Source organism: Ochotona curzoniae, unplaced genomic scaffold (genome assembly GCF_017591425.1).
Source record: "Ochotona curzoniae isolate NIBS_2020 unplaced genomic scaffold, NIBS_Ocur_1.0 contig_3498, whole genome shotgun sequence".
NCBI classification, from domain to species: Eukaryota; Metazoa; Chordata; class Mammalia; order Lagomorpha; family Ochotonidae; genus Ochotona; species Ochotona curzoniae.
The window spans coordinates 47185071-47414128 of NW_024465885.1; the positions used below are offsets into that span (position 1 = coordinate 47185071).

Genomic DNA, 229058 nt, shown 5'->3' on the forward strand with positions numbered 1-229058 from the left:
CCAGGCACTGGTTCTACTCCTGGTGGTCCCACTTTCCATCCAGCTCCCTGCGTGTGGCCTGGGAAAGCAGTTGAGGACAGCTCAAAGCCTTGGGACCCTGTACCCATGTGGGAGACCTGGAAGTGGCTCCGGGGTCCTGGCTTCAAATCTGCTCAGCTCCAGCAGTTGCAGCCACTTGGAAGAGTGAGGTAACAGATGGAAGATCTTTATCATTCTTGCTCTAAATCGGACTTTCCAATAAATAAAGTTTTTTTTAATCTCCCTATTCAAATATATCTAAAGTATTATCAGTACATATTGATCATCAGAGCATTTACCTGTACAAAATGGGTAGCTTAAAAGCATACGAGAGGCCAGCACAATGACTCAACTGGCTAATCCTCCACCTCCAAGTGCTAGCATCCCAAACGGGCACCAGTTCATGTTCCAGCTACTCCATTTCTCATCCAGTTCCCTGCTTGTGGCCTGAGAAAGCAGTGGAGAAGTCCTCGGGACCCGCATGGGAGACCTGGCAGAGGCTCCTGGTGGCGACTGGCTCAACTCCAGCTATCATGGCCATCTGGAGAGTGAACTAGCTGATGGAAGATCTTTCTGTCTCTCTTCTGTAAATCTTTCCAATGGAAATAAATCTTTTTTTAAAAAGGATATGAGTATTCCTTTAAAACTCAAATTATGTTTCTCTGCTGAACTTCTTAATCTTGATTTGCCATAACATAGCCAAGCATTGCAAGATGTTCCTGCACATTTAAGGTAATTGGAGTGGGATAAGCCGTGCAAGCAGCGGGTCCGAGCAGTCATCCCACTGCAGACTGATGCAGTGGAGCTTCAACAGCTGTCCACTCTACTGACCTTCTGGAGACATGAATTACATGAGGCAGAGGAGATGAGCAGAAGTGGACGTCAGACATCCCTGTCATTAATGTGAGGCAGATATCCATGGGGCCCCTGGGTGGGCCAGCAGCTCAATCAGAACGGTGGAGAGCATCTCCGGCCTGATTTTCTGTGAAGGAGGTGGGAAATCCAGGTCCCCTGGGCCTTGGAACCCACGCCCAGCAGGCAGGAGCGGGAGGATCACTGTCAACGCTGCTAGACGCCCATGGCCAGCGCCTTTTCTTTCCTCCTCTTCACACCAACATGAAAAGGCATGAATACATGACCATGTCCACACACAATACTTGTGATGTGTTACTGCACAAGCGTGTGTGCATGCCACCACGTGTGTGGCATCAGGCTGCATGTAGTGGAGCTGTGCCCAGGGCCACGACTCATGGAATTCTCCCAGTCAAGTGGACCACAGATACACAACTTCAGAAGTCTGAAGAAGCGAAATAGGTGTGCAGACTAACAATGCCTGCAAAACCCGATGCCAAGCTCGTGAACAGTCAGTGGATTGTCCAGCTGTGGGGCTTGGGAACCACGTACGGGGAGCTCAGTGGGCGGTAAGAAAGCTTTTGTTCACTTGGGAAGCCACAGCTCCTCCACGTGGCTGCACTGGAAGCTTGTTGTGAGAAGAGCAGGAAGAAAGTGGATCACCTCACTTATTTTGAAACACAGCTTTGCCCCAGGAAGCTCCCTGAATTAACCTGGAGTTGTCTTGTGCTTCTGGCAAAGGAAACCAGGGCAGAGCCAGGCTGCTGCCCACACATGGCAGACCAGGAGGAAGTGTGACTCCCAGTGGTGGACCAGCCCAGCACTGGCCACTCAGACATTTGGAGAGTAAGCCAGCAGATAGGAAATCTGTCTCAAATAAAATCTTAAAATAATAATAATCATTTTGGATGTCCCTGTGGGAAAAAGGCATGCCTTGACTTCTCGCAGCTATATCAGTTCCATGTGGATTGCAGCTCCAAGTATGAAATGGAAATGAATGCAGACTTATGAGAAAATAATAAATTACACAGATTGATTAAAGTCACTAACCATAAGTATAGTTAGGGAGCCAGCATTGTAGTGTAACAGGTTATGCCAGAGGGCCACCACCCCATATGAGCAACAGTTTGAACAGTGGGTATTCCACTCCTGAACCAGATTCCTGCTAATGCGCTTGAGAAAGCAGCAGAAAATGACCAAAGTATTTATGCCCCTGTACCCATGTGGAAGATCCAGAGGAAGCTCCTGGTTCAGCTCCAAGCTTCAGCTTGGCCTAGTCCTGGACATTGCAGTCATCTGGGGACTGAACCAGTAAATGCAAGATCTTGCTTTGTCTCTCTCTCTGCCTTTCAAATAAAATCTTTTAAAAAGATTTGTTTGCGGGCCTGATGCACGGTAGCTTAATGGCTAAAGTCATTGCCTTAAATGTGTTGGGCTCCCAAAAGAGTGCCAATCTAATCCCAGCGGCCTCGTTTCCCGTCCAGCTCCATGCTTGTGGCCTGGGAAAGCAGTCAAGGACGGCCCAAGGCCTTGGGACCCTGCACCCATGTGGGAGACCTAGAAGAGGCTACTGGCTTAGGCTTCAGACCAGCTGAGCTCCAGCCGTTGTAGTCACTTGGGGAGCAAACCAGCAAAGATCTTCCTCTCTATAATATATCTGACTTTCCCATTAAAAAAAATTTTTTTAAAGACTTATTTATTTTGATTGGAAAGGCAGATTTACAGAGAGAGAAGGACAAAGATCTTCCACCTTAACTTCACTCCCCCAAGCGGCTATAATAGTTGGAGCTGAGCTGATCAGAAGCCAGGAGCATCCGGGTCCCCCATGAGGGTGTAGGATGCAGAGGCTCTGGGCCGACCTCCTCTGCTTTCCCAGGTTAGGCTATCACTTCAGACACCTGCGTCTCATCACAGTGCGTGGTTTAAATCCAGCTCCCCACTTCAACCTTGATTGCTAATCCATCCTGGGAGGCCTGTGTGCTTGGACTGCTGTCAGTCTTGAAGGTCTGGATAGAGTTCTGGATGCTTGGCCTAGCCCTAACTGCTGTGGCATGTGGGAACAAACCAGCAGAGAAAATCCTGCCCCCTCATCACTTTTAAAAAAAAGAATAAACAACAGGAAGAGGTGGAGAGAGAGTTGCTAATTCTCTCCCCAAATGGCCACAACAGTGAGTACTGGACCAGGCTGAAACCAGAAGCTCCGAACACCAGATGTCCCAGTGGGTGTAGAGGACCAAGCACTTGGCCCATCCAACTCTGCGTTTCAAGGTGCATCGGCAAGGGGTTGATTGGAAGTGCACCAGCTGGGACACCCAACTGGTTTCCACATAGGATGCTGGCACTGCAAGCTGTGGCGTAACTTGTTGTGCCACATCACCAGCCCCAAACCTGACTAGCAAGTGAAAATAAATCTGAATTGCCTCCTGATTACTAGCTTTTTAAATGCTTATTAGGGATTTCAAGGGTTTTTTTTTTTTTAAGATTTATTTTTATTGGAATGTCAGATATACAGAGAAGGGGAGAGATAGAGACAGAGAGGAAGATCTTCTATCCACTGATTCACTTCCTTTGTGGCTGCAATGGCCAGAGCTGCTGAAATCTGGAGCTAGGAGCCTCTTCTGGGTCTCCCAAGAGGGTGCAGGGTTCCAAGGCTTTGCACTGTCCTCAGCTGCTGTTCCAGGCTACAAGCAGGGAGCTGGATGGGAACCAAGGCTGCCAGGATTAGAACCAGCACCCATATGGATTCCCAGCATGTGCAAAGCGAGGATTTTAGTCACTTGGCTGCCACACTGGGCCCCAGATACCTTTCTTTTATTTTGTTTAATAGCTATTTTTTTTATTGGAAAGGAAGATTTATGGAAAGAAAGAGGGACAGAGGAAGAGATCTCCCATGTGCTGGTCTGCAACAGGCAGAATTGAGCCAGTCCAACACCAGGGGCCAGGAGACTCCTCTGGGACTCCCATGCAGGTGCAGGGTCCCAAGACTTTGGCCCATTTTCTACTGCTTTCCCAGGCCACAAGCTAGGAGATGGATGGGAAGTAGAGCAGCTGGGACATGAACTGGTGCGCATATGGGATCCCAGCACTTGCAAGGTTTAGCCATTGAGCCATCATGCCAGACCCTACTGTTGTTCTTAATCTGTGCTCTTGTGGTGGTCTGTGTGGCATTTCTACAGTGGAAACAGTCTTCCCAATTGTGTGCCCACCAGTGCCCCCTCGATTTGAAGCCAACGATTCACCTCACAGACAATGGCAAAGCCACATCCTGGCAATGCCTGGAGTTGTGTCTGTGTGAACAGCTCAACTCAGGATGCCGCTGGTACATGCCCTTCTGGGATGTTCTGCCAAGGGAGCTCCCTCCCACGGCTCACTTTGGCCAGGGTCTCACTCCCTCTCCGTCCTGGCCTGGCACTCACCTCACCACAGTGACGCTGCTCTTGTGGCAGCTTCCTTCTAGCTACTCAGCAGCCACTCACAGCAACCACTTTTTCCCCTCCACACCCTCTTACAGGGTGTGTGGGATACCCCTCCTAGTAGATGAGGGCTGCCCTGGGCAGACGGCAGGTGCACCCAAAGCAGGTGTTTGAGGAGAGTCCACGGCAATGACTCCCACCTCCGCACAGGAAGGACAGGCCCTCGAGCTTGCCGAGAGAGCCCAGGAAACACCTGGCATAGGTTGTGATGCAAATTCACCCTTGGTCATGTGCTTCTCCATGTTTGCACAAAGGGGACTGCAGGGAATAAAAAACATTCTATCTTTTCCCTCTGGATCTCAAAAGTTACATAGAAAGGCATTCTGCCTCCTTTCCCGGAGTGCTCTGCATCAGCCTCTATTTATTGGATGTGACAGGAAGATCTGAATTTAGAACTTTGCTACCAGCTCCAGGCTGTGTGGCCTCAAGTGCCACTCATCCCAGTCAAGGCAGCCGGCAGCCTATGATGGAGGAGGACAGCTGACAGGTTCCCTCAGTGCCGCCTGCTCTCGTGGAGGCCCCAGTGCAGGCCATACCACTTCGCATCGCCCAACTGCCAGATCTGTGGCAGGTGAGATGTGACACTCACTATCCCTTCCACTGGTTTCCTGGGCCTTTGAGCCACTGCCAAGTCCTGTCTCTGTCTCCCCCTCTCTGTTTCTCCCTTCAGTGGGAGTGGCGAGACCTGGCGTCTTGAACCTTGCCTTTCCAACTTCATTCTTCCAGGGCCCTTGGTACATCCCAGCCAATCTCTCCTGCATCCTGGCCTTCTGGAAGGGCTGCTGAACCCACAAACATCTTGCTCATTCATTCATCAGATCTGTCCATACAGGTGCTATTCCAGGGCCTGGAGTTACAGCAGGGAACACAAGAAATGGAGGCCCCAGAGCTGCTGCAGGTAGGAGACCCTGATGTTCAAAGAGAATCAAGATGATGTTAGAGGGTATGAACATGTTTAAACAGATGGAGAAACATCAGTTACTGTGAAGTAGAGAGGGCACATTCCAGGAAATAGGAGAAGACAAAAAACAGAGGGGCACCTGGAGACTGTCAGACATAGGAAAGCAGCAGACACAATGGTGTGGCGTTGCAGTGACTGATAGCCCAAAGGCATTCAACGAGCGGCGGTCGGAACTGCACCAGCAACCAGAACTCCACCAGCAACAAGGTGGGAAAGGGTGTTCAGCGGGAGCTCAGGAGGTGAACCCAGGTAAAAAACTGCTTTTCCTGGCTGGTCTATTTGATTTGACCAGGGGCAGAGACAGGTGCCATTTTGTATGGTGTGGCAAAGGCTTTAAGATTGCTGAGACAACAGTGAGCTACACATGTGCTGAACTCAGCAAGAACTCACTGAGCTCAATGCATTGCATTGATCCCACAGGGAAAATAATACCGACTATTGCATCCTACAGGTCAAAATAGGTCCCGTATGGCCCTCAGACCTAACAGCCAACAGGTTCCAGCAAGATTAGCACCAATAACTGCCTAATTGCATAGGACTCCTGATGTCTCCTTAATCCTGGGACCTGCTCTACCAGAAGTGGGAGAAAGGAACAGACAACAGTGCAGTCTCAGCACAGTGTCACAAGAGGTGGAGACTGGTGAGCCAGGAGCTGGGGCTACCGAGACCATGGTGGAAGTCTAACAAGACAAAACTGACTGGACTGGACTGACAAGTGACTACAAAGAGCCATGTACCAACTACAGTAAGTAAAATAGAACTGTAGACCTGAGGGTGACACAGCTTAGAAACCTGCCCCAAGGAGAAGAATCTGCTAACCAGAAGTACAATGACCAAGAGCAAAAGAAGAGACAAAGGACAATGAATGTTACTGAAGACTCCCCTACAGAGGAGCAAAAGCCTTTCCCAACTTCAGAGTTCACTGAGGAAGACATCGAGAAAATGGGGGATACAGAATTCAAAACACTTTTTATAAAGCTTCTTATCAACAATGTGAAGCACATAATACAGGAATTCAAGGAATTTAAGGAATATGTTACACAGGAGATGAATCAAATGAAAGCTGATATATCAGAAATGAATACAGTGGAGCAAATTAAAAGTACAGTGGAGAGTCTCCAAAATAGAATGAAGGAGGCAGAAGAAAGAATCTCAAATTTAGAAGATATTTTCTGTCATCAGGGGAAGCAAACAAAAAGCTGGAAATAGAGCTGGGTCAAGTTAAAAAAATATATATTCAAGAATTGAAAGACACTATTAAAAGACCAAATATAAGAGTTATAGGAGCTCCAGAAGGTACAGGAAAAAAACTGGGATTAAAGATATATTCAATGAAATAATAAAGGAAAAATTTGCTAATCTAAACAAAGAATTGGGAAACAACATCCAGGAGGGGCACAGAACTCCAACAGGCTTGACCAAAGTGATCTTCACCACGACCCATGATAATCAAGCTCTTTTCAGTTGAACATAAGGAAAAGCCCCTTAAATGTGCATGTGAAAAAATGAATTGACATATAAAGGAATGTCAATTAAATTCACAGGAGACCTCTCACAGGAAACTCTACAGGCAAGAAGAGAATGGAGCAACATATTCCAGATTCTAAAAGCAAAAAATTGTCGGCCCAGAATAACATACCCATCAAAGCTTTCCTTTGTCTTTGAGAATGAAATAAAATTCTTTCACAGTCAAGAAAACTTAAAATATGCCTCTTCCAAACCTGCCCTACAAATGTTATCTAAAGATCTTCTCTCTCTCTTTTATTTTTATTGGAAAGGCAGATATACAGAGAGGAGCAAGAGAGACAGACAGGAAGATCTTACATCTGATGATTCACTCCCCAAGCAGCCTCAACGGCTGGAGCTGAGCCAATCCGGAGCCAGGAGCTTCCTCCGGGTCTCCCTTGCGGGTGCAGGGTCCCAAAGCTTTGGGCCGTCCTCCACTGCTTTCCCAGGCCACAAGCAGGGAGCTGGATGGGAAGTGGGGCTGCCAGGATTAGAACCGGTGCCCATATGGGACGGTGTGTTCAAGGCGAGGACGTTAATTGCTACACTATCATGCCAAGCCCTAACGACGTTCTCTTGCCAGAGAAGAGGAATAGCACCCAGCAAAACCAAAAGCAAATGTGAAAAACATCCCAGTAAAATGACAACTGAAGACTAAATGAACTAACAACCCATTGCTAAAATCACAGGACAAAATTACCACCCATACATATAAACCCTGAATGTAAACAGCTTAAACCCATCAATGAAACATCATAGATTAGTAGACTGGATATAAAAAACAAAATCCATCTATTTGTTGCCTACAGGAGACATTTCTCACCAATAAAAGTAAGTGGAAACTCTTATCTCATGGATTTTTATTTTTTGTTAGTTTCATCTTTTCAAAACCTTCTGCTTAAATTTTTCAGTGACTCATAGATCATACAGTAGTATCACCTTCTTCGAGAAGGTTCTTGATTTTCATTTCAGTGACACATTAGTCATTCGGTAGCATGTTATTTAACTTCATGGCATTGTAAACTTCTTTTTTCTTCCTGTTGCATCTATGGTCTTTAGTATTGTCTGTTCTGGATGTTTGACATAAAAGGATTTGCACTAATGTGGTGTTTTGTGGCTGACTTCTTTGTTAGGATAACGCTGTCTGTAGCCTGTACCAATACTTCCTTTTCATTACTGAGATTCCATTATTTGAAATGTCCATATTTTATTTAGCATTCTAATTCATGGGCATTCTGTGTTGTGAATTTTTTTAGCTTTATGAGTAAAATATGAGACATATTTACATATTCATGGATATTTGTGTGTTCGTGCAGACGTGCCTCTATTTCTCTGGTGTCCATGTCCAGCCGTGGGGCTGCCGCTCGCGGCACTCCACACTCGGCCCTGGAGAAGCCAGACTGTTCTCCCAAGTGGCTGTGCCTGCCGACCTTCCCGCAAGGAGAGCCTGGGGTTTCCCGTTTCTCTGCACTTGCCACTGTCCATCTTGTAAAAACAGTATACTCGCTGGGTCAGAGGTTGGCATGTCTGTGTGCTGCAGTTTGCATAGCCTGGTAGTTAATGAGAAAGGTAATGATCTCTTCGAGAGATGTTAAAATCTGGAGTCGGGGAGATAACACTGTCACTCTAGCATTTCTAGAACTTTCTTCCTATATACAGATGGAAGTTTCTCTCTGCTATCACTTACTTTTCTTCTGCCTCAGGGACTTTAACTCTCCATTATTTTAGCTTTTTTGTGAAAGATTTATTATAGGATGTTGATTTTATTTATTTGAAAGGCAGAGTTAGACAGGCAAAGGCAGAGATTCTTCTGCTCACTTGGTTCATACCTCAAATGACAGCCGGGGCCGGGCCAGCCCCACACCAGAAACCAGAAACTTCTTCTGGGCCTCCCAAGTAACTGGGTGCAAGAACACAGCTCTCAGGCCATTTCCTGTTGCTTCCCCAGGTCCATTTACAGGGAGCTAGGTCAGCAGTGGTGCAGCCATGAGCCAGTGCCCATTGGGCATGTGAGCACTGCAGGTGGCAGCTTAATGACTACGCTGGCTACACAGACACTTCTAGTGGGTGTACAGGTTCAAGTTCACGTTTCTTTGCTCTCTGGACTCTAAATATATGAATGTTTGTTCCCCTGTCTTTGGGTTCACATTGATTCCAACACATTCTCCATCATTCCTTATTTCTCTGAGTGTAATGTGCTCCTTTCCTCTGAGTGGTTTTTAAGACTTTTTTTTCCCCAGTGGCTTGGAATCCTTCAATTAAGAGGCACCTTGGAGGCACTTTCGTGTTTATAGTTTGCTGAGTTTCTTAGACAGTGCAGTTCTCAGCCCGAGGGGGCCTCTTCTCGCCCTGCCTCCTCTCCGGGGTTCCCCTGCAGGTGTTGGCTCACTTGGGGCGCTCACGGAGCTCAGGGATTCTCGGCTCTCCTCCTTCTGTTGTTTCTGCTCCATGTTGGATGGTTTCGCTTGCTCTGTTTTTAAGGTCGCCGACTGTTTTTCCCTCTGGTGCCTGATACCTGTTGCTGATCCTACTTAACTGTAATTTTCAACTCTTTTCCATAAGCTGTCTCTACTTAACATGCTTAAATTTCCTCTACTTCTGATGCATATACAGTATGATCATACTATTTTAGCTTTATTATTATTTTTAAAAAAGTGTTAGATACACACACAGATGCACAGAAATCTCTTGCTGGTACATTCCACGATGGGTTGGTTACAGCAAACAGGTCTGGGTCAGCCAGGATCCAGGAGCTCCATCTAGGTTCCAGACATGAGACGCAGAAACCCAGGCACTTGGCTCATCTCCCACTGCCTTCCCAGGCATACTAACAGTGAACCGGGTCAGAAGTGAAGTAGCCAGGATTGGAACCAGCACTCCAGTACCAGTGTGGAAAGTGGCAACTAAACTCACTGTGCCACAACAGCCTTTGTAACAACTTTCAGTGTTTCTGCCCATTAATGTCCTCACCTATGCCTTTTTTGGTCTGTTCCTATTGTTGGTTTTCTTATCATTGTGATCCATACTTTCCTGTGGCTTTGCATGCCTTGTAATTTTTTGTTGAATTCCAGTGTGGCCTTTATCCTGTGTGCCAGACAGTTTTCTGTTTTTACTTTGTGCTTAAGTTTCTTGAAGACTCTGAACCTCCATCATTTGTTTTCAACTTCTCTTAATGGAGACCCAGGAAGGTGTTAGCCTGGGCTGTTTTTCTCTGCTGAGGGCGTAACTAAGTACTGGGTGCCACTCTGTAACTGACAGCCAACTGGAGCTACTCCAGCTCCTCGCCCCTACTGAGCCTTTCGCTGCTCTCCGTGCCTTTGCGCACACATGTGCTGAGCTGGAACTGTCCCCTCTCTCTCTGCTGGGCTCCCTGAGCAGCTGGCCGAGGGTCCCATGGAAATACGCCTGGGGGGTCAGGAAGCTGCCTGGGATAAGCTGGCTGCTTTAGAGGTCACCTCAGCCCCCTCCAACCTTTCAAACAGTGAGTAAGGGCTCTGGAACCAGAGGAAGGCAGAATGGTCCTGGCAACCTGCTGGGGCAGTGGTTCCTGGTAGGGGAGCCTGTGGCAGGCATCTGGGGTGGTGGTTCCTGCTAGGGCAGCCCATGGCAACGTGTTGGGGTGATGGTTCCTGGTGAGGGAGCCTGTGGCAGGCATCCAGGGTGATGGTTCCTGCTAGGGCAGCCCATGGCAACGTGTTGGGGTGATGGTTCCTGGTGGGGGAGCCTGTGGCAGGCAACCTGCTAGGGCAGCCCATGGCAACCTGCTGGGGCGATGGTTCCTGGTGGGGGAGCCCATGGCAGGCTGCCTGGGCAGTGGTTCCTGGTGGGAAGGTCTCAGAACCCTATCTGCTCAAGAGGCACCCCTGGGCCTTCACCCTGGACCCACCGCTCGTGCTGAGAATTCCCCAGGGGAATTCACAAGGTTCTCCTGGCTGAATGGCACCAAGTCCCGACTGTTCCCCTCATTACTGCTGGCCTTCCCCCTGAACTGGGGCACAGCCAGCTCTGGGTGGGCTGTATAGCAGGAACTCCAGCTTCTGGAGGGCGGCAGTCGGCTAGGCATCCACAGGTGTGCTGGGACCTGACTGTGGAGACCCAGAGGGCCCCATCACCTGGGTTGCCCAGGGTAGAGTCAGGACAAAGGCGCTAACCAGGCTGGCAGGAAGCTCAGCCTCCCACCCAGAGGATCTGATAATGACAAGGCAGTACATCTCTCAGCGGCTTTCTCAAAATCCTCACAAGGCTTCTTTATTCATTCAAAATTGTAATTGTATTAACAATGAATCCTTCCTGGAAATTCTCCCAGGAAGTTGGGTTTCTTTTCCACTGTGCAAACACAGCAGGGAGGACAGATGGCTATGAATGGCACATGAACACTAAAGGAGACTCACTAGCTGCAAGTTTCATCTTTGGGATTCATCTTTCATCAGTTTCCTGGGAGAAGTTCCGGTTCTGAGGCAGGCTTGTTTGTCCTGGGTATCGCGGGGTCTCAGCCCGCCTTGCCCACCCTGATAGGGGTTCTGGGTCTCTCAGGGACATCAGTGGCAGGGCAAAGCTATCCCCAGCACTGCCCCATGCATGGGGAATGGGGAGCCACCCAGTGAGAGCAGGCGCCGACACGCAGCCCCCCAGTCTGCCCCACAGCCCTGCAGCAGCCCGAGGGCTCACACTTGGAGATTTACAAATCTCCTGGGTCCTGGGGGAGCAGGGAGTGTGTATTTCTCCATCTCACTTCTCCCCCAGTTCCTCCAGTTTTGAAGATACAGTGAAACACATTAAGAGACAGGATGTCAGAATGAAGTGTGTAAGGAAAGCTCCCAGCCATGCCTCCTTCCTCAGGGCCGCCTGAGCGTCAGATGTGCTAAGCAGCGGTGGTACCTGTAACCATCATGTCAGCTAGGGGCAGGGCTCCCTGTGGCTCAGCAAAGCCCAGGCTGCAGGGATGGGGTCGCCCACCACGGCCCGGGTAGGAGCTGCAGGAGCCATAATCCGAGGGGTCGGTGCAGTGCGCATCGAGGGATCCCCTCACCTCCACAGATGGCCTGCCTGGAGATGCCGTGGGAGCCGGCTGCAGCGGAGGCTCACGTGTGCGAGGAGGGTGGCTGTGTGTGCACGAGGCAAGGAGCGGCCACGTCCTGGCCTACGTCCTGCACAGCTTCAGCGGGAAGTTCTCCGTGATGAGGTGGTCAGCATGCAGCAGCACAACGATGTTTACCTCAAACTCTGATGGGAAGATGGAGATGGTCAGGCACAAACCAGACGCCACCTCCACCCGGCCCTGGGAGCTTCCACGGCAAGGCAGCAGCGTGCCATGCAACAGGACATCCCTGAGCGATCAGCAAACCAGAGGTCAGCCCCATCGGGTCAGCCTGCCTGTGTGCTTTCCCTGAGTGAACCGTGGCCTCTTGCGCTGTAAGGCATCCTCTGCCCACACACATTCCCTTCTTCTCTGCTGAGAATACTCTAGAATCCTTCCCATTCATTTGTATTCTCCTGCTGCTCCATTTGCTACATTTGGCAACAGTCTGAGACTCCGGCCCACCCCTGCTCCCCCGCACCTGTGTCTTGGTGTCATAGGTAGAGCCAGTGGCATCAACCAGGACCCCGCTGCCTCACTTCTGATCCATGACCTGGGAAAGCAGCAGAGGGCCCAAGTGCTTGGCCCCTGCAACCACATGGGAGACCTGGATAAAGTTCCTGGCTCCTGGAATTCTACCTCACCCAACCTTGGCCATGTAGCTATCTGGGGAGTGAACCAGTGGACTGGAGGCCTCTTTTTGTCTTTCCTTCTCTATTTCTTCTTTATTTTTTTTTTAAGTTTTATTTATTTTTATTTGAAAGGCAGAGTTACAGAGAAAAGGACAGAGATCTTCCATCTGCTGGTTTACTTCCCAAATGGCTGTACTGCCTGGAGCTGAGCTGATCAGGAGCTTCCCCTGGGCCTCCCATGTGGGGGCAGGAGCCCAAGGACATAGGCCATCCTCCACTACTTTCCCAGGCATTAGTAAGGAGCTGGATCGACAGTGGAGTAGACACTACAAGAGGAAGTTTAGCTTGCTATGCCACGGTACCAGTAAACTGCCTTGGACAGCTTCTTGCCAGCGGCTAGGGTGATGACTAACAGACGCACAGATGGACAGTAGCTGCCCACCTGCCACCACCCAGGCACAGCCTGGCCCAGCAAGGCCTCAGGAGCCCCTGCTGTGCACCGTGCAGCTCCCTTCCTGCGCTGTGCCCAGGCCAGACCTCCCAGGCACCAGCAAGCCATGCAGGGAAACCACAAATTCCCCATGTCATGAACACAGCCAACATGGCTGCAGGAGGTGGCCCCAGATGGCCTGCAGGTCATCACCATGTCATTACCACGGGGGCACACGCACTTCCATCACGCACCTGACAGTGACACCATGACTACTTCCTAAGATGAGCCCAGAAATGGGTAGTGCTGAGTACCACCCCATCCATTTCTGAGAATCCAACTGGGCTCCACCCGGGCACCCCATCTCGGAGAGCCTAAGGGGCAAGCCCACCTTCCTCTTGGAGGGCTTTCAAACCATCCATAGTATTTGCTCTGTGCACGCTCAGCTGCTTAGTCCTGTGGGCCTTGGCTCTCAGCTGTACCTCCGCCCGCCAGCCCACACCCGCAGGAAGGCACACCCGCGGGGGGAAGGTGGTGCTGTGCACTTACCCACTTTGAAGTTGGTGGTCTCGAGCGTGGGGCAGGTGAAGAGCCTGGGGAAGACCATGTGGATGGGCACCGAGAGGCCCCTGCACACGTCGCCGTCGGCGATCTGGATGTTCTGGATCTCCGTGGCGTCGCGGGCATAGCCTTCCGCACAGCCTGCGATGGGACGGGGGTCAGGCACACGCAGAGGCCACCGAGCTCACACGCAGGCCCCTGTGCCCTGCATGGAATCCCCACCAAACGCCCGCTGCAGAGGCAGGCGCTCTGCAGGATTTCCCAGCATTCCCTGTTATTCCTTCTGCAGGATTTCCCATGGATCAGAATGTACTCCCTAGATCCTAGGCCTTGCCAACAGAACCCCTGAATTCCTGTGCTGCTGGGTTGTGGAGGGGAATCTGTGGGAGGTGTGGGTCACCCCTGTGAGTGGACAGACCTGTCTGTGGCTTGATGGGCTGCAGGGAATGGCTTGTGGGAAGCGAGCATTTGCTGGTACACACGCAGCCTGGGATGCGTGCTCATCAGCTGTCCCAGCCCGCCCGTCACGCTCTCACACAGCACCCACGGCAGCTGATTTGATCGAGCAGAGAGGTTTAGTTGGCTCACTGGCTGGAGGATCAAGGGCACAGTGCCCGCCTCAGCTCAGCCTGGAGAGGGCACTCCTGGTTGTATGCCACAGGGTCCCACTCTGCTTCCGACACCAACCCCCAACTGGTGTTAAGGACTTCCCACCAGGCTTTTCCCCTCCTGGTCACTAGCTACATCAAGGACCAGATCTGTGACACTCAACACGTGGTGGGGAAGAGAAACCACGCACACACACCAGCATTGCTGACCATGGAGGGCTTGCGGGACAGAGGTGTGGCAGGCCTTACCGCAGGTCTCCACGCGCACCAGCTGCAGCTCAATGCTGCGGATGGCGGCGTCCGAGTGTTCCACCACCAGCTCCCCCGTCAGGGGCTGCGTGATGACGCAGTTGGTCGAGTTGAGGTGTCCTCGGATGAGGAATTTGGGGAGCAAGGCTCGCTAGAATGAAAGAGGAACCAAAGGTATCAGCATTAGAAGGAACCCATGGCCACGGTGCTGGAGAACGGGGAGGCAGCCTGGGCACGGCCCGCTGCAGAGGGGCAGCAGCCACACACCTTTGCACTTGACAAGACTGACTCTGTCCCTGGTATGGCCAGTGGATGGCCCAAATCCTTGGACCTTTGCCCATGTGCCCATGTACAGAGCCTGAGGAGTTCTGAGCTCCTGGCTTCTCATCGGCTCAGCCCCAGCCACTGCGGCCATTCGTGGAGTGAACCAGCAGATGAAGGTGGATCTGCCCCCTGCCCCGCCTCTCTCCTGTCAAGAATCGAGCTGGCTCAGCGGCGCCACGCTCACCTTACCTCTTTCACGTTTTGCAAGGTTTCTGGGGTGATGGTGAAGTCCACAGGGCTCGGCGTCAGCTTCCCCTTCTGAGGCTGTGGGCAACACTGGCATGTCAGGGTGTGGTCAGGCGGCCTGTCTCCCACCAGCCAGCCGGGAGGGCTCGGTGGCCAGCACGGGGTCCTGGCTTCCGCTGGCCGGGAGGGCTCGGTTACCAGCACGGGGTCCTGGCTTCCGCTGGCCGGGAGGGCTCGGTTACCAGCACAGGGTCCTGGCTTCCGCTGGCCGGGAGGGCTCGGTTACCAGCACAGGGTCCTGGCTTCCACTGGCCGGGAGGGCTCGGTTACCAGCACAGGGTCCTGGCTTCCGCTGGCCGGGAGGGCTCAGTGGCCAGCACGGGGCGCCCTGCTCTGTTGGGGCTCCCCTTTCCCCCAGCACTGTTTCCCCACCTGTAAGTGTGGGGCAGATGCTGGGCCCCATCTGTTCACTGTCTAGGTGAGAGCGCAGAGCAGAACAGCATCCCTGGGAGGGCCGGGCGTGGGCCCGAGGGCTGCTCCTGCCTGCCTCGGGAGACGCTGAGGCCCAGAACGGTCAGAGTGGCGCTTGAGTCGACCCCAGGGCGCAGGGCTGACTGCTGGCCTCCCCGGAGACTCAGCCTGCCGTGGGAATGTGCATCAAGGCAGCAACTGGCTGCTCACATCGCCACAGAGCCGGGCTCGCTCTTTCTCTTCCTCTGTAACTCTTTGAAATAAAAGAAAAACTAGCTTACAAGAAATGTGTGTTTTGAAAAAGTTCTAAAAATTTTTTGCATCCTATTACCTTTTAATTCCATTTTCCATGAGCTTTCAGAAGAGCCCTCAATTTTTTGAGTCTAAGAGGCTTGTGAATATCTTCTTTAGTGACTATATTCTTTCTTGCAGCATTTGCAGCAATATTTAACTCATAAACTCCAGGACCAGTCACTGCGCAACCACTGGTGAGCTGGGGGCGGGACAAGGCGGGGCGGGGCCTGGTGGGGCTTGGCCACAAAGCATCCCTGAAGTGGCCGCAGCCAGGGAGGCCTGACAGTGTAACCAGAAAGGGCCGCTGGGAGTCAGGGGTTGTGACAAGTTACCAAAACACAACACTCAGCAAACCCAGGGATCCCTGACCAGGCCCACTGCTCATACTGCAGACGCAAGTTCTGTCTTTTCACTTCACTGGCATTTAAAGTTTCTGCACACAGAAATTTCACAAAGATAAATAAAAACAAGGCAATGGGGCTGGCACCGTGGCGCAGCAGGGCTAAGCCACCACATTTCATGTCACCATCTCCTGTCAGGGTGCCTGTGTGAGCCCCAGCTGCTCCACATCTGACCCAGCTCCATGCTCATGTGCCTGGGAAAGCAGCCAAAGACAGCCCAAGTCCGTGGGCCCCTGTCGCCACCTGGGGAGACCCGGAGAGGAGCTGGCTCCTGGCTGTGGCTTGTCCAGCCCCTAGCATTGCAGGCGTTTCGGGAATGAATCAGAGCTCGGAGCTGTGTGCTCTCTGTCAGTCTAAGGGCCTCAGGCCCTGCTCTCGTACCTTCTTCCTGGGTGTATGTGCCAGGAAGACAAGGCCTTCACTCGTCTGCGGGAGGGAGGGGGGGCCTCGTGCCAAGTCCATGTGCCATGGCAACCTCGAGGGGAAGGGTGACATCTTCCAGGGTACAGAGCACCTTGCTTGGAGCCTGCTATAAAAGCAGCCAATTCCTCAGCGGAGGCAGCAAGCCACCTGCAGGTGGGCACCTAGGTGGCCCGTGGCATCCTGCCAGGGACTCCGGGCCACAGGAAGACACGCACAAAGAGGCTGGCGCTTCTGGCTGTCTCTGACCCAAGCATCTCGGGGCTTTGGGCACATCCAGGCACCGAGTTGGCAAGCTGAGTGATGGGCCTGCTCCTAGCAGTCAGAGTTCAGAGCCCAGGGCCAGTCCCAAGGGGAGCTTACCGCAGAGTGGATGATGAATTCACAGGCCTTGGTCAGGTCCTTGGCCAGCAGCGAGCGCTTCATGTCACAGCGCAGCGTGTACTGCAGGGAGAAGATGTGAGAGAGGTTGGCTCAGGGGAAGACCAAGGTGAGGGAGCCGCGAGCCTATGACACAGGGCTGCTGGGAGAGGGGCTGTGGCCTCGGGGACAGCACGGGGCAGGGCAGGGTGGCCCGAGAGTGAGTGCCATGCCCTGAGGACCGGGCCTGCGGTCAGGCCAGCACCCATCCCCTCCCCTGAACGCAGACAACACAACATCCCTACCACTGCAGTGTGCATCAAGCGAGAGGCTGTGTGGGCAGCACCTACTGCCTGCCACGGCAGCTGCCCATGGAGGAGGCCTGGAGCGGCACCTGGCACCCTGCTCGCTCACTGGGCACTGTCCCACACAGCTCTCAGCCACCCTCTGGCCCAGGAGGCTTCTAATTCCCCAGAGAGGAGACCCAGGGGCTGCAGCCTCTGCCTGCAGCGACGGTATCCCATATGGCTGCCAGTTCAATTCCTGGCTACTCCACTTCCAGTCCAGCTCCCTGCTGACGCGGCTTGGAAAGCAGCCGAGGATGGCTCAAGGCTGCTGCTACCCCCCCAACCTCACCATGCATAGGCAGACCTGGAAACAAAGTCCTTCTGTGGCATAGGAGTAATGCCACTCTTATTAAAAAAAAATGGTTTATTTGAAAGGTAGAATTAGAGACAGAGACATCTTTAATGTGCTGGTCCGCTCCCCAGATGACCACAGGAGCAAAGGCCAGGAGCCTGGGAACCATCTGGGACTCCAGGCAGTAGCAAAGACCCAAGCACTTGCACCGCCTTCCACTGCCTTCACTACATGAGCAGTGAGCTGGCTCAGAAGTGGGGCAGCTGGGACTCAAACCAGGGCCCACACAGGATGCCAGCAGTGTAGGTGGCAACGTACCCACTACACTGCAAGGCTGGCTGGAATTGTTTCTAAATCCGGGAAAGAAGTTGCTCTACTGGGGTGGCCAAGCCAGCGGCCAGTAAGCCCGTGGCCACTCGCTCACAGCCAGCTCTGCTGTCGCCAGCAAAGAGCCAGCCTGCCTGAGGCTGAAGGCTGCAGCGGGAACCCTGGCATCCCTAGCGTGTGATCCAGTCTCCACTGTTGGGCCAAACCATTTGAACTGGATTTGTGAAACCTGCAAATGAAAGGGGCGCGAGGCATTAAGCATAACAGCAGTGGCTGGAAGCTGAGTCGGGGAGGGGAGCAGGGGCAGCAAAGACGCCAGCGGTGACATGACTGCCCATTCCAGGAACGCCCAAGCTCTCCTGCGCCCACCAGGTCACTGGACCCTAACACCTGGGGGAGAACAGCTGGGCTCGTGGAAGCAGCACCTGTGGGTCACAGGCACACATTCTAGCACATTCCCTGCCGCAGGCACTGGGCCCCACTCCTCACGCCATCATCTCACGGACGCCCCAGGAGCTCGGGGGACTGCTGAGGTCACAGGGTTGGGGTTCGGGTGGACACGTGCCTGCTGCCGAAATCCACACTCCGAATCCTTATACAAGCTGAAGCAGCTCGGTGTTTTCTGCCTTTGAGATTCTGCCTTGCTTGCTTGGCTGCGGGCTGTGTGAGCTCCAGGCCTGACAGTCTCCGTGACACCTGGCAGGGCCCGTGGCAGAGCACTCCTCAGGGAGGAGACCTGGGGTGCTTGTCAGATAAGTTGCTCACTGCCCTATAGCTCACCACTTTGTACTTTTTGAAAGTTGCTTGTTTCAAACCCACCAATAGAAGCCTGCCAACTTGCTCTTTTTAAAAGTTAACAGCTAAACTGACCAATCATGACTGAATAACTATATGGAATTGGCCTGAAATGTATAAACAGCCTGTTGAGCCTCAGCCCTTTGGCCTTCTGCCCTTCGGCCCTTTCTGCTGCCCGTCCTGCTGCCCGTCCTGCTGGCGCCCAGCCTGGGTAAACCCCCTTGATGTGTTTGCATTGACTTCGGACTCCTGGTGATTGCGAAATCTGAGCACAACCAAGGCAGGGATTTGGCCGTGATCACATCTGGGACCCTTCCGTCTACCTTCTCGTTTTTACACAGGGGGCTCAGATGCTGCGTGTGACCCCAGAAGCTGCTCCGCTTGGGATCTGGCCCCCTGCTAATGTGTCTGGGAGACCCAGGAGAACGGCCCAACTGCCTGAGCCCCAGGCACCCATGTGGGAGACGTGGATGGAGGCCCAGGCTCCTGGCGCCAGCCAGGCCCACCTCCAGCAGGTGCGGCCGTTGGGGAGGCGAACTAGCCAACAGAAGTGCTCTCCCGCCCCATGACCTCTCTCCCAGGCTCCACCGTTGCTGTGTCAACTAGATCTCAAAAAGCAAAAGAAGGCACATGATGGAAACCAAGCTAAAAAGGAGGGCGCGTGGCTGGGTGGAGCAGGTGAGTTCCCCAGGGAACGTGTTCCAGCTCAGCTCCTGGGGACTGTCCCGTTTATTCACTGCTGCTCGGAGACACGGGGACATGACCTTGCACATGTAGCCTTCTGTCCCTCATGGCAACATCCAGAAAAGGATGAGACTGGCATCTGTGAGCATGCCCGGCCGATGCGCACAGGCCCGACGGCCAGGGAGGCCAGCAGAGCCCGTCCCTCCAGCCCACACCTCAGTCTGCACACTGCATGGTGACCACTGAGGACCAACCGTCGAGCGCGCAGAGCAGCCGGATGCCGGCCGAGCGACCGCACAGAGCCTCCTCAGCCATTCCAGATCTTCAGGCCAGGTACCACAGGGTCAAATGCTCACTTTTCTTTTTCTTTTTTCTTATAGAAAGCCAGATACGATCCAGGTCCTCGTAGTGCTGACCAAGAATCTGTGCATCTCCACGAGACCATCCCTCTGAACCTCAACCTTTAACCTGGCCATGACTGCTATTCCTAGCACCTGCCCAAAGCTTCTGGAATACACAAGGGAGCCCAGCCAGGAAGGACCAGACACATGGCTTCTCCACACAGAGAGGTTTACTACAAGCAATGACGTCACACGACATGGGCTTCTTGCCAGCAGATCTCTTCAGCAATTCATTAAGTTCACAACTTGTGCTGCAACCCTCACACATCCTCTGCTGGCCACGTGCCAGGCCCAGGAGGCTCCTGACCTTGAGCCCTCCCGCACAGCCCCGGCCAGCCAGGGCGCTGGGGGCTGCGGGCACAGAGTCACCTTTCTTCCTGTGGGACAACAGGCAAGCCCTGGCCCTGGCCCCGGGGTCGTGGCCGCTCCTGGGACAATGGTGGCCGCAGTGAAAGATGCCCTTCACTAGCAGAGGTGGCCGGAAGTCATAACTCCACTTGCCCTTGTTTCCGAGGCTCGGTCCCAGGAGCAGGGGGAGAGGGGAGCCTGTGTCGCAGGGGCAGCCTCTGGGGCTATGCAACAAAGACAGATCTGTAAGTGGAAAATGGGCGAGGGAGGGCTGGGCCCCAGCAGAGAGGAGCTAGGGCAGAGCTACTGCCAAGCAACGCCTGTCGCCCGCCCCCTGGAAAAGCAACAAAGAGAATTGAATAGAAGGCAGTAAGAGCGCCATTCCTGCAAGAGGCAAGTCCCACGTGACACATCCTGAGCAGCCTGCGGGACACACGGCAAAGCCAGCAGCCACGTTCCGGTCCCGGCACGGATGGCACAGAGCTGTAAGGCAGCGTGCCGGCAGGTGCCCGCGCTCACCTGGATGTTGACGAACACGCCGTGGTAGGTCTCGTACAGGACCTTGTTGCCCTTCACGTGCAGCGGAAACTCGAAGGGGATCTCGGTCTTGCCGCTGGGGAACTTGCCGGGCTTCACCATGTCTATGGTGCTGTTGAGGATCTGGATGGGCTGCAAGCAAACACGGCTGCTCAGGCAGGGGTGCGTGCAGGGAGCCCCGGCAGCACGCTCAAACACAGCAGCCCAGGGCAGGGGTGCGTGCGGGGAGCCCCGGCAGCATGCTCAAACACGGCCACCCAGGGCAGGGGTGCGTGCGGGGGTAAGTGGTATTATCCGCACATCCACAGTGAGAAGGCGGAGGACGGCCCAGATCTAGCTGTATGATGCGCGTGTGTTCCTCGGCTCACACGGGGAGCTCTGAGGAGCGACTTTCAGTCGCCTGCGTTCGGGAGGTCAGCGTGTGCAGGAGCAGCCTCCCACTCAGGGGAGACAGCAGTACTCAAAGTTTCAGTTTGGCACTTTGGACCACGTCCACGGCCTACGGACGACGCGGGCACCTGCTGCCACGCTGAGCCTCCCCACGGACAAGCTTCCCACGGACAGCATCACACCCTGGCTGCCGCCCGGGCCCTCCCTCCCACCCACGGAACTGTCCTGACACCCCCTCCATGCAAGGTGCCAGATGCCAGCCTCTGTGCCCGCCTGGAGCGCAGTGCTGCCCCAAGGCCCATGCTGGCTTCCTTCCGGCCGGGTCTGCGGGCGTGTGCACTGCGTCTACTGCGCTTTCCAGACAGTTCCGACGTGTGAGCCCAGACTACATACAGGGAGGGCAAAACTACTTCAAACAATCCCGGCGAGGAAAAAAAAAAGAATCTTTAAATTCATGCAGTTTCCATACTACACATTTTCCATGACATCTGTTGGAGAACCCGCCAATAATTGCTTCAAGTAAGTTTTGGCTTAGTATTACTGAAAACAACCACTTAGAAGTGAGACTACAGAGCCCAGTGCTGTAGCCTAGTAGCTAAAGTCCTCGCCTTAAACACGCTGGGAACCCATATGGGCGCCGGTTCATGTCCCGGCTGCTCCGCTTCCCATCCAGCTCCCTGCTTGTGGCCTAGGAAGTCAGTCAAGGATGGCCCAAAGCTTTGGGACCCTGTACCACATAGCGACCCGAAGGAAGCTCCTGGTTCCTGGCTTTGGATCGGCTCAGCTCTGGCCACTGTGGCATCTTGGCAGTGAGCCAGTGGACAGAAGGCCTTTGTCTCTGTCTCTCCTCTCTGTAACTCTGCCTTTTCAATAAAAATAAATCCTAAAAAAAAAAATCTGGACACCTAACACCCAATCCCACTGGTGAACGCCTTCCTCCCCATGAACTGTCCACCCCCTGCGCTAACACAGCCCCCGGCGAGCAACACTCTAAACCTGAAAACTGATGCTACAAGCCCCAACTCCACCCCCCGCAGGCGCTGCTGTCAGCCACAGCCGAGGCCAGCAGTGCCCACAGCCGAGGCCAGCAGTGCCCACAGCCGAGCAGTAGCAGAGTGTGTGCAGTTTCCTAGCAGGAACAGGTGCCCGGCCCCCGCGATGCCAGCAGCGGGCAGCCGGGAAGTCGGGCAGCCGAGTGGCCTCACCTTCACGGAGTTATAGAAAGCTTCAAAGACGCCCACGCTCTTGGCACTCAGCTGTAGGTTCACGGTTCCCTCCATGGTCAAAGTCACGCCCTGGTGCTGGACGGCGTCCTTGCTGGATATGACCACCACCCCGGAGAGCATCTCCTGTGGGAGGAGAGACAGCGCGCTCACATCTTCTCCTGCACACCTCCAGGGCAGGTTCCAGAGGTGCCAAAAGTCACCTCTGGGCCCTGCGGGGGTGGCGGGCACCTGCTATTAGGACCAGGCAGGGCTGGACACAGCAACAGGGTGAGAGGTGTTGGCCCCACTCTACCCTTCAACCCTGGAGCCAAGGACAGACTGCAGAGGGTGAGGGGACAGAGGCCGAGGGCAGGTGCACAGGCCAGGCACAGGGCCCTGCGAGAGCCGGCATGCCCTCCCAGACCACAGGTGTGGGAGACCCGGAAGAAGTTCCTGGCTGCTGGCTTCAGATCGGCTCAGCTCTGACCATTGTGGCCACTTGGGGAGTGAAGCAGAGGACGGAAGATCTTTCTCTCTCTCTACTCTCTGTGAATCCAACTTTCCAATAAGAACAACTACATCTCACAAACAAGAACAACTCCTCTGGTTCCCAGGAGCGTGAAAAGGTCAGGGGACATGTAAACTGAAAGTATGTGCCTCAAAAAGGGAATGCGCAATTTTGATTTAAAATCTGTAAACATTTAGAAGATGTATTGATTTATTGGACGGGGGAAGAGAGAAGCAGAGAGGGTTATTGATTTCCCATCTCCTTGTTTGCCCAGATGCTCACAGCAGCCAGGCCTGGGCAGGCGGAAGGCAGGGCTGGGACTCGCATCCGAGTCTCCCACCTGGGCAGCAGGGGTCATCTTCCACCCCCAGGCACACTGGCAGGACGCCGGGCATCCAGAACTCCAATCAGCACTCCGATGTGGGATGCCTGTGCTGCAAGTGGCAGCTTAACCCCTATTTCACAATGCCAGCCCCAGAAAGCACAATTTGAAAAATGCAAACTTGTAAGCATATTTCTAGAACTTGACTTGATGGTCAGTACGCCCGGGGCATACAGTGAGAGAACAATGGGAGGCCTGTTAGCAACAAACAGCCCAGCGGCCGGAAGGCATCGGCTCCTGTGTACTCAGCTCTGGGCTGGCAGAATTCCGCGACCAACCAGGGCCTCTTCCCGCCTGCCTGCCTGGGGCAGTCTCGGCAAAGCAGCAGCGCAGTACCCTGAAGTGAGCAGAGCACGGACTTTACGGCTCCAGAGACCCTTCTGTCATTACTGCACGTAAGTAAGAGCAGGTTGGAAGACAAAATACCACACTGCTCCCACGCTGGCTGAGGAGCAGGCATGCCCACAACACAGACTCAACTCCAACCACAAGCGGGACCCAGCTCAGCCCTGGGGCTTGCAAAACCAAGCTGCTTCACGCAGGACACTGGTCATTCTTGATGAGCGCGGGCAAAGGGGGCTGGGCACCGACCAGGGGCACGGAGAGGGGCATGGAGAGGAGCTTCATGTCATGTCACCATCATGAGTGGCAATGGCCTGCACCGGGCCAGGACTGCCAGTAGAATGGAGGACTAAGAGAAGGGCCCGGTGCAGTCACCGCACGGGCAGGGCCCTCGACCTGGGAAAGGCGAGCAACCAGCGAGAGGAGCAGACACCGGCCGGCACCCCGAGAACACGCGAGGTGACAGCCTCCTTCTGAGCCCTCAAGGGACCTAAGTGGGTGTTCTAAGGGACAGCCCAGTGGCTCAACAGACGAACAGGCTCTTGTTCGCAGCACTGACATCCCACGTGGATGCTGGTTCGTGTCCTGGCTGCTCCACTTCCCATCCAGCTCCCTGCTTACGGCTTGGGAAACTAGGAGAGGACGGTTCAAGTGCTTGGGTCCTGAAGCCACATGGAGACCCGGAGCAAGCTCCTGGATCCTGGCTTCAGATCAGCTCAGCTCCGGCAGTTTCACACCTGGGGAGTGTGCTAGCAGTAGATCTTACTGTCTTTCCTCTCTGCCTTCCTACTAGAAAAAAATAATCTTTAATTTTTTTGTTTAACTTGGAAAGGCAGATCAGATTTATAGAGGGAAGGTCAGACAGAGAAAGAGCTTCCATCCACTGATGCACTCCCCAAATGACCACAATGGCCAGAGCCGAACCGACCTAAAGCCAGGAGCCAGGAGCCTCTTCAGGGCCTCCCATGAGCCTCTTCAGGGCCTCCCATGTGGGTGCAGCGTCCCAAGGCTTTGGGCCGTCCTCAACTGCTTTCCCGGGAGGCGCAGGCGCGGCAGGAGCTGGCCAGCAGAGGCGTGCCCACCTTTCCCTCCCCTCCCCACAGCTCCGACAGGACGCCTGGAGACGGGCCCAGGCTGGGAGCACCGTGAGGACACTGCAGTGAGGACTTACGCACAGAGCCCCGCAGATCTGCTCCCTGTCCTGCGGATCAGAGCAGGAGCTACAAAGTCAGGTGGGGGAGGCGTTGGAGGAGAGAACGGCCAAGTGCGAGGATGACTCCGGAGAAAGATGCTGTTGGTGCGGCACTGGCACCCCGGGGAACACACAGCACCCTGCCCCCTCGCTGCGTGCCCTCACTTCTCCACCTTCCACCCCACCTCACACACCGAGGCTCCTGCACAGCCCCTCCCTGCACAGGGCTCCTGCACCGGGCCCCTCCCCAGCATGCCACCCCGCCTCTCACCCCCAGCACTTCCCACCTTCTAAACGCTCACAGAAGCTCCCGTCTGTTCACCGAGTCTGTCCACCAGCCAACGCTGACTCAACAAACGGCACAGTCGTTACCGGGAAGCAAAGGTGCCATCAGGCGCTCGCTGTTTTTACAACTGACGGAGCTACTGGCTTAAGGAAGAACAGCAAACACAGGTGTGAAAGCTGAGGTGAGGAAGGAAGAGACAGAAAAAAAGGCTCAGAAATAAACTGGAAGAAGGAAGCTACTATAGAACAGAGGATGAAATATACATAGGACAGAAGTGAGCATATGCAAATATACCACACAAGCACTTGAAGCTAAGAAGAATCCCACAGACAGACAAGGAACACGACAGGTTCCTAACAAAGTTCTCAAATCAGAAAACTGAAGCGGGGCTGTCGCTGCGACACGGCCGGTAAAGCCATCACCTGGCCACCAGCATCCCATAGGTGCCACTCTGCGTCCCATCCTGGCCCGAGGCCCTGGCCCCCTGCCGCACTTGTGGGAGGCCCAGTGAAGCTGCTGGCTCCCGCCTGCTCAGCAGGCCACTGAGGCCACCTGGGGCGCGAACTCACGGATGCAGGAGCCCTCTCGCATCCTTGCTCCCTTTAACTCTTTCAAATAAACATCTTTCTTTACTAATAAGGCCTTATTTTCAAAACTAATTTTTAAAACATCCGAAATCAATTATTTAACAGGAAAGGTTTACAATTCCCACATGAGGAACACTTAAGACATGCCCAAAGGTCACAAAAGAAAGAAAATATTGAGACACCCACCACACAGTGCTGTTAAACAGGAAATTCAGGGCACTCTCAGCAGACTCATCTTCCCAGGAGTAAATGAGGGCAGTAAAGAAAATAGCATCAGGGGGTCTGGCACAATAGCCTAGTGGATAAAGTCCTCACTTTGCATGCACTGGGATCCCATGTGGATGCTGGCTCACATCCCAGCAGCCCCACTTCTCATCCAGCTTCCTGCTTGTGGCCTGGGGGCACAACAGAGGACAGCCCAAAGCCTCAGGACCCTGCACCCGTATGGGAAACCGGGAAGAGACTCCTGGCTCCTGGCTTCGGATCAGCATAGCTCCAGTGAACCAGTGGACAGAAGATCTTTCTCTGTCTCTCCTCTCTGTAAATCTGACTTTCCAATAAAAATAAACAGATGTTTAAAGAAAGAAAACAACATTTCTTTCTTTTTGGGGAGGGGGCTAGTGTCAGGTACAAGTTCCCACACAGCAGGCGCTGGCTTTTACCGCAACACCAACCTCAGCAGACGGGATTTCCAGCACAAAGCACCAGTAAACTGGCCAGAGGAGAGGAAAAAAGAGATGGAGTCTATACTGCAAATCTGTGTATAGGAAAAGTCCTCAATGCACTGAAGATCTAAATATAAAAGCGTAAAAAACAAATTCACCAAAACAAAGCTGTGAGGGCGCAGGCGTTTGTCCCGCACCAAGGTGCTCAGCTTGGATCCTTGGCTGAGCTTCCCGTTGGCGCGGCGTGGGTCGCCCGAGCCGTGGGCTTCCTGCCACGAACAGGCAGGACCTGCACGGAGTCCCCGCGCGGGCTCTGGCCACCCGCACAAGCTGTGGATGGCGGCTGCCTTTCTCTCTCTACTGCTCAATTTTTAAAAAAGCTTCGGAGAAAACTACAGAATGTGATTTTTATCATATCAAAGTGCAGCAAATCTAAGAATGTCTCCCAACTCTGAAGTGACTAAAAAAAGTTTCTGCTTAACCAAAAAAAAAAAAAGTTGCAGGCAATATTGGCATGTAAATGATATCCTTGGTGAACTATGACAAAGAGCTAATTTCCCTCAGAACTTTAAAAAACTGGAAAGGTGACATGATCATCAGAGTTTACAGAGAAGAAGTATAAATTACACTTCCCCTATGAAAGTACATTTGGTCTCAACAAAATATAAATACCAATTAAAACCCAGATTTTAACATGGGACTATCTCGCACAGGGACTGTTCAGTAGGCCCCTCCCAAAATGTTGGGCATTGTCAGCAGTGCGGGGCACCCCAGCACACACCACTGCAACACCCCAGCAGTGCGGGACACCCCAGCACACACCACTGCAACACCCCAGCAGTGCAGGACACCCCAGCACACACCACTGCAACACCCCAGCAGTGCGGGACACCCCAGCACACACCACTGCAACACCCCAGCAGTGCAAGACACCCCAGCAGCGCGGGACACCCCAGCACATACCACTGCAACACCCTAGCAGTGCGGGGCACCCCAGCAGTGCGGGACACCCCAGCAGTGCGGGACACCCTAGCACACACCACTGCAACACCCCAGCAGTGCAGGACACCCCAGCACACACCACTGCAACACCCACAACACTCGGAAACCGCCCCGTTCTCTGCCGGGGCAGTCACTTGCACGAACACACACAGGGCCGTGTTGGCTCCCCTCCTCCGCATGTGTTGCTGCGGGAGGCAGCTCTGGCCTGTCCCAGCCGCACCGAGCATGCTGTTCAGGGCCGTACCAGGCACCCTGCGTGAGGGGGAAGTGAAACGCCGCCGTCTGTGCACACTGTGGGTTCTCACTCACTCATCCGCCCACGGACACTTGGGTCAGCTGATAATGAACCCACAGGTGCCTTTGACACACCGAGGTGCACGCAGCAACGGGACGGCTGGGCCCACGGTGAGCACGTGGTCAGTTTGTGAAGGACTGCATGCTGTTGTCCATGAGGCTGAAGTCTGAGATGTCCATGGTCAAGGGCAGGAGGGCCCTTCTGCAGGGAAAGACCTCAAGGCTGCGGGCGGAAGTCAGCTGCACTGCACTATTTCCTACGTAGGACTGAATGCACCTGCTGGAGAGGGCGGGCCGCTTCATGACCACCACAGTTCTGGCTAGCACTGTGACTGCCCTGATGGGCCCTCGAGGTCCTTGTTGCTCCCCAGAGGCCCAGGGACACATCAGCACGCCGCCGCCCCCGCCCCGTGCACATCTCAGCTAGAGACCAACAGTGAGCCACCTTCGATGCCAGCCCCAGGAGCCCGCCAGCACATCCAGTGGAAAAACACAGCCCGAGTCGATGAAGGCAGCTGGAGCCCCGCCCCATCCCCACCCAGGAGAGCGACAACGCTAGCTTCCATCGGCCAGGTGTCTGCAGATGCCTCTGTCCCCGCTGCTCTGTGTGACACTGGCTGCCAGCTTGGCTGAAGACCAGAATAAACCATCACCAGGGATCTCTCCACAAGCAATGGCAGTGGAACAGAGGTTCCAGCAAGGGGGATTCTGAACAGGCCGTGCCTCCTCACATCCATCCTGAGACACTCGACCTGGGGGCCACGCGAGCTTATCACAGCCATGATTCTAACACTTTTCCTCATGATGCCCTGAAGGTCCTACAAAGCGCCATCCACATGGTAACTCAGCAATGCAGAGCCGTGAGCTACGGACATACAGGTCGAAGCTGGGCGAGTCTCCATCTCATTCGACCAGCAAAAGGCTACAGGTGCACACTGGAATTCGTGCCGTTTATGCGACATGGAGGCAGAGGCGGCTATTTTCCCGCTGGATGACAGCGTGGGAGGGAAGGCTGACCGCCGAGGGGCACAGAGGCAGCTTTCTGGGGGACAGACTCATCCTGCATCCCGACCATGTCGGTGGTTACAAACACCACTACCCCAGATACGGTGAGCGATTGTGTACAAATCACACCTCCCCTTTGTCCCCGTCATCGCCAACTACGGAAACCAACACAACCCTGGGGTCTACTTTCTGGATGGCAGGACCATCACCTCCAAACAATTACTCTAGTAAAACCTGTAAAAGCCAGTTTGCTTGTGAGGGAACTGTAATGCATGGGGACCGCCTTGTGGCTGAAGATGTCACATGGCAGTGGCGTGTGGAGGTGACGCATCTGGGAGGTTTGTGGGATTGGGGGTGGGGGGCACTCCTGACTTTTTGACACCTGCTCTGTTATGTGGCATCAGGAAGCGGCAAGGGCGCCACCAGAGGCTCCTGGAGTTCCCAGATCCCAAACCCACCAGCCGCATCAACTTCCATTTGTGCAAATGACCCCACCCCGGGTGTTCTGTGACAGCAACTGGAAACGAACCAAGCAGACGGTCAAGCCCACTGCCAGCAGGACAGAAACGCTGTCACCCCTCACTCACTGGTGAGGGACCCCCACCCCGTGCGGCAGACACCGTTCCAGGCACCTGGCATGGTGCTGAACAGAACAGAGGCCTTCGGGCGCTGGCATGCCAGTGGCTCTCTGGGCTGCAGCCTGGCATGGGATGGCACCACTTGTCTGGAGAGCCGTGACAAGCCAAATGAGCGGGCACATGGCAGGGCTAGCAGGTGGGAGCTGGGGTTGCTGGTCCTGAAACAGGACAAGAACCCTGAAAGGGGCAGAGGCCTGCCACCCCCATTCACATGAAGTCAACAGCGGTGAGGCAGTCAGGCACGGCATGCGCCTCCAGGGGTGGGAGGCGACACGGGAGCACCATGACATGCCCACCTGATTCCAGATTTCAATGACATTAGCACTCCCCGAGGGTCTGGGAAGTTACTGGTTTGGAACGAATGGCATAAATGCACACAGAGTCCAGACTATAAAAGCAAGCTTTGAGCAGGTCCCCAATTACAAAAGAGTCTGGGAACTGGCATAATTACATCCTCAAGTAATTACCATGGAGTACAGGGACTGGGCCAAAGAAAGGCTTTGTGTAGCCAGCCCAGTTACATAATGAGCAACTGCAACTGGCAGCAAAGAGCAACCGCAGCCACAGGAAAATCATGCAGGAATGAGAATGCAAAGCGTTTCCTCTAGCTCCGCACCAGGGGACAGCAGCAAACTTCCGAGGCAGGCAGCCCAGGTGAGGAGCAGCCTGGCGGGCCGCTGTTCCCAAGCTGTGGCTCCAGCAGCTGGCCAGGGAGGCAGCGCGCCTGCGCGGGCGCCTCACCTGCCTCATGCTAATCCCACGTGGGCTCGGGGGTCAGATCGCTGGAGCACGCGGAGGACACTGCCAGAACCCAGAGGGAGAGCGGGCCGCATTGAAATCCCACGTGGGCTCGGGGTCAGATCGCTGGAGCACGCGGAGGACACTGCCAGAACCCAGAGGGAGAGCGGGCCGCATTGAAATCCCACGTGGGCTCAGGGTCAGATCGCTGGAGCACGCGGAGGACACTGCCAGAACCCAGAGGGAGAGCGGGCCGCATTGAAATCCCACGTGGGCTCGGGGTCAGATCGCTGGAGCACGCGGGGGACACGGCCAGAACCCAGAGGGAGAGCGGGCCGCGTTGAGGTGTCCACTGAGTGCTCATGCGGAAGCAGAGAGAGAGCAGGATTGCAGCATTTGCATTAGACACACTTGTCTTGAACTTTCTTAGTGAATAAAAAAGAAAAAAAGAGACACACTCTCAAATGCTGGCTTACATTTTTTGAACTATCCAAAGTAGAGTGGCGTTTGGCCCAGCAGTTCAGGCGCCACCTGTGACACCGACACACACTGCCGGGGACACAGTGGGGGATGGCCCAAGCATTTGGGTTCCTGCCACCCACACGGGAGACCAGGATGGAGTTCTGGTCTCTTGGGACACACACATACACACACACACACACACACACACACACACACACACGGGCTGGCGCTGCCATGGGGTAGCACATTAAGCCTCCATCTGTCACCAGCAACCTACACATGCGCCAGTCCAAGCGCCAGCTGCTCTACTAATGGCCGGGAAAGCACTTAAGATGCCCATCACTGAGCCTTGCACTGGGTCCTGCACCCCTGTGGGAGACCTGGAAGAAGTTCCTGGCTGAAGCTCCAGCCTTAGTGGCCATTTGGAGAGTGAACCAGCAAATGGAAGATCTCTCTGCTGTAACCTTGCCTTTCACATTAGAATAAAGCTTTCAGAAAAGAGAAAGAAAAATGTTTTTAAAGGGATCTGCAAGGCGCGGCCACACACACTAGCTGCTCCTGCAGGGACTTCTCTCTGTAGATGTTGTGGGCTGTAGGGCAGTTGCTCCAGCAGCTCCATCTGATAGGACAGCGGCTGACACCACGTGCCTGCTGGGCGACAGTGAAATCAACGCCCACGTGGACTCTGTCAAGGGGACGGGTGAGTGAGGACTGATGGACTCAGCCACGGCAGAAGGCCAGGGCTGCTGGGGGCTGCCAGGGATTCGCCCAGGACATCAAGTCACAGCTCGTGTGCCCTCCCAGGGTCACTCAGAGGCCCAGCCACTCGGCCATCAGTAACCCCGGGTCAGTACGGCTGGCTGCAGCCTAGGCTCCTCCGCAAAGTCAATGGGTCCTTCCCAGGGCGAGCTGAAACCCAATGTCAGGAGGTCATGGGGAAGGTGGCAGGGAGCAGCCCATCTAAGTCCACTGGTCCAAGAACCCATGCTGAGTGCTTCAGCAAGGAGAGGGCCCAGCAGGTTCCTGGTCTGCATTTGGCCAGCACTGGAGTCCTTCCAGGATAACAACAGGAAGCTTTAAGCCTTGCCTCCTGCCTGTGAGCTTTGGCCAGAAACCAAATACAAGTTGGTGTGCACAAACATCAGCTTTGCTGGCTCTGGCTGGCCACTGCAGCCAGTGCTGGGCCTGTGCCGGAACCCCCACAGCCACACCGGGATGTGTGGGAGTCAGGGAAGGATGAGGACGCACACAGATGACCCTGCAAACAGAACTTGCGCTGTGGCTCCTTACTGGTCTACCGCAGCCCATTCCACCTGAGCGCGCAGCCCCACAGCCTCGGGGGGGGGAGGGGAAGCGGCCACACACCGGAAAAGGCTACCAAGTCAGTCTTTCCTAAGAGTGTGGGGATACAGACCTATCTGGAACCCTCCCATGTCATCGAAGTGAAAAGCCTCCCAGCCCTCAGGAACCTGCCTTGCTAGGACAGCCAGCAGAGAGAAGCAGAAAGCAGTGAAAAGGGCTGTGACGCAGACTGACAGGTGTCAGAGGGGCCAGCCCATCCCAGGGGGAGGGACGCAGATGTAGGGGTAAGAAGGCACACATTTTAGAGGCCAGGGCCAGGATGGGGATGAATGAGACAGTGGCAAGGAGGTTCTGGAGGCCAGTTGAGTGCTGGGATATGAGGGGAGTCAGTGACGCTGGGCCGGAAGTCAAAGGGGAATAGGAGGGAGCCAGGCACTGCATCTCGGGAGAGCCACCTGGGCAGGAGCAGCCCAGTGGGACACCCAGTGCTGGGCAACCATTACAGCAGGCAGCTGAGGCCTCCAGGTGCAGGCCCCAGGGACAGCAAAGCTGGCAACCAGGGCAGAACCCAGGGCCATGCACGGGCAGAGGGAAGGCAGAGGACATCCTGGCCGTCCTGGCCGAGCGAGGTCTCTGCCTGGCTCCGAGTCAGAGCTGCACACCGCGTGAGGGCATGCAGCCGTGGACCAGCAGGCGCCGCTCAGCCCCACAGCGACAGGCATGGCCCCTACTGCTTCACAAAGCTCAGACGGCTCAGATCTGTCTGGAAATAACTTGCGGGCATCCTGCAACGGCTAGGTTATGACTCTGGAGGCAGCTTTTCCGGGGCACCGAGTGAGAGCAGAGAAACCCACTTCAGGGCTGTACCTTAAAAAGTTTCCACTTCACCAAACAATGTGCAGAATCCCCCAGGTGGAAGACCCCAGGTCTTGCAACAGCATTTCAATTCATCCAGTTACTAAGAAGCCAGCAGATCCAAGTAGAACAATTCAACTTTTTCAAAATTAGTATTTTAGCTTTACAATTGTTCTTCAGAATAAGGAACAGCTATGGGTAGGGTTTCTTTGGGGTTTTTTGTTTTGTTTTGTTTGTTTTTAAAGAGCTACATGCAAGTCAATAAGACAGACGCACACACCGTACTCTGCCCACAGTGCGCAGATCCTGTCACTGCCACCTTGCCGGGCTGTGCATTTCTTATTTATAATTGTCACAATCATATCACTTAACAGTGCCATTTTCATGACTACCTGGACAGTCAGAATTTAAGAACGTAAAACGTCTGGATGAATGAAAACAAATAAATTACATGTACGCTATAGGGAGAGTTACTGCAGAATTCTCCCGGTAAGCTCTCCCAGTGTGTAATACATAAGGCAGTTGAGTAAAACTTTCTGGTCAAAGGTCAGTTGTGTCAAAGAAGTAACATCAAAATCAGGCTAAGCTTTCAGGACCAAAAAACGACTTTTCCCTGTCCCTGGCCCTGCTTCCTGCACACAGACGGCAGGTAAGGAACTGGCGATCCATCCGAGGCACGGCCACGCTGTCCGCAGCAGCTAGGCCAGTGGACAGGACAGTGTGGCGGGACAAGGCAGGCCCCTTCCACGGTGTCCCTGCTGTGCGTCACAGTCCAGCAAGGGCAAACCACGGTCCTCTCCTGCACCTGTGTGGAGGAGCCCCCCGGAGGAGGCTCTCACACACACAGAGACGGGGTGGGGAGGGAGAGACTCGGGGACACACAGGCCTAGGTCGTGCATTTGCCCCGTCAGAGCCCGGGGCCAGTGTGGACGCTTCCCAGCAGCCGCGGGGCTAGAAGACTGGGCAGCTGGAAGGCTCCACGCTAGGAGAGCGCTGCTAGTGAGGCATGAGCAGTGCAGCTGCAGATCCAGCGGCAGGCGCCTGCGTCCCACTCCTGACTGACCACACCACGCACAGCGCTCAGAAACCAGGGAAGGAAGGAAGGAGGCAGGACGGCGGGGTTCCAGGCCCTCGGGAACACCTACATCCACAGGGAGAAAGGAACTTGGGGCTGCTTTCCACAATTCTCTGAGCCCGGATGACTTATTCTTCAACAAATATCAACGACAGAGAGGGTTTCCCCGGGAAGCTCTGGGGTTGTGCCAAGTTCACAGTGACTCTTCCACGTGTCTAGCATCAACAGCTAGACTGTGGCTCAAATCTTATGCAGCAAACCCTGCAAGGTGCCAACGCGCTCACAGGCTCCCCCTGTCGGGCCACTGTGTAAACAGCAAGCAGGCTCCCAAACTTGTTCACACGCTCCAAGGCTTCATTCAACTCATCCTTCAACAGTCTCCGGGCAGCAAACTGGCACGTGCTAACAGGCGTGGGAATCCAAACACAAAGAAAACACAAGATGATGCAGGGCTGGCTTATAGACTTACACAGAGCTGATCAGGCAAGGTCAAGGCCCATGGAGCATGCGTCTGTCAGCCAGGACTGGCCACGGCTGGGTCCCAGGAGACATTTTCCCTTCCTCTCCTCTCACCCCGTGATCTCTAGACCTCACATCTCTCAACTGTCACACTCTCAGCCTTTGTTGCTCCTTTTCTAATACTGCTCAGAAAGAATCTTCTAGAACTTAAGTATTAAAGTAAGAAATTATAGGGACCAGCACAGTGGCATGGCAAGCTAGCCCTCTGGCTGCAGTGCCAACATCCCATATGGGCTCCGGTTCATGTGCTAGCTGCTCCACTTCAAATGCAGCTCCCTATTGGCCAACAGTGTCCTGCCACCAACAAACCTGCAAGACAGCAGGTGCCAGGCCAAGGACCAGGGGCCCTGCCACTCACGCAGGAGACCACGACGGAGTTCCAGGCTCCTGGCTTCAGCCTTGCCCAGCCCCAGCTGTGGCTACCATCTGAGCGAAGCAGAAGATGGAAAGATCTTGTCCCTCCCTCTCTGTCACACTGCTTTTCAAATAAGTAAATCTGGAAGAAGGGGGAGTTACTAAATCATTCTCCCTAACCAAGCAGCCCAAATCCAGACCCAGTTCATGCCCTGGCCTGTGATTTGGGACTGGCAGAGCTGTGCCCAGTGTCTGGGCTGCCTCCTAGGTGCCAGGCGGCAGGCTTGGCTGTGAGGCTGCGGAAGGTGTGTGGCCAGGACAGGGCGCATTTCAAGCGCCATGGCCACCAGGGCCTCTTGCACACGTCTCGGTCCAGGCTGGCCAAGGGGATGCTAGTGGCACACACCTTTGCCCTGTTCCCCGTGTGTCAACAGTAGTTGGAGGCTTGCCAGAGCACACAGCGCCTGTGGTTTGCCATCCAAGGGGACGTGTTTGCTCAGGGGACCACAGCAAGCAGTTGAATGGGCCAGCACAGGTTCTGGGGGAACATGGAGCAGGCTTTGTGAATGGGATCGCCCTCTGACCCCAAAGCGTGACCAGCCAAGACGGCTCCGCTGCTCCCGCCTCAGGCCCACTGGAAGGCCCGCAGCAGTCACTGCTCAGCCCTGACCTTCCTGGGCCCAGCCACACAAGGCATGATTCTATCGTGGCCTGGTCACATCTTAGTAGCTTTGGAAGCATTTGAAAATGGACACCAGGGAAGCAGCTTTTTTTTTTTTTTTAAGAAAGGAATGCTCATTAACAAAAAGAAATAATAATTTAAAAAAACACCATTGAAGCCTTTCACAAAATATGAACACTCTGCAAGTTGCAGCAGAAATGGAACATCCGCAGGAGTCTTCCCTGTTGTCCTGGGCCTGGGAGGACCCACTGGTGGTATGTGTGCCACTCCACACACACACACACACACACACACACACACACACACACACACACACACACACGTGCACACGTGCACACGTGCACGCCCACCCCGCTGGCTCTGCTCCCATGCACACATTTCTCTTAGCTTCCTTCTCCTCGCGCTCACTCTGCCATCATGACTGGTCTTGGCCAGTGTCTGGCTCCAGAGGGCTGGGGGGTGGGGGGCAGGACCCAAAAGGGAGGATGCCAGGCACAGTCCTCGGGTGGAGAGCCATGGGGCAGAGTGCGCTGTGGCATTGGGTGGGAAGGGGAAAGCCCGGGCCCTTCTGGGATCATGTGACCTAGGCTCAGCTGGCTTTGAAGAGTTATAGAGAAAGGGAGAGACAGAGAGAAAGATCTTTTATCCTGGTCCCCACGCTGAGTGACTGCAAAGGCCAGAACTGCCAGGCCGAAGCCAGGAGCCAGGGGTTTCTTTCAGATCTCCCACATGGCTGCAGGGGCCCACGCACTTGGGCCAGCTTCTGCTGCTTTCTCAGATCAAAAACAGAGCGACTGAGTCAGCACCGCAAGCAGCAGCTCCACCAGCTATGTCACAACGCGGGCCCCGTTCCTGGCATCGTTTCTAAATGTACTTCTCATCACCTGAACTGACGGTTGGGAACTGTTACAGAAAACATCTCAGCTCTGAAACTGCTGCTGCAGCTCGGAACAAAAGGTGCTAAAGTAAGTCTGTGTTAAGGATTTATTTGAAAGGCAAGGTGAGAGGAAGAGGGAGGGACAGACACAGTGAGAAAGATGGGAAGCACAGGAGAGCGGAGCCCTCCCATGCACTAGTTCAGTCCCCAGATGCCCACAGCAGCCAGTGCTGGGGCCAGGCGTCAGTGACCTTTTCCATGAAACAGAACCTACTGTCCTCTGTCAAAATGTGCAGACTCCACTCCGAGGGAACCACGAGCAGCAATGGACCTTATCACAACCTGCAATGTTCGCAATAGCATTCTTCCTAACAGCCCAAAGCTGGAATCCAGCCAACTGTCCATGAGCAGGGGAAGAGAGGAGGAGGGCCTGCAGCCGCAGTGGAATATCACTAAGCCGCAAGGAAGGGACCACCGAGTGACCCAGGCTGTGCAGCGTGCACGCACCTGCAAAACCTCCTGCCTGCTGGAGGAAATCACCCCCAAGGGCCACATGCCGAAGGCTTCCATGTACATGGAGGGAAGATCCACAGACACGGGGTGTCCGGGAGATTGCTGGGGATGATCAGGGAAGCTGTCTGCAGGAAGGAGTGCTGGGGGACCACAGCGCCTGCGTGGGGGACACGTTCTGGAACACCACACACTCATAGGTGCACAACCCTCAGCATATCGGAAATCACCGAGGTCTGCGAGCTGAAGGATGGATGATGGCAACTGAACTATGTAAAAAGCCACTGCTTTTGAAAAAGGAACACAAAGCAGACCCAGAGACCTTTCCATCGGATTTAGCTTTCGTAGTTTCACTTTCATTTTTGTGGCTACATCATTTGAGATTTGACTGTGGTCAAATCAATGACTGTGCTCCTTAGCATCTCAATATTTCTCACAGGAGGCACCATTTTCCCAAATCACCAAAATATCATGCTCTGGAAACTCAACACCAACACAAACTACTATTTCGCACACAGCCTCATACAGATTTATTTTTATAGGAAAAAAAAAAGGCACTGGGTTTGCTTCTGCTGTCCCTTTATTCTTTCAGCCACACTTCTAAGGAAAAAAAGAGGTGCTGGCACCAGGGTTTACAGGCCAAGCCTCTACTTGCAGTGCATCCCATATGGGCACCAATTCATGTCCCGGCTGATCCACTTCCCATCCAGCTCCCCGCTTGTGGCCTGGGAAAGCAGTTGGGGACGGCCCAACACCCTGGGACCCTGCACCCACGTGGGAGACCTGGAAGAAGTTCCTGGCTCTGAGATTTGGGTCAGCTGAGCTCCGGCTGTTGCGGTAACTTGAGGACTGAACCAGTGGACAAAAGATCTTTCTATTTCTGCCTTAGAATTGACAATGATTGGGATAGGGGAGCTAGCACTGAGGGTATAGCACATAAACCCACCACCCACAATGCTGGCATCCCATATGGACACTGGGTCACGCCTCATCTCAAACACAACCGCTGCCAATGGCCAGTGAAGGCAGATGGTCCCTGTGTCAGGGAGGAAGCTCCTGGCTTCGGCCTGGCTCAGCCCTGCCCAGAGCAGGCATTTGGAGAAATGAAGCAGCACACGAAAAATCTCTCTCCCCATCTCTCTGGTTACTCCGACTTTCAAAAAATTAAATCTTTAAAAAAATGTCATCTGAGAGGCTGGCACTATGGCTCACTAGGCTAATCCTCCACCTTTAAGAGCCAGCATCCCATATGAAAGCTGGTTTGTGTCCTAGCTACTCCATATCCCATCTAGCTCCTGGCTTTTGGCCTGTGACCTCTGTCTCTTCCTCATTCTGCAAATGTGTCTTTCAAATAAAAATGTTTAAAAATCAGTCAAATGAGACAGAGAGCTCACCCACTGGTTCACTCCTGAAAAGAGTGAGACAGTCTACGGCCAGGCCACCCTGATGCGCCCGATCTCGTCTGAAAAGAGAGACATCTGGGGCTGGGACATGGCTGAACCAGGGGGCACAGTACTCAATCCACTGCCCCATGAGGGGGCAGAACCCCAAGTGCCTGGGCCAATACCGCTGCCTCCAGGGTCTGCATCCACCAGCAGCCTCAGCCAGCACCCTGTGCCCACCTGCGCTGGGCCTCTTCCAATCTAGAAACATTTTACTGTCACATTTTTTTTCAGATTTATTTATTTTTATTGGAAAGGTAGACCAGATTTACAAAGAAGCAAAGCCAGAGAGCTCTTTCATCAGCTGGTTAATTACCCAAGTGGCCGCAAAAGCCAGAGCTGAGCTGACCTGAAGCCAGAAGCCAGGAGCCTCCTTTGGGTCTCCCATGCGGGTGCAGGTCCCAAGGCTTTGAGCCGTCCTCGACTGCCTTCCCAGGCCGCAGGCAGGGAGCCGGCTGGGAAGTGGAACCGGCACCCATATGGCATTCCCTAACTTGAAAAGTGAGTTCAGCCACGGAGCCATTGCGCCGGGCCCTCCTGCCAGTCTCTAAGGATGTGTCAGCTACGTGACAGACGCCCCTCCTCTCCTACAGGGGGACTGTCAGCCAGCCTCCTTAGTGGAGGCCCCCCGATTCCTCCACGAAAATGCAGCTATTCCCTTCCGTAAGGTACCACCGGGGATGTGTCCCGGGGAGGCGGGACGCGTCACACTGCCCAGACCGCTGCCACTCACAGCACCCTCATCTGCTAGGAGGGTGTGAACCGCCTGGGCCAGCCGCACACACCCTGCAGGGCAAGGCCGTGCGCTTCATCCCGCCGGGTGCGGGGCGCCGGGGACCACGCGAGCTGCAGGCCCGCCCACCGCCCCACTCACCCCGGCGTGATACACTTTATTGGCTCTTTTAATCTTGATATCCAAGGAGGTCCCCATCTCGGAGTCGCGACAGCGGCGTCACGTGACTTGCGTCACGTGAGCCGTTCAACCCTCGCTTTCCTGCTTCTTGCAGGCCCGTGATTGGCACCGCTCGCCCCTCCCCCACGCAGGCCCAAGAGGGCGGGACCGCGCTTTAGCACCGCCCCATCCGCCATGACAGTCACGTGCCAGAAACCTCCCGCCGGTTTCCTTCACGCTGAGGGGGAGGGAGGAATGCGCGCCTCTCCCGGCAGGCCCCGCGGCAGGGGCGCCGCCTGCGCAGTCGAGCCGCGGCTCCCGCCATGCTGCGCGGCGCCATGGCGGTTGTGCCTGCGGCTGTCGGCTCCACGGTGGCCGGCCCTCCTCTCACGGCCGCCCCGCTGTCTGCCCGGAGCCCCGAGGCGGCAGCGCCTCGCTTCTCCGCCTGCCTTCCTGCGGGAACGCTCGCGGGCGGGTGCGGCTCCCCTCGCGCGTGTGCGCGCCGTGCCGAGCGCTGATTGGTGGGCGGGCGGCCGGCCCCGCCCCCGGCCCGCGCCCGGGGCTGTGGGAGCTCCGGGTGACCTCGTCGCGCGCCGCTGCGTCACCGGCCGGTCGCGTCGCCCGGGCGGGCTCCTGTGTCCCGAGCGGCGGCCACGCCCAGGCCCGCGCGTCATCCGGTCTGCGCCATGACCCCCTGAAATAAAAGAATAAAAGAAATAAAAACCTATGTGTGAAGAGACGACTTTTGCATTAACCGGGTTGGTCGCGTCTCGTTCTCGTTTTAAACGACATGAAGACATGCTTTTTCTTTTTTGTTAACCCCGCGACCCCTGTATTTGTTGTTGCGTTACACCAGAAACTGTGTGGAAGGAACTGATGGCTTAGGGTCTGGAGGCCGCCCCCTGGGCATCCTGAGGCCTCGGGCCAGGGAGCAGTGGACGCTCCGTGGAGCCCTCTCCGCTGGGGCTTGCTGCTCTCAGTTGAGCCATCGTCATCCCTTGTTTCTGTTACATATCGTCTGCAAAAGTCTGTGTCGAAGTGTCCATCTCTGGTTTACTCCGCAACTAACAGCAGTGGCCAGGGCTGCGCCAAGCCACGAGATTCTTCCAGCCCTCCCACGTGGGTGCAGGGGTCCAAGGACTTAGGCCGTCCTCCATTGCTTTACCAGACCATTAGCAAGGAGCTGGATCACAAGTGGAGCAGCCAGGGACTGAACCAGTTCCCACATGGGATGCCAGAGCTGCAGGCTGAGGCAGGAACACCATCAAACAGATGGACATGCAGAGCTGGGGAGGGGCCGCAAGGCGCTGCTCCAGGGCTAAGCCAGCCGAGAGATAGGCTGCTCCTGGGTGTCAGAGGTGTCACTCAGCATCAGGGTCAGGTCGCCTGCCAGTATCGTTAGGCTTTAGGGAGAGAAGCTCCAAAGCAAGAAGACAGGAATCCTTGCATTCTCTCCCTCAACTGGCCCGACCCCCAGGGACTATGCTTTAGCAGCATTGCTTTCCTGTTCCTGCTTTATTGTTGCTAAAGTGAAATTCGTTCTCCACTAGCAAAAGGAAGCTGGCAGGTGCAGGTGACCCCTTGTACCCCATCTCGCCACCGTCGCCACCACCTGATGTCTTTGCTGAGATACCAGCAGGACAACACCATGCTCGCCTTCTGGTAGGTTCCGGCAACATCCTGGAGAGCTCAACGGGCTCCCTTGCTACACCCCTTCTCTTCTTCCTACCCGTGAGAGCTGTCCTGTTTTCAGTACTTCTCCTGCCTTCACGAATAGCCTGAGAGGCAGTGGGGCTGAAGATCTGTAGCTTTGCCTTAGTCCTATGAAAAGAGCAACTTTTTGTTACAAGACTGGGAACTGCGCCTGAGGTTTGCTCTTGGAGTCTAAAAGCTGTTTCTGGAACCGAGGACAAGTCCCACAAAACCTCCTTAAGTGGCTTTTGAATGGAAGGGCAAGTCCCTGGCGCTGCTGGCAGTGCTGGGCTCGGAGCTCTCAGCTCTGTCCCTCTTCAAAACCTGCCCTGAGGTGAAGAAGACTACCCTGTTGAAGGTTATCGCTGCTATCTCCCCAGGGACATCCCAAGTTCATAGCTCGTGCGTATGGGGAACGCTGCCCTCCTCCATTGCCCCAGTTTAGGAGAGCTCTGAAGGCCCATCCCACTGCCTGCCTTCCTATACCACTCAGCTACTGCTGTGTAACAGAGCACTCCAACATTTAGCAGTGTTAAAAATTAAATATTCAGGATCTCCAAGAAGTTATCGGTAAGGAATTCAACCAGTGGGGCCACTGAGGAGTGAAGCAAGAGCTGGAGAATCTCACTGTCTCTCTGCCTCTCTGAGAAGGGGTATATTTAATAAATAAGTCAAAATTGCTAAGTGTCTGAGGTCATTTATGAACGCTGCTGCCTGTAAAGCATGTTCCTGCACACAGGTGGGACCAGTGCAAAGGATGACATGCCCAGATGCACATGGGAGCATAATAGATCACTGAGCCCTCAGGATGTCTAGTGCCACAGAGGGCAGAACAGTTGGACAACTCTCCTGACCAAGCTTTGACAACAAGTAGTTGAGCGAATGGAGACCCTCAAGTGGACTATGTCAGCCAATGGACCTTGGAAGGATTTGCTCAACCTTGAAGCAATGAAATCAACAGCATTTCAGAACTATTGAAAGCACCTAGGCAGAACCCTTGGAGCATGCTCCACGTCGGGGACACTGGGATGATATGAGTGGCTCTCCCCCATTCCCGAGTACTGATGTGATTAGACTGCTGGGAGCGGCCCTCCCCCTTTCCCTCCCCCTGCCCCCCAGATACAGGAAGGAAAAAACTTGGCAGCAATTGTCTCATCTACTTTTTCTCATTCCTTGACTTTTTCTACCCTAATCAGTGGTCCACATGGATATATACATCCTTCTCAAGTATGTAAACTTCATCAAAATAAACTAAATGTATTATTTTATTAAAAATCATTGGAACAGAACAAATTGCTTAGAACAGATCCCAACATATTAATGTATACAATTTTATTTTTTGTGGCATATGTAAGTTTTCCAAGATTTTCTTTTTAAAAGAAGATTTATTTATTTTTATTACAAAGTCAGATATACAGAGAGGAGGAGAGACAGAGAGGAAGATCTTCCGTCCAATGACTCACTCCCCAAGTGACCACAACGGCCGGTGCTGCGCAGATCTGAAGCCAGGATCTAGGAACCTCTTCCGGGTCTCCCACGTGGGTGCAGGATCTCAAGGCTTTGGGCCGTCCTGGACTACTTTCCCAGGCCACAAGCAGGGAGATGGATGGGAAGTGGAGCTGCTGGGATCAGAACCAGCACCCATATGGGATCCCGGGGCGTTCAAGGCAAGGACTTTAGCCGCTAGGCCATGCCGCTGGGCCCAGAAGATTTATGTATTTATGTATTTATGTGAAAAAGCATCAGAGTGAGGAGAGAAGGAGAGAGCTTCCATTTGCTGATTCACACTCCTAATGCTCCCATTGTCTGTGGCTGTGCCAGGTGTAGGCCCAGAGCCAGGAGTTCCAGCCTGCTCTCCCTCACAGGTGACACAGGCCCAAGCGGTTGGGCCGTCTTCTGCTGCCTTCCCAGGCACAGTAGTAGGGAGCTGGATCAGCAGTGGAACAGCCAGGACTGGAATAGGCACACCAGTATCAGATGCAAACCTTGAAGTCGTGACTTCACCTGCTGTGTCACAATGCCACCCCGATATTTTATATACAAAAGCTGTATGCAAGTGCTTTGTATATGGATATGAACAGTCCCCACAAAGCCATAAAGAAGAGTAAATTAAATGTTAGTGCATCGCTTGGTATAAAGAAGAAAAATGCATGTAGGTTTGTGTTTTCCTATCATAAATCAAAAATAACAAAGAAGGGAGACCTTCCTGGATCAAAGAATTTAAAAAACAATAAAAGGAACCAAGGCATAGACTTAGTGGGAATTGTGAAAACCCTGAAGGAGAAAACTAGACATTCTTGTAAAAGATGCAGCAGTGGATCTGATGGAAAGGCAAACCATGCCACACACTTGGAAAGGATGAAAGCATTCTTAAAAACATGAATTCTCCCCTATTGCTTTTCTAACTTTGAAATAAAACAGTGTAATGTTTAGCCTTCTGGTAGGGATGCCCACCTGCTGTATCGGAGTCCCAGCTCCTCCCAATTCCACTTCCCTGCTCATGGATATCCAGGATTCAGCAGGTCATGGCTCCAGTTCTTGGGTACCTGCTGCCACATGGGAAACCTGACTTGAGCTTCTGGCTCCTGACTTTGGCCTAATCTAGCTAAGGCTGTTCTAGACACAGAGTGAACCAGCAGATCTGATCTCTCTCTCTCAAATAATTTCAAAAAATAAGCCAAACTAGGGAAAATCACATGTGGGCACCAGTTCATGTCCTGGTCGCTCCACTTCCCATCCAGCTCCCTGCTTGTGGTCTGCTAAAGCAGTCAAGGACGGCCCAAAGCCATGGGACCCTGCACCTGTGTGGGAGACCTAGAGGAGTCTCCTGGCGCTTGGTTTTGGCTCAGCTCTGGCCATGTGGCTACTTGGGGAGTGAATCATTGGACGGAAGATCTTCCTCTCTGTATCTCCTCTCTATAGATTTGGCTTACCAATAAAAATAAGTAATAATAAAAAAAAGAATGGCTTCCCTGCTAACTGTACTAGGTCCCAACAGGTAAACAACACCTTCTTGGAATTTCTACCCTCTCAGTAGGATTACAGCCACAGAACAGACACAAAATAAGGCCAGCCAAGAACCTCCAGCTGGGCCCCAGTCACAGAATTGTGACGGTGGTAAAACGTCTACTGTTGGAAGGCACCAAGGTTTGCCAAGGTTTGTAATGCAGTAGATGGTCACGTCAGCACAGGATGGAGGAGAGAGAGAAACAGAAGTTAAGGTTCCTCAAATGGAACATGTCATCAAATCTGGGTGTCGGAGCCACATCAGTTTCCTAGATAATTGATTTTTCTTTTTAATTTTAAATATTGAGCCTTACATGGGATGGTTTGGTGGCACATCTGGCTAACCACTGCTTAGTATGTTTACATTCATACCAGGTCAAGTTATTATTCGGTTTCCAGTCCAACTTTCTACTAATGTGGACTCTGGGAGATAGCAGATGGTGGTCCAGATGCTTGGGTTCCAGCCACCATGTAGGAGACCTGGATGAAACTCCTGGCTCCTGGCTTCTGATCAGCTCAGCTCCAGCTGTTGTGGCCACCTGGAGAGTGAACCAGCAGATGGATGATCTCTATATATGTCTTTCCTTCTCTCTGTAAATCTGATTTTCCAATAAAATAAATAAGTAAATCTTTTTTAAAATGTTGAAAAAGAAATAATCAACTTAGTACATATAAATTTTTACTATACATAAATGGGAAAAGTTGTGATTAAAAAGGAACAAAGGAGCCCAGTGTGATAACGTAGTGGTTAAAGTCCTCGCCTTGCAAGTGCTGGGATCCCATATGGGCGCCGGTTCTAATCCCAATGACCCTGCTTCCCATCCAGCTCCCTGCTTGTGGCCTGGGAAAGCAGTTGAGGATGGCCCAAAGCCTTGGGACCCTGCACCCACATAGGAGACCTGGAAGAAGCTTCTGACTCCTGGCTTTGGATTGACTCAGCTCCAGCCATTGCAGCTGCTTGGGGAGTGAACCATCGGACGGAAGATCTTCCTCTCTGTCTCTCCTCCTCTCTGTATATCTGATTTTTCAATAAAAATAAATAAATCTTTTTTTTTAAGTGGGACAAAATTTATGCAAAACTATGACAAGTAAAGATCATGGCATAACCGGAAATGCACATGTGTTTCTAGAGCTGCACTAGTTTTCACACACCTAGTAACTAAGAGCCACACCCCTTGTTGGTTTATTGTTTGCAGTCAACTGGGTGCTCCACCTGAGTGCACGCAGCTTGGAACCACGCTGTCTGCCAGGCTTTTGCCTGGACATTCTGAGAGAAACATTGACTTCCAAGCTCGTTCCAGTCATTGGCTTCCTGTGCCTAGAGGTTGTGGGACAGAGGCTGTGTCCCAGCCAGCCACCAGAAGTCATTCTCACTGTTTCAAGAGCTCTCGGGTCCTTGCAGGCGGCCCCTTCATCATCAAAGCCAGCATGGGTGTGATGGATAGGGTCTGAAGCTGTCAACCCCTGGCATCCTCATCTTCCTTTCATGGCTGCCATAAAACTTCCTGGGAGTGGTGTGTCGCCATGGTCATGGCTTTGACCCATGCTTAGAGAGAACTGAATTATACAAGGGTGAGGACCGCTGGGGGTCAACCTTAGAATTTTGGCTGAAGACCTGTGAGACTCGGGACATAAACAATAGAAAACCAAGTCATGGGCCCGGCGGCATGGCCTAGCGGCTAAAGTCCTCGCCTTGAATGTGCCAGAATCCCATATGGGCGCCAGTTCTAATCCCAGCAGCTCCACTTCCCATCCATCTCCCTGCTTGTGGCCTGGGAAAGCAGTCAAGGACGGCCCAAAGCCTTGGGATCCTGCACCCGTGTGGGAGACCTGGAAGAAGTTCCTGGCTCCTGGCTTCAGATCTGCGCAGCACCGGCCGTTGTGGTCACTTGGAGAGTGAATCATTGGACGGAAGATCTTCCTCTCTCCTCCTCTCTGCATATCTGACTATGTAATAAAAATAAATAAATCTTCTTTAAAAAAAAAAAAAGAAAACCAAGTCATAAGTAGAGGTGGAGACACACAATTAACTTTACCAAAACACACACACACACACACACACACACACACACACACACACACAAAGACATTCCGGTAGGAATCTTCCATTTCACAGAATCAATTAATGAAAATACCTCTTATTAGCAGGTTTGTGATCAAACAGGCATTTTCATGTATTGATGATAGTGGTAAGAATAGTACAATACAGGCAAAAACAGCCTGGCAGTGTATGCTGAAGCCTTTAAAGTGTTTAGAATTGCTATGGCGCAGTAATTCGATAACTGAGGATCTACAGTGATTCTAAACATGAGAGTCTGGGGGAACGCAAACAACATGGTATTCACAGAACAGTGTCAATAATGAAACAAAGGAAGCAATCAAAGTAACTAAATGGGTATGGTTCCAAAGAACTATCACATAGATGTTGAAATTGTGGTTATGTCAAAGGAAAGTAAAACTGAATAAAAGTAATAAATATAAAATAATACAAATAATATTTATGTTTATGGGGCACAAGATCCAAGAGGCCCATTGTCTCATTCGTTACAATCACATTTGATAACCTCAGTAGCCACTTTTGGTTAGAAATCGACAAGCCAAGATAAAAATTTAGATGGTCACACGAAAGATCTAGAGTAGCCAACATAATTTTGAAAAAAGACCTGAAGTGGAAATTTGCAACACTTGATTTCAAGAGCTTGTACATAACAACAAGGACTAAGCCTCAGGAGATAGATGGATGGATTGATGGAACAGATACAAAGCGTACATCTCGCCCATATGTACAGAGTCAATAAAAATCATGGAAGATGCTGAACAAGGGTGTCAATAGGTTCCTAAAGACAAGTTTTTACAATGGTGGAACCAGAATTGTACAGGCTAAAGGTGAGGCATGCCACTCACCCTATACCACATACGGAAGTTAACTTGAAATTGTTCCTAGATCTAGAACACATGAGACACAATCCTTTTGTCCTTGGGGTAAGCAAAACAAACAAACAAAACAAAACAAGAAAAAACCTTCAATAAGACACATAAGGAATTAATTATGAACAATTGGTAAATTAAACATTCAAGGTTTAAAATATACAGAATGTAACAGTAAGATGAGCCACAAAACTGAAGGACATGCTAGCAGGACACACACCTGACCAAGGATGAGGGTTCGGAATGTAGGAGAAAACTCTTCCAAATCCCTACCTATCTGATTAATATACAGTCCACAGACACTTTATAAAACACTTTGTAAAAGAAACATGAATAGCCTGTGAGTGCGTGGAAAGATGGCCAACATCAATAGCCATTTGGAAATGCAGACACAAATCACTTACAGGGCTAGCCTGTGAAATTCAGAGGGGACAAGGCTGCGGAGCAAGTGGGACCCTTACAGACTGCTGGTGGGAATGCCAAATGCAGCCAGCATTTGGGAACCCAGCTCCGCACTTCCTTATGAAGTGAAGTACGCACCAGCCATATGGTTCAGCATGAGCCATTCTGGATGTTTACTCAAGACAACGAAAACATATGTCCTTGCACATATTCCTTGTACTAGTTTATCATAACATGGTCCATGATACACAAAAACTGGGAAAACCTGAATGTTCAGCACAAAATCTAGGATAACTACACAAAAGAATACTATGTCCCAATACCAAGAAACAACTCCTGCTCACCCTGAGTTACGGAAGCCAGCCGTGGAAGACTGCCCAAGTACCGGTCCTCGTCTGTAGCCTGGGGGACTGCCGTCAGATGGAAATGATCTGTAGAATGTTGGGGGCGTTGATTTACATGTAATTCCTTTGCTAAAACCCAGGACTATACAGAGAATTTTTTGTTACAAAAAAAATTTAGCTTGACTTATCAAAGAATAAGTTGACTTCAAATGCTGCATAATACAGTTATGAAGATCTTCTTTCACCTCAGAAAATAATTGTGTTGAAATAAAAGCTGAGATGATACAGAATCACTCCAGTGGTTATGAACGTAAACAACAAAACCACATGGGAAGGAAGCCCCTGAGCACACAAACACAAGGATATGCCGGAGCCTTCATGGAGCAATTAACTGACGAGTTAAGTTGGGATGAGCACTTTTTAAAAAAGATTTATTTATTTTTATCAAAAAGACAGATTTACAGAGACAGAGAAACAGAGAGAAGGATCTTCCATCTGCTGGTTCGATCCCCAAGTGGCCACATTGGCTGGAACTGAGCTGATCCAAAGCCAGGAGCCAGGAGCTCCTTCTGGGTCTCTCACTAAGGTATAGGCTCCCAAGGCTTTGGGCTGTCCTCAATTGCTTTCCCAGGTCACAAGCACAAAGCTAGAAAGGAAGTGAAGCCTATATGGGATCCTGGCGTGTGCAAGGTGAGGATTTAACCATTGAGCCATGGTTCCGGGTCCAAGATGAGCATTTAACACAGAACTTAAACCATGCTTCCCACATACCATGTTGGAGTGCCCAACTGGAGTCCCACGTCTGCCTCCAGTCCAGCTTCCTGCTAAAGCTTACCTTAGAAGGCAGCAGGGGAGGGCTCAAAGAATTGGTCCCCTGTCACTCACTCTGGAGACCCAGCCTGATTTTCTAGCTTCTGGCTTCAGGCAAGCTCTGCCCTGGCTGTTACAAATATATGGGGAGTGAACCAGCAGGTGGACCACACTGTCTTTCTCTGCTTTTCCAGTAAATAAAATAGATAAATATTAAAATTTTACATATTTGTGGTACAAAAATGGAAATATATGCATTTTTTTCATAATAGTCTAATTCTGAGATTTTTAAAAAATCTTCCATTTGTTCATACATTCCCTCAAAACAAATCCAAACATTATGTGTTGTAGGATATAGCTTAAAACGCTTTAAAAAAAAAAAAACAAGTAGGACATATCCTTACAAGGAAACATTCCAAAGCTTCCTTGCTCAGTGGGGTTCACCGTGATGGGCATTGATGGGAGTCAGATCTGGGAGACAAAGGCGCACCAGCCATGGTGACTGCCTCTGCCTTGCCGATGGACTCTCAGGACCTCACCACTCCCTGCATCACTCGCAAGGACTTGTTAGTCTGTGTTGGTCCTTCAAGGACCACAGGCGATATCCCAGGTCCTTTGGGAAGTTCCGTTGTTGGCCCTGGATCACCCAGTCTGTCCTTGACTCTCAGAGTTGCCCCTAAGAATTGTCCACCAGTGGCCTCAGTTGCCTGAAGTTCCAGAGGCTTATTTTTCCATTGTCACAGAGCTCTTCTTGGTATATCTGAGCAATTTCCATATGGAGCCTAAACTGAGGATGACTTAATTAAGTTTTTGTGGGGTTGGGGTGGGGTGTGGAATGTAAAGTTGTAGAAGGAGAATGGGACAGAGAGAGAGAGGAGAGAGAGAGATTGATTGATTGCTCTTCCAACTGGTTCCATTTGGTTCATTTTCCAAATGGCCAGAGCTGGAGTGGTCCAAACCTGGAAACCAGGAGTTTCCTCCAGGTCTCCGACGTGGATGCAGGGACCCAAGGGCTTAAACCATTCTCTGCTGCGTTCCTAGGTGCATTGGCATGTAGCACCCCTATGAGATGCGAGTGCTGCAGATGGAAAAGTCGTATGCGACACCATGGCACTAGCCCCGGGACAGATGTTTTATTAGATCACATCTGCTAAATATAAATCTAAGCTGAGTGTAGGTGAGGATCCAGAGTAAGAACTGCTAGAAGGCACACATAACTCCACATTGTAAATTCCAGACTTAGGAGCAGGCAGACACCTGCAGCTTGTCTCATAGTACCTGGATTCAGTAGCTGCCTTTGCTCTTGAATTTCAGCTTCCTGCTAATGCAGACCCCAGAGGCAGTGATGATGGCTCAGGTCAGGGAGTTGGGTTCTTGCTACCCATGTGGGAGACCCGGATTGCATTGTTAGCTCTTGGCTTCCGGCCCCAGCCCCTGCAGACATTTGGAGAGTGAACTAACAGGTGGGAACTGTGACGGAGGTGGAAACTGTAACAGACAATTGTATTATATAATTTATAGATATGCTCGAAATAGCATTCTTTCATTTGGGCAGTTATCCCGCAACCACTCTCTGGGTGTCTAGCATGCATTGTGCGAAGTCCTGAAGACAGTGGCAAGAACAGAGGGAGCCTTGCAAAGGAGAGCGGTGGTGGAGCAAGCGACCGCACAAGGTTGGCTAGCACTGTGTGGGCGCCTCTGTGCGGGCATGCTGTGGTCCCTCACTACCTCTGCCGGTTCACAGCAGTCCACCTGCTTTGGAGAGGAGTCTCCAGCCAGGCATTTTCTAGGTATTGACTTCAGTTCTGCCCACTGGGCAGCCTTCTACCTAAATCTCAGCTGGTCCCAGTGCGGATCAGGGACACGGTCAAGTCCAACGGTAGCCAATTTGTCTTTTTCTCCACCAGTACCGGTTTCTCTAATGAGGTAGGGGGTAACACCTTAATTGAATAAACAAATGGAATGGCATCTTAATGTGCATGAAGCGTTCCAGGATTTCTTTCTTGGAAAAAAAAAAGGTTTACTTACTTTTATTGGAAAGGCAGATTTTACAGAGGGAATGAGAGTCAGGGAAATTTTTTTTTTTTTCCTGCTGGTTCAATCCCCAAGCTTCTGCAACAGGCAAAGCTAAACTGATCTGAAGCCAGGAGCTTCTTCTGGGTCTCTCATGTGGATACAGGGTGCTAAGGACTTGGACTCATCCTCCATTGCTTTCCCAGGCCACAAGCGGGGAGCTGGAATGGAAGTAGAGCAGTCAGGACATGAACCAGTGCCCATAAGGGATCCTGGTGCTTGCAAGATAAGTACTTTAGCCACTAGGCTACTGTGCTGGACCCCATAGCACACTTCCAAACTTTGGAATGTTTGTGTGACCATCCTTGTCCTCGTGCACCATAGTACATTGCTCATGTTGGAGCACGTAACTTTTCTTTCAGGTCATGTGATTTCCAGAACACAAGCAGCTCCTTAAGACTGTCGGGGCCAGGGGTTGGGGTAGGGGCTCTGATAGCAGCTGGAAGCCAGGACTGAGACCTCGAGGAAGTGCCTGAACAGCACCTGGGTGTCAGGACTGAGAGCTGGAAGAAGCACCTGAGTGGCACTTTGAGGTTGTAACCCTGCCAAGGGCATGGACATTTGCTATGTGTGCCAAGGTTGAGGTCTATATCACTGCCAAATGGTGGGGAGGGCAAGCTACGTCTTTTACTTTGCCCTTCCAACATTCTCCCTATCCTGTGTAGTGGAAGAGCTCTTGCAGTGCATGGCAACACAACAGGATGAAGTTGCAAGTGTACTGGGTAGGAGTTACCCCCATCTTTCAGACTGGAAAGTCAGTCCCAGAGCAACGTAGAGCCAGCCCCTTGTGCCCCGCATCCTTGTGCGTTCACTCTGGATCTGTTCTAAGAAGATGGCCCGGGTGTGCTGTGACTGGGATGGCTCCCCAGGGTCCATGTGTCGGGAGCGCAGTTGCCAGAGTGGGTAGCCTTTCGCAAGTTGGGGCACAGTGCTAGTAGCTGCGGGAACTGTTCACAGAAAGGATTAAAGTGGCTCTCATTTTTTAAAATAGAAATTTATTATATTTTAGTTAAAAGGCAGAGTATGAGAGAGAGAGAGATTTCCTCAAATGACTGCAATCACTGGAGTTGGGCCAGACCAGAGCCAGCAGCCTGAAACTCTACCTAGCCTCTCACTTAAGCAACAAGGACCCGAGTCCTTGGACCGTTCGCTGCTGCTTTTTCAGGGGCATTAACAGCGAGCTGGATGTGAAGTGGAGCAGCTGAGACTCGAACAGTCACCCCAGTGCGGAAAGCCGGCGTTGCAGGTGACAGCTTCATCCGCAGTGCTGGTCCCTCGGGTGGCTCTTCGAGCGTTGCTGTAAAAGAGTAACTGTGGCCACCTCCCACGTTCTTTGGCTTCATTTCAGGTAAAGACATCTCTCCATTGCACAGGTGTTTTCATCGTGTCACCTGCACGGAGGTGACGCAGTCAGATGGGCCCTCGCCAGAGCCAGCTCCGTGTTCTTCAGTCTTGCCTCCTCTAGGCTCAGAGATTTTGTTTAAGTGACAGAAAGCTGACTACGTGACAGGACACTAAGAAGCTGGGGCCAAAACAGTCTCTCCAAGGTCAGCGTCGCTTCTAGGTCCAAGGATGAGTTCCGGGGATTCCCGGGCTCACTTTCGGCTTTGATAATTCTGTAGGAAGCTGGGCAGGAGTGCAGGGAAGCTTGGATGCTCACGGCTTCTTCATGGCGACCCTTGCCTCCCAAGACCTCTGGCCATGACTTCAAGCTTTTCTCACCTCCAGGCATTTCATTTTTATTTGCCGCGGAGGCATGAGGACAGCCACGGGTTGGAGATTACACTGACACTCCCTTCCCATGGTACGTAAGTTTTTGCTCAATGTGTTTGATACACTTCTAAAAAAAATGAATAGCAGATATCTTAGAAATCAAAGTGGAGGTTTGTAGACCTTTCAAAGAACGGATGATTCGATTTCAATAAAATTAGGGTTCTCTGTCTTTGTACTGTGCGAAGGATGTACGCTGGATCTTCATTCTTTGTTATTTTGATTTTGTCATTCTTTCCCTTTCATGAAAACTTTATTGAAGCTTTTGAAAATATCCCAAAGAAGTTAATTATGAATCTATAGAGTATGAACAAGCACTCCTTTGTAAATCATAAAGTAGAAATGTATTCGTCTTTCATTTGAGAACACCAAGACATTGGGACACAGACCACACGTGACCTCTGTCACCACCTTCGCTGTCCATAGACCACGTGACCTCTGTCACCACCTTCGCTGTCCATAGACCACGTGACCTCTGTCACCACCTTCGCTGTCCACAGACTCAGAATGGGGCTGGAAGAGGATGCAAGGAGTAATCTGAGGACCCCAAAGTTCCACTTCTCATTCACCCACATGAATGTTTGAATTTTCTTATGTTCGTGGTGAAGAGGGTGTGTGTGCACAGTAAACACAAACCTTCATGTTCTTACCACATAAACAAAACCAATATTTAAAACTTTCATATGGGCCCAGCACGGTAGCCTAGTGGCTAAAGTCTTCATCTTGGATGCGTCAGGATCCCATATGGGCACCGGACCTAACCCTGGCTGCTCCACTTCCCATCCTGCTCCCTGCTTGTGGCCTGGGAAAGCAGTCAAGGACAACCCAAAGCCTTGGGACCCTGCATTCATGTGGTAGACCCAGAAAAGGCTGCGGGCTCTTAGCTTCGGATCGGCTCAGCACCGGCCGTGGTGGCCACCTGGGGAGTAAATCATCAGATGGAAGATCTTCCTCTCTGTTTCTTCTAATTTCTGTATGTCTAACTTTCCAATAAAAATAAATCTTTAAAAAAAACCTGTCATATGTGACATGACTTTGTTCTTACTTTCCTCCGCTACAAGAATAAGGAAAGAGGAATTATGCAGATCTAACACCTAAAGGACGGGCAAGGCATCAAGCCTTAGCAGTTATACTAATTCTTTCCTTATTTTATTTATTTTGAAAACTAGAGAGAAATCTTGCACCCACCTGTTCATTTCCCCAATGCCTGCAACAGCCAAGGCCGGGCCATATCAGAGCTTAGAGGATTCTTCAGAAAGCAGCTGGCTCCAGCGAGCCCACTGTGCCCTGGGAGAGCGCCAGGTGGGTCATCAACAGCACGCGAGTCCTTTGAGGAGTAATGCTGAAGTTCGGGCTTCTCTGGCCAGTTCCTTGAAAACAAGAATTTTCACGTTTGTGTCTCCCACGGTAACCAGCACATGCTTGGTGCCAGAACACACATCTCACTGCCCTACTCCCTGGCATGACGGCGCTCTCCAAAGAAGGACCTCGTGGACACAAGTCTGACTTTCCTGTGCTGTCGGAAGTATTAATTAACCATGTTGTTTAAAAAAAGACCTGCTGAATGATATCCTCCAAGGCTGCTGGCTGCTCTTTCCTCTTCGGGAGATTCAGCTGTGCAGGCGGAAGTGGAAGTTGAGGAGAGGAGCTGCCAGGCTGGGCAAACGCCCTGGAATGTTGGCTATGTCAGGAAGTGTTTGGAGAATGCCCTGGAAGCTGAGAAAACATTCCCAAAGCCGCATACACTCAAGGATATTTGAACCAGAGAGCGTGCACTTGGAAACAGATGTGAGGGGCACCTTCACAGATCAAGTTGTCCCCAGGCTGGGCAGCCCAGCCCGGTGCTCTGAACCCGAGAGCTGGGCAGCTGTTTCAGACAGTTGTGCTTTGTATGGGTCTTCCTAAGCAAAAAATGCAAGTAACATTGTGATTAAAGTCACACACATAAGCATTATCAATGTTAATGGATAAATGGCACTGTCATGTTGCATTAAACAAACAACAGCAACAACAAGAGCCTAATTACGACGCACGTTGTGATGCACTGGGTTAGGTTTGAGACCCAGGCGGCTTCTCTGGCTTCAGCCTGGCTCAGAGTTGGCTACTGAAGCCAGTTGGGGAATGAACTCCCGGGATAAACTATCTCTTTTTTTATGTCTGCCCATATTTCTCTGTCACAATAGCTTTCGAATAAATGAAATTAATTTCTTTTTAAAATGTCCATAAAGAATAGTGTCTCTGTAATTCTGCCTTTCAAATAAATAAATAAACAGATTATAAAAAAAGAGGGAGAGAGACGAAAGAAATGATCTCTCTACTAATAGAGAAGTTATAACCATGTAATCTATTTTTAAAATATTTACTTATTTACTTAAAGAATGACAAGGGTGGGGGGGGGTAACAGAGAGGTCTTGCAACCACTGGCTCGCTTCACAGATGGCTCCAATGACAAGGGCTGGCCAGGAGCCCGAAGTGTTATCCAGGCCTCCTGGGTGGGTGGGCGCAGGGACCCAAGTCCTTCAGCCATCCTCCACTGCTCCAGCAGGAAGCTGGATTGCACATGGAGCATCTGGGACATAAAGGCAACCTGGCAAACATTTTTGCTTCATTTGAGTTAAAAGAGCAAATCAAGAGATTAAGGGGCAAGGCGGGGGCGGGGGGTCCACCCAATGGAATACTCCCCTGCAATGAAAAGCGACCAGTACTGATGTGTGCCACAGTGTGGGTGAGCCTCAGACCCGTGTCGCCAGGGAGAGATACCAGGTACGGAAGACCACAAACGGGCAGGTGCAATGACACGGAGGCTCCCGGAGAGGCGAGACTGTGGAGGCCGAGAGTGGGTCACTGGTTCCTGGAGCCCTGACCCAGGGGGACCTGGAGGGCGAGTGTCAGTGCTGGGAAACAAGACTGAAGCGCTGGCTCAGACTGGTGAGACAGGTGACATCGGTGATCCGCCACTTAGGCTCCAAGCAATCTGTTTTTGGAAATTAATTTTTTTAAGACTATCCACAGATAGACTTTGGACAGACAGGCGGCCTCACCTGTGACATTCACGGAAGCTTTCATACTTCCGCAGCACGGGAGCCTCTTCCTCTCGCCGGGAACTGTGGATTCAGATGCTGCTGTGCCATCCACCTGGGTTTGGTGACATCTGAGATATCCAAATCTATAATTTCTAAACATAATCACAACACCCATACCAGATCACAAGAACTCAAGTTCAGTCCTCAGAGGCCAGGCAAATAGTATTTCCTAAACTTTGGAGGGGTGGGGGATGGTGGTCTGTCAGGGAGCAAGCTTCGTGAGTTTTTCTTGAACTCAGCAGCTGTTGAGGGCAGCGCCTGGCACGAGCAGTGGTATTCAGGGTGTAGACACACACGCCTTCGCTGACAGCTGTGGTATTGCTGAGTGCACGCAACACCATCACCACCAAACTGGGCAATTTATAGTAGGAAAATGCACGCTGACCAGAGGCGAAAGAATGAATGGAATATTCTGGGTCAAATCCAGTTAGCGTGTCTGTGCACAGCAGATGGTCCTCCCGAAGTGAGCATGCTCCTCCTTCTAACTGTTCATTGGCTAGCGGAGACCCAGGCCCCAAGGCTGCTCAGAGTGGCTGGCAGCGAGGAGGCACCGCGTGAATCTTTGAGGACCCCTGGAGGTGATGGAAAGCAATCTAATAAAGATAAGAACCTTGTCAGAGTCTACTGTGTAGGCTCTTGGTTTAATTTCTTTCTTTTTTCAGATTCTTTTAAAAGGTTTTTTTAAATGTTTATTTTTATTGGAAAGGCATATTTATAGAGATAAGGAGAGACAGAAAGATCCTCCACCCACTAGCTCACTACCCCCAAGTGACTGCAACGACTGGAGCTAAGCTGATCCAAAACCAGGAGCTTTCGCTGGCTCTCCCATGCAGGTGTATGATCCCAAAGGTTTGGGCTGTCCTCCACTGCTTTCCCAGACCACAAGCAGGGAGTTGAATGAGAAGGGGAGGAGCCAGGACAGGCACCTTTGTGGGATCCCTGTTCTGGAAGGTGAGGATTGTGCCATCACGCTGGGCTCCTTGGTTTGGTTTCAAATCACCCCCTTCCAGACCTCTGCCTTTGTCTCACAGCCGCCTGTGATACTGTGCCGTGGCCCGTACCTGACCTGTATCTCTGTAGGTGGAGGAGTCCCAGACGTGACAGACTAAGAGATACAGAGGAGAACACTGCAGAAACTTTATGGAAATAGATGGAATTAAAAGATAAGTTGAGGGGTTGACATGGGGCCCAGGTGCTTAGGGCACCACCACCTACACTGCTGGCATCCCACAGTGGAGCCCAGGATGAAGTCCCAGCTGTTCCACTTCCCACCCAGCTCCCGCCTAACACATCTGGGAAGGCAGTGGACGATGGCTCAGGTGCTTGGGCCCAGCTAGCCACGTGGGAGACCGGCATGGAACTCCGGGCTTCTGGTTTGGCCTGGCCCCACCCCCAGTCATCGTGGCTGTTTAGAGAGTAAAGCAGCAGAAAGCAGGTCTGTCTCTCCCACTCAGCTGCTCTTTCAGAAAAAAATAAAACAGATCTTTTCATTAAAAAAACAAATAAAAGATAAACTTACCTCAGTACTAAAGTAGGCAAGAGCTTACTTTTATTATAACAATTTCAAAGAGGAAATTTTTGAAGACACATCACGTGGATGGGTTTCAGAATTGCATACCAACAGAAGCTTACTTTTAAATTCAATTCTCTACAACATTCCATTCCTCTACAACATTAACTAGGGCTAGGTTTTCTCTTACCCCCAGACCCCACTACAAGGCAAGACCCTCCTAGACACTGGCCAGGAGGGAAGTCTTCTCTTCCCCTAGCAAGAAATTGGTGGCAGATTCTTGCTTCTCAAAGCCTGATGAGGACTCCGCACAACAGCTCAGCGGCTAAATACTAGTCTTGCACGAGCCAGGATGCCGTATGGACGCTGGTTTGTATCCCGGATGTTCCACTTCCCATCCAGCTCCCTGCTTGTGGCCTGGGAAAGCAGTGGAAGACGGCCTAAAGCCTTGGGACCCTGCACCTGCGTGGGAGACCCAGAAGAAGCTTCTGACTCCTGGCTTTGGATTGGCTCACCTCCGGCCATTGTGTCCACTTGGGGAGTGAACCAGCAGCTGAAAGATCTTTCTCTCTGTAAATAAAAATACAAAAATCTTTTCTAAAAATCATTGAAACCTGGTGAGAGCGAGGAAAGCACAGACCAAGTGTGACATCCCAAGTTGGAACAGAGTCTGATGAGAACACCTGCTCGGCGGTCACAAGGGGGAGCAGAAAGGCTTGCTGCCCGCAGTCCGTCTTTCCCATGTATCGATGTGTCTGTGTTGGAGAGGCAGAGAGAATCCATACCCATTTGTTCCTTCCCCCAGGAACCTGCAGAGGCCAGGGATGGTCAGCCTGAAGCCTGGAGCTAGGAATGCAGCGAAGCCTGCTATGTGGGGACCAGGAACTGGATTCTGGAGCCACCACTGTGGCTCCCAGGGTCTGCACAAGTAGGGCACCAGAGGCAGGTTAACAGAGTCATGTGTCAAAATCAAGTGCTGCGCTGTGGGATGCAAATGTCTTGACTGGCATTTTCTGGGCCACACAGTCAGGGGGCGTCATGGGCAGCCAGGTCACTGCTGATGCGGCCAGGAGTGGGCGCTGCCTCAAGCACAGCCCCTCTCCCTCCAAACTTGCTATTACAACAAGGATGTTTTGGGCCTGGTGTGGTAGCCCAGTGGCTAAAGTCCTGACCTTGCATTTGCTAGAATCCCATATGGACACCAGTTCGTGTCCCTGGTGGCCCCACTTCCCATCCAGCTCCCTGCTTGTGACCTGCGAAAGCAGTCGAGAACGGCCCAAAGCCTCGGGACCCTGCACCCGTGTGGGAGACCTGGAAAAAGCTCCTGGCTCCAGCCATTGTGGTCACTTGGGGAGTGAGCCAGTAGATGGAGGATCTTTCTACTCCTCTCTGGATATCTGACTTTCCAATAACAATAAATAAGTCCTTTAAAAAAAAAAAAACTGTTTAAAAACAGCAGCAGCAAAAACAACACCAGTGATGTTTCTAGCTTTGTGTGCAGAAACTGCAGAGGCTCTGGGACTGTTGTTGTCATGAGGAATGAGCGACTTTCACACATGCTACACGAGACCGTGGGCCAGGACGAAGCTCCCACACCCGGCTCCAGCACAGCAGGCCAAACGTCAACATGGAGTCACTCGTGCTAATGTGCCAGGTCACCAGAGTGGAACTGAGTTGTTCACTGACCTTCTGAGAGTCCAGATCGGAGAGATAACAGCTGAATTTCCCCCAAGAGGCCTCTGTCTGAGCAAGCAGGGTAACAAAGCGCTACCCAGCTCAATCCTTACACAAAGAGAACAGTGACCTCGAGTAACCCAACGCTGTTGCTCTGCCTCCCCGGCAGGTGGCTTTGAAAGGAGCCTCTCCCTTCCTCGCCTGACTCCTTCGGCCCAGCATGACTCTCCCCCTACCTGTGGAATCCAGGGTTGCCCGAGGCACAAATGGAAACACTGAGTGCCAACTGGGCCTGGCAGAGAGAGAGGAGAGAGCAGCCACTTCTCACGGCAGGGCCCTCCAGAGTTCAGTTCCAAGAGGCGTCCGGGTGTGGTGGAATAAAGGGTCTTTTATGGTTGCTACCAGCTCCGACTCACTCACTGGCAAGATCACATGGCCCTGCGCGGCCCTGTCCCCGCATGAACCTCCCCACTCCTCTGCCGACTGGATGGCAAGCCGCATCGTCTTCCTTATGGTGCAGGATGAAAATCTGCTTCAAAAACAGATTGGACTATCCTTGAGAGGATAGGAAATCAGTATTCAAGTATAAAATCTTGACTATACCTTGTTTCACAAGCCTTTGTCTTGGTGAGTTAAATATTGAAACATGTGAGCCTAACATGAGATGAGTTCAAGATTTATTTTGGGTCCAGCACAGTAGCCTAGAGGCTGAAGTCCTCGCCTTGAACATGCTGGAATCCCATATGGGCGCTGGTTCTAATCCCGGCAGTTCTACTTCCCATCCAGCTCCCTGCTTGTGGCCTGGGAAAGCAGTCGAGGACGGCTCAAAGCCTTGGAACCCTGCACCCTGCATGGGAGACCCGGAAGAAGCTCTTGGCTTTGGAATGACTCAACTCCAACCATTGTAGTCACTTGGGTAATAAGCCAGCAGATGGAAGAAGATCTTTCTCCGTCTCTCCTTCTCTCTGTAGATCTGACTTTCCAATAAAAATAAATAATAAAAATCTTTAAAAAGAAAGATTTATTTTACAACCAATGCCAGAAGGCAGAAAGCAGTGAAAGCACAAATGAGCCAAGGCTGACCTTGACTTGACCGCTGCTGAACTCTGGTGAGAGTTTGTTGTGCACACAAATCTGTTACTTTTATATGTGCTTGCCCTTGTCCACGATGGGGAGTTCTGAGGGCAGTGTTGGGGTGTAGCAGGGAAAGCTGCCACCTATGCTCTTGGCATTCCCTATGGGCACTGGCTCATGTCCCCACTGCTCCACTTCTGATCCAGCCACCTATTAATGGCCTGGAAAAACAGCAGAGGTTGGCCCAAATGTTTAGGCTCCTGCAGCCCACACAGGACACCAGGCTGAAGCGCCCGACTCCTAGCTGTGACCTGCTCCCGGTCCTGGCCATCGCAGTCACCTGGAGCATGAGCCAGCAAGTTGAAGATCTTTTTTGCTCCCTTTATCTCTCTTTCTCTCTCTCTCTCTGTAACTCTGATTCCCAAATAAATAAGGCTTTAAAAAAATTTTTTTAAATGTTGATTTGGGGGAATACCTGTGAAATAACGAGAAGTCGCCAGCATCCAAACATAGAGAAACGCTTCAATTAGGGCTCCAAAGGTCTGGCTCCAACTGTGCTTCCCCCGACGGCCTGCCCTGCACTGAGCACAGGCTGAGGGCAAGGCCTGGGCTTTGGCCGAGCAGGGATGACACCTGTGCTGGAGGGCCTGGGTTTGATGATCAGCCTTGGCTCCTGACTCCAACTTCCTGCTGCTGCAGACCTGGCAGGCAGCAGAGCTCAAGCAGGTGGGCCTGCTGCCCAGGTGGAAGCTCTGGTGAGCAGCTCCAGCTGTGGCAGGCATTGGAGGAGTGAACCAGGAGTGAAGGAGGACTCTCCCCAGTTCTCACCCTCTTTTTCTCTCAAATAAACAAGAAGTGTTAAACAAACAAACCAAAGAAAAAAACCACAGCGAGAAGGCCTGTGCCCCATTTTGACTCAGATGAAATTAGCAACTGGGTCTTTGTGTTGGATTCAACTCCAATAATATGATGCAAAATGAAATCTTCTGAGATTCAGCTTTTTTTCTTTAAGATTTATTTATTTATTTATTTATTTATTTTACAAAGTCAGATATACAGAGAGGAGGAGAGAGAGAGGAAGATCTTCTGTCTGATGATTTACTCCCCAAGTGACCACAATGGCCGGTGCTATGCTGATCCGAAGCCAGGATCCAGGAACTTCCTCCGGGTCTCCCATGCAGGTGCAGGGTCTCAAGGGTTTGGGCCGTCCTCGACTGCTTTCCCAGGCCACAAGCAGGGAGCTAGATGGGAAATAGAGCTGCTGGGATTAGAACCAGTGCCCGTATGGGATCCTGGCACGTTCAAGGCAAGGACTTTAGCCTCTAGGCCACCACGCCGGGCCCTAAGCTTTCTTTTATATTAAACACACGCGTGCTTGAACACACACACACATACACACACTCATCTACTCTGAAGCTCTTCTTCATTCAGGAAGTACTTGGTAGAGTAGAGAGTGGGACAGCAACCTCAAAGCAGAACCTTTTCCTAATAGGCTCAAAGTGCATGAATCAGCGCATGAGGCACCTTGGGAGCGCTCCAGTGGCTTCATCCATAGCATTTAGGATGGAGGAGGTGATGGAGGCCTGTTGAATAGTCAAGAGCATCTGAATGTGTTCTTTCTCTATTCTTTTCTCTTTTATTATTATCATTATCCTTTTATGACACAGTTCCATAAGCCCTGGGATTTCCCCTACCCCCTCCCCAGATCCCCACTCCAACTGAGTTGCCCCGTATCATTACAACAGCATAGTTCCTCATAAAGAGCCACAAGTCCATTGCTGCGGGCATGGACAATGGCAGAGTCAAGACACATCCGAAGGTTTCACTGGGAGTCCGTCCACCCCCCGGAAGTAGAGATGCATGCATGGTCATTGTAAATCTCCCCAAGTGAAAAGCCACAACAAAATTAACAACAGGAAGAAAAGCAGAAAGTTACAATGCCATGAAATCAAACAACATGCTACTGGATAGGATAGAGTCCATTACACAGTTACTACACATCCCCTTAAATGAAAAGCCACAAAACAAAATCAACAACAGGAAGAAAAAAAAATTTACGAAGCCAAGAAGTTAAACAACATGTTCCTGAATGACTAATGTGTCGCTGAAGAAATGAAAAAGCATTTTTAAATATATTCGTGATGCTTTAAGAGTAGTCTTTCCTGGGCTGGGGAAGGGAAAAAGCTGTATCAATTGTTGACTTGCCTACCCATCTTATTTTTTGTTTTATTTTTTTTTAAAGATTCATGTATCTGAAAGGTTAAGTTAATATATATTAAGGGAGAGAGATCTTCTTTCTGCTGGTAAACTCCCCAAATAGCTGCAACAGCCAGGACTGGGTCAGGTTGAAGCCAGAAGCCAGCTTTTCTGGGTCTCCCATGTGGGTGCAGGGGCGCAAGTCCTTGAATCATCTCCCACTCTCTTCCCGAGCTCATCAGCAGGGAGCTGGGGCAGAAGTTGGAGCTTGAATCAGCAACCATGTGAGATGCTGCCTCTATACATGGTGGCTGAACCCATTGCACCACAACACCAGCCCTTGATTAAACATTTTCAAAGTCAGACCCTGTGTGAGGACCTTGTCTCACAGTGGGGGGTCCGGGGTTCCTTTCACTCTGGGAACACTTTGGGGAGTCCACCTTTGAAAGCAGGGTGCCCTGCCCACCCCTCTGACGTGCAAATGTCTGCCCTTCTCATTGAAGCCGGACCCTTGCATTCTCAGCTGTTTCCCGCTTCTTGCCATTCCTACCACAGCACTCCATGTCCAGGCTCTCGCACACGACTATGCCTAGGATGTTCTTTCCAAACCTTTGTTGAAAGAAATGCGCCTGGTACTCTGATGGTACTGGCAGTAGGATTTTCAAGAGTTGGCCAGCTCGGAAGGCTCCACCCCCATGGATGAAGGACTCATGTGGCCCCCTCTAGGGTGCCATGGATGAAGGACTCACGTGGCCCCCTCTAGGGTGCCATGGATGATGGATTCGTGTGGCCCCCTCTAGGGTGCCATGGATGATGGACTCATGTGGCTCCCTTTAGGGTGGGTGAGTGCTCTTGGGACTGGTACTGTTAGAAAAAGGAGGTCTCTCACACACATTCTGTCATTTCTCCCCCAACTCTGCACCCTCTCCCCCATGCAATGCCTCCTCCATGCTGAGACGTAGCTGAGACCCCGCCAGATGCCTGTACTTTGATGCTGAACTTCCATGACAGATAAATTTCCTGGTTGTCTTTATAAATGATGTTGCTTTAAACAAACCAGCCTTGGTGTTGTAATGGTACAGAGCAGATGACATCATACACCTTGATGGAACTTGCCGTGATCCTTTTCCAACTGCCGCATCTACCAACAACTCCTGCTCTTACAACACAGGTGCATCCAGACCAAGGCATCCCGCGTCCTCCATCAGGGCTCCGCTCCTCTGGGATCTACTGGGTCATGGGAACTAGAATTCATGCTTAAGTAAACAGCTTCAGTTGACTTTGACTCAGCGGGCTAAGCTGCCACCCTGTGACACCATCCATTGGAGGCCTGGATGCTCCACTTTCAATCCAGCGCCCTGCTTTAGCCTGGCCCGCTCTTGGCTATTGAGGCCATTTGGGGACAGAAACAGTGGATAGAAGATGTGTGTGTGTGTGTGTGTGTGTGTGTGTGTGTGTGTGTGTGTGTGTGTGAGGTCTGCCTTTCAAATCAATTTTTTTTTTAAATATACTCTTCATTAAAATGTATTGGAATCATAAACCCATTTGTCTATTCAGGGACCTAGTGAGCCTTCTCTGAGTCTCCAAATGTCAGAGTAAATGTTTAAAATGAGTGTGTTCATTGTTTTTAAAGATTTATTTTATTTTTATTGGAAAGTCAGATATAGAGAGGAGGAGAGACAGAGAGGAAGATCTTCTGTTTGCTCGCTCTCACGCAGCTGCAATGGCCACAGCTGAGCCCACCTGAAGCTCGGAACCTCTTCCAAGTCTCCCACATGGCTGAGGGTCCCAAGGCTTAGGGCCATCCTTCACTCCTTTCCCAGGCCACAGGCAGGGAGCTGAATGGGAAGTGGGGCTGCTGGGATTAGAACCGGCGCCCATATGGGATCTCAGTGCATGCAAGGCGAGGACTTTGGCTGCTGGCTTGAGGGTTTGTTTTATATCTTGTTTTGTTTTCTGTTTTAAGATTTATTTACTTTTATTTGAAAGCTAGAGTTACAGAGAGAGTGTACTCCCCAAATGTTGCCAACAGTCAGAGCTGAGCTGATTGGACGCTGGGAACCAAGAGTCTCCTCTGGGCCTCCCATGTGGATGTAAGCCTTGGTCCAGCTTCCGTTGCTTGCCTAGGAGAGCTGGATCTGAAGTGGAGCGCCCTGAAATCAAACTGGCATCCTAATGGGTGCCACAGGCAGAAACCCAGCCTATGTCACAGTGTAAGCCCGGTCCTCGTGTCTTCGAAGTGCTTGAGGTTCTTTTTTGTGAAGAACCTCCTATCCATTCCCCGTTGGAAGGTCATGGTGGGCAGGCCCATGGGGTCAGGCCTCTGGTGAGGCATGAGCGTTGTGGAGGGACAGTCGCATGGCGGCCCAGGAAGAAGAGATGCAAGGAGGCCATGCTTCCTTCCAGTCTGTGTATCCACCTCCATAAACAACATGACTGGATCTCAGAGCTTGACTCTAGCAATCTGACCCAACCCACTCACTTCCCCAGGCCACATCTTCAGGTTCTGCAATTGGATCAAGCCTCTAGCCTATTAGCATCAATCTATTAAAATTAAGTTTGGGGACCCGGCATGGTAGCTTAATGTATGTGCCAGGATTCCATGTGGGCGCTGGTTCTAATTCCAGCAGCCCTGCTTCCCATCCAGCTCCCTGCTTGTGGCCTGGGAAGGCAGTGGAGGACAGAGCCTGGCGGCGTGGCCTAGCAGCTAAAGTCCTCTCCTTGAACGCCAGGATCCCATATGAGCATCGGTTCTAATCCCAGCAGCGCCACTTCCCATCCATCTTCCTGCTTGTGGCCTGGGAAAGCAGTTGAGGACGGCCCAAAGCTTTGGGACCCTGCACCCGTGTGGGAGACCTGGAAGAAGTTCCTGGCTCCTGGCTTGGGATCGGCATAGCATCGGCCGTTGCGCTCACTTGGGGAGTGAATCATCGGATGGAAGATCTTCCTCTCTGTTTCTTCTTCTCTGTATATCTGCCTTTCCAATAAAAATAAAAGTAAATCCTTAAAAAAAAATCAAACCAACTTGTGACTCAAATTTTTTTTTATTTACTTGAAAGGCAGAGTTACAGAGAGGAGTGCACGCACACACATACACACACACAGATCTTCGTGCACTGCTTCATTCCCTAAATGGCCACAACAGCCAGGGCTGAGCAGGCTGAAGCCAGGAGCCAGGAGCCTCATCTGATCTCCCACTTGAGTGGCTGGCACTTGGGCCAGCTTCTGCTGCCTCTCCAGGTGCATGAAAAGGGAGCCAGATCAGAAGTGGAGCAGCCATATGGAATACCAGCCTCACTGGCAGAGAGTTAACACACTACACCACAAAGCTAACCTCTAGATTCCTCTTTTTTGAAAAACAAAAAATCCTTTCTCAAATGTCTCAAAATGTTAGTGTAAATGTTACTCTTTATTTTTCTTACTATTTTTTATGTTCTGAATTTCATTGTCTTTCTCAGACTTCTTGTTTTTTGTTGAATGAGGGGTTTTTGTTTGTTTGTTTGTTTTTAACAAGAGATGAGAAAACTAAGTCCTTCCTAGCCATCTCGCAGGATTGTTGAAGATTAAATGATAGCACGCTTTTAGTAGCAGGATGCCCAATACTTCGAAAACATCCACAAATGTTTTCTCTTGTAATTACCAGAAACACAGAACATTTGGGCAGGATAAAGGAACATGTTTATAGAAATATACAAGATAGGAAGATGAGTGGCAAAGACGTTATGCCAGGCACAGAATTTGCTCGAACAGGTGACATAGCTGCTATTTTCAGTTTGGTAAATGTGGAAACAGTCTAGGCCTGTTTGCCAACCAGTTTAACCTGGGTTATGTCGTCATCTGTCATCCAGAAAGCCATGGGGGCGTTCACCAGCCACGAGACCATCTGTTTCCTCAGAGGTCACTGGAGTTTATCAGCTGTCCTGTACCCTGAGCATGAGTCAGAAGGGCTCTGCGGAGATGTCTTTGTAAGTGACCAGGACTGACGATTCCGTTCAAAGCTGAAGCAGCACAAAATAGCGCCAGCAGCCCCTGTCACAAGCGGCACAGAATGTGGGAGGGACGGGGAGGCGAGGGGCCCCCTCACACGCGCCAGCACTTCCTCAGTTGAGTGTTTGCGATACGTGAGCCAGGGAGAGAGAACAAGCTGTTATGCCTGACCCCGGACCTGAGGGCTGCAGTTCTGCAGTGTGATTCACGCAGCTATATTTAATATTTGCAGAGTCACCCAATCACCCCTGACAGAGGCCAGGGACGCCTTCACCCCGAGGTGACTTCCGCCGCGGCCAGGCCTACTTGCCTTCAAGACCCTTGGAGCATGGTGTTGCTTGTGCTCCATGCAGTAGTCTCTGCACAAAGACCAGAGCTACAGAACAATCCAGAACCCTCCTGGCCAGCCTTCCTGAGATAGGGAGTTGACTACCCTTGACCTTGTTAGAGTTCTGTAACAAGTTCAGAATTTTTAGAACCGGGGTCCCTCTGGAAGTGTCCTAAGCTCAGCGCTTGGAAACCTGGGACAGGAAAAAATCAGATTTTACAAAAGATTGTGAGCCTGTGATCATTAGGAGAGGATATTGTAGTTAAACCTTTTTCTGAGGTGGACATTGATGGCATAATATTTAAATAACAAAAGACATGGCTTCCTCAATTTGTGCTTTAAAAGCTTTCACAGGAAAGAGATAGAGCAATGTGGCTAATAAAGGAAATGCTGATAAAGTATTAAAAAAAACAGAACACTTTTTTTTTTTTGGCTTTATACTCTTGCCTGGAAGCACAGAAAGAAACCAACAGAAAACTAAACAGATGGGTACACTCAAAAGGAATGGCAACTCGTCTGAGCATGAAGTGGTTCCTCTCCTTCCCCAAGTGCGAATAAAGAACTGAAATGTTTGTCTCACCCCCTCCCTCCAACCTTGGCCCTCCCCACCCTAACTGGAAGCCCACATGGGCATGCATCTGTCTCAACTATGTAAACAATATTTAAAATTAAACTTCAGTTATTTTTGTTTTGCCCCATTCACTCCCCCAAATACAAACTAAGAAGGGAAATAAAATTGCTGGGAATCATCATAGAAGAATTAAAACATTGTAAGTTTGACCTCAGGGCCTGGGTGATGGGAGCTTCCAGCAGCCTGGCAGTTACTGGGACTACCCAAGCCAGGTCAGACTGAATGATTACAGCCCTGACCACAGCCACTGGTGCCACACAGTGAGTCAGTCCTGGGCTGTGGGCGGTGAGCATGCCAATTGATGCCAGGCTCCATCCACCGGCGACATGGAGGCAAGCTCTGGGGTCTTGGGGGTGAGGAATTGCTGCCTAGGTAAGGACATAAATGAGGCTACTGTGCATGTTGGTGACAAATCAATCCTGAGGGACTCCCAATGACAGGGTCACTTTATTTGAAGGTAAGTGAGGGTACTGAGACCTGGTGGTTTGGAGGAGAGAGACCAGACGATCTGTATTGGTCAGATTGATACACCAGCCTACATGTGACTCCTGTGTAGGCCTTCTTACCACTGAACAATACTGACGACCACATGACAGTCCATGTGAAAGCTAGGACTGGGAGCCTTTCTAGCAGGGCTAGATCCTAGTATCCGACAGAATGACAGGTCACTTTAGGCAGGATCATGACACAAACCAGCATGCGAAAGAACCAAGTCAGGGGGTAGATTTTGTAAGTGATATATGGGCCCAACCCTGCGGCAATACAAGTCCTGTGGTTAGCTCAAGAGTTGGGGTGGTGATGAGCTGAGCTAGGTGTGATTACGTAATCTGCCATCACTGGTGGGTATAGGGACAGATAACAGTCTGGGCAGGTCAAGGCCGCAGCACCTGAATGTGCATCCTAAAACAGAGTGTGGGGTGGGCCGAGCTGCAACATTTACCATATCACACAAGACCAAAATGGAAGTGCAGACTATGCTGGGCACTGGTCTAACTCCTGGTGGGAATTACTGTGGGTCGCCCTGACTAGGCTGTAGCTCCCACTGGTTTGTGTGAGGGACAAGAGTGTGCTGGGCAGAATCAGGCTTAACTGCAACACCCACTGATTTGCATGGAAGATAGGGCTGGAAACAGAACTGACCCAGCAGTTGCAAGCACCAGCATATGCATAAGCTGATTGGGGTGATGGATTGTGCCAGATCCTGTACTGGCAAGCACACACAAGAATCAGGTCTGGATCACTTCAGACAAAGTTTCTTTGGGGAATCTCCCCAACTGAACTGCTGATCTCAGAACCCCAATCATGAAGAGAAGTGCAGGTTCCACAGTCCGACCACTGACCATGGAGTGTATATGTCAAAGCTGAGCTTCTTCAGAACAGACAGAGCAGTGGACAGCATATCCAAGTGCACATGGAGGATATGGCTGTCCATCGGAACCTACAGAAGACACCTGGCTCCACAACAGAGGACGGAGGACAGAACAAATCGATCATCTACCCCAGCCACGTGTTGGCTGGGCAAACGGGGACTCTAAGGTAGACTCAGATTGGCAGCAATTCAGAACTATGAAAAACCACTTGAGCAGTGCCCTCGGAGCACACCGCATGTCGGGGACCCTGGGATGCTTGGGAGGCTGGGTGGGGCTTCTCCCTTTACTTCCCTCCTTACCCAAATACAGAAAAAAAAAATGTGGAAACAATGGTCTTATCCACTTTTCTGTAGCCCTTGACCCTTTGTGCCCTAATCAACTATGTAAAGATTATCAAAATTTAAACAAAAATTAAAGAAAATAAAACTTTGTAAGTAGACATTCAGGTTTTGATGCAAATCTAAAACAGGAAATAAATCAAGTTAAACCTACAGACTAATCAGGAAATAATATTTTTCAGAGTTCTAAATAGCTTTAAAAGTCAAAGCAAAGCAACATAATGAAGACATTATTACCCAGATGTCATATATGACAACAAGTAGAGAATAGAAGTACCAGGACTTTTTTTTCCCAACAGCAAATGAGATGTTAAAATACACTGAGACTGCAAGAGGTGATTCAAATGGATGGTAACATTTACATTATTTGGGAAAACACAGCATTGGGCACATTCTCTTGTTCTTTCATCTCGCTTTCCATTCCTACCCCTCTTTAAAAATTTTTTTATTTATTATTTTTATTGGAAAGGCAGATCTACAGAGAGGTCTTCCATCTGCTGGTTCATTCCCCCTAATGACTGGAATGGCTGGAGCAGAGCTGATCTGAAGCCAGGAGTGAGGAGCCAGGAGCGGGGGCCCAGGATCTTGGGCCATCCTCCGGTGCTTTCCCAGGCTTTCCCAAGGCCATTAACAGGGAGCTGGATTGGACATCAACAGGTACAGTTACAGACGGCGTGCTGGCAGGATTAGGCATTTGAGTCATCTTGCTGCCCCTGCCCCCGACATTGCCTTCTTTTTGTCTTAGAAAGAGCCTGAGACATTGGCTGAGGAAAAGGAATACACATGAAGCCTGGCTTGTGTTTCCTGTCTCTTACACAGCGTAAGATCCCACTTCCATGGCTGTCACTTGAAACTGATGTTTCAGATTAGGTGTGCTCACCCCCGTCTTCAGCCTGGCTGGCTCTGGGTCAGCCTCCCACCATCTGCAGCTCCGCATACACCTGGACTCACGTTACACTGAAGCACGTGCCAGCCACTGTATCGTTCATTTAGAATTCCTCAAAAAACGAGAACTTAAACAAACAACAAGACAAAAACCACCACTGAACATGAACCTTAATACTATCACAGCAGCTTAAAAACCACAATTGTTCTTTCATGTCACCAAAATCCAGTTGGTGTTCCATTTGCCTGATGGTGTTCCCCATTTGATTGAAAGGTGGAGAGAGAGAGAGAGAGAGAGAGAGAGAGACAGAAAGATCTTCCATCTATTGCTTCATTCCCCAAATGCCTGAAATGGGCACAGTTGGGTCAGGCGGAAGCCAGGAGCAAGGAACTCCATCTGGGCCTCCCACGTGGGACGAGCCCAAGCACTTGAGTAGTTTTCGCTGCTTTCCCAGGCACATTAGTAGGAAACTGGATCAGACACTGGACCCCCTCAGAATCCAAAAGAAGCCCATTCATTGTGATCAGTGGATGGGTCTGTTAGGGGTTTTAAATGATCCCTGGTACAGTCACCCATCTCACTCTCTCCTCACTGCCCAGTTTCCCATGTCAGCAGGTGGGACCTTTCTGCCTGCAAAGGGCTCCAAGTCACTGACTTTCTTTCCCTTCTCTTCTTTCCAGACTTTATGGCTTGGCAGCTTCAGCAGAGAGATAGGATCCAGGCATGAACGAAGAAAGTATGACGGCCTCTTTAGCGCTCCTACTCAGAACCACGTATTGATCACCAGGACCAACACGCTGAAAATCACTCCAGTGGAAATGTCTGTGGAGATGGAAAGCAGCGTGCTCGGGAACGGTATCCTTAGAGGACACTTTAGACGGGCAGATCTTTGCAAAACTGAATTGTGAGCAATTTATGTTATTACCTCCAGGGTAGTCATAAATTAAGGCAGATAATTGTTCGCAGGCTTTGAAAACTCTGGGACAAGAAACTGTGGCTGAGAGCCAAGAAAAGAGAGCGAGAGCGAGAGCGAGGCGGATGTTTTCCTGAGCTCCATTTAAGAGAGGAAAAGCAATTAGGGAGTGGCCCCTGTGAGTGAAGCAAAAGCTCTGTGAAGACTGACTGGACAAGCCGCGGGAGAAGGCAGAGATACCCTCTCTGGAGAGTTGTAGGCATTGGCTTATCGAGCAGTCAGGAGTGTTAGAGCCACCTAAAGTTAGCACCCCCAACCCTACTGTTCATAGATAAGAAAGTGGGGGCCCAGACAAGCAATGAAGGATGCTAAAAGTCAGTGACACTTAAGCACTCAAGGCTCTTGTGTATCCAGAAATGTATAAGGAGTCTTCAACACGTACACAGGAAATGTGCATCACAAAAGCCGATGCATTGACCTGCGTTGGGGCATAGCAGGTGAAGTTGGCTGCCCTGAGCCTGGCATCCCCTGTGAGTGCCAGTGGAGTCCCAGCTACTCCACTTCGCATCCAGCTCCCTGCTAATGCACCAAGAAAAGCAGCCCCAGATAGCTCACGTGCTTGGGTCCCTGGACCCACAGGGGAGACCCAGAAGTTCCTGGCTCCTGCCTATGGCCTGGCCCATCCCCAGCTGATGCAGCTCTCTTCATCTTTCTTTCTCTCTTGCACACTCTTTTTCTCTCCCTCAAATTGAAGAATTGAGCCCATGCACGTTGCTATAGAATGCAGATTCCTTTTTCAAGTTGCATTTGTTACTCATCTGAAAGGCCCAAGGAGAGAAAATCAACTGCTAGCTCATTCCTCAAACAGCTGCCTTGGCCAGGGCCGGGCCAGCACCAAGTCGTCCAGGTCCTCCAGGTGGGTGTCAGAGTGACAAACACTTGGGCCATCTCCTGCTGCTTTCCCAGGCACATTAGCAGGGAGCTGGATGGGAACCCACATTCACATGGAATGCCAGCATTGCTCATTCCACTGCACCACACTACCAGCCTAGAAGCAAACTCATTTTTTAGTTTCAGTTCCCCACAACCTTTTTGAAGTCTTCTTATGGTCTGCCTGACACCTAAGGCAGGACTCTACCTTTGTCTCAATCAGATGCTGAGAGAACAGTCACAACGTGTTTGTCATAACTTGGAGGAATGAACAGCGGCAGGAAGGCTGTCTGCCACTCCTGGGAGACGCGAATCTGCAGTTTTGGAGACATTGACTAGGTTTTGCCGTGTACTGACGTGCAGTGAAAGCCCTTTGAGGTCCCTAAGACTCCAGTCTCCCTGTAGTCACAGACCTAGTTGCTGCAGACAACATTGCGCGCGCGCGCGCGCGCGTGTGTGTGTGTGTGTGTGTGTGTGTGTGTGTGTGAGAGAGAGAGAGAGAGAGAGAGAACACCACCACCACCAGACCTTGAACTCTGACTTTCTTTTTGGCTCTTTCAGTATCAGAGCTTGAAAAGTCCCTTTGTTATCTAGGCGTTCTAGTCCTTGTGTAGATAAGCACTCTGGAGCCAGGAGAGCTGCAAGGCATGTTCAAGGTCACTCCAAGTATGGACAGCAGGTCCCGAGCAGACCCACTGCACCCTGCCTTCAGATCTCATTTAGCCTGCAGGAGAATGACACCTGGCCAGCTTGCGGTGGATTGGAGCAGGAGTCACTTCCACTTGTGGTAGAGATCAATGACACTCTAAGAGTTTCCAATAACAGGATTTATGGGGGAAAAGAGGGGAAAAATCCCCATGGGGAACTAATGTGAAAAGAAAAGCTGTGAAAACTGTTGCCTCATAGAAAAAAAAAGGTGCATCACCTGACCCAATTAACACAGGAGGCAACTAACCCCAGCAACAGGAGAGCTGAGAGAGAAGGTGTTTTCTCTGGAATAAATGTAAACATGTCAGCTTCCTCTTTCCACGGAAGTTATTTATGAAAGGAACATATACACATCAGGACAATTCCAATGGGGACTTGAATGAAATCTCTGGGGAAACACCGAGCCTGGGTGCCACCATGCAATACAGCCACGCTCTTGCAAACAGCTGGTGTTGCAAAAAACCAAATCAACACCATGGCCAGCAAGGGACTCCGCCTACTTGGAACATGCCAAGAGACAGTATAGCCAAAAGCAAGGTGCAAAACAGGATTGGATCACGGCTGGATGGGAAGATACAGACCAGACACTGGGCGCGGCTGGAAAGCCGGACTGCAGCTTGGACATCGAACGATCTATCCCCGCAGCTGCCCCCTACCTCCAGCTCTCCCTTGTGGCAACGGGACCATTCAGGGTGTGGGCACTGCCATGGGTCTCAAGAGACTGCAGCTGAAGTTTTATGAATGAAGAGTCGTGATGCTTTCACTCCAAACAGTTCAGGAAAAACCAACAAAAGAGGGAGAATTTGGGTGAAGGGTAGATGGCTGCATGGTATAACATTTTCAAAATAATTGCCAGCGGAAAATGTCTAGAGCAGGCAAGCTGCGTGCAGAGGGGCTCCCCTTCCTGTTCCCTAGGAGACGGACTTCCAGTGTAGCTTGTTGCTGTCTGGCATTTACCTCCACAGTGAAAAATCAGTGCAGACACTGCTCTTTCTTGTGTGCAGTAGGCAACGATTTCAGCTCTTTTTGTGCCCCGATTCCTTTTGCTCCATCCTCCCAGAAATATTATCTCAAGCTTTCTGTTGAAGGTTGGTATTGCATCATAGCAAGTTGAGCCACTCACCGCCTGTGACACCAAGTGAGCACAGGTTTAAGTCCTGGGTGCTCCACTTGCAAACCAGGGCAGTGCCAGTGCAGCTGGGAAGGCAATGAAAGTCCTTGGCTGAAGTCCTGGGCCCCTTCCATACACGCGGATACGGATGGAGGTCCAGGTTTTTGAGTTCTGACTGGCCCAGTCCCAGGTCAGTTAGACCATTGGAGTGGAAACCCTCTCTTTGCAAGTCTGCTTTTCAAAAAAACAAAATAAACATTTTAATAATTTTTTTTAATGAATGAAATCCTGCCATTTGCAACAAAATGGTCCTGGCAGCAGACCATTCATGCTTAGTGAAATAAGCCAGTCCCCAAAGGAAAGTATCCTATGCTCTCACTGATATTAAGAACAACCTTCATGAAAAGTAAAAAATAATTAGACCTATAGGTGAACAAATATATACATAAATTCTCATAGATGATTTGTATAACGGATACCAGCATATTGGGAAATCAAGGTGTGTTATAGCCCACATCTCAACTCCCAAATAAAAGGACTCCCAATGAAACAGCTAACCACACCTCGACAATCTGATACTAGATTTTCTACCTTCGCCTGTATCTACAATGCCATAGTACACGTAAACAGCAGAATGTTAAACTTGTAACTTGTTAAAGGAAGTTTAATACTATAATGATATGGGGGAAGATGGCAGGAGGGGAAGAAGGGGAGAGGCGAGGAATCCTACTTTCTACAAAACTGTAACTTGGAAAATAATAATAAAAAAATGATTTATTTTTTTTTTATCTAAATGGCAGATTTTACAGAGAGAAAAGGAAAGGCAGAGAGAGGAAGAGAGAGCTCCCACCTGCTGGCTCACTCCCCAAATGGCTGCAACATCCAGAGCTGAGCTGATGTGAAACAAGGAGCCAGGAGCTTCTTCTGGGTCTCCCACATGGATGCAAGGTCCCAAGGACTTGGGTACTCCTTTGTTGCTCTCCCAGGCCATAAGCAGAGAGCAAAATCAGAAGTAGAGCAGCAGGGACGCGAACTGGCCCCCTATGGGACGTTGACACCATAAGGCAGAAGATCAACGTGCAGCGCCACTGTGCTGGGCCCACAGAATAAATATGTTTCTAGAACTATTCCAAAATCAGGAGCCAGGAGTTTCTTCTGGGTCTCTCACGTGGGTACAGGGGCCCAAGGCCTTGGGTCATGTTATGCTGCTCTCCCAGACATAGATAGCTGAATCAGAAGTGGAGCAGCTGGAACCTGAACCGGCATTCTCATGGGATGCGGGTGCCAAAGGTGAAGGCTTAACCTTACATGCTGTGGTACTAGCCCTGTCATTCTCTTTCTCTCTCTTTCTCTTTCTCTCTCTTTCTTGCTCTTTCAAAAGATTTAAGAGGAAGAGGCAAAGAGAAGACAAACTTTCCACTCACTGGTACACTCCCCATGTGACTCTAACAGCAGAGGCCGAGCCAGATTGAAACAAGGGAAGTCAGAAGTTCTACATTGGTCTTCCATGTGAATGGCAGGGACTGGATCAGTAGCCCATTCTCGTCTGCTTCCCAGGAGCATTAGCAGGAACCTGAATCGTAAGCAGAACCGCCAAGACTCAAACAAGAGCCTTGACCCGGGGATGTGGGCATCTCAAACCGTGGCCTAACTCATTGAGTTCCAAGTCCTGTCCCTCTGTCTTTACCTGTCTCTCCAATAAATTAAAATAAAAACAAAGACAGGAGTGGCTCTCTCTGTAAAGCCCCATTCAGTTGAAAGAAAGAGTTACAGAGCGAGAAAGAGAGGAAGAAACAAAGTGATTTTCTATCTGCTAATTCACTCCCAAATGACCGCAGAGCTGAGCTGATTGAAAGCTGGGAGCCAAGAGCTTCTTCCCGGTCTCCCACGCCGGTATGAGGGCCCAAGAGCTTGAGATATTCTCTGCTGCTTCCCCAGACCACTGGGAGGGAGTGGATCAGACGCGCAGCAGGCAGGACTACAACCAGCACCCATACAGGATGCTGGTGCTGCAGTTAGAGGGTTAGCATGCTGCGCCATTGTGCCAGCCCCTGTTTCTTTCTTATATCCAGGTTGAGTATCCCTTATCTGAAATGCCCCCACAGGAAGCATTTAGGACTGTGAAACGTTTGTATACATTTTACTGGCTGAGTGTCCTGAAAATATGAACTCCTCCAAACATCTAAAACTGTTTTGGCTTTTCAGTTACGTCACACAGACCAGAAACTTTTCAGCATCATGTCATGCAGCCCAAAAGAAAATGAAAGGGAGAAATTATTGAATAAATAGCTCAGTTAGTATCCCAGAATTGGAGAACATTTTGCACTTCCAAATGAGCCTAGTGAATGAGAAGAGGTCACTATGGGAGACCAGCGCGGTGTAATCTCAGGACATCAGATAGAAAAAAAAAAATCCCAAGAATTTCTCAGAGAAGAAGGCTCAGGAATTGGAATGGAATTCAGCTTCTCCACCAAGCACCAATACCTGTAAGATAAGGAAGCCAGGAAAGCACGAACTGCCAAAACTCAGGGATAAAGCAGGGGAGACTGCAAGGGGATTCCGGAGGGAGGTGAAGGACCGGGCCCAGTCACAGCTGTGTGGCAGGCCGGTGAACCTACGGCCCAGGTCCAAGCAGGTGGGTAAAGGGCTGCATGGCCGGGGAACACGGCAGATGGTGAAGCCAGTGCCGTTTATGCCCCAAGGAGACGGCACTGAGGAGTCCCAGTCCTGACATTTACTCCGAGGACAGACAACATGTCTTGGGATTTTCCCTGTGGCTGGGATTTGAGTGCAGAGACCTAGTTGGAGAGTCTTCCCAGAAACCTTGTCTGAAGTGACCTCTGACTCATGTGCCCAGCCAGTGCAGAGCAGGTTCGGTCTGCACCAGCCAACGCACGTACACGCCCAAATGCTGGCTGATGGGTGTTGCAGTCCGGGACTGGTCTGCTCCCAGTCCCAGCTTGCATGCTCACCAGTGGAAGCAGTGGTCCAGCAGGTTTCTCCACCAAACCTGATTCCGGCCCTGGATCTTATGAGAACCAGCGGGTCCTGTGGTCCAGTCTGAAAGGCCCATCCCCAGTAGTGACACTCAATGGCAGGTGCTGCAGTCTGGCTCAACCTGGCCCACCCCCAGAAATATGTTTTTAAATTATTAATTTTGTTTGGAAGGCTCTTGATAGCTCTCATCCAATAGTTTAGTTTCCTACTGCCTGGTATGGCCAGAGCTGGGCCAGGCTGAAGTCAGGAGCCAGGAACCTCACCTAGGCCTTCCACTTGAGTGTCAGCGATCTGAGCAGTGGGGCCATCACTCGCTGCTTCCCTAAGTGTGCATGAGCAGGAAGTTGGAATGGAATGGGGGAGTGGGACTTGAACCAGACACTCCAGGGTAAGATTCCAAGTGATGTCTAAGCCCCAATGCCAGTGGCAGCCCCCGTCCTCCATAAACAAGTCAGCTGCTCTTCCGTGTTTTTAGTGAGGGAAATCACGTATGCATATGTGATGTGTTATGGTCCATCTTCAATTAGCATTTTTGCTCTCAACGAGTGCACAACTCTAACAACAGTGTCACTCGTTCAGCCCTGCCTGGGCTCCCTGTGCATCACATCCATCCTATGAAACACAACTGCTAACTTTGTCATTACCGATGAAAGCAGTGAACACAGCCCCACGTTACCCCTCGGGGTGCTCCGTGATGATTCTGGCACTACCTGTCAATTTCAAAAGCTTCCATTGGTATTTCATTGAGGTATGAAGGTAATTTCTCTGTTTTTTTGTCCGTGTAGAACAAGATGGAATTCTGGCCCTACCAAGGCAACCTCAGTAGGCTAATGAAAAAAAAAAAGATGTATGTATTTTTAAAAAAGGATTTATTTATCTTTTTATTGGAAAGCCAGATTTCTAGAGAGAAAGATCTTTTGTCCGCTGATTCACTCCCCAAGTGGCCTCAACGGTTGGAGCTGAACCGATCCAAAGCCAGGAGCTGGGAGCTTCTTGCAGGTCTCACATGTGGGCACGGGATCCCAAGGCTTTGGGTTGTCCTCTGCTGCTTTCCCAGGCCACAGTAAGGAGCAGGAAGGGAAGTGGAGCAGCAGTGACATGAAGCAGCACCCATACGGGATTCTGGCCCTTGCAAAGTGAGGGTTTAAGACACTGGGCCATGCCAGCCTGTTTTTAAGTGTTTGAAATGGTTTGCAATGGCTGGGCTGGGCCAGCCTTACTAAAGGAGCCAGAAATTTCACTCTGGTCTCCACAAGTGAACAGGCCAAGCACTTGAGCCATCTTCCACTGCTTATCTGGGCGTATTACCAAGGAGCAGGATCAGAAGCGGGGCAGCCTGGACTCCGTCTAATGTCACACGGAATGTAGCAGCTGATTTAATCTGCTCCTCCACTGTACTGACCTCCAGGCTAACTTTTTTTTTTTTTAAAAGATGTGTTTTATTTTTACTGGAAAGTCAGATGTACAGAGATAAGAGACAGAAACAAGGATTTTCCCATCTGTTCATTCACTCCCTGAAGCAGCTGTAACGACTGGAGCTGAGCCAATCCAAAGCCAGGAGCCAGAGGCCTCTTCTGTGTCCCCTTCACAGGCACAGGGCATTGAGGCTTTGGGCTGTCCTCGAATTCTTTGCCAGGTCACAAGCAGGGAGCTGGAAGAGAAATGGGGCTGCTGGGACTAGAACTGGCATCCATATAGGATCCCGGCATGTGCAAGGCAAGGACTTTAGCCATTAGGCTACTGCACTGGGCCCCCAGGCTAATTTTTAAGTTGCTAATTTTGTATGACCTGAGAATGATGTTACAAATACCCATTTGACCGTGGGCAGACAGGTTCCCCCACCTCTGAACAATTTTATTTTGCCTTAATTTCTTCCTTTCTTTCTTTTTAAAAAAGCTTTATTTATTTACTTAAAGGCAGATCACACACACACATCTTCCATTCACTTGTTCATTCCCAAAAAGCTACAACGGCCAGGTGTGGTCAGGCTGAAGCCGAGACCCAGGATTCCATCCAGTTTCCCCAAAAGGTGCTGGGGCGCAAGTAGTTGGGACATCTTCCCTTGCTTTCTCGAATACACTGGCAGGAGTCTGGATTCAGAGCACCCGAACTCCAACCAGCACTCCGCGCTGGTACTTGGGGCTGAGCTGGAAGAGCCATAAACTGGCCGTCATCTTTTTCCTTACAGCATGCCAATAATGCTTTTCCATGGGATGGGTACTTAGCACAGTTTCTCAGAAGTTCTTTGGGCGATTCACGCCCCATACCACAGTGCCTGGTTCTGCCCCTGTTCCCGGTTTCATGTACATGTGTCCCCTTGCAGGCAGGGTTGCTGGATCAGGTACTTGGGTCACTGCCATCCACATGGGAGACACGGACTGAGTTCTGAGCTCCTGGCTTCGGCCGGCCCAGCCTGGGATACTGTGGGCGATGGAGGACTGAGCCACAGGATTGGGAGAGCTCTTTCTGCCTTGGCCTTTCTGCCTTTCAAACAATTAAAAACGAACAAATTAAAATTCTAGGAAAAAATGCCTTGCTTGGGCCTGGGGAGGTAGTCTAGTGGCTACAGCCCTCATCTTGCACACGCCGGGATCCCATGTGGGCGCCGGTTCATATCCTGGCAGCGCCGCTTCCCATCCAGTTCCCTGCTGTGGCCCAAAGCCTTGGGACCCTGCACCCACAGACCCGGAAGAAGTTTCTGGCTCCTGGCTTCGGATTGGCCCAGCTCCCGCCATCGCGGTCACTTGGGGAGTGAATCATTGGACAGAAGATCTTCTCTGTCTCTCCTCCTCTCTGTAAACCGGACTTTCCATTAATTAAATCAATAAATCTTTTAAAAATGCTCTGCCTTATTTTCATGGATTTCATAATTTTATTGAAAATTCATTTGTAGGGCCCCAGCATGATTGCCTAGTGGCTAAACTCCTCACCTTGCATGCTCCTGGTTGCCATATGATCACTGGTTCATATCCTAGCTGCTCCCCTTCCTTCCAGCTCCCTGCTTGTAACCTGGAAAAGCAGCAGAGGATGGCTCTGCACCCACATGGGAGACCTGGAAGAGGCTCCTAGCTCCTGGCTTCGGATCAGCTCAGCTCTGACAGTCCCAGCCACTTGGGGAACAAACCAGTGGACAGTTCGTTTTCTCTGTCTCTCCTTCTCTCTGTATATCTGCCTTTCCAATAAAAATATAAAAAATAAATCTTTGAAAAAAAAGATCACTGCAAGATTAACTGCAGCTTCTTTTTATTTATTTGTTTGTTTTTATTGGAAAGTCAGATTTATAGAGAGAAGAGACAGAGAAAGATCTGTCGCTGGTTCACTCCCCCGGTGGCCGCATCAGCCAGAGCTGAGCCGAAGCCAGGAGCCTCTCCCTGGTCTCCCACACAGGCGCAGGGTCCCAAGCCCTTGGGCTGTCTTCAACTGCTTTCCCAGGCCACAAGGACACAAACCGGCGCCCATATGGGATTCTGCCACATGCAGGACAGGACTTTAGCTACTAGGCTAACGTGCTGGGCCCTAACTGTAGCTTCTTACAAATGCATTTTTTACTCAAATGCCTTAACTGCCTTTAAGATTTCCTCTTTGTCTTTAGTGTTTTCCGAGTTTGGATGAGGGGTTAGTGAATTTCTTTGTCTTTCTTCTCCTTGAGATTTGTTAAGCTTCTTGACTCTATAGTTTAATGCCTTTCCTTCTCAGATGGTATCTCTTCAGTCCCAGACGCTTTCTCCTTTACATCGGAGGCTCCAGGGTTCCTCTAATTTGTAGCACCTTTGTTTTTTAAAAAGACAGAATGACAGAGAGCGTGGGGGAGAAAAAGACAGACCTTCTCTCCTCTGCTTGACTTCTTCCCCCAGGCACTAAACAGCCACAGCGACCAGGAGTGGTCAAGGCTGGAGCCAGAGGCAGGAACTCCAGCTGGATTTCCCATATGGGTAGCAGGGACCCAAAGCCTGCATGCCAGAGCCTGCAGGTAGAGGATTAGCCTGTTGAGCCTCAGCACTGATCCCGGACTCGGCCTCTGACAGCTTGTTCAGCGCTGGTCACCTGGATGGGACCAGGTCACTTGCTCGGAAGGCAGGGTCCAAGTTTCAGGGCACACCACGAATGCTGAATCTGATAAACAACTTCCTGCCAAAAAGACAGAGAAAGCTGAACGTTGGCCTTCAATTACCAACCAATCAATGGCTTTACCACTGTCTGTAAGAATATAAACCTCTCGTTGTGGGAAAACAAGAGTTGGGAAAAAATATTCCCCTCTAACAAATGAACTGGGATCTATTCTCTTTTTCTTTTTTAAAGATGCATTTTTATGCATGAAAGGCAGAGAGGCTGAGATGGACAGACAGGCAGAGTAAGAGAGCTCCCTTCATCTGATTTCATTCCAGCAAAAGCCTGCGACAGCTGGGGCTGGGTCACGCTGAAGCAACCAGCTGGGATGTCCATCCGGGTCACTCCGACGGGTCTCAGAGGCCAAGTGCTCAGCTCATCTGCCACCACTTTCCCAGGAGCACTGGCAGGAAGCTGAATTGGAAGCAGAGCCGTTGGAACTCGAACCATTGTTCTCATATGAGATGGTTTTGAAAACACGGTTTAGGGGATAGTGCCGAATTAAGCTAAACGTCTGCCACTTCCAATCCAGTTCCCTGCTGATGGCCTGGTAAGGCAGCAGGTGACGGTCCAAGACATTGGACCTCGGCATCCACCCTGGAGACACAGAAGATGCTCCTGGGTGTGGACTGGGCATTTCTGGCCGCTGCAGCCATTTGCGGCGTGAACTGGCAGATGGAAGATCATCTCTTAGAATGTATTCTTTTTTTCTTTTTAAGATTTTTTTTTATTGGAAAGTCGGATATACAGAGAGGAGAGAAAGACAGGAAGATCTTCTGTCTGATAATTCACTACCCAAGTGGCTACAACAGCTGGAGCTGAGCCAATCCAAAGCCAGGTGCTGGGAGCTTCTTCCGGGTCCCATACGGGTGCAGGGTTCCAAGGCTTAGGGCCATCCTCAACTGCTTTCCCAGGCCACAAGCAGGGAGCTGGATGGTAAATGGAGCTGCTGGGATTAGAACCAGCGCCCATCTGGGATCCTGGTGCGTTCAAGGCGAGAACTTTAGCCGCTAGGCCACACCGCCGGGCCCTGTAATTTCTTATAGTGCCTAATTATCAAGTAAACCTATTCTATACAAGAAAAAACATAGAATGTATCCTGCTTAAAAGGACATGTTTTGATAAGTGTGCCATTAGGCCAGTTCCCTGTTGTGCAAAGATTGTACAACGTAAAGACCACAGAGCCACAATGTGGTTCAGCAGTGTCAGCTCAGTGTCACATGACAATGACATCGTGTATGTTGAGAGCCTGATTCTATCCATGACTCAAAAGGCCCAGGAATCCACTGAGGATCTTAACACATATTCCACCAAGGGTAAGGAGTGGAGCTTGTGTTACACCGAACAATTGGGCTGTGGTTAAGGAATTAAAGGGGCGAGCATGTTTATAAATTCTGAGAAAGCATTTGTAAGCAACAGCTTTAGTCTTAAAAATACTCAATAAAAGTAGCAGAGGGCTAAATCACAACATGATAAAATAAAAGCTAAAGTGCTATTTCACAGCATGGTACAATAAAATCTCCACCTAAATGTAGCACTATGCGCGGTGGGGAATAGCTGTGACATAATCAGTATTTCAGTTTCCTGAGCATACCGATTTATGCAATTTTTATATGCAGATGATATGATATTTTTGCACAGAAAACCTGAGAAGCAAAAAAAAAAAAATTAACGAGAGTGAGAGATTTTTGTGAGGTCTCTGAAATCAGTTGTCTTCCTACGTGCATGAAGCTAACATGCTAGAAGGGATGTCTCCTCCAAGTTCAACAGACAATGATAAAATGAACTATTTGTACAAATGAAATGCTTAGCGCGTTAGAGAGTGTATCATTCGTAAAGGATAGATGAGCTTAACAAAATAAAATACAAATAATTCTCCACTAATTATTTATATACACAGTTTGTACATTTTTTAAAAATGGATTTCTTTTATTTTTCTTTGAAAGGCAAACTTACAAAAAGAAGAAGAGACGGAAAGAAAAAATCTTCCATCTGCTGGTTTACTCTCCAAATGGCCATAACAGCCAGAGCTGAGCTGATTCAAAGCCAGGAACTAGGAGCTTCTTCTGGGTCTCCCATGCAGGTGCAGGATCCCAAGGACTTGAGCCATCCTCTGCTGCTTTCCCAGGCCACAAGCAGGGAGCTGGATGGGAAGTAGAACAGCTAGGACTCAAACCAGCACCCATATGAGAGGCTGGTGCAACCGGGAAGACTAGCCTTTCGAACCACTGCACTGGCCCCTCTACAAATTAATCGTAAATCTTAGGTGGAAACATTTACCATTGCTAAAATGAAGAAAATTCTTAAATAGGAGAGTAATAAGGAGATACTAGTAACCACATGTGAACTTGTGTTTGAAAGCTACAATGGCTAAAAGTCTTACTTTAAAGCATGAATATATACACACGCCCGAACAGACTGGATTTCAGGCTGGCTGTGAGGGAGTCCTTCTTGCCAAATCAGGACCTTTCCAATCAGTGGGACAAAAATGCATCGCTCCAAGTAGCATGGCTTCAACAGGATAGCCATACAGACAGAAAGGAAACAGAATTCAAGCCGAAAATTGTCTAGACAGGCATAAAATGCAATGCCACACATACACAATAATAAGGTAAGCTCACCTAAGTGAAAACAAATGAAGGCAAATCTGTAGGGCATGCTATGGATGCTTGAGGAAATAAAAGAATAGACAGATAGTGGTTTTTATTTTCATGGATTATTCTAGAAGGTTGTATAAGAATCCAGCAGGAGGTTGAGCTTGTGAGGAGGAGGTGTGCCTAGTGACTTCCCAGCTTGAGGTCTCCTTGCCCTCAATGCATGTGTTTCAACCAACACAGTCGTGGCTCCGCCTTCCTTGTTCTGTAGCCCAGGACCTCACACTGGTAGCTGGATGCAGGCAAAGAGCGTGTGATGGCTCTGGTGCTTCTGTGTGCACCACACATTCCCTTGGCCGAGCAAGTCATCTGCCAAGTCCAAGATCAAACAAGAAAGAAAATCCTCCTGTACCCTCTGGCATCTTAGGGATAGATCCCCTAGCAGACGCAGTGAGTCCACGGCATGGCATCAGGCTACGAAATCATGGTCCCGCAGTCCCACTCATGGTGACATGTCAGGTGCCACTCTGTGGGTGAGTGTCCGAGACTGCTTCCTTAGCGCCAGCATCTCCTCCATCCACAAGAGTGGCTCATTTGCAACTACATGTGGGCACTCCAAAGTGCAGAAAGCAGCTCATTCACTCAACATTCTCAGCTCTGCTGTTATGCCAGGCTTGTCCCCATGCAAACAGCAGCACAGGCTGACAGCTACCATCACAGAGCCTCCATGGTTCCTGCCACCAAGGCTTACTAAGCAACACATGGAAGAATGAATGACCCGAGCCAAGGGTGCCTCTGTGCCACAGCCAGGAAAACACCCCCTGTGAAGTCGGCATCTCATGCGGCTGCCGGTTCAAGACCTGGCTGCTCCACTTCCAATTCAGACCCCTGAGAAAGCAACAGAAAATGCTCCAAGTCCTCGGGCCCCTGCAGTGCACTGGGGGAAACCCAGCTGGGGCTCCTGGTTTCAGCCTAGCCCAGCCCTGATGGTTGCACCCACTGGGAGAGTGAGCCAGTAGATGGAAGACCTTTCTCTCCCTCTCTCAATAACTCTGACTTTCCAACTTAATAACTGTCAAGGTGTTGCCCAAACAGTCTAGAAGGCGTCCCTGGCTAAGCAGGAGAGAGACTCTCAAGGCGTGTAACTGCAACCTGCCCCGCAGACCCAGAGTGAGCCTGCCAAGCTATGGAACAAAGAACTCCAGGTCCCCTGGGCTGCGGGAAGTCAGCCGGAGGCCAGCTGCTGCCAGGGACGGCTGAGGGCTTGCATTGTTCAGCTTTGTGCTTGCAGGAAATCAAGGCTGCTGGACAATGGAAGCCGCATTTCCTCCTCCAAATCCCACGCCCATGTTGTGCCTCCACTTCCCTGATATGGGTACTTCCAGGGTGTAAAAAGCAGAGACAATCTTGGGAAACATCCAGATTCTCGGTTCCGTGCTTTGTTTGCATTCAGTCCTCACAGAGAGGGAGAGAGTACAGTACAGAAGCAATTCTACTGTAGAAATTGGCAGACTTGGTTTGCAGAGGACGGAGTAGTAGCTGCTTTATGTCTGGGGGCCAGTGTGTGGCACAGCACAGTCCATCTGGAGCCCACAGAGCTCCAGTTCAAGGAGTGATTGTTCCACCTCTGGTCCAGCTTCCTGTCCATGTATGTGCCAGGGAAAGTAGTGGACGATGGCTCGAGCAATCACGTTTCTGACACTTACCTGGGAGGCCTCAATGAAGCTCTTGGCTTTGGTCTGGCCCATTCAAAGCCATTGCAGCAGTTTGGGGAATGAAACAGCAGATGGAAAATATATCTCTCCACCTCCATCCCCTTGTAACTCTGCCTTTCAAATAAATAAGTAAATAAGCAAATAAATAAATTTTTAGATAGATAGATAATTATACTTCAGGGTTGTATATTCTGCCACTAGAGCATAAAAATAGTCACCAAAGTATGTAAGGAAAAGTGACTAGTTTCCTAAAAAATCTTTGTTTACAAAACAAAGGAGCTCGCCAACACAGTAGCCTAGTGGCTAAAGTCCTCGCCTTGAATGCACCAGGATCCCATATGCAAGCAGTTTTAATGCCCGTAGCTCCACTTCCCATCCAACTCCCGGCCTGCGGCCAGGGAAAGCAGTCAAGGACGGCCCAAAGCCTTGGGACCCTGCACCCGCGTGGGAGACCCGGAGGTGGCTCCTGGCTCATGGCTTCAGATCAGCTCAGCTCCAGCTTATGCAGCCACTTGGAAAGTGAACCAACAGACAGAAGATCTTTCTCTGTCTCTCTCTATATAAGTCTGGCTTTCCAATAAAAAATAAATGAGCAAAAAGGAGCAGGTTCATGGATCTTAATGTGCCAAGTGAATGCGAGCATGTGTGAAGGACTGGCAGTAGAGTGACATTTGGGTGACAGAGTTTTAGGTGTTCTATAGTGTTCTATAGGTGTTCTATAGTGTTCTATAGTATTCTATAACTGAGAAAAGCAGTGAAGAGGAAGCGTTTCGGCAAAGCAAGAAAAGCCTGCTGCTTGTGGTGCTGGCGTCTCGTATGGACCATCTGCTCCACGTTCAGCCCACCTCTTTGCTAATGGCATGGGAAAACAGCCTAAGATGGCCCGAGTGTCTGGGTGTCTGCTACCCACATCGGAGACTCAGAGGCAACTCCCGGCTCCTGGATTTGGCCGTGTCGAACCCTGGATGTTATGACCATCTGGGGAGTGAATCATCATCATAGAAGATGTCTTTTTGTAACTCTGCTTTTCAAGTAAGTAATTAAGCCTTTTAAAAAAATGAAGACAATGAAGAGGTCTGTTTACTTAAATGACAAGAATGAGTCAATTTTAGTGCTATATCTGGTAGGAATACATTCTAGGGCCCAGCGTGGTAGCCTAGTGGCTAAAGTTCTCACCTTGCACACGCCAGGATCCCATATGGGTGCTGCATGTGGCCTGGGAAAGCAGTCGAGGATGCCCCAATGCTTTGGGACCCTGTACCTGTGTGGGAGACCCAGAAGAAGTTCCTGGTTCCTGGCTTTGGATCGGCATAGCACCGGCCATTGTGGTCACTTAGGGAGTGACTTATCGGATGGAAGATCTTCCTCTCTGTCTCTCCTCCTCTCTGTATCTGACTTTCCAATAAATAAATAAATCTTAAAAAAAAAAAAAAAAGAAAATGTAAAATTTGACAGAAAGTGAAAGAGAAATAAAAAGCCACCAACAGACAGAGAAAAATCTGTAATGAGACCAAAGATTTTAATTGCACAACTAACAAAGCTGATAATGGATATCTATAAAACTCTACATCCCACAATGGCAGACTAAACAGTATTTTACTTTGCTTTGATTCAAAAAGATAGATTTGAGAGGCACAGTGTCAGAAACAGAGAGAGAGAGAAAGATGGATAGATGGATGGATAGAGAGAGAGACATCCCATTGTTGGTTCAATCCCTAAGTGCCCAGATGACTGGGACTAGCCCACGGGGAGCCAGGAACTCAATTCAGGTCTCACCGCTGGCTGGCGGGAACTCAGCCCCTGGAGCCGCAGCCTGCTGGCTCCTAGTGCCTGAAGCAGCAGGGAGTTGGAGTCAGGAGATACAGCCAGGAAGCCAGCCCACACACTCATCCGGGACATGGCCTCTCAACCGTCAGAGTCCCACGATGTTCAGTCTGCAGCTGCATTCGTACGGGATGAGATGAGGCCATCCAGAGAATCGAAGCAAATTGTAAAGGATTTTGTACAACCGACAAATGTTTTCCAACCACAGTGAAACTACTGGAATTAGTAGGAGAAACTAATCATATTTATATGCTGAGCAACACATTCCTAAATCACACATGCTAAGGCAAAAAAAAAAAAAAAAAAATTAGAAATCTGTCGGATGGGAGAGGCATTCAGCCCAGATGTGAAGATGCCACTGGGTCACCTATTTTGAGTTTTGACTCTGCCCTGCTGCCTGTGTAGGAACCATGGGTGCTGTTCTAGGGTCCCACTGTGGCCTCGCCTGGCTCCAGCCGCAATAAGCATTTGGACAGGGGGGTAGAAGCTCAAGTTATCTGTTGTCTCTCTCCTTCCAATGAAAAAACAAGAGAGAAAAGAAATTGCAGAAAGATATTTTGAATTGGAATAATAATTTTTTAAAACATCACATAGATAACGTGTGAGATGTAGTTAGAACAGGGCCTAGGACAAATTTACTGCTTTAACTCACAAACCAGAAGGGGAGTTGAAAATCAGTTATCTAAACTTCCATGTGAAAACACTAGAAAAATAAACCACATTTAACCCAAGAAAGATAGAAGCAAAGAGATAATTAAAATAAAAGTATCAGGGGCCCAGCACAGTAGTCTAGTGGCTAAGGTCCTTACCTTGCATGCACCAGAATCCCATATGGACGCCAGTTCATATCTCGTATGGGTTTCACTTCCCATCTAGCTCTCTGCTTGTGGCCTGGGAAAGCAGTCGAGTAGGGTCCACGGCCTTGGGAACCTGCACTAGTGTGGGAGACCTGGAGGAGGCTCCTGGCTTTGGATCAGCAAGCTCTGGCCCTTATGGCCCCTGAGGGAGTAAACCAGCAGATGAAAGATCTTTCTATCTATCTTCTTCTGTGTATATCTCCTCCTCTCTGACTTTCTAATAAAAACAAATAAATCTTAATAATAAATAAAAAATAATAATTAAAATATTAAAAGTAAATAAATCTCAATAATACATAAATCTTTAAAATATAAAAAATATGTATATAATAAAATATGAGTAGGGCCTGGCATGATGGCTCAATGACTAAATCCTTACCTTTTAAGCTCCAGGATCTCATGTGTGTGCCAGTTCGTGTCCCAGCTGCTCCATTTCCAATCCAGCTCCCTGCTATGGCCTGGAAAAGCAGTAGATGATGGCCTACACCCTTGGGACCTTGCAGGCACGCGGGAGATCCTGAAGAATCTCCTGGTTCCTGGCTCCTGGCTTCGGACTGGCTTAGTTCCAGCTGTTGCAGCAATTTGGGCAGTGTACCAGCAGATGGAAGGTCCTTCTGTCTCTTCTCTGCATGACTATGATCTGCCTTTCCAATAATTACAAAAAATTTTTCAAAAAAAAATAGAGTAGGATGTTGAACTTATCTGCACAATAAGATGCTGGACTCTATGCTTTGTAGATGCTTGCAAGGAAAAAAAATCTCAACTGAATTTGATCTGTGGTAATGCAACAAGATGGAAGAATCCACCATGGGGGGGAGGGAAGCGGGTTTTGGGGAGGGGAGGGGGGAATCCCAGTGCCTGTAAAACTGTGTCTCATGATGCAATGTAATAAAAAAAAATTAGAGTAGGAGTTTGGTGCTGAAGTGTAGCATGGTAGAGCTGGTGCCTGTGATGCTGGCATGATGTATGGTTGCCAGTTCAAGTCTTGGCTGCTCCACTTCCCATTCAGCTCCCTGCTTGTGACCTGGGAAAGCAGTGGAGGATGGTCCAAAGCCTTGGGACCCTGTACCCCTGTAGGAGACCTGGAAGAAGCTCCTGGTTCCTAGTTTTGGATAAGTTCAGCTCTGGCCATGGACAGAAGTAAACCAGCCATTTGGGAAGTGAACCAGCAGATTAAAGATTTCTCTCTTTTTCTAACTGTACCTTTTCTAACAATTTTTTAAAAGAAAAAAAAAGTACAAATTGGTGAAAAACTGACCACCAGGAATATCAATCAGATTAGAAATTGGTCTTCTGAAAAGATCGATAGGAATCATACAACATTTCCAAGATGGAACCAAACAAGAGGAACTGCAAGCGATCGGTGGCGCTTGTGACCACAGCACCTCACCTCGGGTGCAGAGGTGAAGAAAGCCAGAGCAGGGAATTAAACAGAGCAGCTTCATTCACCAGTGTAGGTGAAATGCAGAAAGACTTTAAAGAGCCCGCTCTTCAAGACTGCTAGAAGCAGTATCATATGTATTACCAAGTCTACTAAGCAATTAGAATCTGTTATTAAAAGCAGTACCTCAATAAAAGCTTCAGCATGAGATGACGTCACTGAGACATTTTTCCAGATATTTAAGGAAGAAACAATGTCAATATTACTTCACCCTTCAGGGGAATGAGAAAAAAGGGGCTATTTTCTAATCGATTTTTGAGGCTTAGGCAACCTCTTTTCAAATTTTATTTATTTGAAAGGCAGAATTACAGAAAGGCAAGGACAGAGAGAGAGCAAGAGGGAGAGAGAGAATCTTTCATTTGCTGCTCCACTGCCCAAATGGCTGTAACAGCTAGGACTGGGTCAAGCTGAAGCCAGGAGGCAGGAGCTTCTTCACACTTCTCTCGTGGTTGAGGGAGCCCCCCGAAAGCAGGAGGCTGTCCTCAGCTGCTGTCCCAGCACGTTGTCCAGGAGCTGGGTCAAAGGTGGGACAGTTCTTCAATGCAGAAGACAGGGCTGGAAACAGAACTGACCCAGCAATTGCAACCACCAGCATATGCATAAGCTGATTGGGGTGATGGATTGTGCCAGATCCTGTACTGGCAAGCACACACCAGAATCAGGTCTGGGATCACCTCAGACGAAGTTTATTTGGGGAATCCCCCCAACTGAACTGCTGATCTCAGAACCCCAATCATGAAGAGAAGTGCAGGTCCATGGTCTGACCATGGAGTGCATGTGTCAAAGCTGAGCTTCAGTGGCTGAGACGGAGCAGTGGACAGCACATCCAGGTGCACACGGAGGATATGGCTGTCCATCGGAGCCTGCTGAGGACACCTGGCTCCACAACAGAGGACGGAGGATGGAACAAATCGATCATCTACCCCAGCCACGTGTTGACGGTGAAAATATAGGCAAACAGAGACTCTAAGGCGGACTATGTCAGCCAGTAGATTCTGGAGAGATTTCATTGTGCTTGAAATGGCGAGACTGGCAGCAATTCAGAACTGCTGATCTATGTAAAGCACTTGAGCAGTGCCCTCAGAGCATGCCCCACATCGGGGACCGCAGGATGGTCAGGAGGCTGGGTGAGGCCTCTCCGTTTTTCTTTTCCCTTTCTCCAGATACAGGAAGTAAAAAGAGAATGTGGAAACAATGGTCTTACCCACTTTCCTGTAGCCCTTGACCCTTTGTGCCCTAATCAACTATGTAAATAAAGATCATCAGAATAAAATTATAATAATAATAAAAAGTGGGCAGCTCAAACTGGCACCCATATGGAATGCCTGTGCTATAAGCAGTAGCCTCATCCACTATGCCACAACACTGACCCCAGCATAAATAGCTTTGGTACAGGAACATTACAAGGAATGACACTTACCGACCAAGCTTCTGGTGAACATAAAAATTCTTTTAAAAAACTTGGTAAATTAAATCCAGCAATTTATGGCAAGGTTGACATATCAGGAGCCTGTGTTGTGGCACAGCAAGTTAAACTTCTGCCTGTGACACTGCCATACCATATCAGAGCATGGACTGAAGTCCCAGTTTCTCCACTTCCTCCTCATGTACCTGGAGGAAGGCAGTAGAGGGCGTCCCAGTGTTGGGCTCCTGCACCCACACTGGGAGACCTAAACAGACCTTGTAACTTCTGCCTTTTTCTGGCCCAGCCCCAACCACTGTCATCCTTTGGAGGGTAAAGCAATGGATGGACGATATCTTTCTCTGTCACTCTGCCTTTCAAATACATAAAATACACACAAATCTTAAAATAAAAGGTTAGTATATCATGACCCAGTGGGTTTATTTCAGGAGTACAAAATCAGCTTAACATTTGAGAAGCAATTATTAACAGAAAACCATGTCGTCATCTCAACAGAGAAATTGCTCCGTGAAGTTCCAGCCTGTCCACGCACTGTGCTGAATTTGATTCAAACAAGCCCTTTCAGAGCCCATGGCTAGTACCACTCTGAACTGTGAGTGGTGAAAAGTTGAGGATTTTCCCCTCAGGGATGAGAAGAGACAAGATGGCCCCTACTACCGTCGCCTGCATTCCGATGCAGCCCCCGAGGTTCCAGCAAGTACAATGAAAGGACATGCAGAGCAGGGCAGACCTTGAGGCTGGCATCAAGTTGCCTGTTTTCAGTATCAGGGGCTCAACTGATCCGAGCTGCTGCCAACACACACCTTGGGAGGCCGCAGGGATGCCTCGAGTTGTTGAGCTGCTGCCATGTACCCGTGAGCCTGAGATCAAGTTCCTGGCTCCTGGCTCTGGGGTGACACAACAGCCAGCAGTTGTTTCATGATCGTGGGGGGCAAACTGGCAGACGGGAGCACTCTGTCCATCAGTCAAATAAATAGACAAAAACAAAAACCATATAAAAGAAGAATATCCAAATTATTCACTGAAAAAAATTTAGAAAATCCAAAGAAATGTACAGTTTATAGAATTAATTAGTGAATTCAACAAAACCAGAGGTCACATGGCCAACACAAAAAGAGCTGGTGGACTGTAAATATAATTTACAGTAACATTTTCTAAATACTAAGTATGTAGGGATTAAGTTAGCACGGTCACTACACTGAACACGAAAGTGTCAAGGCCGAAATATAGACACTTGTCGGCTTTGGATAAGGCTACATCCAGATAAACTCATCTTAGTCTGAACATATCTTAACATGCAAGCGCATTGAATGCTCCTGACCCACTGCGTCTCCTGGCTCAGCCACACAGCACACGGCAGCATCCTGTGTCCCGTGTGACCGTGGGGCCGCGAGGAACTGCGTTCTGCTCCTCCCCACTGTCGACAGACAGGACTGGACTGCACAGCACCAAGCCTAGACAGGAGCCCAAGTCCAAACTCTGTCCTCCCTCCTGCTCAGACTAACCTAAGTCAGGAGCGGTCTCTAAACGAGGGGATGTTGCGTTAATGCGTTGGAAGGCCCAACTCCATTAACATGCAGTTAAACACGGAGCATCGGCCTTTAGCTGGATCACACTCTGATTTATTTCCTTCCTTCCTTCCTTCCTTCCTTCCTTCCTTCCTTCCTTCCTTCCTTCCTTCCTCCCTCCCTCCCTCCCTCCCTCCCTCCCTCTCTCCCTCCCTCTCTCCCTTCCTTCCTTTTTCTTTAAGATTTATTTATTTTTATTGGAAAGTCAGATATACAGAGAGGAGGAGAGACAGAGAGGAAGACCTTCCGTCTGCTGATCCACTCTCCAAGCAGCCCCCTGATCCAGAGCCAGGAGCTTTTTTGGGGTCTCCAGGGCTTTGGGCTGTCCTCAACTGCTTTCCCAGGCCACAAGCAGGGAGCTGGATGGGAAGTGGGGCCGCCAGGGATTAGAACCGGCACCCACGTGGGATCCCGGCGTGTTCAAGGCGAGGAGTTTAGCTGCTAGGCTACTGTGCCAGGCCTCACACTGCGATTTCATGTGCTCTAGTAGATCTCTGCAATGACTTGGTGCTTGGTATTGGTGATGGGCTTTGATCCACAGTAACATTTGTTTATTGGATTTTGCCTTGGTTTTGTCTCATGGACCCAGTTTTGCATCACGTGGAGACACGTGGGTTAGCCTGTTGGCAAATAGGAGAACACTGGGAGTTTCCGGTTGGCCCTCTTGGACCTTGTGAACTCTGGAACATTTGTTTTGCCTTCTGAAGTTTTATTTATTTGTTTGAAAGGCAGAGTGATAGATGGAGGGAGAAGTAGACAGAGATATTTCCTGTCTGCTGGTTCACTTCCTGGCTGGAACTCAATCCTAGTTCACCCCGTGGGTGACGGGGACTCGACTGGAGCCCTCCGCTGCTGTCTCCTGAGTGCACACCAGCAGGAAGCTGGCATCTGGAGCAGCGCCAGGCAGTGGACCCAGGTGCTTCCTTCCATACGGGTGGCAGGGGGCCACAGAATGGTGTAACTGCTGAGCCAAATATTGGCCCTCGTCTGTTTCTCATTGCATGACTTTCATGGCAGCATGATGTGTGGGCTGCTTAATTCTGCCACCCTGGTCATCTTCAGCTCCATGACTGTGCTCAAAGCACCCAGCCTTGTACTCGACACAAAATAGAGGCTCAACAAATGATGTTTGGTTTTATGAAGTCCAGCTTTAAGCTTGCAACTTGTCTTTATAGCACCCTGGTATGATACACTTTTGAGTCATCTGCTATAAAATGCTTTATGTGAGAAATGATCTTCATGAAAGCTTTTTCCTTTCCCTCAGATTCTCATCCCCCCCTCAGCTGGCTTTCCTGATCACTCACATGTTTAGAGCTGGATGAACGGGTGAGCCAATGGACATAGGAGGGAAACACGCTGGGGCACTGATGTGAGCTTTCTGGGGCAGGGTCAGTGGCCGCTCTCTTCCTGCCCTGGAGTTCATCAGGCTGTAGCTGGCATGTTTTCACGCAGTCTTCTGCTCTGGTCTCAAACACTGTCAGGCCTGCAGTCTGATCCTCACGTCTCAGTCCCCAGGACCACTCAGATCACCTTCCACAGTGCACACACTCAGTTACCGTATGTTAAGGTGTTTATTGCGTTTCCTTGCCATTCACTCACTTTGTGAATTTTGGTGGCTGAGTCTCTGACGCATGGTGTGAGGGAGTCAGATTAGGCAGAAAATGAGCCCCAGTTGGACAAAGTGACACTGTTTCTGGTCCCATGTGTTTGGGTCATTCACTGTCCTCACATCCTTGGGGGGAGGGAACCCTTGTAAACAAAATTATAGATGGTGCATCACATTTGGGGTAAATAATATCATTCCTTTTGGGGATCCAGTGATCAGAAAATAGGCTTTATTCTAATAAGGGCATCCTGAATACTATGGCAGAATTAGTTCCTGGATATTCTAGTTTAATATTTTAAAACTTTTGTTGGGCCCGGCAGCGTGGCCTAGCGGCTAAGGTCCTCGCCTTGAATGCACCGAGATCCCATATGGGCGCCGGTTCTAATCCCGGCAGCTCCACTTCCCATCCAGCTCCCTGCTTGTGGCAGGAGAAAGCAGTCGAGGACGGCTCAAGGCTTTGAGATCCTGCACCCATGTGGGATACCCGGAAGAAATTCCTGGATCCTGGCTTCGGATTGGCATGGCATAGCATCGGCCGTTGTGCTCACTTGGGGAGTGAATCATTGGACGGAAGATCTTCCTCTCTGTCTCTCCTCCTCTCTGTATATCTCACTTCCCAATAAATAAATAAATCTTTTTTTAAAAAAACCTTTCGTCTTATGACTTAAGAATATTGCAAAAATGGTGAAGCTAGGATCCCTTCTGTATTTATCTTAAAGAGAGACATACCTGCAAATTGTGGAGCCGGGGACTACTGGGAGTCCTGATCCAGAGCCCGGACATGGCTGGAGGTACCGTCCACACGGTTGATAATACGGCCCAGAAATTGGGTCATAGGAAGAGGTTGAAAGAAGGCTCAGCAAGCAGGAAGGGCAGCTGAAGGCTTCCCCGGAACCTGGGCAAGGAAAGAACCAAGCAGATGAGAGGAGCGACCACTAGGCTTTCTGAGACTTCCGCTACATCTGCTTATTTCTCCAGAGAAGGGAGTGGGAAGAGGCCTCTGTGATATGCTGAACAGTCAAGGGCTCAGGGTGCTGGACAGAGCTAGAGGAACCTACGTTCCATTTTCTCCTTCTGACTATGTATAGTTCATTGCAGAAAATTTGAAAAAAAATCTACAATTGTGACACCCAGGGGTAAATCTTACAAAGATTAATTTTATTACATATTTTTATGGCAAAGTTGAACACCTATAAAAAAGACACTTTTAAATTTCTTTTTTTTTTTTTGAAGAGTGATGATTATATGCAACTGTTTATTTAAATTTCTTTTATTGTTTAACAGAAGTGAATATTTTTCACATTGTGAAATGTTGTTATAGGATGTTCTTTCCATACATTGGTATGCTACATTTTTTAGAGAGAGAAACCAGATGGAAAGTGGAACAGTTGGTGGGCCCAGCATGGTAGCTTAGAGGTTAAAGTCCTCGCCTTTCACACTCCTAGATCCAAAATGGGTGTCAGTTTGTGTTCTGGCAGTCCCACTTCCCACCCAGCTCCCTGCCTGTGGCCTGGAAAGCAGTCAAGGACGGCCCAAAGCCTTGGGACCCTGCACCTGCGTGGGAGACCAGGGACAGGATCTTGGCTCCTGGCTCCGGACTGGCACAGCTTTGGCTATTGTAGCTACTTGGGGAGTGAATCAGTGGATGGAAGACCTTCCTCTCTGTATATCTGACTTTGCAATAAAAATAAAATAAATCTTTTTAAAAAGTGGAGCAGTTGGAACTCATGTTAAAAATCTGATACGGGATACTGGTGTTGCAGTTGGTGACTTTGCCCACTGCAGCACAACATTGGTTCTCATATATTAAAGTGACACCTCTACCGGTGGACATTTACGTTGTTTCCAAGGTTTCACTTCGGGGGTGTCCATCACTGGGAGTCACACGGAGGATGGGCATTGGTCTGGGGAAACACAGTGGATGAACAGTTACAAGACATTTGCCCTGGTTCAGGTAAGGCGAGCACCACTTCCTTCCAACATTTGGAGGGTTGTTTTTTTTTTTTTTTAAGATTTACTTATTTTTGGGCCCGGTGTGGTGGCGCAAGTGGTTAAAGGTCCTCGCCTAGCACGCCCGGGATCCCATATGGGTGCCGGTTCCATCCCAGCAGCCCTGCTTCCCTTCCAGCTCCCTGCCTGTGCCCTGGGAAAGCAGTCAGGACGGCCCAAAGCTTTGGGAACCTGCACCCGCGTGGGAGACCCGGAAGAGGCTCCTGGCTTTGGATCGGCATAGTATCGGCCCGTTGCACTCACTTGGGGAGTGACTCATCGGACGGAAGATCTTCCTCTCTGTCTCTCCTCTTTGTATATTGCCTTTCCAATGAAAAAAATAATAAAAATAAATCTAAAAAAAAAGATTTATTTATTTTTATTGGAAAGTCAGATGTACAGACAGGAGAGACAGAGAGGAAGATCTTCCATCTGATGATTCACTCCTCAAGTGAACACAACGGCCAGTGCTGCGCTGATCTGAAGCCAGGAGCCAGGAGCTTCTGTCCGGGTCTCCCACGCAGGTGCAGGGTCCCAAGGCTTTGGGCCGTCCTGGAGTGCTTTTCCAGGCCACAAAGAGGAGCTGGATGGGAAGTGGAGCTGCCGGGTTTGGAAGAGGAGTTATACTTGGTCTTTGAGGTCTAGGAACTAAGGGTGAAACCTGCCAGGAAATTGACTCCACACTGTGTAAGGCTGCTTTGCTGTAGCAATCAGCAAGCCAGGACCACCCGGGCAGCCTGCGGTGGTAGTGAGGTTCCCATTACCGAGGTTGTTCAATTAAGCCCCCTCAAAATCACATTCACACACTTTAGCAGTAAGATTCGGGAGTTTTGAGACTACTACAGAAGTTATTTATTTAACGATTTGTTTCTAGAAGGGGAAGGGGGCATTGGGAAAGGTTCCGGAAGAGGCCCCTGGCTTCAGATCGGCATAGCATCGGCCGTTGCGCTCACTTAGGGAGTGAATCATCGGATGGAAGATCTTCCTCTCTGTCTCTCCTCTCTGTATATCTGCCTTTCCAATAAAAAAATAATAAAAATAAATCTTTAAAAAAAATAAAAAAGTGAGCAACTGCACCGAATCCGCTTCTTGACACCAGGGTCTGACACTGACACAATGATGTACAGTGTACAAGGCTTCAGGAAAACTGGGAAATGGATTCAGGGTCCGCAGTGACCCCTGGGGTTCCCACGGCGGGCATCTGTGCTGGCTTCGGTTAGCCGTGTGATAAACTCCCACCAAGTAGCTGGCCTAAACAGCAGAAATGAGCTATCCATAGTCCTGGAGGCTGGCCACCGCAGCTCCAGGTGGGCAGCAGAGAGGGGCAGGCCTCCTTGCCACCTTCCAGCAGGCCCTCTGATGCTGTCTTCATTGCATCCTTTGTGTGTGTGTGTGTGTGTGTGTGTGTGTGTGTGTGTTACAGAGATCGCAGTTAGGCATCACCACAGAGACCCACTTTCTATCAGTGTTGTCCAAGTAAGAATCCGCTCCCAGATCATCTGCCATCTCCATGTGCCGCAAAAATCATGGCCCTCCTATTAGCAACCATGCTTGGATCTGAACCCGATTTTTCACCTGCTTCCTGGCGTTCTGTCAGCCCTGTTGTCCCACCCATGGGACAGGGCCACAATGTTGCTGCGAGGTAGACACCTTGTCTAAACTGTGGGATACAGTGGAGGCTGTTGGCGGATCACTTCTTGGGGAATTTCCAGGAACTCTCAGTGCAGCCCATAGGGAGGAGGCGTTCCGAACACAGCCAGCATTTACTCAACCTTGTCCGCCCCAAGCTAGCCTCCATTCCACAGTCTTCCCGCCCCCAGGTGTTCACGTGTGTGGTGCCAGCCCCACTTTACTGACTAGTGTTTAGGGAAAGCCCATTTATAAAACCACTTTACAGCGTCCATCCCGGACAAGATGGCCCACTGATGAGCGCTGTGCTTGTTGTCCTCTGCGGGGAAAGTTTGCAACCTTCCAGACACAACGCCAGCCACGCCTCTCATCCTTGTCCACCGCTTTAGACGCTCTGACTGCAGACAAGGGCCTAGCTCTTGAGCTAACTGCCAGTGTCCGTCCATTACTTAGAAGACTCATTATGCAAGCTGCCTCCATCACTAGCAATTAAAAAACAAAACCAAACCAAACCTGGACGTGCTGTTCCTGGGAGGGATTCCCAGATTCGGAGAAGGGAAGCCCTGGGCTGGGAAAGGCTGGAGGGGCGGGGCACCGGGGGAGGGACAGGGGGAGGGAGTTGGTCTTGCAGGTGAAGTTTGAGCTTGGGAAGCACCAGGTAACAACTTAAAAAAAAAATGAGTAGAGGCACTCTCCCAGTTCGTCTTTCTCAGACACAAAGCTGAGTGTAATTCTTTAGTAGGGCGAGTTTGAAATCACCAGTAATCACACGTTTGCCAGTGTCCCCCAGCTGCAAATCTATTTAAGCTTCAGTATGATTCCTCTCCGGCTTTGCTAGTTTGAGCACCTGCCTTGGCATGTCAACGTCCTAACTGTAGGAGGGCAACGTCAGCTGCAAACGGACAGGGGATGGAGACGCTTTTTTACACTTGGAAGACTGTATCTGCGGCTACCTCAGTTTAAGAAGGATTTGACAAGGACACTCTCACGGTAAAATCAGGCTTAGACGCGAAGCCACAGATGAGTGCCGTTCGGCGTGAAATCGCGCGTGTGCAGACGTGCCACTGCCTTAGGGCTGGCACCGAAGCCAGCACCGCATCCTGGGGTTGTTAAATACCTGAACGGCTGCTCCAGAATCAAGACAAACGCGAGCTAGACTATTAGCGAGGAGCTTTTGATGAACACCAAGTGGGCTCATCAGGAAACCGAACAGGAGTCTGCAAAGACGAGGGGGACGGAGCCGCCCGGCGTCCACCCGCGGGGCCTGCCGACCCGGGGCTGCCCGGGGAGGGAGCCTGCTCGGCCTAGCCAGGTCCTCATGGCGGCTCCGGCCGTCAATCCGGGCGGCGGGTCCCACGTGGCAGGGCTCGGCCGGGGTGTCAGCCGCAGGGGCACCCCGGGATTCCTGAGGCGGGGAGCGCGCGCGGGCGGCCCCACCTTGCCCGCTTCCCTCACGCACTCGGCGGCCCTTCGAAGAACAGGCCCCTCGCGCGGACGTGCGCGCCCCCCGGGAATGCAGGCGGCCGCCGCGGGAGCCCCGGGCGCGCGGGGTGGGCTCCCCGGCACCCCCCGGCGCAGGCGGGGCTGCGGGCGCCCGACGCGGAAGCGCGGCAGGCCGCGCGCGCTCCCCGGGCCGCAGTCGGCGCGGGCGCGGGGCGGAGCTCGCGCGCGGACCCGGCCGCCCCGCCGCCGCCGCCGCCGCCTCGGCCCCCCTTCCCGGCCCTCCCTTCCTCCCCTCCCCGCCGCCCGGCCGGCGCCCCGCCCTCGCGCGCCCCTCCCCCGGCGAATCACGCGCCCTGCGCCGACTGCCGTAGCCGGCCCGAGCTCCCAATTTATCCTTCACGTGACCCGAGGGGGGTGGGGTGGTTGGCCGCGGACGGAGGAGGGAGAGGCCGAGGGGGGAGCGGAATCGGCCGTTTCCCGGGCAACAGGCCCCGCCCTCCGGCTTGGGGCCGGGGGGAGCGGGGCGGGAGGAGGACGTCAGCACGTCAGCCGGGGTTTTGCGTTTTGATTGACAGTTGCTATAGCGACCGGGTCGGTCCGTCGCCATTTTGTTGGTTGGTTTTTTTTTAAACCCTTTCGCTTCCCGCCCGAATAATAATAAAAAGCCCCATTGGAGTGAGGCGGGGGTGGCGGCGGCAACCGCGGCGGGGGGATCCGGGGAGACTGCTGCCGTCGCTGCTGCGGATCGCGGCCCAGGTCGGGCTCGGGGAGCGGACACCCCGAGCGGGGGGTGCGGGCGCCGCCGCCGCCGCTCGTGCTGCTGCTGTTCCTGCTGCCGCTGTGGGTGCCGCCGGCGGCCAGCGAGCGAGCGAGCGAGCGGGCGAGCGAGCGCGGGCGGGACCGGAGCGAGTGTGAGAGAGGGAGCGTGTGCGTGCGTGTGTGTGAGTGTGCGGGTGTCTGTCTGTCTGCGCGGGCGGCTCGGGCGCTCCTGGCGGAGAAGCCGCCGCCGCCGCCGCCGCCGCTCGGGCCCCGGCGCTCCTCGCTGCGCAGGTTTGGAGCGCGCGCCATTTTGTGAGATTTTTTTTGACAAAATCGTCCTCGGGAAGAAGCCGCCGCCGGCAGCGGCCGCCCCTCGGCGCCCGGCCTCGTCACCGCCCTCCAGCGCCGGGCCGGGCCGGGCCGGGCCGCGCGCGAGCGGCGCCCGCCGACGGGACTCGGGGGTCCGGGGACTGCGGTATTTGCCGGGGAGGGCGGGCCCGTCGCCTCCCCGGCCCCCCGGGCGCCGCTGGAAGCGCGAGCCGGAGCGAAGACTCGGAGCGGGCTGCGGCGCGCTCCGGAGCCGGGAACGCCGGGGGCGGAGAGAGAAGGCGGCCGGGGCGGCGCTGGCTGCGGAGGCCGCGCGCGGCGGGAGCCCCGAGGCTGAGACTCACCGGAGGGAGCGGCGCGAGCGCCCCGCCATCGTCCCGGTGAGTGTCCGGCCCGGCCACCCGCCGCGGCCACGGGCTGGGCCCCGGCCTCGGGCCTCGGGCCCCGGGCCCCGCCCGGCCCGGCCCGGCGCTCGGCTCCGCGGCGGCCTGCTGCTGCAGCCGGGCCCGCGCCGAGGCCGCCCGGGCGGAGGGAGGGACCTGCCATTTTAGGAGGAGGCGCCGCCGGCCTGGGGCCGGCCGCCGGGGGAGGGAGCCCGGAGGCCCCGGTCCCGGAGGAGAGGCGGGTGCGAACCGGGGGAAAGTTGCGGAGGGTGGGAGCGCGGGGGGCCGCGGCCTCTCGGGAGCCGGGGGGCCCGGGGGCCGCAGACAGCGCCAGACCTTCTCTGGTCGCCCGGGCGAAGGGGAGGAGGTTGTCTTCCTCCTCCTCCTCCTCTTCCTCCTCATCCTCTTCCCCCAGCTCCTCCCTCGTCCCTCCTCTCGGTCCCCACCAGTGTGGGAACCGCCGGGGTTCTTCGCAAGGACAATGCACGGGTTAAGCAAAATGGGGCTGGCTGCCGGCTGGGTGAGGGCGGCCAGGGCCGCGCTGGGCGCCGGCGAAGGTCGGGGGCCGGCTCCCTGGGCGGCGCTCTTTTTTGGGGGGGGTGGGGGAGGTTGTTGGTGGTGGGGGGCGGGGGTAGGGGTCTGCACTGGGGCCGGGGGATACGGTTGGCATAGAAGTTGGACAAGGAATGAGTGCGGGGGATCCCGGCCACTCGCGAGGGAGCGCGGTGACCTGCTTAGCAGCCGCGGAGACACGAATTAAAATTGATACCTGTGTATTGCAACAAAACTTCGCGAGTCTATTTATAGGCACAGACCCACTGGCTTAGCAGCCACCGAAGCTGCCGCCTGTCTGGCCCCTCCCTCAGGCTGAAATCGTTAAAAATGGCAAAATTAGTGAGTCAGTCGTTGCCTGTGCCTTTCGCCCATCCCCGGGTTCTGGCAATCTGTAATCGAGGTGCAGGGCCTAAAATGATAGCCCCGTTATGGCCAGGAAAATGTACACCTTGTTATATATTGTTTTCACATTCGAGGATGAAGACAGATGAATGGCTGATGCTCAGTTCAGGGCCTTGTGTAGGGTAAATCCCCGTAGCCTGTCGGTAGGGACGGCTCACCCATTTCACAGATGGGGGCCGCTGAGCCAGCGAGGGGCAGGGAGGCCAAGGTCACCCAGCGGGGTGCTGGGAGGTGGAGCGGCCTGTACCCTCAATCACCAGGTTATAACGCATTCTAAATATTGGCAGATGTTGGAACGATTTGAGTATAATGACTCAGGATTCTTGTCCGCACACACACACATTGTCTGCATACACACATACGTATTTTTGAACATGGGATTAACTTCGTGGTTTGCAGGCAGAGGGGGGCTCTTCACTGATTTTTGTTAGCCACCGTCCCCCTCCCCCCCAAAATCCAGCAGTCAATTTTTGAATGGGAGGAATGAATATTCCTTGGTGCTTCTTGTTCTTCACACTTAATTTTAATAATGGCTAAGTATTGATGAGTCATAAAGTTTGTGTAAAGTTCTTTCCAGTCTCTCGCACCCCCCTTATCTGTTCGGTTTCTCCTGTAGTTGTGTGAGCATTTCTGGCAGTGAGTACGCCTAGTGCTTTGATTTGCAGGTGTTGTAATTCAGTGGGGTTACCTTTAGCTTTTCTTTCCTTAAATTTCTCCATCTGCTTCAGGAGACTGTTATTTTCAGATAGATGATAAATGGGAAGCCAGGCTAAAATTTGACCCGCTAAGGCTTTCAACTCAAGACTGCTTGGAAGAATGGTGGCAGAGAGCAAACTGTGCTTGGTCCTGGTGAAGCCATGAAGGTGCATGGGGCTAGTGCCTGGGTGCTCTGCTCCTGCCAGGGCCCTTGTCCTGGGCAGCAGTGGTGGCTCTGTTCACTCTCCAGGGCTGTGTCTAAGCCAGGTTCTTGTGTAGGGCTGGGTAGGGAAAGTTTGTCTGCTTCGGAACGGGGGTGTAAGTACATACCTTACTTCCTGTCCGAGGAAGGGACCCCCATGGGTTTGGGGGGGAGGCACACACGGGGTTCTGTCCCCGAAATGATCTGGAGAGAGGGGCCGAGGAAGTCAATTTTTGGTAGGGGTTGAAGTGGAAATCAGCTGGGGAGATCTCATCAGGAATTTGAGATTTGGTTGTGAGATCACTTCTGAAACGTGTTCAAGGCATTTTAGAAAATTAACAAGCACACGGTTGCTGTATTCCAGAAACTTGAGCCCAGTTGTCTAGAGGCCCCAACTTTCAAGGTGAACTGTTCCTCTTTAGTTGAGTGTCTTGTTATGACACTGTGGATAGTAAGTCAAGACCCTGCACTTCTGTACAATGTTTTCAGTTATCTACTTAGTTTTATTTATGTAAAGTTATAATGTGTTTTGTTTGTGGCTTAACTGTGTAGGGTTGGGGAGTAAGAAATGAAACATTGTGTTTAACATTTTATTTGGAATATGTATCTGCAGAGTTGAAGATAACCTCTGTTGTGGACATTCCAGCGTGGACTCTTGGAATGGGTTTTGTCTTGTAACTACACACAGAAAGGAAATGCTCATTTGCAATTTCTTGAGGACCACATTTTTTGAGAAAGGGCTATCTTAGGCATTTAGTTTACTCTGATGTGTTATGTCCATGCTTATGATTGGCAAATATCTTGCTATGGGAAGAAAGTTTGGATGGAAGTAACTGTATTTTGGGTAGGAAAGGAATTATCTTAGGCCTGACATTAGAAGTAAGGCTAATAGACGAGGGGTTGATTTGTGTTTTGCTGGGATTGGTGATGAGGGCTGTGCTGGCCTGGCTTTCCTCAGCCGACCTAGTCCGCCGTGCGCGGCCACACTCCGTCCTGGAAGACCTGACCACTGAAACCTGTCAAAACCTAACAACTTCCAGAATCTCGTCAGGAATGTGCCACTTACTCTGCAAAATTTTACTCGTCTTACAGTTCGATAGTGTTCTTGAGCAGTGATTTAAACTCCGAGCTAGCAGTCTTTATTTTCTGTTGAGTGTTTTGGTAGTCCTACCTGCACGAACAGTTGTCGTCTTGTTGATTTGAAGTAAAGCTGTGACTTGGAACTGCCGGACACCTGGCACTTGATGCTGACCTAGCTGGCCCTGGGTGGCTGCTGTGGGAGCACCCTAGGGAGGCTGCGTACGCGGTCAGGGATGCCTCCCCAGGTGTCTGGACCATTCGCAGAACAGCCACATTCTGGTAGCACATAGGCCAAATGTTGCACACTTTCCTATTTAAAAAAGTTGGGGGAGTTAAGATTTGTGTTTAATTACATTGGGAAAAAAAATCTCATTGAATTATTTTCAAAATATCTGAAATTTCTCCTCAGCTGCCTCCAAATAAAGAAATCTTTTGATTTCCCCTGTGTCACTTCTGCATTGTTCAACTAGAAGTGAAGTGTACCGTTGGGTGTGTGGAAGTGAAGTGCAGACCTGTCTGGAAAGCCAAGGTTTGTGTTGGTAGAGGAGGATGGCAAGTCTGGTTTCCCACTCTAGTGGCTGCAGGAAATATTAGTTCCATGTTTTAGTCTATGAAAAAGAGTTCCTTGGGAATACTATATTGTAGAAACCAGCTAGCTGTGTGTTTATGGAAAGTTATGCTTTTGCTTTCAAATTCTACTTCCATAATGAGTTAAAAAAAAAAAAGAGTGAGAATACCTTACATTGAGCATCTGCAACGTGATGTGGTCGCTCCTTGTAGAGCTCTGCTAAATATAGAAGCATTTTGGATTCTTGTCAGTTAGTTCTACTTAGAGCTATGTGTCAGCTCTTTAAGGAAGTGGTTTTTAAAAGTGTATTGTTAAAACTAAATTTTGGCAAAGTATATACATTTCTATTATAATTTTCTGTTTGAAGAGCACATACTCAGAACTAATTACACAGTGGGTAACAGTTAAATGTGTCTCAGTATTGCTAATGAGTTATTTTGAGTTTAATTTCCCCACAATTGAAATACTGTTTATTTTTTGGAGACCGCAGTGTTCATGAGATGAAACTGATTTTAGAATCATTTCTAAGTAATATCTTAGTTCAGGAACAGTCTTAGAATTTTTCTTAGTTTATGCAGTTTCCAATAAAAGTTGATTTTTGTAAAAAAAAAAAATTATGCACCTTAGAGGTTAAAGTTTTCATTGTGGCACATGTCCCCAGCTGTGATGGCTGCCCAGTGTCTGCTGGCTGTGTAGTTACAGGTGAGACAGCATAGCAGTGTGGAAAGGCAATTGCTGGGAGATGGCGAGTGGAGGGTCCTGGGCAGGCTGCTCTGGACTCTGAGGTTGGGCCACTCACTGTGTGTGTGTGTGTGATTCCTTAAGCATCTTTCTTGTAATGGAGGTTGACAGTAGCTACGATAGGTAAAGATTGCAGTGATAAAGGAACATTTCTTGATGGCCTTTTTCCGCTTTGCCTCCCTCTTTGCATTCACGCTGCTCCTAAGATCTCAGCATAACGTAGAACTTCCCGAGAGAGCCCTTCCCTAGTTCCCCCGTCCAGGAAGGTTCCTGGCTGTGCACTCTTCTTTGCCAAGAAAGGTCCACTGCTTCCTCTAATTATACTTTTCCCTGCTAGTGATTCGTCATTGAGTGTCAGTCTGCCCTGGTTCACCGGGTTGTAAGGTCTGTTTGGACAGCCATGAGTCTTTGCTGGTCATGGCTGTGACTCAGTGTCTGGCACATACCCAGGTGTAGAAATTGAAGGTGCTTCAGAAAGCTTGCTGAAAATGGAATTGTTTGTTTTGGTGTAAAAAGTTTTTGAAATTGGTGGACAGTTATTTGGTAACACTCCCTTGCCATGAACTCTTTGAAGACCCGTGTATACCTGTGGGGTTGGTGGACTGGGGAGGCTGTGTGTTGAATACTGAGCGCTTCCCCTGATCTCTCCTCTCTTATCTTCCCTCCTTTCCTCTTTCCTTCCTTCTTTCCTTTACTTTCCTTAAAAAAAAAATTGAAAGGCAGAATTACAGAGAAATGGAGAGACAGAGAGATTATATTGGCTGATTCACTCCCCAAGTCCCCACAATAGCTAGAGCTGGGCCAGTCTAAAGCCAGGATCTTCTGATCTCCCACATGGGTGTTAGGGTCCAAGGATGTGGGCCATCTTTCGTTGCTTTCCCAGGTGCATCAGCAGAGAGCTGGATTAAAAGTGGAGCAGCTGGGACCTGGGATGCCAGTGCCCACTGGCACTGGGATGCCAGTGTCCAGGAGCAGCTTTAGATGCTGTTCTACATGCCAGCCCTAGCGGGAGATTTTACTGTGATGAAGTCAGAACTCAACAATTTTAGCTTCACTGAGTTGATCAGTAGTCAATGTCTAGTATTACTCATTTCAGCCTCTGTGTGTTAAGGATGCAGATTAGGTTGTGTCTAAATGCAGGTGGCTTTGTTGAGAAGTTTGTTTTCTACCATGAAGCGGCTGTTTGAATAATCTACGGTTGTTGCTGTGGCAGCTTTGTGATGTTGGGGTCTCTGTCTTGTTCCTTTCCTGTGCTTAAGGAGATGCTGTTTTCTTCCTGATACAAGGGTGTTGTCTAGTAAATCCACAGTTCAGAACGGGATGTGGGGATGCACACCCCTTTCCTTTGAGACAGATATATTAATTGACATGTGACTTCCGTTTCCATTCTGTTGGCTAGCACTTAGTCATGTGGCTATAGTTAGCTGCCAAGGAGGCTGGGATATATGGTCTTTGGAAGGATAGCTCTTTCCATTGAAGAATGGGAGAATGATGAAAAATTAAATACTGCCCCTAACACTTTGAAATGTTTTGGAAGGTGCTTCCAGAAGCAGACTTTGAAGCAACAGCTAATTGCATTAATTGATGTTTTATTTTCTGGAGTGGGGGTTAGACCTGGGTGCTGTGCTGGGATATATGGATGCTCCAGCTGCTCGGATAAACTTGCAGGCCCAAGCATCTGTGGTTGAAAAAGAGGAATTTGAAGCCTTCCTTTGTATTCTGGGCACTTGGAAGATGGGTGCTTCTTGGACAGTCTCCTGGGGAACTTGTGTACATTGAGTGCTGCTTGGAATTTGCTTTCTTAGGAAGGACTCCAGGCCCTTAGTCCTTTTGCAGTGGAATCCTGCTGAGGAACACTCAAGGAAATTGATACGGATAACTGGGAGACTAACTAGTGCCTCAGAAGGGGGGATAGTAGCTGTGTAATGGGGACTGTCATATCCAGATGTGAGCATACAGTGCATCCCCATGAAACTGTTAAAACTATCTTGACAGTAGGATGCTGTACTCTTTGCCGTTGTCCATGCCTGCAATGATGGACTTAAGACTATTTATTAAGAACTATACTGTTGTAATAATATAGGGGAAATCAGTAGCGGGGGGAAGGGGATTGGGAAAGGGCAAGGGAAATTCTAGAACCTATGGGACTGTATCATAAAATGATAATAATGACAGAAAAAAAAAAAAAGAAAATAAAAAATAAATAGTGAATGTTGTGGGGCCAGAGTTGTGGCAGAGCTTATTAAGGTTCTTGAGGTCACTGGTTACATGGTCTGCTGTTCTGCTTCCAGTCCAGCCCTGTGACCATATGCCTGGGAACACCCAAATGGGAGAGCCAGAAGATACTCTGGGCTCCTGTCTTCAGCCTGGCATAACCCCAGCTGTTGTGGGAGTGAACCAAACCCCAGCTGTTTGGGGAGTGAAGCAGCAGAAGGATGAGTGGTGCAGTGGCTTATGGCACTGCTCTCCGTGTCAGCATCCCATTTTGGAGTGCCTGTTTGAGTGCTGAGTCCTGCTGGCTTCACTTCTGATGCACTTCCTTGCTAACTCACCTGGAAGAGTGGTGAGTGATGGCCCAGTGCTCAGATCCCTATCACCGGTGTGGGAGACCCAGATGGGGTTCTGGGCTCCCGGTTTTCACTTGGTCCTTGTAGGTGAGATGGTTTATTTTGTAAAAGAATTATTTATTTTTACTGGAAAGTCAGATTTACAGAGAGAAGGAGAGACGGATCTTCCATCCATTGGTTCACTACCAAAGTGGCTGCAGTGGCCATAGCTGAGCTGATCTGAAGCCAGGAGCTAGGAGCTTCTTCTGGGTATCCACGGAGGCACAGGGTCCCAAGGCTTTGGACTTTCCTTGACTGCTTTCCCAGGCCACAAGCAGGGAGCCGGAAGGGAAGTAGGGCCATGGGACAAGAACTGGCATCCATATGGGATGCTGGTGCATGGAAGGTGAGGATTTAGCTACTAGGCTACGGTGCTGGGCCTGAGATGGTTTTAAGTAAGGTGAGGTTACTGTCAGTACTCTAGGGACAGTATATATACAGCACACGGTAAATGGATAGGTGGGTACTTTATTTAGCGTGATTAGAAGCAACAAAATGTCCTATCCCGAAATTGTTGCTTTCCTTTTTTTTTCTGATTGGTCACACTTTTCATTATTGGAATTTGTTCCATGAGATGAAGGTATGTTCTGGATTCCCTAGTTTAGAATAAAAACATTTCTGGAGGAATACTATTTGCTTGTTACTAGCTTAACACCTAATCAACTCGTTGTCACTTTAAATGTTGGAGACAGGCACTTTTGATAAGAACTTTTTGGAAAACGCGTGTTGGGGCAGTATTCTCCCTGTGTCCGATGCTTAGAGATGTCAGCTTGTGATTGAGTCGTGGGCAGGTTCACCGGGGGCTTCTTAATGACTGGGATTTGGCTGCTCTGCTTCCTGGTGGCTCCCTTCCCTGCACATGCTGGCTGCCAGTGGCACTGTGGGTCATTCTGCCTCTCCCACTGGGCTTGATTTACCAGTGGGCTAGAGGGACTGACTCTTGTCTTAGTGTTAGTTCTGTTTTCCTTTTTGTAATCATTTGGCTTGACCTTGTTCGAGCAGTGTTAAAACAAACAATGTGTAATTTTGCTCAACTCGGAAATTCCCGTTTTAGAGATGGAGTGTGTGTACTAAGAGTTCAAAGAAAAGCCCACTTGTAAGGACTGGTGGCAGAGCCTCCTCCAGGTCCAGGCAGGATGTTTCTGTAGCATTTCCTACCAGAGTCGCTACATATTCATGCAGTGTACACATGTGGATGTATCTGTATGTTTCATGGATTGTGTTACAAACATGCATGTTGTTGTCATACTTAAGTGGGTTGACAGTGAAGATGTGTGTATTTACACAGTATCTATGTAGTTAACATAGAACCACACTAAATTGTTTCACAACTTTAGCCTTCTGCTTGATCTTAGAACTATTCGTTTATCAACTAGTAGGCCTTGCTTATTTTGTAGAGGGAGAGGAGAGAAGGAGAGGGAGGGAGGGAGAGAGAAAAGGCCAGAGATTGCCTGCAAATTAGGGCATCCCTTGCTTGGTAAACTAATGCCATGCTGGGAGGGGAACAGCCTGCAGGACTGAGGAGGTGGGGCTGGATCTGGGCCTGAGGGAGTGGAGAGTGCCTGACCTGGGGACTGGAGGAGATGAAGGGTGGCTTTGGAGGACGCAGTGCTCCCGGCCTGCAGGTCGAGAGTGTGCACTTGGCCAGGGCTGGGGGTGGTCATGGGAAACTGGAGTGATGAGGCTGAAATAGCATGGGGAATTTGAACTTGGGGTGATTGAAGGCCCTTCGTAGGAAAATGATTATGCATCCGTGAGTACTTGGGGGAGAGTCTGGAGAGCAGGAACACTGTAGGTATTGTAAGTGCAAGTGAATCAATCCTAGGAAGTGGTAGAAAGTATAGGATAGAGTGGGAAGCCCTTAAGAACTCCTCACTCTATCTTAATTTTCTACAGAACAAAGTGACCACTTTTGGACTTGAGCAGCAGTGTGGTCAAGGTTTTGGTGATAGAAGGGAGGAGAATTAAACTTTGGTGTGTGTTGGCATGTGTTTGCTACCGGGGAATATAAAAGCACTAACAAGGGAAGTGTCCTTTGGGCCTCTGCGTAGGAGCAGCAGCGGGGGAGGAGGAGGTGACAGATGTGGCGGCGAGCGTGCTTCAAGCTCTGTGTCTGCGTGGAAGAGCGTGGGGGAGGCCAGGGGCCACACTTTTGAGTCTTGTGAGGAATTTCGGAGAAAGTGATGACCTCAGAAGCCTGGGTGTGGGTTCAGAGTCCGGCCACACCTGCACAGAGCCAGGGCTTCGTTGCTAGGACAGAGGCCGCCTCTGTCTTCAGCTTCATGGAAATCATGTTTTTAAAGGGAATCTTAATTGTCTTAAAAGATTCAGTGTGGAATGAACACATTGGATTTTCATTAAAGGGAACATAGAGTGTAGATAAAATTGAATGATTTTTGATTTTTAAAGGTTAAAGTTTTTAGGTCTTTAGAGTTCTTTTGAAAGTGAATTTTGAGTTAAAATTTATTGGGGTGAAAGTAGCACTTAAGTCCTTACGGCAAACACTCTGCGGAAAAATTTGCTCACATTGATCATTTTGCCTTGAAAAGAACTGTTGTCACAGTGGTCATGTTTACCTTACCTTTTTACATCAAATACAGTCATTATTAAGAGTTGTTACTTCAGTGGTATTAAAGGTTGTCTTGTAAAAGTTTTATCAGAACAATTGAGGATTTTACAGCCTGTTTTTGTTTTTTGCATTTCCATGTGCAACTTTGGTATAGTTTAAAAGACTAGTGAAGCTGGGTCAGTTTACGCAGGAGTAGGTAGGCCTGAAGGCTCGCAGTTGGCAGAGTACGTGGAAGACAGCAGGCTTGGATCCACGGGAGGCAGTCAGTGGGAAGATGTTTGTGCAGCTACAGGAAGGATCTAGAGGGAAGGGGATGGAGTGAGGAGAGTCTGCTGAATGGGCGGAAGTGGAAGGGAGTGGAAAAAGATGTGGGGACTTCAGAACGTTTATGCAAAGTGAAATTTAAGTTCATTTTCGGGGCAGACACTTTGGAGATTCATGCATAGTGTTTTAAAGAGTTGATTTGTTTATATTTAATATTTTAAGACAGAGGGATATTTGTCAATTGATTTTTTTCCTAAATGTTCACAGCCTCCGGGGTTGGGCCAGGCTGAAGTCAGGAGCTAGAAAGACATTTTGGGTCTACTGTGGGTGGTAAGGACCAAGGTACTTGCTGCTGCCCAAGGTGGGCATTTGCAGACATCTGCATGAGAAGCTGCTGAAGCTGGAACCCAGTAACTCCAGTATGAGAGGTAGGCATCCCACATGGTGGGCTTGCTGGTGGCGCTTTAGCAGCTTGTTTGTGTTTGAGCGGAGTGGCACAGAGAACGTTTGCCCCTTGAGTTCATCTTTGTCTGCTGGCTCACTTCCCAAATGGCTGCAGTGTCTGGGGCTGGGTCAGGCTGAAGTTGGGGGCTTGGTACTCTACCCATGTCTGCCACATGGGTGCCAGTGCGCTAAGTGTTTGGGCCACCTTCTGCTGTCTTCGCAGGTGCATTAATGGGAAACTGGAGGGCAAGTGGAGCAGCTGATGGGAAATCCAGTATCAGAAGCAGAGGCTTAAACTGCTGTCCCACAACAGTGTTACCTTCCCACCCTGCCAGGAACTTTCTGAAGACCCTGTGGAGAGATGACCAACAAGTTTCTTTTTGAACAAGAGATTCTTAATAACTTTCTGTGACTTTTAAAGACCACTTAGTTGTAGGATGCCTGGGCTGCCTGGGTCATGTGACTGCTTGTGACTGCTGGCTCCATGCCTTTGATCTCGTTTAGTTAATCTTCCTTTGCTCTTGTCATTTCTTAGTTTTAAAAATTTCATGTCTCCTCATGTTCATAATACCTACCAATGTGATTTTAAAAAGTTCTTATTTGACTAATGCCTTTCAGGGCAGGAACAGTGGTGTTTTGCTCCTTCAATAATTTTAAGGTTTGTCAGAGTGCTTTTTCATATAGTAAGCACTAAACAAACACTTGCTGGATGAATTAGTTAACTAAATATTTTGATCTTTACAATCAAGTTAGTCTCAAATGCCAAAGAAGTACAGCAGGGCATGCTGTATTTTGTGTGTGAGATGACTGGGGAAATGAAAGTCTTAAGGAAAAAAGAACCGGTGATGCTTTTTTTTTTTAAAGATCTATTTATTTTTATTTGGAAGCCAGATATACAGAGAGAGGAGGAGATACAGAGAGGAAGATCTTCCATCTGTTGATTTACTGCCTGAGCGGCCAGAGCTGATTTGTTCTGGAGTCAGGAGCCAGGAGCCTCTTCCAGGGTACAAGGTCCCAAGGCTTTGGGCCATCCTAGACTGCTTTCCCAGGCCACAAGCAGGGAGCTGGATGGGAAGCGGAGCCACTGGGATATGAACTGGTGTCCATGCGGGATCCTGGCAAATGTTAGGTGAGGAGTGTAGTTGTTAGGCAACTGTGCCAGGCCCGGTGATGCTTTTTGAAAATAGAATTGGAAAGCCCGATGAGGTTAGGAGAAATATGATTTCTTTCTGAACTAAATGGAGAAATACATGTGAGCACCTGTTGAAATGTAGGGAGTGAGACCCTGGGAATGTGCAGCGGGGAGATTGTACCTTCTATTAAATGGGTCTATGATTTCAGAGGTCTGCTGAAATCAGCTGAGTCCTTTTTGGTAATGAGGAGCAGTCTGCCTGGATGCTTTTCACTCCTGGCCAACAGTAAATGCATTCAGCAGTTACTGCTGGAATGGAGACCGGCATGTGTCGAAGTTCCTGAGTATACATCTGAAAGGTGACAGGTAGGCTGTTTTGGCTCATATCTGCTTTAGGCTTATGGGGTGAATCAAGAATGCCTGGAAGAAAGTTTGTAGTGGGGACAGGTTTTAAGAGAACGAGTCTAGTAGGTAGTTTCTGAAGCTGTTGATCTTGTCAGGTGAGTAAGCCTTTTAAAAACTTACAGCAGATGTATTTCCATGTAAGCTTTCTCAGTGGCTGGTTTCTGTATAAATATTTGCCAAAGTAAATGTTTATATAGTTTATTAGAAGTCCTGTGGTGGGCCCCTGGGACCCAGTATTCAACAAGGGCAGAGTGTGCTGGAGAAGGCCTGGAGGACACGTGTGGGGCTGAGGGGTCTGTCCCCACTTCCCTCCTGAGTGTGGTTTTGGTGGCAGAGTTTTACACCACTTGATTGTGACAGCACCTGTGTGGGTAACGTTTGTGATACAAAGGCAGAACAGTGACCTGGATCTTGAGGCTTTGGGTGCAATTTTTAAAAAGAGATGTTCGTAAGAATTTCAGTTTTGCCTCTTAAAATATAAGCTACTATGTATTATTCTTAACAGTATCTGATATTAGCAGATATCAATGAGTTAACTGCCATAGTTTGGCCACTGTGCATCGTCTGTCCTAGTTTCTTACAAGGTGGCTGAGTATTTCTGTTGTGAACATTAGAAAACTGAGCAGCAGGGAGACAGGCTTGCTGTAGGTCGCTCATGGTATGGCACCTGTGCTACCTTCAGAAAACAAAAGCCTGTGGAGCAGTGAACATGCCCTAAAGTTAAAGATTTAGAGAGAAAGAGCGATGCGGACATTTTATAATGTACTAGTTGAAAGAGCATGCCAGGATTGATGCCCTGTGCTAGTGGTTCATTAGTGCTTTTGCACAACCGACAAGAACATCTAACTGCTTTCTCGGGTGGGGTACCTTGACTGATCCCTGCCCTCATGGGACCTGTGCTTCGTGCTCTGCACCAGCAGATGCTTCCTGGAACTCGTGGCTGTGGGCTGAGGGAGGCAGGTGGCATCTGTGTAGGCCGAGGGACTGACTGAACCATGTTTGTCTTCACTGGACCGGATGGCGGTTTGGATTTTGGATGTGCTTGGCTGTGTAGCTTTCCTACCCGGCCCCACTGGGGTTTTAGAGTTGCCTAACATACTTCAATAACTTGTGTTTTAACGTAAACGACACCAGGGCTACATTTTGTTTCCAGCAAAGAACTTTTATTTAGATAATGCTAATTAAGATGATAGATAGTTTTAAGGGACTCTCTAAAGTCAGCTTTACCTGCATATAGGTTGGAATTTATTAATCAGGAGAGTTCACAGTATATACTAAGTGAAATATTCGTAAAACATCTTGTTTAATGGTCGAGTTAATTTGCTGTATTTGATGTCTTGTAGATTAATTTGATATAGTCGTTGGGGAAAACAGGGATACAATAGTGAAAAGTGGCAAGATTCTGCCATCACAGAACTTAAATAGAGCTTGCATTCTATTGTAAGGTGGACAGTACAGAAGCAAATGACATTATTTTTAAAAATGACATGTAAAAATAATGTGGTAGATAATGGGATATGTGTAAAAGTGTATGTATCTTTAGAAATGGTGGCTTTGTTTTTTAAGATTTATTTTACTTATTTGAAAGGCAGAATCAGAGAGAGAGGTGAAGACAGAGCAGTCTTCACCCCACTGTTCCAGTCCCCAGGTGACTACAGTTGTGGAGCTGGGCTGGTCCAAAGCCAGGAGCCAGGAGATTCTTCTGGGTTTTCCATGTGGGTGCAGGTTCCAGGCACATTCTCTGGTACACTAGCAGGCAGCTGGATGAGAAGTGGAGCTGCTGGGCTTGAACCAGTGCCCATATGGGATGTTGGCATTGCAGGTTATGCCACAGCGCCTGCCCCAGGAGCTACATCTTATGAAACATTCAGTTTGTATTTCTGTGCCAAAAATCATGACTTCTGCTTTCACTGTGAGTTGGTAACATTCTGAATATGTCCGCCTGTCATAAGCATCTGCAAGACTGGACAGAGCACATGGAACAACTTTTCTCAGATACTGAGTAAGTTAGCACAGTGCTATGCTCCCTGTCGCATGAACATCGAGGTGATCCTGTCATGCCCAGCTTCTGTTGGAAGGTGGTTGTCAGACTTGATTGCAGGGAGAAGGGTCCCAAATGGAACCCTCTTGCCTTGCCTGAGATGTGAAAACAGATTGGAGTTGGGTAGACCAAGAGACTGTAATGAGAGGGCCAGAGTTCAGGAGACAGGGAGCATGCAGAGGAGGAATTCCATTTATCTGCTTTTATCTGCTTGTTGGTGTTTGACAGGACACCAGTCTACACATGTGTTAGGTGCAGTCTCGTAAAGAAACAGATTCTGGGGGAGCTGGAGCGCAGAGAAATCCTCAGGCCACCTTAGAGCTAGAATAGAAAGATCTTGTTAAGTGCAATATTTTTTGAGACCCTGGAAAGGTTCAACTAGCCTTAAAGTGAAGACGACTAGATCTGTCTGAAAACCGGATGCTTTGAAAGGAGCTTATGAGAGTATGGTAGGTGCCCACCATCGCAGTGTCCAGCACTCTGTAAAGGGCACCACACTCCACAACGTAGTGTGTTCAGCATCCAAAGTGCGTAAGGAACAGGGCAGTGTGACACAATTAGGGGGTCGGTTGTTTGAAACAAATCTAGAACAGACACAGATAATAGAATTAACAGACAAGATTTTTAGAGCAGTTACTGTAGGTGTATGTTTTAAGAAGGAGACATGAAAGGTAGAAAAAAGATGTAGATCAAACTTTGCAGTGGTGAAAACTATATGAAAAAAAGAAGAACTCCACTGGCTGGCATTAGTGGTAGATTACATTTTATAAAAGGAAAGATTAGTGAACTTGAAGATATTGAAAGCTAAATAGAAACAAAAATGATAGAGATGATGGAATTAGACAAGATTATTGAAATGGGTGCTATAAAATGTGGGGTCCGTTTGGGGTTAATTTTGTTGACATTTTGGTAGGATAGTTTTGCATAGGAGTCGTTGTAACTGTAGCAGGAAGCTGGCTTGAGGTCTGAAGTAGCTGTACGGGAGCCAGCACAACAATGCAGTGTGATGGCGGAATTCACTGGCCTGAAACACAGCTATTATCGTCGTTTCTTCAGTTGGGGTGTCTGGGCTCTGTGTAACTGGGTCTTCTGCTGGAGGAGTTTAGAAGGCTGTGGAGCTGTTGCCCAGGCCTGTGGTCTGATCTGAGACCTGGCCTTGGAAGCCCGTCCTCTGGGCCCTAGTTGCCAGCGCCTGTGCTTGGCTCCTTGTCCCTGAGCTCTTTAGGGCATCTTGGCTCACCTGAAATGTTGGTGGCACTTTGGGCCATTGCACCCTGTTGACAAGCTGTGCTCTGGAGTGATCACCTGCCTCTCAACTCCTGGCTGTTGCTTTGATTTCCTGCTCTGTTTCTAAATCGGATGCTTACTCTGTACCTGATGCTGGTTGCAGATGTCAAGAACCTAACTCAAGCTGGCATCAAGTAAAGGGGTTTAGTGCCGAGTTGGAAGTCTAGGGGTGAGATGAGCTTGAGACCTCATTGATGGGTGGCTGAATAGTGGCTTCGGGGTGTCAGGTTAGTCATTGGCAGGCCCTGTCCTCCGATGAGCAGCTGGGGACTCTGTTTATGTTTGAAGTTGTGAAGAAGAACAAGAGTAGTTTTCTTAGAGCGAGGTCAGAACGAAAGCTTGGCCTGCACCTCTTTGCTGACTTAACTCATGAGTTCAGTGCCAGTGTCTGAAGCACCAGAAGGGAAATGGGATTACATTTGGACCAGTTCCATCTTCTCTTGGGACTGGCCTGCTGTCCTGGAGCACGTGGCCTTGCAGGGGTGGCTGCGCAGGTGGGGCTGCTGGCACAGGCTGTGCCGACCATCAGGGCTGAGAGGAAACTCCGATTCTGCTTTAAAATTTGAATTGTAAGGCATTACTGATTTTTCTGGTAAGGTAGATGAATGTTTATCTTTAAGCTACCTTTGTCGTATTTTTCTTATTCTATTCATGATGGTTACACTTCCGCTGGGGGCTGACTCAATATCATGCCCTTAACCATTACTGTATAAATTTTGCTCACTTGCCAAATTTCATATTATAACTATTTCTTCTTGTAGTTTTTCCTAGAATTCTCAGTTGTCTTGTGTTTCTGCTTGTATCACTCTCTAGATGGTTGTGACTGAACTTACCCCCATGACCTTGCAGTGGACACTTCCTTGTCCCTCCCTCTGTCCTGAGCCCTTAGTGCAGTCCCCTCAAACTGCTTGCTTGAAGTTCTGCCTCGCCAAGTCCATTCCTTTCACATCTCTGCTAACAGGTGTGGGTCTGTTACTGGCTGTCTGGCTTTTGTCTTTTTGTTTTTCTTGTTGCTGGAGCACATCTTTATTTCCTGAGAGGTGTGGGTCTTTGGCCTCGTGGGTAAGCTGTTGATTGGGGTGCCTGTGTCACTTTAGGAGTGTAAGGGGTCTGTGTAGCATGGGGTGTTACATACAGGGGGGCCTCTGCCCCTCTAGTGTGTGTGCTGGCTCCAGTGCTGGCAGCCTACCCCGTCAGTTTGTGCAGGATTCGGAGACTGAGCCGATGACTAAGATGCTCTCTGTTCTCTGTCTTGGCCTTGCTTTATCTGTCTCTTAAATAAAAAAGCAAGACAGTCCTGAGGTAGGATGCATGGAAGGTTAGTTTTTTGAGAAATTATCTGAAAATATCTCTAATGTGCTTTCCTCATTCGTGACTGAAAGTTCTGACTTGGTTAAATACTGCAGTAGGTATTGCTTCCTGATCTTGATTCATACAGCAGATAGAATTTATATTTTAATCTCTCAAAACTATTGAAGACTTTTGAGAATATAATGAACTTCTTTGTGCCCTTAACCTAACTGCAACATTTATAAACTCATAACCCCTTTAAAATAAGTAGATTTGTCTTCTTTCCCTTTGAGATAGAAAGGAATTGTTTTTCTTGGAAAGGCAGATTTTATAAAGAGAAGGACAGAGATTTGTTGATCGGCTCTCTAAATGGCCCAGTGGCTGGAGCTGAGCTGATCTGAAGTGAGGAGTCAGGAGTCATTTCAGGGTCTCCCATGCGGGTACAGGGTCCCAAGGCTTTGGCCATCCTGTGCTGCTTTCCCAGGCCACAAGTATGGAGCTGGATGGGAAGTGGAGTGGCTGGTATACCAGTTGGCACACGTAAGTGACCCTGGTGCATGTTAGGTGAAGGATTAGCAAGTTGAGCCAGTGTGCTGACCCCTCTGTTTGAATTCTTAAAAGCATACCTAACCATATGACTTCTGATATTTTTAAAAAAGATTTATTTAAGATTTTATTTATTTATTTTTTAATTGAAAAGTCAGATATAGAGAGAAGAGTAGAGGCAGAGAGGAAGATCTTCCGTCCAATGATTCACTCCCCAAATGGCTGTACCAGCCAGAGCTGAGCCCATCTGAAGCCAGGAGCCAAGAGCCTGGAGCCTGTCCCTGGTCTCCCACACGGTCAGGGTCCCAAGGCTTTGGGCCGTCCTCGACTGCTTTCCCAGGCCACAGGCAGGGAGCTGGAAGGGAAGCGGGGCTGCTGGGATTAGAACTGGCGCTCATATGGGATCTCTGCACATGTAAGGTGAGGACTTTAGCCACTGTGCAACCGTGTCGGGCCCTAAAGATTTTATTTATTTTTATTGGAAAGTCAGATTTACACAGTGAAGGAAGAGACAGAGAAAGATCTTCTATCTGCTGGCTCAGTTCCCAATTACCTGTAACAGTGGAGCTGAGTCTTTCTGAAGCCAGGAGCCAGGAATCTTTTCCCAGGTCTCCATGCGGATGCAGGGTCCCAAGGCTTTGGGCTGCCTTCAACTGACTTCTGCCTGACAAGCAGGGAGCTGGAAGGGAATTGGAGCAGCTGGAATATGTACTGGCACCCAGTTAGGATCCTGGGCATGCAAGGTGAGGATTTAGATACTAGCCTACAGCGCTGGGCCCGATTTCTGAATATTGTAATGTGTATCTTACAAGATACAGTATAACTTCAATATTGTTTCTTATGCTTGGGAAGGCAGTTGAGGGTAGACCGAGGCCTTGGGACCCTGAATGCGCATAGGAGACCCAGAAGAAGTTTCTGGCTCCTGGCTTCGGATTGGCTCAGCTCTGGCCTTTGAGGCCAACTGGGAAATGAATCTGTGGATGGAGATCTTCCTCTCTGCCTCTCCTCCTGTCCGTATATCTGACTTTCCAATAAAAATAAATATTTTTTTAAAAAAATGTTTCAATTATAGTTGAAAGACAGAGAGAGAAGATAAGCCAGTGCATCGCTGTCCACTATCCGCATTCTTGCGCTGGCCAGGGCAGAGCAGGCTGAAGTGGGAACAGGTGCTTGGGCTGTGCATCCCAGCGTGATGGGCCCAGCTTCTCGAGCCATCACCTGCAGCTGCTGGGAGAACAGCCAGGGTTTGAACCAGGGCTCCGTAGTTTGGGACTCAGGTCCCAAGTGCCTGCCCCTAGTGTCTGTCTGCGTTGTTGGCAGCTTCTTGAAATATCTGGGCTGTCTAAGGTGGCTTGTAGTTAGGGGGAAGATATTTAAAAACCAATGGAAGGCCGGTGTGAAGATGGTGCTGGTTCAGTAGGAATAAAGCTGGAGTTTTATTGCAGAGCTGTTAGTGGCTGAGGGAGATTACAGCTCTCGTGGCACAGCGTGAGTGGGCAGGGCATGGGAATGTAAAGATTCTTACTTGGTTTTCAGTTGTACATGCTTCAGACCTGCTTACATTTGTGCTCAGTGTTACCCTAAGCGCAGAGTCTCTACATCCACCTTTTCCAATAGAATGTATCTCCCGTATGTTTGAGGGAAGGTTAGTTGCCCATCGGAATGGGATTTGGGGCTGCAATTTGGGATCATGTTACCTTAACTTTTTTTTTTAATTGAAACTGAGGAAACTTGTAGGTATAGTGCTAACAACTAATTTCTTGTACATTTGAAAGTTGACATGAAGTCTTGAATTCTGCAAGGTGGTTGAAATGCACAGTGCTCCTGCTGTTGATCTGACATTGCCTCAGTAGTGTTCTTCCTAGGGAGCCAGGCCAGTGCAGCACCACTCCCCTGCTCCGCTGTCAGCTTCCCGTGGCCTCGTGGCATTGCTTGTCCTGAAGATACCGACCGGTTTTTTTTTGGAGTCAACTGTGAATGAGATTTTGTTTCTTCGTATTAGATGTGCATTAGACATCTTTTGGAGGAAAAGATGCTATGTCTGGAGTTTAGATAAAGCATAATTTATTACATTTTTTTTCACTAGTGGACTGTGTATTTATTGTCCTAAAAACTGCATGGTATCTGGTTTTATTTTACTGGAGACTTCCATTTATTTATTTGCTTGAAAGGCGCAGGCACAAGGAGAGGGAAGGTGGGACATAGGCCTTGCGTTCGTTGGCCACTCGCCCATGGCTTTGTCTGGGGCTGTGTCAGGGCTAAGCCAGGAGCTGCTTCAGATCGCCCATGTGGATGGTAGAGACCCAAGGACCTGGGTGATCTTCCACTGCCTCAGGTGCATTGACAATGTGTTGGATTGGAAGTGGAACAGCCAGGACTAGCTGGCATCCATATGGGATGCTGGCCTTGGATGTTCCCTGTGACTGTGGGTGGACAGAGGTGGGGTGTGTGTCGCGTCCTGAGGCTGTCTGGAGTCGTCACAGGTTTTGGGATATGTTGGCTAGTTTCCTTGGCTTTGACGACTGTAGAGGTTTATTCTCTGGTTCCCTTTATCCTTCCTCTGTGTTATCTTTCTACTGTCTAAAAATGCTGTTTGTCCATCATTATATTTTTTGCTTTATTCAGAAATTCTTTACTGATGTTAAGTGGTATGATTTTTAGTGTTGTTTTGTGAGAGCAGAGGCAAATGGGTTAGTTATGTAGTGTGTTGAATATGTTTTGCTGAAGCTTTAATACTCCCCCTTCAAGATAGTTTCATTTCTTCTTTTTTAAATACTTACTTTTATTGGAAACACAGATTTAGAGAGAAAGGGAGAGTCAGAGAAAGACCTTCCATCTGCTGGTTCACTCCCCACATGACTAATGGCTGGAGCTGAGCTGATGCAGAGCTGGAGCCTGGAACCTCTTCCATGTCTTCCCCGCAGGAGCAGGATCCCACGGCTTTGGGCTATCCTTTATTGCTTTTCTAGGCAATAAGGAGGAAGCTGGATGGGAAGTAGAGCAGCTGGGACACAAACTGGCCCCCATATAGGCTGCCAGTGCTTGTAGGCAGAAATTAGCCAGTTGAGCCATAGTGTTGGCCCCGTTTTTGTCTTTTATAATTTTGTTTTTGACAGTCACCCTCAGTCTTCTGCTGTATGCTCTTGCGTTCTGATTGTGCTACTCTACAACCTGGTATCTTCCATGGTTCTCATTTCCATCGAATGAGAACTGAGTTTATTATTCTCCTTACCACCTGACCATGATGACTTTCCGGTCTGTTTCTGCATTCCTGCCATGTGCCCTGCTCTCTAGAACCATTTGCCAGCTTCCTTTCCCTGCTTGTGCCAGGCTGCTCTGCTGCATTCCTCTAGAATACGTCTGTGTTGTTTTTCTGGCATTTTTCATGTTGCATGGAGCCTGGCATGTCCAAGATGTTTGATCTCTTAGACAAATGCTGTGTTCTCTAAGATAATGTCACTCTAATGTTTAATTGCTCACTATTATTCTGCAAGTACTCTTACTTGTTTTAATTAATTACTGAAGCAACTCTAAGTCATTATGTATGTTTCATAAGTGATTGTTGAGATACTCAAAGTTACATAGGTACAGATGAAAAATGAGGTTTAACACATGAATGTATCCATTTCAGATGTCGGACTCCGAGTGAGGTGATTAGAGCAGCTGGGAATCCAAAGCAGAATTGTGTCCGTAATGGAACTATTATTAAAATGCTTCAGTATCAGCCCTGGAGGAGTTGGCTGAATCTTAGTCATCTTGAGATGTCAGCTCCTGTGGTCTTGCTGAGCTTTCTGGGAGGCACTGGGGAGGGCCTGGAATAAAGCAGAGCTCCGTTTCTGTGGTTCCTCTTAGTTCCTTTCCCAGGAGCTTGTTGCACTGTATGTGACAGTTGTGGAGTAATATTTGGGGCCCGTCTGTGACAAAGACTGGGCAATGAGGCGTGTTGCTCAGGGTCGGAGATGGCGAGTCTGTGATCAGGGTACCAGCCGGTTGGGTGCCTATCCGGGCTCGTTTTCTGCCTCATAGTTGGTGCTTCTTGCTGGCAAAAGTGAGGGACTTCCTTGCAGTCAGATTTATCTCTATATTTATCAATTTATTTATCTTTAAAGATTATCTTTTATTGAAAAGTCAGGGTTATAGCATAAGGAGAGACAAAAAGATTTTCTATCCACTGGTTCATTCCCCACATGGCCATAATGGCTGGAGCTGAGCTGAGCTGAGCTAATGCTGCCTGGAGCCAGGAATTTCTTCCTGGTTTCCCATGCAGATTCAGTACCCCAAGGAATTGGGCTATCCTCTGCTCATTTCCCTGGCCTTAAGCAGGGAGGGAGCTGGATGGGAAGTGGAGCAACTGGGACTTGAAGTGATGCTTCTGTGAGATGCCATTGAGCCGGGGCCCTGGCCTCTCGCCACGTGTTTTGTGAATGTTCTCATCCCATTGATGGAGGCGGAACCCTGCTGGCTGGCCTGTTCACTCCATGGAGGGCACACTAATATTCCTCCTTGCTGTAGTCTGGTGGTGCTGCTGGGAGAGGACATCCCAGGGTGGGTGACCTAGAATGAATAGACGTTTACTTCTTATCTCACTTCTGGAGACTGAGAAGTTCAAGATCATGACGTGACAGCAGGTTCAGTGTCTGGTGTGGGTCTCCTGGTCCTAGCTTCCAAGATGGCACCTTTGAACCTTGGCTGCTCCTGTGGCACAAGGAGAAACTGAGAGAAGCACCGCATTCCTGCCAAGCTGTTTGATGGTGTGGAGTGGATCCTTCAAGACTGGTGGGTTGGAATGAAGTTTCCATCAGAACTTGTGGAGGTCACATTCAGGTCCTGGTAAGAACCTGTAAAGGCCTTTGCAGGATTGCGCTGCTCTGAGCAGGGTTTGCCGTTCTGGTATGCTGGATGCCTGAAACGTACTATGTAATAGTCTCAAAAATGAGTGTATGAATAAATGCTGTCTTCCCTTTAACTTGCTTTAGCTAAAATCCTTGAGAAAAGCCTCCTCCGAGGGGCAGTCCAAGAGGGTGGTCCCATCAGAGCAGGACATGATGAGGATGAGGCGGCACGTTCACTCAGCGTCCGTGGCCACCTTCCTATCAGAAAAGCCGTCCCGATTGAGTTATGGTGCTCTACCCAGATGTCCTGCTTCGATCAGTCGCTTTCCAAAGCAGCCCGCCTTCAGACACTTAGTTGGATCAAGGCTGCGTGATTGACCCGACAGCCACTGACCTGCCTCTGTCCGCTGTGCAGCTGAGGTCTGCTATTGCAATGTCTGCTCTTCCAGACCAGCTCTTGCCCGTGGCTGGCATTTGCTAGAACCCATAGCAGTGCTCTCCCGTACTCTGTGAAAGGATGCAAGCCTTCACTATCTTGTTAACTCACAAACCGTGTCAAAATCCAGCTCCATGCTTCAGGTGGGGCAGAATTTGCATCTGTTGCATTTGGCCTCTGCTGGCATTGGGTCATCCAAGGTGGCTGCACCCTCGCAGGTAGTGCCTTAGGTCCTGTTGTCCGTGTGGGGCACAGCCTGGTGGCAGGAGTTTGGACTAATTACGTGGTGAGTGGTTTAAACTCACCATACTTTAGGTCTGCAACTAGCAGTGTCGTTTTTACCAGATTGCTTAGGCAACCTCAAATTTGGGGTTGGGTGGATGTGACTGTACAAGGTGTATAGATTTATTTTATTGGGGCACCTAAGGAACAGTTTGTAGGCCAAGTAACTTTTTTTGAAGGGGAAAAAAGAAGAAAAGCTGACTTTTTTGTTCTTTCTTTTAAAAAATTGTCTAACCTTCCAGGCATATTTGTTTTTTTTTTCTTTTTTTTTTTACATTGCATTATGTGACACAGTTTTTTAGGCACTGGGATTCCCCCTCCCCCTCTCCAACCCTCCCTCCATGGTGGATTCCTCTACCTTGCTGCATTGCCACAGTTCAAGTTCAGTTGAGGTTCTTTCATTGCAAGCATCTACCAAGCATTGAGTCCAGCATCTTATCAGGCGTATTTGTTTTGTAATTCAGTGGTGTATGCCTGCTTGTTGCATTGACATAACCGTATAGTATCAATGCGGCTTTCAGATTCAGTGGAACTGTGTATTTATACTTTTGACAACCTTCATACGCAAATTTGGGAATGAGGGGAAGGGAATAATAAATATATGCTGATACGCTGAGCTGCACTTTGCGTCTGAGTTAATGTACCAAAGCACTAGGTAAACGCTTGTGAAGCACGCGGCCACGTGCCGTGCTGTGTGCGCGGTCTCAGGTATTTCTATAGTAAGCCTTGCATTGTCCTAGGGTTCAACTGAAGGAGGACAGGTAGGCTCAGCTTTCTGGGGTTGCAGCTAATCCATCCCCAACGGGTCTGTCTCCCCTCTCTTACAGCCCTGGATGTTAGAGTGTTGCTTTAAACAACTCGCATCTGGAGACCAGCTGGAGGGATGGCTACCCTGGTTCGTTTGAGTGGACTCTGGATATTTGTCTCACACTCTAGCTCGTAGAACACGTACACCAGACTCCTGGAAAGCTTATGCAATTCTTGAGTTTAACTTCACACTCACCATATCTATGTCTGGAAAAAGGTGTAGGAGATGGAGATAGATGGTCCTGCTTTTAGGGCCTCAGTGGGGAGGCCAGACCCCCTGCCCCTTTCTGGCCTCTGAAGTGCTGCGATCGTTCTGGAGAGTAGTAGAACTATAACAGTTCATTTGGAAGCCAACATTAACTTGACAGAATTGTGTTCTTTAATTTCTTACATCAAGGATAAATTTAATGTTACGTTAGACATAAATGAGTGTTTTTCTCTTGAGGTGGAGATGACCCAGAAGTGTAATAGTACAACACAGCAGTTGTGCCACTTGGCCCAACCTATGAAATCTTAGGATTTTTAAGATTATTTATTTATTTGAAAAAGACATTTTCTATCCCCAAATGGCAGTAACAGCCAGAGCTGGGTAACACTGGAGCCAGGAGCCAGAGGGAGTGTTATGGAGACTAAGAGATGCAGAAGAGTGGTTTGTAATAGAAAATGCTCACATTTTGGTTAATGAGACCCTTTAAGGTAGAGTTTCCTTCTTTATGCTTGTTTTCTGCATGATTTCTCTAGGCTCAGGAAAGTGAAAGGTGGGAAGGCGTAGCAGGCCTCCCTTTGCCTGGCCCGTTTCTCTGGGAGCGCGTGGCGTGGCGTGGCAGCTGGCTGCAGCGCTGGTGTGGTGTTTGTGGAGTTAGTTGGATTATCCCAGTGTTCTTACCTGCCATGTTCTGAGATCTCCCTTGACTTGAGAAGCCTTACCATAAACCAAAGACGTTTGGGGTGGTCTTCTGAGAGTTGTGTGGTTGTTGCCTGTGGGCACAGCAGGGATGCCTCAGCGGAGGCAAACAGCCGGCAGTACCCTTGGGTGACCCCGAAAAGAGAGGCAGCACAGTGATGATTCCATGGCCTTGGAGTCACCAGAAAGGAGTGCCGGGGTAGGGAGGTGACTGCCCCCTGGCCATTTGGAGACATGAATTTTATTACTTGTCTGCCGCTCTCCTTGTACCCTTGAGGTATAATAGTGTGTGTTGTGCTTTATCAACAAGGAGTGCCTGCAAGGGGCACTTGGTCATGTGCTCAACATGTCTGCCACAGACAGTATATTAAGCTGTTCAATTTTGAAGGAAGTTCAGTTTTTTTTTTTAAGATTTATTTTATTTGGGCCCGGCGCGGTGGCGCAAGTGGTTAAAGGTCCTCGCCTTGCACGCCCGGGATCCCATATGGGCGCCGGTTCTAATCCCGGCAGCCCCGCTTCCCTTCCAGCTCCCTGCCTGTGGCCTGGGAAAGCAGTCGAGGACGGCCCAAAGCTTTGGGACCCTGCACCCGCGTGGGAGACCCGGAAGAGGCTCCTGGCTTCGGATCGGCATAGTACCGGCCCGTTGCGCTCACTTGGGGAGTGAATCATCGGACGGAAGATCTTCCTCTCTGTCTCTCCTCTCTGTATATCCGCCTTTCCAATGAAAAAATAATAAAAAATAAATCTTTAAAAAAAAAAAAGATTTATTTTATTTGAAAGAATGAGAGAAATGATAGGAGGAGGCACACGGAGACAGATCCAATCACTGACTCACTCCTGACAAGGTGGCAGTGTCCAGTTCTGGCTGAGCCAAAGCCGGTGAGTTTCATCTGAGTCTTGTATTTACAGGGCTTGGGCACATCATCCATATCATATCCCACTGCTGTCCAAGGCACGTTAGCAGGGAGCTGGATCCGGAGCAGAGCCAGGACCCAGTCAAAGCTGGCATTCCACTGGGATGCTGGCACCACAGGGACCAGCTTAACCCTCTGCCGCAACACTGGCCCCCAGGGAAGTTTTCACTTCCTACTTTTGTATGGTAAGGAATTCTGTAATTTGTACATAGAGGTAGCCAATTATTATGGCAAGTGAATGGTAACAATGTTAAGAACAGATTGCTGAAATACAGATTTTGAAATTAATTAGAAATGTAAAACTAAGCAGCTCTGACTGATTGCACTTTGCTCAGAGTGCAGGCAGTGAGAAGCGGCTGTGGTTCTGTGCTGTGGCGCTCGCTTTCAGGGGAGGAGAGAGTTGGCTTCAGGAGGCTTGTCCACCAAAGCCCCGTGTTAAATAGCATAAGGCTTTGGGGGTACTGGAGTCTTAGCATAGATCCCCAGCTTGGCCATGTGTCAGAATTGCCCGGGGTGCTTGTTCACAGTACAGGTTCAGGCCCTACCCTCTGGAGGGCTGATGTTTATGTCTCTGAATCTGAGTTTTTTTTAACACGGTAATTCTGCTGCAGCTGACTGGAGCGTGGGAACTACTACCTCAGATCATGGGCACTTTGTTGCTACAGATGCTGTAGTTCCTAATTACACCTGCCTGGCTCCCCAACCTCCCACGGTTCCAAGAGCATGGCATGCTTTTGTGTTGTGCCTGTAGCGCCGTAAGAAAGGCAAGGAGGTGTTGCCATGAAGCTAACTGTTGTCGCTTTACACAGTGGTCCTGGGCGTGTAATGCTGCTGTCTCCATTTATAAGGAACCTGGTGACAAACAGGTCGAGAGCTGCGCTTACTGGTTCTGCATAACTGGACAGGGAGTCTGCAAAAGTTACCTCCCAGTGTCCCTCTTAGTAGCAGGACAAATTAGCAATGTACAAATAAATTTGTTTAGGAAATTGCAGAATCAACTTGCTGCCTTCCGTCAACCACACAGGCTGTGTCCTCTGTGTGGGAGGCCCCAGGCTCTGCCTTTTGGTGATGCCAAAGAAAGACACATTTTGCCTGTGAGGCAGTCACGTTCTGGTAGAGCAGAGTGGACTCTCCAACAGGCGTCGCAGTGTTCTTGAGAACGCGTCGTCTTGCCAGAACGAGACAGGTGCTGAATGTGATGTTGGAGCTGGGAGGAAGAGAGCAGCTCTGTGAGGCAAGCCTTTGTGATGAGCACAGCTTGAGACAGGAGAGAGGCTGCGTTTTGTTTTGTTTAGTTTTGTTCTATCTTCCATTTTTACCAAAGAAGGCGCAGTTTCTGTCAGGTCCCAGGAGGCTTCTTCCTTGTCCTTGGGCAGTTGCTGGGACCTTGCTAGTAGGAGATGATTGCGAAGCTCTGAAGGTGAAGGAAAGCCTGCCCTGGTGTCAGGGAAAGCAAATGAAAGTTGTTCTCGCAGAGCGCCTGCCTGGCCTTCACTGTACCTGCCTGGTGCCTTGAGAGACAGCCTCCTTTGGTGGGAAAGGGCGTGGGAGGCCGTGGGGCCAGGCCTGGATTGGGCCCGGCTGCACACATGAGTGTCTGGGCTGGGAACCAGCTTCAGAAACCGCAGCTTCCTCCTTGTCAGTGGGTCAGCCCCAGCACAGATGCTCTCACCCCTCCTACCTTGGGGTAGCCACCTGCGGGTTCCTCATCAAGCTGCAGGGCACAGGCAGGGCAGGCAGTGTGGAGACCCCTGCAGCGTCTGCTGTGGGGATCTTCCCAGGGAATGGAAGGGTGATTTGACAGAGATTGCTCCAGATGTTAGGAATAAAGGAGTGAAGAAAAGACAAATAGTTTGTGCCTTCGTGTCATTGACTGTCTTAGTTTCACATTTTAACATTGCTGTTCATAGTACAATATGTGAGAACTTCTTCGGTGCCTTTGAAGATTGCTTGGCTTGGTATTGAGTGTCACTGGGCATGTGGGCGGTAGAGTTTTTACGTTACGTATCTTCAATGGTTTTGTGATTTTTTAAAATTTGAAGGGAGTTACCAGAAAGTAGTAAGATAGCAGATCATTCCAAATGAGATATTGACATGAAGTAAGTGCAGTTTTCCATCCAAGAATGTGAATCATCCAAGAATATGAGTGACATTTGTAGCATATATATTCTATTTATCTATTTGTTTTAATTTCAATTTTTCAAAAATAATGATGACATGGTTGATCACGGTGGGAAGGATCGAGGTTTAGGGAAAATTGAGTGTGTTCATTGCTTCCGAATGTGCTATTTCTTGTTCCTAAGGGAAGGGACAGCCACTCACGATTTTCCACATGTCTCAGGATCCAGGGGTGAGGAACTTCCACCTCATATCAACCCAGAGTCAGTGTGTGCGTATTCCCAGGTTCTGCCCAAGTGGTTTGGATAGTTCCGAAGTGCTGCCGATTTCACGGCCCCAGGATGACGTCGCCTCCCACTGCCCACTGGCTCCATTCCCCAAGATTTTTTTGCTGTCATTGCTTGGGATAGTTGTCCAGTGAATTCTGTTCTTCTGCTACAACACCAACTATATATTTTCAGAAGATTTAAAAAAAAAATAGCATTTATTTATTTGAAAAGCAGAAAGTGAGAGACATCCATTGATTGATTGAACACCTTGTGCTGTTTCCCTGTGGATGCTGAATCCAGTTGCCACAGATACAGTGATTTTAAAAACATTTATTATCTCACACTGGGGTAGCCGAAGTTGAAGGGTTCTGCAGGGCCAGAGCCACACTTCTTATGAAGCTCCAGGACCTGGACTTTCTAGCTGCTGATGGCTGCCAGCACTGCTTGACCTAGTGACCTGGGGCTGTTAGCTCCCCTTGACCTGGGGCTGTTAGCTCCCCTTGACCCCGGGGCTTTTAGCTCCCCTTGACCCCGGGGCTGTTAGCTCCCCTTGACCCAGGGCTGTTAGCTCCCCTTGACCCCGGGGCTGTTAGCTCCCCTTGACCCCGGGGCTGTTAGCTCCCCTTGACCCCGGGGCTGTTAGCTCCCCTTGACCCGGGGCTGCCAGCATTCCTTGACTTGTAGTCTCATTACTGCAGTCTCTCCCTCCAGTGGCAAGTCAACTTGTCTTGCATTTGTGTTAGCTCTCCCTCTCCCTTTGTGGGGACATGGTGTTGGCCCTTAGGACCCCCCTTGATGATATAGCATATCACTTCCTCTGTCACTCAGCTGTTCAAGTAAATAAAATCAGTGTTTTTGTTTTTTTAAAGATTTATCTTTATTTTCATTACAAAGTTGGATATACAGAGAGGAGGAGAGACAGAGAGGAAGAGCTTCCATCCTATGATTCACTCCCCAAGTGACCGCAATGGCAGGTCAAGGTCTTCAATAAATCATCCAAGACTGTTTTCCAGATGTGGTCACATGACTAGGTTCTAGAAAATTAGGAGTTTCTTCAGAGTCACATTTTTCATCTATTGTATGTACTCCAGTAATTTATTTGCCAGAGTAAAATTGCTTTTGACACAGTGACTTAGACAAGTCATAATATACTTTCAGTTATAGGAGGAATTCATAATATATTTTGTAACTTTCTGTCTTAGCTTGGAGGTCCAAATTTGGGATCAAAATTGGGAGGCTATTCTCACAATCTTTATCACCTTACATTTACTTATATCAATAAATTGGAGCTACTTTTCTCTAAGAAATAGAAATTGTTGTTTTAGGTGTAACTCCAGCTGACAGTGTAACTTATCAGTTATTAAAAATGAATCTAAATTAAGGGAAATGGTATAAGTCTTTGTAACTTATTATTTAGAAATCCAAGAATTTTCATGACCAAAAAAGGAGCAGATTACAGAAGAGTAGCATACAATGTACCGACTTTACTTTCTGTGAAATAGCTTGGTAAATCAGTGTTCAAACGATGTTGCTACAGGTGGGCTGTGTATTCCCTGTTATGTTGTAATGTTAAAGATTTATTTTTTAAAAAGATTTATTTATTTATTGGAAAGTCAGATAGAGAGGAAGAGAGACAGAGAGGAAGATCTTCCGTCCAATGATTCACAAGCCAGGATACAGGAACTTCCTTCCTTCCGGGTCTCCCACACGGGTGCAGGGTCCCAAAGCTTTGGGCCGTCCTCAACTGCTTTCCCAGGCCACAGGCAGGGAGCTGGATGGGAAGTGGAGCTGCTGGGATTGGAACCGGTGCCCATATGGGATCCTGGTGCATTCAAGGAGAGGACTTTAGCTGCTAGGCCATGCTGCCGGGCCCTATTATATTGTAATATTGAGCTTGTTTATATGTCATGTTTTGAGTGTGACATTAGCATTTGTTGAGTGGTGTTGGGAGACAGTGAAGATTCTCCTGATTGAAGTAGGGTTTTTGCAGCCTGGAGTCAGCCAGTAACAGGAATGTGTGTGTTAATACTTGGTTTATTCCTGAACCTGCGTATTACTTGTTGTGCTCTAAAAATGGATTCTTGACTTTTATATCTCTAAACATCTGAAGGTACATATTTTGAAGATCTTTTCAGATAGTCCTATTCCTAGTTTCTTGGGTGTTAAATGTTATTTTAATCTACTGCATTGCTTTGGTGAGGCAAGATTTCTATGTGGGTCTTTTAATTACTGTTGAACTCTTTATGAGCTCTCCATATAAACTTCTGAAGTTACGTTTTGAGGGAAGTACACGTATGTTTTCAAATATTTAACGTCATGTTCCAGGCTCCAGTTCATACTTGACACATTCATTTCCCGTTTCCCACTTCTAAAATGCAGTAACTGCAAACAGTGTTGACTGTAACTGCTTCTTCTTTGTGCAGTTGTTGCTATTTTTTTTTAAAGGTTTATTTTTATTTGAAAGGCAGATTTTACAGAGAGGAGATATGGAGAGGCCTTGCATCTGCTGATCCACTCCTCAGATTGCTGCAATGGCCAGAGCAGAGCTGATCTGATGGGATGCCAGGAGCCAGGAGCTTCTTTGAGGTCTCCCAGGAGGGTACAGGGGCCCAAGCACTTGAGTCTGCTCCGCTGTCTTCTGAGCCCACAAGCAGCTGGAACCGGAATTGGTGCTGCAGGTGGGGCTTACCAGGCATGCCACTGTATCAGCCCCAGTTGTTGCCATTTTTTACTGCTTTAAGTTGGGAACTTCAGCTTCCATTTTTAATATTTATTGCTTTTTTTTTTTAAAAAAGATTTTATTTATTTTTATTGGAAAGTCAGATATACATAGAGGAGGAGAGACAGAGAGGAAGATCTTCTGTCCGATGATTCATTCCTCAAGTGAGCGCAACGGCTGGAGCTGGGCTGATCCAAAGCTAGGAGCCTCCTCTGCGTCTCCCACACGGTCAGGGTCCCAAGGCTTTGGGCCGTCCTCAACTGTATTCCCAGGCCACAAGCAGGGAGCTGGATGGGACGTGGGGCAGCTGGGATTAGAACCGGCGCCCATATGGGATCCCGGGTACTTGCAAGGTGAGGACTTGAAGCACTAGGTTACCACACTGGGCCCTGATATTTCTTGATTTTAGCACCTGTATTTATAAACCTGAATTTTCTTCTGGTGTCATTTTTCAATACAAAGTCCATGCTTTTAACATTTCTTGTAGGTCTGCTGGCAAAGGCTTTTATCATGTCTTTAATTCTTGTGTTTGAAGTTTATTTAACTGATTATGGAATTCTGGATGGATATGTCCTGTTTTTCATCACTTTGTTGCTGGCAATCCATTGCCATCTGGCTTCCACTGTTTCTGATAAGATGTCAGTAGTCACGACTGTGTTTTCTTTCTTACATAGATTGTTTTTTCTCTCTTGCTGCTTTAAATATTTGTTCCTTGCTTTGGTTTTAAGCTCTTCACCTTTGTACCTAGGTGTGGTTATAATCTTAGAGGTTTTTTGTCAGTATTTTTCCACACATTTTTTTGGTTTGTACATGCTAGAAAATTTGATATTTTGCTTAGGTTTCAGAGGTGTTCATAGTCTTTTTTTTTTTTTCCTCAAACCGAAATTTTATTCTTGATCTATCTTCTAGTCATTTTTCCTCTCTCTTTTCTGTTAAGTCCACTCAGGGCATTTTTCATTTTAGCTATTATATTTTTCAATTTCAAGTTTTTTGCTGCTTTATCTTTTTCCTGCTGAGATTCTCTATCTTCACATATTAAAGATCATATTTTTCTCCCCACCCCCACAAAGATCATATTTTTGTAAAAAGTTTTTAAGCAGTTTATTATAATTCTGAAACTATAGAATAGTTGGCTTAAACTTGTTTCAAATCTAACATGTAGTTTAAAGTAACTTTGGTAATCTTTTCCACTCTTCCTCCTTCCCTTAACTGGTCACATTTTTGTTTTCTTTGTGTACTAAGGTTTTTTGTTTTTTTTTTTTTTTTTCTTTTTTAAACAACTGATAGCTGCTGGAGTAGTTGGTTGGCTGAGGCATCTTCAGCGGTGATAGAATGATGTCAGTGTCCTGGGTCAGTGGTGATAGAGTGATGTCAGTGTCCTGGGTCAGCGGTGATAGAGTGATGTCAGTGTCCTGGGTCAGTGGTGATAGAGCACTGTCAGTGTCCTGGGTCAGCGGTGATAGAGTGATGTCAGTGTCCTGGGTCAGCGGTGATAGAGTGATGTCAGTGTCCTGGGTCAGTGGTGATAGAATGATGTCAGTGTCCTGGGTCAGTGGTAATAGAGCACTGTCAGTGTCCTGGGTCAGTGGTGATAGAGCACTGTCAGTGTCCTGGGTCAGTGGTGATAGAGTGATGTCAGTGTCCTGGGTCAGCGGTGATAGAGTGATGTCAGTGTCCTGGGTCAGCGGTGATAGAGCACTGTCAGTGTCCTGGGTCAGCGGTGATAGAGTGATGTCAGTGTCCTGGGTCAGCGGTGATAGAGTGATGTCAGTGTCCTGGGTCAGTGGTGATAGAGCACTGTCAGTGTCCTGGGTCAGTGGTGATAGAGTGATGTCAGTGTCCTGGGTCAGCGGTGATAGAGTGATGTCAGTGTCCTGGGTCAGTGGTGATAGAGCACTGTCAGTGTCCTGGGTCAGCGGTGATAGAGTGATGTCAGTGTCCTGGGTCAGTGGTGATAGAGCACTGTCAGTGTCCTGGGTCAGCGGTGATAGAGCACTGTCAGTGTCCTGGGTCAGTGGTGATAGAGTGATGTCAGTGTCCTGGGTCAGTGGTGATAGAGTGATGTCAGTGTCCTGGGTCAGTGGTGATAGAGCACTGTCAGTGTCCTGGGTCAGCGGTGATAGAGCACTGTCAGTGTCCTGGGTCAGTGGTGATAGAGTGATGTCAGTGTCCTGGGTCAGCGGTGATAGAGTGATGTCAGTGTCCTGGGTCAGTGGTGATAGAATGATGTCAGTGTCCTTGGTCAGCGGTGATAGAGTGAAGTCAGTGTCCTAGGTCAGCGGTGATAGAGCACTGTCAGTGTCCTGGGTCAGTGGTGATAGAGTGATGTCAGTGTCCTGGGTCAGTGGTGATAGAGTGATGTCAGTGTCCTGGGTCAGCGGTGATAGAGTGATGTCAGTGTCCTGGGTCAGTGGTGATAGAGTGATGTCAGTGTCCTGGGTCAGTGGTGATAGAGCACTGTCAGTGTCCTGGGTCAGCGGTGATAGAGTGATGTCAGTGTCCTTGGTCAGCGGTGATAGAGTGATGTCAGTGTCCTGGGTCAGCGGTGATAGAATGATGTCAGTGTCCTGGGTCAGTGGTGATAGAGTGATGTCAGTGTCCTGGGTCAGTGGTGATAGAGCACTGTCAGTGTCCTGGGTCAGTGGTGATAGAGTGATGTCAGTGTCCTGGGTCAGCGGTGATAGAGTGATGTCAGTGTCCTGGGTCAGCGGTGATAGAGCACTGTCAGTGTCCTGGGTCAGCGGTGATAGAGTGATGTCAGTGTCCTGGGTCAGCGGTGATAGAGTGATGTCAGTGTCCTGGGTCAGCGGTGATAGAGTGATGTCAGTGTCCTGGGTCAGCGGTGATAGAGTGATGTCAGTGTCCTGGGTCAGTGGTGATAGAATGATGTCAGTGTCCTGGGTCAGTGGTGATAGAGCACTGTCAGTGTCCTGGGTCAGTGGTGATAGAGCACTGTCAGTGTCCTGGGTCAGTGGTGATAGAGTGATGTCAGTGTCCTGGGTCAGCGGTGATAGAGTGATGTCAGTGTCCTGGGTCAGCGGTGATAGAGCACTGTCAGTGTCCTGGGTCAGCGGTGATAGAGTGATGTCAGTGTCCTGGGTCAGTGGTGATAGAGTGATGTCAGTGTCCTGGGTCAGTGGTGATAGAGTGATGTCAGTGTCCTGGGTCAGTGGTGATAGAGTGATGTCAGTGTCCTGGGTCAGTGGTGATAGAGTGATGTCAGTGTCCTGGGTCAGTGGTGATAGAGCACTGTCAGTGTCCTGGGTCAGCGGTGATAGAGCACTGTCAGTGTCCTGGGTCAGTGGTGATAGAGTGATGTCAGTGTCCTGGGTCAGCGGTGATAGAGTGATGTCAGTGTCCTGGGTCAGTGGTGATAGAGCACTGTCAGTGTCCTGGGTCAGCGGTGATAGAGCACTGTCAGTGTCCTGGGTCAGCGGTGATAGAGTGATGTCAGTGTCCTGGGTCAGTGGTGATAGAATGATGTCAGTGTCCTGGGTCAGCGGTGATAGAGTGATGTCAGTGTCCTGGGTCAGCGGTGATAGAGCACTGTCAGTGTCCTGGGTCAGTGGTGATAGAGTGATGTCAGTGTCCTGGGTCAGTGGTGATAGAGTGATGTCAGTGTCCTGGGTCAGCGGTGATAGAGTGATGTCAGTGTCCTGGGTCAGTGGTGATAGAGCACTGTCAGTGTCCTGGGTCAGCGGTGATAGAGTGATTTCAGTGTCCTGGGTCAGTGGTGATAGAGTGATGTCAGTGTCCTGGGTCAGTGGTGATAGAGCACTGTCAGTGTCCTGGGTCAGTGGTGATAGAGCACTGTCAGTGTCCTGGGTCAGTGGTGATAGAGCACTGTCAGTGTCCTGGGTCAGTGGTGATAGAGCACTGTCAGTGTCCTGGGTCAGCGGTGATAGAGTGATGTCAGTGTCCTGGGTCAGCGGTGATAGAGTGATGTCAGTGTCCTGGGTCAGCGGTGATAGAGTGATGTCAGTGTCCTGGGTCAGTGGTGATAGAGTGATGTCAGTGTCCTGGGTCAGTGGTGATAGAGCACTGTCAGTGTCCTGGGTCAGCGGTGATGGAGCACTGTCAGTGTCCTGGGTCAGTGGTGATAGAGTGATGTCAGTGTCCTGGGTCAGCGGTGATAGAGTGATGTCAGTGTCCTGGGTCAGCGGTGATAGAGCACTGTCAGTGTCCTGGGTCAGTGGTGATAGAGTGATGTCAGTGTCCTGGGTCAGCGGTGATAGAGTGATGTCAGTGTCCTGGGTCAGCGGTGATAGAGCACTGTCAGTGTCCTGGGTCAGCGGTGATAGAGTGATGTCAGTGTCCTGGGTCAGCGGTGATAGAGTGATGTCAGTGTCCTGGGTCAGTGGTGATAGAGTGATGTCAGTGTCCTGGGTCAGTGGTGATAGAGCACTGTCAGTGTCCTGGGTCAGTGGTGATAGAGCGATGTCAGTGTCCTGGGTCAGTGGTGATAGAGCACTGTCAGTGTCCTGGGTCAGTGGTGATAGAGTGATGTCAGCGTCCTGGGTCAGTGGTGATAGAGTGATGTCAGCGTCCTGGGTCAGTGGTGATAGAGTGATGTCAGTGTCCTGGGTCAGCGGTGATAGAGTGATGTCAGTGTCCTGGGTCAGCGGTGATAGAGTGATGTCAGTGTCCTGGGTCAGCGGTGATAGAGTGATGTCAGTGTCCTGGGTCAGCGGTGATAGAGTGATGTCAGTGTCCTTGGTCAGCGGTGATAGAGTGATGTCAGTGTCCTGGGTCAGTGGTGATAGAGCACTGTCAGTGTCCTGGGTCAGTGGTGATAGAGCACTGTCAGTGTCCTGGGTCAGTGGTGATAGAGTGATGTCAGTGTCCTGGGTCAGCGGTGATAGAGTGATGTCAGTGTCTTGGGTCAGTGGTGATAGAGTGATGTCAGTGTCCTGGGTCAGTGGTGATAGAGTGATGTCAGTGTCCTGGGTCAGTGGTGATAGAGCACTGTCAGTGTCCTGGGTCAGTGGTGATAGAGTGATGTCAGTGTCCTGGGTCAGTGGTGATAGAGCACTGTCAGTGTCCTGGGTCAGTGGTGATAGAGTGATGTCAGTGTCCTGGGTCAGTGGTGATAGAGCACTGTCAGTGTCCTGGGTCAGTGGTGATAGAATGATGTCAGTGTCCTGGGTCAGCGGTGATAGAGTGATGTCAGTGACCTGGGTCAGTGGTGATAGAGCACTGTCAGTGTCCTAGGTCAGCGGTGATGACTGATGTTGGTCTTAGTAAGACTGAACTGTTGATGAGCTGCTTGTGGAGCCTTAGCTGAGCCATTCCCACCATCCCATATTTTAGACTCTTTACCGCATGGTGTTTTGCGCTCTCTCTCTTTTAAGATTTATTTATTTTTATTGAAAAGTCAGATTTACAGAGAGGAGGAGAGATAGAGAAGGAAGATCTTCCTTCCACTGGTTCACTCCCCAAATGGCGGCAACAGCAGAACTGAGCTGATCTGAAACCAGGAGCCAGGAGATTCTTTCGGTTTGCCATGCGGGTGCAGGATCCCAAGGCTTTGGGCAGTCCTCAGTTGCTTTCCCAGGCCATAAGCAGGGAGCTGGATGGTATAGCAGCCGGGACAAACTGGCTCCCATATGACATCCCAGTGCATGCAAGGCGAAGGCTTTAGTCACTAGGATACCGTGCTGGGCCCAAGGTGTATCTTTTGTAGTGATTGTAGTGTCTTGGTAGGCATTGGAAGTTTTGTTGGATACCTTGAAAGAATATAGGCTTGGTTGTTGCCTTTTTGAAGTAATGTGTATAAAATGCTCTGTGTGCCTCCAAGAATGTATCTGATCGGATGAGACCTGACTTTAAACTGGGTCTTGCTGTGGCCAGGTGTGTTTTAGGCATTGGTTGTGCCGATCTTGCATAGCCCTTCGTCTAAGAGATTTCTATAGTCTTTAAAGAACAGAGGGAATTTTAAGGAGGTCCATAATAATGGGACTTCTCCCATGATGCTGACCCAGTAGGATATGTGTGGCCATTTATTTTAAGAACTTGGCTCAAGGCACATACACTTAGAATAATGCTTGACCAAGTATGTGAGCAAGCTGTGGCGCAATGACCTGGACATAAAGAATTTTTACCTAGCACAAGGTGTGGATGAGATTTTCCACTGCCACTCGGTGGGGACTTCAGAAATCCCCTGGCCTGTTCATTCTGTTATTTTTTGTTCTTTCTATTATTATTTTTTAGATTTACTTATTTTTATTGGAAAGGCATATATGCAGAGAGATGAAAAGACAGGGGGAAAATCTTCCATCTGATGGCTAACTCCCCAAATTGCTGCAATGGCTGGAGCTGAGCAAACCCAAAGCCAGGAGCCAGGAGTGTCCTCCAGATCTCCTATGTGGGTTCATGGTCCCCAGGCTTTGGGCTGTCCTCTTGCTTTCCACAAGCAGGCCACAAGCAGGGATCTGGATGGGAAGTAGAGCAGCCAGGATGAACTGTGCTTTTATGGGGTGCTGGTGCTTGCAGGAAAGGATTGTTAGCCAATTAAGCCATCGCATGTTCTTCTGTCATTCTCTGCTCTAAGTCTCAGGCGGTCTTCACTGGGTCCTGTGCGCTCTAAGCCTGCATGGTCTTGTGGGGACTCCCTTGTGCCGCGTCACTTGGGGACCTGTTGTCCTCTTCGCCTGGAGCTCTGCTCCTGCCCGGCGTACCTCAGCAGGCCCGCCGCGCTTTGCCCAGACTGCGGCTGCCTACAGCCTGGGGGATTGTCTCCAGAGAACAGAACTTGCCACCCTTTCTTCAGGAATTTGAGTTTTGTGCTGCCCTTTGTTCATTATTAAAGCCGTTGCCTCAAATGTTTTGTTCAGTTTTAGAGTTGTTCACTGTGGGAGAGCCGGTCAGTAGCAGTTGTTTTCCTACATACAGAAGCAGGATGTTTGAGCATTACTGCGTAATACCTGTTAGGCACACAGGGCCTTGAAAGGTGTTTGGAAGAATGTAAATATTAATGTGATCAGGGTTCTGAGTAGGCTGGAATAGGATTGTGAAATGAAGTATATGATTTCAAACATTCAGTATAAATGAGTGTCCAGCTTCAAAATTCCAAGTTTTTTCCTGCTTTGTGAGAATTCTGCAAAAGTATAAAATTTGAGGCAAAAAGGGGGGACTTGTGGAGGAGGTGATTGTTATATATTACGTCATCTCCTGAAATCTGAAGCGCTTCAGAACTGAAACTTTGCCCCCGTCTCCCCTGTCTTGAGGCTACATGTCTAGTGGTTCAGGGGTATGCAGACTTTGTTTAATGTTTACTAAGATCGAGTGTTGTCTACGGTAAATGCTGTGTATGAGCAAGTGGATTTGTTTCCAACTGCACGATATTTCACTCGGCGGGTTTGTGCAAATATTCTAAACCCTGAAATGTAGATGCCAGAAGCATGTCGGAGGGGTGAAGGGTGCTCAGCCTGTAATGCTTTGATGATGGGGCTGTTAAGCACCTGTCAGGCAGGCTGTGTGGCTCCAGTGAGAGCCTTGTCTGTGGTGGGGGTGGGGGTGGGAGGCACAGCAGGGGCAGGTGGTCGGGGGGCACGTGACCCTGGGGGTGACTGGAGACTGCCACCTGTCAAGTAGTTGCCGTGTTATCTAGTGCCTTTTGTCTTTGATTTTTCCCCCCTACACTTACTTTCCTGTAACTTTGTGCTTTTTTCTTGGATTTAGTCCTGTCTTCAAGGCTTTCCTTCTTTGTGGGGCTTGTTTAATGTTTTAATGTTTGAAAACCTCCGTTCATTATTTCTGAATCTGTTTTGATCAAACAGGCTGGTACTTCCAGATGCTGACCTGCTTAATATTTTCTCCAGTTTTCCTAGTTAGATGTGCAAATGAGAAGAATTATGAGGTTGGAAAGGTCTACAGAAACTTTCAATTCAGATCTCACTTGCTAAGTTTTGGAAAGGTTATTTCTAACACTCCCACTTACTCAGACCTGGTGGTTGCTCTCCTGTCCTTGCTGACCTCAGCGCTGTTTACAGGCAGACATTAGGGTGTTTTTGTTTGTTTTTTTCCCACACTGGACTTTGAAGTCCATGAGGTGAGGCGCTGTGGATGCTAAATGTCAGCCTGTGTTTCCAGCGCTTGGTACATATTTGTTGAAGAAATGCGTGGTGAGTTTAACTCTGTTCCTGTTGTGACATTGACACAAGTTCAGGGTGTCTTTTGTGCTGTTACGCAAAATTACACAGGTTTAAGTCTGTCCCCCTGTTGAAGTTATTCAAGTGAGTGCAGATAGATGTGTGCCTGCCCATAAGCGAGCTGTGTGCCCTTGCCCGCGCCCCTGCTGCAGACCCTCCCGTGGCCAGCGCACTGCCCTGCGCACCGCGCTGCTGCCTTCCCACGTACCTCCTGGGACGTTGTAACTTTTGTGTATGTGCTTCTGTTTTTGCTAAGTGTATGGATTAATACATCTATGGAGCATTATAATTTGATGCTAAGTTGAAATGGCATTTATTTTACTTTTATCATGGTTTTGATAGTTGGATCTTTGTTCTTTTGTAAAGCTACCTTGCCTTTGTTGACATGGCATCTAAATGTGTGTGTATTTTATTTCAGAGAGAGTGAGAGTGAGTGTGTGCGAGTGCATGCTAGCTAGCCAGCTGTAGCCAGCTGTCCACTGGTTTACTGCCCAAATACCTGCACCAGCCAGGGCTGAGAAGACTCGGAGCCCGTGACTATCCCAGTGTCCCATGTAGGTAACAGAGGCCCAAGCTTGGGCCATCTTCCACTGCCTTCCCTGGCTGCCTTAGCAGGGAGCTGGCTCTGAGTGGAGCAGCCGGGATCCTAACCGGCACGCATGTGCACTGCCGGCCTCACCCCTGTGCCGCACTGCTTTTCCCTTACTACTTTCATAACGCAGCAGTAAGACACATAAGCCTGGTGGCCTCTAGACCACAGTTTTCGCATCTAGTAAAGGATTGGTTTGAGTGAAATGAATGCAAATGGTTTGTTCCTAAATCTGCTTAAGTTCTATAAGTAAGTAATCTGTTAGATATAATGTAGAATGTATTTTGTATAGAATGAGAAAATAAAAAATCAGATGTAACTTTGTGTAGCAAACAGAAGGTGGGGGAAGTTACTAGAGTTTCCAGGAGTTACTAGAGAGTGTCCCAGCGCAGGTAGCAGTGGAGTCTGTCTGCTGTGGCCCTGGGCCCTGGGGGTCTGTGCTGCTGGCCCTGGGGGTCTCTGCTGTGGCCCTGGGCTCTGGTGGGCTGGGCCATGTTGTTCCTTTAAAGGAGGCTGATTATAGGCAGAAGGGAATTTTACTCACAAGCTGACTTTGCATATGAAAATTTTACCTTTGTTAATATAGTGAGTGCTCCTTAAAGAAATGTCACAAGCGAAAGCTTGCATAGCTAATTTTTGTTAGTGATTTAATTAAAAGCAACATTTCATGAAAAATATTTTCCTGTTTTCTCAGAGCAGAAGCACACACACAAAATCCTGCAATTTCTGCTCAGTCTTGGTATCTTTTTAAGTTCTGTGATAAAATGTCCCTGAATCTTTAAGCTTCTTGCAGTTAGCTTCTTGCCAAATAGCTCACCTACTTCTAGGCTGAAGATGGTATTTTGGGGGCGATTATTTATTTTATTCATTTATATTTGAAAAGCAGGAAGAGGGCAGAACGAGTGATCTTCCGTGTGCGGATTTACTCTGCAGTAGGCACAGCCGCGGGCTGGGCCAGACCAGAGCCCGGAGGCCGGGACCAGGGCGGGCGCAGCACTGCGGGCAAGCTTTATCTGACTAGACGTGTTTGTATGGATCATCAAGAAGGTGTTTGCAGCCCTCATAGCAAACACACTGTGTAGCAGAGTCTTTTGTGCTCCTTGTATTTGATTGAGGAGTAAGCTAGACTGCAAGAAGCTTGTTTGTGTACTGTGGGTGACGGATGTCATGTTGAAATACAAGCAAGATCCGATGTTTTAGGAGGTCAGTTGACTTGATTGTGATTTCGTCTGACAGCCAGGTCTAGTTGAGAATGTCAGGAACAAGACTTTTCCTACTCTGGGAACTTGGTATTCATGGACAGAAACAGAAACGGATCAGGAGTCCTTAAGGAAGAGTTTGAGTAACAAAGTGGTGTTTTGGGACTGGGGCTTTGTGTCTGTTGCCGCTGGAGTAGTTATCTGAGAGAACTGTGAATTGGGGAGAAAGGCTGGCAAGGCGGAGCAGGTAGAAACAGAGACTGCGCAGGTGCTGAGGAAGCCAGCTGCTGTCTGCTGGAGCCCTCCTGTGCGGGCTGGCAGAGTGTGACAGGTGCTCCGTGCGCAGGCGCTCCAAGCAACATGAGGCTCTGTTCTGGGGCTGGTGGCAAAGTGTTAACTAATGTTTGTAGAAAAAGGTCGTGATGAACTTTTTACTTGGAGTTTTAAAGATTGAAAGTAATTAGTAGCTATTGTCATAGTTATATAGCTAGGTTTTTATGATCTTAAGCTAAATTTTCTTACATAATTTTTCATAAAATGCGTATTTATGAAAAATGCAATTTTTCATATGCATATACCTTTATGATACTTGTATTATTTCTGATTCAAAAAAGTGTAATTACTTTTATTTACTTGAAAGGCAGAGGGACACACACACACACACACACACACACACACACACACACACACGCACACACACGGTGGTGGGGGGTGAAGAGAGAAAGGTGGCGATCAGTATTGCACTTGCTGGTTCATGCTTCATTTGTCTTCAACAGCCAGGTCTGGAATAGTCCTAAACCAGGAGCTCAAAGCTTCAACCAAGTCTTGCATTTGAGTGGAAGGGACCAAGTACTTACCCCTCCCCTCCTCCAGGGTGAGCTGCAGCAGAAGGCTGGCATGGAACCTTAGCCATGAGCCCAGGCGCTCCAACAAGTGATGTGGCTGTCCCCAAGCTGCTTCCACTGTGCCGCATGTCTGCCTCCAAATTTATTTTTAGTGATAACTTTTTAAAAACACTTATCCATTTTTATTGGAAAGTCAGATTAATGGAGAGGAGGAGAGACAGAGAAAGATCTCCATCTGCAGGTTGACTCCGCAAGTAGCTGCAATGGCCAGAGCTGAGCTGATCTGAAGCAAGGAGCCAGGAGCTTCCTCCAGATCTCCCTTGTGGGTGCAGGGTCCCAAGGCTTTGGGCCATCCTCCACTGCTTTCCCAGGTCACAAGCAGGGAGCTGGAAGGGAAGTGGAGCAGTGGGACATGAACTGGCGCACATATGGGATAATGGCACATGCCAGGCAAGGACTTTAGACACTAGGCTACTGCGCCAGGCCCAATGATAGTTTTTAAAATACAAATTTTATATCACTAAAATAAAATTTTGAAATATTTATTTATTTGAAAGACAGAAAGCCATCTGCTGGTTCATTCCCGAGATGGCTGTGTAAAGGCTGAAGCTGGGCCAGGCTTAGGCTAGGACCGAGAGATTCGTCTGGGTCTCCCTGTGGGTTCTGGGGCCCAAGTGCTGGGTCACCTTGTGTTGCTTTCCCAGCCCATAAGCAGCGAGCTGCACTAGACCTGGAGCACCCGGGGTTTGAACTGGCACCCGTATGGGATTCTGGTGTCCGCAGTGGTGGCTTTCCCTGCAATACCACAACTCTGGCCCCAAAAATGGATTTCTGAAAGTACAGATTCAGCTGGAGACTGGACTAACATGAAACACCAGTCAGTGGTACAGCCTTGAGTAGTTGAAATGAAGACTGGAAAGCTGTTGTGACAATCACGTTTGCCAAAGTACGTGTGGCTGTGAGTATACTGTGTACAGACTTGGCCAGAGCCTGAAAAACAGGGAATTGGTTAGTAAGATTTGAGAAGAGAGATCAAGAGCCTTGACGTTCCGCTGAAGCAGTGGAATAAATTTTTGCAGGAGGAAATTATTTTATAACTATCTTCTATTTAGGATATAAGATGATTCTAAGTTAGCATGCAGGAACTTAGTATATAATTTGTTTTTAAATTTATATGCAGAGAGGAGGAGAGAGAGAGGAAGATCTTCTGTCTGATTCACTCGCCAGGTGGCCACAACGGCTGGAGCCGAGTTGATCCGAAGCCAGGATCCTGGAGCCTCTTCCGGGTCTCTCCTATCCTTGGACCATTCTCGACTGCTTTCTCAGTTCACAAGCTGGGAACTGGATGGGAAATGGGGCTGCTTGAATTAGAACTGGCGCCCATATGGGATCCCAGTGCATGCAAAGTGGGGACTTAAGCCGCTAGGCTACTGTGCCGGGTCCAGCATATAATTTGTGACCACAGACTAAAACTTATTAGAATAAGTTATGGGAATTATGGTAACTTTGCATTGTATTTAGGATTTTATTCTGTTTAACAGGTTACACTTTTTAAAAAGGTACTTCAGACTTTATTTTTAAGACTTATTAATAAGGTTTATAGCTTTTTTTTGCGTCTGCTAGTATTAAATGGAAAATAAGCAATTATGCTAAATTAACAATGTTTAAAGAAATAGATTTACTTCGTTACTGGAAAGGCAGAGTTAGAGGGAAGGAGAGACACATCTAACATTCCTTTGTTTGCCCCTCAGCTCTGTGCAGTGGCCAGGGTTGCAGACCCTAGACGTCAGGGGGGCTGCCCACAGGGATGGCAGCGCGATCTCAGTGATGCAGCCGCCCTCTGCTGCTTCCTGGGCACGTCAGCAGGGCGCTGTGTCTGAAGTGGAGCAGTAGGGCTCTGACGGGCACTCAGAGCAGGCAGTGGCTGCCCCCATAGTACCAGGATGCCTGCCCCAGGCACTGAGCTCCCCCAGCCAAGGAGGCAGAGCCCCACCTGCACGGTGGAGGTCATGTTCATGTGTATTGACTTGCTTTCAGAAGCTGAATGTTCAGTTTATTGATAGCAGTGGGATTTAAAGTATAAATGTGGACATGTTGACATTAGCAAATAAGCAGTTTATACACATTTACAGGTTTTATTGATCAGTGAAACTCTAGTTTATAGACCGTTCAAGTATATGTTCATTTTAGAAGATGTAGAAAATGGTGTAACAATTTTGTGTGGCTCCTTTCTGCAGAAGTGGCTATTCTGCTTGGTTTTTCTGCACATAACTTTTTCTTAAAATCAAATATCACGTGGTATCTGTGTACTGCTTTTATAACCCGTTTCTTGTGTGCAAGGCACATCTCTTCCTGGTGTATGCTCCACAGTGTCACTCTGTGGAACACGTATTATGCTATAAAAGGAGCATGAGACCTGGTACTACTTCTCATCAACAGAGTGTATATGTAAGGTGTTTACAGAGATCATTGATATCGGAAAGAACGGAGTGATAAGATAGTTAAGCTTTAGGTAAACAACGGGTAGATTTTACATAGGGGAACTGACTTGATCATTGGGGTAAAATGAGGTTATACTCATTATTTATTATTCTGGAATGCTGTGTTAAATTCTGAGTTCAGAACAATAACACTTGATCATTTGTTGTTCAACTATGGAGGGGTTAAATCCAGGCTCAGGAGGGTAGGTATAGTACTGACAGGTGTGTGGACTGAAGCAAGCAATAAAGATGGCTTAGAACTCAGAACTCCCCAAACTTGCTTGTCTTAAGTAATTTTCCAGAAGTTTTTTTTTTTTTTAAGATTTATTTATTTATTTATTGGAAAGTCAGATATACAGAGAGGAGGAGAAACAGAGAGGAAGATCTTCCATCCAATGATTCACTTCCCAAGTGAGCACAACAGCCGATGCTGTGCCAATCCAAATCCAGGATCCAGGAACTTCTTCTGGGTATCCCACGCGGGTGCAGGGTCCCAAAGCATTGGGCCGTCCTCAACTGCTTTCCCAGGCCACAAGCAGGGAGCTGGATGGGAAGTGGAGCTGCCTGCATTAGAACTGGTGCCCATATGGGATCCCGGTGCATTCAATGCAAGGACCTTAGCCGCTAGGCCACGCCGCTGGGCCCTCTCCAGAAGTTTTGAAATCTTTTTGTGTCTTTTTCGTCCTTCCTGAGTTGGGATCTTTGAAGCCAGGAGTCTAACCCGGTTTTGGGAGCTCTTGAACAAGCCTAGGTGGTATACTGAATTCTAGTAAGCATCTGTAATAACAAGGATGGAATGAAAAACTAGACCACAGTGATTAAGTGGACATGGAATGGAATGGAATGGGGGAGGCATCCTGAAAATTGGTAAGACTGTTTAGAGTAGATAATCTGTTGAGTTGCTGCAAATGTGGAGGTGGCAAGTTAGCCCAGCTGCACCTGGGGCATGGCGAGTTGGGAGGTGCCCTCCAGCAGCTTGGGGACAGGAGCAAGAGTAGGAGTGAGAACAAGAAAAAGGGCTCAGAATTTTTGTTTTTTAAGATTTATTTTATTGTAAAGTCAAATATACAGAGAGGAGGAGAGACAGAGAGGAAGATCTTCTGTCCACTGATTGACGCCCAAGTTGCCGTAACAGCAGGAGCTGAGCCAATCCAAAGGCAGTAGCCTCCTTGGGCTCTCCCACATTGGTGCAGGGTCCCAAGGCCTTGGGCCGTCCTGGACTGCTTTCCCAGGCCACAGGCAGGGAGCTGGATGGGAAGTTGGTCCACAGGAACATGAACTGAACTAGTGCCCATATTGGATCTCAGTGCATGCCACGCAAGGACTTTAGCCAGTAGGCTACTATGCCGGGCCTGAGCTCAGAATCCTTAAATGTACAGTAAACCTTTGAAGATTATTTTTTGGAGAGAAATATATACAGAGAAATAATAGAGGAGGAAAGAATAGAGTGGGAGGTAACTTCTGAGGTTAGGGATCCAAGTGAAGGAGAAAGGGACTATTTGGCAAAATATAGGGACATTCATTTTAGGAATTTAAGAACATGTTGCTGCTTCTAGGTTTCTTCTGTTTTTAAAGGACAGAGAGACAGAAATCTTCTGACTCTTGAGTCATTTCCTAAGTGTCTGAAACAGCTGAGACCAGACCGGGTGCAGTTCCAGAGCCAGGAACTCAGCCAGACCTTCCATGTGGCGGCAGGAACCCAGGTGCTTAGGCCATCTCCTGCTGCCTCCCGGGTGTGCTTCAGCAAGAAGCTGCAGCTCAGAGCCAGACCTGCAGGTCTCTAAGCAACATTTTAACAACTGCACTCAATGTCTACCATGCATATTCATAACTTTTAAAGAGGTAATATTTTTCTGTGTAAGTTTGACAGCAGGTAACAAATTTAGTAGAGTTGAACTTCTTTTGCTATCTTAGCATTGGACATGCTAGAGAAAACATATGCTGTTAATAATATGTAAATATTTTATTGTTTCTAAGCCTCATGATTTTTGTGTTTTTGAAATGTAGAGACAATTAAAAGCAGTGATTCATTAAGTATATTATTGTATTCCTATAAAAGTACATAGGACCAGCTAGATGTGTGGGTGCACTGATATAAGTTAGTTATATAAAGTAGTGTATATAAAAAAGTGTATATGTGTATATGTTATACGTTAGTCCTGTTTAGGAAAGCTGATGCTGGCAGAAAGGGCACAGCAGGGCAATTTTGCAATACGTCTTTTAGAAAGCAGTTAGGAGGAGGGCCAGGAGGGTGATGGGTAACCAGTCCTCCTGCTGCTTTGTGTTTCTGTGGCCCTTTGCTTAGGGAGTGTGTGTGTACATCGAAGTACTGAGCACCAAGCACAGATTGGAATGCTGCTTGGTTCCCAGAGAATGTAGAGGTTGTCAGTCACACTTAAAATTTTAAAAAAGTTTCTCTTATGATCTAGAACTGATTTAAATAATATCAAGTCTGAGCATGCGGCAGTGAGGAGCCTCTGAGTTCAGGTATTGGTTCTGATATACAGAGAGGAGGGGAGACAGAGAGGAAGATCTTCCATCCACTAGTTCACTCCCCAAGTGAGCACAACACCGATGCTGTGCCGATCCGAAGCCAGGATCCAGGAACTTCTTTCCGGGTATCTCACACGGGTGCAGGGTCCCAAGGCTTTGGGCCGTCCTCAACTGCATTCCCAGGCCATGAGCAGGAGCTGGCTGGGAAGTGGAGCTGCCAGGATTAGAACTGGCGTCCATATGGGATCCTGGTACATTCAAGGTGAGGACTTTAGCCGCTAGGCCATGCCGCTGGGCCCCATATCACTTGTTCTTAATTCCTATTTAGAAGAAGCAGGCTGCCAGGTTCAAAATTGATGTTAGGGGCCTGGTGCAGTAACCTAGTGGCTAAAAGTCCTTGCCTGGCATGCGCTGAGATCCCAAATGGATGCTGGTTCATATCCCATCTGCGCCATTTCCCTTCTGGCTCCCTACCCGTGGCCTGGGAAAGCAGTGGAGGATGGCTCAAAGCCTTGGAATCCTGCACCCAGGTGGGAGACTCAGAAGAAGCTCCTGGTTCCTGGCTTTTGAGTGGCTTAGCTCTAGCTGTTTTGGTCACGTGGGGGAGTGAACTAGTGGATGGAAGATCTTTCTCTCTGTCTCTTCTCTCTGTGAATCTGCCTTTCCAATAAAAACATATCTTTTTTTTTTTTAAAGACAAAACCCCTGATGTTAGGAAACAACAGGAAACAAGCTTTCTATCCCCCAAATAACCATTGGCTTAACATACATTTACATGTGTACAATCAGGCGTTAGGTACCCATTAAAAATGATACTTATGTAAGTTGTTGCTAAAGATACGAAAGTTTGTACCAAGAGCAGTTCTCCCACCAAACTTACTTTGGGATTGTGATGTTTTGTGTGACTTTTGACTTTTACTATTTGTTTTTTTTAGTATTTACTTTGTATGCTTTTTGTAAAAAGATGATTGTGTAATGCTTTACATCCAGGACAGAACAGAGTTGGAGTGGAAAAAGTGTTAATAAACAGGATGATTGGAGTGCCATAATGTGTCATTTAGGGAGTGACAGGCGTTGGGAATTCAAAGGACTTACAAAGGAAAATGGTTCCTTTTAGAATCAGTCTGGAGGAGCTGGAGTGGGTGAGAGGCCTGGGACCTTCAGCGTTCCTGAGCAGGCATCTTTCCAATCAGTAGGTTTATTTTGGCTATTTTGGGGAACCTTTTGTGAAAAGAAGCACAATTGTTTCATTTGAAAAATTCTTTTTATTCCAAAGTATCAATTTCAAAATATTTTTTTCCCTCTTTACCTCTTTAACCTGGCAAGCCAGGATTAAACCTGTTCCTGGTCCTTCACTTTTCCATCGGTCATTATGGGTTGGCTGGTTATTAGGCAGTAGGAAGTGGGAAGTCCGATTAAATAAGAGCGAGGAGAGGTGCTCATAACTCGAGGCTGGGCTGGGAGAGGTGTCAGCCCTGGGCTTCCAGTGCCTTCCTAGACTGCTGTGTTTCCTGGGCAGCGGCTTGCTAACCTCTGGCGTAGTCCAGAGGCCGTGCAGTGACGATCGCAGAAGGGGGCTTTCCCACCCTGATTAATTAAATAGAGTGGTAGAATATCCAGGCTTATTGATACCCAGAAGTGTTCAAAGTTTTCATTGGTGCAGACAAATTTTAAAACAGTTTCTTTCTTCTCAGAGTTGAATACATTTTGTATATAGTCAACTTTGAATAAAGATTAGTGAAAATCATTTTCAAGTAGGGTTGTTGCTAGTACATTAGTTTTGCAAATGTAACATTGTGTATGTGTTTTGGGGGATGTAGTTGTAGATGTTCCTCAGTGTACCCTGTGTCTTATCATCGTCTGTTTCTCTCCACACAGTGTTCTAGTTTTGCCGCTGGACTGTTCCCTCCCTTCCCCCACCCCACCAGGATGATATGAGACTTGAAAGAAGACGATGCATACAGGTGACTCAAGTTTTGAAATACAGTACAACTATGGCTAAGGGTGTGTGGGACTGCTGGTGCATTTTGGTTGTGGGCGCTTTCCAGTCCTTAGCATTGTTGGGGGATTGTCTAGATGAATGCAGCCATACTTGCGTATTTGACTTGACTTTGACACTGAGAATGATGGGAGGCGATCTCTAGTCTTGTTAATACACAGCACAGTGCTTGCTAATACTGTAGCTTTTTAAAAGTTGGATAATACTTAAATGGGAATTGCAGTGCTTTTAATAATAAAAATAAATAGGGTATTCCCCCTTTGTCATTGAACTCCTGTCTTCCCCGGGTTCCTGTCAGAATCCAGCCTTTGTACAGGACTAGATGTCACTTGACGTTTAATGAGGCTCTTGACAGCCGAGTTAAGGAGAGTATAACCCATGTGAACGATTCCTTTACAAAATGTGGTCTGGGGTTTTGTTCTTTTCTTTACCTGTTCCTTCTCTGCCTATTTTCTGTCTCCGTTTTTTCTACCCCTCGCTTCTTTGATCATTTGTGTTTATGTAAGAGCTACAGTGTAAAGATGTTTTTGAAGGAGTTTGGGTTGCCTTTTAAAATAAATTGAGGTGACCTTATTCATATACGGAGGATGGAGGTTATTCCATCTGTGGTAGTGTTCAAGCTCCTGAAATCGGAGAGCTGGTGGTAATTTTTGATGTTCTTAAGCTAGGCAGGATGAGGCGCTCTGTTAACCCAAGCGGTTACATTTGTAAAGGTTGTCGTGGGAGCTCTAGTTTGGTTATATTTATAAACCTATGTAGTTTTAAAGGCAAAAGAATTATATAAACCTTGAATAGGTAACTAATTACATTAGTGGTATAGCTGTTAATGGTTTGTGGTTAATTTTGATTTTTTGCGATTTGGATTTTTTTAAAAGGAAAAAATTACTTTTGACTAAATGCTTTTAAAATACTGTTTTGTGTATGCCAGTAGGTATGAAGAAATGCGCTTGAGCTTAGTATTTATAAATTGGATATCATATGATGCTTGACATTCACAAAGGAGTCGCCACTTGTGAGACTCTGGCAGTTCTGTTCTAAGTCCATGGTTGTTGAATGCGTCTTGCACACAGGTGTGCTGAGGTACACAGACTTGCACATGTCACAGGCGTGCCAGGTGCACAGCGTGATGGAGCAGCTGATCACTGCAGTCTGTGTGTGCAGTTGAGCGCCCCGTCACAGCCATAGGGAAGGACTTGGGGGTGTCTGCAGAAACGTTTTTAGAACTGAAGACTTTTTGTTGTCAGATGTATGGTTGACCCTTGGGTGCGGGAGCCCTGTGTTAGCCCTGTCCGCCCCTGCCGTGCTCCTCGGCTCTCCCCTGCACGTGGGCCGAGTAGTTGCTCGCTTTCAGCTGAGATCAGTGGGGGAACAAAGTTGGGTTTTTTTGGTTTCGTTGGTGGTTTTTTGTATCTCATAGATGCGTGTTACTGATTTTCACTCCTGAAGTTTTGAGGTAGCCAAGTTTCTGTTTTTCCTCACAGGATGTGACAGTTTATCAGATAGTTCTTTTTGTGGAGAGGCTGCTTGCCTCCCTGAAATGACAGAACTAAAGAACACGCTGAGCAGTTGCTTTTCTGAGTGGTAGAACAAAGCAGCTTCCACCAGGTGAGCGACGTAAAGGTTCTTCCTTGACCTCGTTTCCCTTAAAAGTTATCCACACATGTCGGTTTGCAAAGGATAAACTAGCCCAAGAAAAAAGCCCCAACTCTTATGTGTATATTGGCTGTTAGTGTATTTCCCTTTGCAACAGTTTAGAGGTTAATCATTGTTTTTGACTGTAAAATTAGCAGCTTTCATAATCATTAATTAATGCAGTGGTTTGCTCTTATATTACTATGCACCGATTTTTTATTCTTCACCTGACAGAATTTTCATACATAAAAGGTGCTAAGGAGACCTTGCTAATGGTTGTTTCCGGAACATGTATGCGTAGTTTCCAGTGAACGTTCTGCCATCCAGGAGCCTGGTCTGCTCTGGGCATTGTTCCTGGTGTTAGCTGTGGTGATAACGTACTCTTATCTACAGTGTCATTCTTGAGGCTGAAGTTTTGGAAAGATCATTGAAGCCAGCATTCATCGTTTTAAAAAATCCAAAGCTTAATAATGCAGAGCTTTTAAAATGGGAATTCTGTGAGGTGATGGATATGTTAAATAATGTCATTCTGGTAATCATACTATATTTAAGTAGCAAAACAATTGTGTATCTTTCATATGTGCAGTTTTAATCCCGCAGTTGTACCTGCATAAAGCTGGTGCTGATGGGAGTAATGGATGTTTTCTGAATGTGATGCCAAAGCCAGACTTTGATGTATCTCTAGCACATGTGTGTGTAGTTGTTCATGGATGCATGAAATTTAAAGGCCCTTGTTTCATAATTTTCAGCATAATTAGAACAAGAATAAAATAGATTTGTTTTGTTTTGAATTTGCAAAACAGAATCGCAGCTACCAAGCATCTGTGCAGTGTGGAGGTGCTGTCAGGAGGCTCTGCTCTGGAGGAGGCAGGGGGTGTGCCTTTGGAGCAGGCCGTGTGGGCCAATCGATGATGCCAGGTGTTCAGGCAAAAGCTGCTGGACCCACCTGCTGAATGGCCAGTGTATGGAGTGAAAACAGAGCCCTTTGGAGGATGGCCTGCAGTAATGGCTTCAGCCCTGCCTGGGGCTCTTGTTACCAGACACTTTGGGTCCCACCCTCTCTGCCCTTCAGGCCTTCAGTAACTATCTATCTATGGAATGCGGCTGCCACACTGCCCTCCCTACCCCTCTGTCCTTGTTGGTGCGGACACCATTCTACCCAAGCACACCAGCGTCCTGGAAACCTAGAAGCAGCCACATTCAGTTTCTTTAAAGTGTAAAATCACCAATTTCTGACACTGCATTTGGAAAAAGCACTGCCTTAGAGATTACCGTGTAGATTAACATAGACTGTTGTTTGAAGAAACCTGCTTTTAAGCCAATATTTTTAAGAATTTATTTGATTTAAGGAGCCCTCCTTCTCTTTTATGTTTGATTTGTACCCATTTATGTCAGGGGGCCAGCTTAGTGCAATAACAGGTAAAGCCGGTGTTGTAGGCATGCCACGTGGATGCCAGTTCAACACCTGGCAGTGCCCCTCCGTGCAAGTTCCTGCTAATGCCCCTGGGAAAAGCAGTGGGAGATGGCAAAGTATATGCAGGAACCTTAGTCAAAGCTCCTAGCCTGGCCCAGCACCTGCCATTGGATCCACCTGGGGAGTGAGCTAGGGCAATGGAAGCTCGCTCTCTCTGTCTCTCCCTCTCTCTTTCTAACTTTTAAATAAATAATTCCTTAAAAAATCCTGTGGAACATTACTTGGGAAACACTACTTGGATTCAGCAATTGATAACATTTTTTTGTTTTGTTAAAATGGACTTTAGTAAACACATTAAAAAATGCTCTGAAAAATGTTTTGGTGGTCAATTCAAGACTTGAAATAGTTCTAGATCATGCAAGCCTAATTTTTTTGAGGGTGAATAAATGTATAAGATTAAATGTGCTCATTTCTTCATATTATTTTTATCGTGTTTTGTTTGTATAGTTGAATTTAACCTTTTGTGGTAGTCTAATTTTAAATTCTCTTAACTCATTTTAGAATATGAACTTATGGGACAACTTTTTAAAAGTGATTTATTTATTTGAAAGAGGGGTAGGGGAGAGACATTGGTCTTCTACCTTTGGGTCATTGCTCAGATGGCTGCAGCAGTCAGCCGTGGGCCAGATGAAAGCCAGGAGCTTCTTCAGGGTGCCCCACGCGGGTGCAGGGCCACGCTGCGGTGCTGTCCTCTGCTGCTTTCCAAGGCACGTGTGGCAGGCCAGCACTGCAGCTGATGGTGAAGCTGCTACAGCACAGTGCGCGTGCCAGGATGGAAAATTGTATATGTTGAGTGGTTATAGAATATGTTTGTTTACTCAACAGTTAGATTCCAGTGATCACAGACATGTAATCTGTGAAGTTAGGAAGAACTAGCTGTCTGAAAGATTCCTGGCCAGCTGCTGGCCTTGGGGGTTGTTCTGAACCCGACCCCATGCCCCTGGTCGTCTTGTGCCTTTCATTTACTCTCTCATTTACTGTTGGAGTTTGCTCTGACTGGTTCAGTTCACTGAGTTTCTTTTCTTGATGAGTGATAGTCTGGAGGGTTATGTTGCTCTCATGGCTTTGCTTTTCTCTTCGGGTAAATGCAGGTAGTACTAAGCTCAGGGTAACATCTCGAGTTCTACTGCCCACTGCCTTGTAGCAGTTCCCTCCTATTTGTATTTTCTCAAGTATTTCGGTTGAGATCACCCTGAATGTCCAGTGGTGTAGTAGAATCCATGTTATGTCTGTTATCAGAAACATGCCGTATCTGTCTAGCATCACGTGCTATCGGTAGTGATCTGTTTTAACTTTGTGTTTGGCTTGTGTAAGTTATTTCCTAAAAGTGCAAGCTTTGGGTCATAGAGCCTAAAGAGTTTGAAGCCTCAGCTAACTTTGACAGAGCTGTGTGGTGTTCTGTGCCTTGTTCTTAGTCACAGTGTAAGCATCTGTCAGGAGCGGGGCACTATTTTCTGCCTCTGGCCATTTGTCTATTTAGAACACAATTCATGGATCTTAGAAAACGTTAACCTTGAAATCCCAGAGTCTGTGAAATTGTACCATAAAATTAAAAATAAAGTAGAAGGGGAAAAAAACCCCAAAATTGGCATGTTACTGATTTATTGAATTTTGAGTGATGCCTGTGCATGCCGTAGCAGGGACAGACTGAGTGGTTTTGAGGTGTTACATGGTCCGCGGGCTGGGTGGGTCCCCTGCCTGCTTTGTGTCTTAGCATTGAATAGTAATGGCGGAAAGAAGAGTTCTGTTTGACAGCTGTGAAAGCAGTTGTGTATATGCAGTGGAGGAGGAAATTCCAGTGCTGCGAGAAACCCCGAGCGGCTGAGGACATGTTCCCCTCCCAGGGCTCTTGCCGTCCTGTAGTGCTTTCATGGCATTTGTACAGGTTTTTAGGTCCCCACTTGCCCGATGAGCTTGTCAGGGTGGGGGATTGTGACTATCTCACCGTGTACCCTGGTCTGTCTAGCAAAGTTACGGGACTGAGGAAGGACTCAGCACTGCACCTGGCACCTCTGCCAGCTGACAGAACAGGTGCCCCCAAAGAGCTTGTTCTACTGAGTTCGATGAGTTGGTTTTAAGAGTTCCTCAGTGTTTTCAATTTCTGTTAGTTTCTTATTTCTAATAAGTTTCTAATTCTAAGTAATGAATAATATATATAATCTGAGTAATGAATATATTTATGAGAACATTTTATATTTATCAGAAAATCATGGGAAACTGAGGTTAACTAGTTTCTTTAACTTTCATTCCTTTATCAGACTCGAGTAGATTTATATTCACTAGTTTAGATTTTCAGGATACTTCTAAAGTATTTCTACAAATGTCTGATTGGAGGAAGATGGCAGTGGGGGCTTTTTATTTGTCCTGTTTCCTTAGAAATAGAAGTAAGGTGGTAAACCAGGACCTGGCCATGTCTGACAAGGCTGGGTGAGCACCATTATCCCCACAGACCCAGGCACTGACAAGGGACCAGCAGAGGGCCACCTCAGGCAGTCGGGAGGACTGCAGGGGTCCTGACGGCAGGAGATGGCACCAGATCATAGGGATGCTGTCTGCAGTTGGTGTCAGGATGGAGTGTTAACAGCAAAGGCCGAGTAAGGGTGCACACGACTTCCTAGCCGTCAGATCAGATGCTGAGGGAGCTAGGAGGGGGAGGAGAAAAGGCCACATTTCAGTGTTCTTAAGTTAGGGAATCAATTGTATATACGAGGGATATAGAAATTAAACAAGTTACATTTTTTAGAAAAGGAAACTAAAAGGGATTAATTAATGAGTATGAAACAAAGGCACCAAGTTCCAAGTTTCCATTTCTTGGTGTAGGGAATGGTAATAAGCAGAATGTCCTGGTCTGTGTAACGTGATGTGTGGCACAGGCCCCTGGAGAGGCTTGACGTATCGTCTCTTCCGGTTGCTCCTGTGGAAGTTATGCAAGTTGGGAGCTACATTTTCTTAGATTTCCATTTGAGAAACTGGTATGTCTTTGCAAATTATGTGTTAATGTCTCAAATTTTATTTGTTCTGCCTGTGTTGCCAGACTTACATTCAAGTTGAAATTCATTTCTTATTTGCGTAATTTGAAGTTTGAGTTTATGAACTTTTCCATTTAGTAGGTATTGAAGTTATGCTGATTTTCTGTTTCTTGGCCATTGCTTTGTGGCCAGTGATGTAGAGCTGGATTTATTCAGAAGGGTTTACAGGAGCATGGCTAATAGGAAACAAATGTGACCACCATGAAGTGCTTCTGGGAACCAAACTAACTCAAAAGTTAGCATTTGTTTTCCATATTTACTCACTTGAGTTGATACACTTGTAGAATCCATTTTTGGATGAATTAGTGGAATATTTTGTTGAAGGATACCTGAAATGGTTAAGTTTTCCCATTAAATAAATATAACATGTTTGCAGTTTGTTTTTTTTTTTTCTGCTTGAGGACAAGCATTTTTTGGAAAGATTGATTTGAAAGTCAGAGAAGCAAGGAGTGACAGAGATCACTCATGCTTGAAGCAAGGAGTGACAGAGATCACTCATGCTTGGTGGACTCCGCAAGTGCCAGTGACGGCCGTAACTGCTGGTCTGACCCGGAGCTGAGGACGGAGGGACCCATGGCCTGCCTTCCCAGGCCGACCAGTGGCAGCGGCTCCTCCACCTGAGCCCACGGGGGTGCTGTCTTGGTGGTTAGCTCGGATGCATTGGCTTAGGTCTAATGTCTAGAATTTGTTGAGTTAAAGAATATGTTTGCTTTTAGGACATTTAATATTTTCAGCTATTTTTAAAAAATACAATTGTGTTAATACTAGCTGTCAGTTTTTCTGTACTCTATAGTCTTGAATGTTTGCTTTTTTGTGAAGCTTATCAATATTTAAATTTCTATTTTGATTTAATGGCATTGAATATTACTAGATTTGTTACTCTGTTCTTTTGTGAATATCCTTTCACATCTAGTTTTCTTGCATTTTATTTTTTTAAATACTAGGAGTTCTTAAATGAATCCTTACATGCTAAGGACTATTCCCATTGGTTTGTGTGCATTAATTCATTCTTGATGATCTCTGTGAGATAATACCATGATTGACCGGAGTGGGACTCACTACTCTTTTTTTTTTTTTTTTTTTTAATTTTCTGTAAAGATTTAATTTCTATTGGAAAGGAAGATTTACAGAGCGGAGGGGAGACAGAGAGCCATCTTCTCTCCGCTGGATTGCTCTCTAAGTGACTGCAATGGCCAGAGCTGAGCCACTTTGAAGCCAGGAGTCAGGGTCTTCCAGGTCTCCCACATGGTCCCAAGGTTTTGGGCTATTCTCTGTTGCTTTCCCAGGTCACAGGCAGGGAGCTGGGTGGGAAGTGGAGCAGCCAGGATATGAACTGGCACCCATATGGGATCCTGGCGCTTATAAGGGGAAGATTTAGCTGCTAAGCCTTTGTGCTAGGCTGCTTCCCTTTAAAATTTTTTTTTATTTATTATTTTTATTCTAAAGGCAATTACAGAGAGAAGGAGGGATATTGAAAGAGGTCTTCCTCTGTCTACTAGTTTACTCCCCAAATAAGCACATTGCCAGATCTGAGCTAATCCAGGAGCTTCTGGGTCTCTCAGGTGCGTGCAGGGCCTAAGCACTGGAGCCATTCTCAGTTGCTTTTCTAGGCCATGATCAGGGAGCTGGATGTGAAGTTGAGAGGCCGGGACTTGGGCCGATACCCTAACGGGGTGCCAGTGCCCGTAGGTAGAGGCTTAGCTCACTAGGCCATGGTGTTGGCCCTGATTTACTATTTTTAAATGTTGTTGAGACAGCTTTTCTGTTTGTATTGTCTTAATTTTCTTCATTTAATATTTATTTTAAATTTTTATGTACTTGAGAGAGAGAGAGAGAGAAATATATGAATAGAGACTACAGCATCTAATGGTTTAGGACCCAGCGAGGAGGGCTTAAGGTGGGAGCTGGATCTCAGTATGGTTCTCCTCTGTGGGTGGCATGAGCCCACCTCCTTGAGCCCCCCTACCCCCTGCCCGCTGCCCCCCAGGACCTGCATTGGAAGGAAATGTGAGGAGCCAGAGCTGGTGAGTGAAGCTGTGGATTCCGTGTGGAGCCTGAACTTCCCACGCAGGACTCCGAGCAATGGGCCCTCCGAGCATGAGGTTTAGTTTGTAGGTGGAAGGTCTTACTAGTGTAATGAATGTGTCATCCTCTCAAACAAGAATCTGGTGGTGTTAAATAGCCTTTGTGTTATGTAGTGGATTTTGTTTTTAAGCAGTTTCCTGATGGATTCACAAATAATTTGTTTTTGCTTGATACAATCTTTGATAATCTTACCAGTATGAACTTTTCTAGAATATGTGTGGAAATCAGCATTTCTTTTCTTTTTTCTTTTCTTTCTTTGTTTATTTATTCGTTCGTTCGTTCATTTATTATTTATTTTTTCTGTTTTGAGTTTTATGGTGCAGTCATGTAGGATTGGGGATCCCCCCCAGTTCCCACCCCCGACTGGGAGTATTTCAAGAAGGAGCATGTGTCCTTGGACAGGCAGCTTGGAATTGTGCGATTATACATTGATGATAGATTCAGTGGCATGAAATACTTCGGTTCCAGGAGTAAGTTGTCCATGCTCTTCTTAGAAAATGAATAGGCTGGCTGTTCAAAAGTTTTGAGTTTGTTTTGCTTCAACATAAAGAAAAATAAAACTAGAAGTTTAATGTAAAAACTGCCCAGTTTTCTTCTTGAGATTTGCTTTATTCTTGTCGGAAAGGTAGGGCTACAGGGAAAGAGACAGAAAGACCTCCCATTTGCTGGGTCACTTCCCAAATGGCCGCAGTGGCTGGAGTGAGGTAACCCAAAGCCAGGAGCCAGAAGCTCCTTCGTACCTCTGCCTTAGGTGGAGGCGGTCCTCTGCTGCTCTCCCAGGCCACAGGCAGGGAGCTGGATGGCAGGTGGAGCAGCCAGGACGTGAACTGGTGCCCACAGGGCACATGGCACGTGGAAGTTGAGCACAAGCTGGCCCAGAAAGTTACCATTATTCACATTTGAATTATGTGAAGTAGAACTTTAAAAATTGTAATATCTGGCTTTCCCAATACTCTCTCTCTTTTTATGAATTTATATTGGACTACCTTGTGGTGTTTCTTTAATTTGCTCTGGGCCCTTATATCCTGTAGTCTTTTATAAATATGGAAGTGCGGTGTGTTTAGTGCAGCGGGTGATTTTTCCTGGGATACCCACATTCTGTATTCGAGCTCCTATTTCTAGGCCTGACTACTACAACAGCAGAAATTACAGTATTGGTAGATGAGCTAATCACTTTAAAAAAATCATACAGTATCTACAAGAAATTTACTGTGATTAGTTAATTTAGACAGTTTGGGATATAACATTTTACTTAGTAATCAGTTGTGTTTTTGTGTCAGAGGAACTGAAAAACGTAAAGTCAAATATAACCAGTACTGTTTATAATAATATAAAAAATATGAAACAAATAAATCTGAGAAAGAGATGTACAGTACATTAACAAGTATAAAATATTGCTGAGAGAAATTAAGGATGACTGATAAGTGAAGAAATACATCACTTCTGTACAAAAATAAACTCCATGAAGATAAGCCAGGGTCAGAGAGACAAACACTGCATGTTCTCCCTTACATGAGATTTTTTATTTTTAAAGATTTTTTTTTTTTTTTAATTGGAAAGTCAGATATACAGAGAGGAGGAGAAATGGGAAGATCTTGCATCCGCTGATTCACTCCCCACGTGGCTGCAACAGCCGGTGCTGAGCCGATCTGAAGCCAGCAGCCAGGAGCTTCTTCTGGACCTCCATTGTGGGTGTAGGGTCTCAAGGCTTTGGGCAGCTCTCAGCTGCTTTCCCAGATCACAAGGGAAGTGGGCCTCATGGACACTGGCTCCTGTATTGTATCCCTGCACATGCAAGCTGAGGACTTTAGCTGCTAGGCTACCACACCGGGCCCTTATATGAAATTTAGAAAGCAAAACAAGAATATGTGTATCAGTATTACTACAGACAAGTTTTATAAAAATGGTTTTTATGCCATTGTGAAACCAATGGTTGAGAATATTACACTAGTATGATAAGATTCTGATTAGTCCATGTCGCATCTACCTTGTTGACTCACATCCTGAGGAACAGTGGATGGAGACTGAGAAAGCTGGCTGCATCCCACTCCCCTGAGAGACCTGCCGGCTTCCGCCCCGCTGAGCCCTGGCCTTTGTAGGCAGTAGGGCTGGTGGGTAAACCAGCAGGTGGAAGATCCGTCTTCATTTCTCTGTGCTTTTCAAATAAAAAATGAAATTTGAAGTTAAATGAGTGTACATAATTATTCATATAATTACATTAGTTTATGTTAGAAGATCATTCAGAATTTATTTAGAAGTATGAGCTCTGAGAACAATAGTGAACGAGACACGGTTCTTCCCACTTTTTTTCCCATTAAAGGTGGAAGCCGCCCGGAGAACACACTGTACTGTAGGCCCGTGGAGAGGCAGATGTGATGCTGTGTGACTGAATTTATTCCAGTCACGGGGAGCTAGTGCTACTGGGACAATGCAGTGCAATTATTTTAAATTATTTAATTGTATAACTTGAGTTCTTTACATCTCTTAGGCCTTGTCATGGCTGTTGGCTTCTGCCAGCATTTTTAATAATACTGCATTTTAATAATAAGCATCAATTCACCCTTATTGCCCAACTCTAGAGCCAGAACTCCTTTGTCATCTTCTCTTCCCTCCCAAGTTAAGAGACAGATTAGATGTCTGAGAGAGGGATGTGTTGACTGACAGGCCGGTTTAGCATGTGAATGGGGCCGAAGACAGCACCTCTGGCTTCCTTGCGGGCTTGAGCAGGCTTTATCAGGTAGACACATTGTTGTTGTTTGACCCTGCCTAGGCTAGTAGGTTAATACCTGCAGAGGGATGATGTTTGGCCTTGGCCTTGGCCTGTGGTGACTGTTCATCTGTGCTCAAGTGGCTGGGACCCAGTGCAGTCAATACTTTGTAGAAGAGTGGAGCTGACCATGCAGCAGTTACTTGGAGATGAGCCCTTCTGTTTTCCTTTCCCACCTAGAATCTCACAAAGCACAGCGGTTGTGGTTTCTGGTGCCAGCTTTCAACTCTGTGTCCATCTGACCTGTTTTCTATTACTGTAATGATCCTTTCTGCATCCCATGCTTCATTTTACTTTGTTATTCTTTACTGGTGGATATTATGGAGGATATGAATGTGCATGTTTGATCTGCCGGTGTGCTGGATATTTTGGCTTGAAGAACCACCTTCAGTTTATGAAACTGAGGTACAAAATACGCTGTTTGCATTTGCTGTTGGTGTTAAATGGGGACTTTGCAAGCACTGCTGCAAATGTGGCTGTCTTGGGTTGTCTTATTTCTGAACGAGATGCAGTCTTAACTGTGATGCCTGCGGGTATAGATGGTCTTCTGGAAGTCGACATGTGCTCCCCTGTGCTCCCCTGTGCTCCCCTGTGCTTTGTGCTCCCCTGTGCTCCCCTGTGTTCTCTGTGCTCCCCTGTGCTCTGTGCTCCCTGAGCTCCCCTGTGCTCTGTGTTCACCTGTGCTCCCCTGTGCTCCCCTGTGTTCTCTGTGCTCCCCTGTGCTCCCCTGTGCTCCTCTGTGCTCCCCTGTGTTCTCTGTGCTCCCCTGTGTTCCCTGTGTTCTCTGTGCTCCCCTGTGTTCTCTGTGTTCTCTGTGCTCCCCTGTGCTCACCTGTGCTCACCTGTGCTCTGTACTCCCCTGTGCTCACCTGTATTCCCTGTGCTCCCCTGTGCTCCCCTGTGCTCCCCTGTGCTCTGTGCTCCTCTGTGCTCCCCTGTGTTCTCTGTGCTCCCCTGTGTTCTCTGTGCTCCCCTGTGTTCTCTGTGCTCCCCTGTGCTCCCCTGTGTTCTCTGTGCTCCCCTGTGTTCTCTGTGCTCCCCTGTGTTCTCTGTGCTCCCCTGTGCTCCCCTGTGCTCTGTGCTCCCCTGTGCTCACCTGTGTTCTCTGTGCTCCCCTGTGCTCCCCTGTGTTCCCCTGTGCTCACCTGTGTTCTCTGTGCTCCCCTGTGCACTGTGCTCCCCTGTGTTCTCTGTGCTCCCCTGTGTTCCCTGTGTTCTCTGTGCTCCCCTGTGGTCACCTGTGCTCCCCTGTGCTCCGTGCTCCCCTGTGTTCTCTGTGCTCCCCTGTGCTCCCCTGTGTTCTCTGTGCTCCCCTGTGTTCCCTGTGTTCTCTGTGCTCCCCTGTGCTCACCTGTGCTCCCCTGTGCTCCGTGCTCCCCTGTGTTCTCTGTGCTCCCCTGTGTTCCCCTGCACACATTGCCTGTCTCCCTCAGTGCATCACCCCAAGGCTACTGAAAAGTGAATGTCTCCTGTTATTTTGGTATATCAAACAAGATGTACTCCTAGATGTGTTAAATCTGTTTATAGCTTTTCTTTTGTTATGAAAACTGACAATGAAATACTTAGTGCAGTTTGGTTTTTTTTTTCCCATGTTTTTATTATGTTTTTGACAATCTTTACATAGTTAATTAGGGCAAAAAGATTAAAGGGCTGTAGGAAAATGGGTAAGACTGTTATTTCCACATTGTTTCCTTCATGTTTCTGAGGCAAAGGGGGATTTTAAGGGAGAAACCTCACCCAGTCTCCCACCTATCCCAGGTCCCTGATGCTCCAAGGGTCTTGCTCGAGTGGTTTTGATAGTTCAACAGTTATGAATTGCTGCCAATCTCGCCATTCTAAGCACAATGAAGTTGCTGCAGAATCCACTGATTGACATAGTCCATCTTAGAGTCTCCATTTGCCCAGTTTTTCACTGCCAGTATATGGCTGAGGTGGTTGATTAACTTGTTCTGTCTTCTGTCTTTTCACGGTTAGGGTTCTGAGTCCGGCAGTTCTATTGGGGAGATCCCCAAAGAGACTTTTTCTGAGGTGTTCCTAGACCAGATTCTTATATGTACTAGCAAGTAAAGGGCCCGGCACAGTCCATCGCCCCAATCAGCTGGTGGTTGCAATTGCTGGGTCAGTTCTGTTTCCAGTGCTGTCTTCCACGCGAACCAGTGGGTGTTGCAGTCCAGCCTGGTTCTGCCCAGCACACACTTGGGCCTCGCATAAACCAGTGGGAGCTGCAGCCTAGCCGGAGTGACCCACAGTAACCCCCACCAGGCCCGCCCCCTACCCTGGTTTGCCAGTATATGCAGCAAACTAGTCCAGTCTGTCCCACATCCCATTTAGCTCTCATATATTGTCAGTGAACATTGAAGCCTAGTTCAACCCAACGAGCCGACTATCCAGCCCACACACCTTTCTGTCTAGCCGCCCCAGCCCCTGTCTTGGTTTTTATGCCCTCCAGTGGTGGTGGTAACCCAAGAGGGAGGAGCCCACTATTTCCCTCCCAGGCCTCTCCCACTCCCAGATGATGCACTCTCCAGGTGGTTCTGCAGTTTCACCTGACAGAATTAGCCCCCTGTACCAGCATCTGCCAGTTGATACTGTGGCAAAGCCCAACCAACCCTCACCCACTCTGATTTATGCTTGCACCGATAGGAAGAGTCAGCCCAGCCTGGCTTTTCTCTGATCCAGCTCACATGAGGCGCACAGTTATTGTTACCCTGCCTAGTCTGGTCTGCCCCCATCCCAGCCCACACTCTCCAGTGGGAGTAGCTGTCCAGCAGAGAAGCACCCCCATATTCCCCTGCTAGCTCCGCCCGCTCCCTTCCTGGTTCTCACATGTGTTGGTTGGGTGCTGCGGTCACATCTGGTACAGGTAACCTCACCACCTTGGCACTCCGTAATGTGCACTTTTTTTTTTAAGATTTTTATTTATTTATTTTTATTACAAAGTCAGATATACAGAGAGGAAGAGAGATAGAGAAGGAAGATCTTCCGTCTGATGATTCACTCCCCAAGTGAGCGCAATGGCTGGTGCTGTGCCAATCTGGAGCCAGGAGCCCTGCAGGAGCCAGGAACTTCCTCCAGGTCTCCCACAGGGGGTGCAGGGTCCCAAGGCTTTGGGCCGTCCTCAACTGCTTTCCCAGGCCACAAGCAGGGAGCTGGATGGGAAGTGGAGCCGCCAGGATAAGAACCGGCACCATATGGGATCCCAGAGCGTTCTAGGCGAGCACTTTAGCCACCAGACCACACTCCCGGCCCTGTGCACTGGTTTTATGTCACGATCTAACCTGGCTCAACCCACACTCTGTTCTGGTGCTCGGATGTGCCAGTAGATGACGTGAGCTGATTCAGCCTGGTCTGGCCCCGACCCATGCCAAATGTATGCCAGTGGGAAACTTTCCATGGCCTGTTCTGGGCTGTTTCCTGTCATGCTTCTTGCGTTTACCTGCAGGATCTGTGTCCTGCCAGAAGCTCCTCCATCAGAACCCCTCCCAGTGCCAGATTTTGTGCATACCAGGGGGTCCATGAGCCAGCCCTACTCAGTTCACTTACTGTCCTAGCAGGAACTTGGCTTTTCCTGACTCACCTTAACCCAAATTGGTTCTTACTGTTGGATGTTTCAGCCCAGCCATGGCTCTTCCATACCCACATACAGCTCACACATGACTCAGTAGGTGCTGAGACCTAGCCTAGTTCATCCTACATCTGCCCTGGTCCTCCAGGACACCAGATGGTGTTGGGGTCTAGCCCAGCTTGGTGCATCCAGTCCCAGTCCACACTTGTGCCAAGGGAGACTACAACCGTACCTGACCAGAACGCAGCCCCCATTCCAGCCCCATGCTCCTTGGTGGGAACCTCAACCCAGCTAGGGTGTCCTCTTAGCTCCCCAACCGAACCTGTTGCCAGCCATAGATCACGTGCATGCCAGTGGTCGCTCTGACTCAGCTTGGCACAGCCCCTCACCGGTCCCAGCCCTTGCTTTACATATTGTGGCTTAGCGTCCCTGGCTCACGCAGACCAGTAGGGTGCAGTTTGAATAACTGTAGATGCTTCGGAATGATGATACTGCTACTGTGTTTCATTGCTCTGATAAGTTTAGTTAAAGAAAAAGATTAACCACAGAAATTAACCTTTTTAGCAGCAATACTATTAAGATAGCTTTCAGCCAACTTTTATATTGCTTTCACACCTATCTGAAACACCAAAAGTATATTTAATGCACCAAAATTCATGATGGGTCCTGGTTTTTGTATTGGCAAGGAAGAAAGGAAAAGATTGAGAGCATTGTCCAAGCCTCAGTTGGGTTATGGATGAGAGCAGACAGTGCAGTGTTTACCAGCTTACGTGTTTAACCCATATGTAGATAACAGTGTACCCTTTGACTTGTGATGCATGGATTAATGAGAAATAAGGTGGGATAAAAGCTGAGTGTTGCCTCTAGGTGCAGAACACGAGTGAATACTCAGCTCGCTTGGCTAGAAAAGGCGCCCAGCGAGGCTCTGAGCAGCGCTTCTGTCATGAGAAACTTGACATGGGTTGTTGCTCACAATATTTCACATATTTCCCCCAAATTAGATGGCTTGAAATTAAAAAAAAAATCTCACTTGCCATTTTTTAAGCCTGTGTTTACACAGGATATGTATTTCCACACAAAGTTATTGGTGTGATGTGATTTCTTGCTTGAAATAATCTTGGAAAATATATTACTGGGTATGAAAATAGTCTACAATGAGAGAATAGAGGTGTGTTTTCGTTTCTTGAGCTTTTTAACTTCAGATGAAAATGACTAGTTATTCTAAATGTATTTCTAATTACAATGTAAGTATGACAATATCATTGGACTACTTTTAAAAATCAATAACTCATTCTCAGTATTTGTTTTCTTTTACTAGAAAATCTAAATTATATTTTTTTGTATAATAAAGCTTCTCAGTGAGTTAAAACTATTTTTAAGCATTTTAAATGTTCAACTTTGGTTCTAAAAGTATTGCTAGTGATATTTTCTTTAATGCTACAGTTTAAGTAGCTGAACAATATTGAAATTCAGGGTGTTTATCCCTCAGCATCTGTCAGCAGGCCGATGATACTTCCTCATGTTTCTGGTCCCCAAAGGAAAGTAGGAGTGCCAAGGTTTAATTTTCTTCCCCTTCAAGGACAGGAGAAATCTGTGATAGGAAAGGTGTTGTTTAATAGGTAGACCAGGAAGATACTCCTTGGAAAATATCCTTTTTACAGGACCTCGGAGAGCTAACCAAAACATTAAATGTTCAATATAAGTTAAAAGAATGTCTTTTATTTCTCTGTATGGTCTTACCATTTGGAATTGAAATAGGCTCGTGAGGGTCTCGGGTAGTTCACAGACCGACCAGGTGATGTTCCAAGTTCGAGGTAGTGAGATTGAGATTCACCACTTTGGCTGAGTGGCTGTCAAGCCTTCCCTAAGCCTCTTTTCATAAATGTGTGTAACAGCAAGGGGAAGTCTCTGTTGGACATTTACATTTAGATACATTTATCCCATAGATAGGAAATGGAGAGGTTTACTGAGTTTTTCATAGATAACTCTTAGATGATAATTTGCGAGTGCTTTTTTTTAAAAGATTAATTTATTTTTACTTGAAAGAGTCATAAAAAGTGAGACCCTGTGTCTGCTGGCTTGTTCCCCACGCCCTGGGCTGTTCAGAAACCAGGAGCAAGGAGTTTCTTCCAGGGCTGCCACGTGCGTGCAGGAGCCCAAGGACTTGGGTCATCCTCTGCTGCTTCTGCGCCATAAGCAGGTAGCTGGCTCCAAAGTGGAGCAGCTGGGCCTTGAACCAGGGCTGCAGAGGGAGGATTCGAGTGCTGTGCCTCTGCACTGGCCCCTAGAGGACTTTGCTTGTTATCTGTAGTAAGATATTTATCTTAAGCATCATGTTTCTGAGAATATATTTTCTTTTTGTTAATATTTAAAGATAAAATGAAGGATTAGTATTGGTCAATCATTATATTTCCTTACAGCTCTAGAAAGCTCAATTATTGATCCTATTCCATCCTTTAAGTAGCTGACTTTTTTCAATCTTGTTTTCTGGTTTTCATCTAAAATTCTGGAGTGGAGAGAACACAGAAGCGGTGGGTGGTAGGTATGGGTTACAGTAGGACAGGGTTTCTGTTTTAAAGAAGACACCCAAGAATCCGATGCTGTCTCTGTGCTGTGGCTTAATGTAGTCTGTTTGCACATGCTAAAAGCCTGTGGCGGCATTGCAGGTATGCTGGAGAAATACATTGAAAAATCACTGATGTGGCGTGGGCCCAATCTGTATTCCATTTAGAAGGAGATAATTACTAGGATAGGTGGGACAAGTTGATGTATTTAAAGTACAGCTATCTTTTAGAAGACACAGATGGAAACGGTGTCTTCTTGCTGTGTTTAAAATATTCTTCTTGGCATACTCGGTTACAGACATTCTTTCAGTCGCTTGGAATCGTCAGGATGCGGTGTTGTTTTAAACTGTCGTTGTGCCACTAGTGTGTACTGACAGAGCTGAAAGGGTTACGGTGTTTTATTTGTTCCTGGAGATTTTACATGTGAACAATGTTTGTTATAGGTGAACTTGGTTCCTAGAAGATGGGTATTATGTAGTTGGTCCAGATCTGCATATTTCAAACCCTGTAGGTTAATATTTGATTTGCGTTTTATTATTTTAAAAAGATAATATATAGTGAATTGCAATCTAATGTAAATGCGCATTAAAGGATGTTATGATAAATGACCCGGGTTGTTACTTTTTTATTTTTGAGGAAGTCGTTTGAGACATCAGAACCGTGCTTTCTGTTATTTAGTCTTTCCAGTATAGAACAAAATGCCTGTATTTTCTCCAAAATGTAGCGTTTCAGAATGTCTTTGAATGTATGGAAAGGCATTTACATAATGCTTTGAGTAGGTGGGGGAAAAGTTGAAATGCTGATGGCAGCAGCTGTTAGAAACTATGTCATCGAAACAAATGCAATTCTGCTACTGTATTCTGCTTGTATCACCATTAGATAGCCTTTGGAATGAAAACTAGAATATGATTTTAATCCCTTATAGTTTCTATTAATTTTGTTCTAAACCTGAAAGTGTTAATAGCAACTTGAAAATGTGACAAAGCTCAATTTTATTTCTTGTTTATTACTTGTTTTCCTATTGGACAATTGGAAGTAGCTCTGCCCTGGCAACTAAAATAGGATATTTGCATAACCTCGTTTGATTGGCTAGCAGTCTGACTAACAGTTCCAATCACACGGTGTGGGCTTGCTGGTAGGCTATGCTAATTAGGCGCTGTTGCTGGGGTTCGGATGGTTTGTGTGTGCTGTTCTGCTGCATTGTGTTGCCTGGTGAGACATTGATAAATGAGTGTTTAATGATCTGCAGCAGTTCCCACTCACTGCGGGCAGGCGGATTTTAGAGCAGAAGTGGAAATAAGGGTTTAATTGCTCTGTTAAATACCTGTAACCAAAATATGTGTGTTAAATCATAGAAATTAAGTTGTATAGAATCTTTATCTAAGTAAACAGTTTATAACAGAATTGGGGGATACCTTAGCTTCCTTTTTTATCTTAAAAGATACGTTTTAGGTAGCAGCACTTGCACAGGCTTTCTGAAGCTCTGTTTAGTGAAAGTGATCTTTTTCTTGCAGGTTAGCAGTAGTGCTGTCACAAGAAGTGGCATGTTTGATATTCTTGCTATGATGTTTAAAAGGATACATGTTTGGTTTTGATAAATTGATGCACGCTTTGTGGGGAGAGTTCATCTTGTGCTGGCCATGCCGTTTAGGTAGCAGGAGCATGAGCTTAAATTCCTTGTTCATGTTCTTTTTAAGCTGAAAATCAGTTTGTTGTTCAGCACCTCCTGCTGTTACTGTGGTCTTAATGTAAGTCAGATGGCATTAACCCCTGCTTGTACTGTGCTTCTTTAGTAAGTTCTTAGTTGGGGCTCTTGGGTGGGAGATTGTTTTGGTAAACAGAAAGCTCTGCTTCGTTCAAGGAACATAAATGAAGAACGAACACATGCAATGTTAAATCTGAATGTAAGGGAGAGGCGTGCCTCACAGGTCTGTCTGGAAGGATCGGAGAACACGGTGAAGCTGTGGTCCGTAGGGCAGGACAGAACGGGTGCGGAGCGGAAGGGCTTTCGGAGGGTGTCATCGCTGCTGGGTGAAAGTTTCAAGTATGGCTTGGTATTGAAATAGCTGAGGAGTCAGGAGATGGAGAGTAGACGCAAAGCACGTTTCTGACGCACTGTTTGCAGACATACGTGCTCTGTCGAGTCAGGTGCCTCAGTGTGAGGCTGATGTCACTCATTCCTTCAAGCCGGAGCAGGCGTCTCAGCGTTAGGCTAGCATCGTTGGCTTGCGTGTTGGGATAAGCAGTGCTTTTCGCTGTCGTCTCTGCTGCTTAGACACAGGGCTCTTCACCTCCTTGTATCTATCCACTCCACCTTCCTTTGGCCTTAAGTATTGAAACATACGTTCCAAAAATGAGTCTATATGCGTTTACATGTTTTTATTAGATTTTCTGAAATGTTTATCTTTTTTTTTTTAAAAAAAGATTTATTTATTTTTAATGGAAAGTCAGACATACAGAGAAGAGGAGAGACAGAGAGGAAGATCTTCCATCCGCTGATTCACTCCCCAAGTGCCCGCAACGGCCAGAGCTGAGTCGATCTAAAGCTAGGAGCCTAGAGCCTCTTCCGGGTCGCCCATATGGGTGCAGGATCCCAAGACTTTGGGCTGTCTTCAACTGCTTTCTCAGGCCACAAGCAGGGAGCTGGATGAAGCAGGGCTGCCAGGATTAGAACCGGCGCCCATATGGGATCCCGGTGCTTGCAAGGCGAGGACTTTAGCTGGTAGGCTACTGCGCCGGGGCCAAAATGTTTATCCTTTTAATCCACTCTTTATTTAAGTGCCCAGGGCAGACAGCTGGGACACTCCTAACAGTTTTGCAGAGAGTGAAGACAAAATTTAAGCCTTAACATTTGATTATTGATTAGGCGTAACACTGAAGGAGTCCAGATGGAGAGAATTGAAGTATAACAGAAGTGGGTGAGTTAGGTCTTTTTGTATCTGCTGCATGGTAGAATCTCCGCACCGCCAGAGGTGGAAGTTTGGAAGAAGGACCGGTTTTTGGATTGGGACTAAAGGCAATGTTTGATTGAAAGTGTTATTTTCACATGGTCTTAATAAATAAGATTGTAACCAACCGTGCTGTCAGACTTCATTGTGTAGAAGATTCTTGTAATGGTTGAAGATCGAAGTCTAGTGAGAAAGCTAAGTTTAAGGGTAACAGACTTGGTGAGGAGTTGACCTTAAAGATTTTATTAACATAGCCTTTGAAATTGTTTTTGAGAAAACTGGAGAGTTCAGTATTTATGTAAGAAAGAGAGAGAATGAGAACGCCGATCTGGAAGTTTGTTTCCTAAGTGCCTGCAACAGCCAGGGCTGGGCCAGGCCGGAGCCAGGAGCCAGGAGCTCCAGCTGGGTCTCGCACGTGGGTGGCTGGTGTCCAAGCCCTTGAGCCATCATTTCAAGCTGAAATCCAACTTAAACCGATACTTGTTGTGGGGTGCTGGTATTCTGCATTTCATGTTGAACACTGAGTGTGCCAAACCATCCATCCCTGTGATTGGAATTCTTTACAGTTATTGTTTATAACTATGGGGGTTGGGGGTTTGCACATGTCCCTGTGTTTGCACATTTCAAGGTAGACATTGCTTCAGTTTTTGAAATGGTAAAAGTATGAAATTATTTCCAGTGTGTCTGGTTTCGCACTGGGAGCATTTGGGTCGTGTCCCCTGAGATGGCCGTGCTGTAGGGCAGATGGAGGTTGGATGCCTGCACTTAGGAGAAGTCATGGTTTTCAATGGTTCCAGTGTGTAATCAGCCATGTTGTATTGTATTTGGCATGTAGTAAATAGCACATAAAACTTTCCACAAAATTAAGATGGACGTATTTCATCTCCTAAAAGTTCCCTTGTGCGTTGTTACTGAGCACTCCCGCCCCTACTCGTGACCCTAGGTAATTGTGGATCTGCTTTTTGTCACAAGTTATTACCTCACCTTTTCTAGAAATTTATCTAAACAGAAACTTATGTTTTGCTTTTTGATCCACTAAAGTTTCAACTTAGTGTAATTTTTACAGAGCCCTTCGTGTTATGGTTGGCTTCTTTCATTGTGGCTGTTGACTGGTTAATGGGCGTTTGTGCTGTTGCTGAGTTGCTGCAAATGAAGCTGCTCTGGTTATTAGAACGTGGGTGAGCCTGTTTTCTCTTGAGGAAACACTGGATGGGGGAATGCTCTGATAATATGCTGAGTACGTGCTGGTGTCAGTGGTGCCACTGTGTGACTTCCCATAGCGTGGGGCGGCGCCCGCTCCTCCTTGCCCGCCCCGTTGTTGACTCCTGGGAAGTCAGTGCTTCGGTGTGCAGACTGCTGTTTGCTCATGTTGGGCCGTGTTGGCATGTGCAGTTTTCCCTCTCTGTCCTCTTTGGAGGAGTGCTTGTTTGGATCTCTGGTTAAAAGTTTTGTTATTGTTTGTTATTTCCTTGGAGCTGAGCTGTGAGTTCTTCTGGCTTATTTTGGATGTAAGTCCGTTTTCAGATACCTGACTCACACCTACTGTGCTCCTACTCTGTGGCTGGCCTTTTTCTTCTCTTAGAATTGTCCTGAAGGTCAAATATTTTTAAATTTTATGTATCAGTTAACTATTTTATGAATCATGTGTTTGAAGAAAACTTTTCGCCGATTGTCCCAGTATCAGAAAGAATTAGTTCTGTGGTCCCCCCACACCCTCCCCAATGTATTTTTGGATTTTCTATTTCATTCTGTGACTCATTTATAGTTAATATTATAGATGTGCTAGAAAGTATAGATGAGAGATCACCTTTGTTTCTGTTGGACAAATGATATCTAGTTACTGTAAAGCTGCAGAGAATTATCCTTCCTCTACTGAATTGCCTTCCATATTTTTGTGGGATGGTTTAAAGACTTACTGTACTCTTCTTTGTCTTTGATATCAACTCTGTTATCTTGATACTTGTAGCCTTATGGTACGTGTAGCAATAAGATGGTATAAACCCTTCAGCGTCTTTTTCAAAGTTGTTACTGATGTCCTTTGCCTTTCCAAGTGAACTTGTAAATTATTCCATGGATTTCTCCCAGAAAGCCTGCTTTGTTGTTACTGGGGTTGGATTGAATCTAGCCCTGTCTGGAAGGTTGAATGTCTTAGCGGGGCCGACTCTTTGAACCCGTGCACCTGTCCGTCCAATTGCAATGACACCTCATGGCACAGAAGGGGACACTGCACTCCTTGCAGGCGTATTGGCTTCACCACTGTATGCTTGTCTATAATGCATATATACTCATTCACCTTTCATATTTTTGAACATGTCTTTTGGCTTGTAATTTTAACAGATATTTTCACCAGTTACAGGATTTTAGATGACCATTTTTTTCTTCTGTTAATTTGAAGATTTTACTCTGTTGTCCACTTGTTTGTTTTCTTACCAGAAATCTTTCATTCCTTTAATATATGGTATCTTCTTTTTTCCTGACTTTTAAATATTTTCTGTTTATATTTGGTTTTGAACAGTTTCTGCTGTGCCTTAATGTAGCTTTTTCTTTGCTTGAAGTTCCTATGTTTCTGCATATATTGGTCTAAGATTTTGATCAGATTTGAAAACTTTCTGATCATACTTTTTCAAAACTATTTTTTTGTTCTGCTTTCCCCTCTGCACCTGGAACTTTTTTTTTTTAAGATTTCTGCATTTGAAAAAAAAAAAAAGATTTATATATTTGGAAGATAGAGTTAGCAAGAGAGGGAGGGAGAAAGATACTGAAACCAGGAACCAGGAGTTTCTTCTGGTCTCCCATTTGAGTACAGGGGTCCATGTGAGTACGGGTGCCCATGTGAGTACAGGGTCCATGTGCTTGGACCATCCTCCTTTCCCAGGCGTATTTACAGGAAGTTGCATTGGAAGAATAGCTGGAACTTGAACTTCAGCATTTATGAATTGCCGACACTGTTTTACCTACAGTTTTACCTACCACCCCACAAATACTGCCATCTATGGGCAACTTCAGGATATTAGGGTGTTTGAGGTTATTCCAGAACTCAGTGGGTGTTAAGTACGATTTGTATATGTTTTCAGTTTCACGGTGTCTGTGTCTGTTCTGACGCTCAGTCTCAGTTGCTGGATAGTCTTTTGGAATTCATAGCTGTTCCTGTCCAGCATGTTTCTTATATTTCTGGACATTCAATTTGGATATTTAAAAATTATTTCTTTTGACTCGTCTTAAATACTTGCTTATGTGGAGCATAGCTGGACTCTGTCCCAGTGTTCATGTCTGTGACTTCTGACACTGCTACTCTGTATGCCTGGCATAGAGTTGGTTGGGTTCCAGCTGTTTTTGAGCTTTGCTTTGTTGAATGCTGAGTGTTTTATATTCCTTCAAGTTTTCTTGATGTTTGTTCTGAAATACTTAACCTGCCTAGTATATCGGAGAGGTGAGGCCGGTGCGGTTTTTGGCCAGTGATGCTGTGTGGAGATCCTGCCCCAGACAGTTTATTTGATGCTTTGCAGCTGTTGGTGTTGGCTTAGTGGGTCTCCCTTCTAGCTTCGAGGGTTTGCTGGCAAATGGGGGCCTCTCTGGGCTCCTGCATCACCCCATCTCGACCTTCATCTTCATGTCATGTAGAATTCTCCCTATGGATTTGTGTCTGTGTGTCTGAATTTCTGTTTTATAAGAACACGAGTCATATTGGATTAGTGCCTACCCTGATGACCTCATCTTAACTAATTACATCTGCAGCTAAGCTGTTTCCAAATAAGGCCGTATTCTGAGGTGCTAGGGGTTAGCATTTCAGTGTCTGACTTCTGGGAGGACACCATGCAGCCTTGTGGCCCCCGCCACCCTGCCAAGCTGCACTTGCTTTCTGTGCCACTTTGTTCTTGGGCATGTGTTTGTGTCCCTCTCACAGCACGCGCTGCTGCCTCTCTTTTCCTCTGCTTGTCCTGCTGAAGACCGTTGCTAATTAGGATTTAGACTTTCTGAGAAGTGTGCATTTTACTGTAAATGTTTATGTGCTAATGTCCTGTACCTACAGTTTTACTTGTAACGTTAGGATGTGTCTCTGCACCCCCACCCCTTTGACTTGTACTACTTTGTAACTAGTGGTTATTTAAAGTGAATACACTGATAAGTAGTGTGTGAGCCAAGGAGTTGAGAAAGATCAATGACTTCAGGAGGGATTGTAGGTTTAGCTTTCTGGAGTTAGGGAATTTGTTTTGGAGGAGTTTATAGTAAGTCAGGTATGATTTAATTAATAATTCAGACAACCAAGTACTGAAGCCTTTCTTGGAGTTAGAAATGCACCTGTAAAAGCAGTGTGTTCTACCTCTGCCCTGCTGACTCTATGGACATCAGGAGGTAAAAGAAAGGTGAATATGAAGGGTGTTTTTCAGGCGCCCCAGAGAGAATTGGAGAATGAGTAGCCCTGCTCAGTGGAGGACAACTTTTTTTTTTTTAAAGAAAAGTCAAGCCTGCATGAGTGGGAAAGGAATATCCGTGGTAATGTGGAGTCAGGAGAAGGCATTGCATTGTTCATTGTGGAAGAGGCGGAAGTTTACTTCTTGGTAAAAGTGGAAAGAAGCTCTGCGTAGAGATTACAGGACTGAATGGTGAACTTGTAGACCATGAGATGTCAGGGGCTGAAAGTGAACAGTGAGTTGGGTGATGGGGCTGACAGTAAGGACAAGAATTGGGTTTTTTCTGGTAGTTAGCATCCTGGATGTATTTAGAGAAAGATTGAAAATGACTGGAAGAAAGCGCAGGGACATTTTACAAAGGAAGAGAGAACACAGGAAAGTGAGCAGAGGACTCCCCCAGCTGTTCACGGGCAGCGGAGCCAGGGTTCCAGCCTGCAGCTCTGGGGTTGGTCAGGAGGCTGAGCTCGTGAGGAGGTGTTGTGTGAGCTCAGCAACAAACTTAGTCATCACCCAACTGCACCATGCATTTCTGCTTGATGTGTAGTGGGTAAAATGGAGTTGTTACTTTCATGGAGTTGATTTTCTGGTGGAGCGATGCACAATGAGGATCTGTGGTAGGGAGGTGGGGACTTGCTTTTGTCTCATTTGGCCTCCTTGAAGTAAAGAGGGCACCTGTAGGGCACCCTGGCTATGGAGGGCCCAGTCATAGCTGTGCAGAGCACCTTTGAGATTATAGTCTCTCTTTGTCTCTCTTTTTTAAAAAGAAAATATGTAGTTATTTGAAATTCAGAGTTAACGCAGAGAAACTTTCCATCCCCTGGCTCACTGTTCAGATGGCCCTAATGACTTGGGCTTGTCCTGCCTGGAGCCACGAGTCGGGATTGTTCTGCATGTGCAACAGAGACTCAGACTCCTGGACAGTGTCCACTGCTTTTCTCAGGCCTTTTGCAGGGAGCTGTGTTGGAAGTGTAAGGGGCACAGACTGATGTCCATATGAGATGCTGGCAGCACAGGTGGTGGTCTTACCTACTATGCCACAAGGCTGGTCCTAAGTCTACTGTTCATCTGGATCAATTTAACATTTGAACCCAATTAATAGAGGGATAACTATTTTCCAGTGTGAAAGGCTAGAAACCCCCCTGTGAGGAGGAGCCCTTTTAGTCACTGTCTTATCGTACAGCCAAGAAAAAGTTGGGGATTTAACATCCTGTGTTAACAGTGCTGGTGTTCTTAGCTGTCATTTGTTCTGAGGTTAGGGCATCCCTGAGTTTAAAAAACAAATAGCTTTTGTTACCAGAATACTATATATATGAGTTTAAAAAACAAATAGCTTTTGTTACCAGAATACTATATATATATATATATATATATATATATTCATATAATATATTATATATTATGTATGTAATATAATATATATGAAGTATTCTGGTATGATATAATTTATATTATAGATATGAATTCATATATATATATATGAATGTGTTGCTATAGAAGAGAATGTAATTAATGAATTTTTGCAAGTCACACCCATACATCATATACTATTGATATTCCTTCCTCCGTTGTTAATGTGGAAGAACATTCTGTGACTGAAGATTTGAAAGAGATTTTCTGGCCTGTCAGTTTACTCAGTTTATGTAAAATGAATTTTGGACCTTGTCTTAATGTAGGCATCTCTGAAGAAGTTAATATCTGTGAAAATATGGCCAATTAACGTTTTGTAGAATACGTTGGCATAGTTGTATAACTGTTAGGATAAATACTGTGGTGGGTGCAACACAAAATAAAGTTAACATATTGCATTGAGAAATTCATAATGAAATGAAGTGTGGGAAAATTTGTTTTTAATCATTCCAATAGATATTTCCCCCTATTTAATGAAAGTCACTTATGGGAAAATTGTCACTGCTTTCCAGCTGTCAACATTGCTATGTCCCCACTCACAGGAATCTACTGAGCCTTGGAAAAAGTCAGGTCACACAGTGAGTAGGGCTGAGGCCAGAGATGGTTTATTCTGTTGAGTGTGGTGTTACTGAACGCATGTTATGACCCGAAATTACCATTAAGTGTAACCGTTAAGAAGTCCTGTGTTGGTGTCCCTGCTTCTGGCAGGGTTACATGTATGCTCTCCAGAAGATAGTCACTCTGTTCTGTTCTTTACTTACTTACTTAGTAGTGTTTTTAAAGCCTTTTTATGTTTGTTTGTTATGGAGAGCGAGCCTTCCATCTGCTGGTTCACTTGCCAAATGTCTTCTGCGGCTGGGTCTGAACTAGGCTGTAGCCGGGAGCATCAGTTGGATTTTCCACATGGGTGCCAGGGACCCAAGCACTTCAGCCATTTTCCACTGCTTTCCTGGGATTCACATGGGCGGCATTGTGGGATTTGGTCATCACAGGCAGCAGCTTGACCCTCTGTGCCACGATGACTGCCCCCAACCGTTGGTGCTGTTTCTGCATGGATCTGTGTGCATGAAAGTACACCGACTGAGAACAAACATACCGAACATTTTAGCAGATGCTTGTGTGTCTTTCTCTCTTTTTTAAAGATTTACTTATTTTCATTTGAAAGGCAGATTTACAGAGAGAAAGAGAGACAAGCAGATCTTTCATCCACTTCCATTCACCCCCCCAAATGGCTGCAACTGCCGGAACTAGGCAACTGTGAAGCCAGGAGCTTCTTCCAGGTTGCGCAAGTGGGTACATAGTCCCAAGGACTTGGGCTGTGCTCTGCTGCTTTCTCAGGTCGTAAGCAAGGAACTGGATGGGAAGTGGAGCAGCTGGGGCACGAACTGGTGCCATAGGCAGAGGATTAGTCTGTTATGCCATGGTGTTGGCACCTATATTGTTGTTTCTTGCTTACGTGATAGTCTATTTGCTGTTACATGTCTTTTGGGGACCAAGCTGCTGACATATTCTTAACCTCTAATAGGCTGTTCTCCTAAGGTTGCTCTGGGTTTTGAGTCACTAGGTATCTGCTGCTGGGAAGTTGTGGTGGTTCATGCCTGGTGTGCCATAGTTGGCTTCTGCTGACATTCCATTGGCTGTCTGTAGTCACATGGCTGGGGGAGGTAGTTTAATTGCTTCATTCAGGAAAAATGAATGCTTTTGGTTTTCGATGAGCAGCAGTCTTTCCTGTGGAAAGTGTTGTTACCGTAAGCAGCATCAGCAAGACATTGCCTGCAGCCTGTCTCTTACAGATTTATTTTCTTTTCTCATCTTCCCATCTAGATTCCACTTCCGTAGAATTACGTCTTAAATGGTATATGTGTGGCAGCTCTCTTGGATGTGGTCAACACAAACCCATCCTTGGGAGAAAATGAATGTATTGCAAGTTTGAAAGTTCACAGAATAGAATCAAAACCTAGAGACTATGATCAAAAAATAAGTAGGAGTAGGAGTGGCAGACATTAAGGGGCACCACAGCCATGATCCATGGGCCATCCGTTGGGGCGCCGCACGAGGCCCTGGTGCGGGAATTGCTGCATGAACCCTGCCGCGCTGTGAATATTCTCGGCCTTGTGTGGCAGTGACCTGTCAAGGTTCTAGGCCTTGGCAGACACGGGCCTCACTCTAAACTGAGGCCACAACAGAGCCCTTCTTATTGCGGAGTCAGGAAGAAGAGAGCTTTATTATTCACTGCCTTTTGTACTTGGAGAGGTGGCTTTTTTTGTGTTCCATGATTTCTGTCTGCAAAGTGTCTAGATGTCAGGTGTCTCCAAAATGACAAAAACCTGTTTCTAACAAGGGAGACTGTGTCCCCTGATTTTGCTGTTGATCTTTTGAGTAGTAGTTAATTCTCTTGGGCGTGTTGTTGTATAAGTTGAGATTGGTGATTTAAGTGCCTGACGGTGTCTGTTCATTTTTTTTTTTCACTGATCATTTATTTTATTTTTTTAAAGATTTATTTTTATTTTTTTTTATTGGAAAGGCGGATATACAGAGAGGAGAGACAGAGAGGAAGATCTTCCGTCCGATGATTCACTCCCCAAGTGAGCACAACGGGCCGATACTATGCCGATCTGAAGCCAGGAGCCTCTTCCGGGTCTCCCGCGTGGGTGCAGGGTCCCAAAGCATTGGGCCGTCCTTGACTGCTTTCCCAGGTCACAGGCAGGGAGCTGGAAGGGAAGTGGAGCCGCCGGGATAGAACCGGCGCCCATATGGGATCCAGGGCGTGCAAGGCGAGGACCTTAACCACTGCGCCACCTGGTAGAAAGTTAAGTACAAGGCTTTTGCCTTCTTGTGATACAGTAGGTGGGCGTTGTTCTAATACTGTTGGGGTCAAGTGTTGCGGTAGCCCACCTCGGGGTATTGTAGGTGTTCAGGGTGCAGGTGGGGTGGGCTGGGGGGCTCCGTGTTGTGGGTGGGAGATTTAGTGCTCACTCTGTTTCCTTCACTGGCTTCTTGTTGTTATTCTGAGCCTTGCATTCATGAATATAGCCACGGAGAAGCCCCCTTCCCTCTGCTGCAGGCAGCCAGAGCTTTTCACTGTGGGAATTAGAAGGCCATGGACAGAGTTGGGAACCGTTCCTCTGGGACTGTGCAAAGGGTTTTTTTTTTTTTTTTTTAATAAGACAAGATGACATTTGCTCTAGTTTTTGAAGTTTGAATTTAAAATGTCTAGGAGCATAAGCGAACAGGAACGGTGTTCAAGATGGAGAGAGCAGTTGTGCCTGGCCCTGTTGAAGAACAGTGAGGTTTGTTCATCAGATGGAAAGGGACACCAGGGCGGAATAGAGACAGGCGGGGATGTCATGAGAGGAATGTGCACTTCTTTTTTAGTTTCATGAAAACATTTTGACATAAGTGGTTGCTTACATTTTTTTCTGTTTGTATTTTTTTTTTACTGTTATTATTTTCCATGATATGGTTTTGTAGGTGTAAGGATTCCCCCATCCACCTTGCTTCTTCCGCATTCTCTCCTCCCCACCATCATTTCCCCAGATTGTTACTGCAGCAGTACAGTCCTCCAGCAACAAGCACCAGCCCAGCGTTCTGCTGCTAGAGTGTAGCCAGTGCTGGAGAGTCTAGTATCCTGTTGTAAGATGTATTAACGGTTTCACTGGGTGTCCATCTTTTGTCAGTAGAGATGCATACTGCAACACATTTTCACTTCCTGGTGTGGTGGTCTCCATTATACAGTTCATTTGTCACAATATGTGTATACATGTTTACCTGTATATCTGTTTGCTTTGTGTTTTGCGTGAATGTTGTGTATATCAGAACATATGATATTTATCTTTTAGGGACTGGCTTATTTCGCTGAGCATAATCGTTTCCAGTTGGGACCATTTTGTTGCAAAAGGTCGTTTAATGGCTGAGTAGTATCCCATGGAGTAGATGCACCACAGTTTATTTATCCATTCTTCTTTCACAGGGCATTTGGGTTGTTTCCGTATCTTTGCTATTATGGAATGTGCTATAAATACAGGGTTGCATATCAGTCCTAAATGGATCAAGGCCCTAAATCTGCACCCAGAAACCATCAAACTATTAGAGGAAAACGCAGGAAGCACTTTGCAAGATAGAGGCATTGGAAAAGACTTAGAAAAAGTCACCAAAAGCACAGGCAGTCCAAGTCAGAATAAACAAATGGGACTACATCAGACTGAGAAGCTTCTGTACAGCAAAGGAAAGGAGCAACCAACAGAATGGGAGAAAATCTTTGCACACCAAACAGCAGAGAGAGGACTAACATCCAGGATTTACAAAGAGCTTCAGAAACTCAGCGACAGCAAAACAAACAACCCAGTGAGGAAATAGGCAAAGGAAATAAGCAGGCATTCTCCAAAAGAACAAATTCAAATGGCTGATAGACATATGAAAAAAAGCTCAGGCTCCCTAGCTGTCAGGGAAATACCGAGAGCTGCAAACTTTTAAACTGGAAATGTTTGCATGTTCAAGGTGTTGGTGAGGCTGTGAGAGTGCTTGAAGGCCCTGGGCTTTGTAGAGCAGGGGATAGAATGGCCAGAGGGCCTGGGGACTGGATAAGGAGCAGTTCTGGTAGAGTCTCCCCCTGCCTGGTTCTCCTAAGATTGTTAACAAGAGTCTGGGAACAGCAGCTGGACTTGGGAGACAGAATGTAGGAGATTGGAGTATGGGAAGTGGGAAGGGTGCTGTTTGAAGTACAGTAATTGATGAAATGGAACTGAGAAAGCGGACAAACCGAGGTTTGTAGTTTGAGTGGATGGATGGGTGGGGATGCCATTTATAGAATTGGGTCAAATTTGGCACTGCTGCCTGCTCCCAAGCCGAGGCAGACATGGTTAAATATAGCATGCCATGTTTTCCAGATGAGGCTGAAGTCAGCCTTGGAATCTTCTGTAACAGTGAGTGCTTCAGACAGCCATTGCCAGCCCATTGGAGTTTGTACTGGAGGAGAAACCTGTCAGGCTTCCCTGTGGAGAGGAAACAGGGAGAAGGATCTCCCATCACCTCTGTTTGCCTTTAGTTCTGTTTTATTTTCTTTAGGACACTCATCCTTTTTATTATTTGGTTTAGGGTTCCAGTTAAATACTGTGTACTGCAGGAACTCTGCCCATCACTCTCACATGTCTGTCCTGAATGCTGCTTAGGAAGCACACGTGTCATCAAGTGTTACCAGGTGTAGTTTTTTCCGAAAAGTTAGAAGTATGTGCAAATAGTATTTCAACTTCAAGCTTAAATTAATAATAAAGAGAAATGCCTTTAGATCTTGTTTCTATTCACTTATAATGCATGTCTGTTCTGACAGCCTCATCTCAAGTGGTCAGTGCCAGATAGGACTGTTTGTCACCACATGGAGCAGTACAGGCCAGAAGGCTAGCAGGTGCTTACTGAGTGTTAAATGAATTTCAATCAGATGAGTCTTACAGCCTGGTATAGAATTGAAGAAGGGTTCTGTGTTTCTGGTGAGGCATTTGAGTGTGTTGCTGTGTTGGGGCCAGCAGCACAAGAGAGCAGGAGGCTGAGCATTTGCCAGTGGAGGCGAGCAGAGGAGGGAGGCAGTGGGCCCCACGATCTGCAGACCACTGCTGCCCGTGTCTTTTTGTCTTGTCTCTTGGAGAGGCGTCAGGTAAAGTTTAAAGAATTAAACCCAATTTGTTTAACATGAACTTGTCATTTTATTGTGGTGTTAGAATTCCTTCCCTGAATTTTAGATATAAGATGGAAACCATTTTCCTTAAAACTTAAAACAAAAATTATTTTTAGGAGGGGCATCATGAAAGTGTTGGCTTGTATCAATATTTTTTGGTACTATCCTACTAGGATAGGTATTTGATGTATTAAAAGTTTATATTGAATCTGGTTTTTGGCCTTGTTTATGTTGGGAATCATAAGATTTGTGAATTGTATGTGTCTGGATATTTTCTACAAACAGTCCCTCCGTTATCCCATGAGTGTGTCCCGACTCTGTCTCCTCTGGAGTCTCATGTTAAGAGGAGGATGTGCCCTTGGAGGACAGCGCGCGGAGCGAGGCCCTTGCACTCACCGTTGGTTGCTTATGAAAGTCACTTGAGGAATGAATTAGTGACGAGTGAAATAAATATTTAACATCAGTTTTTGAGGTTAGGGTGCCCCCTTTTCAGATAGTGATGTTGTAAAACTTAAAGATCACTTAAAAGTACTAAACAAGTAGACACCATGAACACACTCACTGTATTAACCAGAAACATTTAAATGTCAGAGTTTTATCCTGCTCCTACCTGGGATAAAATGTCCAGCTGTATAAAAGAGGAATTCGAAGAATGTTTTACCTGCATTCGTTTGGAAGCTGAGTATGCTGTAAGAAGCTGGAGGACTTCAGAGGGGCTTAGTGACAGCAAAGGCCCTTAGAGTGAAGGTAGAGGTGGCCTTGTCTGGACTGAGGTGGGCACCTCTCACGTGTTCTGATAGGTGATATTGGAAATACAACATGTCTGCTTTGGGTCCAGCGATATATCTGTTATATGCACAGGCAAATGTGATTGTGTCAAATCAGGAAGTGACGGTAGAGGTGGGTTTCCAGGGCATCTCACTGCGTTTCTGTCCCAACAGACTACATATTTCAGTCCAGTCAGGCCTCCTTAGGATGGGCGCTGGCCTTAGCAGCTAATGCTGCTGGGTGGGGTGCCTCTGTCCAGTGCTGGAGTGCACACTGAGCTCCTCTGGGCCCAGGCTGCAGCTCCTGCTGGCACAGACTCAGGGCAGAGGTGATGGCTCTGGCAGTGGCTCATGCCACTCACCTGGAGATCTGGGTTGAATTCCCAGCTCCTGCATTTAGCTGCATGGTAGCTGAAGACACTCCAGGAGTGAGCCGGAAGATAGAAGTTCTTTAGGAAGTATGCTTTGGAAGTGGGCGAGGGAGGTGGTCTGTGTGAATTAAAGGGGCCGCGGCGTGGTGGCAGTCCTGTGCTGTCCCCGGGAGGGTCCTGGACTGTGTGGACAGGCGACATGTTTCCTTCAGTATGCACAGCTGACCTCAGGCATGAAGAAGAATGTTTCTGTGGATTTTTGGCTCCCTGTGCTGGTTTTCATTTTCTCTGCCACACCCTTTTCCTTTTTTTAAACGGTTTTAACTGTTGGAAGCTTGGTAAGATGGAAACTGCTGAAGTACATGCACTGAACAGCTGTGTTTGGACTTCAGGACAGAAATATTTAGGAGACACATCATCCAGTCAGCCTTTTCTGACTTTCTAAGAATCACCGCTGTTTCCAGGTCATCTATGCTCAGAACACCTGGGTCGTTTTTGAAATGGAGCTGTTCATTTTTCATATTTAAACAGGTTTTCAGGTCTTGTCAGTTTGTTCACACCGCTCCACTCCTTTCCTGGAAGTCGGCGTCCTGTGCCTTCTTGTGAAAGTAATCAGCTAGTTGGTCTCTGTGGCTCCTCCTGTTCAGACATCCCAGATGTCATGCTGAGTGTTCGTTTGTAACCCATTCTGCAGGTGGAAAGGGAGGCACACATTGCACTGACTTCTCCAAAGTCAGGCTTGGCCAGCTACTGCAACTATGGGAACATGGATTCCAAACTTTCCAGTGTCTGGTGCTCTATGAACAGCATAACAGGAGTCCTTGTGTGTTTGTGCTGTGTCCTGACATGCTGTAAGCAGCCTGTTTTGCAGAATCCACACTGTTCACCCAGCTTGCCACCAGGACTTCTTTGAGCTTACTGGCTTGTGTCATTCTCCAACACAGCAAGAGAGCCCATGGCCCTGGAGCCAGAGCCGTGGAGGGAGCAGGGCCGGCGGACAGCGGTGTGCGTGAGGCAGCGGCTGTGGCTGCTGTCTGGGAGCTGGCCCTGAGGACGCACCCGGAGGAGAGCCTGGCCAGATAACCAGCCCACATTATTTTTACAATCATTGTTATTATCTGAGAGGCAAAGAGAGCAAGAGCTTCTACTGCCTAATTCCCTAGCCCTCACAGCTGGGACTGTGCCTTCCACATGGGTGGCAGGAAGCCTGTGGCCTGAGCCATCGTCATTCAAGGGTCTCTGTGAACAGGAAGTAGAGCCTTGGTCTGCAGAGCTCTGCTCGACGGTGCAGGTGTCCCAGCTGGAGTTGTAACTCCTAAGCCGGAGGTCTGACGTGAACTGCATTTTTCTTGGACTCTATTTTTTAAATTTTTAATTGTTTTTGTGAAGTGCTTTTGTTTTTGGAGATACTCTACCATGTTTAGAAGTGTGTAAAACATCAAATCTGGGTAGGTAGCATTTCCATCTCCTTCAATTTTAAACTTATTAATTAAAATGTTATTGTTGTACTTAAAAAGATTGGTTCTGGAAATCCTTATTATCCTTCTTTTTGGCCACGGGTCCATTTTCACCTGAATTTGCTGAGGTTGTGTTTGGCGAGGATCTTCTTAAGCAGGAGGCTGTTTCCCAGCAAACCTGCTGTCTGTCTGCCCCAACTTTTCTGTTTGTCTTCATTCCTTTTATTTTTTTTTTAATTTTTTTTTTTTATTTTGACAATCCTCACATATTTAATTGGGGTAAAAAAGGTTCAAGGCCTAAAGGGGGATAGAGAGAAATAAGCCCCACTCAGTTTCCCACCCACCCTAAGTCCCGGATGTGGGGCATGCTCTGAGATAATCAAGTGGTTCCAATAGTTCACCATTCATGGGTCGCTGCCAGTCTCGCCACTCCAAGCACGATGTGGTCATTGAAGAGTGCATTGATTGACACAGTCCCTTCTAGAGTCTCCATTTGCCCAGTTTTTTGCTGCCAGCAGATAGCTGAGGTTGTTGCTTGACTTGTCCTGTCTTTTCTTGGTTAAGACTCTGAGTCCGGTGTCTCAACTGGGGAGATCCTCAAAGAAATTTTGAGGTATTCCCAGTCCAGATTCCTGCATGTTCTAGTAAGCATAGGGCCCGGCACAGTCCATTGCCCTGATCAGCTGGTGGTTGCAGTTGCTGGGTCGGTTCTGTCTCCTCCCGTGTCCTCTTGTAGTCCGGCCTGGTTTCGCCCTGGACACACTTGGCCTTCGCACGTACCAGTAGGAGCTGCAGCCCAGTCAGGGTGGCCCACAGTAACCCCAACCAGGCCCACCCCCTACCCTGGCTTACCAATATGTGTGGCTTACTAGTCCAGCGTGTCCCAAATACCCTTCTGTTCATATACTTGCCAACGGGTGTTGCAACCTACTTCCATCCAACCATCTCATCCAACCGGCCCTAACGGATGTTGTTGGGTGTCTGTCCTAGCTCCCATGCCCTCCCGTGGAAGGTGATGACCCAAGAGGGAGGAGCCCACTATTTCCCTCCCAGGTCGCTCCCATTCCAGTTGTGCCCTCTCCAGTTGGCCCTGTGGTTCAACTCGACATGTCTAACCCTTTGTACCAGCTTCCGTCAGCTGATGCTACAACCAAGCCCCAACAACCCTCACCTACTCTGATTGTAGCTTGCACCAGTGGGAATAGTCAGCCCAGCCTGGTTTTCACCCAATCTGGTCCACATGAGGTGCGCAGGTGCTGTGTCCCTGCCTGGTCTGGTCTATCCCCTACCCAGCTCACGCTCCTCAGTGTAAGTTGCTGTTCAGCTAGGGAGCCACCCCTTATTCCCCTGTCAGCTCTGCCTCCTCCCTTCCTGGTTCTCACGTGTGTTGGTTGGGTGCTGTGGCTGCATCCAGCTCAGGCTACCTCACCTTGGCATTCCAAATTGTGTGTTGCTTTTGTCACGACCAGACCTAGTTCGACCCACACTCTGTTCTGGCGTTCGGATTTACCAGTGGATGCCATGAACAGATTCAGCCTGGTCTGCCCCCAACCCATGCCAAATGCATGCCAGTGGGATACTTTCCATGACCTCTTGGCTGTTACCTTCCATGTTTCTTGCGCTGACCTGCAGGGTCTGTGTCCTGCCAGAGGAGTTGCCCGGGCTCCTCCATCAGAACCCCTCCATGTGCCAGGTTTCGTGCATAACAGTGGGTCCATGTGCCAGTTCACCTCCTGTCCTAGCAGGAACAGTGGCCTTTCCTAACTGGCCATCATCCCATTCTGGTTCTTGCTGTAGAGTGTTTCAGCCCAGCCACGGTCGTCCACGCCCCCATATAGCTCGTATATGGCTCAGTTGAGGTTGGGACCTAGCCTAGTCCGTCCCACATCCACCCTGGTGCTCCAAAGCGCAAGAAGGTGTTGCGGTCTGGCCCGGCCCGGTACGTCTTTTTCCAGTCCACACTTGTGCCAAGGGAGATGACAACTGTATCCAGACCCGACCGCAGCCCCATCCACCTGTCACGACCCCTGCCTTAGACACTGTGGCTCAACTCTGTGCTTAATGTGGACCAGTTGGAGCCAAAACCAAGCTGGGCATGTCCTGAGCTGCACCCTGTGTTCCAATCATGTTTGTGGACTAAGGTTTGCTTAGTCCGAACATTCAGGTCTCAGTCCCACACTTGCATTAAGGTTTCATGTCCCGGTTCTGGGAAATCTCCAGAAATTAGTGTCTCGCCTACGCTAACGCTGGTCTTACTTATGGGTGTCCCTAAGCAGCTATTTCATATCATCAAAACCCCAGAGCTCACCGCTGGGCAGCCAGCAGGCAGAGCCTGGCACCACTTGGTGCACTGGCAGCCCAAGGCTGGGGTCTCTGTCCCCGCCTTGCAGCGGGGTTCCGTCCAGCAGGGACACCCCCGACAAGTGCCACCTGTCTTCATTCCTTGGCCAGAATCCCACCATCTTTCAGGAGGCTTTTCCTGTCTGTCATAGGCACACATCCAAGTGGAGATGGAGGCCTGACAAGTTCTGTGTGACACAGACCCTACGGCCATGCAGTCACCACTCAGAGGGCCACCACCAGTGCTGTGGGACACAGACCCTGTGGCCGTGCAGTCACCACTCGGAGGGCTGCCACCAGTGCTGTGGGACTCAGACCCTGCGGCCGTGCAGTCACCACTCGGAGAGCCGCTGGGGAGCTCTTTACCTCAGTTTCTTTCTGTGTGAAAGCTAACAGCCTGATGCGTGCGGCTGGGGGTAAGGGTTGCTAGAGCAGTGTGGCATGCGGACGGGCCCAGTGAATGTGCTTACTCAGCTTCACTGCTTTGTCTTTAAGTGTGCAAAGTGTTCTTCCTGGTGTTGAAAAATGTGATTGAGACTGAGGATAAAATCTTCCTTTTATTTACTTTAAAAAAAAAAGATTTATTTCTTTATTTTTGAAAGAGTTAACCTGACAGTTGGGTGGGGGGGAAGATAGAAGTTTGCCAACTGCTGGATGACTCCCCGGGTGGTCATGATGCTGGCCAGTGCTGGGTCAGGCCAAAACCAGGAACCCGGGGCTTCCTCCAGGTCTCCCAGGTGGGTGGCAGGAACTCAGACACTGGGGCCAGGCCATTAATAGGGAAGTAGATTTGAAGCAGGGCAGCTGAGTCTTGAACTTGCGCCCATGTGTCAGAGATGTGTCAGTGTCAGAGATGGCAGCTGTACCTGCTGTGCCATAGCATTGTCTCCTGCTTTCTTACTTTCTGATGAAAATTTGAAAACTTTTTCATATACTTACTGGTTTGTGAGAATTCCATTATTATTCTCACCCAAGCATCACCCTTCTGATAGGGGTGGTGGGACCCAGATGTTTTTAGTGGTATTGTTAAAGTGCTTTCTTTGTATTTTAGTGGTATTCTATAACCTTTGGATGGTTACATTTTCTAGGCAGCCTTAGTTTAGTGTGTAATTAAGATACCATTCAGTGAATTAACTTCTTTTGCACAGTATATATACAAGAGGAAAGAAGGAAAATTATAAGCTTTAAAATGATGTGCTTGTTTACTCCCTAAATACACATTTAATGAAGGACTACTTTTTATAATAAATTTTAGCACTACTGTTGAGCAATTAATTTGCTCCGTGCTTAGCTTTTAAAATGTCTCTGGTCAGATGAATATCTTGCCCTCTGAGTAGTTTGTAATGGAAAATCCCATAAATACACTGTGTTTTAATTGGAATCACCATGCCAAATGAGTGCCTCATTGGATAAATTTAAGTATTATGCTGCAATTCAATATAGGTGCCCAAGTACTTAACTGAGCTTAAAAATGTCTTCTTTGTTGAACAGCTGTTCAGCTCCACCTAAAAAAGAGTAAGGAATCTGTGCATGGTTGCCGTTCCTCCCTGGAAGAGGAGGGGGACGCGGAAGTTCTCCCGCTCAGTGGCTGTGGCTGCTCTGCTTTTGAGAAAGCTAGATGAAGTTTAGGAGGGCTTGTGGCAAGCTTTTTTTCCTGAAGAAACCTTATGTGTCTACATTCAGTGGCATCTTCAGGTTCTCCCTGTAGGACCTGCATGTTTGTGGTGGCCTGTGGTAGTGCCAGCTCTTGCTGTGCCATGCCCAGGCCTCCTGCTGTGGAGGGGGCCTCGGGATCTGAAGGCTCTGGCAGTTTCTGCCAAGGGCTCTCTAGGAAACTGCTGTGCTCCTACCCCTATATATAATTCATGGTGTGTTCATAGTATTTTAAAGCTTGGGTAGTGCTTGTTGTCTGTTTAGATTTTTTAATGAGCTAAATCAAGACTCTACTATCATTTACTGTAAGCTCTAAGCTTTAGACAGACTCCAGAGCCTTTTCTGTCCTCAACTTACCATGTCACATTTCCTTTCTGTGACCCCTACCACTTCCTGTGTGAGGAAACAGATGTGTTCACTGCCCCTTGTGTTGGTGCCGCTGCCCAGGCAGGGAGGAAGAGACCCTGAACGCAGGCCCTGCATTTCTGCACAGCAGACTGAACTTCCCAAATGGATTGCTTGTTTGGTTTTGTGCTAAGTGCGCATGTGACAGAGAAATCTGATGCAGGGCTCAGGCCCAAGATTGGGGGCCTTTATGTAGGCTGTTCCTCCACCTGAGACCCCCGCATCCCATGTGGGCATTGGTTTGAGTCCCGGCTGCTCCCCTTTCCTTCCAGTCCCTGCCTGATGGTGGATGGCCAGGCTCTCGGCTCCTCTGCACCCACATGGAGGAAGCGTCGGACTGGCTCAGCTCCAGCAGTTAGAGCAGTTTGGGAGTGACTGAGTGGGTGGAAGACTTCTCTCTCTCCCTCTCTCTGTCTCTGTCTCTCTCTGTAAAATGTACTTTCCACATAAAAACAAATGTCTCTAAAGGAGGGGGAAGTTAAAGGGAGGGTGAGCTGCCCCGGCCGCTAGTTGTGTGATTGTTTGGGTGCTTGCCCTAATTCTCCCACAGGTGAGGTTGGCCAGGCAGGAGCTCTTCTGACTGAAAATGGCAAGTGGTCTTGTTAATAACTGTCACATGTGTTGGTGATGCTTTTTAAAAATTAACTAATTAATTTGAAAGTCACAGGGAGGGGGAATGGAGAAGGGGAGAGAGTGCTTGCATCTGTTGGCGCACTCCCCAGATTTCTGCAACCACCAGGGCTGAGCCAGGCCAAAGCAGGGCTTAGTCAATCTCCCATCGGGTGCTGGGGCCCAGACATTTGGACCATTCTCTGCTCTTTTCCAGATGCACTAGCAGGAAGTGGACTCAGAAGCAGAGCAGCTAGGATCAGACTGGAGCTCAGGAGATGCTGGTGTTGCAGTGGTGGCTTCACTTGCTGCACCACAACACTGGCCCCTAGTGGCAGTGCCTGAGCCTGTCTCGGGGGTCTGCGCTTGTAAGCGCGAGTTAGGATACGTCATCTGGCACGTGCTACTAGCAAGAGGGCCAGGTCCTGTGCTGGCTGTGAACTACCTGCTCAGTCTTCTCTCTTACTTTTTGGAAGACACTCAAGTCTCAGGATCTGGCTTACTTTCTATTCTCAAGGGCTACTAGTACTGTGTAATATGCTTGAAAGAGGGCCTGGCGGCTGAAGTCCTTGCCTTGAACATGCCAGGATCCCATATGGGCGCCGGTTCTAATCCCACCAACCCCGCTTCCCATCCAGCTCCCTGCTTGTGGCCTGGGAAGGCAGTTGAGGATGGCCCAAAGCCTTGGGACCCTGCACCTGTGTGGGAAACCTGGAGGAAATTCCTGGATCCTAGCTTCGGATTGGCGCAGCTCTGGCCGTTGCGCTCACTTGGGGAGTGAATTATCTGACGGAAGATCTTCCTCTCTATCTCTCCTCCTCTCTGTATATCAGGCTTTCCAATAAAAATAAAGTCTTAAAAAAAAAAAAAAAGATTGGGCCCGGCATATAGTGTAGTGGTTAAAGACCTTGTCTTGAACGTGCCCAGATCCCATATGGATGCCGGTTCTAATCCTGGCAGCCCAGCTCCCTGCTTGTGGCCTGGGAAAGCAGTCGAGGACTGCCCAAAGCTTTGGGACCCCGCACGCCATGTGGGAGACCTGGAGGAAAGTTCCTGACTCCTGGCTTTGGATCAGCTCAGCTCCAGCCGTTGCGGTCACTTGGGGAGTGAATCATTGGACGGAAGATCTTCCTCTCTGTCTCTCCTCCTCTCTGTATATCAGGCTTTACAATAAAAATAAATAAATCTTTAAAAAAGAGGTTGCTTGAAAGAATTAGTTCCTTGATTATAATCAATATAGAGCATCATTTTGAATGACTTGTGTAAAACTTCTGGAATCTTTATGTATCTGTAAAAGTTAAACTCATTGAAGGCCAAATAACTTGGGTTGAGAGTGTGTATCCTTTACTTAATTCGTTGGCTAGTCTGCTGGTTAGTCTGGCTAGTCTGGTTGGGTGTTAGTGGAGCAGCCGTCATTGTCAAATACTCTCATCTTCATAGTTGTTATTGTTTATTTGTGTGATTTCAGTTTAGTTTGATTAGACACCGGCTAAATAAATGGTACTCTAAAACTTTGCTAGAAAAAAATGATTTAATTTAGGGTCTGATTCAAGTGCATAGTGCTAGGAAGAGATGCATCAACTGACTCTTCTTCATGGGACATTCAGTTACCAGCCTTTCATGTCCTGTTCACTAAGCCCTGTAGGAAGAAATAACTTCATGAAACTCATTGTGCTTCGGGCAGTGTTCTAACTGCGTTGCTGGGGCTGCAAAAACATGGCAGCTACCTGTTAGTAATACTGTTGCATTAGGGATTAGATTTAGGTCTCTAGCCCACTGTCAGCCAATTCAGAGAACCCCTAGTCTTCATTTCCTGGTCAGGCAGTGTATTTCTTCTCCTAAGAACTCATATGAGTCCTCGAGGCATTGTGTGTGTCCCTTGTTTGTCCTTGAGTCCCCCGTCCCCCTGGGGAGTAAGGACTCACGGACTGCTGCGTTCCAGCACATGGACAGGGTTTTGTTTTGATTGGTTTCATTACTGATGAAACACTTGAAAATTGTGGGCCCTGTTAGAAAAGTAATTTTTTTTTCTGCTTGAAATTGTCATGACTGTTAAGTATGAAATATTAATCCCGTGTTTTATTTTTACTGTTTTAGTATATTCTAGAACGACAAGGCTTTGGGAGAACCATAAATGTATCCGTATTTGAACAGTGTAATAATCTTTGGACTCTAGCAGGCCCATCTTGTGGGTGATTTTTTGTCTTTTGTGTGTTCCAGAAACAATTAATAAACATTTTCTTGGTTTCCTGTTTCAGCTATCAGGGTATAGTTTGGTTTTTGAAATTGAAAGGGTTAAGAGCTCATTTACTCTAGGACTAAGATTGCCTCCAATTTAGTCTTTGAGTCAAATATAGTTCCTCAAAAGAGCCTGTGCTTGGTAGCTCATGGGTGGGCGGCCAAGCGTTCCCTGTACTCAGTCACAGTACTGTGATTCTTAACCGAGCCAGCCTGCCTTGGTGTTTCCTGGCACCATCTCTCTTAGCCGTTGGTCCGGGGCTTGCACTGTGCTATGGGCTGGTTCGCTTCTTTCGTCCTCTGTGCTACAGTCGGCATTTATATATTTACTGTTTCTGGTATTTTGTATTAATCTCACTTTGAATCTGGAATCGCTTGCCTTCTGTGAGTATCTGGGCGTTTCTTGAGTGTGGGTCAGTAGGTTACACTTCCTCCCTGCGTGCGTGCTGTCTGTGTGGGCGCTCCTTCTGACAGCGTGTGCACTGAGCTTGTGCCGTTGTTTTGTTTTCAGTTGCTGTGCTTTTATGCTCGGTGATGTTCTGCTGATCTGCTGTTAGTTCCCTGAGTGAATTCTTCATTACAAGTATTTTACTCTTCATTTTTAGAACTTGTTTCTTTTATATATAAACACACACACACACACATATATATATATATTCCATTTCTCCATTAATGTTCACTCCTTTCCCCCTTACTTTGTTCAACTTTCCATTATATTTGAAAAATTATGATACACACATTTAAAAAAATAAAATTTATGAGTGGGAGGGACATTTGGTCCTAGTGGTGAAAATGCCTGTCGGGTTACCTGCATTCCGTGTTGGAGTGGCTCGCTTCTGGTCCATCTCTGTTCCCAATTCCAGCTTCTGCCTAGTACAGACCCTGGGACTTAATACCAAGTAATGGATCAAGTAGTTGAATTCCTGACATCCCTGTGGGAGAGCTGGGTTGAGGTCCTGGCTTCTTGTTTGGGTACCTGGATGGAAAGGGGAGGTGGGCGAGGGATGGGGAGAAAGGGAGGCTGGCGGAATGGAGGGGAGGGTGAAGAGAAGGCTCTCACCCCAGATTCCTACAGCAGTGGAGCTGGGCTCGGCTGAGCCACCAGCCAGGAACTCCACCCAGAGCTCTTATCTGCTACACATGAACAGAAAGCTGGAATAGCCCTGGAACCAAGACCTGAACCCAGACACTCAGAAGTGATCATGTCGATGTCTCAAAGGGCTGTTCAACCCACTATGCTATAGCCTGTGCCTCAGTGTGAACTTTTATGATGGAATATATGAGTACCTTGATCGTGTCTGATAAAGATTCAATATGCTGTTGAAGTGTGTGTGGCTGGGCAGTGGGGGGTGGGGAAGTACTGGAGTAGTTGCTTTCTGTAGTGATATGTATTGGCCACTAGAGGGTGATAAGAAACCAGTGATTGTCCTCTGACATTATATCACTATCCTTAGCTACTCATAGTCACACTTAAGCAGTTTTTTTTTTAAAAAGATTTTATTTTTACTGGAAGGACAGATTCCAGAAAGATCATCCCTCCACTGGTTCACTTCACAACAGTTGGAGCTGAGCCGATCTGAAGCTAGGGTCCAGGAGTTTCTTCTGGGTGTCCCACTTGGGTGCAGGGTTCCAAGGCCTTGGGCCATCTCCACTTTTTTCCAGGCGATAGGCAGGGAGCTGGATGGGAAGTGGAGCAGGCGGGACATGAGCTGGCACACATATGGGATCCTGACATTTGCAAAGGCAGAATTAGCCAACTGAGCCATCACCCCAGCCCTCACTTTAATTTGTATCAGTATTTGTATTTATCTAATTTATAGTAACATTATACATAAGAAATGATAAGTTAAATGACCACTGATCACCAGCTAGAGCCTGTCCTTTCTTTGCTGAGTCACAAGCCCCTCACTTGGACGGTGTTTCACTCCAGCCTCCGTCTCACAGCTCCTCCTTCGCAGATTGCTTTTCATGGATTGGGTTTGTTCTCTGCTTGAGCAGTTACGGACTGCGGGCTGTGCTTACAGGACGGGGCTGAGCAGCACACTTAGCTAGCACGTCACCCTGTTACACGTTTGTCTCCCTCCGAGGACCCTGTTGCCCATCTGTCTTGTTTCCAGTTGTCATTAAAAGTTGAATTGGCTGTTCATTTGACTTTTGCCCACTTTGTTTTGGGTCTGTCTGTCACAGAGGGACCTTGTAGGTTTCTTTCCACCTAAACTGGACAGCTCTTAGGCTCTTGCCTTCATTAGAGCGTTCATTTAAATCTGAATTATCCCTCTTTCGTCTTGTTAATATTGCTCTTCGGTTTAACTCTTTCTCTTTAAAATCTTGTGTGGACTAAAACTGTCACAGAAGTGGTCCCCTAGTTCCAGCTAGGTAAGCAGCTCACCTGTGAGCAGGTCTGCTGTTGCTCCTCCTTCGCAGTGGTCCTTCTTACTCGGTGTCTTCTCCCGGGCTGGGTTGGCGTTGCCCCTCTGTCCCCCTCGCTTTGTGGGTTTCGCCATGTTGCAGGGTTTGCACTCTGTGAGATGGATGGTCCTCTGGGAGTAAGTGGTGCTCTGTCGTAACGTGGTCTCTAGGTGCTGCACGTCCTTCATAGGCCATATACTGTCCCTTGGTTGGAGGACGAAAGATGTTTAAGTAAAGTATTTACAAACTTTTTAGGACTTTATAGAAATATGCTCAAGGTGAAAATGCTCCAAATAGTTTGGAAAGATCTAAGCAGGGGATAGAATCCTACATACATGTGTTGCTCAGGCTTGCTGTTATGGTATTTAATCATAATTACAAATATTTTGTATTGAGCTATGAATAATTTTGAAGATAGCTCTGAATTAAATATATTTATTTTGAAGTTGCAATATCCGATATTATAATATGTATTTTATATTCCTGGGTTAAAATATAGCTAAATTTTAGTTTAGTTTATTAGTAGCAAACATCAAATTGAACTATACAAAATTGTTGTTTTGTAGGCCGAAAGTGGTCATATATCAGCAATTTGAAATGATTTAACGTGGCATTTTACTGTTTTAATTTCTGCTACAAGACCAACTGAATCTTCATTTTTTTTTTCATTACATTTAAATTAAAGGGAAGATAAACTTGAGAAAGAATAAAAACGTATGATTTGCTTAATTAGAAAGATTGGTGAAAGAAATGCTCAGATTCGCTTTATTTCTTTCATAGGAAGGAAGAGGATGAGTGGTTACGTGGGAGGAAGTTAGCTTTCTGGATTTCATACACAACAGGGTCAGGAGAGGCAGTGTGCGTGGCCGGGTGCACCTGCAGACACTGCCCACTGCCCCTCCAGAGGGCATCGGCCTTGTCACACTTTACCAAGTACCAGATCATGTCTATTAGCGTAAAGTCTCAGAACTGTAAGGCAGAAGTTATTAGTCTACTTTCAGATTATATACTCTCCCTCACAGAACTAACTAGAAGAAACTAGATTATCACCTAACACACTCGCCTTATGTGGGATTAAAAAAAAAATGGTGAGGAAGATAAGCTGTTAGGGAAGAAGTGTGTCTGTGTCTCACGTGGTCAGGGTGGCTCATCGTTGCGGTGTTTGCTGTTTGCACTGGGCAGGTTTGGAGGCGAACAGCTTCTCGGTGTCACTCAAAGCGGCCTGGGTGTCTTGGTGGCCAATTATAGATGGGGACTTTCACGCTCTAGCTTCGATTTGCTGAGTCAGAATCTGCATTTTCATAAGACTAAAGGCAATGTGTCAGCACAGTTTGAGAATTGCTGTTTTATTGTGAATGGGCTAGTGGTTTTCTTGAGAAGGGACAGTGTGGCCCAGAAGGTATGCGCTTGCTGAATGATGCTCATCCACTGAGTAGGCTGAGAAAAGGAAGTAATTATAGCGGTGATTATAGTAAGTCAGAGAACTACCTGTTTGGATTCGTTCTTGGTTGTCTGGATGTTAAGATTATCTTAGCATAGTGCGCTGCGTGCATCTGCTCTTCTGAACATCTCTGGATTGGAGATCCCAAGAAGTGGAACAGGTAAGGGGAGGGACAGGGCTCCTGGCTGGAGTTTTGCACAGAAGATAACTGCTGAATATTTCAGTAGCCCCATGTGACTGGTAGGGCGACCACGTTACTAATGTAGATAAGCCAGTGGTTAAAATTCTGTTAAACCACTGTTGTTCTTATAGAGTGCATTTTCAACCACAAATATAACGTGAGGTTGTTTTGAGTGGATTTGGTAAATTGATTCTGAATTGAAATGGGCAGCAAAGAGTCAAAACATTGTTGAATTAAAACACAGTTCTCTACTGATTTTTTAAAATGTGTGAATTTATTGTAATTTAGAGAGTATGATTCCTGCCTGGTGAAATTTAGGTGAGTCTATATTCAGTAGAACAGAATAGAAAATTGAATCATTAGTGCAAGCATGGACACATGGTCTGGGACGCAGGCAGCAATGCAGAGCAGTGGGAAATGGTTTCAAGTAGTTGGTTCTGCCATCAGTTGAGCATCTGCTTTGATTGACGGTGGTGATGTGGTGGAAACCATTTTTATCTCACACATACAGAAATCAAATCCAAATGGATTGCTCATCTAGATGTAAAAGGTAGCAACCCAAATTCCAGATTTTTTTTTCTCCTGAGTTTGGTCTGAGGAAAAATCTCTCATACTTCAAAAAGAGTAGTCCTTCAACAAAAGTTGATAAAATAACCATTCACCAAAGAATAATATAGAATGATAGGCAGGTCACTTACCACAGTAACCAATAGGCTCATGTCAAAATATGTGACATTTTCCCAGCAATTTCTAGAGATAAATGGAGAAGTGACTTAGTTGGGCATTTCCCAGGAAAGATGTTCAAATAGCCCGTGCACACATGAGAGTTTGCTTGTGCTCTATGGCAAAATGCAAGCAGCAGTCACAGTGCAGCCCCACTGTGCGCATGACGTGATGGCTGAAACTAGAGTGAAATCAGAGTGACTGGTGATTCCAGGTGTTTGTGAAGAAATACGAGCTTGGAGATTTTCATCAAAGCCTAGTGGGCTAATTGATTAATTTCTTTTTCTTAAAACAAAAAGGGAAAATAATACAATAGCATTTCTGTATGGATCCCAGAAAATGCATAACAGGAATCTGACCAGGGACAATGTTCATAATAATTATGTGCCGAAAAAATAGATACTGATCAAAGGTAGAGTCTATAAATAAATCATTAGCATGTGTGTGTAATAGTAGATAACAATTAAGCTGTGTGAACAAACTACTGTCTGTAGGTGGAATAGCATTAGCTGAACAAACCGGTTCCTAAAAAATGAAGGTGAATCTAGTTGGAGGCCAGGTTGCAGGTAAAGTTTGGGGAACGAGAATGGCGTTGACTGTAGCAGATCATACAGAGGTGTGGGTTTTGGGGTTGTTGATCTTTTTATTCTCCTCACTTTTTCATACAAATTATCCATGTTTGAATGCTTGTTTAAGCTGTGTGCTAATGATTTTTACACTCTTGTTTATAATGTTGGAATAAATATACTTAAAAGGGTCTTCAGAAATTTCAGGGAAAACACATTAAGAAAGACTTACACATGGATGCCAAAATTATTCTTATCCAAATCAGCTTTCCTTATAATTAATTTTTACTTTGGAAGAACAATTTGCATGTATATAATGAAGACATTGATGATAGAATAGAAATTGATGATTTTAAAAAGTGGATACCCATTCGTGGTATCTCAATTAACCTTTAAAACAAGGGATAGGTTTCGTAAAATCATGTCCAGTTCGTTGGTAGGGAGAGTGCTGCTCGGCCTCAGTCTTCAGGCTCTGTGCGGTGGTCCATACAAGGAACCGTGTGCCATCGTGTGTCATTGCCAGTGACTGCAGGTCAGTTGGGCCATTTGCAGTGCCGCTCAGGGTGCGCAACCTCCACAGGCACCTTCTCAGATAGGTGCTGTTAGTATCAGGACTCTGATGTGCAAGGCCATGGCGTGCTGTGCGGCTGCGACTGTAAAACCTGGCAGCCTCGCTGACAGTGTTGTCCATTGTTGAGCCGGTGCTGCTGCTGCTGCGTGTGCCTGGGAGAGCAGACCCCAGAGGGGCTGTCCTGGGGCCGAGCAGTGTGTGCTCCTGTGAGCCGAGAGGCAGCAAGTCCATTCTGGGTCTGGAGTTCACTGGTCAGAGTCTCAGGCCTTGCCTTTGAGTTTTAGGCGATGAATACATGTTTGGCTGAAGTTAAGAAAAAAAATTTTTTCCCTCTCTTCCTACCAGTGCTTTGACCACTTTCGCCAGGACTGTGATACCACTCTGCTGTGGCCTGAGTATTTGTGTCTTGGGGAAATGGTTGCCGGGTCTGGTTCTCGGGACTGTGTTGGAAGGGTGCAGAGGAATGCAGCGTCTTTGAATTGAGAAGCTCAGTTCTGTGTGTGCGCTTGTTTCCCCGTCCTTCGCCGGCCTGTCAGAAGGCAGTGCACCTGAGGACGGAGCTCCCGTCAGGTTTGGAGGGAGCAGGGGGTATTGCCTGCCGCACTTGGCAGGTGCAGAGCCCCGTCAGCGTCCGAGTTGGTTGGAGCAGCTGACCCTGGGGGATACCCCTCTTGGAAAGTTACAGTAGAACTGAGATCACGATTCTTCGTGGATACTTGTCACTGCTGCTGTTTTACAGTAAAAGTTGTCTTAAGACCTCCTTGGTGCAGATTTATAGACGCTCATCTGGATCGCTGTATATTTTATATGCCGTCTAATATGTATAATGTTAGTGGTGAGTGACATCTGACTGTTACAGTTCTTTTTTCAATACTGAGAATCTTCCCGTCCTTATTTTTAAAAGTGTCTGGCTGACGGATGATGTGCCCTCTAAAGCCCGTGTGTCTCCCTGCAGGAGGAGAGACTTCAGCATGCAAACCTTCGTCTGTTCGGCTTGCACCGTCGTTCTCATTCCATGCTGCTGGCCTTCAGATGGCTGGACAGATGCCCCATTCACACCAGTACAGTGACCGCCGCCAGCCAAGCATAAGTGACCAACAGGTTTCTGCCTTACCCTATTCTGACCAGATTCAGCAACCTCTAACTAACCAGGTAAGTTCATGAAGTGTAATAGGTGATGGTTGGACAGCTGGTTTACACCTGAAGGCTGTTGGGATATTAATGAAGCAGAGTGCTCTGTTGCTTTTCAGTTATGCATGTTATGTGGGATTCTGAACCGAGGAATTGCGATATCTGTATGAAGCAATTCATTGATACTTTCTTGAGGCTTCCTATGCCACCTTACTACGGAATACTCATAGTCTCCAGTTCAGAAATAAAGGGAAAATGTTGTTTCCCAAAGGGAGAAAAACTTACTTTTATGGCATCTTGGCATAATGAGAGCAAAAAAATCAAACCAAAAAGGCTAACACAGGAAAACAAGGTTAAACTGTAGCAAACCTAATGAGCCAATTTAGTGTTGTTATATTACTTGGACTTTTAAAAAAGTTCATGGATAATGGAATACAAAGACAACACACATTTCCCGTGAACTATTGGAAGTATCCTCAACAGAAGCCTATAAAACTCAAAAGAAAACTATGTAAATTAATCACAATATTCATTCTAACAGATTAGGAAAGTTTTCCTACAAAGTATGTAGTTTGATGAGACTAAATGCTGATACAGCTCAGTAAACATAGATGGTCATACATATGTGTGCACGTGTGTATTTTAATTCCCGAATCACCTGTTTTCATTGCATTGATTTTTGGTTTCAGAAGAATTTTCCTTCTTAATTTTTCTGCTTAACTTTCGGAAGGGTGGAGGGGAGAGTGAGCCATAGAGGGATAAGAAAGTTCTAAAGAAACCCAGACTGGTTGTTGCAAGGGCCAGCGCTGGGCCAGGCGGAAAGTGAGCCGGGCACTCCATGTCTCTGCTCGGTGGCAGGAGCCAGCTGCCTGAGCTGGCACTGCTGCCTCCAGACCTTGGGAAGCTGGAACCAGGAGCTGGAGCCAGTAACTGACCCTGGTCGCTCCATGGGGCTATGGGCTTGGGAAGCAGTGGCTGAACGAGGCCCACCCTGGTCGTTCCATGGGGCTATGGGCTTGGGAAGCAGTGGCTGAACGAGGCCCACCCTGGTCGCTCCATGGGCGTATGGGCTTGGGAAGCAGTGGCTGAATGAGGCCCACCCTGGTCGTTCCATGGGTGTGTGGGCTTGGGAAGCAGTGGCTGAACGAGGCCCACTCTGGATTAACTGCATCTGCGATGAGAAGCTTGACCATGTGATGAACACTGAGCATGACTTACTTTTTTGTGCATCTCAACATTTTCTTTTCCATTTCTTATGGAAATTTGATAATATGAAGTGATGATCAGAGCAGTTGAAACATTAGAAGACATTGCGTTTTCTCTTATTCAGTAATACGGTCCTTCAGAACGTTAGGAAATGGAATTAAAATAAGCTTATTTTGGTGCAAAAATTTTTTTTCTGTAACAATTATTTATTTCAAATGCAAAAATACATTTTTAAAGGTTTATTTATTGTACTTGAAAGGCAGAGCAGGAAAGAGAAAGGACTGGGTCAGTCCAAACAGCTGCCAACAGCTGGCCGGGGTCAGGCTGGAGCCAAGAGGTCAGGAAGTCTACCCTTGTGTGCTGCCTGGCTGGCTCCGGCTCAGATCCCTGGAGCAGGAAGCAGAACAGCTGGGACCCAAGCCAGCACTCCAGTGTGCGTGGCTGCAGTCACAGTCGGTGGCTCAAACCTGTGCGCTGTTACAGTGCTAGCCTTGCAAGGAAAGGTTTGAAACCTGTACACATATGAGGGCTCTTGGAGAAGTTTGCAGAAAGTATGCTACTCAAGAACGATGCATAGATTTTTTTTTTTTTGGTAGCAAAGAGAACTGACTTGTTTTACTCTCTGTAAGCTTGTAGAAGTAGTACATGTTTTCGAATTTCAAAGAACAATAGGTTAGAGATAAATGATTAGGGAATGTCCTTAGGGGTGCTTTGCCAGTAGTTAAGCTGGAATTGTACTTATAAAATACATATTATGTGTGAATAATATTCACAGTTAACCAAAAAAAAAAAAAATCATGAGGGGACCTGTGGATTTGTTTAACGCTGTGACCTCATTCAGAAGTCTGGGAAGGGGAGCAGCTGATCAGAATGTTCGAGTTCAGGAAGTGTTTGTCTTCGGGGGAAGAGAGGGGAGCGACGGAAGTATTTGCATGAAGATGCATGCATTGGGTCTCCTGCTTGCTGAGGTGCCACCCGTGCAGCCAGCGCGACTGAGGTGAGGTGCCATTTGTGACCTGGGCAGTGTGTGAGCATCCGGCTCGAATGTCCAGCCGAGGCCTCTGTCTGCTTAGATTGTGTGCCCTTGGTTTCTGATACCGGCAGTCTGCCACCTCGACAGCAGCCTAGTCCTTTAAGCTTCTTCTCATGTTTGAGTTATCTTAGTAAGCAATGTAGTTAGAGTACCAACTTTATATGCAACTAACATTTTGTTTGGATTATTTAAAATATATTTTAGTTAGTACTTTAAACTATAAAGTGTTTTGGAAGATTATATTGTATAAAACAACTTGTCTTTTAAATAATAAAAATCAAATATTTTCTGCCAAAATGCAGGCATTTCTGACCCTAGTAACGGACAGTGAAAGGTGTCTTTCTCAGAGCTGAGTGGCCTCGCTGATGTAGCCTGGCCTGCAAGGCACCTGCTGTGGGCTCCAGGTCCTGGGGCACGGGCTGTTGCTAGATTCCAGCCAGGTCCCATTGACCCTTCAGATCTGTCCCTTGAACGCGAAATTGCACCTTCTCCGCTAAGAGAACTGTATAGTTACAACTTCTGTAATTTCATTATCTGAAGTATATCAAGGCTTGTTACACCATCAATATCTTTTAAATAAAGCTTCTATATTGAAGTTAACAAACTTAATTTTTTTAAAGATTTTTTTTTTTTTGAAATGCAGAGTTAGAAAAGACTGAGAGATTGAGCGTTGCGCTGAATGGCTGCAGCAGCCTGGGCTGTCCTAGGCCAGAGCCTGGAGCTTCTTCCATGTGTGCTCAGGTGTCTAGGCACTGAGTCACCTTCCTCTGCTTTCCCTGGTATGTTAGCAGGAAGCTGGGTCTCAAATCAGTGCCCATGTGGGATAGCGACATTCCTGATGGTGGCTTAGCATGCTACTCCACAACTCTGGCTCCCCCAGAATGAACTAGCTTTAACATTTCTTTCTGGTAGTTAATGCTTCTTATATAAACATTTTTGTTGAAAAAATAAATTAGTAGACAACGAAAATGTCTTCGTGTGGAAGAGTATGAGTGCTGTGTGGAAGGCAGTGTCTTCGGGTTCCTCCTGAGACGTGTGTGTTGATGCTAGTCAGCTTTATTAATAGCTTCTCAGACAGCATGGCATGCAGTGGGATAGTGTTTCTGATGCTTTTGTCCATATGAAATCAGAGGTAAATATAAATAAAATAAGTTAAATAGATATTATCAAATCATTCCTAAGCCAAGTCCTAGAGCTTCCATTCTGAAATGTTGTTGGCAGCAAGAAGCTGATGGTTGTTTTAGCTCTTGGAACCAGTGACCGCCAGTCGGGAAGCACAGGTATTCCTTTGTGGCTGTGTGAGAGCTGGAACGCGGGCATGTGCCCGGCCTGGCAGGCTGGGTGCCGCCTCCTGGCCCCTTCCTGTGGGCTCCCCGGTGCAGTGGGCTCGGCTGCTGTGCGTCCCAGGCTGACTTCTCGGGAGGGCTGCGTGACTCTGTTCCCTTGATGTTGTGACCGTGAGAGTGGGAGGGTCCAGCGGGCCTTGAGCCTTTACAGAGATGTGTAACTCAGTATTTAGGATAACCAGCAGGAAGCTCCAATAGAAGGGGATGCTATTCCTTAGAGGAAATTCATTGGCGTTTTCTGTATACTTCGAATGCTTCTGCTCAGTGTACTACTTGAAGCACTGAGGTCATCTGTGGTCTGAGGGCCGACTTCCTGTCTGACACTCGCAGAAGCCTCCCGAAAAGAAAGAACAGCGAAGACTAAGAACTAGCCCGCCCAGTAGGCTGCAGTAGGTGGGTTGTGAGCAGCTGTGCTGAAGGTTGGTGGAACTCCAGGAGCACGTGTGCAGCAGCCCAGGTGAAGTCACGTTTCATCGGAATTCATGTGTGTGCCGTCAGTTGACCGCTGCTTACTGTGATGTTGGCGTTTTGAGTGAGCATCATGACCTGTGGCTGTAGCCATGATTATTCTCTCATTGGTTTGCGGCACCAGTCTTGGAAGTATAAATGGGCTAATTGAAAGTCTGACGGTTTTGCACCTGATTACATGTATGTGTATTTACGTATTTCATGGTGCCTCAATTATTTTACCCAACATGCAGCCTAAAAGTGGCTTACCTATAGACGAGATGGAGGCTTAGATGGGTAAGGGTTACGGGCAGGGTCAGCCAGGCAGGTGGCTAGCAGGAATGCCTCGGTCTGCTCTCAGCTGTGCCCTTGCTGGCTGTGGCCCCTTGACTGCCCTCTGGGGTTTGGGTTTCTCCCTGGGCGATGATGGCAGCAGACCTCAAGCTGTGCCCGTGACGGTGCTGGGGAGGCGAGAAAGCCAGCTGAGCATATGCGTGCTTAGTCTCCGCCAGCGTTTGGCCATGGTGGTTGTGACATTATTGTGGGCAGGTTACTCAGTTGGCTCCACCGGTGGTAAGACTTCCTGTCAGCTTTCATTTTGGAAGTCATGAAGAACTGGGTAGGACACTGTGAAACCTCACATTACCATCATTCTCTACCAGTGCAAAAAGGGGTTTGTTTGCAAACAACACAAGAAATGTAAGGATTAAAAGTAAACTACACAAATGAAAAGGAATCTTCGTGGATTACCTTTAATGTTTGTAAGTGTTCATTTTCACGTTGAGTGTTGGTACTTCTCACTCAGTAAGTTATAGCTCCAGTGGTTTACATACACTCCAGGGTTATATCCTGGGAATTAATTTATTATTTCTATTTAGAAAATGAAAAAATGTGAGTTTGAAAAAATAAGTAATTCAGGTTGATTCTGATGATCTTTTTAGACAGATAACTATAACCATTGAAGCTTTTCATCATTTCATGTCTTGTTTGGAAGTGGATGGTACAATCTTTAAGGTTCTCTCAGCAAAGATTTCATGTGGTAATTTCATCTGATAATTCTGTGAGTTTGTTGTTCTGAGTATCTCTGGGGAGAAACTGCATGGTTGCTTTTCCCCCCTTTAAAGATTTATGTATTTGTGTATTTAAAAGGCTTATTGAGAGAGAGAGAGGCGCATTTCCGGGCCACTCCCTGGTGGCTGCAGTGACCAGGGCTGGGGTCAGGCTGAAGAGTCATTTGAATGCCCCACATGCGTGCAGGGGCCCAGATGTTTGTGCCATCTTCCGCTGCTCTCCCAGCTGGGAGCTGGATTGCAAATGGAGCAGCTAGGACCTGAATCAGTGCTCATGTGGGATGCCCATGTCCCGAGTGGTGGTCTTGCCCACTGTACTGCAACACTGGCCTCAGCAGCTGCAGTAGCCCTCGGTAGAGATGGTGCCCCTGGGCCAGAGGCAGTGGTGGCTCCTGCTCTGCAGACTAGAGATGATGGCGCTTCCCTGGCCTCCTGTTACAGTCCCCACCCCCCACTCTGCTGGTAGTGTAGGTTAGCTTAGCAGTTACATCCAGACTAGAATTTCTGTGAGGTCTTGGTGTTTCACGTTTACTTGTGCTCTACCACTGCAGTTGACCCAAGGGTCCTTTGGACATGTACAAGTTGAAGGAACACAAGGGCGGCTGGGGCACCTGGGTGGCGGTCACTGGTTCTGAGGATCTCCTGCTTGTCTGCATCCCCCTTGGGAGCCTCTCCTGGGGCGTGGCGTTCGGTGGAGGATCATCCGTTTGAGCTCATGGACTGGCTGGGTACTGGGCGAGGTGGCATCTCTCTCCCTCATTTCAGTGCAAGTGCCGAGCCCTGAGCTCCCAGCTGAAGCTGATGGGAGCTGTGGTTTAGGCTAGGTAAGAAGGGAGGAGCGGTGACAGGAGGGGTGGGACCGCTGTGGGGATGGAGGGCTTCACTGCGTTCTGTGAAGCCTGATTGTGTTCAGAGATGCGCTTCTTCCACCCTGGCAGCTGGAGGCCAGGAGCCGTGCTGCCAGCCTGCCCTGGGTGTCTGTGCCCTGCATCTTGGCATCCATCTCAGGATGATCCAAGTGGCTCCCAGTGGCTGGGTCGTGTTTCTGTCCCGCAGGGCAAGTTCAGAGTCATTCAGAAGAAGTGTTTCTTCAGGCTGTCTATAATGAGGAGGCCTTTTTCTCGCCGCTGCCCGTTTTAAAATGGGCAGACTTATGTTAGTGTTGGTGGTCATTGACTCATAACTACATGTTTATGGGATGCCCTCGTGATAGTTCAATATTAGTGTGATCACAGCGGCTGTTAGATGTCCACTGCTTTAGACATTGATCTGTTTTTTTTTGTTTTATCAAGATTCAGAATCCTTTCTTTAGGCTGTTTTGAATTGTCAACAACTTGCTGTTGACTGTACACCCACTGTGCGTGCAGGACGCCAGAGCTCCTTGCCTTTCTTCAGGAGGTGCGGGGAGGCAGAGGCCTGCGTGCCTTCCGCTCCCGGGCTCCTTCTGTAGTCCTGCTGGTTACACTTGCGGCAGCAGGAGGAAGCCTTGGCCGTTGCGTGTTACCTTCTCATCTTATTTATTTGTTTTGGTGGTTGTCCTTGGGATCCAGATGAAAGAGATAACTTGGATAGAATGTATAATCCTGTAATGTAAAAGTCTGTATTTTTTAAAAATGCATATAGGTTACAAAAGAGAATTGTGCCAGTATAGTTAAAGAGTTAGTATTTTCTGTCTATTTAAGGTGATGCCTGATATTGTCATGTTACAGAGGCGGATGCCCCAAACTTTCCGTGACCCAGCGACTGCTCCCCTGAGAAAACTTTCTGTTGACTTGATCAAAACATATAAGCATATTAATGAGGTAAGATTATTGATTATGGTTGCATTTGTCTCTTGTTTCAACATCCAGAACTTACTTTCTTCCTACTGATTGTCATATTAATAATTATTATGAAGACTTAGCTAAGGATACATAGATAGTGCAATTATAATCGCGTTAAGGAAAGGTAGAATAACAAAGAGTACCACAAGATAATTAGGAAGATTTCTTTTCAATGTTGTATGTAATATGTATGTAATGTAACAGGTGCTAAGGATTATCCGGAAATATGTAATAAATTACAATGAATTTGATTAGTATCTGATGAATTGTCAACAAGACTGTAGTGAATCTATTGTTAACAGTAGCTTTTCACACAAGATTGTTTATGTATTTGTATTTGAGTGGTAGGGAGGGAGACGTATAGACAGTCGGGGGTTGGGAGTGAGGATTCTTGCAGCTACTGTCTCACTCCATAAGTGCCTGCAACAGCCAGAGATTGGCTGTATGAAATAGGACTTGAAACTTTCTCAGAGTTCATTATTATTTGGAGTGTTGTGTGTTTTGTGTACTGGGTTTTACCATTCCTTTAGATACTATGTCAGAAGAAAAACAAGGTATTAGAAAAATCGCTTGTGGTTAATTACAAGGCATGACTGTTCTCCGTTTGTCGCTGTGTCATATAGACTTAAAAACTGGACCTGTCTTGGAGTGTCTTTTTCTTTTAACAGAACATTAGTTCATCTACGTCAAGCATGGGAACTGTCAGCCTTACGGGCTAAATAGGCCTGTGAAGTCATTTTCACTAGCCTTGCCAAGGCCACTGTAGGATAGGTGAGACTCAAAAAAAGGCTTGTTTGTTTATTTTAAAGAGCTACACGGAGAGAGGGAGAGCGGTGCCTCCCAGCCAGGTAACTGCAACAGCCAGCAACCGGAGCTGCTCCCGGGGCTCTCACATTGGTAGCGGGGCCAAGCATTCCGGCTGTCTGCTGCTGCTTTCCCTGGAGCATTGGCAGGGAGCTGGATCAGAAGTGGAACAGCTGGGACACAACTAGTGCCCAAATGGGACATCTTAGGCAGCAGCTTTGCCCCAAAACTGGCCCCAGCAGGCTAATTTTTAGTTTTATAATTTTTGTATGGACTGGAAACAATGTTATAAATGTGCAAATGGCCCTTGGCAGAAAAAAGATTCCCCATCCCTTATGTTTTCCGCATAATGGGCACAAGAGAACTTGAATTGAAGGCCATGAAAGTGTTCCTTATTTTGACATTTGCCAGTTACATCAGCAGATACCTTTGTCAGAATTCTCCATGTTGTGTAAAGAATTTTTCTGTTTTGCTCAACATAAATTATACTTACTCTAACAGATATACTAGTCTCTTTTATTTTTTGAATGGGGTGATTTGGACTGTTTATTTGATATCTCTGGTTTATAAATTAGATAGTATAATTGAAAATGGATTTCATTGAAAACATTTCTTCATTAGCTATGTTGGTGTTATTTTCTAACTTAAATATTTGTTAACTGTAGAAAGCTTTTCCAGGTTTTGTATTTGTTAAAAGAATAACTCCTCAGTTTCTTACTGATAGGTTTGTCTCATGTTCTGCTTTAAATAATAGACCTTATAGAGGTGACATTGTGGTTTGTCATTTCAGGTTTACTATGCAAAAAAGAAACGAAGACACCAACAGGGCCAGGGAGACGATTCTAGTCATAAGAAGGAGCGGAAGGTTTACAATGATGGTTATGATGATGATAACTACGATTATATTGTGAAAAACGGAGAAAAGTGGATGGATCGTTATGAAATTGACTCCTTAATAGGCAAAGGTTCCTTTGGACAGGTAATTGAATGGGAAATGCTGAAATTCAAGAACTAGAAGAATTCTTGGTGAATCATTGTTGTTGAGTCCTTTCATCAGCAGTGTACTTCAGTGCTTCTAACCTGATTCACCAGTGACTGTCTAAATGTTTGTGGCATCCTACTTTTCTAAGGACACTAATATTGTATCAGCAGTAAAAACAGTTACTTTTGTTTAACTTTTCAAAGTGTTTTATGAGCAGACAACCCAGAGGGCCACTGGGCCCAAGCCCACTGGTGAATGACATCTGGAATGAACCATGTTTAACTCTTAATGACTTTCAAATATTTTGTACAAATGAATGAGCTGCTACTAGCTTTAATTAATTTTTAAATTTTTGTGAGAGAAAGCTCACTCATTCTCTTTCCAAAGGTCACTCGTCAAATGTCCCCACGCAGTTGGTCCTGGTATAAGCCCAGGAGCCAGAACTTGATCAGGGGCTCCCATGTGAGCCACAGGGACCCAGGCAGTTGCCTTCACTGCTGCCTTTGAGGATCAGCAATAGGAGGATTGTGGGATTGAAAACAGAGCTGGGACTCAGACACAAGCCATCTGAGAGGGCTGTGGCCTCTCGGCTGAGTGCCAATCCGAGCCTAGTGACGGACAACTGCTGATTCTGCAGTGGAACCTTGTAGGGTTGTGTAGTGTAAGATGTTTGCCTTCATGTCTGCTAGACCTCTTCAAAGAGGAAAGAATTGACTATTTCTAGGTGATCTGGTAGTCATAATTTATTTCTGAAGGAGGAAAACAGGTTAATTTTATTAAGAAATCTGCATATTTTGTAGATATTAGTACTACTGAAAGGCTGACAAATTCATTTTGTAAGATTGACTTTAAAGTTACTGTGTAAATAGAAGACATTGAATAGAAGCAGATAACAGTGGTTTCTATTGTGGAAGATCAGTAGAATGAACTGAGAGGGAGGTAAATGTACAGTTCAGGTGAATTGTCCACTGTTGTTAAAATCGTTTCCCAAAATGAGGCAGAGAATAACTCGTTTTTTTCTCTTAGGTGGTAAAGGCATATGATCGTGTGGAACAAGAATGGGTTGCCATTAAAATCATCAAGAACAAGAAGGCGTTTCTGAACCAAGCCCAGATAGAAGTGCGGCTTCTGGAGCTCATGAACAAACATGACACTGAGATGAAATACTACATAGGTGAGTGCAGGCAGCCCGTGCTGTGGCCCCAGCCTGGGCCATGAATTTGAGTGGATGGTTAACTTATTTTGCCTCAAAATATGCTGATTTTATCTTAAAGTAGTTCATTTTTAAAGGCCTTGTTATTTTTGTTAGGGCGGCACGGATTCATTTGTGCAAGTAGCTTACCTGGCAATAATATTCCAAAGCTGAGGGAATGTGCGTTTCAGACAGAGTGTAGTTTAGAAATTCGTGAGAATAGCGTTGGCTGTGCTGCCTGCTGACTCGCCACATCCTCCCCCTCAGCGCTCGCCTCACTGCCAATTTCGTAAGAGCCATGTGTTGGTTTTAATGATGCCCATTTAGCCAGAGGGTTGTCTTTTGGAGAGTTTCAGCCGTCTGTAATCGGTCTCAGTACTAGGTATAAGCTGATGCATTGTTCCTGGTCAGAGACCCTCTTGGGGATATCTGAACCGGCTTCTCCCAGGCTGTTGGTGAGTAGGTGGGTACTGGAGCTGTCTAAAGGCGCCCCAGCAGGAAAGAGCGCTGCTTACAGAGTGGCTGCCCTGCCCCTTTTCCTCTGCAGCCTGTGATAGTTGCAGTCGTTACCTAAGGAAGGTGGTAGAGCAGCATCATGCTTAGGGTCACAGGAATTGAATGAGGGTTGGATCTGCCTCTGCTTTATTACACACCTGGATTTGTTCCTAAAAACGCAGCTTGGCATAGAGGCATTAGGAAAATACTCAAGTGAGGGCCAGGCGCCATAAGCACACAACATGTAATAGACCTTCTTTCATGTTATTTTTTTAAGTTTAAGGCTTACCTATTTTTATTGCAAAGTCAGATATACAGAGAGGAAGAGCTTCTGTCCAGTGATTGACTCCCCAGGTGACTGCAACAGCCGATGCTGCGCCAGTCCGAAGCCAGGAGCCAGGAATCTCCTCCAGGTCTCCCACACAGGTGCAGGGTCGCAAGGCTTTGGGCCATCCTCGACTGCCTTCCCGGATGGGAAGTGGAGCTGCCAGGATTAGAACCGGCGCCCATATGGGATCCTGGCGCATTCAAGGCAAGGTCTTTAGCTCTAGGCCATCAGGCCAGGCCCAGTGCTGTTTTAATCACATCTAAGATGTCAGTGATTGTCAGACAGTGCTGTGTGGTGTGTGACCAGGGAAGCCAGTCCTGCCATGTCAGCATGCCTGCAGCTCTGAGATCCTGAGCTTTGCACCTGGAGGTTATAGAGGTTCCTGTGGGCGCATTGCAGCTCAGGGTTCACAGATGCTTTTCTGGGTTGATATATTTAAGTTTAAATTTCATTTGCAAAACTTCTTTTTAAAGAGCAAGGGGATCTCTCCAACTAGTTGAGTTGCACAGCAGATCTTTAGCCGTCTAGGTTAGGTTTCACTTAGAATTCACCTCTTTGCACATTAACAGTAAGAATATTACAGCGTGAATCCTTAGTAACAATATTTGTCTTTTGAAATCTTTTTTTCTTCACACTTGCTGAAATTCTGTTGTTTGTTTCTTACTTCTAACTTAGTAGGAGTTGAGACCATTTCTGTTCAAGGAGACGATGCTTAACTTAGAGTGAAAAGATTTCTGGGCTAACCCTCCTCTTCCTCACATTTGCATATATTTTGCTTATGTAGCAGAGAAAACATTAATGCCATTACTGTAGTTTTTTTTCTTACTGAAAGAAAACGTGGCTGTCAGAGTAAAAGTCCCCCAAAAAATGTGAGCTACTCAGTTAAAGAATAATGGCTGTCATCTTTTAGGGTAATCGGTATAATTAATTCTGAAAGTTTTGCAATATTTCATTTGTCAATTTAAAAAAATATTTGGAACAGATGTTCAGCTTAGGTAAATCCCGGAGTGCTCGGTTCGTGTGGATCCGACCTTCCTGTTGATGCTGTCTCGGGGAGGCAGAGGGAACGGCTGGCTTGGCTCTCTCAGGCTGGGAGACCTGCCCTGGGGGCCTGGTCCAGCTGCAGCTGGTGACACGCTGGGGGACAGAAACAGTGGCTAGTAGCTGTCTCTCCTCTCTCAGTCTCTAAGATAAATAATTTTTAAAATTCTGCATCTTTAGCGTATAGCATTACTGCCTACCTGGATTCTTTTTTATCTGTTATGCTCTAGTTAAAAGCAAGTTGAGTGTAGGTAGAGAGCAGACTCGGTAACACCCATTCTGTGCAAAATCCAAGTTAAAAAGTCAGAAGCTGCATCCATCAGTTTGAGGTTACTTTTTTTTTTTTAAAGAAATAGCAGACCGGGCCTGGCAGCGTGGCCTAGCAGCTAAAGACCTTGCCTTGAATGTGCCGGAATCCCATAAGGGCGCCGGTTCTAGTCCCTGCAGCTCTACTTCCCATCCAGCTCCTTGCTTGTGGCCTGGAAAAGCAGTCGAGGACTGCCCAAAGCTTTGGGACCCTGCACCTGTGTGGGAGACCTGGAGGAGATTCCTGGCTCCTGGCTTCGGATCGGCACAGCACCAGCCATTGCGCTCACTTGGGGAGTGAATCATCAGACAGAAGATTTTCCTTCTCTATCTTTCCTCCTCTCTCTATATCTGACTTTGCAGTAAAAATAAACAAATCTTTAAAAAAAAAAAAAGGAAGAGGAGACCAATATGGTTGAGTAGTTTTTGTGCTTTAAGATTTATTTTTATTGGAAAGTCAGATTTACAGAGAGGAGAGACCGAGAAAGAGCTTTCATTCGCTGGTTCACTCGCTAACTCACAATGGCCTTAGCTGAGCTAATCCAAAGCCAAGAGCCAGAAGCTGCTTCCAGGTCTCCCACGAGGGTGCAGGGTCCCACGGCTATGGAACCTCCTTGACTGCTTTCCCAGGCCACAGGCAGGGAGCTGGATGGGAAGTGGAGCAGCCAGAACTTGAATTGGCAGGCATGTGGGGTGCTGATGCTTGCAGGTGGAGGATTAACCAGTTGAGCCATCTCTTGGGCCTTGAGTTAGAGCTTTCTTCAACCTTGCGTTTAATACTCAGCACGTTGTAGCATTCTCAGAAACAAAACTTCTTTTAAAACAAGGTAAAGTTTTGAAAGTGTGCTCTGCATTGTTTGTTCATCTGGTAGTTTGATGCAGTTGAATTTTACATCTGAGTTGTTGTTTTTGTATGTATGGCAGACACTGCACCCATTTAATCCAGCACAACTGTTAGCTCATCTAAATAAAGCCGATCTCTTAGCTCAGCTGGGCTTTCCTCTGCACTTGGTGTCATGCCCTGGATGCACATGCGTGAGTGAGTGCATCACACTCATTTCATTGGAGTGTATCATTTAAAACGAACCTTTTTTCCCCCTCTCTTGCAGTGCATTTGAAACGTCACTTTATGTTTCGAAACCATCTCTGTTTAGTTTTCGAAATGCTGTCCTACAACCTCTATGATTTGTTGCGGAACACCAATTTCCGAGGAGTCTCCTTGAACCTTACACGCAAGTTTGCACAACAGATGTGCACTGCACTGCTTTTCCTTGCAACTCCAGAACTCAGTATCATTCACTGTGACCTAAAACCGGAGAACATCCTGCTTTGTAACCCCAAACGCAGTGCGATCAAGATTGTTGACTTTGGCAGTTCTTGTCAATTGGGGCAGAGGGTAAGTATCATGTCAGGACTTGTGTGTTCAAGTACCACGAGGTAGAGCAGTGCAGTTCGAGGAAAAATGGGATTGCTCATGTGTGGACGATGGTTATTTGTCTTTAGAACGGAGTGCCTGAGTTACCTTATGTTGGTACTCTGAAGAAATTCCTTTTAAAACTAAAATAACAGTACTTTGAATCTGGAACTAATGATTTCTCAAAGTATTTCATACTTTTTGTATGTTAAAATACTGGAAGAGGAAAGAAGGTGAGAGGTTGGATGTAAGGTGATTTTTTAGCTGTATCAGTCAGAAGGTTGAGTATCAGTTTGTGGCCATTCTAACACTGGAAAAACCCAGGTCAGAGTCAGTGTGTTCCCCTTAGAACCGATGGATTTAGCAAACCCCAAGGTGCAGGTTATTTCTCCTTAGGTGTGGTTCATGGTCTAGGGATCAAGCAGTGATAGACACCCTTGTGTTGATAAGCTCACATGATAGTTCTCCTCTACTGATTTAGAATTTAAATAAATTTCGACACATGTCCTAACTGACATGTGCTAACAACAGGCGTGTCCATCATGGTAAATTGTCTGGCTGATATAGGACGGCAAATTTTTCTTCCTATTCTTGCTGGCATTATGAAAATAAATTTTAACAATGTGTTTTCCGTGTAACATTGAAGCCCTCTTTTGAAAAGATTTATTTGTTAGCATTTTATCCATTTTTTAAACCGTTAGGTTTGTTGGAAAGTGCTGAAATTGTGTTTCTTTAGTTTTCTCCTTTTTTTTTTTATTATATTTCTTTAAAAAGCTAATATTCAAATGTTCCTACTTCATAGTGTCTCCTCTGTTGTTTTTCTAACATTGTGAACTTTTTTTATCTTACCCAGCTGTTGGCCAGGCTTTCTATAGAACAGATTGATTGAGTCACCAAGCTTGTGGCCATCAGGCAGAGTTGTCTGTCAGACTAGTAATGCTACAGGTCATTGCAATGCTTTTTAGTAATTGCAATTTCAAATGCCCATTAGAAAGCAATAGTTAATACAGGATATGAGTTTATCAATGGCAAAAATCTATGCTGTGTTGAGTAATTTGAATATATTTTCAACTCTTTAAATCAAATCATTTGTTCTGTCCTCTATTGAACTCTTGTCAGTGCAGCTGAGCCAGCCTTCCCTTTGCTTGGGTGGTTAAGGTTTAGTTGCATGGGAGTTCCTTTCCAGAATCTATGGACTGGCCCTGCAGCACAGGTGTGTTTCAGAGACTAATTTCTTGGAGAATTCTGGTGCATAGCCCTGTGGCAAGGTCACGGTTCTAACCCAGCTCAGTAGGAAGTGACACACTCTTGGGAGAGTTGTGTGAGCAGGCAGGCAGGCTCAGCAGCAGGGTGACGCGGTGGCTCAGAACAACGTGGAAATGGGAGGCACTGTCCCTTTCTGCAGTGCTTGGGCACTAGAAGTGGTTTTTGGAGTTTAGAGTTTTTTTTGGGTTTGGGAATATTGGCAGAGATTTACCAGTTTCACATTCCTGACCTGAACATCCACAATGGCCTCCCAGTCAGGGCGCAGTGAGCTGTCGTGTTGGCGCTTTTCCAGGGAGGGCCGTTCCAGCTGTACGGCTTCCTGGTGGTTGTGAAAGTGGGCTGGCAAGGCCTGAGCTGACTCCAGCAGTCTGGCTGGAGTCTTCAGTTGTTTACAGAGCAGGTCAAGATGCTCCGTGGCCACTTGGTATGAGTATTAAGGGAGGAAGAGGAGGATTTTTCTGTGTCTGTTTTAATACAAGATTCTTTGCGTTAATCGTACTGCTAGATATAAATGTACATTGGGTAAGTGGATTGGATTGCCCTGAGAAGACCCTCAGAGGTGAACTCACTGAAAATAGGCCATCTTAAGGTTTTCTTTCTCTACATTTTCTTTCTGGAATTGAGGTAAAAGTGGATGGAATAGAGAAGAAAATATCAGTCAAAAACGTCTCCCAGTTGAGTCCTTATGTAAAAATAATTCTAGGGGTTTTTTTTGTCATTGAGATTTACTTGAAAGTTGAGTTAGAGAGGGAGAGACAGAGAGAACTATTCCATCTGCTGGTACATTCCTCAGATGGCTGCGACTGCCAGAGCTGGGACAGTCTGAAGCTGGTGGCCAGGAGCTGCTTCCAGGTGTCCCATCTGGATGAGGAGGCCTAAGGCTTTGGGCTGTCTTCCGCTGCTTTCCCACGCCATGAGCAGGGAGCCGGGTTGGAAGTGGAGCAGCCAGGATTAGAACCACGGTCCATGTGGAATGCGCATTGTCTTGTTATGTTACTGTGTTGGTTCCAGCATTTCTGGGATTTACCTATGAGACAGAGTACCAGTGTCTGAATTTTAAATTATATCGCCCTGAGGTTATTTGACTCATCATGCTGAAATACATTCTTTGTGTTAAGTATACTTTAACTGTTAAATTAATATTAAACCAAGTATCAGGCCTTGCAGAAAGGAATAATTAATAGAAAAATTAATCACTCAGTATATTTTTTGTAACAAGGCATCTTTTTCTAAAGACAGGTCTTGGTTACCAGTTAGGATGGGTTAAATGAAAGGGCTCAAATTTTAAGTATTTGCATGTCAAAGTCCATTGAAAAATGTTGATTCTTTAAGCAATATTGGTTGTAATGTTAAAGATTCGTACCTAATTCAGAACTGAACTTGTTCATTTTTTTACTGTTAAAGCATGTTAGTGTTCCTAATCCAGTGTTGACCACAATTATAAACACACCTTGAATTAATGTTATTTTGACATCTCTTTCAGATATACCAGTATATCCAGAGTCGCTTTTATCGGTCTCCAGAGGTGCTCCTGGGAATGCCTTACGACCTTGCTATTGACATGTGGTCCCTTGGGTGCATTTTGGTGGAAATGCACACGGGAGAGCCTCTGTTCAGTGGTGCCAACGAGGTGGGTTTGCCCTGCTGTGGGTCGGTGTCGGCCTCACCTCAATGTCCTGGGCAGGGAAGACATGTCTGTTAACCAGCTTGGTCCTCAAATGCAAGGGCGTGGTTGAATTTTCTTTTATGTTGTCCATTTTTTTCATATGTCAGTTATCATCTAACAGTGGGTGTAAACATGAATGGAAGTATTTTAATGTGCTGATAAAGAGCAGTGAATTAGAGTGTATTTAGTCTTTTTGTACACATTCAGTAGAATTAAAAAACTTAAAGATGAGAATAAAGAAGCAGGGGTTATCCTGAAATATGGGGCAAGCACCATTGTGTATTTTGAGGTAGGATTCGGAAGTGAAGTGTGGTTATGGAGTTGATGAAGGCTCGAGCTGAGGAAGTCAGTGTCAGTTCGAGGGCTCCAGAGACCGCAGTCAATTCCATCAGGGCTTTCGATCTGTTTCAGAGATTGTGGAAGACAGAGGTAGACACTTAGAGTTAATATAGACCCAATTCCTCTGCAGTCAGAAAAAAATTGAGGTTTTGTTTTGTTTTTGTTTTTTTGTCTTTGGTTTCTCAAAGAAAAACTGTCTTTTGTAAATGTTGCTCTGTGTTTCCGTTGGTAAGGGAGAGTGGAAAGGCACCTCCCAGCCCAGGGTGCCTGGTGCCGTTCACTGGTGCTGCACTGCTTCAACAGAAGCTTGGCCCTCCCATTCATTCTTTTACTTAATTCAATTCAGCAATAGCAACTGCCATAGAAGTTGTTTGTTTTCACACTTGTATAATAAGTCTATCCTGTACATTAGTCTCTTTCTTGGGCTTAAGCAATGTTAAGATCACATGAAACTTTAGTAACTTTCCAGTCACTCATGGTGAAACCCAAGTTTTTTATTTGTGTTTTTAGGGTGTCCTGAAACCAGTACCCCCCCCCCCCCCGGGAAAGCGAAGGATGACTAGTATTGGTTAGGGTTGCTCTCTTTCCCAATCTGATAGTCTTTTTGGCAGGAGTTTTGTCTTTTGCTCACTGCTCTGTTCTACTGAGCATGGTGTCTAGCATATGGTAGACATTCAGGATTGGGGTGTTTGATGCTGTACTTTCTAGGAAAGCATTGGGTCCAGTCTTACGCCTCTAGATTTTCAATGACAGTGGTTTACAACTCCTAGAATGGGGACTTCACAGCCTCTTCCCATCTTTCCTTATTGTTCCCCATTGTATCCAGGGCTTCATGACATAACTGCATCTTACATATGTTGTGTGTGTGTGTGTGTGTGTGTGTGTGTGAGAGAGAGAGAGAGCGAGAGAGAGGATTTTTTGTACCTTCTGTGGGGTGTTCAATTGCTAGGGAACAGGAATTTTATGTCTCTTTATGTTGTTTGCTATGTGTTCAGTGCCTAACACATAGGAGATACTGAATATTTAATCTTTATGAATGAATAGGTAAGTAAATGAATTGATGAACACATGTTAGGTTACAGTAGAAATTATAGGCTTTATTTTTGCTTTTGTTTTTAATACAGGTAGATCAGATGAATAAAATAGTGGAAGTTCTGGGTATTCCACCTGCTCATATACTTGACCAAGCACCAAAAGCAAGAAAGTTCTTTGAGAAGTTGCCAGATGGCACTTGGAACTTAAAGAAGACCAAAGATGGAAAACGGGTAAAATTAAAATTAGAGACACTTTATTTTTTGAGCTTATTACTTTTTCATCAACACTGTCTTTTTATAGCTTCTTTTCTATTTACTTGAAATCAGTTTTAACTGCTTGATTGATAGACATTTGTTCAAAAGTTGAATGCAGTTTGATCAGTGTTTGCCTAGTAGCCTGGGTGCTCATTTGAGACTCCGTTGTAGGAGTCATAGAGCTGGAGTAGGAGATGCCTGAAGAGCAGAAGAACCTGGAACTTTCCCCGTGTTGCTGCTAGCCTGGGCGTGTAGTCAGGTCACAGTTAGTAATACACCCCCCAGCTGTGGGGGAGGTCACGCTTGCAGGGACTGCTGAGCTCTGTTTAAGTTGATGAACTATGCAAGGACTTTTGGCTTGAGCTACCTGTGGTTGTTTCTTGTTGTTTGTTGGGATATTTGATCTGTTGAAAAGGTTTGCAATTCTTAGCCCAATGACCCGATTGAAGGACTTTCACATTTCTAAAATGTTTAGAATTTTTGTTTTTAATTTGGTGGGTTTAGAAATTTTGTTTTATCTTAGGGCTTTTTTCAGATACTTAAACTATTTCAGTAACAGAAATGGCAGTTTTCATGTTGATTTTTATCTCCCATAGCTATAAATTCGTGTCTGTTTTGTAACCTGGTTTGCTTGCAGTATCAGATGAGTGTAGTGCATAAGCAGGGGTTGAGCATGGTGCATGTTATATGCACAGACGTGGAGCTGCAGCATCACCTTTCCATTGCAGGCTTTCATTTTGAGATCTAAAGGATTGTTATTTGCTTCCTGCATTTTTGGCGATGCTGCCACCAGGTGTCATTTTTAGTGAACTGGATGATGATGGTATGGTTTAGGGAACCTTAAATATTAGTGCCAAATGATATGCTTTAGAATATTAAAAAAACAGATATGTAATTGTACATTTTACAGCTTATTTATGTATTTCATCTCTCAAATTTCTTTCTTATGAAAAATTACTATTGACTCTCATTTTGGGTCTTTTCAGCATTGAATTTATTGGTCTTTTCCCCATTTTTTAATGTTTTTTAAATATTTATTTTATTTATTGAACAAGAGAGAGATGGAGAGGGAGCTTGACTCAGTCTCCAGATGGCCACAGTGGTCAGGACTTGGCCAGACTGAAGCCAGGAGCCTGAGGCCAGCATGCTGGTGGCTGCCGGGGCCAAAGCAGTAAGGCCATCTTCCTGTTGCTTCCCTAAGCACATTGGCAGTTGGATGGAAAGTGGAGCAATTGGGTCCATCTTGAAGTGGTGCCTGTATGGGAGCTGGCGGTGCAGGTGGCAGCTTAACCTGTTTTGCTACAACACTGGCCCCTCCCTGTTGTATGTTCAAAGTGGGTATCTAGATCTACATGAGTACGTATTAACTAGGTTTTTGTGGGATTTCTCTAGTTTCACTCAGTAATTGACTCAGTGTTTTTGAAGCTTAGAATAATTTCTGTTAGCAAAAATTTTGAACAATAAAACCCATACTCAAGTAGTTGCTTTCTAGAACATGCACTAGGAATTTTAACCTGAGCTATAGATGTGTGTACATTATCATTGATTGTGTACTTGCACAATGATTTTATTTTTACTTCTAACTTTTATTTTAAAAGTACATGTTAGAGTTTTGTTTGAGCAAAATCTGTACTATGTCTTTTAGTGAGGGAAAGGATAAAGAAGAGAGACTTTAAGTAGTGTTTTTTTTTTTTAAGAATAATTTATATACCATAGAGCTATATGTTCTATGGCTGTGTTTCTTGGATTTGAACCTGTCTGTATCACAGCAGATCAGGTCAGGGAGCCCATCACCTCCACAGGTGTGGTGGGCTTGGGGTGCACTCACTCCTGCCTTCTCACTTCCGTCAGCACAGCTTAGTGTCCCTACTCACAGTCATTTGAATCAGTGGAATCTTACAGTATTTATTATTTTATCTCTTTTACTTAATAGTTTAGAAGATTCACATTATGTCTCTAATAACTTTATTGCTACATGGTTTTTTGTACTGGATGAATAATAATATATCTGTGTAACATGTGTTTGTGTTGGCATGGTGAGCGTTTGGGTTATTTCTGGTTTGGGACTGTTAGGAAGAAGGCTTCTCCTGAAAGCATTTTTGCATGCCTTTTGTTATGTGCATGTTTTTATTTCTCTGGAAGGTCTTAAGAGCAGCCCTTCAGGCTTTTTAAAATTGATTTTTAATGGTTAAAATTTCATGTTATTGGAAAATTCTGGGAGCCGAGAACTTAGTCTGGTTCTCTCTCGTGGCTGACAGGCATCCAGGTGCTTGGCCATCCCCCCCACCCCCACCCCCAAAGCTGGGTTGAAAGTGGTAGAGCTGGGACTGAGATCAAGTCTTCTGATACAGGATGTCTGGGGCCCAGATGACAGCTGCTGTACATAGTGTTGAAGTTCTCCGAAGTTGGTTGGTTGTTACTATATGTTCATGATCTATGAAGAATTCCTTATCCTTTGATACAGCTGGTCTTTTATCAGGTTGTAGCTGTTGTGTTTGCCCTGTAGTGGCTGGTATTTTCCTGTGCCAATTAGATATTCCGCTGTCATCTTTTGTCTAACTGTTGGTTGTTTGAGTTGTGAGAGTTCTTCATGTAGACTTAATGTTTAAGTCCCTAGTCACTACATGTCAGCATTTTCCCACGCTGTCAACCTTGCCTTGTGGTATCTTTGAACAGAAACTCCTAATATTAGTGTTACTTTCATCAAGTTTTAAAAAACAGATAATGCGTTACGGCGCTGAGAAATCTTTATCATTCTACCTGTGGTGGTCTTATGTTTTCTTAAAGTTTTATTCTTGCTTTTATGATTAGAATACTGGGTCCATCTTGAGTTAATTTTTGAGTATGGATTAAGGTAAAGAAATTGAAGCCAGTTTCCCCCATATTCTTCCTTGGTAGTTACAGCCATTACTTTGTTTACAGTGTCAGCTTCCCTCACTGGAGTGCTGTGCTTCCTCTCTGGCTACCTGCTTACGGAAGGAAAAGGCAGTGGGTGATGGCCTCTGCACCCATGCGGGTCACCTGGCTTGGCCCTGGCCATTGTCGCCATCTGAGAACTGAACCAGAGGCTGCGTGGTTTCGGTCTCTTAGTTTCTCTCTTTTTCCTTTCTCTCCTCTCTCTTTCTCTCTCTCTCTCTCTCTGCCCCCTTTCTCTCCTCTCTCTCTCTCTCTCTCTCTCTCTCTCTGCCCCCTTTCTCTCCTCTCTCTCTCTCTCTCAGCTTTGGATACAGCCTTTCAAATAAGCATATATATAGTTTTTAACTAAGGAAAACAGTTGCCTTTTCCTGTCAATTTGATTGATACTTTTAAAGGAAAAATGTTTCTTCCACTTGAAAGTCGGAGAGAGTTCTTCAATCTACTGATTCATTCCTCAAATGGGTGCAACAGCCAGAACTGGGCTGATCTGAAGTCAGGAGCCTCTTAAACGGCTCCCACATGGGTACAGGGATCCAAGGCCATAGGCCATCCTCCACTGCTTTCCCATGGCATTAGCAGAGAGCTGTATGGGAAGTGGAGCAGCCAGTTTTCCAGCTGGCACCCATATGGGATACCAGTACTGCAGGACTAGATTGAAGCACTGTGCCACTACACAAACCCTGATATGGCACTTTTGTTCAAATTATTTTATTTTGTTCTATTGATTTGTCTCTATCCTTAAACCATTAAGGCCACAGTGTTATTACTGTAGCTTTATACTGAGTCTTGAGTTTAATAGTGCATTTCTTCTGTTTTAAAATATGTTGATTTCCTAGGTCTTTTCACATACTTACATATTTTAGAACAAGTTTGTAGATGTTTACCAAATATTGCACTAGAATTTTGATTTGGATTGCATTGAGGATCCATTTCAGCAAATGATCATCCAACTATTAGATCTTTTGATCTGTCCACATGCATTATCTCCATTTATGTATTTCATTGATCTCATTGATGCTTTCTAGCTTTCAGGGCAACAGTCTTACATTTTGTTCAGTTTATTTGCAAGGTTTTAAAATTGGATGCTGTTTTATTTACTTACATGTTAAGTATTTTCTTATATTGAAGAGTGACAAAGAAATCTTGTACCTGCTGGCTTACTCCTCTGATGTCTGACATACATGTTGCCTTCCCAGGTATAGCAGAAAGTCAGATCAGAGCACGCTGCTTTCTAAACATGGAATGGAAATTTAAGGATATTGCGTGAAGCTTTTCTTCTTAGAACATTCATGCTATAAATGTCCCTCTTAAGCATTGCCTTAGCTGCATCCTGCTATATTTGACTTGTTTTAACTGTCATTCACTTCAAAGTGCTTCTGATTTCCTGTGTGGTCTCTTAACCTGCGATTTTCTAGAAATGTCACTGATTCAGATCACACAGCTTATGGTTGCACTCCTTTAACATACATTGTGCCTTGTTGTATAAGCCTGGGTGTGATTTATTGTGGTGAATGTTTTATACTCCCAAGAATTACTATTTATGTTTGTTTAAAATAATATCAGTAGACATTGAAGTGCTTGTTTTCTGCACATTTTATATCTGTGAGTGTACATATGTGTGTACATGTGAGTATACATGTGTACATGTGTGTATACATGTGTGTCAGTGTGTATACATGTGTGTCACTTTGTAAGTCTTCATCTACATTTTTGGGTTTTGTCCAGTTTCTGTATTAATAGGTGTATGTCATTTAATATTATTATGTCTTAATAAGCCCAACTTTGTGCTCAGTCATGTTGACCTTTGACATTTATCTAATTTAACTGCAGTGTCCCAGCTTTCTTACCTCCTGTGTGTGCACGTACAGGTATGCACGTGAACACGCCTGCCCCTTGGGGCTGAATTCTGGCCACGCCCACAGGGAGGTTGAGCCTGGGAGCTTGTGCTTATAACTTACTTGTGCTGTCCTGTCCACTCTTGATAATCCTGTTCCTTTCTTTCTACCTCCTTTCGGGTTTATCCACTGCTTTTTAGTGTTTCTTCCCATTTGTTCTGTTGACTTCTCCCTTAGCCTTTTTGAACCTTTGACTGTTTGTCTTTAGAATGTGCATCTGTGGTGTTTCCTTGGATGAGCTGTGTAGAGACTAACTCTGTCTATCCCCCTTGGAACTGGTGGACTTACTGACAACCATTTCTGATTCATCAATTCTGTTGCCTTTTTGAGTTTTTTGTTTTGTATAATTTCTTTATATGCTAGGTCACTGAATTTTCTTCTTATACTGAGTTCAGTTTGCTGTTAAAATAATTTAATCATTTTTTAAAACTGTTGATAGTATATTTCTTCTATCTTTCTACTTGTTCTCTCTGAATTTTTCTTTTGAAATTTGATACTTAAATAATTAAATTTATTTGAAGGGCAGAGTTTCAGAGAGGGAGAGACAGAGCCTTTCCATCTTTTGGTTCACTACCCAGGTGAACACAGCAGCCAGAGCTGAGCTGATCTAAAGCCAGGAGCTTTTTTAGGATCTTACACATGGGTACAAGGGCGCAAGGACCTAAGCCATCCTCTGCAGCTTTCCCATGCCATAGCAGGGAGCTGGATTCAGATGGAGTAGCAAGGGACATGAGTTGGTGTCCGTAGGGGTGGCCAGCATTGTAGGAAGAGGCTTAGCCTACCATACCACAGTCCCAGCCCTCTACTTGTCCTCTCCTCAAATGAAAAATCTCAGATGTTTTTCTTCTGAAATTTTCCTTCTATTCATAAATATGTTCAAAAAATATTGTCCACATTTCTGATTGAATTAAAGTTTTATGTTACTTGAAAATGCCTTTCTGGCAGTTTCAACATCTGGGCCATAATTAATGAGCATCTTTTGTGCCTCATGCAGTAGCCTAGCAGCTAAAGTCCTCACCTTGCACACACTGGGATCCCATGTGGGCACTGGTTCTAATCCAAGCGGCCCTGCTCCCCATCCAGCTCCCTGCTTGTGGCCTGGGAAAGCACTTGAGGACAGCCCAAAGCTTTGAGATCCTGCATCTGTGTGGGAGACCCGAAAAGCTCCTGGCTCCTGGCTATGGAACAGTGCAGCTGTGGCTGTTGCAGCTGCCTGGGGAATGAATCATTGGATGGAAGATCTTCCTCTCTGTCTCTCCTCCTCCTCCGTATATCTGCCTTTCCAATAAAAATAAAATGAGCACCTTGTATTAACTACTCTTCCCATTTTGTAGCAGATCCTTTTTTTTTCCCATAATTTTATTTTGTCCATGTGTCTTTCATTTTTTAAGTATACCACACTTTGTGTTTAAAAGCCAGCGATTGACATGGAAGTGAGTCATGTTTCCTGTTGTGTAGAGTTGTGCTTCTTATGGTCAGGCCTCTGATCAGGCTCAGCCAGTTGTCTTTGTAGTTTAGCTGGTTTGTTTTACATATACTTCTGTAAAAAGTTCTTTTGAGATTTGCTTGCTTATTTCAGAGTCTGTTACACAGAGAGAGGGTAGCAGAGATCTTCTGGATGGTTGGTTCATTTCCCAGGTGGCCACATGGTCAGCACAGAGCCAGGCCGAAGCCAGGAGCCAGGAGCTGTGTCTGGGTCTGCCGCATGGGTAGCTGGTGCCCAGGCCATTAGGGCCATAAGCAGGGTGCTCAGTCGGCTTGGAGCATGAATGGTACCCCATGGGATGCCAACATTGCAAGCAGCACAGTGGCAGCCCTGCTAGGTGTTGGTGGCATTGGGACATTGACTCCCTTTGCGGTGTCCGTGTCCAGACCACGAGGTAGGTGGGAGTGTCTGTGTTTGCCTGCGTGGCCCTGGGTCCTCTGCTAACTCCATGCCTGGGGTGGAGGATCCTTGCTCTGCTGCTCTGCCCCACCCAAGACTTTCTCCCAAGGGAAAATGCTTGCTCTCCTAGGAGGGACTTTCCTTCTAGAGTCCAATTAATTTTGGTTCCTTTGAATGCTCAAGTTTATGTGGGTTTCAGTCAACCATGATTTCACAGTTCACCTGACTGCTCTTGCCTGTTGACATGGGGCGTTAGTTTGTAAATTTCTGCATCATAACTAAAAGTGATGCTGTTCTGAATGAATGCAGTATTCATGGACTTCTTAAGGATTATTCCATTACATAGCTTTAAAAAATGAGTCTCCGGAAAACCCCACAGGTGTCACATGAGCTGTCACGTGTGTTTTCTAAAGAGCAGTCTGGTTGCTTTGCTGTCGGCAGGCAGAGTGACCTCAGTGCTTTTTCCCGTGTGCCCATGAGGTGCTCCCCTGAACTGCAGCCATGGGGGCCGTGTGGCAGGCAGGAGAGGGGCTCTGGGCCGCCCCCAGCCCGAAGGCTGCTCACTTCTCTGGAAAGGACCCAGCAGTGGGCCTCGGTCATACTGTTGGCTTTTGGTCATTTTTTATGAAAGTTGCTTGTAGCTGTGGTGGCTCTCAAGCTCAGGTCAGGCTTTGCAGAGTCCTGACTGATGGTCTTCATGGTCGTTTTTGTTCTCAAGGTTATGTTCAGTTTCTCTAACCCCGAAGTGTGCGTGTGTCAGCATGCAGGGATATAGCTCAAGGTTCATGACCCTCATGTCTCACCTCTTCAGACATGCCTGAAGTCACTGATGTAGGCTTTTTCGAGTTTCGTCCAACTTAAAGAAAACCTTTCTCTCTCTCCTTTCTCTTGCAGGAGTACAAACCCCCAGGAACCCGTAAACTTCATAATATTCTTGGAGTAGAAACAGGAGGCCCTGGTGGGCGCCGTGCTGGGGAATCGGGTCATACGGTTGCTGACTACTTGAAGTTCAAAGACCTCATTTTAAGGATGCTTGATTATGACCCCAAAACTCGAATCCAACCTTACTATGCCCTGCAGCACAGTTTTTTCAAGAAAACAGCAGATGAAGGTACAAACACAAGCAACAGTGTGTCCACGAGCCCGGCGATGGAGCAGTCGCAGTCCTCCGGCACCACGTCCAGCACGTCGTCCAGCTCAGGTCTGTCCCGCCCAGGGCTCGCCCGGTGCGCTGGCCTCCACGCAGAGCACTCAGCCTCGGAACGTGGCAGTCAGAGCTTGTGAATGAGGGCACGGGAGTGCCTTTCCTGGGTCTGTTATTCGTAGTTCGCAGTCAGTTCACCTGTGCTAGCTCCCATGCCTAATCACATACCAAATAAGTCCTCTTATAATTGGAAATAGCTATTCCTTAAGTTTTTAATTTTAATTTTTTGAACTTTTAAAATTTTTATTTATTTGAAAGGCAGAGAGCCAGAGTTCTATGTACTGGTCCACTCCCTAATTACCCCCAACAGTCAGAGCTGGCCCAGGCCGTGGTCTGACTGTGCCACGGGGGTAACAGGGACACATTCCTACCTTCCATGTCACCTGTCAGCAGGGACCTGGCCTAGAGACCTCTGATAGTGGGTACAGCCACCCACAGGCATAGCTCGCCCACTGGGTTGGATGCTTGCTCCTAAATGACTTTTGTTTTTTAAGTGAAAATATCTTATCCACTAACTTGAATTTTCCCCTTGGATTCTGTGCCCATATGTGATGCCAGCATCACATGTGACAGCTTAAGCTGCCGCGCCCCAACCATTGATCCCGTTCAGTTGTGTCTGCTGGGTTCTGTGGTGTACGTGAGAGAATTTATAGAAACTGATGACTTTGTGTTCCACACTTTCGGTTTAGTTTTTAATGCTTTAAATGTGGACTTGGCCGTGGAGTAGAGGACGAACACTTGATGCGTGTGGGTGCTGCTCCAGGGCCTTTGAGTGTTGAGGTCACAGTTGATTGTGTTGTGGTCTTCAAGGTGGATCATCAGGGACGAGTAACAGTGGCAGAGCCAGGTCAGATCCAACGCACCAGCACCGGCACAGCGGTGGACACTTCACGGCTGCCGTCCAGGCCATGGACTGTGAGACACACAGTCCCCAGGTAAGCTGCCATGCAGTTGACCGCATGTGTCGCAAGCCACGCCTGAGCCTTGGCAGCAGGGGCTTTGGGGTGACTCTCATTCGTCCTAAAGATTCGTGATGGAACACACTGTATGCTCCTTTTAACAGTTTTTACGCATGGTGATAATATATTTTTAAGCATTCTCCCCTCCTTTTTTTATCTCCTCTAAGTTTTACTTGTTTATTTTGAAAGAGTTGCAGAGGGAGGAGAAGACAGAAACAGAGTTTTCATTTGCTGCTCATTCTTCAGGTGGCACAGCCGCCGGAACTGGGCCAGACCACAGGGAGTGTGCGCCCTCGGCCGTGCTGCCCACACGCGTGGAGGCCCGGTGCTCGGGCCTTTCCCAGCGAGCTGGAGTGCCTGTGGAGTAGCTGGGATTTGAACTGGCATCCTCAGCAGATGCTGCTGTCACAGTGGCAGCATTTCTTGCTGCCACAGCAGTAGTCCCTACAGCTCTTCCTTACATCAGTGCGTGAGCATTTCAGCTTTGTCAGGGGACAGAGCACTCCACTGTTTAGATAGTCTGTGAGCCGTGTCTCTTTCCCCATTACCGATGTTTGTCAATTCCAGTCTTTGTTTTTGTTTTTTAAGTACCACAGACAGTGGTGTAATAAATAGTTCTTACATACATCAGTAAGAGAGAGCCTCAAAAAATTCATGGGAAATTCTTGTTAAAGAAAAAAGTATACATGAACTTCAAAATTACCTTTTCATTTTCCAGAAACTTTTAGAAGTCTTTGTACACATGTTCATTTATGAGGTAAATTGTTAGGTCAAATAATAATGTCATGTGCAATTTAGATAACTGATGTAAAATTGCCTGTCATGATTTTACATTCTGGGGACTTGAATAACTTATAGTTTATGAAGCTTTACAGTGCTTCTCACTTACCTTTGGTCAGCTGCAGTCCAGACATAGCAGATGGAAAGTTCCAGACATAGTTCAGTTTGCAGTGATGCACTGTTGTGAACAGTGTGACAGAGTGACAGCAGTGTCTCAGTACTCACCCTAGCGCATCGGATCACCGCTGCAGTGCCTGGTACTGTGCCAGAGCTCAGGGTGGTGAGTCTGACATTCAGACATGCCCAAGAAAAGCCCCTGACGCACCCTCTGTAATACAGTAAGCTAACACAACCCAAAGGCTGCTTGGGAGACAGGTCTGCATAAGGGTCATTGTACTATATCACATGTTGAGTTGGTCCCCAGTGTGGGTTTTGTATGCACCGATTCCACAAACTGCACAGAGAATATTTGGAAAACAGTAGGATCAATTCTGTACTAAATGCATTCAAAATGTTTTTTCTTGTCATTATTTCCTAAACGATACAGTTAGAGCAACTGTCTCTGTCAGGTGAGTGAGCTAGAGCTGATGAAGGTGAAGCGGCTGAGCAGGGGCTGGTGCTGGCCAGTTCCTCATGTTCCCTGGGGCTTTAGAACATGCCCTGGGATTAAAGGGGCTCTACAACAGGGCTGCATTTTTTGAGAATGGCAGTTAACCTGTGTTGTTTTCAGTGGTGTCTCTTCAGTGTTGGTTCTCAGGCCACCTAACCATTCTGCACTGGGAACTACTGGCAGTTCTTTGCCTTGCTAGAGTGAAACTTGAATACAAAGCTCAGGTAGCATCAGCTGTTAAAAATAAAGGCTGCCGCGACAGAGAATGACTTTGTCGGATGGAGTGTTGAAGTAGGTCAAGCTCTTTGGCCACTGATGTCCTGGAGAAGGTCAGTGCATGGCAGATCACACGCTGAAGTCGGGCTCCTCTGCTGCCACCTCGCTCCTTGGTAATATACTTGGCGGGGGAGCAGATGATGGCACAAGAGCTTGAGCCCCTGCTAGTCATGTGGGAGGCTCGCTGCTGGCTTTGACCTTGCCCGGTCCTGATGTTAAAGTCAGCTAGGGAGGTATGTCGTTTCTGTCACAAACCCCTCTTTCCCTCCCTTCTGTCTCCTTGGCTCTGCTCTTCAGGTAAATCCAGCCCCCCGCCCCCAAACTTACCAATGGACATACCCCAAAATGTGTTAGGATAAAGATCTAAAGTTTATTTTTGATTTAACAGTATGAGAGTGTGCATTCGTTAGTGGCTTAACTGCCTGTGTGTCTTGGTCTCAGGCTGTCCCCTAGGGATGTCTATTGCATTCAGCAGGCACAAGCCAGAGACATTCTGCGTGCCAGGTTGGCAGTGACATGGGCGTGGCAGCAGTGGCATCCACAGAGGTTCATTAGTATTCATAAACAGCTTGGGCACATACTGCTCCTGAGTGTGGGCAAGTGTGGAGTACCTCTGTGCACCAGAGGCAGAAGAGGGCACGTGAAAGGCCTTGGCAGGAGGAAGGAGGCAGGCCGCCTCGTCCTTAGTGCTTGGAGCCCAGGGTACCAGGAGAGGGGAGGCAGACAGAGGCTGGAGTCCTGGTTACTATGTAGAAAGTGGTTGGGTTTGAATTCCTGCTGCTCTTTGTTGAGTAAGTTTTTGAAGTGCATGGACAGAAGCAGGGAGTCTGGTTTGTCTAGGCAAGAGATGCAGGTGGCTTGCAGGAGGAAAGGTGGCAGAGATGGAGGGAGGCAGCCAGGTTTGGGAGCTGGTCTGAAGGCCGGTTCAGCAGCACGAGCTGTGGGTTGAGGAGGCGTTGTTAAGCAACTGGTCAGCAACAAGAACGATGAAGGAAGGAAGGGCTTCTGGCAAGTGCAAAGAATCTTTGGACCTTCTAGAAATGCTGTCTGGTTCTTAAGAAAGTTTATTAGTTCCTGTCAAACACTATTCCCTGGGAAAGGGGAATAGCCTCTTAAAAATTCAGCTTTTGAGTAACATTTTTTGCTCTGGAATGTATCTGCAGCTTTGTCTCAGAATTGTGTAATGTGTTAAAAGCTTCATAAACCCTGCTCCTGACTGATGCCGTGTGAGTGTGCGAGCCTCCCTGGGAGACGGCTCTGAGTAACATGCGGTGGTCTGCTCTTGCAGGTGCGTCAGCAGTTTCCTGCTCCCCTGGGTTGGTCAGGCGCGGAAGCTCCTGCACAAGTCACTGTTGAAACTCATCCCGTTCAAGAAACAACTTTTCATGTAGCCCCTCAGCAGAACGCATTGCATCATCACCATGGAAACAGTTCCCATCACCACCACCACCACCACCACCACCATCACCACCATGGACAGCAAGCCTTGGGCAACCGGACCAGGCCAAGGGTCTACAATTCTCCAACGAATAGCTCCTCTACCCAGGATTCAATGGAGGTGGGCCACAGTCACCACTCCATGACATCCCTGTCTTCCTCAACGACTTCTTCCTCGACATCTTCCTCCTCTACTGGTAACCAAGGCAATCAGGCCTACCAGAACCGCCCAGTGGCTGCTAATACCTTGGACTTTGGACAGAATGGAGCTATGGACGTTAATTTGACCGTCTACTCCAATCCCCGCCAAGAGACTGGCATAGCTGGACATCCGACATACCAGTTTTCTGCTAATACAGGTCCTGCACATTACATGACTGAAGGACATCTGACAATGAGGCAAGGGGCTGACAGAGAAGAGTCCCCCATGACAGGAGTTTGTGTGCAACAGAGTCCTGTAGCTAGCTCGTGACTACATTGAAACTTGAGTTTGTTTCTTGTGTGTTTTTATAGAAGTGGTGTTTTTTCCCAAAAACAAAGTGCAAAGCTGCTTGAATCAGAAGGAGATTAACAAACACACTGAACCGCTACAAGAGGGCAAAGCTGACTTTTTTTTAACTTGAAAAGATCGCAAAGGGACAATGAAGTTTTTACAGAGCCATGTCCAAACCCATCTTCACGGAGAGCTCCGAGGTTTTCTCTTTTGACCTCCCCATTTAACCTGCCACATCCCTGTCATAGTGGGTTTTTTGGGTTTTTCTTTCTTTTCCTTTTTTTTTTTTTTTTTTTTTTTTTTTTCGTCTTTCTATTCAACAAAAGTTAATGTTCAGATGTTGGTCTTGGTCATTTGCCAACTAGTTTTAAAATAAAAAGGCACTGCCCATGATTTGCATAAAGGGCCCCATAGAATAAGGGTGGTTTGTTTTCCCCTCTCCCCTATTTTTTACCCCCTTTTTTGTTTTTGTTTTGGGTCAGGGGCAGGGGCAGGGTGGGAAATTTGGGTTTTTAATTCCTCTAAACACACACTCGGGCACGGAAATGCAGTACTGTAAGGAAGAGGGCCCTCCAGCTTACACACACACCCCTGCCGCGGTGTGCAGGGCCAGCTGGAGCCGGCTGGTCAGGCGCCCTGAGCACTGCGTGGCGGGGATCAGGACTCTCCTGTCTGAACCTGCTGAGGAGTGGAGCAGCAGCGACCCGGGAGCCTCGGGCCTCCTGTGCAGACACCACAGGGAGATGGGCATGGACGTGACTGGGCTCCCAACCGAGGTGCACTGAGAAGCAATCAACGGGTCTGCCGTGGCCAGTCCTGGGGAGGGCTGAGTGGATAACCTTTGGCCTTATGGATTTGGACTCGCGATTTGCAGAGCCTACCATTTCAGATGCAATCACTTTGGGACATGCTTTTGCAGACAGTCCTTAATGCTGAAAACAGAGAATGGGTAACTCAAGAGGCCTTTCTTTTAGAATAGACTTTTGTGACCCACTAATTGTAAGGTATTGCAAGGTCACTTTGCGTGTGTCATAAAGTTGACTTCCTTCTTGGTTGAAGGCCACAGAGGTAGTGGTTTGCTTTGATGGAAATAGCTACAGCTGTGTCCCTTCCTGCTTCTTCCTTTTCCTTTGGCTTTTTCTCGGCACGTGGTCTCTCCACCGTTTCTTCTGCACAAAGATGTCTTCTGTTCATCCTGAACATTTTAAAAAAAATGCAGAATTTTATGTGACTGCTTTTTTGCCTCACAATTATGCTGTGAATTTTACAAAAATTTATTTTCTTTTTTTGATAATTTATTGTACCAAAGCTGTTTTTATAGCACATAGATGTCTGTAACCAATAATGTAGCAGTCCTGCACTTTGACACAAGGTGTAACTAGACCATTTTTAAATGTCAGTTGAAATTATGGCTGTACTATTGCTTCAACAAAACTGGAACTGTTGTCGAATCCATAGCCAATACATTTACAGCAATCTGTGTACTGAACATGATAGATTGACACCTGGTTTCCAGATTACACCTGTTACATCCTAAACGTGTTCAGGCTTCTGAAGGTGAAGGGACCCTGGACCGAGCAGCTGCAGAGCCAGCGGCCGGGTCTCTTATTCCTGATTAACCCACTTGCAGACCTGAAAGCAAGGTCCCCAGCCTGAGCTGGAGCGGAGCAGAGCGCCTCACGCTTGACCGGGCTCAGCAGGCCGCTGTTTAACAGGTGCCTCGTGTTGAGGTTATGCTGCCTTAATGTAACACAGTCTGGCAGTTGCTAAATTTGTGTTCCCCTTTCAAATTGACCAATTTTAGGGTGTTAGACTTCTGAGCGGTTGAAATGGGAGAATGATGAGCCCTCTTACCCGTCCAGGATCAGAGCGAAGCAGCAGTGATCTACCTCTGCCGGCAGCCCTGCTGGAGCACGCAGCCCGCACCACCTTCTTTTCTATTGGTCAATTCCATGTGGCTGACTAGGTCAATTTTTTCTGAACAAAAGCAGGTTTTTATATGTAAACAATGACAAAAGAAAGGCTTAAAACTATGTAAATGTGAATGAAACTTGGAAATATCCGTTTTTATAAACCACAAAAAATTTTTGTTGTTAATCAGGAAATCCATATTTATTTTGTAATTCAATGTCAAGCCTGTGGATGATTTTTTTCAACTTGGTAGTTTACAGTGAATAAAAGGATATCATCTTGAGTATAGCAATATCACGAGGAATTCAGTAGTTACTGCTGTTTAGGAATATAAGGTGAAGATACTGTATGGGTCGGATCATAATTTTTTTTTTCCTGTGCTGGTTGCCACATTTTAGCAAGCACCAAAAAAAAATTTTAAAAATTAAAAAAAAAAAAACAAAAACAAAAAAACCCCACAAACTAAAGCAGTTTTTAAACCGATATTTACCTACAGGAAATCATAAAGATCTAATGCTTCTGCATACTGTGTTATGTTACAGTCCAGGTCTGTGTGCTTTACTGCACAGTTTGGTTACAGGACTTCTGTGCATTGTAAACATAAACAGCATGGAAAAGGTTAAATACCTGTGTTCAGATTGTAAGATCTAGTCCGGACTTGCTGTGTATATTGTAACGTTAAATGAAAAAAGAGCCCCCTTTGTATTATAGTCATGCGGTCTTATGTATGATAAACAGTTGAATAATTTGTCCTCAGACTCTATGCTTTTTTTAAAAAAAAAAATAAGTGAAGAAAAATATAAACATCGTGGAAGCCGTGCTGTGCGGTTTGCCTGCTCCTCCGGGGCTGGTAGGCGCGCTGAGAACAAGTGCAGACAGGGTGGGGGCTTGGCCGGGAACGCCACGCATGCCTGTTTCATTGGAGGCATTGGACTCAGTTCTTCCGAATGGCCGGTTTGGCTTGTATATTGAACACCGATTTCACTGGAAGCTTGCTACATTCAGAGTTCCTCTGGGCTTCCCAGGGCTAGCACATCCGTACCTGGGAGGTGGGATGCCACCCTGCCTCCCGCAGGAAGTTTGAGTGCCAAGATTCCTCGTTCCCTAGCCCGCCGTGGACACCACAGGACTCGGCTGCAACCCATTAGTTTCAAACCTGATATTTTGTGTTTTTTTCTGTGTAA

At 47.7% G+C, this 229058-nt stretch overlaps 2 protein-coding genes and 1 long non-coding RNA gene across 13 annotated transcripts; 1 reads left to right on the forward strand and 2 right to left on the reverse strand.

The window, feature by feature from the left end:
- Positions 1-11035: 11035 nt before the first annotated feature.
- VPS26C (VPS26 endosomal protein sorting factor C) lies at positions 11036-38843 on the reverse strand. Of its 4 annotated transcripts, XM_040980808.1 has the most exons (8): positions 38741-38837; positions 22150-22293; positions 20537-20686; positions 16827-16907; positions 14881-14955; positions 14368-14518; positions 13499-13651; positions 11036-12033 (listed from the first exon to the last, which is right to left on the reverse strand). In XM_040980808.1, the coding sequence occupies exons 1-8, from the start codon at positions 38795-38797 to the stop codon at positions 11951-11953; spliced, it is 894 nt and encodes a 297-aa protein (XP_040836742.1). In that variant the 5' UTR covers positions 38798-38837; the 3' UTR covers positions 11036-11950. The 4 variants fall into 4 exon arrangements, with proteins under 4 accessions (XP_040836742.1, XP_040836743.1, XP_040836744.1 ...); XM_040980809.1 differs by lacking the exon at positions 16827-16907; XM_040980810.1 differs by lacking the exon at positions 22150-22293 and having other exon boundaries at positions 38741-38835.
- Positions 38844-90339: 51496 nt separating this feature from the next.
- On the reverse strand, positions 90340-99220 carry LOC121156831. 2 transcript variants are annotated; one of them, XR_005883926.1, is made up of 3 exons: positions 99146-99220; positions 93384-93549; positions 90340-90434 (listed from the first exon to the last, which is right to left on the reverse strand). It is a non-coding gene; the product is annotated as an uncharacterized LOC121156831 (long non-coding RNA). The 2 variants fall into 2 exon arrangements; XR_005883925.1 differs by lacking the exon at positions 90340-90434 and adding an exon at positions 92358-92578.
- Positions 98391-228624, forward strand: DYRK1A (dual specificity tyrosine phosphorylation regulated kinase 1A). 7 transcript variants are annotated; one of them, XM_040980813.1, is made up of 12 exons: positions 98391-98471; positions 146928-147013; positions 195286-195482; positions 202246-202365; positions 203981-204169; positions 205199-205346; positions 208644-208930; positions 211698-211844; positions 213344-213484; positions 221099-221405; positions 222219-222343; positions 225322-228624. In XM_040980813.1, exons 2-12 carry the CDS (start codon positions 147004-147006, stop codon positions 225940-225942), a joined length of 2292 nt encoding a protein of 763 aa, XP_040836747.1. In that variant the 5' UTR covers positions 98391-98471; positions 146928-147003; the 3' UTR covers positions 225943-228624. The 7 variants fall into 7 exon arrangements, with proteins under 7 accessions (XP_040836747.1, XP_040836752.1, XP_040836746.1 ...); XM_040980812.1 differs by lacking the exon at positions 98391-98471 and adding an exon at positions 98842-99181; XM_040980817.1 differs by lacking the exon at positions 98391-98471 and adding an exon at positions 98844-99181 and having other exon boundaries at positions 202273-202365.
- The last annotated feature ends 434 nt before the right edge of the window (positions 228625-229058 follow it).

Bases quoted from the DNA above. Each gene is read 5' to 3' on its own strand.
- DYRK1A (XM_040980813.1), top strand. The intron at 202,366-203,980 runs GTAAGATTATTG...TTGTCATTTCAG, and splicing joins CATATAAGCATATTAATGAG to GTTTACTATGCAAAAAAGAA. The intron at 222,344-225,321 runs GTAAGCTGCCAT...CTGCTCTTGCAG, and splicing joins GTGAGACACACAGTCCCCAG to GTGCGTCAGCAGTTTCCTGC.
- VPS26C (XM_040980808.1), bottom strand. From the start codon at position 38,797: ATGGGGACCTCCTTGGATATCAAGATTAAAAGAGCCAATAAAGTGTAT. The intron at 16,908-20,536 runs GTGAGCGCGGGC...TTCTCCCTGCAG, and splicing joins GCGTGTTCGTCAACATCCAG to TACACGCTGCGCTGTGACAT. The intron at 12,034-13,498 runs GTAAGTGCACAG...TCTTCCCATCAG, and splicing joins GACCACCAACTTCAAAGTGG to AGTTTGAGGTAAACATCGTT.